A 270,885-nucleotide genomic window follows, 5' to 3' on the forward strand; every position below is an offset into this window, starting at 1 on the left:
GGAGGAAAAAAACTTTCACTTCTTGTTAGTGACACACGTTAACTGGTAATAACCACTTCTCACTGGGCCAGACTGAGCAGTTATCAAACACACTTGGCTGGGCATGATCACACATCACGTATCCATCCAGTGGTTATATGAGCAGCAGCACCAGACTTGTATAACAGATTCAGAAACTCCAAATGCTGAACTCCTCCTCCTCATCATCTCACTGGGCGCATCTGCAGGCTGCAGGAGCAGAGCGATATGAGTTTACACGGATACATTTAAACTAAGCTTTTCCTCTCTGCTCACTGAATATCCCTCAAAAAGAGATGTTGGATTTTTGAATTAAAGGCGAGTAGCAACTCTGGCTCAGTTGAAATACTCGCTTTGTCACATTCAATCTAATTGAATTGAGATCACAATGGGATTACGCATATTTGGCATGCCACTTTACGCATATGCGTGCGTCTATTTTTTTGTTTTCATCCTGCAAGCTGCCCGGTCTCAAACCAATCCGGGGACTCAGCAAGGAGACAACCAAAGAGCGGCTCTCCGGCAGACGCTACAGTGGTCTCACAACGGCAAGGTCTTTAGCATATTGAGCCAGGGGTCGGAGTACCAGCCACCGAGGCGGAGGGGCGCACCTCAGGAGCAAGTGCAGGCGCGACCTGTCACCATCATTCGTGATGCGAGCGTGAGACAACCGGACAATCCGAGCCAGCCGGCGGCCCAGCAGCAGCAGCCTCCCCGGCCGGCATCCAATCCTCACAGCCCCCGCGGGCTCCCGCCTCCGCTCCAGAGGCTCCTGAGAGGGCAAGAGAACCGCCAGCATCCCCATGACCGCCCCGCTGAGCGCACGGAGACGCAGAGGAGAAGCAATGACACCGAGCAGAAGCTCACTGTCAGCCCACCTCCGCCCCGGAGAGAAGACATGATGGTCGGTGATGACCCCTACGACCCCTACAAGTCCATCGACAGCGATAATCCGTATTACAATCATTATGACGTCTATGAGAGGCCGAGGTCGAGATCAAGATCGAGACCCGGATATGGAACAAGGTATCATCAGTACGGTAAGAGTGGAGAAAGTGTTCTCAAGACTACACTAACCAGATAGATATGACCCTTTAAGTGGAGTTGTTTCAACTCTGGGGGGGCACACATATTTGGGTGAAAATTTTGAGCATCAAACACTTAATTTCCTGCATTCTGGTAACTTCTACGCATCAATTTGTGTCTTGTCTGCACCAATTTATGGTGTTTAATTTGGTCAAAATAAAAGTCCTCTGCTACTTTAATGTTCATGCTCTAAATAGTGAGGTGAGGACATGCCCCCCGTGCCCCCCCTGAAATATACACCTATGCTAAAATGCTTCCAGTGTGTCAGTCAGTCTGTTAATCAGTTAGTGTTGTCTCATTTTAATTTTCTGCATCTATTTGGCATCTGTTAAAGTATTAGTTTGAGAATGACCCATATTCATTTACGACCTGGTTCATGTACCACATATTTATTATAATGCTGTATTGTTGTTATAGGTCTGCCCGATCTCGTACCTGACCCCTACTATATTCAAGCCTCTGCTTATGCCCAGAGAGTCCCAATGTACAACCTGAGATGTGCTGCTGAGGAGAACTGTTTGTCAAGGTAGACTCACGTCAGAACTTATCCACAGTGAAAGAGAGAAAAAAAAAAGACGGGGTTTACATCCAAGTCTGAGTGTGATTCAGAGAGCTTTGAGCCATAACAACCACCTAAAGTGTTTGTGGGTGAGGGTTGCCCAGTGGAACCATGAGATGAGGTCAAATTAACCGAATCCTGCCACTGGAGACGGGGTGGAGTGGAAGTTTAATCATAGTTTGCCCCGAGGAGAGAAAGCCCGAATGGTAAACACATTATCGAAAACTAACCCAAACAACCACGTGCCTCCAAACTATTTTTCCAGCCTCCATATACACATAGACTGCCTTCACTCAGACACAGAGAATCTGCTCCACTCAGACGGGGGGGGATCGAGCAGGAAAAACAATCTCAGTGACGTAATTGTGTCCACATATGACCTGTGTCTTTTTTTCCTGCAAACTTATGCTCTTCCTTTTCTTCATGTTGGCAGCTCGGCTTATTCAGCCAGAGACTATGACACCCGTATGCTGCTGAGGTTTCCTCAGAGAGTCAAGAACCAGGGGACGGCGGACTTCCTACCCAGCAGGCCACGTTACTCCTGGGAGTGGCACAGCTGTCATCAGTGAGTATAATGTCATGTCAGTGCTTTCCACCTCATCATCACACACAGAAAGAGAAAGTTTCTGAGACTTGTGGCTGCTCTCATGTGTCATTTGTTCTCACTGGCCAACATGCTGACATCAATTAGAGGCATTTACATGAGGAATTCATGCATGGAAACATAAACTAGATCTGGTTCTACTTTGGAGAGAAGTGTCTGAATCAGATACAGATAAAAAACATTCAAATGTTACCTTACTCATTTGTTTTTAAAGGTCCAGTGTGTAGGATTTAGTAGCATCTAGTGGTGAGGTTATAGAATGTAAACCTCTCCCACATGCCAAGCGTGTAGGACAGGAGAAGGCAACCTGCGGCTACAGCTCTTTAGCCCTTCTCCAGTGGCTTTGACAAAAATATATGGAAATGAATCAGTTCAACATTTTAATTTTCGTTTATCATTGTTGTAAGCCTAAAGTGATTCTGACATTCTTCAAGTGTAAAAATGCGTAGTCTTTACACCAAATAAACAAACACTTGTAACATTTTGTAAACTAAAACATGCGTTGTGCATCAATGGCCTGACGCTTTAACCTCTCCATTTTGCAGAACCTCAATAGTGGAGGCTAGTGTTGAGTGTAGCTGGGCTAGCTATGGATTCCAAAAAGTCTCGCCATAGCTGCAAAGCTGAGGTACCAAATAATCATAAATTGTCCAGTGGCCCAGTCTACCATGTGGTAAAACATATTAATGAATGCTAATTTAGACCTATCAGTAATGTTTATAGGCTAAGTTAGATTGGCGGTTCAATCCCCGGCTCTTCCAGACCGCATTTCGAAGTATCCTTGAGGAATATACTGAACCCAAAATTGCTGTTCCTTCGGTGTGTGTGTTAAAACAAACTGAGTAGCAGGTGGCACCACCAGTGCAAAAAAAAAAAAAAAAAAAAGCACCTTGAGTGGTCGGAAGACATGTACCATTTACCAGTTTGCCGACCGTGGTGTAGAAGAACCACAGTGGCCGACCTGAAAATGCAAATGGCCCTGTCTAGAACCAGCGTTTCATTTTTTCGTTCTGGGCTACTGTAAAACAACATGGTGGACTCCGTGGCAGAGGCAGGCCCCAGGAAGTGCACCAGACCTTGAAGCTAATTTGGCATAGTAGCCAAACTGTGTAACTACAACTTCCAGGTCCGTCACATGATGCCATTGGAACTTTTCCCTATAGACTTACATAGGGAAAGGGACGTCTGTAAATCAGTAGATAATTCTTTTTGAGCATCGTAACCCCCACGAGATGACTCATTTCTCTATCGGGATTTGATTCATTCTGTCTGTAAACATTTTAAAGGTTTAGAAGAGCCGCAAGATTTAATCATTTTATCGCTAAACCGGAAGTAGCTAGTTAGCTACTCGGCCGGCAAATTCTCTTGTGTGCTTGCTGTATGGGCCCAGTGATGCAGGAGATCTGGGTAATTGTACACTTGAGAAGTGAAACTTTTTTGGCTTCATTCACTACTGAGCAGCTTCCATAGGAATGAACAGAGCCCTGCCTCCAACAGCTCATTCTAAGGTGACAAAAACACTATCTTATTTTCAGGTGATTATGCACTAATGAAAGTATAGGTATGAATATTATATACCATTTCTCCCCCTAAATCCCACACACTGGACCTTTAAGAGTTTAAATTGCAGATGGAATATTGTCTTCACACATTGTCACTCTGTAATTGTTTTGTTCATCATTTAGAAATATAAGCAACCACTTCTTTGCAGCAGTTTTCTTCACTACATCATTTGTCTTCTCCAGCCTGTAGTTGTGGTATGGCACCCCCTGTTGAACCACAGTTGTGTTACTTTTGGCTGTTTTATAGTTTTTGTTGGCTCTTTTATTGCGTTGCAGGGATTTGGGTATCAGGACTGACATCTTAAAATGAGTTTTAATTGCATCGTCAGGCTTGTAAAGATGTCATTTTCTACTTTTGCAAACTCGACATAAAGGCAATGAAATGGGCTGTGACTGTGACTGAACTGTGTGTGACCTTTGCATTCAGTTAATTTATAGCTGCGAAGCCAGACGTTGTAAAAGAAAGTTCTGTGATGGAGATAATGAGCCAAAAAGGAAAACTGCTGGTATGGTTGTCCCTTTCTTGAGTGCATGGAAAAGTGCCTAGTTTTCCTTGATTCTGCAGAAACTACCTCAGTCCATAGTTATGTTGTGAAACAACCAGTTCACTGTGCAAATCCTCAAGATGGAGCACACATGGCAGAGATCCAATAAACTGTTGATGTAGACTGTATAGAAATTTTGTCAGTGTTTTGAAAGTCGACTTATGTTAAAATCCAGACTGTTTTTCTCTCATTAAACAAACTAAGATAATGGAGTTACAGCAGAATCAGATCCACTGTTGCTCTACATGAACATGATGAATTAAATAAACACCTGAGATGTTTGCAGTCACAGCAACTTGTAGCCTGGAACTTGTCAACATTTAAAAATTAATCTGTAATTATGTAAATGTGGCTCAGGAGCAAAAATGGTCCCTGGTGAGACTAAACGTGACAAACAGCACATGGTTGTTTTACTGATGTTGAACTCACTCAGTTCAGTTTATAAACGCCTGCAGCTGTTGAACACTGTCGCTGCTGATCCACAGGCACTTCCACAGCATGGATGAGTTCAGCCACTACGAGCTGCTGGATGCCTCCACTCACCACTCGGTGGCCGAGGGCCACAAGGTCAGCTTCTGCCTGGAGGACACTTCCTGTGACTACGGCTACTACAGGCGATATGCCTGCACCTCACATACACAGGTCTCAAACATACCTACTTAAAATATAACTGTTGAAATGTTATTATTAACTTTAAAAGAGCTATATTTGACATTCAGAGTGTTTCTGTGACTTAGAGTCTGGGCTGGGATTGTCTTCACACGGCTCTAAAGATTGATGATGCATCTCCACTTCCTCCCAGTGTACGAAAATGTAGCCAAAATACCTCAGATGCGAGCGCTGCCATCTTGCACTTTCAGAGCCAGAGTCTGCACAGTAGAAAGCTGGAGCTGTAGTATCGAGTTTCTATACACCAGCGCCATTGATCACGAGCACACCAGTGACACACGGCTGTCAATCATGATGTCGAATTCCTTTTTATAGCATCAGATAACTTATTAAAACCAAACATATCAGAAAAAACACCTGAACTGTCTTCAGTGACAGAAACCATCTTCTGGAAAAAAGTTCTTTGATGTGTATTTTGATTTTTTATTTCAGCTCATGTTTCATCCGATAACAGTGAGGGGGCGAGTTTTACGATCTATACTGCAGTCAGCCACGAGGAGAGAATGAGAGGTTTTAGCATCACTTTTGGAGAACTTTCGTGTCGTCCATCTTTATATACAGTCACTGTTGTAAGGCAGCAATACACGTGCAGCTCCTGAGTCCAAGACAGATTTCCCTACTGGGACGTATCGCATCATACAACAAAGTACAGAGAAGCGCGGATTACAACACACACAGAGGGAGCGTGACTTCATTCTTTTCACAGGACGCCATCATTCCACTATACCTTTAAATTGCAAATAGTAGTTTGCCGCTATATTAATGCTCTGAATGTCATGTGGAGCTCCTTTAAAGCTGCTCTTATCAACAGCTAAAACCTCCGATAAACCAATTGTACACTTCCTGCTCAGCATCAAACGGCAGACAGACAACACCAGCGATTACCTTTTGGACACAGTGAAGAATATAGCAGCTAAGGAGACGGATATTTTCCTCAGGAGTTGGTGGAGACCAAATACAGAGCTAAAAGAGAGCGCACATTTTTATTATATTTATCATGTGGCCAGAGACATAACTCCAAATGAACAATAATGCTGCTTTGTGTCAGCTGGATGTGTAAATAAGCAACTTTTTGCTAGCAAGACTGCCACATCAACTATATAAAGTTATCATACATCAGTCTGCTGTTTACAGGTTGTTTTGAGCTGCCCCCAAGTGGCCAAGGGAAGGAAGCTCAACAGGCAATTAGCTGCTGTAAATAAACATGATGCACAGAAACATCGAAATAACACAGTGACATAACCCAAACGATGGCTCTGCTCTCGTCAACTGTCACAATAGTGGGATAGTGAGCCAGCATGCACAATACAAGGACCATTTCATTATTTATTTGTGTGCTTTTCCTGTCGTGACATGTCAATTTGTCTTCAGTAAAAAAGATCTATTTGAATTATTGTGGTTGCAAAATAAAAGCCAGTTCACATCAAGACATATAGCTATAACGATACTAAAAACTGCAGTGATACCCTGCTGCACATTCACACTTTAATGGTTTAGTGTCATTTGGGTTTAGATCAGATTAGAGGATAATGACTTCTAATGACTCGTTTCTCATTAAATGACTTGGTTGTAGGATTTTGCTTTATACATTCCTTAAAATGGAAAAGAGAGTAACTTAGAAAAACAAGCACTCTATTCGTGAAGCAGCCGCCCTTTAGAGAACAACTTCAGTATTTCCTTTTTGCACAAGCCAGTGGTGATTAAATGATTTCCTGTAAGATGATCCCACCTGCCTGGACGTCTGTGATCAGTTCTGCTGCACATGATTTATTTTTTCCATCCTGTTCTTTTCTTTATTTTGACTGGCTGATTTCTGTCTTTCTTCATCTCTGTTTGTCCCATTTTTTTTTTATCACAAGTGTTATATACTTACCGTTAGATATTAGACTGTACTACTTTGTTACAGATACTGCTCTGTATGTTAAAGGGAATTATTTGTTTGTTTATATAATGTGTTCATGTGGATGGTGTCCAATGTGCAGGGTCTGAGCCCAGGATGTTATGATACCTACAACGCAGACATCGACTGCCAGTGGATCGACATCACAGATGTGAAACCTGGAAACTATATCCTCAAGGTCTGTCCGAAAAACCAGATGACATTTATCTCCCTCGTGAGACACTAAACCCCTTTAAAGAATTGCACCTGGTGTGGAGTCACCTTGTATCCATGAGTATATGTTGTTTATTTATTTTTGCTGCAATGTTATTGATTCTTATATATCAGCCACATATATTTTTGTTCTCACAGGTCAGTGTAAATCCACACTATCACGTCCCAGAGTCAGACTACAGCAACAACAACGTGCGCTGTGACGTTCGCTACACTGGCAACTACGCCTACGTGTCAGGATGTCACATGTCATCGTGAGTGTCATGTATCAAGTGACAAATATCTCTTTGATATTTCTTGCATCCTCCGTAAATCATCATGATATTTTTATTCTCTTTTTTCAGGTATTAAGAGATAACGGTCATTTGCAGCAGCTCAGTGGAGATGCTCTGTAAATGACAATGCAGAGGACTGCATACAAAAGCATATAAACCACCATGAAATAAATGTTAGACGTTCATTTTATTATTTAAAATACTCCCAATTTAGAAAGAAAAAGACAAGAAAGAACAAAAAAAGACTCATCTGACGTCATAGTGCCAGATAATGTTGAATTCTTCTTTGCTTGTGTTGTAAAGCAGCTTTCCTCCTTTCTGATAAATATATTCTTATCTCATCTTTTCTTACGAGCATTTTTCATTTCTGACTTTTTTCTATTGCATTGTACTGTATGCTTGCATTTAATACCACTTGTAAGATAGTTAAAGAATAAAATCCTTGAAATTTAGAAGCTTAGAATACCAAGTTACAAAGGATAACAATTCAATATCGATTATATCACGATTTTAAAATGAACCAGCTGTAAAGGAAAATGTATTTGTTATATTTATATGCAATGAAAGAAACTCTTTTTACTTCAAAGCTTTTGTTGAAACTGAGTTGAATAAAACTTTGTGAAAGTGTATCACCTTTTTAGACTGAGCCATTTGAAGTGACTTCCCCATCTTGCCTTTGTTTCTGACCTTTATAACACACACACTGAGAGTCACAAACAGACAAACATGGTGTAAAAGAAAGGTAAACACAAAAGGTTGAACGTAGGGCTGCAAACTAATGATTTTCTTTACAGTTTGGGATTTTTTTCATGAATCCATTAATTGTTTGGTCGATAAAATGTTATAATGATAAAGTGTTTTAATTCTACATACTTGATTTAATTTAATTTAATTTTATTTTGGGGAAGGAATGACCTGATTCCTGTAAAAAGTATACATAATATTCCAAAGATACATGCTGATTTTTAAAGATTATTCCATAAATAAGTACTGCAGTGATTTCATAGACTATTTTGTTTAAATTAAGTCATTGAACTTGTGAAGAGAACAGAGACAGAAATATTCTGATCAGTGGTGTGATCCTTTGTTAGAGTAAAAATAATAATAATAATAGAGAGGCAGCGGGCATATGACTGACTGGTGACATTAACAGTGTCATTAAACGTAACATTATAAAATAAAAAAAAAGGACATTTTGAAATAAAAATGAAATGATATTCAGCTTCAACAAAAATATTTTATTATGAAGGAATGATGTAATATTTTATTATAGTTAATAAGTGGAATATTTTATATTTTTTAAATTATTGTGTGCTTATATTTTACACATTTAATTAATTAAATTAATTATTTTCTGATTTATTTTGTTACTTAATATTCAATACTTTAGTGCTGAATGCTACATTATTCGGAGAATTATTATTATCAATATTATTATTATTAATAATGTAGTAGTAGAAGTATTATTATATAATTGATTAATATTTATTCATTTATTTTTATTTATGTTTTATTATTACCTGGTGACGTGCAGCACACTCCGGTCCAGCAGGGGGCGCCACTGAGTCTTTGTCCATGTTGTTTAAATCCAGTGATTTTCATCAGGCTGCTGGGAGAAACTGGAGTCAACCACCACCACCAGCAGTGTGTGTGTGTCTATGAGAGAGTGTGTGTGAGCCTCAGGACCAGATATTACTGACTAACCTGTTTGTTTGTCACGTTAACATGCATCACCCGGTCCGAGTGTCGATCCCGTCGTTTCGGTCAGAAAACAACTCGATCGAGAAAGGATACACGGTAAGCTGCTCCATAATAACCTCTGTGTGTCGGTGTGTGTCAGTGTGTGTGTACCTGTGTGTGTCGTCTGCTCTGCTGCTGTCATCAGTTTCTCATTTTAACTCCCATATCATTTATGAAGCCTTAAAATCATAAAGTATCTTCCGTTTAACACCAAACTGCTTTAGTGTCGCTGTTAAATTAATGTTTGTTGGTTCAGATGATTCACAGCACTGAATTCACCCTGTGTTTACACACTGGAAACACCTCACTGATCAAAACTACTTATTAAAAACAATGTAAAGAGTAAAACATGTTATACATGAGTCTAATCAGAGCCATAGGGTGAACCAGCCCACTCAGGATCCTCAGCTGTCTGACAGAAATAGACTTGGATTTAAATGAAGCTGTCTGACATCAGACACCTAATATCAAGTGTTAATGAACCCTTTAAACTCATTTTACCTCCATAAATTCACTATAAAGGAGCACACTAGATGTTTATACTTTTAGTGATCCAAAAAAAAATAAGACCGTTCACAATCAGAGCAGCACCAGCTGAGATATATTGACTTTACTTCTTAGTGTAAGTCAGCCTCCACACACACATGGGAGTTTACACTGCACACAGCCTGTAGGTTAGGCTCCAAAACTCCAGGTTTCAATGCAAACTTTCTGTCAATTACAAATCTTATACAACCTCTTTTTCCCCTATATTTAAAGCACATATTTTGCATATATTGTATATAATTCTTACTCTTATTTCTACTTATGAATATATTGTGTTGCACATTGTAGGATCATACACATAGTTTTATATTTCTAACTTTTCATACTAGTTTTATACATTTTAATGTGGCATGAGGCTCATATTTTTATATCTTTACACACTTTACATACTCAGCACATTAAACATATTCTATATTTTTAAATATTTTACATACTAGTGTTAACATTGTAGCATACATAGTTAATACTTTATACCTCTTATTTCTGCTTCTACATGAAAGCGACTGTAACGTATCACAATTTCCACTGGGGATCAATTAAGTGTTTCTGATTCTGGTTAGATGTCATATAGGCTATACCATGAAGACATGACTGTGATGTTAATCCTCTCATCTAACTCCTGGTAAGACAGCCAATGACCGTATTTGCCAAAATGTCCAACTGTTCATTTAAATCTGTATTCCTTACATAAAAACTGCTTTGATTGAATGATAATGAAAACACTGAATATTTATACTGACACTGACAAAGAAATTTTTAATGCGGTTCGGTCGTTTCATGGATGATAACTGATCTACATGAGAGCAATAGCAAGTTTATTTCTATAGCATATTTCATACACAGGGCAATTCAGTGAGCTTTACATAAAGTAGAATAAAAACATAGTGCAAGTAACCTCAACTATGTTATATCTTATTCTGGAACACCATATTGAGATAGATGAGGCCAGTATTGACTCTAATACCAACCTAGTGTATTGGACTGGTGCATCCTTAACTTTTAGCGTCCCTGAGAGGTCAAACTGTCCAGTATTTGACAAGAAGAAAGCAACAAACACCAGGTTACCTTGTTCTGACCTCCAGGTGTGGAACCAGTGTTTTATATTAGAGTGTATTATAACTTAGTGGCAGCAGTTTGGAGAAGGTCCTGTCCTGTTTCATCATGACAGTGCCCCCATGCACAAAAACAGCTCCATAAAGGACTTGGCGTCTGCTACAGAGTCGCCTTAAACTAGATTATATCATAAGCATGGGAGATTGTAAAAACAAGATTAAGGACAGTTTGACCCCTGAATGAACACGTCTGCTCACTGAATGCTGGTTATTCAGTAATGAAACTGTAAATTGTTTGTTTGTACTAAGTGCGTTGCTCGTTTCTTGCATGTTCAAATTTTTTTACTTTGTTTGTCCATGTGAAAGTCTTCATGCTGCTGTCTTGGCCAGGACTCCTTTGCAAAAGAGATTCTGAATCTAAATGGGAACATTTCTGGTAAAATAAAGGATCACATATGGGTTTAATGTATGAATATATATATTTTTACAGTGATAAACCACTGGGATTTTTATAGCATTATGAAAACAGTGAATATATTTGATGTCATCAGTGTCTTTTGGACATTTTTCACCTTTTTTTTGCAGTTTCTTTCCACATTGATGAAAACGTTTTATTGCTGAGTTGTTCCACAATTTGTCAATAACGCTGGCTCTTGGGCGATGCAGTATGCGTTAATGTTGCCAGGACAGAATTGCAGTAACCACTGCCGTCATTCAAGAGCGAATTTCCTCATTTACCTAACACTGGCGAGAAGAGCGTTGTTTTACGGAAGAATCGAGCTGAGTGACGGAAGTAGAAGTCTGTTTAGGGATGTTAACTGTAATCCTGACAGATCACTTTTTTTTTTACAGCAGCCAGATGTTTCCTCTTGGTAACCAGCTGACACAGGCTGTAACTGACAGCTCTGCAGTCAGCTGGTCAGTCCGTTACACGCCATGCACGGATGCACTGGGAGGGGCCGTTGTTGGCTGATGGGCTGTGGTGATAAATCATGTTTATGACTCTCAACAACAGAAGTCACCCTTTTTGCAAAGAGTAGTACCAACATTTTCCTTCTTTCCTTTCTGTCTTTCAGGTCTTCAGAATTGATGTGCTGATGAACGGCAGACAACATTCTGTTGAGAAACGTTACAGTGAATTCCACACTTTGCATAAAATGGTGAGCTCCAGTGAATCCCCAGAGTGCAGACAAAGTCCTCCTTATCATGAGTCCAAATTTAATGTTCAAGTCCTTAACCTTAGCATTTAATAAGTGAAAACCTTATGATATTACAGGGTTCCCACAGTCATTAAAAAACCTGGAAAAGCCATGGAATTTCACATTAATTTTTTCCAGGCCTGGAAAAGTCATGAAATTTCACATTATTTTTTTCCAGGCCTGGAAAAGTCATGAAATTAGTAAAAACCTTTAAACGTTTTGGTAAACTCCTGGAATTTTGTTGTGTATAATGAAATTGTTACAGTAATCTACTATACTGTAACATAACAGCACTTTTATTTCCATGTCAACCTAAAATAATATGCATCGATGTGTGACAATGTTTTATTTACCATCCTGTATGTGTCTTCATTTTCTCCTCGCCTTCGTCTCGCTTTTCCTGTATGCCAGCTGGCAGAAATTATGTCTGAATAGAGTTTGAAAAACATCAGGCAAGTGGGGCAAAAAGGGAGTTATTATGGGTCCTTGATAAGTCATGGAAACGTTTAAAAGTTTGTCTGTAAAAATGTGTGGGAACCCTGATGTTAACATATTAACTATTACAGTTGATTATGTATTTTTCACTGATATTTAAGATGAAACGGAGTTTCAGTGTCTTTGCTGTACTGCATAAAATGCAAATGATGACTTTATTAAGGACACAGAGAACGGTCCATAGCATACCACAAAAAAAACCATTAGTCTATGTACAAAAATACTAAATATATCTATAAAAAGACAAGAAATACCCAACACTACTTTATATAAGTTCTTAAAAATGGATAAAATTCAATAAACTGCACCTACAAACAAGCTGGAGAGCCAGTCTAGATGAAAACCTGACTGAGCTCAGCTCAGGGTTGGACAAGGTCTGGATGATATGATACTATTCTTTGAGACGGAGAGCCTAAGTCTTTGCATATTGCTCTTCCCACAGGAGCGCCACAGGGCGGTATGCAGCGGGGTACAAAATGCTCTAAAAAGAGCGTTCTTTACATTAACTGAATACATGCTGAATTTGTGAGCAAGCATATTAGCATATGCATACAACTTGTGACACTGTCTGTGGATATCTTTATCACCAGATAAATCATAGACAATATAATGGCTGAGATATTTAATCTCATTACACACTTTAAGAGCAACACCAGATAAAAAGAATTCAGGAAATACTAATTTTCTTCAACAGCTGTTGTAGGCCAGCACTATATGGGCAGAAGATTACCAAGTCGTCTGCATACAGAAGATGATTATCAATTGCTCAAACTACTAAAAATGTATTGACAACCGTTTAAATTACTGGTTATCATTTTATGTAAATTATCAAACAGAAATTGCCAGATATGTGTAGGTTGCAGTTTCATCAGAAGGACTTTTCTCATATTATTAATAATTCATTTTGTCTGTTGCCCTGTCAAATAATTGGAGCGTATGATCACTATCCGAACTTCTCCAATCAAACAATACCTGCATTTGATCCATTTTGTACACAAATCTAGAGAAAAAGTCTATTTGTATGGTTTTGCTTGCAGCAAATCACAGCCGGTGTTCTTAGATTTTATGTGACATGTGATTGGCGCTCCACTGCAACAGGTGCAACTGAGTCTGGGGTGTGGTGAAGTAAAGCGCAGTGTCTTTTCAGTGTGCCAAGATGCCACCAAAACAAAATGGCGTCTGCTGGCATTTTACACAGCTGAATGCTTCCATTCACATAATGGGCATCAAATGAAGAAGAAGAAGAAAAAAGGAACCAAATGAAGCAGTGTTTTGGTATCAGTATCACTTTAAGGGTACTGGTTTTGTAATTTTTTTTAAATGATACCCAGCCCTAAAGATGACACGTTGTGCTCTATCTTCCACCTTCAGTGTCTGAGATTTTACAAAGTAAACCATTAATTCAATGATCACAAAACTAGGTACAACATAATTTATGTAGCCCATTTCAAAGACATAACATTGGCTTTATTTACTAGTACAACATCCAGAAGTGTGTACTGTAAGCATGCTCAGGAAATCACTACAGCAGATAAATAAATGATTAATGTCCTCTGGTGGTTAACCACGTTCACCATACCATTTTGTTTGAGGTTATTTACAGATGAATCCCTCTTCCTGTTCTGCTCAGTAGTCGAGCAGACTTGCAGTGGAGCTTTGCTTTTCACACCTTTATACACTGAAAACACTTTGACATGTCACAGTATTAAATGCACAGACAGTTGCTCACTAAATGATTAAATGATTGATGGCAGAGTTCCATTTAGCTGCTTCATTTTCAGGGTCCTAATATCGTGCATGCTGCCTCACTGCTATGACTTACATTATGACAAAGTCAGAATGTCTGCAGTCTGTGAAAACTGCCAATTATGGTGAACACATGGTGGGTTATCACTGATGTCAGTAGGAGTATAGTATGTGTTTAGTGCTAATTAGGAAACGTGGGCATGTTAGCATTTAGCTCTAAGCACCACTCTGCCTACAGCTTCCAGGCCCCCAGGAATGCCGCTCAGCCCTGCCTCCAATTGTTCCCAGTGGCCACTTGCAGTATTGCAGCAAAAAATCCCTGGTGGCCCAGAAAGCATTTTCCCACAACACTGTAAAACTGTGGACAGGACATCTCAGACTGCAGACTGTCAATTATGACTCTTTCTATTATGAATTTTTGACTTTCTTCAAGCTGAGAAAAGCGTTTTAAAAATCTGTGACGTCACTACAATGTAAAGTCTTTGAGCCAAGTGGGAATCTGCGTTTTGAACCAACGAGCGTTACACTACTATTAGGCGCCATCTCGGCATCTGGTATCTAGGTATTATGACAGATCTATGTTTTTTGATGCTTTTTATAGACTTTGGCACCTTAAATACATCAAAACTACAAAAAATCCCACTGTGAATCAATTCATTTTCATCATGAATTAGACAATGTTCTGGGGCCAACCAGCACCCTATCACAAGGCAGATTTGGCCCTCTGGCTTTAAGTTGAGTATGACTGCTGTAGACTCTTGTTTGTCCTGTATTTTTTAATATGATGTTTTCAAATCCCTCCAGCTAAAGAAGAGCATAAAGCCACCTGAGATCCCCTCCAAACATGTTAGAAACTGGGTTCCCAAAGTCCTGGAGCAGAGGAGACATGGTCTGGAGCTCTACCTGCAGGTACTTCGACACACTGCCACTCCACCTACTGTTTGCTGAAAATAAAGAACAAAAAGTTCCTTTATGCAGATGAAGTCAGAATCATGAACGCAGCTTTTCTTTTACCAAATCCAGATTGTGTCTAGCGCAGAGTAAACACACAGAGATACAGTACAGATGTAGGGAGATTAAACAAAGCCAGAATATCACCAGAGAGTTCATGCAGGTTACTCCAGTTGTGTACCGCCGCCGCTTCATGTGCACATTGCAATTTGCTTTTGTTTTGTCTGTTTTGCCAGACTATAATTATGGAAAATGGAGTTCTCCCAAAGATATTCCTGGATTTCCTGAATATCCGCCATTTTCCTTCAGTGCCAAAAACAGAAAGCTGTGGGTGAGTTGAATCTATGAAATGAAAGACCAGGTTTGTGGCAGTTTTTAAAAAATCTGTGTGAGAGGATGCTGCCAGGCCTGTGGACGACTATGTGGCTTAACTTTAATTCTTTTTCTTTAAGGTCATTTGATACAGAATCAGAGGAATCAAGGTGAGTCTACCACATAAAATGCTTCAGTAAATACCCCACTTGTGAATATTGAAGCTTTTACGTGTCATACATACAAAAGACAGTTGCTAACAAGTGGCTAAATGAGACTACAAAGGTTGTCCGCAGGCCCACCCACAGAGATCCAAAAGGTCCAATAAATGGGTCGGCCCTTTAGATCAGTGGTTTTCAAACTTTTTGTGCCCAAGACACACCAGAGGGAAGCCAAAATCTCAGGCAGACCTGTATTTACAGTACAGGCCAAAAGTTTGGACACACCTTCTCATTCAATGCGTTTTCTTTATTTTTATGACTATTTACATTGTAGATTCTCACTGAAGGCATCAAAACTATGAATGAACACGTGGAGTTATGTACTTAACAAAAAAAGGTGAAATAACTGAAAACATGTTTTATATTCTAGTTTCTTTAAAATAGCCACCTTTTGCTCTGATTACTGCTTTGCACACTCTTGGCATTCTCTCCATGAGCTTCAAGAGGTAGTCACCTGAAATGGTTTTCCAACAGTCTTGAAGAAGTTCCCAGAGGTGTTTAGCACTTGTTGGCCCCTTTGCCTTCACTCTGCGGTCCAGCTCACCCCAAACCATCTCGATTGGGTTCAGGTCCGGTGACTGTGGAGGCCAGGTCATCTGCCGCAGCACTCCATCACTCTCCTTCTTGGTCAAATAGCCCTTACACAGCCTGGAGGTGTGTTTGGGGTCATTGTCCTGTTGAAAAATAAATGATCGTCCAACTAAACGCAAACCGGATGGGATGGCATGTCGCTGCAGGATGCTGTGGTAGCCATGCTGGTTCAGTGTGCCTTCAATTTTGAATAAATCCCCAACAGTGTCACCAGCAAAACACCCCCACACCATCACACCTCCTCCTCCATGCTGCACAGTGGGAACCAGGCATGTGGAATCCATCCGTTCACCTTTTCTGCGTCTCACAAAGACACGGCGGTTGGAACCAAAGATCTCAAATTTGGACTCATCAGACCAAAGCACAGATTTCCACTGGTCTAATGTCCATTCCTTGTGTTTCTTGGCCCAAACAAATCTCTTCTGCTTGTTGCCTCTCCTTAGCAGTGGTTTCCTAGCAGCTATTTGACCATGAAGGCCTGATTGGCGCAGTCTCCTCTTAACAGTTGTTCTAGAGATGGGTCTGCTGCTAGAACTCTGTGTGGCATTCATCTGGTCTCTGATCTGAGCTGCTGTTAACTTGCGATTTCTGAGGCTGGTGACTCGGATGAACTTATCCTCAGAAGCAGAGGTGACTCTTGGTCTTCCTTTCCTGGGTCGGTCCTCATGTGTGCCAGTTTCGTTGTAGCGCTTGATGGTTTTTGCGACTCCACTTGGGGACACATTTAAAGTTTTTGCAATTTTCCGGACTGACTGACCTTCATTTCTTAAAGTAATGATGGCCACTCGTTTTTCTTTAGTTAGCTGATTGGTTCTTGCCATAATATGAATTTTAACAGTTGTCCAATAGGGCTGTCGGCTGTGTATTAACCTGACTTCTGCACAACACAACTGATGGTCCCAACCCCATTGAGAAAGCAAGAAATTCCACTAATTAACCCTGATAAGGCACACCTGTGAAGTGGAAACCATTTCAGGTGACTACCTCTTGAAGCTCATGGAGAGAATGCCAAGAGTGTGCAAAGCAGTAATCAGAGCAAAGGGTGGCTATTTTGAAGAAACTAGAATATAAAACATGTTTTCAGTTATTTCACCTTTTTTTGTTAAGTACATAACTCCACATGTGTTCATTCATAGTTTTGATGCCTTCAGTGAGAATCTACAATGTAAATAGTCATGAAAATAAAGAAAACGCATTGAATGAGAAGGTGTGTCCAAACTTTTGGCCTGTACTGTATATCTGTGCACAATAGCTTCTACAACATGTTTTATAACTCTTGTTACGACTTAAGACAATGAAAATAAGAAAAAATAAGCTTTCATGGTACTGTCTACTGACAGTTCTTTTTCTTTCCATGGTAGGTCGTCTTCACTGGTGCTTTGTTGTAATTTGCTCCGTACAATAAAGCGATCCATTGTCCCACTCACGGCTTTCTCCTCTTAGTTGTTATCATCCCTCACACTGGCTGCCAATCAGGGCTTTGAATGTGTCATACTCTACAATTCCTATGCGTAAACGGCGACTGCTACTACTCCGCCTTTACAGCCTCGTTGTGTTTCTACTTGCGCTCTTGCAAACTATTCTGACTCAAACTGTCCAACTCATAGATTTATTAGTTTATAGTATTTTCCAGTTGTAGTTAAGTTGGAAGTTTAGTGGTGGAGATGCTGAAGTCCTACAACTACAGAGTCATTTGTTCATAGCTTAATGTTAGCTTTTTACTTCTGGCGATTGAATTAATGCTACAAAAATCACTGAAGCGGTGTTAATTTGTGAAGATTATCTCACTGAACAAAACTCATATCATAAACTTTTGTTTGCCTCTGAGCTTATTTTCTGCAATAATCCAAAATCCAATAGAAAAACCAGTAGTATCAGTCTCTGTGCTCCAGAGGATTTTAGAGTTTTGCACCATTTTTAACTGGTGAAAACTTTGTTAGTCACTATTTGCTCTGCACTTGAACTTTACTCGGCATGTCAGTGACACCACCTACGTTTCTTCATCCTGTTAATTCATATGCAGCATGTAACCGCCCACAGACCCTCTGACTTCTCCTTTTTGGGCTTTTCTTAGTAAACTTTCACATCAGCCGGTCTTGCTGTTTCTGAGAGACCCCTACCTGCTGCCGTCTGCTCACGGTGAGTTCAGGCTGCCTATGCCTAATATCATCTTACCCCTGTGCCTAATCATTCCAGATATTAATTATTTATGGTAAATAAACTATAAAACTATTGTACCCTCTTCTTGCTCATCTTACCTTTTCTTACCTTTCAGATTCATTCTCAAACGTTGTGATCGAAGGTGTGGTACATGGAGTTTTCTACCCAGATCTTCAACCAAGGTAGAGCTGCTGACAGGGATCTGAGGGCACATCATTGCAAAAAGATGCTCCGTGTTTTCACACCATTTTTCGGTGTGCGTCAGGAGGGACATGACATGTTTAGATACACTGAGCCTCATTTACATTCTCCAAAGCATAAAACAAAAATCCATACATTTCTTTTCTTCTTTCAGTAAATCACTGGTACTTCATTTAAAACCCTTACACCCACTAACGTCTGCACCATCACTATCAGTTGTTTTTTTAAATAATCAAAACTAGTGGATTTGAATCCTAACAAAATAGTTTTAGGAAGCAACTTCTGTCAGCTATAAAATATAACTATATGTGAAACAGTTTAGCAGGTTAACATAGATGTTTTTAGGCATTAGAATCAAAATAATGAATGACTATAAAGATTTTTTTCAGATTACAGCAAATAACTGCAGACAAAGCAATGAATGAAATCACAGGATCCACTGGAAGTAGAGATAAAAGGCAGATCAAAGTAGGGGAAGTGCTCTTTTTTGAGGGCTTTTACTAAGTAAATACCAGAAGTTGAAACCCTGGGGAACCAGAGAGGAAATGCTGATGCCAGCTGGACTGAAGGTTAATTTACCAGACACAGAGGAGGCCTGTAAAGGACAGAGCACAGGGCTGGAGTGTGGAGCTGGAGCCTGGCCTGCACACAGGGAGGTGCCACTCCCTTTGTAGCACCAGCGCTGTGGTTTTTGAATTTGCTCTGAGCTGCCAAATGGAGCCGTGCAAGGGAGTGCAGTGGGTCAGCGTGGAGCAATTTTGAGCGTGTTTGTGCATTCTCGGGGAGCTGACGGCTATGTGCCACATGTAAGGGTGGAAATGATTTGAGTTGTGATGTGGATCTTTTACTGAGCATCAGATGTTTGAGGAGGAGTGCTGCAGTGTTTGCTACTGAGCTCTGTGGGGCTTCTGGAGGAGCCGTTTGGTTAGGTGTTGAGCTTCAGGTTTTGGGCACAAAGCCATTTTGAAATGTAACCATGACAGACAGAAATATGTGGCACAACCTGTGAGTTAGGAATGACATGTTAAAGGAATACTTCACCCCCCAAATGATCGCTTGTATAACAGTTACTCACTCTGTGTTACATCGACTTTGTGAATAAAACACTGTTTTCCTGGCATGCCTCCGGTTAGTGAAAAATCTAAAAACTGAGAAAATTCTTCATAAATTGAAGTCGTAAGGGACTGCGTTTTAAAACAGCAAACTCTCACACAACTCATGCAGAATAATCCAAGTCTCATCTATCCAGTCGTATGCTCAGTACGTCCCAAACAGACAGCCCTTTCCAATGGGGAGCTGAATTTAAAGTGAACCTTATCTATGCTCTCTTAAAACCCAGACTCCATTGACAAAAACACTAATTTTGCCTCGCTGAACACGGGAGCTGCTGGTCTACCGCTGCCTCTATCAGTTAGTTTGTGTTATTGTGTGACTTTGGTGAATCCAAACTAATCTTTTAAAACACCAAAGTCACACAGTAACACAAACTAACTGCTTGAGGCAGTGTTAGAAATACTGTATTTATATAGTTTAAATTTTACTGCTTGTTAAATGTGGACCCTAATGACTTTATTTCATCAAGAATTTTCTCCATTTTTGGATTCTACATTTTCCGCAGGCATGTAAGGAAAAAGGTCGTCCTCACAAATTCAATGTAATACATGGTGAGGGATTGATATACAGATCGTCATTCTGCAGGTGGAGTGTGCCTTTAAGTTTGAGGTGGGTGTTAGTGGAGTTGTGGAAAACAGATGTTGACAGAGCAATTAAAAGAACACTCCACTGATTTAACATTGCACTCCTATTGCTGTGTCAGACTCGCAACAGTTAAAATTAGGGATATTATCTTTTTTATTCAAAGTATTCATTGTCCTGATTTGGTGCCCCTCACTCTGAAGCCAGTGCAACTATGCATTTGTAGTAATATTCCCCAAGATCTGTAAACAGACTCTGGTGTGTAAAGTCAGTGAAAGTCCCCAGAGAGGATTAGAGAGACCTAAAGGACACTTCTCCACTTCTGATTTATGCCTCCTTGCTTCCTTCACTTGCATTTCAGAAGACATTTAACAAAAGATCACAGAGTTCATTGATTGCCATCAGTGAATGCAAAATCTGACATTTGAAATAGTTCCAGCTTGTGCAAAAATTATGTTAACTGAAGGAAAAATATCTATCATAATCATTAAATTAAAGCAGAAATCTTAGTATTGACTAGAACTGACACAGTCCTGTTCCTATTATACTGTCCCAAAAACTACAGACTCTGCTCACACACACAGGTTGGTAACTGTAGATCTACATATCATTTTTCACATGAAGATGAGAATCATGTTAGATTTGCGTATATGAGTTGGAACTAAAGGCTTTAGATATCATTTACTAAAGGCCAGTGTCTAACACTAACACCAGTCCTGTTAAGTTTATTTTCATGAATTTACACATTATATAAAAGGCCAGTTTTCACTTGTGGTGATTTAGAGACGTAGTCACCCATCATAAAGGGATGCAAAATGTTTTGTTTTACAGAGCATTTTTAAAATGAGAGACGGTGATTTAAAGGACTTAGAACCAGTACAACACTGTGCAATATGAACTGAAACAGACTATCTTTATGTTGGTCCATTGTTAGGTGCAAACCATCTCCTGTTGTGAACACTTGAAATGACATGTAGCTTTTGTGAAACATTATGTTGCATGTCAGACTTTAGGCAGTAACCGATGACGCTCGTCATTGTTTTCATTGTTGACACTTTCTACGTGACTGGACCTCCACTACAGCACAGTGACAACTACATATTTATACTAAATCAAATGAATCCTGAACATTTAACCTCAACTAAACAGATCATGAATTTATGTTTTAACAAAGTGAATCATTTCCTAGAGATCCATCTTGTAGATTTATATGTATTTATATTGTGTACTGTTTGTGCCATAGACTGTACGTAAAGATGGACGTATCTCCACTTCCTCCCACTGTACAAAAATGAAAAAATATCCCAGATATGGGTGCTGCCATCTTCGTCATTTGGGGCCAGAGGTTGCACAATAACAAACTAGTTCCCGCTCATGCACCCAACCAACTGAACCACACACAGCACCACTGATCATGAGCATACTGAGGTGTCAATCGTGATGTCATGCCACCTTTTATAGCATCAAATAACTAATTAAAACCATAACTTATTAGAAACATGAACACGTGCATGATAGGAGCTACTTAAAATGAGGAAAACCATCTTTAGGAAAGAAGGAATGTGATGTGTACTTTGATCTTTCAGTTTGGCCCATGTCCCATCCACTAACATGGGGGGGGGGGGGGGGCAGGCTTTATGACCTATCACCACCAGGGGGCGATCAATATGTTTTGCCTTCATTTTTTTCAGGTCGTGAGTAAATGGTGACCCAGGCCACTAGGAAAGCAGCTCAGCCTTGCAGCAAATTTTTCATAGTGGCCACTCATGTTATTGGATAAAAAAAAAATCCCCTGTGGCCCCTAAAGCATTTCCCCAGACCACCTTTATAAAAGAGATGTCCATAAAACTGTTGACAGGACACCTCAAACTGCAAACGTCAATTATGACTCTCTCTATTCTGAATTTTTGAGCCATTGCGGTTTCATATTTGTGAAACGTTCCTCAAGCTGAAAAAAAGCTATTTAAAAATCTGTTTTGTCATCACAGTGTAAAGTCTATGAGCCAAGCAGGAACTTGTGGGCAGGGCCAGGGGGAGAAACACTACTGCGCATTTCCAGTGGGCCACATACCACTTAAGTAAACCAGGAAACTAGAAAGCTTTTTTGATGTATGCGCAAGGCGACTAACTCCTTTAAAAATAGGCGCCATCTTGGCATCCAATATCTAGCTATTATGAAAATCCATGTGTAACACTAAATGTGCAAAACTCGCACATGCGGCTTCTTGTCTCACTGTTTTAGGGTGTTCTAACACTATGGTTCAGTTTAGGTTAGCTTGAGGTACAAAAAAACAAGTTGTTTATGGACAGAATGGTTTGAAGCACATAACATGAACCCCAGTGGTGGTTTTCACAAATCTGGGGTTAGAACCTCAATGAGAACCTTTTGGGAAGCAGTAATGTCGTCCATCTTTGTACACAGTCATGGTTTGTGTTCTAACTTTGTGAAAAGTGTCATTTATGTGCCATAATGTCGACCTACAGTGAACACTGGAATTCTACTGTAGCACTTTAAAATGGGCAATATGTAAAATACTGACACCAATAAAATTCATTATTTCCACAAACTTCATCTGTCAGACTGAAAGTTCAAGTTGATTTTTAATTAAAATGACACCCAATGTATTAACACATGAACTTTATTATAAAAAAGTGACTAGAAAAGGCTGATTGACAAGATCACAACTGTTTTGTATTTGTCAGTGTTTCTCACATTAAAGGGTGAAAGATCAGAGAAGCACGTTCCCTTTAAACAGAGTAAACCTCCATATATCCTTCTGAAAATTTTAAATCCGCTTGTCATGATCCAGCAAAAATGACAGAAATTAGAGCTCGGTTATTCACTAAAAATCTGTCCCCATAAACTTGAAACCGTTCAGTAACATGCTTTCTTGTTTCCAGTCAAAACAAAGACGCATTCAAGTTTAGTGTATTTAAAATATGACCCTCCAGCAGATCATACAATGCAAACTTCATTGTCATAGATGTCTGTCATTTTTAATTAATTATCAATGTCAAAGTGTCCCCAAGCCTTAATTGCACTTATAAGACTCTTAAGCATAATTGTGTTAATGTACAGAATTCACGTTTAGCCGCAGCTATGACAGAAAAATGTCCTCTGCATAAATTCAGATTCTTAAAAAATACTGGCTTTACATTAGGAAATAATCTGAAATGCAAAATATTTCAGAAGCATAGAAAATTAAAAGTCCTCTGATTTCTGGGCAACGCTGTCACAGTAACAGTCCAGTAGTAACAACACACACACACACACACACACATACACACATCTGTCTGATATGTGCGATCCAGCAATTCAGCACATTATCTCTGGTCCCAGCGACGGCTTTAAAGTTCTCCATGACCGACTTCATCTTTTAGCCTTTCGTCCTGGTTGGCTTCTGCCTCGGGTGCTTTCATGTTGGCGAAGGCGACTTCTCTGGTCAGCTGCTCGATAGGAGGGAGACCCACCGCCAGGTTTCTCATGGCGATGGCTGTCATCAAGAATCTAGGGGGGGAGGGGGCGGAGTTAATGCAGTACATTCACATTGCATGAATTTTCTGTGTAAACCTGGCATGTTACTGTGCTGTTGGAGGACACACTCACCCTCTCCGTATCGTGTAGTACTTCTTTACTGCAAAGCGCTCCAGCCGCTCTAGCACACCAGCCTCCCTGCGTTTTTTCACCTCCTTCATGCGGCGCTGCCTCTTCAGGAACAGCTGCACAATGGGGTCGGTGGTGTTGACCTCCGCCCCTTCATTGTCTGCAGCGACAAGAGGCTGCAGCTCAGGAGGAAGAGGCTCCGTTTCTGTGGGAAGAGACCATCCAAGGCAGTCAGCACCAGAGTCAGAGCCGCTCTGATCTTTGAGGTTATTTCTATATAGTTAAGATAACCTAGCCTTCATTGTGTTAATGGGTAACTTTGCAACATGGACACTATTTTCCCAGGTTTTTTTGTCAACGTGACTAATGGGAACAGCCATTTTAAAAAGTGGTCCAGTATGCTGTGAGAGTGCTGCAGCCAGCAACGTCATAACAGGTTGCATTGTAACCACCTGGGGCATTTGTGCACTGCCAATTTACGTCCACTGTAAGTGCTTCTTTTTGCCACTAACGGGCTCAGATGATAATTATACGTAAATGTCTGAAAGCATTATGGAAAGGATCCTTTAGAGAATGACCTTTTGTTAAATAGATCCCCTTTGTTTAACCAGAAACAGTCCTGAAATCGCCATCACCAAACCCACCAGACTCCATTTAAATAAACAGTAATTTTAGCATCTATAGAGCCAGCATTATTTTCACGTCTAACTAGGTGAATTAAGGTTTTTTTTCCAAACAAACCAGAGATTGTGATCGTTGTAACAGTGGAGAGATGAACTAAGACAGTTTTAAGTGTTTTATTTTGTTTATGCAACTTTGAATTAAGTGTGTTTTACCATGATAAAATTACTGTTTTTTTAAATGGAGTCTGGTGAGTTTGGTGATAGCAATTTTGGGGCTTTTTCTGTTTAAACAAAGGATCTCACTCTGTACCAAAAAGGTCTATCTCTGTAGTGATTCTTTCCATAATGTTGTCAGATACTTAAAACAGTCTGAGCCTGTCTGTGCCAACACTTTGAGTAGATGTAAATTGAAGGTGGATTATTGCCCATCAACATTTCTCTTGTCATCTCCATTAGCCACTTAGTTACCTTTAAGTTACCCTCAAACTGCCTGACATTTACCTGTCCCATTGCGAATGCGCTCCTGAAGCTCTAACAGCTTGGTGAAGTTCTGCTGTAGCGCCGACTCTGTGGTGTTGACGTAGATGTACATGTAGCAAGACGGGTCTTCAGACACTGTGTACACCTTATGGTAAGCCCCAGCAGGTACCTACACACACACACACACACACATTATGGTGAATTCTTGAGTGTGTCCTGGTTGAACAATGTAATGTTAATGGTGATGATGGTGTGTTGCTGTACCTTTATCTGCTCACCAGGCTGAAGAGTGTAGTTCTTCTTCTCCTCTACTATCTCAACGTTCACTTTGCCCTGCAACACACTGATGCTGGTGTTGCCAAGATCTTCACTTACAAAGTTTTCTAAGTGGAGACCTAAAAGGTGACATACTGTCAGTTAGCACAAAGTGTAGCACCAAGAATTAATGAAGCTAAACAAAACAACAAACAAGAAATATAACTATGCTTTTCCAACTAATCGAAAGATAAGATAAGGAGAGATTTGTAACCTGGGAAATCAGCGATAAAGACAATCTCGGTCTGATTGTCCAAACTGCCCTCAATCTCCTGAAACTTGGTCCTCCAGGGTGAGAGGTCCACCAGCAGAGGCATCAGCCATGTGTTTGGTCGGAAAGGTGACCAGTCCGCCCTCACAATGTCCACACGCGGATCAAAGATCCTTAGAGAAAAAAGCCCAGAGCACATTTAAAAACACACACTCCTACTACTGTTAGTTTAAAGTTATTTTTTGAAACCATTATTAATTTGATACGTCTGAAGTAATTACATTAATAGCATCTTTTTCCCTCTCGTACCTTTGCTGGAAGCGTTCATTGATGGACACCCAGATGTCAAAGTAGATTTCCGGGTCAGTGATATTATATCGGGGCAGGAACTCATGGAGGCATGTGGCATACTGCTTTAGCATGTCTCCGTGATCCTTCCATCGACGGCTTTGTGTGAAAACCTTCAGTACACAGACAGTGTGGTTATTAATTCATAAGTAGTCAGCTAACCTGAAATTAAGAGAAAGTCACAATCTCAAAGGTGAAGTCAGGAAAGTGGTGTAAATAGTTTTCTTCAACATGTAACAGATGCAAACCTTTAGCTATAATATACAGGGTTTTCCTACAAATCAATGTACAGACTCATACAAAGGTAATTCCTCCCAATATTCACTAATGACCCACTACAAGTGTGTGGCACCGTATGTATCTGCATTACTCTGCCCTCTGCCTGCATTTCCTAAATTTCTTCTTAGGCCTTGTCCACATGGACATGGGTATTTTTGGAAACAGGGTGTTTCCCTCCTTCATTCTCATATACATTCCTCTCCAACCACATGGTTATAAAATAAAAAAAAAAAGACCAAATGAAAATGCAAAAACTCATCTGAAGCACTGTCAAGAGCACATCACACCAAGAGGCAGTGATGTAACTATAACCCTAAAGACACACAAAGAAGAAGTTCACCAATCAGAAGCCTAAAAAAGCTTGTAAGTGTACCTGGAACAATGACCTCTGTCCTTCACTGTAGTGGAATAGAAACTGTACATTTATGTATAAAAGGTTAGAGCTATCACTATTTTGGTCACGTCCGCTACTGCACGAAACACCACCTCATTTGTGATGCCTCACAACAGAGATATCAAAGCACACTCTGACGTTACAAGTTTTGCGGAATAAAGCAGACAAAGCTTGTTCGAAAGTTGAATCTGGAATTTGCTGTGACTTTCACTGGTGAGCTCAGAGGGAGAGGATGGTGATGAAGGGCAAAACTGAGTTGGCCTGTTTTCTGTTTAACAGATAGCTAAGTTAGCTTGCTGAAGTACCGCCTTCTCCATTACAACAAATGTCACGGTCCTACAATAGTAGCTTGCAGTGTGCAGTACAAGCAGTGCAGAGAGGAGAGGCCAAGTCTACAATGACAATTCCTGCATAGTACGCCCTAACCTTAAATTGTTCTATCGTGAAATGACTGATGGGTCCATTTTACCTGACATGCCTGTGCATATGTACTCTGCATCATGATTATCTGCGCTGCACTGACATACCATTCAGACAAACCGAATGTCGTTCTCGCATACTCTATTCTCTGACGGTGTTTCCCTTGTCACTCACCCCTGGGTTCAGATATCCAATTTCCCCAGTTTTTGCATCTTTGTAGGTGATCTTAACGTGCTGATGGCTGCGGGAATGAACCATCATGTCCCATGAGTAGCCGTACAAACCATTGGTCCAGTTGTTGTAACCCTGCAGGAAAATATAATATAGGATAATTCCATGCAAATAAAAATCGTGCTGTAAAAGATTTGTCACTCTTCAACCAGTTTTTGATAAATGAGTATATAGTTATGTCACCATAACTACATAATCGACTTAGTGAGGCCAGCAATAACTATTGAGGTTGTGTCAATATATCCTATATAACACTGCCCTTGTGTTTTTATGTGTGTTTTTTTTAGATTATTTTGGGGGCTTTTATTATTTATTATAAAGGAGCTGAGGAGTGACAGGAAAGGAAGGGTAGAGAGGGCAAAGGGCAAAGGCCCTCAGGTTGTAATCAAATCCAGGCTGCTGCCAAGGCCTACTGCATGTTCTACCAGATGAGTGCGAGGTCACCTGTATTTGAGTGTTTATTTACTTAAAATAGTCACCAACATTTTAGCCAACATGCTTCCAGGGTTTTCCCAACAATTAGAAGATTTGGGCACAGTGCCTACGCAATTTTTTCACCATGCCAAAACCGAATTATCAGAAAGAAAAACTACTCTGAGACATGTTTTGCTGTCAATTCAAGCCAAGCTGCTTCTGTCCTCTTGTCTCAGCTCTCTGTGTCTCACACATTCTCACATTTTTATGTCTTAATTATTGTAGATATTTTAATATTTTTTTACTTTTTAATTCCAATGTGTGAATATTCTTTAGATATAAAAGAGCATGTCTCCTTGGAGGGGTGTACTGGCATTATTATGCTATTGTTTTATCATTATATCTGTGGCATAAAATGCTCTTAAAATGGCAGTACTATCATTTAATGCAGTTATTTCTGGGACAATATCTCATCCACCAAAAGTAGTTCTCATTGCAGACCAATCAGTGTATGAACCAACACTTTAAGTTTGTAAATAACCAAGAGAAAAGTGTCCACATCAGAGACTGGCTGATGAGTATCTACTTCGTTAGGTCTTTCACCATCCTGCTGACAGCACCAATCTGAGCTCTTGTTTGCTAATGATCAATGACTGTTTACTCTGATTGAGCAACTGTCAGTGCGGCGACTCAGAGAGGGTTTCTACTGACAGCAAAGTACAATCTTCGTAAACACAGTTTCTATGTGTGGAAAAAGTGCTGGAAGACTATTATGCAACTATTCATTACTGGATCAAGTCAGCTGTGAAAGTCTTTTTGGATCTTTAATGTTGAAACAGACGGGGCAGGCACACGTACCTGTGTGATGAAATGCGAGTACGGCAGGAAGAACTGTTCAGTTATGTAGATTAAAGTGAAAATGGTCGCCAGCTTGTGCTTAAGTCTCAGTTTGGAAGCTTTGGGGGCAGGTGGAGTCTCCTGGCGCTCACTGCTGGTGCTTTGAACCTCTTTGTAAACACAAGAAGGGCTGGGTTGAGGGTCCGGGGAGGTGAGTGGCAACACAGCCCTGAGGAATGCTGGGAAGCGCCCGAAGAATCTTCTCGGCCAGTCGGGGTAGCAGAAGAGGGGACTGGTGGCCAGCATTGTGTAGGAGAACATCCCTGTGGAGGATTGACATTCTCAACAAGATGAAGTTAAAGTGAAACCCCTCAAATTAAAGGCAGAGTTTTAAGAGTCATGATGATTTTAACGAAGACTCACCGATGCTGAAGAGCTGAGAGTTCATACAGTGGAAGTAGCTGACGAAGAAAATCCCATAAGGTCGCGTGACGTCAAAAAACAGCAGGTAGCCGGCGGTCAGATCCAGAACAAGACCGCCTCCGTGCACCACCAGCAGGCTCACCAACTCCACAGGGAGAATCACTCTGACAAATAATGAGTGGTACACACAGATCAGAGTGGGAGTACTGCGATACATGAGTCAGTGATAAACGGCTTTGAGCTGCTGAATAATACCTACTTGAAAGGATCAAACAACCAGTGGTGAGCCAGGTATGACATCGAGTATCCCTCCACCCAATCAGCGTCCAACTTTTTGACTCCAGCAATGAAGTATACAATGAATATCTTTAGGAACAAAAAACATTACTCAATTACTCAACAATTCAAGATAAAAAATAGACAGTATTAGCAGTTAGAAGTCATTAGTTCACAAACCTGTGTCCTCAACAAGGTGTAGTTCCACAGAGGCACGTGAGTGTTTCTTATAGATGGCCTCCGCAATCCATCAATGGACCTACAAATAGACACAGGAATTAAAGGTCTCTCTCTGTTGAGCTCACACATGCTGTGTACAGGGCAGAAGTGTACAGATCATCTCACCAGTATCTGTTGCCATCCATGAGTGTGAGCTGAAACCCGATGAGGCCATACAGGTACGAGTGATTGTTCCAGGTCGTTTTGTCCAGGAAGAAGATGTACCAGTACGTCGAGAGGAACATGAGGCAGGACAGACGGTAGAAACAGCCAAGCATGATGCCCACAGCACCTTTGATGAGAAACACAAGTTCAGTTAATAATAAATCTTAATTTCCATTGATAAGCCAGACACACAATTTACAGTGTAACAAAAATTCTTTAGCACAGCAGCGGTCAAGATACTCTTTGCCCCCCTGGGATCAAACACCTTACAACAACAGTGATCTTCCCATATACCTGAGCCCAAGATACCTGCACAGCAGCACCCAATGTACACACACGGTGAATAACAATTAACGTCTGGCTAGGTAAACAACATATTCGCCTCCTATGAAGGCGTTCAGAGCTTGATCTATACTAGGGACTCGTCAGGATACCACGGGATATCTGGCTTTTGCAACCCCTCGTCTTTCTAGCAGTCCACTGAGCGGAGTACTAAATTTAGGCAAAGTCAAACAAAATTGTATAAAAACCACAGACGGACTATGAGAGAAGGGGCCCCTAGGCACAGATATGTAAAATGCCCCACCACCTCTCCTACATAGGAGCAAGACACCCAGACTTTGTAATGGTTTTGTCTCGTTATTAAAAAATATTTTTGTGTCTCTGTTGTCGTTATGCATCTTTTTGTGGTTTAGTGTCTTCCTGTGTTAGTTTTGCATCTCTTTGTTGTCGCTTTGTGTCTCTTTGAAGTAAATTTGTTTCTTTTTTGGTCATTTTGAGTCTCTTCCTGGTCGGTAGATATGAATTTGAGTGACATTTCACACGAGGAGGCCAGGGGGGCCCTTGACTCTTTGGGCCCCTGGGCCCGTGCTCGGTAGGCCTGTTCAGTAATCCATCCACGATAAAAACATATGCAAAATTATCACAAAGTATAGTGATTGAACTTGCAACAAAATAGAAAATCAGTAAGAACAATTTACATTGTAACATGTACAATTATATGTTCTAGATCTGAACATATCATGTTGGTTTATTTTGTCTGAGATGATTATTGACACTTTATACATGTCCTGGATTATTAAGTATACTGTTAAAAATCTAATTTATTAATTTCACATGACAAATATTATAAAGTACTTAAGTACCACATAAAAAAACAAACTGTGTCACTGTAGCCGGGGCTACAAAAACAATCATGCTGCGATTATTTTTGACATATATTGTGATATGAGTTGCGATTTTAGCAGAAATGGTCATTTTTGCATTAAATATTCACCCCAAAAAAAAAAGATGACTAAATGCTATTTGCTGAGGTCTGGATGAAACAAGCATGTTCCCTTACATATGAAATATGATTTGTATGCAGGTGCATTTCTGTAGCACCACAATGCTTCAATCATAATGGTATGTTGTGACACATTTTACTTTTATCAAAAAATTGCGGCACCTGCAATTTGGATATTGCACTTGGCCATACTGCAATTTCAATACAATTCTACTATCTGTGCAGCCCTGACTGTTGCCACAATATCTTAATAGATGGTTTAATGCTGGAAATGTCAGTAATGTGAAATATTGATCAAAACATTTAGTGGTGTTGAAATTCCTCTGTGTTGTGAAATCAAGGTGAACTTTTAGTAGAGACAGATGTTGCCTGATACTGGAGGTGTTGAGAATAAGAGTAGAACATGGATTTGTGTATCCACTTGGTAAAGTACTAGGTTTGTAACCCTAATGATTTTTCATCAGTGTTTATTTACTTTTATTGACGCTGTGTCCTGCTCTCTGTTTGCATTCTCACTGTGGTGAAGGCCATATTTGCATTCTTTGCAAGACTCAAACAAATCTTGCATGAGTTAATTGGCTTGGCGGGAAAATAAAAGTGGAAAATTGCAGGTCTGGTATGTGTGCTTTCATCTTCACTGCAGACAGCCTCCCTACAGAGGCCGTCTCCAATAAAACACCTGCATCTGCTTAGACACAAAGGAAGCCCCAGCAGACACTGAGGTGTGAGCATTTCAACCTGTAACCTTTTGGACATGAGGACATGATAGAAACCTACCAATGAACATGATGACATACATCAGATACATCCAATCCAGCGGCAGCGGCTGTAAGAAATTGAAGAGAGGAAAGCGACACACAGGGGCACCATCCAGGTACTTATAGTCCAGGTGACTGAGGCCACGCTCCTGAGTGACGTCGATGGCCATCAGCAAACCTGCATGACAGACACAGAAAAGTAATAAGTGAAGAAGGAGAAATCACACTCAGCAGGCAGTCTGGGCCGAGCTAACGGCATCTTAACTTACCAAACAAGCAGCGGAAGATGCCCAGGGCTGCAGGGTCAGTGGGACGGTTCAGGAGGGTCACCAGGCTGTGCCAGGACGTCAGGTCCTCCTTCCTGAACCCAAAGATCTTCTCCATCTTGCTCTGAGTCTGTGGTGCATCTTTTTCAGGAGCTGCATCTTTCTTAGGAGCTGCAGCCTGCTTTGTAGATTGTTCCTCTCCATCGCTGCCCACAAGAGCAGCTAGAGGGTGAACAGGAACATGAAGGTGATACGTTACACATTCACATCTGCTTATATGTGTTACATTAACGCACATCGTTCTGGACGACTGTCTCTTCTTTTTATTTATAATACTGAGAGCCACCTACATCTTTTATTTTAAACTGTTATATTTTGCACATTTTAAATAGTATTTGTATATATATATATATATATATATATATATATATACACATATGTATTTTTTTTTTTTTGTCTTTGTAATTTTTTCTATTCAATATTCATGTTTCTTGCCTATGCATCAAAACACCAGAGCAAAGTCCTTGTATGTGAAAGCCTATTTGGCAATAAACTGGATTCTGATGTAGTATTTTCTAGGACAAAGAGCAAGATAATGTGTATTAATCACTAAGTCAACGAAATTACTGTGCTTTATTTATGGAACATGCATGATTTTGAGCTCTTATTTATATACCAAACACAGCTTTAGTGGAGATTACAGCCTCTCCTTGGTCTAACTAATTATCACATTAGCTAAATAACAACACACTACACTGCTAACAACAGCCTCACCTGCAGTTGCGTCTCGCGCCTCCATGCTGCTAAATATTCGGGGTAAAACAGATTTAATTTTGGGGACGGGGGGGGTCAAGAAAGTCCGGTCTCTGCTCTCCCTGCCCCAGATGGAGGTCTGCTGCCTGGTCACGTCTGTGAAAGGGGACAAAGTTACGTGTCACAGTCCTACACACTCGGGCTAGTCAGGGCAGGGAGAGGAGGTGGATGTAGGGAGGGAATGGAATGTTGTGAAAGAGCTGCTCGTCGTTCATTGGCTGATTCTTCCAAAGGATACGCCCACTCAGGGAGAACCACATACGTCATATCCTGCTGGAAGGTGCATGTGTTTTAGACAAAGAAAGGAAAAAATATATTTTACAGAGTACCATTTATAACAATAATAATAAAAATAATAATAATAAACTTAATTAATATTAAATATATAAGAAAAATATACAAAAATTCTGTATGCAGTAAAAATTTAAAAGAACTAAAAAGTTTTGAATAATCTGTAAATATTAACATTTATCTTTTATATATTATGTTCAATTTATGTGGGAATCAGGTAATATTTAATTTTTTGTGCCACATTTTTCCCTCCCTTTTAATCCTCCTTTCCCCTGAAAATAAAAATAAATAAATATAATAATAATACTAAATAAAAATAATAAAATTAATAATTACTACTACTAATATAATAATCATTGTAATAATTATTTTTATTATTAATATTATTAATATTGTTATTATTATACATTAATGAAAAATAATGAATTTTAGAATAAATAACTTAGACTAAAAAGTAAAATAAGATCATAAAAATATGGAGAATAATCTTTAAAATAAATATTAGAAATCAAGTGTATCTTTTGTTTGTTATATATAATTTATGGCAGAAATAGGTCACATTTTGATCTGCTTCTCCCCTGAAAAGAACAAAAATTCATTAAAGTAAACATCTTATGTTAAAAAAATACATAACAATCATTATTAAACTAAAAAAGGGGGAATTTTTTATCATTTCTCCACAGAATTTCTCATAATCTCTGCAAGTTTCTTTGTATCAGTAAGTTTGTCTGAGCTATCTTACAGCTGCATGGGCATAGGCACAGGCTGGAGGTGTCTTGTATTTAAGCAGAGGGCAAACTGTTTCACACTGATAAACATCAGTGTTGTTTGCTGCATATTGTGTTTTCACAATCACAATTTACCACACATACACATCTTGTGACTCTTCTTGTGACTCATTTCCTGCAGTATTTCAAGCTGCTGTCATGACTGTAGTACCACAGGATACCACTGGAGGGCAGTCGTACATTCTGTTTGACAGCAGGTTTTGGAGTGAAGGTAGTGCTGTGAGGGATTTACTCTCCGAATTTTAGGAAGTGACCAGTCACAGTATTACAGACAGGTGGCGGTGGCAGAGGTGATGATGTTAAATGCTGTTTACTTTGCAGCTAATAGAGGCAGGGAATAAAGGGCAACTCTATGATGCCTTGATGAGTTACCATTTTGTAAAACAACTCAGGTGTGTCTATCTTTACACTGAAAATGTTTCTCAAATTTCTCTCCAGAGTTGTGTGACCTACGGAAATGTACATGTTACTATTATATAATAACCCTTTAAAAAAATCCTTGCTGTCACATAAATCATTAATCAGTTGTACATAGCTGGATCTGGACTTGATGAAGCCATTTTGAGTACAGATAGGTATTTATTGAATAGGGTTTTTGGATGCTGATTAATAGTGCAGAATCCCCTCTTTCACAGTGGCAGAAGATCAAAGTTTTTATTGTTGTTTTATTGTTTACAGTTGTTTGCATCAGCTGGTGGTAGGATTTGTTGTGGTCATTGCAGATGCTTGTAGACTAAACACTTTATCCAGCTCAGGTATTATCTTAGCCTCCATTCAGAGCGGTTTGCCTACCTGGGTGGGTTAGTCAGATGAGAGAAAGGCTGTGAGAGGGTTTGAAGTGGTCTGAATGAGCAAAACAAGACAGACCTTTGTGCACTGGTTGCCTTGGATGCACTGACACTGTCTCACGCTGACAGACCAGGTGTACATAATAACAGCTTTCAACATCACAAGGAAGCTTGCTGTGTCAGGCACATCTGACTGTTTTCATTAGTGTGTAATTTGGCTGTAATTGTAGGGGAAATGGAGACAAAGCTCTGAGCTCAGTTGGGATATACTTAGCTATGTTTACTTTACAAACAACTTCCTGAAAAGTTTTCTTGCAAGATTTTTTTTCTTGATTTAAACCCATATGAATAATCACACATTATTCACTAGTTATTGGAAACTTTCTTTCCTTTTTCTTCATCCAGGTCTCTTTAACAAAGGAGATCTTGATCACAGTGAGCAAACCTAATGAAATAAAGGTGATATATGCAGTATATAAGCAGTAAAACCTGGCCAGGGTTGGAGGTTGCAAACTGGTCTTAGCCAGAAATCCCACCTGCAATACATCTGTAACCTTTAACAATGTTTTTTTGCATTGTGCCTGACGAATAAACTAATAAATAAAATTAAAATTTAGACAAGAAAAAGCGTACGTTTTCTCTAAGTGGACACTCTTTGTGCCTTTAGTCCTTCTAAGGCAAGCGCAGGAGTTAAGTGTTGCTGGAGCCCACAGGAACGATGCTTTGTGACGCTTTTTTTTCTCAGAGTGAGGATAAGCATGTTAAGTATGTGCTGTTCACACTGCGTTGAAATTAATAGATATAAACACAGCCCCACCTTTTAATAGGCTACCAGATCTGTGTGGTAGGTACCCCAACAGAGGGGTGACCAAAAATAGGGACGGTACAGAGCGGTTACATTGGTACCATACAGAACTTTTCACAGTGGAAACGGAAACAAAATGACAGCCTATTGGGCATGATTTTCACCAGTGGCTGTTCCAACCTTTCTGCTTTCAGTATAGATCTACCTCAGATCCTCAGACACTGGTCTCCTAACTGTGCCCATGATCCAAAATAAATTTGGATCATTATGGCCCCACTCTCTGGAACAGACTGCCCAATGATCCGAGATTCTCTGCAACTGTGTCATCCTTTAAAGTCAAGCTTAAGACCTACCTACTCACAGGCCTATGAACAGTTAGTGCCTCTGTCTCTCTTTTGGGGATGTGTAATTTGGGTATGTCTGTGTGGGTGGGTGGGCTGCAGATGAATTACTCTCAAGACTTAATTTGTTTTTATTCACACATGTTGTATGTAAAAGCGCACTGAGATTACTTTGTATGAAAAGTAAACACTGTCACCTCACAGCAAGAGGGATCCTGGTTCAATTTTAGGAGGGAGCCCTTTTGTGCAGAGTCTGCATGTTCCCCCTATATTAGCGTGGGTTTTCTCCAGGTGCTCCAGCTTCCTCCCACAGTCCAAAGACATGCAGGTGACTCTAAATTGCCCATAGGTGTGAATGTGAGTGTGAATGGTTGTCTGTCTCTATGTGTCAGCCCTGTGATAGTCTGGTGACCTGTCCAGGGTGTACCCTGCCTCTCACCCAATGTCAGCTGGTTTAGGCTGCAGCCCCCCCACAACCCTCAAGAGGATAAACGATTACGAAAATGGATTAATGGATGATTGATTTGATCTAAACATATCCTGAAGATTTCCTATTAAATCAATCTAAAACAAAAGACAAAATGAAACAAACCCAAACCCATTTGATAGCCTCAAAAAACATATGCCTATGTGATTAAATCATCATTTTCCTCTCAAATTTTTAGTGCATTAGGCTAAGGCATCAGAGTCAGCATGTGAGACTAGTCATTGTTGATTTGGCACTGCCCTTTGGACTCACAAGAAACCAGATAGACCAGTCAGTAGGGTTCTAATCTCTCAAGACAGATTCTGCAATTTACATTGTAGAAATGTAAAGGAAGAATTTTTTTTTCTTTTTCTTTTTTTTACCGATGGATTTCCAGATTGGTAGGGTTCAGCCCTGTTTTAATGAGTAGAATTGGTCATCATGTTTTCTTTTTTTAATTATTATTATTTAATGAGATGATTGATATCAGTTTTGGTGACTCTGAGGCATGGGTGCAGTGTGCAAGAATTTTTAAATGAAGCAAAATTAAACATATACAAACAAACAAATAGATATAATGGATTTTTTCCAAGTTTATGTAATGCGCATGTTTTCCTGTAGGTGACGCCTGTGAGCAGAGCAGACGCCTGTGACGTGGAACGCTACAGAAGAAGAGTAACAAAAGCAGGGCTACTGCTTTTTAGGGCAGCAACATCTCATGTTATATCCGTGTCTGGGCTCACATTTACTTTAATTTTGAAAAATGTAACTGAAACCAGAGGGAGTTTAGATGTTTAGAGGCTCGTGTGGAGGAGCAGCTTGTCAGGAGTGACGGTGTTAATGTTTTCAGACGTGTTTTCGTTGGTGCAGCTAAGCTAGCTCTGAGGTTAGCTCCTCTTCAACTGGACCGTCTGCGTCTGACAGACTGTCTGACCTGAGAGATAATCAGCCGGTGTTTACCGTCCAAATTAACCCCTCACCTCTCCATCAGCCTGTCCGGTGCTAATCATCAGGTGAGCCAACTCCGTTGTTGTTTTTGTCAAACACACTGAACATTTGGTTTGCATATGCAGCCCTGGTGTCAGACTGATAAAGACAAGTGTAGCTGATAAAACCTAGTGTTTTGTGTGTTGCAAGAACACAAACCCATGCTAATTAACCCATGATAATTTCAAGGCCTTTTGGACCCACATTTTACCTTTCTGACAGGTACATTCAGCAGAGTATGCCAGCCACACATTAATTAACACATTTGTTTTAAACCTTTAAATAGATAATGCCATTTTTATAAAGGCTCCATGTTCATTATTCGCCAAGCTACACATACACTGCATGTAATGTGCTGCTGTTTTGAAAATGATTTGTAGTACTGTCAAAATACCACACATATTTGAGAAATGATCAATAGTAGAATATGTTTCTTTCATTTAATAAGAGTCAAGTCAATTAAGTTAATGCAATGACATCATGGGATTGTAATCCAGCTTTTGGGGAACTATAGGACTAGGGTTGCAGTAATATACCAGTTTCAAGGTACACGGTGATACTAAAATTGACGGGTATCATACCATGTACATTTACTTGTTGAATCTCTCATTTGTTTTTACACATATTTCCATTAACAAAATGTTTTCAATAATAGCAATAACACATTTGTTCAACCAACAATAGTCCTTTTGTTTTCATTCCTTTAAGGGTTATTCTGAAATTCTGAAATACTTTGATACCGCAATATTTTCTGAGACAGTTGTCGTATTGTGAAAATCTCATACCATTGCAACCCTATATAGGACTATGAATACTATTGCCTTTACTTCAACAGGGCCATCGTGAACAAGCTCTCTTTTACAAGGACGCCCTGATCACAGTGCATATAAAATAAAAGAATGACACAAAAGTTACAGCATACATCAACTAATTATACAGCAAACAGGCCAACTGATCAGTTTTGATCATAAATCAATTATCCATCCATCCATCCATTTTCATCCGCCTATCCAAGGCCGGGTCGCGGGGGCAGCAGCTGGAGCAAAGCACCGCAGACATTCCTCTCCCCAGCACCGCTTACCAGCTCCTCCTGGGGGACCCCAAGGTGTTCACAGGCCAGATGAGATATGTAATCTCTCCAGCATGTTCTGGGTCTGCCCCAGGGCCTCCTACCAGTGGGATGTGCCTGGAATACCTCCAGCGGGAGGCGCCCAGAAGGCATCCTGATTAGATACCCGAACCACCTCAACTGACCCATTTTGATGCGAAGGAGAAGCAGCGCTACTCTGAGCTCCCTCCGGATGTCCGAGAGCTCCTTACCCTGTCTGTAAGGCTGAGCCCAGCCACCCCACGGAGGAAACTCATTTCGGCTGCTTGTATCGGTGATCTCATTCTTTCTGTCACTACCCAGAGCTCATGACCATAGGCGAGGGTTGGGACGTAGCTGGACCAGTAAATCGAGAGCTTTGCCTTCTGGCTCGGGAGCAATCAGTTATATAAAATATTTTGTCAAGCAAAAATTTCAAATATGTGTTTGTTTCAGCTTCACAAATACATGGATTTGCAGGTTTTTTCAGCTGTTGTTTGGATAAAACAAGCAATTCAAAGATGTCACCTTGGCTCTGTGAATCTATAACAGGCATATTTCATTATCTTCTGACATTGTATTGACAAAACAAACAGTTTATTGAAGAATGAGTCATAAGATTAAACAGGGATTACATTTATTGTTGGTTCAAGCCCTGAAGAAAAGTAAAAAACCCTCCTAACTCAAGCTACAAGCAAACGCCAAAGTCCTTAACAGTATCTGCTCTAATGATTTTGATATATTGACCCATTCAGCTTTGTTGTAATGTCAAGATACAGCTAACCTGTTATTTTTGCTGGTTGTTTTGTTTGTGTTTCGTCCAGTTGGGAGTGTAGATATGGGAAGTCTGGGCAGTAGGTTCCAGTCCCCCTCTCAGGGACCAGAGGAGGCTTCAGAGGGCACAAGTACCAGCCACAAGCATGGATGTGAGTGTAAGAAGAGGAAACGAAATGCTCCATGTGACTGCGACAGTGAACAAGAGGAGGACGATGCCATACTAGACACACCTCGCAGGCAAGTCTGGTTAAAAAAAATGGATTAAATGTCACGTATATTAAAGTCAACAATATTTTTTCATGCAGTTGTTTTTCTGTCTCCCTTGTTGTTTTTTCAAACTTGAGCAGGAAGAAATTGAAAAGCACATCACGCTACATTTATCAGACTTTGTTCCTGAATGGGGAAAACAGTGACATTCGCATCTGTGCTCTGGGACAGGAGTGGAATCTCCACAAAGTGTACCTCTGCCAGGTAACACATAAACATGAAAACACACCGAAGACAGTCAGTGATATATTCTTCCACGTGGGTTATTGTTTTCTGTCCTTAAATGCTTTTTTTTCTCCTCTTGTTTCTCTCCCTCCTTCTTGCATCGTGCAGTCTGGGTATTTCTCCAGTATGTTCAGCGGCTCTTGGAAAGAGTCTAACATGATGGAAATCAACTTGGAGATCCCCGACCAGAACATTGACACTGAAGGTGAGAGGGCCCCAGAAAGTCACAGAAAGCAGCAGATGACCGTGTTTGTTTGTTTACGTGTCTTACCAAAAGAACTTAACTTTTTATGTGTGTGTGTGTGTGTGTGTGTGTGTGTGTGAGTGTAGCTCTACAAGTCGTATTCGGATCCCTGTACCGGGATGATGTTCTGATCAAGCCCAGCAGGGTTGTCAGTATTCTTGCAGCTGCTTGTATGTTACAGCTGGTCAGTACTTTGAATTAAATCAGCTACTATCTCAAATGTAAAATTATTATTTTTGTACATGCAGTCATATGATACACAATCTACTATCTAATCTAAGTTATGGCGTCTTGTTGTCTACAGGATGGTTTGATCCAGCAGTGTGGAGAGACCATGAAGGAAAACATCAGTGCAAAGACAGTGTGTGGCTACTACGCTTGTGCCAGTATATATGGCCTGGATTCAGTCATGAAAAAGTCAGATTTTAATGTATTCTGATTATTTAAAATCACAGTGATTAAATAATTAAACAGTTTTTCATGCTGTGTACTCACATCACACTGTATGTGTGTTTTTGCTTCTCTTTCTGCAGATGTCTCGAATGGCTTCTGAACAACCTGATGACCCACCAAAATGTCGACCTGATGAAAGAACTTGGGTATGTGTGTGCAGCTCGCACTTATTTAGTTTTACATCAGCCTGTGTCCATATTTGAGGGGTCATCGTAACTTTTCTGATACTGAAAATCTAATTTTCTATCAGCATGAACCTCATGATTACAGCGTGCTGCTTGATTAAAAATAACTCAGTTTTAGTGCTGTGACATTTTTGTAAACATATTTTTATTGACATTATAAATTTAACAAGTTATGTAGAACTCTCCCCGATAAGAACATATGGCATTATGTAAAATACAGTATTAATGACAATAATAATTCCTTGCATTTCAATTTGGGTCCTCGCACTGCGTGGTACTCGGGCCCTAATTCTAATAATAAAAATAAAATCCACATAAAAACAGAAAACGTAAATAACTAGGAAGAGGTTTTTGTTTTGTTTTTTGAAGTGGCTGAAATACATGTTACTGCGAACCCCCGTCCACAACTGTACATTGCTCAACTTCTGTAATGGTTGTCCTGCCTGCTTCTTCAAACTGGGAGCATGCCGGCAGACATCTACTGAATGTAATACAGTGCTCTGAGGTAAATGCCTACTTTAAAAAATCTAAACTGTTCCTTTAAACACATTGGGGAGGAGGTCATCCAAAAAACAAAGGCCACCTATCTCCAAAATCACTGAATCTCAATACATTCCCACAAGCAATGATACAAAGTGCCTCGGTGTGAACTGCACTTATAACATTGTTCAGGAATATTGGGATCAAATGAATGTATTTAAATTCACAGGGGTAATATATGTTGTCATTACCAAATTATACTGTTTTATTTTCAGTCAAGTAATAAGCATAATAATACATTTTATTTATAGGTGCCTTTCAAGACACTCAGGGTCACCTTACAGGCAAAGAGAGAAAATAATAACAGATTAATTAAGTCGAGAGAAGGAATAGAGTAGCATAAAAATAATAATAACATAACACTAGTGGATGGCCGTGATGAGTAAGTATGTTTCAAACCACCATATAAAAAATGTCTGTGATCATACTCACCCTGTGTCTCTGCACTGCAGGGTGGAGGTGATGGAGCAGCTCATCCAGTCCTCAGATCTGTTTGTCATGCAGGTGGAGATGGATGTATACACTGCTCTGAAAAAGGTACATGAACATTTACATAAAACTCCCAGATGTGCTCTCTGCAGCATCAGACCTGTTTCTAAGAGCTCTGTTTGTATTCGCCTCTCTCTGCAGTGGATGTTTCTGCAGCTCAATTCGTTGTGGGACGGCCCAATTAAACAGCTTCTGGCTGACGCTGATGCCTGGCTTTGCAAACGCAGGACAGGTACAGTAAGGCCACATCTCCTGAAATACTTAGCTTCCTATACATTGTCTTCATATGTTTTACTCTGTGTCCAACTGACTTTTGTCTACAGACCTGTGTGAGAAAGAGCCTTTCCTGAACACAGAAGAGGGGGAACCTTTTCGTTCAGTGTTCAAATACGTGCGTCTCCAGTATATCATCAACGATCTGGCGTCTGCACGCATCCTGGAGAGAGACAATATTTTGCCCCCTGGTAAGATGTGACTCTGTCTGACATTTAATCATGAGTGTGCTCATTCTAGGAAACAAATCCAGTTATGTAGACCAATATTCTATTTTTATCTTCGTGCTTCAATCAGTTGATTAAGTTGTCTTATTTCATTATAAATGGTGCAAAGAATTAGACACACATGCCTCAGTTTTACTTACATCTAACAGAAACTTGAAGTAAAATTGTAAAGCAGAGTTACCATGTGTCATCCTAGTGTTTACAGGAATGCTCTTTCCATGTTTTTATGCACTGTTAATACTTTATATTCCAGACTGGTTAACGTCGGTGTACAAAACGCAGTGGTTCGCTATGCTGCGGACAGAATTTGACAATGACAATGGGTGAGACTAAACATCTGTTATGTCACCTGTATTTTCCAGCTGCAGCAGTATCTTTATATAACTACAAAAACTGTATCTATAAAATATGATTTTAACACTGTTGGGATGACAAAGACACCTGTCTGTCATTAGTCCCCAGGAAGCCAACAAAGACGAGTTTGAGGTGAGCAGTATGAGGTGCGGCAGGAAATTGACCAAAGATGGAGATGTAAGCCGGACAGTCATGCTGCTACATAACTTTTGCTTCTGTAGAATGTGATTTGTTTAAGTTTTATATAACAAAACAAATATGTTCCTCTCCTCAGTACTGCTGGCGGTGGACAGGCTTCAACTTTGGTTTTGACCTGCTGGTGACCTACACAAACCGCTTCATAGTCTTCAAGAGAAATACTCTGAGTCAGCCATGTGGGGGCGCTGTGAGTCTGCAACCACGAAGGCATCTGGCGTTCAGGTGTGTAGCTCATTGAACCTTTGGGTATTTTTGTAAAAGTCTGTGTCTGTATCGTGGACTTTAACATAAGCAAACTAAGATGATCTTTCGGAAAGTGTGACAATAAAAATTACAGGTATAATCTGTGAAAATAATCCCGCTGCAAGAAGAGTTTCATCAAAACAAATATTTAGTGTTAAAGCATTTTAAAGTGGCTTTACATTTATAGTCGTCTTACAAGTTAGGGATACATGTCGGAGCTCAATTGAAACAGAAATGGGAGTACAACACAGTGCAAAAGCAGCACACATTTACACCACAGGAATACAATACATTTATAACAAAAAATACATTTACAAAAAAATAGTTTACAATAAGGCCAGCAGTATTTTGTAAATATATTTTTTGTAAATGTGTTTTTTTGTAAATATATTGTATTCCTGTGGTGTAATTTTGTACTGGTTTTGCACTGTGTTGTGCTGGCTTTCTGTATAGTGTTACAGCTGTCTGTGTATTCCCTGCTTCTGTCGTAGACCTGCCCAGGTGTGCTGCCTGGCATGGAGGAGGTGGTTAAGAGCTCCTCTGCCAGCAGCAGAGGAGAGAGGCCTCTGGTGCGGATTTGTGTTTTAAAGGTGTTCATGTGATTATTTTTGGTCAGTGTTGGAGTTTTTGTTCACACCATAGGGCCGCCTAAGGGTGGGGTGTAACAATAGCTACATGTGCTATCACATGATCTGTTAGACAACAACCACTGGTTGTGTACATCTAGAGGTGTGTCTCCTTGTCCTGTTCATGCCTGATGAGGAACTGGTGCCTGAAACATGTGATGATACGATTAAAATTTCCTAAAGGAGCTGTTTCTGTTGTGCGGACGTATTTTTTTAATTTGCTGTTCTGTCCAGCACCCTGTATTTATCGTTTTTGGATGTGCATGCTGTTTTTCGAGTCTTCACTTTTCTAAGAAACCCTGTATGTCACACTTATCATGAGTTGATAGAGCATTGGTTTTGTGACAAAAAGTAAAATTCCCATATTTTAAAGATGTAAAGAAAGAAGCAAATTTCCAAAGTCTGTATCCTTCCTTTGACAATCTTTTTGCGCTCAGGTTACGTCTGGCCTCGTTTGATAACCGTGGAAAGCTGGTCTGCAGTCGCTCAACAGGTTACCAGCTTCTAACTCTGGAGAAAGACCAGGTTAGTGAGCATTGTAAACCTGTAGATGTAGACAACTCACTTGTCGTGCCATTACCTTGTATAAGATGCTGTTCTTGACTTGCCTTTCCCTTCAATGACTCAGGAGTACGTGGTGATGAACCTGGACAGCCGGTTGTTAACATTCCCCCTCTACGTGTGCTGTAACTTCCTGTATACGTCGCCTCAGTCGGACCACCGTCCAGAGTCTTCAGAACAAGAGAGCACGACTCGCATCGTGTCTTGATGCCTGTTCATCAGCCATTAACTGCTGCTCCCTCTGGTAATGCTGGGACACTGACACAAGCTTGTACGTACAATCCACCACCACATTTAACATCACTTTGACATTGGACATACCATCTGCATGCTATGTAACCCAGTGAGGTGTTTAGGGAAACGTTTTGTATCGGTGTATTCAATGTTTTGGCACATCAAGAGTTGGCTACACATACAAGGGGCTTACAGTGTGACAGAGACACTGGCCAAGAGGGATTAGGCCACCTTTGGACCTCTGCCATGAACTGTCTGCACTGGGATGTTGGACCATTTCTCAAGATGGAAAAACCCCAAGTCACTCATGGCAGTGGAGCCACTCTGGAATCTATTTCTCGATATATATGGGCGCATTATTACCTGGGAATATGGGAACATCATGAGGGAACAGCTCCAGAGAGTGAAACTGGACCTTTGCTGACTTGTATGGGAAGTTTCAAGTCTGACGCTTGTTCTGACCATATGTAAATCGACTGTGGGATGTGTTCAGAGGTGTGGCCCTTCGCTACACAAAAACTCACCTGTCGTTTGCACTGACTTGAATCGACGCCTCTGTGCAGCACGCACACAAAATACCATGTATACCAACAGTGTTGTAAACTATATAGACACATTTCACATGACTTGTTGTTGCTGAAGATACTGAACAATCGCCGCCAACACTTTGCAGCTGTAAAGAGAGTTAATTAAAGATGGACACAGCATCACCAGCTGATAGAGATTCAACTTCATACCTGCTGCCACACACCACCTGTACTCCACTGAAGCTGCTTTTGTCCGCCCTTGCAGCTATCTGAAAAGTTGGACGGTCAAATGATTGATACAAACAACAGACATCACTTCTGAATTGTGGAAAACTATTTAAAAGATGCAGTAAAAGCAGTAGTTGCAGTCATCACTGTTTGACTGGAGGTCCATCTCGCCATATCTCTGTGCTAACCTACGCCAGAGCAGTTTCTGATTGGAAAGTCCACCACCTCTTCTGTAAACTAGACAAAACAACATCACCATTTTCAGATCATATCCAGTATCAAGTACTTTGTAAATAATATTTACTGCAATATTCATGTTATAGAACAACATTACATTCAAGTGATAAAGTCAGTAAAGTCACAAAGCCCAAGTAACCACGCTGATGTTACCTACATCTATGTAAACCTGCATCGTGAGGTCAAAAATCCAAAATCTTATTTCCATTGAGACACAAGCCTTCAGGAGTTTTTGTACATTAGCCTCATTGTTACAGCTTATACTCAGACGTTTGATCATTGACACCAGCTTTCTTATGTTCACAGCGTAATGTTGAAACTCACAGAAATGTTGACAGACGTCAGATTTTGGGACGATCTGTCGTGTTTACCAGCTACGCTGTCAAATGTCCGTTTACTGGTGTTAACTGGGGTCAGCGACTCCTGTTCGGCAGTGCCGTTGGTCCCTGTTTGACACGTTTAGGAAGAATATTTAGTCGGGTTGTGTAATGGCAGGAATCTGGTGAAACAATATGGCTGAAGAGAGATTATAGCGCTGAAGGATCTAGCTGTTGGGGGTTTAAACCTGATGCAAAATGAAGCACTGCCACAAACCTTTGCATGTAAACTGTTAACTAAAAGTCAATACAGTGTTTTTGAGAGTTCATACAGTATCAAAAAAACATGTAATCATAATGTTCAAGTGTACAGATCATTTCTTACACCCCTAATATTTAGACTTCTCCCACCACCACATGAAGTACCATTGCAGTTACATTGTTGTACACTTTTATACTTCTGATTAGGTCGTTATTTGTTTGGCAGTTATGGAAATCTGTTACCTCATGCTGTTTTGAAAACCTGTACCGAGGACGTCAGTACAACTCGCCTGTAAAGCTGTAGCTATAACTGTCATGAAGTTCAGAGTTTATGGTGTTTTTTCATTTGGTTTTTATTTATTTTTTACTTCATTTGTATGGATTTATTTTTGCAAAAGGAAATATGTATACAAGTCTTGACAGCCAATAAAACTGCCCGTTCACATGGGCTGTGGTGCTATCACATGATGTTTTTCCGGTGTATGTCTTTACAACAGCTGCACAATTATACATGTATATACGCTTGTGTACATATTAAAAAAGTTCTTCCTTCTGTGATAAACCTGATTTCTGTCTTAGTGATGTTCATGGAGACACAGCAACAAATTAGACAAAGATGTCCATCAGTTTTATTCTCTTAATGTCACATTTATCAGACGATCACTGACAAACTCCAGCCATTCCTACCCAACATCTTCTCTGCAAAATGGTCCAGATTTAGCTCAATGTCCTCAGTTCAGTGAGAGCAACAGCAAATATTTATCAGGAGTGAAAAAGATTGGATGAATCCCAGCAGATATTAGGCTCAGCTATGATTTTAAAAAATATTTCTTACAGTCATCAATATACTAGCTGTCTTTATGTTTTTAGGGAAAAAAATGAGAACACCTAAGAGCTTTCTTTCTATTTATGTGAGTTTGGAGAGGATGTTTTAATCAAGACTAGCCTCTTAAAGTCTATCACTTGTTATTCTACACTGATAAAATGTAAGGGACCTAAAATTGTCTTGAGAAATCACACAGAACACCGATCAGCCAAAACATTAAAACCCACTGGCCGGGGAAGTGAATGACCTGTTCTGTGGGATACCCTGTGTCCTGGCATTGATGCGGATGCCACTTGACATGCACCACCTACCCTAAAACCGTTACAGACCAAGTACATTTTCTCGTGGCAACAGCACTCCTCACTGGCAGAGGCCCACAAGCAGGACAATGCACCATGCCATACCACCAGAACTGCTCAGGAATGGCCCAAGGAACGTGACAAGGAGCTTAAGGTGACAACCTGACCTTCAAATGCCCAGATCCCAATCTGGTTGAGCTTCTGTAGGATATGCCGGTACCCCACCTCACAAACTACAGAACTCGAAGGATCTGCTGCCAATGCTATGGCTCCAGACACCTCAGGACACCCTCAAAGGTCCTGGGTCCATGCCTCACCAAGTCTGATCTACAGTGGGGCCTCTGTCCTGTTGAGATATGTACACAGGAACTCTGAGGTAGTGGCATATCCCACAGATGCCTCATCAGATTGGGATCTGGGAAACTTGGAGGCCAGGTCAATGCCTTGAGCTTGTGATCACGCTCCTCGGGCCATTCTTGATTAGTTTTTGTGGTGTCACATGGTGCATTGTCCTGCTGGAGGGGCCACTGCCATCAGGGGGGTACTGGGTCTGTAACAATGTTTGGGGTCAGTGGAGCATGTCAAGTTGTATCCACACGAAAGCCAGGATCAAAAGTTTCCCCAGAAGATTGCTTTGTGAAGAAATTATCAATGTTATTCACTTCACCTGTCAGTGGCTGGTCGATGTTGCTGTCTCACACCCAGTGTTGTTGGCTGGACTTTTCTTTGTAATTGTTCTCAGAAATGATGCCATAGTTTCCTTAATAATGTGGATATCATTACAAATATATTCTAAATGAAAGCAGTCAGTAAATGGATGTGTGGTTTATATCAGATCTACAGTGTTGCCTTTCTTGTACAGTTGTTTATTTAATTGAGATTTTTTGCAGACACTAAAATATATAGGAAAAGCATCACCGGTATTTTTCACTGCAGTGTCTCAATAGTTTCAAGCAGTGCTCATGTTATTATAGAAGTAATGCAGTCCAAAACCAGGTACATCTACAGTACTTTTAATTCAGATATATAATAAACATATCTCACCATGAAGAGTCAGACAGTCACACAACAACTCAACAATAATAAAATGACAAAAAAAAGAAGAATGAGGGACGAGAGGGCTCATACAAGAGAGAAAAAGGACATTCAGACCTTAGATAGATTCACATTTCAATTGCATGGTGTACTTTGTATTTTAAAATGTGATACTCAGACATGCACACTTCTCTTCACAGCATGTTTGAGCTGTTACCTTGTTCACGCACATCAGATGCATCACTGGATTTATTTTTGTTGTTGCTGATAAACCAAGAGCTAATGAAACTCTCCAGAGAGGTAATTGTTTGTAGATTACACAGAACAATCTCACACTGGGCAGTTTTAAACACCAACATTCAGTGTCACAGCCTCTAAAACTTGTCAAGACTCATCCATTTTAAAACTCCACTCTCTCCACCTTTTCATGGTGTTCCACCCCTCTATTCTTCAGGTGTTACTGGTCAAACTGGTTGGGTTAACTGACCATGTGCTGCTGTATGTGCGTGTAATGACCTCAGGCTGAGTCTCCGTGACAGACTATAGCTTCTCACTGCTGTATAGAGTCCAAATTCTCTTTGAGTCGTCGGGTCATGCTGGGGATCAGGTTCACGTGGTCGTCCACACAGCTGCCCACGCAGCGGTCCATCAGTGATCGAACAGCTGGCTCCTTGGCGCCGGAGTCAAAAAGATCCTTTGCCTTGTCGTTGCAGTGCATCGTGCATCTGGTCAGACGGTCCTGGGGGGGCAGAGAGGAGAGATGGTTTAGACTTACCAAAAGCAGACAAGAGAGGCATCCCAGTGGGCATGGTTTGAGATTCACAGGCAGGTACAAATTTAGAAAGTAAAGATTTTTAGCATCTAACCAGCGATGGTGGAAATTTAAAACTTGTCCTTTTTGATAATTTAATACTTCAGTGCAAATGCGGTTGAAATATGGGGGAAATTAAACAAATACATCCCTTAAAGGCTCATACAAATAAAAATGTTACATCATAAATGTGAAATTCTGGCAAATGTTGACTATTTAATGGTGCCAATATGATGTAACGCCTTGGATAAGTCATGGAAAAAGCCTGTTCTTGAACAAGTATCATGTTGCCCTGGTTAACTCATTCTTTATGCCTGAAAATATCTATAAAAAATTAAGTTGTTACATGGATGCATGATAAGATCAGCATGTCATTTGTAGGGGCCCATATTGGCTTTAAAAGGAAATATCTGAATTGGCCAACATGCTGAGAATATCGGCACCTCATTGGCAGTGGTGTAAAGTGGTTACAACAGGTCCCAGTGCACGCTATTATGACGGGCCCAACAGTATATGCTATCATGCACATATCGTCTTGTGCCATGATCAGAGACTTGATATTGGCTAACATTAACATACATATTACCCAGCAATCATCACTGCATATCTGCATACCACAAAACAATACCTAAGAAATAAAAATTTAAATTTTTTTGGATAGCTTATTTCGTTCAAACCCAGGGTGGGGGAGCCCCTCTGTGCAGAGTTTGCATGTGCTCCCTGTGTCAGTGTGGGTTTTCTCCAGATACTCCAGCTTCCTCCCACAGTCCAAAGACATGCAGGTTAATTGATAACTCTAAATTGTCCGTAGGTGTGAGTGTGAATGGTTGTCTGTCTCTATGTGTCAGCCCTGTGATAGTGTGGTGACCTGTCCAGGGTGTACCCTGCCTCTTGCCCTATGTCAGCTGGGATAGGCTCCAGCCCCCCATGACCCCCAACAGGATAAGTGTCTACAGAAAATACATGAATGAATATAATTTTGTTACAGATGCTCTTTACTACTTTACAGGAAAAAATTCCAATATACATCTCTAGTTGTTACATCATTACCTTGAATCATATATATTACATACATATACAGATCCAGCGCAATTTGCAAAACATTTAGGACTGAAGCCTCGGACGCCCAGGCCAAATGACACCATTATTGCATGCTGACTTTATTGGAAATCTGGAAAATGTGACTCTGAAATTCCATGACTTTTCCTGAGTTTCCATGACCTTGACCTTGACCCGTTTATATTTTTACAGATTTTGAGGTTTAGTCTATTTTTCCAGCAAACACTGGAGGGGTGGACCCAGAAGACAATAATGTTTGGACTGCATATTCTCCTAAGAACCTAAAGTGACAGAAGTGGATGCATGTGAATGATGTCATACAGGTTGTGTGACAGGAAACATGTTTCTTAAAGTAGGGCTTTGATGCATAAGCAAAAGAAGGGAGGTATTCTTTTGAACTGTCTCTCACCTGAAACTTCTCCAGCTCTGAGGTAACCAGTCCCTGAGCTTTGGCCAGAGGGGTGTGACACCTCTCGATGCACTGATGCACCACAGTCATGGAGTCTGTGGAGCGTTCACAGCACTCTGCGCTGCACCTGAACATGCGACCCTGCAGCAACAACACACAGGTAACACGTGGGGAACACAGGTGCTGCACAGGTTAGACAGGTAGAAACACAAAGCACTGCATGCACAGCTAATGTTTATACGGCTAAGACACCTGCCTGCATCACACGGATGTGATCCCTCTCCAGGCTTTGGACCATTTCTTCCACCACAGTGTGCACGCGTGCCTGATGTGCCTCCGCCATCTCTGTCCGTCCTGCTCACTCCGACAAGTCTTCACTGATATTTAAGATTCAAGTTTAGCATTTAAATCAGCCCGGACGGACGTGATATACCCGCGGTGTCCCCTTCAAGTTCCTTTACTTTACACTTTTATTGTAACTAAGGTCACCTCCATTCAAGCATGGTTCAAGCTGAGTACTCGTGCGTCACTTCCGCTTAACTTCCGCAACCGGTTTTAGAAAAAAAAATCCTCTTCCGGTTTGAGTGGTCCGACTTCAAAATTGATTTCCAAGATATTACTCAACAGGTTTTTTTTTTAAGGCCAGGGGTGTGACAAGGATCTTCTTAGATCAGACCTCTATGGGAGAGTCCGGGGGGGATTCTCCCACGGGATTAATTATATTATTCATTTATTTATTTTGATGAAGTAGCTCTATTTTGTTGCTTTTTTTATGCACCCTGGCATCTCATTTACCCTTAAAACTTTTTTTTTTTTTTACTTTTATGAATTGTGTGATGTTAAAAATATCTGGTTATTTTGAATCATTAAAGAGTAGAGAGACAACTGCTATCGTTAAAATTAATTCACTAGAGTTGGAAAAATAGTCAAATGTATGTATTTATGTTAACAGTGGTGGAACTACAAACATTTATTTTGGTACAAATATGAACAGACCGACAGATTATTTGATCTGGGGCTTTGTATTATTAGTAGACCTACCTTTATTTCTGAAACATATATATAACCTAAACGTATGGATCCGCCGCTTTTTGTAAAACATTTTGGGTTGACACCAAGGCCTAACGATGCCACCATTGCAGACTGACGTTATTGGAAATCATATTTTCTTAGAATTTATTCATCTTTTTGTGAGAGGAGAGGGGTGATGCAGAAAGGTGGAGGCATGTCTATTTTTTTTAAGCACTGGGGAGGGACTTAAGTTTTTTTCTACATTTCTTTGCAGTCCCTTACTTTAAAAAAAAATACATGTCACATTTTATCTTGTTAAAGGTTAATTATATTATGATCTTCTCCATCTGGAGACAAATTGCCCTCATTATTCAGGAAATTAAATTTTTGCGTGCCTTTATTGTGAAACTCAGACGTCGTCGTATCCGGAAGTGTGTTTCAACATCAAGAGACGTTCACGGCACCCCGACATGTTTCAACCTTTGAACAAGTTTAGTTTACACCTCTAGTCTTGTAGTGGCTTTTGTTGACAGTCCAGTTTGCTGTTTAAGTACACAGAGGGAAATTTAAACGAGCTCTCAATCTGTGTTGAAGTGTTACGGTGAAGATATCTGTGAAGGCTACCTCTGGACCAGCCCTCCTACAGTGACTTTTTATACAGTGAGTCCAAACCGTTCACTGTGACACTGAACTGTTTCTCTTTATAACGTCTCTAAATATTAAACATTACAGTGTTAGCTTCGGCTGTGTGATAAGTTATGTTACTATTTCCTGTGTTATTCTTTGAGTCTGAATTCCACCTAGCGTAACCTTTGACCAAGACTGAGAGGCACTGTTGCATTCAGGTTCACAGCGGAACTGACCATGGCTCATGTTTGTTCCTCCTGAGCAGATGCTACGTCGTGCAGTGAAGGACTAGACGCCCACAATGAATCCACAAACACTGTCACTGAGAGCGGTGCTGTTCCTGGGGCTTTTCCACACTGGGAGACGAAGTCTAGCCTCGGCCCCAGAGCTGCTAGAGCAACCCAAAAAGATAGGTAAGTTTGCCCCAGGGTGCGTTCCAATACCAAAACATACTCCTCCTTTCTATACCTACTTCCTCTATTTGGTCTGATGCATCCATTTTATGATATCTGCCTCACTGGTAGACAGGCGTCCTGCCTGGGGTGCTAAAGTTATAGGGGTCATGTTACTTCATCTCATTTATTTTATTTATAGGGACAACACTAAATAACATCTCTGTAAATGTGCCAGTGTTAGTCAGATGGCTTATTTTCAACTGCGGTCTGGTAAGATGATTTGAAACCTATGATAATATTATATTTCTGTGGGGGAGACCTCACCGTGACCTTACCCAGAATACAACTGTGTCCGGGGACACTCTTTATACAGTATGTGAGCTCAAAGAAATGGCATTTGCTGTAAAATCTGACAGACAGCCTATGATTTGCTAAAAAGCATCATCATAATAATAATAATAAATTTTATTTATATTGCACCTTTCATACAATAAAATCAGTATTAACTGCTTTACAATGAGGGCATTATAAGCACTGAAAATAAACACATAAAACAGGCCAACATGGCAGTTCAATATAAAAGGACATTTGAAAAATTTTCATTCAAAAGCGATGGTGATCTGAGATCATATCAATCGACATCTCAGAGAGTATTTCTCCTTGTGTCACCTTTTAGGCCTCTGACGTCAGCAACAGTCAGAGTCTGTAATTCCCAACAGACACAGACTGACTAATAGATACTGATTAACTGAAATAAGCTTCTCTCAGCTTGCCTCAGAACGCCTTCCCAAGACGTCACTGTGGGTTTGTCTGTGCCGGATGCAGCCCTCTTCTGCCCCTGAATCCACCACCCAGTTGTGGCGCTGTGGATCAAAAAGAACTCAAAACAGTCTTTCTTCCTCATATAAAGGCAGAAAATTATAAAACCATAAATCATAAAATCAAGTAAGATACAACATTTTAAAAGAACTGCAGCAACGTGAAGTACAAGAAGAGTTTCAGACCTGCGTCAGAGCTAGTTAAAGGTCAGAGTGAACAGGTGCATTTTTATCTTTCTTTTAAAAATATTTAGTGAGCTGGTATCTCTGATATCCCCCATTTTCTTTCTGCTGTTACTGGGAACCTCCAGTAAACCAGCAGAGGATAATCACATTGTTCTTGGAGGCAAATAATTAACAAGGGACTTAGTAAAGTAGCTAGGTCTGAGCTCATTTAGGGCTTTGTATACAAGGAGGAGGAGCTTTAAATTAATGCTAAATGTAACAGGAAGCCAGTTTAAACCAGATAAGACTGGACTGATGTGCGTTCAACTCTTGGTTGTGGTTAATAACAGACTACAGAGTTTTGAATGAGCTGATGGAATATTTTTCTTGGTTTGATCAATAAAATACTAGACACTGGTCTGATGATTTAATTGAATAAGGATGTTAGTAGGTCACTTCTAAGAAGATCAGTGACTGTAGAAGTGTTTTGTCATTCTTTCTTAAGTTTCTGACTTTTCACTGGGGTAGACAGTATAAGGCAGTATTTGTGTAAAAAAAACATAGTAGCTGAGCTACTGGTGCATGTATTGCGTTGTCTAGCCTGCAATGCTGTGTTTCTAATATGCAGTTAGCCTGTTCAGATAAGTCTTGCTGAGTTTAAATACTAATGCCCCATAGAATAATGAATGAATAGGAAAAAGCGCCCTTCTAGCTGGAAGACCTGAGGACACTTGCTGCTTCAGATACCGACACATCAGTGGGCTGAACTGAGACGATATCCTCGATAAAATCATGTGGCTAATAACTGCTTTTGTTATTGGAAGAAGTCATCTCAGGATAAAGTTATACTCCCAAACATAGAGGCATTTGTCTTCTTCACTACTCCTGTGATGTTATCCCCACCACTCACAGTTGCCATGTTTCTCGCCTACAATGGTTGTTCCATCAGTAGAGGCTGACCTCTGTACATGTTGCCTGCATACAGCATCTCTGTAGCTGTTAAAGAGAAAGAGTAGCATCTGTATTTTTGAAGGTATTGAAAATCATACCTTTGGGATTTCTAAATATGCCATTATACTGCAATATCTTGATACGGCCCAAGCCTACTTTTAGGATGATATATACATTACCAAAACCATGTGGCCTTCTTAATCAGTTACTTGATCAATTCTGGTGATAGATTAATCACTTTAAGTTATTTATTAAGCAAAAATGGCAAACATTTGTGTATACCAGTTTCTTAAATGTGAGGATTTTTTGTTTTCTTTGTTTTAAATTATTGTAAATGTCTGGGGTTTTGACTGTTGTTTGGTTTAAAAAAGGAGGTTCAAAATGTCTCCTTGAGCTCTGGTAAAGTATGATGGACATTTTGTATATTCTTTATATAAAAATAGATTAATCTATGATGGAAATCAATTGTTAGTTGCAGCTGCAGTACAAATTTTTTAAAAGGACTCTTAAAAAAAGTTGTATGTAAGATGTGTCTATTGTAAGTATCACACAAAAGTAAAGCTGCAGGTGTCAATTGAAATAAAACTGGGGAAATTTCATCCTGTAAATGTTCATATGAATGGACAATATTATCTCAAGAGAATAATTCCAAACGAGCGTGTTACGAAGTTCTTTCACAGTGTTGTCATTGCTCCTGTAAAGCTGTGGTCGGAGCAGGCATCGGTGGCACAGCTGCAGCGTTTTACCTGAGGCAGGAGTTTGGACCTGGGGTGAAGATCGATGTGTTTGAACCTGGCACTGTTGGTGGACGACTTGCGACAGTGAAGATTGGAGATGATGAGTATGAGACAGGAGGTTCAGTGATCCATCCTCTGAATCTACACATGAAGCAATTCATTGAAAAATTAGGTAACATATCCTCAGTTAAACAGACTCAGCACAGATTTATGAATGATTGAAACCATTATTGGTTTGTAGTCTTGATATCTGAAACTTTTTTTTTTTTTTCAGGTATTCCTCCGAGGAAAGATGTCCCCTCTAAAATGGCGATCTTTGATGGGAAGGAGCTCATGTTTGAGGAGAGTGACTGGTTCATAGTAAACTTCTTGCGTATGCTCTGGAGATACGGGTTCAGCTTTCTCCGAATGCATATGTGGGTGGAGAGTATTTTGGACAAATTTATGAGGTGAGGAGGAAGAATAGTTGACATGGCCTCTCAATATCAACACAGAATTGCTGTTCCTTTTTTTGTTGCATGTCTTAATGATCATGTAAATCCTTGAATTCACAGGATCTACCAGTATCAGCAGTATGGTTACTCTTTCTCCACTGTGGATAAACTCCTTCATGCCATGGGTGGCGATAGTTTTCTTACCCTGGTGAATCAGACCCTGGAGGAAACAATGATTGGCGAGGGATTTTCGCAGACCTTCATCAACGATATTGTCGCACCCATCACGCGTGTCAACTATGGCCAAAGTGTCCGCATCCATGGCTTTGTGGGTATGTTTGTGGGTATAGTTCATCGCATATCTCAAGGTTTGTGTTGTAAAAGCTGTAAAATAGAGGTCATATGTGTTGTCTGTCTTGTCCTCTAGGGGCCGTGTCATTAGCAGGGGCAGATTCAGGCCTGTGGGCAGTGGATGGAGGAAATAAAAGGGTGTGTTCAGGACTGCTGTACAACAGCAAAAGTGAGCTCATCCCTGCTGCAGTGACGTCCATTTCAGTCAAGGTTCGACCATCAAAGACAGGTACCTTTCACATTCCTTCATGTGTGTGAAGAATTTCTGATGTGTATGTTCACACTTTTTAAATGTCAAACATTTTAACTTCCCTCCTTCTCCCATTTTCAGGCACCCCAGCCAGTTTCTATGAGGTTAACTATGTCGGAGAATCAGGCGCAGCACACTCTCTGTATGACATTGTGATAATAGCAACACCGCTTCACCAAGGAAAGTCTGACATCACCTTCTCAGGCTTCTCCCCTCCAATCCCATCTCATTTCCCTGGACGTTACCACCAGACTGTCGCCACTCTGGTCCATGGCTTGCTGAACATGTCCTACCTCGGGACCACAGAGCCAGCCTCGAAGTTCACCGTGTCTGACATCCTCACCACAGATTCAAAGGGCTGCGCCATCAAAAGCCTGGGCTCTCTTGACCCTGTGCACATCCCCGAAGGTTACAAGAGACCCCCTGCCAGTGAGACCAAAGTCTGGAAGGTGTTCTCCCAACAGCCGCTGTCCCAGGAGCAGCTGAAGGACATGTTCCTCTCCTGGGACTCAGTGTCGGAGACTCCGTGGCTGGCTTATCCTTCTTACCACCCGCCGCACCGTAACACACCTCCCTTCATCCTGCACTCGCGGCTGTACTACCTCAACGCTGTGGAGTGGGCCGCTAGCGCCATGGAGATGAGTGCCATCTCTGCCAGGAACGTGGCCTTACTGGCACACCACCGCTGGCACCAGCAGGTCAACAAGATCGACCAGGAAGACCTGCACACCCGACTGAGAGGTGAACTCTAAAGAGAGGAAGATAAAGCAGTGAAGTTCAGTACAGACCCACACAGATACTCATGGAAATGTCCGCTGCACTATAACATTACTCCTGTCAGGACAAAACCCAACTCTTCTTTCAGGTATTTGGGCTGCTCTGACCTCTTTAAACTTAAAGTTTATTACAACCTGGATCTCTTTGACATAGTATTGGCCGTCAGTTTTATCTTTTACTAAGTTAACAGTTAGAGCTAAGAACACAGGGAACACAACAACATCGCCACGATGAAGTCTGACAGGGTAACAAACAGGAGCAGTCACACAATTAGACTTGTAGTTTAAACAGATTCTCCTCAACACAGAATTTGCTCTGAAAACGTTCACTGTTTGTATGCGTTTTCTCCTCCAAATAAGTCTGGCTAACCCGAGGGGTTTGTGTAATACCGGTCTGATTGGTTGACTCCTCATGTTTCCTGCCCTCGTCTGACTTCTTCTTTTTAGCGATGTCTCTGCTTTCCCTGATCTCAGCAGATAACTTTTTGAGTACAATGTTATTTTTATCAGTAGGAGTAGAGAGGCTAAGTCCCTCCCTTTTTGGTGTACCCCATGGGATTTTATTTTTGTTTTACAGTCTTTTGTTGAAGTTTGTCAGTTTAAATATGATTTTGCATGTTGGGAAAGTTGCAGTTTTTCATAGTTTTGTCGAGGTACTGTGTAGATTTGTGTAAAACTGCTCAGTAAACTACATTTCTCATTTTGCATGGTATACATCACAAACACCAGCTAGCTTGCTAGCCCTGAGAAGACGATCAAACTTCACTATCACTAAGTTGTAACAAGGCTTCCGTAGCTGCTGGAGGATCAATTACGGCTAGCTAACTAGCTGGCTAGGTAACTCATAACGTTATCTTCCCTGATGTGTTAAATTCAGTGTCTTCTGGTCTTTTATCAGACAGCATAGGTGTAGATTTAGGGGGGGATGCAGGGGACACATCCCGTCCTTTAAAAAAATTAAAATTATTTTGACAAAATTGAATACATTAACACCATAAATTGATGCGGAAGTGGCACAAATTGATGCATAAAAAATCACCAGAATGCAGGAAATTAAGCACTTGATGCTCAAAATTTACTAGTGGAGGACCCCTAAACTCCCAGTTTCATGTGTCCCACCCAGTGTTGACAAGACCTGTACCTCGTGTAAGTACATCAACCCCTGGTGCGAAACACACAGACATTGTAGCTTCGGTGAGACAGACTGGAAGTAGAATAGAAAGCTATGACATCATTGAACGTGACTTTTGTAGTTTTTTTAATGATGTCTTTTCATTATTTTTTACACCACTTTCATGGCAAACTGTGACTGTCTTGGTTCACAAAATTACCTTTTAAATTGACAAACATTATATTTGTAATTCATGGCACAATTCAAACAAGATTAATAAATTATTTGTCTCTCACCATTGACTCACAAAGATATTTCTTTTAGAAAAAATGTCCCATGGCGGTCCACTGGAAGAGGTGGGACTTTGCTTCTCTATGTTGACGAAAACTAATAAAAGAAAAGACCATCAAAATGATCCTTTAATCACCCTGACAGTAGACATGGTTCATCATTCACCAGCAACAATAGCACAGATCCCTCTGGTGGGTCAACATTGTAACGTGCTGAATTTTTTTAATCACTGTGAACCACGCTGCACTCCAGGGAAGATGCATCCTCTTTGTGTTCCTCTGTCTACATTAAATTGATTCTTTTGTATGTGCGCTTCTGCTGTTATGAACATGGTACAGCTTACATCTAGCGAGTCAGCTTGTTGGTGCCACATAAACCAAGATGTCCTTTTTGTTGATGGATCTATGTGTCATTTTTAGTCTCTCTACCTCCCCAGCAGACCACTGTATGTGTTGTGAATGAGCACAGGCAGCTTTCAGCAAGAGAGCGGTGCCACCAAGATGTTGTCTTCGTAAATCAGATGTTAATGATGCCAAATATGAAAAGTATTAATAAGTTTATCTTGTGCTGATAATGTTAATGAGATGTATGAGATGTATGAATTCAGTTTGTTAAAACTATGATTAAATAATAAGTCTCCCTATAATTTTAGAAATCATCTGTCCTTTTGATCTTCCAGTTATTTTTAATGAAGTGAAAATTGTTGTCAGAGTCAGACCACCAGGACCAAACTGAAGAGTATAATGCATTTCTGTGTTTTGTTGTAACATCTGGAGGAGAATCTGTTTAAAAGTATTCTGTACCTGCGAATTTATCAGGTGTCATGTTGCTTAAAACCACTTTCATGTTCAGCAGCTTTGGGAAGGAAATTGTAGTTTGCTAATTGTTTCTTCTGCACTTTTAGAGGTGTATTTTTCTAGATTTTTTGAGAGAGGTTTACTTGTTGTGAGTGTATGTGACAAGATACTGTAGCAAAGTGATTAATTGTGCAGTTTAATTGACAAAAGTTTATGTTTTACACTTAAGTCTCTTTACACGGACAAACAAAAAAGACAAAAAACCAAAAAAGTGCAGTATTTAGACTCGCTTCTTCTGCAGAAATAAAACAAAGCTTTTAATTACAAATCGAAACGCTTCACTTGAGATTTTAAACAATACTGAAACTTCCCAAATTGCACTGTATGTTTTTTCTAAGTGTTTACGATCACAATAAATGGATGAGTCCTTGTTTGCTTTGCACTTCTATTTGACATTTTACTCCAAAAAGCTGAATTAAATTATGTTTGAATCACTTTTCAAGACACTGGCATCAATCTCACTTTTCACAAAGCAACTTGGAATCATTTGTGTGTTACTGATCACCATTTTATTCTTGTCCACATATTATAATATCTGACTAAACTTGTTTACAGTTCTTGTAAAATTCATTTCAGTGTCACACCATCATCATCTGAAATTCAAAAAAAAAAAAAAAAGATAATAGCTGCAGCTGTTTGCGTCCTCTCTTTGCCACACGATTAAATGAGGAATTGTCTCACTCAGTGACATTGTGATCCATCGTTCATAGGCCAAGGATGTGTGGTGAAATCACCATTTCCATTCCCAAAAGGAAATGAACATTGTTTTCAGCTCTGATGCAAGGACTCCCAGTTTTTTCTTTTCATCAAACAGTCACAGTAGCACCCCAAATAAAGGCCCATGTGACTGCAGAGCCAACAATGGGTGGCATTGACAGCCTGAATAAGGATACGTCTGTGTGCTGATGTGCCACCCAGCTGTCCTCTCAGGTAGGGAGGGACAATGGTACCAGAGCTGCCTGTCCATGCAGAACATGTGATGCGACTGAAGATATAAGAGAGGCTGGAAACTGACAACAACCCAAAATCTTCCACCAACACAGACCAGCAGCAAAGATGAGGTTTCTAGTGCCAGTATTTGTTTTCCTCACCGTGGCAGCGTTCCACTCCGGTAAGAACAATAAATACTCATTTTTAGAATCTGACTAATTTAATATGCAGTGATCTCCATTTGACTGATTTTGTTTTTATCTATTGACTTGATAATGTGTGTGACTGTGCCTCTATAGAGAACATGCTTATTTACTACATCAGATGTTCAGTTATGTATTAGTTCGGAGCCTGACTGATGTACCTGTGATGATTTCTAGCTCTCTCAGCATCTATTGAGTCTGCGGAGAAAGAGGAAGCAGCCGCCAAGCACGGTGAGGAACTAATGTCAATAATAATTAGTTAAACAGCAATAATAATTACTATGCTATGATACTTTCAAGGGTGTAGGTTTCATTTAACATTGGAGGGGACACATATTTAACGAGGGGTTTTTGATCAAAAATGTAATTCCCTGCATTCTGGTGAATTTTTATGCATCAATTTATGGTATAAATGTCTTAAATTCTGTGAAAATAAAAGTCTGCTACTTTGAAGTTTATATTGGCAGCAACCAATGCCCATGTTCTAAATATTGAGAGGTATGTGTGCCTTGCTTGCAGTTTGCATGCTTTGAAACCGATACAAATGTCTCTTCTTTCTGTCATGTAGATGGGCTAACTGAACTGCAGAAAATAGGTACAGTGCATCCGTCCAATTGAGCACCAGCAGATTTTGAAAGGGATGTTTCAAATGTTTTATGCATTTTATGTTCAAGTCTAGGGGTGTTAATTCACCTGACTACAAGAACCTTTTCATTTTGCTTTATAATGATACTGGAAAACTTACCGGTTTGTTAGAGACATCTACCATATTTTATGTTTTACCTGTAACACTACATTTCGTCACTTTTATCGTTACACAAACTACCCATCATCTTCTATGGCTCTTGTTTGACATCATTTCTACCCTCTGTCTCCTCAGATCAGATGGAGTTTGAGGCCGCTCAGAAGAGAGAGGCCGCTCAGGTGAATGGTAAGTATAACCAAAGTGTAGGGAAATGACCACAAGCCAAGATGAGCAGATGTGGCTGTCATCCATTGTGTTACAGTTTGTCTCAGTCGCTTTGGTACATTTCTCAAATCAGAATTGAAATTTTCAACACTACTTGCTCCACCTCCTCATCATCACTGTGTTGTTATGCATCTTTTTGTGGGTTTGTCTCTCTTTATGTGGTCATTTTGTGTCTCCTTGAGATAATTTTCTGTCTTTTTTTTTCATCATTTTGAGTCTCTTCCCGGTCAGTACATGTTAATTTGACATTTTAAGTGAAGGCGAGGAGGCCCCTTGACACCTTTGGCCCCTGGACCTGCGCCCTTTAGACCTATTCAGTAATCATACATGCATAGGCATCAGTCCATTACATAAGTTACTACATGCGAAATGGCTGAACCAGTTGTCATAATCTGTCTGGCTATATATCCGTTGTAATGTGGGTGAGAATTTGTGGCCCGACAGACTGAAATGTAAGGAGGTGTAGAAAAAAAAACTGCACTGTATTTACTTATTCAACACTGCATGTACAGTTCTGCATCAGGGGGTGTTTCCTGTTTACATTTAAATTTTGTAATTTTTCCTTTGTGCTATGCAGTCTTTTTTCTTTATCGCACTGACAGTCTGTCAACAAATCATAGTACAAACAGTAAAGGCATAAATGTGAATCCTGTCCAATCTCTTGCAATCAATCTCTGACTTACAGTAATGTGTAACTTTGTACTTTTGGAATTGATAAATGCCATACAGAAAAAAAACAAGTGAAGCTTTCCTTTTTTAATCGTTGTCACCAAAACCTTAGCCATATAGTTTACATCAGAAAAACTTAAGAGTACAGTGTTATATTGGCAACATGGCTAAGCATTTTGAACATGTTTTTTGATAAACATTGACACAAGGGCTTGTCATTCTAATGGCACTGACATGTTCAGTGACATAAATATTAACTGTTGAGAGATAAACTAAACATTTTGAGCAAGTTATGGGCTTTTGCAGGTGGTGTTGTTAGTAGGAGAAATGCTCTTCCTGTTTTGCAAATGTTAAATGATTTGAGAAATGCACCACAGCAACTGAGAAAACTTAAAATACAGTCTGTATAACAAGTTCCAGCTGTTTGAGTAATAATTTTGCACCCTTTCCTGTCAAGTTACAGAGGAACAGAATGAAGAAACCCACTACCTCGGTAAGAGGAACTACATGACCTCATTCAAAATTAATAACGGCTGATTCAGATGCAGTTTGTAATGCAGTCTTTCAACTGTTTCACACACAGAGGCCACTCAGGACGGATCTGGTAAGTTATGCCTCTGTGATAAACACCTGAACACACACTGATCATGTGCTGAGCATCACCTGTTTGTGTTTAAACAGTGGAGGAGCATGTTGAAGCCGGAACCGACAACACAGGTGTGTATAAAAAAAAAACATCCTGCTGGCTTTAAAGGACAGCATGTGATCATTGTGTACCTGACATGGCATGTCAACTGTGAAATCCGTCTTCAGCAGGAGGAGGTGGGAACACTGAGGTAGCGGCTCAGGAAGGTGAGAGGTTTTACTGTTCAAGTATCCGCCTGTAGGTGGTGATGAAGGACAGTTCAGAAAAATATCTGCAGGAGCTCAAAGTGCACCTACATGTAAAATGTCACAACCTTGTGACTGATTTGTCTCCCCTGTTTGCCACAGAGTCCCAGTCTGAGTCCTCTGAGGAGGCAGAAGGTGAGTTGGTGACATAAGGTTTTGGTTAACAGCATATTTCAGCACATTAAAGCTGTGATTTCAGTTTCTGTTGTTCTATTAATGATATTTTTTATCTTTTTTAAATGTTTGACAGGGAGACAGAGGAGGGGTAAGTGATGTAAACCTGCACTAAAGCACTAAAAGCACCAGTAATTAGTAAAGCAAACACAACATGACAAACTGCGACTGATATTTTTGTCTTTTTTTTTTCTCCACATACCCACGAATTTGTACATTTTCAGTTGTTAACCTACTTTTTAAAGTACATTTGGAGATAAAAATCAATACAAAATACACAACAGATTGGCAAAAATTGTATTTAAAAGCCTTTTATTGTGCCTATTGTTTAAACTCAAAGTACATTTTAATGTCTTCCTACTCAGAGCACCACGAGGCAGTGCCAGTGGCTGTGAGCAATTTGGGTAAGATCAAGAAATATGGACACTGACTCACTATTCCAATGAATCCCACATTGTAACTACATGCTATATTTTCCCATGTCTCCTCCAGATGAAGTGACTCAGGATTCAACCAAGAAGGACCAAGGTGAAAATGTCTAAATGCCACGCACACACACCAGCAACCACGAACAGTGTGAGGCTGACTGTATCTGTTTACTAGTATAACCCAGATAGCTATAGAGCTGAGCTCAGATGGCGGCGGTTGACTTTTTTTTCTTAAGGCGGACTTGTACCTGCTGAGACAAGATGTGGTATACTGTTTTGAGCAGCACAGCAGTGAAAGTTAAATTGAAGGTTATGCAATGAGGAGAATGTGGAAAACAGAGCCAGCCAGGGCTGGTCTCAGCTGGATTTAAATTGAGTTTGAAAAAAAAACACAAAACTTTATAGGTTGGGTTCAAGTAAACAATAAAATGCCTCCAGGGCAATTACAAATTTACAACCAGACAGCTTGTAAAAAAAAAAGACAACTTAAGAACAGATTTTTTTCTCCAGATTAATGTATAAAAACAGTCTGAAGATATATTTATGTCATTACAGACCAGTTGGCTGCTTAACCTCAAAAATAAGATGCAGGGATTGTTTATTCGAACACAGTCCTCCTTGTATGTGAGTAAATCTAGGACAAGAATCCAGGGCACTCTGAGACGTCTGTCCCCAGGTGCTCATTGTGCTTGATTTATACTGTATCATCTGCTTCTGGTTATTTTAGGACCAAGGATGCACTGTCCCTGCCCTAAAAGATGCCGAAAAGATTGCTTAAATATTGATAAAATTCTTCTGATCCAAGGTTATTTATACAGTGAAGGTCATCTTTTGGATGCTCTGTAATTAGAAAATCGAATTTCAGAGAGGACAAATCTTGGTGCACTGGTTTCAAACAGAGAAAATCAACCTGTAGCAGTATGTCCTAATCTTTCGGGGGTAGAATAGGCCTTACATTGTGCTTTACAGCAGCAAAACTGCACACTGGTACAGTCATCATTCATAGAAACCTGCGCAGGAGTGAGTCAGTCATGAGAAAGACCTGGATGTGATTCATATAATTGCTCTGAGAGCCCTGGAAAACTACTGAATTGCGGTATGTTTGCAATGTAAAGCTAGCGTAAAGGAATCCTCTCTTCTGTCCCTGCATCACAGATGTACTGGAGTGAGAAAGCGCGGCGGCACGTGGATCCCAACGCTCACCCATCACCCGGTGCCTGAGCTGCACCGAGCTTACTGCCAATAAAAAGAGAATTATTCCACCTATCTACAACCTCTCTGTGCTTTTTTTGTCTCATGTCATGTGCTGTGACAAAATAGGTCTGTACAGAATTTCAGAAATGCCTTTTAGGGACTTAAGGGATCATTTTACCACAAGAATTTAAGGTTATATGGTTGCTACACTTTGACAGTTGTGATTATGAACAGAAGCTTTATTGTATAATGCAGCAACAAAAACAAGTTCAACACAAGTATTTTCCCATTTTTATTTGTTTTTTTTGTCATCCACAAATGTGGACTAGAGTATGTTGATGTGCATTAAAAAAACAAAACAAAACTTTTCTTTGGTACCTAAGGGAAAATCAAAACAATTAAGGCAACTACAGCATCTATAGATCTGATATGCATTAAAGTACTGCAGCCAAATGACCACACGCTGGTGGCATGCAACGTATGTCCGCCCTCATTCAGAAAGAGAGACCAGATCAGCTCAACACCAAACCACCCGGTTAAGATTAACTTCCAGTTTTGGGTTCCTGTTCGTCCTCTTTTACGACCTACAGGCAGATACAGAAAGAGGAAAGCTAGAGTAACCCAAATGTCTAGGCAGGTGCAAGTTCCACATGAAAAACATACTGGGAAGTAGCTGATACAAGGTGAACTAGAAAAACAACGCTGAAGGAGGCCTAAAGCATTTAACCATCACAGATGATGCAATCAAGTTTTAACAGGAGACTTAAGGTCATGTTTGGAGCATGAGTTTGTGCTCGTTGACATTCTGCCGTTACATTTCTCAAATTCAAGTAACTAATAAGTTCAGGCAGTTATTTCTGCGCTGAATGTAGAGCCTCAGGAGATTCTGATGGAAGAACCTCGTCATTTCCCTGCCAGAGGTGTGCTGACTTTCAACGCTATTGATACAGTATTTTACATATCATTCTGCAAGGGGTCATCCAGTGTGTAAGATTAGTGCTTCTACCATAGTACATTATTCAGATAGTTGTGTGTCAAAGACAAACACTGTAGTGAAGTGAATGTGATTGCACAAGTATGGTAGAAAACACGGTCGCCAACCTCTCTGATTTTATAGTCAATTTTGTTCTTTAACAAGAGGAGGAAATATCTCACACTTTAGGGGTAACAAGAAAGCCAGATGCAAAACATCAATTCATTGATATAACATTTACTTGGGGGAAAAATATGCACATACACACAAATAAACTTGTTTTTCCACCTAAAAATACTGCTTTTGCATCTACGTTACGTTCAGCACGTGTTATACTGGAGTTACATTTGCAAAAGGCTTATACTGCATTTCGATTGTTCATTTCTTTCTAATGTGTAAAACAAAATTAAAAACAGAACATGGTCGTATATACACATAATTGCAAAGTAAAAAAAAAAATATGGAAGAATGAGTATTAGAAAAAAAATCAGTTGATGCTTTTCGATTAACTCGTTACAGAATGATGAGATATGAAAAAGCAAGTCAGAACAAAGAAATGCAAGCTTCCCACTGGAAGTTATGTGGCCCAAATGGAACAAACAGCAAATTCTAGGTCAAAAATGATGCAGCCAAGAACCACAGGCCCATATCACAAGTCCTTTCAAACATTTCTATTTTTTTTCCTTTTTCTTCCAGAGTTGTCGGCTTGAGGTAAGCGATATATTTTGGCCTTCCAACTTTGCCTCTTCTCTCCTGGTACGCACTGGAGCGGTTTCTTTCTCCTCCCCCGGCTCGGGGTCCAGCTGAATGCTCAAAGGATGCCGTACATGAAGATGGCCATGATGGCGGCACTGATCAGACCGGAGATGGGCACAGTCACGAACCACGCCATGAAGATGTTTCTGAAGAGACGCCAGTCTACTGCCTTTCTTGAGCGCAGCCATCCGACTGCAACCACAGAGCCCACCTAGAAACACAGCGGTTGTCAGATGAATCCCATCATCTTCCTTGAATTTATGACTTCTAATTATCTGTCTGCAAAGCTAAAGTGTAAAATTTCGTAGGAGAAAGTTGCTCCACATTTGGACCATCTCCCAGACTGGGTTCCTGTTTACTGTAGCCTCCCTCACACTAAATAGTCTCTTCCCCCGTGTCTCAGTCTCGCGCCTAGACCACAGTGTTTGACCAGCTTACCTTGCAGTGGGTGGTGGAGACAGGCAGGCCAATGTTAGAGGCTACCACGACAGTCACGGCTGAGGCCAGTTCGATGCTGAAACCACTGCGGGGGAATAAAAAAACAACACTCAAGTCTCTCCATTGGACTTGTCTGAGCATGCCTGCTAAATTCAAAAGACTGGTAATGTCTGAGGAGGATGTGGTTTGGTGACTAAGGAGAAACAGGTTCTGCACTGTCTGTGCAGTCTATACCTTGAGGGAGTGATGGGGGTGAGATCCTTGCCCATAGTCTGGATCACTCTGCGACCCCACACCCAGAGACCGGCGCAGATGCCCACACCACCGTACAGCAGCAGCCAAATGGGAATGGGTTCCTCTGAGATCACACTGCTGCTTGTGTAAACCATCCAGAGAGCTACCAGTGGTCCGATGGCGTTACTGCAGAGGAAAGAATGAAGTTATTTCAACAAAGGTAAAGGATTCTGACTTTGAGTTGAACCGTGATAAGTAACAGTCACCTACAACATGCCAGGGACCAAAATCTTATCTATCACTTTGATGACCGACACTAACATGACATTGGCGTGATGACTGATAATAACAACATGACCATCACGAGGAATCTGCATACCTAACATCGTTCCCTCCATGGGCGAAGGATCCGAAGCAGGCGGTGAGAATTTGGAGGAACTGGAACAGGGTCGACACCTCTGGCTTGTCTGCCTCAAGTCCATCGTCGTCCAGAGAGCTTTGGCTGCTACCTGCATCCTCCTTCCCCATTTCTAGCGTCACATCCCCCTCTCCCAGACCTTCTGGAGTCGTGTGCTCCGCCACAGCGTTGCAGTAGCTGGTGTAACTGTCCATACGCACACGCTTCCTCTCCTGACCCCCTGTCCCCGTGCCCTTGTCGCCATCCTCGTTGGCGCGGTGCTCTCCTTCCTTATGCTTGAAGTCTTGGTGCATGCCGATGATGGCCATGGTGTAGGAGGTGTAGCTGTTGTTGCGTCGGATAGGTCGGTCGCCCCCCTCGCCCATACAGTCGCCTACCTTGGCCAGGTGGAGTTTGTGCAGTAGGTCCTTGTAGAGGCCAGAGTCCTTGTGGACTGTGTGGTACTGACTGTAACCGTTACTTGGGATCTGCGCTGGTCTGTTGTTGAACTGAACGTGGTTGTTGAACTGAACCTGGTTGGCCGAATTTGTAGAGCCACTGCTGACTTGCTGGTTGTTGGCCTGGCTGTTTGACTGAACCTGTTTAGGGGCTGCAGAAAAGTAAAAAAAAATATTGCTTAAAACTTGCAAACATGCGCGTCGTTTCATGGTTTGTGTAGCAGAGGACTTGCATCACCATATTATATATTACAGTAATGTTTCTTGGCATGCTTACCACCATTTGCATTGCTGTAGTCCGTGTCATCAGAATCTCCGATGTCAAATGCCACCTTGCGTTCCTTATTATTGTCAACCTCGTCAGAATCTCCAATGTCAAACGCCACCCTGCGCTCCTCAGGGGCAGCCTGGGGCTGAGCAGAGGGGCTCTGATTGACAGCTGGGGTGGTAGGCGTAGATGTCTCCTTGGCAGTCTGTTTCAGGATTGGACAGTGAGCCTCTCTCAGCTCCCTCTTCTCCATCAGGGGGCTCTCAGAGGGGCTAGAAGACTTGATATCTCCTAGTAGGGGAGGATTTAGGAGTGAGATATTGCTTGGGTCATGTCCAAACATATACACTGTACAGCAGAGAAATACTAGCACAGCACATCTTTTCTCTCAACCCTGATCTGTAGGGAGTCGCAGGTATTGCATAACCAGAGAGTTAAAAAAACCCAAAAACCTTTGTCCTATTAATGCAACGTTACCTGTGTTCAAAGCGAGCCCCCGTGTTCAAAGGAACAGATAAATGGATTATGACCTTACAAGGAACATATTTACTCTACTGCTAGCAGCTTAACTTATGAAAGACGGTAAGACTCAACACAGCCTGTGGCTCACATAACATTTGCCTGTGGTTTAAAGTGAATCAGACACTCAATGACTACATATTTTATGAGATAATCCTGGGAGTATTCTGACCACTTGGCCACATTGCATCATCCAAACCGGTCAAGGCCGGACATGAAGGCAGTACGTCACCCTCGGCCTTCAACCCACACATGGACTGCAAATGCCATGTCAAAACCCTAAGTCAACCAAGGCTTATTTTAGCCAAGGAGGTAAAGACCAATTAGTTGATCACTATGACCCAATTAGGCTGCTAGTCTACTGAATGGAGGCTGATCTAGACAGGTCATGCTTGGTCAGATGAACCTGTCGTTTCTGTGTGACGAGAACAAACACGTGACATGGCCAGTGTCACTCTAAATATATTTAAAGATCTGTCTCTGATAGTAAATGGGTTTCACAAAAATGCTACAAATAGAGAAAACCAAAAAAGACCTTAAAAAAAAAAAGAAAAAAAAAAGCATGTTTTGGATTTATACATGTTGTAAAACAACATTTGTGGACTTCTGCCCTAGGAAGTGTCAAATACAGCTATAATTAACAATAGATTGTTGATGCAGTAGCAAAGACAGCAAGATTTACCCTGTTACCACTGAACACAGAAGCACTGTATTGTTGAACAACAGGCAGGGAACTACAGAAAATACTTCTGAAGGTTAAATGAATGGTGTCCCCCTCAACAACAACAACACCACACTATTGGTGTGTAAATGCTGATGGCTCTTGGGTTTTCACTTTAATCCAGGATTATAGGACAAAAACTGGTGACAACATTTTCAGATGATTTTCATTAGAGCGACCCCATTGTGACAAAAAAAAAAATCCCTGAGCTCCATTTTCTGGATTAATTTGAGTCCTCAGTGTGAATAGGTTGAGGTTACAAGTGCAATGCTTAATCCCTCGCTTGTCCAGTGGCTTAGGTGAGGAGAACCGTTATAGCAGCGGTCAGCAGAAACAGGTGACAGGGATTTTTAAAAAAAACTGAGTCATCAGTTTGCCAAAAATTAAAAACATAAAAGTGACTTACGTTCAATCTTCTTCTTGAGGCGAGGGCAGACAATAAACCAGACCACAATGGCAGTCAGCACAGAGAAACCAAACGAGATGAGCAGGCTGCCCCACCACGGGATCTTGTTAAATCCCAGCACTGAAGAACCGCCAGGTGCCACGGACAGAATCAGATACACATAGAGGAGAACAGTGAAAGGCAGTTTTAAAAACAAGGCAGCAGGTGCCCCCATTCTTGCTGGACAACACATTAAGTTGACTATAACAGCAAACTTTCAAATGAGCACCTTTTTAAAAATATTAAACATATAAAGTCAAGATAGTATTTAGTAAGTCAGCATGAGGGCAAGTTAGTATAAACTTACATTTCCATTTAAAACATTAATGCCACAAATGAATGAGAATGAACCGCAATGACATCTGAACATGCGTCATCTTTTGGCTCTCGTCGTTACAAGCAGGACTGCATTGCCTCACTGTGCCACATCCTAGTTAAATATGGAGAGCGTGTGTACCCCTCGATGTGACAGTTATGCAACACCTCAAGGTGAAAGTGCAAAAATGTTACCATGACCCCAAAAGGCCCTGCCAACACTGCACATGAACAATGAGCTCCTTAAAAGGTGATGTTACTTTGGAAGAATAGGGGAAAAGAAAGGGGGGAGTCGTCCACTGGAGCCTTTTGCTGTAGCAATAAGGACACCCTCCTGCCAAGACTGCAGCAAAGCTGGTGCAGCAGAGGTAGATATAATGCAGCACATGCCGGCTGAAAGCAACTATTTAAATTTCCCCGGGGAAGCAGTCATCTTTGTCATACAGAGTGGATGCAAGTCAGCAGTGTGGTTAGGAGAGAACAAAAACAAGAGCTGCTGAAAATCCCAACAATACCACCTCTGGTGAGGTGACCTTGGCCATGCATAATTAAAAAAAAAACAAACAAACAAAAAAAAAAAAAAAACACTTCCACTAGCTCGAGACTTCAGTTTAAGATAAACAAAAGAAAACCAGGGCCAAGGCTAAACGATAAGTGTCTCGGTCGCCGTGTTCATTTGAGTCCACAGTGCACTCTCTGGACACTGAGTCACGCTGCAGCATGAGACTGCAGAGCACCTAACTGATGTTTATTTAGTTACGCAATGGAAGCTCACTCCCTTCAGGACTGGAGAGGCATAAGAGGAAAAAACGGAAGGAGGCCCTGTAACAGCTGTGCCTCCTGTCTTTCACTGTGGTGTACAGGCTCACATGCAGCGGGACGTCCAGTAACAGGTGTGATTCAGCTACACATCACTATGCTGTGACACTATGGGGAATTCAACTAGATAAAAAATAAATAAATAAATAAATAAAAAAAAACAAAAAAAAAAAACAACCCTGACAATGGGGCCTGACATAATTCACATGGATACTCTGTCACTGTGACTTTTTTGTTGGCAACTTCTTAGGAAACAAAAGAAAGGATTTAAAAGCTTGCCCAGGTCTGGCAGTCTGATAAACACTCCCACACACAGGGGCGGGTTTATACCACAGCCACGCAGTGGGATGAATGGGACTGCACAGGAAATTGACTCTAACCACGGCTGCGTTCCAGACCCCTCCCTTGAACCTCTGCATCCCATGACCCACATTACACAATAACATGGTTTGTTGTTTTTTTCCACTACCATGTGTGCATCTCACCACCAACCTAAATTACAATGAGGTAAAGTGGCAGTTCATGACTCACTTGGCAGTGAACCTTTGGTTATGCGTCTTCACTCATGTCTAAAGCCCTGGTGTAGCTCTTGGCAAGAGTATTAGGATTAGGTGACAGGCGCATCAAGTCTCTGTACTAAAGAGATCTGGTAGCCCAATGTTTACTGCTCACAATAAGCCATGACAATAGCAGCTTCTCTTTCAGTCCTGTGGCTCAGGTAAAACAAGACATGTATACTGAGGTGTATCAGTTTTATGTTGCCGATTGTTTGGTGTCCCCAGAGCAACCAATGCTGCTGGGTGTTTGTTTTTCAGAGGATTACCCAGGCAGAAAATTCGTATCCAGCTAAACGCATTGAAGTTCATCAATTGTGGCTGGTGTGGGGGGGTCAAAATGTCCCGTCACCGATACTCAGCACTTTGAAACATAGACTAGTACTGTTTAGACCTGCATATGACACAGGCTTTTCTCTGAAGCAGCAACATGGACAGAATTCAGGGCAAATTCTAATGAAGCTAATAGCTTCTAGTGTCTTTGAGATGCCTTGATGAGCTTTTAGTAATTTTAAATTGACTTAGAAAGTCATACGTCCCCATATCCATGATTTATGACACATTTTAAAAAGGGGTAATTATTATATTTCTGTTAATGTGGTAGATTATCATTTTACTGTGATGATTTATAAGGTGTGAAGAGCCCAAGTCACACGGAGCCTCATCTGTAAAGGATCGACAGCTGACCTTTAAATTCTTTGGCGCAGATTGCATGCGCAAGCTGACTTGAGGTCTCTGACACTGGTGTATATATTGAGTGTAGGAATGTGCTGTGGGATGCCTGGTGTCCAATCGCACCACCATGATAAGCTCTAGATCAGGGAACCAAACATACTGTACTCAGTTGGGTGCAGATACCAGGGCTGCATTTTGGTGCATAAATCAGCAATAATGACCTGTTGTCGTGTGCCGCACTATCCATAACTGGGCTTGAAATACACATGGGATGTCTGACTTTGAAGATAAAAACAAATGGATACTGAATAAGCTGTGATTCATGCTTTGTCATAATAATATTATTATTATTATTATTATTATTATTATTATGCAGGAATTGGTGTTAAGCTGGCTCCTCAGAGGCTTTAACAATGTGTGTGTGAGTGGTGACAATCTAAGATGCAGTGGGTTTGTTAAAGGGTGTCTAAAATACAATCTCGCACCTTTTTTTTATGTGAGGTACCCAAGTACAGGTCCTCATGTACAGTGTGTCGAGGTGTGAGGGACTCCACACAACTGTACAGAATGTGCCTGACTAAGCAGGGCTATGGGCTATGCTGGAACAGCAAGCGATCTCTTCCTTTTGAGTGTGCTGCTGATGTGCATGCACACATCAGCGCACCATATCGGGTCAAACTCTGGCCTGTAGCAGCCATTTAATGGCCCAGGCCAGCTAACATCTTGAACTGTTAGGCCCTGTAGAGAGAAGAAAACAAAGGAGCAAAAGTTGCTTGTTTAATGGAGAGATTCTGGGAGGTGCCAACAAGTATTCAAAGCAATGCTGTACAAATTATGAGCAGCAGTACAACTACTTGCAACAGACAACTAGGACCATATTCAAACACCCTCTTTACTTCTCTTTTCCTCCTTCATGTCTGAAGGGCAGACAGTGACGTCAAGAGTAAAGTGAAATCTTATTTCCATCTCCCTGTTGTGCTCCGCTCTAAAACTTCCAGCCATGACCCACATAGAACCACAAGCAAGAGAGCCCCGAAAAACATGTTAAAATAAACACAGCTTCTGTAAAAACGGTAAACAGTCTGGTCCAGTCTGGAATACATGTGGGCATCCAGCTGTCTGAGGGAGCAGTTTATTTTAAGCTGTGGCTGTGCGGGCAGGCATGCAGAGCAAAAATGACTGAAACAATGATACTCACTTGGAGCTCCAGTGTACATGATGGAGAACAGGTTGATCCCCATAGTCACGGCGTAGAAGACAGGCAGGGCCTTCAGTCCATTAGGTACAGGGTCTTTCTACAGGGACAAAGCAAAGCACCAAGTCAGACAGACGAATCCACTGTACGAACAGAGCTGCCCCATTTTACTGTCAGGTTACAGTTGATAGCATAACAAGGGCATGGTAGTAATTTGAATCTCTCTGGATGATGCTGATAGGGAACTACTCCTCAGAACAGTAGCCTGATTCTCAGCATGTAACAAACATTTCCTCTATTTCATTTGGGCAGTCGCTAGCACAGTGTTGAAACTGACCTACAATCACTCCGGAAGGTTCTTGTCTCACTCACAACAACACAGACTTATCTACAATTTGATAACAGCCAGCTTACCTTCTGTAAGATGAACATGCGCACAAAGTAGAAAACAATGCCTGACATTATTCCAGACAAAAGGGGACTCAGGAACCAGGAAGCCACTGCAAAGTAAAGAAATATGAGCATCGCAATTAGTGGTTATGTAATATCTCACAATTCTGTCAAAAAAGAGCACATCCTTTTATGCTTCCTTAATTATTTTTTTCCAAGGAAATATATTTTCTGTTGGGAAACAATCCTTACGTTAGATCTAAACAGGAAATCTCATCTCAGCTTCAGTCTTATTTCAAGTTTGGGCTTTCCGCAGAAGAACATGCAACTGAAATCCACCATCTAATGCAACAACCGTGAGAAACAACTTTACCTTCCTTTGAAGCTATGAGTAAAGTGTCCTCATCTTCTGACACGCAGTAAAAGCTTATCAAATGTCTTGTCCTCTCTGCCCGGACATCCGTATTCAATATTTCAAAACATCAGCGACTACTGGATTGACTACTGATTTACAAATCAGATTCATATATTTCTAAAATTAGAGTGTTGACCTGAATATTGCCAGTAGTCAACACAGATGCAATACTGGCTGATATTTTATGATAACTATGGGACAGTTCTAGGTCATCTGATTAGAGTGTCTGACTTACCGATACTGACAAGTTTAAACCACCTGACTCCCTCCTGGCCTCTGGCAACCAGCGAGAATCCGATAGTAGCACCAACAATGCAGTGTGTTCCAGAGATGGGGAGCTTAAGGAAGGAGGCTGCCAGCTGCCACACAGCAGAACCTAATGAGAAATTAATTGGTCACGTTAGTCCGACATGTTGACCTCGTCTGAGCTTTTCCACATACCTTTTCAACTCAACAAAAAAAGGCACACATGAATACATAAGAGGGCTCCCAGCAGTCTAAGGGTCTCCCTTACTGTGGCAAAAGACAGTAGAAACTGGCATGTGGCAGCAAGTGTACATTTTAAAAAAAAAAAAAAAAAAAAAAAAAAATTCATAACAGTTTCAGATAAGGTCTCTTTTTCTGAGTTGGATTTAAAAAGAGCAAAGTGTTGGTTTGCTGTTTACATTTTCTGGTTGTAAGAACCAAACTGCGCCAGGTCCTACATGCCACAGAGCTCTATTCACAGGGTTCAATGACCGCAGGCTTAATTACACACAAGATAAGCTGCAGATACTCACCAAACATGGCACTGATGGATCCAGCCATCAACACGTGTGCAGAGCCATTGTACATCCCCGGGTCGATGATACCTTTGCGGATGGTTTCGCTCACATTGGCCCCGAGGAGCACAGAGCCCAGCGTCTCAAAGATTGTTGCCAGAATGCATGCCTGTCGCAAGGTGACCACCCCAGAGCCCACGGCCGTGCCAAATGAGTTGGCGACATCATTGGCACCCACAGAAAAGGCTAAGATGAAGGCGATGATGAAGCCAACAATCAGCAGCCACATGTACTCTGTCAGAGGACCCGGGACAGTCTGGGTCACCAGCCCCACTGTGCTGGCCAGTATTATTGCAGTTGCAGTTGTTGAAACCATGATTGTAGACTAAAGAGGAATTGCTTCACAATCTTAAAGGGAATGAATGCTTGTCAAAATAGCTACTTATATAACGCTACTTATTAAACAGCAGCCAGTAAAACAAAGAGGTAAACGGTAAAAATAAATAATTAACTTCTTTAGGCCCGCCTGTTTTAAACAGGATTTCTTTTAGATTTAGCAGTGCAAACTTGTAATGCGTTTAGCTGGTACTGACCAGAAAACAATTAAGGTAAACAGAGGTATGGTGTGGGCTTATTGCTATCCTGTAATTATACTAGATATGTTGCTGTTGCTTTGGAGCTGAGATATTAAACTGACTGAAAAGACTGCCATTGTGCAAATGTCACTGCAGATGAGCAGGGGTACATCCTGGAAAGACAAAAGACAGAAAGGGCAACCTTTAATAACATATACTCCTCATTTCACCTTCACGTGGAGGGTCATATAAACATACAGAAAAGGCACTGATAATGCTGAGGAAATGCTTTGAGATAAGGCAGGGTTTCACACTATGAAAATCGGCTTCTTTGAAAACTGAATTAGATAAGTAGTGGTACACGCATGGACCGGAAGGAGGATCTTCAGGAGCTGCCTTTCCTGAAAGCCCAATGGGAAGCCATTTTTGGTAAATGTCGCAGGAAGCAGCCGGAGGTTACACTACACCAGCGTGCTCTAATTTCACTCAGACACTTCGCCTACGTAACGGTTTATTGCTGTTTTTGTTTAGCACTGCCGACCGTGAAATCGTTTGCAGATAAAGTGCCTTATCTTTGGGAGACATTATAATCTTTTCTACGTGCGCACGTGTCGTCATCCATTCATAGCACACAGCCCTGAGCACAAGCGCCATCTGTTCACACAGTCACGCGAAAGACCAGAAACAGCTCGACCTGTCTGGACTCGACGTTAAGTCTTTAATTTATTTCGTAGATGTGTCCGTTATAATGACTGCTGTGCTTATTATCTACAGTACATAATGTTTGACGTGTTCTTGTAAGAGAGGCTGTAACCGGATGTGACATAATTTAGGGAACACAAGTCTCCTCTGACTGACTGGGTGGGCAGTCACGGTAGTGTGTATCGTGTCATTTTAATGAATTATCAAGTGTATTGGACAGATGGTCAATACAAGATTTACATTAATGCAATCACGGGTTACACTGCGTCCATTTTATCATTCGAGCCAAACGTTACGCATATCTGACGTAGATGTTAACCGTGACGTTTACTCACAATTAACCATAAACTCTCCTACGTCAAAGAATATGTATAACATAAATTAACATTAGCTAGGTCGTCGTCTTCGCTTTCTATTGTAACAGTTAGCTAACAAACAGATCACATCTATCATTGGAGGTGAATACGTAGCACAATGGTTTATTTTTCCGGCTAACGTTAGCATCAGCTTCCCGTTAACATTTAACGGTAATTACATAAATTTTAGTTACGGCGTTCAGCGAATAAACCACAAACAAGCAGATCCTTATTCTGTCAGAAAGAGAAAATAATAAAACTTACCACACGTTGAAGTTGTCAGTCCCGTTAAGAATTGTGCTTGCTAGCCGGTAAGCTAATTAGCGCGCGCACGGACAGTTACGATAGCGCGCGCGGGATAATGAAAAAAAAAATCGAACTAATTTGAAAATCGATCCCCGTCAAAAAAGCTGCCTTATGTTAAAAAAATAAAGTGACTAACAGTTAGGTCAAAAGCTATTTGCGAATAACTGACTCGATGTGGAAATAACTCAAAATCCGGAAACGTCTCAGTTTGAATGAGAGCCTCGCAGCCGCATGTGGAACTTGCTCGTGCCGGTGCTGGACAGGAACACAGGGTTCTTCTTTTATTGGATACACCCCTTGAAGCCCCGCCCCCAACCGCCCAGCTGTCAGCAAGCCTTTCTTTTCTTTTTCCTTTTTTTTTTTTACTCATCATGCGATCATGAATGTGGATTGATCTAAGATCATCCCACTTCACAGCAAAGTCTGCTTTTACAACTTTACTTTTATCTTTTATATATTATTATGGTTAACGTAAACTACAAACACTAGTAAAAATCTGGTTTAAATCCACTGCCCCAAATAATGGTTACACTTACTGTCGATTATTATAGGCTACTACTAGGACACTTAACTCACATACTTGTAGCCCATATTCAGGACCTGTGCATATTGAAGTACAATACAAAGTGACCTGTACTTAAGTGTTTTAATTTTATGCTGCTTCCACTGGAGCAAATTTGCTGTAATAGGGAAATTTTATGGGTTATTTTGTACATTAGCCTATATTTATTTAATTACTGTATTTATTTGTTACTTTGGGGATCAAATTATTATATATTAAAAAAACTATGGTGGGCTTATAAAATACAGTATACTGCAATAAGTTAAGCTACACAACAACATTTAAATTAACTCTATCCAGTGGTGTAGTGCAGGCAGTGCGGCTGCACTGGGGTCCTATAGTGAGAGTGGGCCCTGTAGTATTGTGTGGGCCCTTATGAATGATTATCACCTTGAAAATATGCCTGTGTCCAAAGAAAAACTCTGATTAAATTAATAACAGTGCTACTATATATGCCCTTGAAAAACACAAACCCATCTTGTTTATTTTTCTTTTTGTGCACAATAGTTAATGGCATCTATAACAAAATTATATGCTTATTCCATACCTATAAATCAATAATTAATATGGCTTAATTAAATCAATAATTTCTTATTTTCTTTGGTATTTTTTGTTTATACAGATATGCAGTGATGATAGCTGGGTAACATGTATGTCAGTGTTATCCAATGTCAAATCTCTGATCATGTGAGGGGACGATATGTGCATAATAGTGTGCACAAGGGCACATCGTACCAATATCTTAACCTTTTGCAACAAAAAAAATGCTGCTTAGGCTATATATCAATGCATAACTATTAATAACCAACAAATAGTATACTTAGATAATAAAACACTGATACTTTAAGTGCATTTTACTGCTAATATTTGGCAATACTTAATAAACATTTTTAGTCAGAAAAGTATTTATTGCCAAGTAGGTTTTCACTTACAATGAATTTGTTTTGGCATTAGTACATACATTAAACATGCAATAAACATATAAAGAGGAATAAAAATAAAGCAAAGTACTGCAACACTCAAGAACTTAAATATAGAATAGAACAAAACATAAACCATAAAAAGTGCAAATATACTTTCAAAAAGCACTACAACATAGCAAATATGTACAATCCAGCTATTACATTATAAGCTAGCAAGTTTTGTGCAGGGTATATTAAGCATGGGATGTGCAAAAGATGACAGTGTAGAGCAAATATGCGTGCTGTGCCTTTATATGCAATGGAGTATTTTTGCACTGGGCAAGGATCTGAGTACTTCCTCCACCACTGCCTGTGTAATCTATCTTTATCTGTCTATCTCTCTGTGCCCCTGTATCCCGTAAAACTAATGCTTTGATGATGACCTAAATCGTCACACGTTTCAAACTTAACCCTGCAGGCAAATAAAGAAACACAACAAAAGTGAAAACCGCAATTACGCCTAGTAACCACTGTTTTCCCAAATAAGGGGAACAGTGTGTCCCGTCAAAACAGTGCAGGAAAACACGCGGGTGGTGGGGATGGTGTTGACTGCATTACAGAAGACTTGTCATTCATTCAAGTGCACCCGACCGGAAATGATAACAACATTCACCCTCTGACAAAAGTAGTTTTCTTTGGCGACTGTTCCTTTTATTGTGTTCAAGAGGGACGTGATATACTGAATGGGTGAGGTGTTAAACAAGCAAAATATGTTTATTGCTATTAGTGCCTGAAGCCAAAACGTGACAGCAGCGAGGGAAACAGTGAGAGTTTATTGAACACACCACAGTGGGCTTTTTATTTACATAGGATCGTGCTGTAATAGTCCTAACAGTACATATAATTATTCTTTCTATTACAGCCTTACTGACGTCACCTCTTTTGTGGATCATGGAAAGTTTCCTCATTCTCAACCCATTGGGCAACGTTTGGGGTCGGCTGTGATCTCTTGCGCTTACGATTCTTATCCTAGCCCCTGAAGGCATCATCTCACAAAGGAAGGAGTGGCGATTATCTGTTTCATAACTGCTCAGGCGGCCAGTCTTACTCATGTCATCCTCAAAATACCATTCGTAACATCAAAAAGATGCCCTTTGCGTGTCATTTATCTTCATCATCGGCCAAATATAGCAGTGACTTACGCTTACAGCAAACCTTGCTTGTTTACTTTCTTGTCGGTGGCCAGAAAAGTGACCTCGACTTATAAAAGATAAGATAGTGGGATTGTCAATGTCATAAAAGGAGACAAAAAGGACAACAGCTCGTAATTCACGTTTGCTGATGTTTATTTTTCTAGCTCCCCCTTCAATTGTCCTGAGAAGGTTATACTGACCCAATCCAAACATACCAGAACAATGTAGGGCTGCTTATTATTTTATACCGTTATACCCAATGGTCAGATGTCTCACTGAAAGGATCCCTGATGGGATGTCACTATTTTCCTTGATGCAATATACACTACAACTCCTCGGAGCATTGCCAAAACTGTGGATTTGTTTGTGTTAGAGATAAGAAAAATGAGGCAATAGCACATGCTGTGTTGCACGAGGTTCTTTAAAAAAACATCTTGTCTCATGATCTTATGATACTGAGAGCTTTCACAGTTTTCATGAGCAACACACATGATTTAAAATAAAATATGATGAATTGAGCCAACAAAAGGCTATTTCTCTTGTTTACCGTGTCTAGTTCCACTCATTTCATCAATGTAATTATACTATAGTCAAACATATTATTATAAATAGTGATAATATTAATAATAATATGGGGTTTTTTTTTTCATTACCTCTGCCCTTGTTTATTTATGAATGTTTTAACATGTTGCTTCCATTGATTCCTGGGGAACCTAATACCATTCAGCCTTTTCAGTGTTGAGTGTATGTGCTGATCAAAGAAATGAGCCCACTTCTCTAATGTACCTATTTTTTAAAGTTTGAGTTGTGTCATTTTAACAAAGAACTCAGCTTGCACCAGATATGCAAGACTCCAAGCTCGTCTGTGGCAACACTTCTTGTTCTCTGCATGGTTAAACAACGCCATCTGGTGTATATTCCCTTTAATAACATCTCAATAATCAAGGTTTCTGTCTGTGGTATCTTGTCAAAATTCGTCTTTTATGAGTGAATGAATAAATGAATGACTTTATTTTGAACCAAAACAAAAAATAATAAAAAAACAAACAAGACATGGCATCTATAACAAAATTGTATGCTTATTCCATACCTATAAATCAACAATTAATATTGTTTAATTAAATCAATAATTTCTTATTTTCTTTGGTATTTTTTGTTTATACAGATATAGAGTGATGATAGCTGGGTAACATGTATGTCAGTGTTATCCAATGTCAAATCTCTGATCATGTGAGGGGACGGTATGTGCATGATAGTGTGCACAAGGGCACATCGTACCCATATCTTAACCTTTTGCAACAAAAAATGCTGCTTAGGCTATATATCAATGCATAACTAATAATAACCAACAAATAGTATACTTAGATAATAAAACACTGATACTTTAAGTGCATTTTACTGCTAATATTTGCATTACTTTTTTTGCAAGACAAAGATAACAGTGTCCCAAAGGAGTAGGTAAACATTAAACTTATAAGTCCCTACCTCTGTCTTAGATTTCTTCTTTTAACTCATATATTATTTCAACAAATCCCCAAATGTATTTACAACTAATATACAACTATCCCCAGTCTATTTACCACCCAATTAAATAAATAAGTAATTTGCAGTTCTAGTGCCACCCAATGTTTCAAAATATATATGCACTCTCCTTACACAACCTTTCCGTGTCTATATATCTGCCTAAAAATATCTTTTTTTGTACCTTGTTTAAAATTGATTTGTGCTTTGTTTCAACTCATCACGCAGCCCATTCCACAAGTCCATCCCACACACTGAAATACATAGACTCTTGTTAGTTGTAACAAATTGTTGTTTTTTTTAAATTATATTCTCCTCTTAAATTATAACCCCACCCCTGTCCCAAAACATTTTCGAATGTTTCCTGGAAGTAGATTATTTCTTGCTTTAAACATGATCTAAAAATTCCAATGCATGTGACATTAAAAACAGCATGTTCGTGTACTCCAGTTTGTGTGCTGTCCTGATTGCTCTTTTGAAGGAAGTATAACAGTTGCTTTTGTAAGTGTTGCCCCAAACTTCCACTTAGTAAGTCAAGTGCGGCAGTACAAGTGATGAATACAGAATATGCAGTGATTTATGGTCCAGTATGTGTTTTGTTCTTTGCCAGTTTTGCTCTTACATAATTGATGAGGTTTGCAGCAGTTTTTGTCATCTAGAATCACCCCCAGAAATTTGACAAGTTTCATAGACTCTCTCCACATCAATATTATCAATCATCATCTGTACTTTTGTGTCTGTACTGCGGTTTCCAAACAACATACATTTAGTTTTGTTCAACTTTACAGGCAATTTATTTATGCTAAACCATTGCTTTAATATATTTTTTCCTGTTGTGACCTCCTCCAAAAGCTGCTGCAGATTTTCCCCAGAACAAAGAGTACTGGTCTGTGAATAAAACATATTTTAATTTTCTGAACACCATACATGTATCATTTATGCACAAAATTAACAGTGTTGGACCCAATACTGACCCCTGTGGGACACCAACAGTAATGTCAAGGCATGATATGTAATCATGCATTTACACAAACTGCTGCCTATGTCCCATAACGCTTTTCACCCAGTCCAATGCAACCCCTCTTACACCATATCTTTACAATTTTTATTGTAGTTTTCAGTGTCTTTCCCCCAAAATACTTACATAAATTTCAACATTGAGTAAGTGTTGGGGTATGAAGTAACAACCAGTCACTGCTCCTTCACAATTGACAGCAAATATAACTAATAAAGAAGTGTTTGTCACAAGAGTTTTATCAGAACACCAGTTTTAAGGTCAAATGGTTGAAGCTGAGTCTATCAGCAAGGTCACTGCAAGTACAACTCTATAAAGACGCATTTTTAGGCAGCAGCACATCTAATAGCACATATATTTCCGGTCAGTAAAATAAGTTTATTTAAGCACAAAATCGTGAATGCTGTCTTATGATATAACGCATGCTATGTCTAATGTTTCCAGCTCAAACACACGTGGTGAAGGCATGATACTTGTGACTTTGAACAGTACCGCTGGAGGGCGACACGAACTTCCTCTCCCCAGAAATGGTTCAGCTGTCTGGAGACACTGATCCTGGACCAGGTTTGACCCCCACTTTCTCCTTCTACACTACAGCAGATAAACAACAGCTAGGACGTCAAATCTGATCCCAGTTCATCGAAGAAACTGAAAAGTGGGGGAGCTTTGCTTGGAGCTGGACTGGCGCACATGCTGGTGCCCAAGCAGCTCAATTTAAGACAGGCTCCCACTGGAACCAATCAGAATTGAGCTGGCACAGCAAGTGCCAATGAACGCCCGCTATTCAGTTTGTAAGGCGGGGCTTCCGAGTAGGCGTGTGGGAGATAGTAGGAAGAGGAGGTCAAATGCGTGCACTGTAAGAGTTTCAAAAACGCGAGGCTGTCTCCAGGAAATTTACGCAGGTAGACATTTGTGTTCGAGTTACATTAGACGATATAATTTACTGTTTTATTATAAGAGTTTACTTTTAGAAGTAAGTGCGGCGGTGCTGGGTGTGGCTTGTCCGTGTCGCATTTGTGGGCTGTTGACAGATAACGTTAGCTAAATGCTAACGCTACATGTCGCGTGTTTAGCTCGATAACGTTAACTAACGTTACAAGCAGAGTGAAATTATGAGTTTGGCTAGTCAAAAGTTCCTGTTATCATCTATGTAAAGTTGATTCATGGTGCATTTGTGCAGACGTTTAACGTTAGCTTTGGCTGCGAAGTTCGTTAGCTAGCTGCTGCACTTTGCTGGCATTGATTTTTGTCTTTGGGCACTGTCACGGTCACAGCTGTCATGTTTCACTCTGTGCCCCGTCGGCCGATCTGCGACATCGGTGTAAACACAATGAGGCTTCAGAGCAGCAGGACAATCAGACGGGCTGTCGAGGAGGGCAAAGGGAAGCTTGAGAGTTTCCCATGGCTGGGCAGGAACATGGGCCTATTGTTGTCCTGGCTGCAGAGGGCAGGTATGGGTGCATCTGAGGCCGCGGGGTCTGGTCAAAAGAGGAAGGGGTTGCTGTCCATATTTGCGGACCACTGCGGCTTTGTGACCGGCCAGAGGCTCCGGCGTGCTTGCCAGGTCGGCGAGCTTTACTCCAACCTTTACTCCGAGCGGACCAAATGGACCCTGGTGGGCAACATATGGCGCAGATTTCAGAGCAAGCACGCCCCCACTGGGAAACTTGTCGCGGCCCTGGCTGGTATCTTCATGTGGGATAGTGAGAAGATTCAAGATGAGGAAATTCGCAGGTTTGAAATCTTCCTTTAAATTCACATATGTTTGCACTTAAGACACACTGTTGATTGACACATTGCAGATACAAGCAGAGTGAGTGTAGACATTTGTCAAAATCAGAAAAGAATTTACTGCCAAAAAGGTTTTCATTTGCAAGAATTTGCTTTGGTTTTTGGTGCATTCATTAAACACACAATATACACACATTAAGAGCAATAAAGGTAAGGCAAACTGCTGCAACCACCAGTAACTTAAAAGAAAAGAAGTACTATAGCATAACAAGTATGTACAATATTACAGTTTCAGAATAGGCTGTACAGTTTTGTGCTGGATGTGCAAAAATATATATGAGATGTGCAAAAGTTCACACAGCAAATAGAGTTAATATGTATAATGTGTTCACAGAACAGCAAATATGTGCAAAGTGCGCAGCATCAAGCACAGTAGTTCTATACAGGGGATAAGAGGGGGTCACTGAATGGTTAAGTATTAAAATTATGTGAACTGTGCTATGGGCTACATTCACCAGACCCCAACCCATTTGAATGCCTACAGGAGCTCTTAGACTAACACGTTAGGCAAGCATCATTATCAGAATCCCAAATAAGGGAATATCCTTTGAAGAAGTGTTGTTTATTCCTCGTGTAGAGTTACAGAAACTTGTACAAGCTGTTCAAAGGAGCATTGATGCTGTTCTGGCAGCTCAACACATTACTAAAATGCTTAACATAGTGTTTCATTCCGTTTGTATTTACAGTGCAGCATTCCATATTGATGTGACTATAATCTGTAGTGTCAACTGTGCAGCATGCTAAACAACCCGTCCTGTTGTTTGCATCCATTTGAAGGTGTGGACTCGAGCTACAGGCACTGGAGGCTGTAAAATGTCTGAACACAGCTACAGGTACAGTGGCCGGACAGCTGGAACCTGGCTGGGAAGTTGTGATGGAGAAGAAGGGCTTCAAAGTGTGGAAGCGCCCTATACCCAACAGTCACCTCTATGAATACAAAGGTCAGCCAACTTACAATCTCATATGTGTTATCAGGTCTCTGAAATGCAGGTAAAGCACACATTTAACTTTCCCTGTACTTTGGTTGTGGTGATACTGGTGTGACTAGTCTGAAGAAACAGCATTTCTTTGTGTTTTACTTGCAGTGTTGGGCTCTTACAATGATGTCACCCCAAGGCAGTTCTTCAATGTACAGGTACAGACATTTCAGTTCTTGTTACATGCTACCAGGACTATGTTGGTCTTGATTTATGTAGGAATGAAGTGGCATAAATAATTTATTTGACTGGGATACTGGCATTCAGTAATAAAAACCATCACAGGGAGGAGAACGGCATTCTAAGTCCTTATCAGGGTTATATGGGTGCAGCAGTGTCCTCTCTCCTGAAGTCTAACATATGAGCCACGGAAAATCTTTGCATACTAATCACAATTATGCAAGTGAATATATCTGGTAGTTTGAAGATTTAACAGTCATAGCAGTTGGACTTTCACCCGTCACTTTTGTTCTGTTGTGTGTTCATGGTATATCTATGACAGCTTGTTTTGCATTTCCATTACCCAGCCGCTCTTGCATAACCAACATGTTTGCACTGCCCGTGTGTGGCACAAAAGCAACTGCAACACTCACTTTAGGTGCTATATTAAGCACCTTACCCTTGACTTATGCTTTCCCCTTTCCCCCAGTTGGATACAGAGTACAGAAAGAAGTGGGATTCTCTGGTTATCAAGCTTGAAGTGGTGGACAGAGATGCCAGCACAGGCTCTGAAGTTGTGCACTGGGCTACACACTTTCCTGTGAGTTTCTGTTGATTTGCTATCAGGCCTAAAGGGGAGATGGCTGTTTGTCTTGCATAATGTGTGTGTTCGTAGGTAGTTTTCCTTCCTTGTTTCGTTGTACAAGCAAACGTCCACTTAACATGCTTGTTTTTGCCACTGACAGGTGCAGATTGTTGCTGAAATATTGTGGAAAGCACCCCACATATAAATAAAATGTATTTCTTGACCTTTTGCCTGATCTGGTCTGTTTGTGCTTGTCTTTCTGCAACAACTCAACTCATTAAACTTCAGAAGAGACTTCTCCTTGAGTGAGACTTGAATAGACACAATAACAGACTGGATCAGGCAAAAGGTAAAACAATCTGAGCCTGACGGTGGCATAACAAGCACTTTTAGCGGACAAACACTGACAGCGCTCTGTTGCCGAGAGGTAACCAAGTGGTTACATTACAGCCAGTTTCACATCTGCTGGCTGAAGCGGTCTCGCTCAATACTGGACCAATTTAAAAAAAATGTTGTTCCCATCAGTCAGTTAATCTACATTCAGACTGTGGCCAAATCAGATTTGTTTTTCAAAGCGGATCTTTAAGACGGACTGTCTGCACTGTTATTGGCAAGTGATCAGATTGGATTTGTGAGTCTAGACAATACCAACCTACCTGCACGGGTATCTGTGGTAACAACAAGGCATCAGTAGCTATGCCGATGACGCGGCTTGCCAGTATGAAAGCATGATAAATTGAGGCTAACCTCAACTGGAATGGTTTTCAACATGGAAAAAATGGATGAAAAATCGCAGAAGACATTCAGTGTCAGATTTATCATCACGGATTCATTTTACAAAGTCTCAAAAAGACACTGCAGTCCAAGGCTTGATTACAGAGCTTCTAAAAGAGATTCGACTGCACAAGAGCCCTTGCCAGAGCAGCACAAAGGTTAATGCAGACTCCGGCACGCAGCCTAGCTGGAAAAGCTCTGCTTCAGTGATACAGTAGTGTTACACAAAAGACATTTTCAAATACTATTTCAGCAGCCAGAGCTGTGAGCGAATCTGTAGAAATTTGATCGGAATCACATTTCAAACCCCTTCCAAATGTGGTTTTGGACCTGAGTTTGCAAAAATGGCATTTTGCTGTCCAGACTTTCTAAAAATCAGTCAGGATACAATCAGGATTTGGGCTGGCAGTCAAAAGTCACTTAGAAACAAAAACATGGGAAAATAGGGTCCAGGTTGAAAATATGCTTAAGGTTCCCTCTAGGAGAAACTACGAACTCAGTTTCAATATATCTATCAGTTTCTATTTTAGAACATCAGCTGTTATTTAATCTTGTCTAATCTCTCCTCACAGTATCCCATGTACTCGAGGGACTATGTTTATGTGCGTCGCTATGACGTGGATATAGAAAACAACCTGATGATCCTGGTATCCAGGTGAGACTTCAAACATAATGTCTCTCTGAAGTCAAATATGGTTTAGCTTTTGATACATAACTAAATTATTAACATGTTGTAATTCTGTTTACAGAGCTGTGGAGCATCCCAGAGTCCCAGAGACTCAGGACTTTGTGAGAGTCCATTCATACCAGTCAAAGATGGTCATCCGCCCTCACAAGTCCTTTGATGAGGTTTGTGGTGAATGTGTTGCTGTGCACATTGATTTAACTTGCATCCAGGGTGCTGTGTTTTGTAGTCGCTGAGTTTGAGTGTGTTTTTCTGCACAGAATGGATTCGATTATCTGCTGACCTACAGTGATGATCCTCAGACTGTCTTTCCCCGTTACTGTGTGAGCTGGATGGTGTCAAGTGGTGGGTTCTTTTCACTTGTTGAAACTGCTTAGAGCTGCAGATAATGATGATCTTTAGAATCATATTTTATTATTGATTTCTTGCTTGGTCAAAAACCCAGTGTTATTCCATTTAAAATGACATTATGAAGCTGGAATATGCAAATGTAGAGCATCTTTTTTTACTCTAACATTTAGAGTTATGTGCATTTTTATACTTTGAGTGTGTATTTCTTTCCTCTTGTACATTTCATCCTATCCCCACTGAGTATGCATATTTCACCCAGATAATAAGGAGGCTCTCTCTTTGCTCCTGGCAGGTATGCCTGATTTTCTGGAAAAGCTGCATACTGCTGCCTTGAGGGCCAAGAATTTAGAAGTTGGGATTCACGACTACACAGGTGTCATTAAATCCAGTGACAACAACCGCCAGCAAAGCCAGGAGCGGCTCAGTGGAGAAAAGCCACACACAGGTGGTCCCGGACAGATCTACGCTTGAGACGGAGAATTTATAGACCAGAGATTATGTTGGTCTGTTTTTCGCTCGCACTTGAACCCGACTCAAACCCTCCAGCCTATCTTTTTGGGTAGATTGCATGAACTGCAAATGGAAGCTGCAACCTACTTTAAAGACAGATATACAGTATGTCCTTCCATAGACATGGTTATAGTGGTTGCTGATGAGATGTCACAAGAACAATGAATCGTACCGATGACAGCTGACACCTGTCCTTTTTGGGAAACGTTGCCATAGAAATTTTCACCCAGACTGCTGGCATTGGCACTGTTTTTGCTTGGCAAGGTGGCATTTTTTGCCGCCACTGGTAATGATGTAGGTCCAAGAGCCATTGGTAAGATCGAGCCAAAGTTCCTAATTGTAGAGATGCTTTTGTCAAGATGCAGTTTGTCCCATTTTAACATTCTATGTCTTGTCTTCCACTGTTTGACAAGGCTTGACTTCAAAGGCTGTTCAGAGCGAATGCAGCCACATTACTGTATTAGTGTCTGTGGTGTGATTACAGCGAGATGTTGTGTAAATGGTCATGCAGTACTGGACGGTGAAACCCAAAACTTCTGCACCTACAGATGAAGAATTGAGGACTTTCTACCACATTTTTTCATGCAACTAAAGCAACTGGTTTCCTGTTTGCTCAGTGTGTGTTTGATCTTTATGTGTCTGGATGGGATGGATTAAAAAAACTAATGATGCCATTACTGGAAAATTTGTCCAAAGAATTGAAAATGAACTTTCTCGTCCGTTGTATTTTGGGGATTGCGCTGTTTTGCCATTGGTACAGTTGAAGTTTCACACTGTTCATCTCACCGTGTCTGTGTAACCGTTGAAACTGCCAGCGTTGACAAAACAGCCTTCTGAAGATAAACCAGTCCTTCAGCACTAGGGGCATAGTGTCTTATAACAACCACATAAATCCTCAGCTCAAAGGTACTGATGCGCTTCAGTTTACTCTCACTAGCAAGGCATGCCTACAGAGACACATTTCAATAAACCCATGCCCCTTTGTCGAAGAAACTTGGACCACCTGTGCCACATCACAATTTATTTACATTTCATATAAAGTTAAAAAATTAAGTTGTCCCATTTCAGTTCAGAAATTATTTTGTCATCTTGGTGTCCACAGCAGTTGTAGCAGACGTCACTGAAGTTTGAACTGTTGGAGCTATGGGTGTTTGTGTTTTCTTTGTGTTACAGTTGATCTTGTACATTCATAAAACCGTTGCCTGAATACTGGAAATCCCTGTTCTTATGAGTACAACAAGCTCTGTTACATGTTTGTCCTGCGTTGTGATTCATCAGTCTTTATTATTAATGTGGATCCTACTGATAGTCCGTAACTCATCCTTCCTAATCATCCTTGTTGCTTTTCTAATGAACTTTTTGCAGGGGTGTTATGAATGTACAAAGAGCTCCACGTTGTGTGGGAAAACATCGCCTAATAAAGTACACTGTTTACAGCCTGACAATCTGGCACAGAAATCTTGAAATTCATTTGTGTTTAAAACATCTTTATGTGTATTAAAATCTCATACTTGTAGGTGGTACATCAGAGTGAAGCAGCTGCAGTAACTGTCTCAAGATCAAACAGTATAGTGGCATCCACCTTGTGAAGGTCCCACATGTATGAGAATCCCCGATTTAATATATCCCCGTTGTCATTGTGTGTATTTCCATACTGTGAAGTATTTCAGTCTGATAAAAAAAAAAAGGATAAAAAAAAAGGGCAGTGAAAGTTGTGAAACACTGATATGTTGAAAGTGCGAGGGAGAATATCTCTTGTGTGGTCAAACAGAACTGTGAGACTCTAAAGAGATCATCGTAATCTAATTTAACATTATGCAACGTTTGCTAATGTTCAGCTTGTGAATGTAACATGTTAACTGTCATTTATAGACACCTGCGTGCCACCTGCAGTAGTCTAAAAGAGTTGTCACATACTGTTTTTGTTACTTCTTCCTACAGGCAGTAGAACGTTTGTTGTGATTAGCCACCACATCATGAGGATTACCTATGAATACTATTGTGTGGATATGAGCTAGTGCACTTGTCACCCTGTGATTTCATGGCTGATTGAAATGGAAGAACGACTAATCAAATCAAATAAACATCTTCATGTGTATCTTTCTGTGTTCAGCTGCTGATTGCAGAGCATGCTTGGTTCTGACCTTGTCTAGGTAGGAAAAAAGGGGTGATTAGCATTGTGTTTGTGTAAAGCAGCCATCGTAGTCTGGTCTAATGGGATAATGTGTAAACCTATATACTCCCTGTCTGGGCAAAAGGTCAGCGACAGACTGCAGAGAGGCTCCACAGTTTACTGAAAGCACTGTGCTCGGCTGATCTGCTTGGAACAAGACTTACTCTACTGGCTAAAACCTGTAGCTCCAGTGGCGTAAATACAGGCAGTGTGGTTGCCCTGGGGCCTGTGGGGCCATGGAGAGAGTAAGCATCCTTCAACAATGTGTTGGGCAGAGAACTTGCCCTTGTGGTGATTCAGATTGCCACATGAGAAATACACGTGTTCAAAGAATTAATTTGGGGGCCATTTGCTAAATATTCCCTTGAAAAGGCAAGCCCATCACTATCATGGTTTTCTGTCTTTATTTCTGTCCTTACTCTTTTTTGTTTTTGGTATAACAGTCAGTAGAAATCTTCAACAAAATTATATGCTTGTTCTTCAACTATAAAAAACAAACAAAAAACAATTAGGCAGTTTAGTTGCATAATCTGTCAAGGCTGACAAACTTGGCACATCTGCAAGCCGAGCGAGCTGTCTTGCCTTTCAAACACAGAAGCGGCAGTAAAAAGAGCAGGAGAAGGTAGCAAACCTCACTAAATTAAATTCCTTTGCCTTTTTATGGACAGTCGTATACCCACAGACGACCCCCCCCCCAAACAGCAATGCAACAGCTTGCCAGTAATCAGAATCAATGCTGCTCTTAGTAACATGTCAACAACCATGCAGCAAGTATAGATAGATATAACGTTAGTTTATATGTGTGTGTACTTCATCACTAATAACTAGTATGCACTGGAACCCATCGTGACTACCCTACACCACTGTGTAGCTCTGTCCCAAATCCACACTACATAGTAGTTCTTTACAGAATGTAGCCCACTACATACTAACTGCCATAATGAATTGTTTTAGTAATAATCATAACGCATTTTGAAATGCCCACTTTGGCCTGGCATCCTGGCTCCCCCTTGTCGTAGCATATTCCTGAGGCAGCATCGGATGTGAGCCCCAGTCTCCCACACTAAGGTCAGTAGCCTTAACCACTGAGTTATCCTGCCAACACAGACACTCTTTCTTCTGGGCACATTTAACCTTTTTATTTGGGCATTGGACTTTAAAATTCACCTGCCCTGAATAAGGATCAAACCTCTGACCTCAGAATTCCCAAGCAGCTCTTTAACAGCCTGAGGTATTCCACCTCATACTTCTGTTGTGTTTCACGGAGCCTTTCACTCTGTCCTCTGGACAGTGGCCTTTAAAATTCACCTGCCCTGGACTAGGATCAAACATTCAACCTAAGGACTTCCAACCAGCTAACAGCCTGAGCTACCAGGCCAGAGACATTTTGTATGTGTTTCTTTGGCATTTTAACTTTCTCCTTCAGACATCAGCTCACAAAACAGACAGACTGTTCACCTGGGAATTGAACTCTGATCCTCTGACCTTCAAACCAGTCCTCTATCTCCCTAAGCTAACAAGTTGGAGACACTCAAATGTGCCTCCTTGAAGATTTTCTCTTTCTCCTTTAGACAAAGCATTAGAAAAAATAAACAAAGGAAGTCCATGTATAACTAACTATAAATAAATCATAGTATATGTTGAAAAACCTAAATAACTCAGTACAGTGTGTTCAGACCAAAGTCAGGTGACATGGTATAAATGCTCTTTTTTATTCTGTTTCTGTATTATGTTGAGGAGGGCCGTGTGTGTATATACATACAGTACAGGCCAAAAGTTTGGACACACCTTCTCATTCAATGCGTTTTCTTTATTTTCATGACTATTTACATTGTAGATTCTCACTGAAGGCATCAAAACTATGAATGAACACACGTGGAGTTATGTACTTAACAAAAAAAGGTGAAATAACTGAAAACATGTTTTATATTCTAGTTTCTTCAAAATAGCCACCCTTTGCTCTGATTACTGCTTTGCACACTCTTGGCATTCTCTCCATGAGCTTCAAGAGGTAGTCACCTGAAATGGTTTTCCAACAGTCTTGAAGGAGTTCCCAGAGGTGTTTAGCACTTGTTGGCCCCTTTACCTTCACTCTGCGGTCCAGCTCACCCCAAACCATCTGGATTGGGTTCAGGTCCGGTGACTGTGGAGGCCAGGTCATCTGCCGCAGCACTCCATCACTCTCCTTCTTGGTCAAATAGCCCTTACACAGCCTGGAGGTGTGTTTGGGGTCATTGTCCTGTTGAAAAATAAATGATGGTCCAACTAAACGCAAACCGGATGGGATGGCATGTCGCTGCAGGATGCTGTGGTAGCCATGCTGGTTCAGTGTGCCTTCAATTTTGAATAAATCCCCAACAGTGTCACCAGCAAAACACCCCCACACCATCACACCTCCTCCTCCATGCTTCACAGTGGGAACCAGGCATGTGGAATCCATCCGTTCACCTTTTCTGCGTCTCACAAAGACACGGCGGTTGGAACCAAAGATCTCAAATTTGGACTCATCAGACCAAAGCACAGATTTCCACTGGTCTAATGTCCATTCCTTGTGTTTCTTGGCCCAAACAAATCTCTTCTGCTTGTTGCCTCTCCTTAGCAGTGGTTTCCTAGCAGCTATTTGACCATGAAGGCCTGATTGGCGCAGTCTCCTCTTAACAGTTGTTCTAGAGATGGGTCTGCTGCTAGAACTCTGTGTGGCATTCATCTGGTCTCTGATCTGAGCTGCTGTTAACTTGCCATTTCTGAGGCTGGTGACTCGGATGAACTTATCCTCAGAAGCAGAGGTGACTCTTGGTCTTCCTTTCCTGGGTCGGTCCTCATGTGTGCCAGTTTGGTTGTAGCGCTTGATGGTTTTTGCGACTCCACTTGGGGACACATTTAAAGTTTTTGCAATTTTCCGGACTGACTGACCTTCATTTCTTAAAGTAATGATGGCCACTGGTTTTTCTTTAGTTAGCTGATTGGTTCTTGCCATAATATGAATTTTAACAGTTGTCCAATAGGGCTGTCGGCTGTGTATTAACCTGACTTCTGCACAACACAACTGATGGTCCCAACCCCATTGAGAAAGCAAGAAATTCCACTAATTAACCCTGATAAGGCACACCTGTGAAGTGGAAACCATTTCAGGTGACTACCTCTTGAAGCTCATGGAGAGAATGCCAAGAGTGTGCAAAGCAGTAATCAGAGCAAAGGGTGGCTATTTTGAAGAAACTAGAATATAAAACATGTTTTCAGTTATTTCACCTTTTTTTGTTAAGTACATAACTCCACATGTGTTCATTCATAGTTTTGATGCCTTCAGTGAGAATCTACAATGTAAATAGTCATGAAAATAAAGAAAACGCATTGAATGAGAAGGTGTGTCCAAACTTTTGGCCTGTATATATATATATATATATATACATATATATATACATATAAACCCAGCCCAGTTAAATTTGTAATTGAACAGCCCTGGTTTAAGGGGTCCTTGTATCATGCGTGCTGGCTCACTGTCATGACACGCTGGGATGCTTGAATAGAACAGAGCCATTGTTAATGTTTAAGTAAGTCTTGGGCTTTTTCTCCTATGTCAAGTAAAATTTCCAATGTGAAAAAAGACTATTGATTTTTTTTAAAAATAAATTAAGTTAATGAATTGTATTTGAAATAAGTAATAAGTAATAGCAGTGTTCAAGACAGCAGCTAGGAGTTACATCACCTCATCCACGGTGAGAGTGCACCCATAAAATAAAGTTTTAGCCAACAATGACAATCTATCATTTTAACTCTGGCACACGCTGCTGCTGAAATTAAAAGTCTCCAACAAAGGGGGTGTATTTTTCTGGGTTGGATATGACAAATGCATGTATAATATTTCTCCAGGATAGAGCGTGCTGACTCAGTACAACATGACAAGACAAGGCTTGTGGTGCACTTCGTTGCCGTAATGGTCATTCTGACAGTGATTCATACACAAAAGTCTCACAAGTATTTTACATTGCACATTATCTGCAGCACATGAAGGCTGCATTTATTAAAACATGTCATAAAGAAAGGACAAGTCTGGTTTAATCATTTAAAATGTATTGGTTTAATGCAGGAGTTATGATGTGACATATGGGACAACAAAAGCGCTGCATAGAGACAAAACTAATATAATTTTATCATCACTTCAAGAACATGAACTCTCTGTCTAAAACACATGGGCTTGTGTGTCTCAGGGTTTGATTTACAGATCAGTGTTGTGTCTTAACTGAGTGCACATTGTTTTAATGGATGACCTCCACTGTCTGAAATCATCAGCTGTAGTTAAAAGCCACGGAGCACTTACAATAATTGATCGTTTCCACAAATCTGCCATATTGACACCAACCAGCTTTTAGAAAAACGTTTTATCTTTATGAATGCTATAAAAACCTGTGAGCCCCACTCTCCCTATATATATTTATATATACTTGAAAATCGATTTTGCCCTTTATTCAACATTTTTAAAAAAGCCAATAAAACACACAGGATGTTAATATGATATTTATTGGTCACAGTCCGACATCTTAGAGTACATGACGAGATAAAACAACAGGAGTAACATTTAAAACAAAATTAGAGCCAACTATCATAAAATGGTGGTCCTTTTGTACCTTGTAGTCTTCATTTTTTCTCCAAATACTTGAGTTTTATTGCCCCATTTTCGTTTATTTCATTTAAATCGTTAAATTTTAGAAATGCACAGGCACACCACTGACTTGAAAATGAAAATCTGAGCTTTTTTAAAATCACTCGGGAGGTCAGAACAGAAGGCCGATAGTGCTCACAAGCCTCCAAGGTGCTTGGCACAACCATGGACAGAAGACGCACTGCATGGTTAGATCAAGCACAATGGGGTCCTGGGCGAAGGCAAAAAACCCAACACCGATCACAGATGATCCCGCTCAACACAAGGCGTCCGAGGAACTTAACAGCTTTGTCATTTGCTTTTGGGTAAAGGAAGAAAATCAGTAAAACAGAAAATGTCTTTCTGCTTTCGTCAGCCAGCTCATCAAGTATTAAACTCTAAAAAGAAATACATCACCGTCAAAGTATTTTCTGGATTATAACAGCTGAAGAACCCCACGGTTTGATTTGTATCTGCAGTCCAAGAGTCGAAAAAGTCCAAAGGTGTGAGGGAGGAGATCCAAGCTCATCGACAGATTGTTAAAAAATAAAAGTCATACCACTGGTTCACACAATGATTAGAAAAAGATAGTAACACAGTTGCGGTTAAGAAACATCTGCAGAATTAAAAAAAAAAAAGCGATTAGTCATAGGTCACACTCACTGCGGAGAAAAAGGGCTACACCCTAACTGCGCACAAACTGCGTCAAACCCCACCCTCCCGCCCTTCACGCCCGACTCTACCAGACACGACTGGAAAAAAAGAAGTCTGAAAACTCTCACTATTTTATGAAACAAGCATTCAAATATTAAACATTTTCCAGAAATGATTTACAGCAGGCCAAAGGAATGCTGGCTTAATCAAATTAGTTCTCCATCAGTCTGTTGGGTGTTCTTCAACTGATCGATGGAAACACAGTTTGGGTAATTCGTCAGTGATCTTGTTAGAAGCCGCAGCATCTCATAGAGTCCAGTCTCTCAGATTTTACATGCAATTGACTTCAAAAATAACTCTTGATCTACAGATACCAATGGACTCAAGCATGACTGTCTACACTGCTGTTGTCCATCTGAGGACATTTTCTGTCCAGTTAGAGAAAACAAACAACCCCCTTCTGGCAATTTAGTCCTAACTATGTTAACGGTCACTGAGTGCAATGTCAAGAGTCATGATACCATCAAGCAAAGACAGCTGCTTCTCCAAAAGGTTTGACAATCTTGTTACCTTCTCTCGTGTCTCTTTCGGGCTCCCCTGGGACATCTTACTAAAATGAGAAGGCATGGTGCGATAATCAACTTAGAGCTCTGGCAACTGGACCACTTTGTGTGATGAAATTACACCACAATGCAAATGGACGCGCCAAGGAGAAACCCTGCGTTTGCAGTTGACCAAATGGTATGAAAATTGGAGTGCTTGGGGTGAAAATGGTAGGCGGTGGCGGTGAAACAGACCTCTGTTTTTCTGAACAATGAGGATGTTTCAAAGGGATGCAGTGTTGCTGATGGGATGGCGTGATGGGTTTTTATGCATGGATGATTGTGATACATAATTATGCACGCTTACCTTGTTTTTGGTGTTTTGTCTTTCTTTAAAAATTGACATGGATTACAAAAACCTCTGCTTCAGGAGTTGCACTTCAAACTCAGAAATTCTAAAAGTATTTTTAAATGTTCTGTATCAGTACAAGTATCTGAATAAAAGCAAAGGAACATAAAATATTCTTCAGACTTTGGGTAAAACCCCAAAAACTATCAATGCAACACTACAGATATGAGACTTTACTCTGTATTTTGCTGAAAACCTCCAGCTGCTGTCTTTGGAAACTCACTTCTTTACATCTAGTCTGTCCAAGGAAACCCACCTTCCCATCCTCTGGTCCCAAAGTCGGTGTGAGGTGCAGCAGTCTGAGGGGCGATGAAGGCGACTGGGAGCTCTGAGCTGTGTCTTGGGGTCTTCCAGCTTGCTCAACTGGAGACAGACTGTCCTGACTGCGTCCTCAGCACCCTTCAAGTCCCCATCTCCTGCCCCTCCTTCAAGCTAGGAGGGGTTGGCATGTTCTCTTGGGATAGGTGCACTGGCAAGGAGGACTTGGTCAGGCTGGGATTGGACGCGGGTTGGGGAGTTTGGGGGGGCCACTGGTTCCGCAATTCATAAATATTAATACAGAGTCCTCCCTCTCCAAATGGGTAGATTCTTTAATTTTGTTAGAGGGGAAGTGCTTTATTCACTTAATGGCTTTTATTAGTGCCCGGTCTTCAACTCTTTCATTAGCTAAAGTGCTGCTATAATTTACAGGGTAAAAGGGGGTGGGGAAGGGATGGTGTCTGAGCAGGGTTGATCCTGCTACTGCTGCTGCTGCTGCGGGACAGGCAGCTGATACCCTCAACCACTGCAGCTTTTCCTACAAAAGTGGCCATTCTGTTAGTAAGAACTGTAGTCTATAACATCAGATACACTCAATAGCATCCTCACTGAGCGTTATAGTGTTGTCGCAAGTGTTAAGAGCATGTTGTCAGGGTTTTTATACATCCATGAACCTGGATCCTGTTGCATTTCTACTTTGTCGTATAACATCCAAGATGAATATTATTCAGAATCATAGACAGTGTAACCCGATAACACTTATGACATTTGAATAGCTTTTTATATACGAGTAAAATATTATTTTTGTGATTTTGAAAAGCACTTTTTCTCCTTGTCCGCAGAGTGGATTTGTTCTGTTGGGGATTGAAGTAATTTTTCTTTGCTATAGCACGTTATTTGATTTCATATTCTTCTGGTAAATGCAGATATTCATGATTATTTAAGCGGCTTTCATTCATATTGGATTTTCTGCACTGCCCCAAAGTTACTTGGTATATCTTTAATTGCCTACATTTTCCTGTTTGATATATTTTATGTGTAATGTTAGATGAAATTCAAGGGTGAGTTTATTTGTACAGAGCCGAAATTATAAAGGCAGGCACCACATCTTTGCAGCGTATTAAATGGAATGAAAAAGGTCAGCGTATGCATCATCACGGTTTGGTTCAACAAACTGTAGAGCCTTTATTTTTTCCATCTGATTATATTATACCATAGTCTATATCTTTGCGGATGCACTGCCGCCATCCACTGAATCTCTGGCAAGTATGAGCTGCTCAGACACAAAATGGCTGCCACACTTCCTGCATGTTGCAACATATCGACATCAGATAATGCGAGCCTCTAAAAGTGCTCCCTGCTCTGATGAAATGCTCTTTATTTTGCTCTGTGGAGTCTTGTTAGCTGTGAACAGCTGGCGTATGATGTCCCCAGACTGCGTCTGAGTGAATGAACTGATTAACCTGAGTGGCCGTCCCTACCAGGGAGAGGGGGTTGGACCACCAGCCTGAATAACTGCCTTCATCATCAATGTCACATAAATCACTTAGCTGGACGGGGCTTTTTAAACGACTTCGTTTCTCCGAGCCAGACTGAAATGGTCGTGGTTAACGCTGTTGCTTGGTGCTGGTGTGTTTCTGAAGGAGACCATGTTACTGTGGTGGATTCAATGATGCAACATTTCTGTGGCTGACCAGTGCATTAGATTATCTTGATTTAAACAGAGAGAGAAAAACTGCTATACTTGATAAATGAAGGCACAATAGGTGAAAACATTTGGTGATTACAGCGTGCTGTACTGGAGAAATATGCGACATGGTAAAAAGAAAAACATAAAAGTTGCACAAGAATGAAAACAGCAAGATTCCTTAATGTTTTTATTGAACAGATTTTTAGATTTTAATCAAGCCTTAACCGATATTCAATATGAACTATTCATGGTGTTAAGTACTGTGTGTTCTTTGAAACGTGACACTTACATTCATGTCATTTCGTTTTAAATTATAGCCAAAAAAACGGGCGCTGCGTGACACAGATGCTCCAATGGAAATATTTAATGTTTTAATGAGCAACTGTACAGAACACGTTGTGATACACGAGCCATGCAGTGGACGACGACTCCTTTTTACTTTTTCACCAGCTGGATAACGTCTTCATCCTCCAGCACGTGGTCCTTGCCCACCTTTTGAGGGTTGTGTTTCACTGATGATCCCCACACGAGTGCGCTGAAAGAGAAAATATATTGAAATGATTGAATGATTTAAGGCAATAAACAGGATGCACACTTCATTTTCTACCATCTTAGAACCACAAAAAAGATGAAAGAGCTCATTATACAGTAATCCACATCTTAATTACAGCAGAAAATAATTGATACAGATACTATGACTCTTTCTTTGCTGCAGCAACAATGGTTCTGCACTGTAAAGTAACCTACAGGGTGCAATGACATCCTTTAGTTACAAAGGCTTCCTAATCGCATGTGTCACTGTTTGACCCTTTAATTCCCTTGAGGATAGGTAATGCTCAGCAGCACTAACGTATTGACTGATTGACGATCTTAGCTCTCCCATTTGGAGATGGTGGTGCAACACATCATTTCAGATCCTAATCTACACTCTCGAATTAATGCTTATCTGGCGTACCTCGCCATAAAGAGGGTAATGGCCGTGATTAAAGCGCTTGTGTTGTTTTAAACCATTTGATGACCACTTGTCATTCTGGTATACAGTATCTCTATTGATGCCTTTTATCAAGCAGGAGTGTGGACTAGAGCAGATTAATAATATTACACATCTAAATGATCCTCACCTGATTACTGAATAAAAATTCACAATGCCAGCAACTAAAGGTAGCTTTATGTGGAGTGAATCTATTTCAAATATTCTGTCTATATAAAGACTACGGTTTCTAGATATACTTAAACATTTTTGTACGTTATATCTAATGCTGCATTCACATGGAATCAGGCAGACACAACACCAACTGGACAGCATGGGGAAACAGAATAGGAGGACATAAAACAAAATATGCATGTAAATATGTTGCGATGCTGATGTACAATATATGAAATAAAATTACAGGCAGCACGGTGGTGCAGTGGTAAGCACTGTTGCCTCAAACAAGAGAGTTCTGGGTTCGACCCAAGCGCCTTTCTGTGCGGGGTTTGCATGTTCTCCCTGTGTCAGCGTGGGTGTTCTCTGGGTACTCCAGCTTCCTCCCACAGTCCAAAGACATGCAGGTTAATTGGTGACTCTAAATTGGCTGTAGGTGTGAATGTGAGTGTGAATGGTTGTCTGTCTCTATGTGTCAGCCTTGTGATAGTCTGGTGACCTGTCAAGGGGGGCATCCTGCCTCTCGCCCCATGTCAGCTGGGATAGGCTCCAGCCCCCCGGCCAATGTGAAAAGGATAAGTAGGTAATTTATTCTATTATTCTGGTAATGTCCAGTAATTGTCCAGATCCGCCATGTTTTCTTCTGTGTGTTAGGGAGCTACGTGATATCCTGTATTTACCCTCATACTCTTGTCCACTAAAATGCTATTCAGTTGCCGTCTACCATCTGATGTAGTCCATGTGAACGCAGCATAACTAACCATTCCTCCCTTTGAGGCTGACGCACTAAACCTTTAAAGTTTCAGTTCACCACAAAATCAGAAATACATATTTTTCCTCTTATCTGTAGTGCTATTTATTAGCCTAGATTGTTTTGGTGTGAGTTGCCGAGTGTTGGAGATATCAGCCACAGAGATGTCTGCCTTCTCTTGAAAATAATGGAACCATATGGCAAGTAGTTTGTGGTGCTCAAAGCAGCAAAAAATATATTTGAAAAACTCAACAGCAATGTCTCTTTCCAGAAATCATGACCCAGTTACTCAAGATAATCCACAGACCTTGTCGTGATCAGTTTCATGTAGGAACTATTTTCTTTCTACACCTGCCAACAGAATCACTGTGCAGGGGGCAGCATGGATCTACCGCTAGCTCACCAACGCCACTGGGTTTTTTTCAATGTATTTTGTTGGTGCTTTGACCACCTCTAGCTATGTGCCTTCTGGTTGCATTATGATCGAGAGAAGGCAGACATCTCTATGGCTGATAACTGAAACACTTGTCAACTCAGGCTAAAACAATCTAGACTGATAAACAGCTCTACAGGTAAGAGGAAAAATGTGCTTTTGGTTTGGGGTGAACTGTCCCTTTAGGATATGATGAAATAATAAGGAGGGAGAAAAAAAAAACGTATGTAGGGAGACCTGATAAAAATCTATGTGCTTGGACACAAAACTCCCTTTAAAAAGGTGAAAAATTGATGCCAAATCTTCAGTACTCACTACTTAAGTTCTTTGATGAGGTTTTTGTGAATCTTTAAGCAGAAATCCTCGACAGAGGTTCGTCCGTCAGGCAGCACAACAGGAGACGTGTAATCAGGAAGCTGGCCTTTGGGTTTAGTGTAGCTGCAAATAAACACATGTCCTAGGTCAAATCTTCCAGGCTGAACCAACAAAAATTAAATTTCACATACAGTAGATTCTTCATTCTGCACCACTGATATCCCCATCTCCCTTTCGCCTCCCGTTCACACCCCCTAGTGGTGATTGTAAAAACAACTCTTACATGCGCACAAGCCTGAGGTAGTCCCACATCCTCTCTAGCAGGTCATCAAAGTTCCAGCGGTGGTGGGCCGAGATGGGTACACAGTGGGGCACCTTGTAGATGATGTCGAGCTCCTCGATGGAGATCTGATCGATTTTGTTGAGCACATAAATGCACGGGATGTAGACCCTGTTGACAAGAGACTGTCAGTGGCTGCTGTCCGTGACATTTCTGCACTGTCAGCAAACATGAATGTAGTCTGAAGTGAATTCGCACCTTTTTTGTTGTCTGCTTTAACTGTCATAACTGAACTGAAAAAACATCCAGCAAATAATTACCAACAATTCAAGCTGCTTTCAACCTTTTACTGCATTTACCAGCAGCATTTGTTTAACTGCATGTGAGCTGTTTCAGGCTCAAGTTGTCAGATACAACTACAAACCAAATATATATTTTCCTTGAATGTTAAACAAGCTTATAACAAACACTTCATTTAGTTTATTTATTGTAGCAAGGTCATTTCTGATTCGTGGGAAGTAGTGTGTGTGAGTGTTGAGCAAAATTTTGAACAGAGCATTACAAATTTCTGTAGAATTTTAAGTGGATTAGCAGAGACCTTTATTTAGACAGGTACATGTTGACACTTAATTTGTTTCCCATGCTTCCAAAATATAATGTTAATGTATTTTTATGGGAGAAATGTGTGTTTGTGTAGAATTCATGCACTTTCCTCTGAATGTTTTGTGTCTTAACAGGAAGTTTAGTGACTGTTTTACTAATGGACCAAAAGTGTGTCTGCAGGCTTTACTTCTCCTTTTTGTTCTGGACTTGACAAGAAGGTACGCATGTTAACTATTTTACTGTCTGTGTTTTTGCTACATTTGCAACACTGAGAATATACTGACATTTTTACATAAAACTTTATTTTCATATATAAATCTGTTAATTACAAGAGGACTGTGTCAAGGCATGTGTGTGGCAGGGATGCTGTGTAGCTTGCAAGGCTAGATTGTACTGCTGAGGCCATGTTGGTTAACGTGTAGTGTTTTTTTTTTTTGACTCTGTTCATGGTGTTACACAGGCATGGAGAGCATTTTTGCCAAAAAAACCCCAAAACAAAACAAAAAAAAACACACATTGAAAAAGTCCTGCTCCTGAACTGGAACCACGACATGCAATACCCCTGTCAAATGTGACCAATTACTTCCGCAACCCGACCCGACACCACAAGATCTGCAGCCCAAACTGAAACTGTAAATCCTATAGTAACCACGAGCTGTAATTTGGTTAAGCAGCATGTTTAAAGTGATCATATTGGGCCATTTCATGCATATGAAACTAAGACATTATAATTTAAAACAAAGGTACATCAGGAAATATAATTTAAATGAATATTTTTTGCTTATTCTCATCATGCTGAACAGCACATCTTCACAGTTAATGCGCCTGATTGGAGCGGCTCTCATATTCCAGCTAGCACAGAAAACAGAGCTGCCACACTTTAAAAGCAGTCCGACGATTAAACCATCAAGTTTAATAATCATTATCCTCATTTTATACTGATATATTCATAATGCAACACAGCTATCTAACCTGCATGCTCTTTTTTTTCACCAAGAACCGTACCTGGACAAAATATCATCTTCTCATCACCTTTTTCTGGACAACCCACCAGGTACCTGACCCGATGCAGGACTTTTCCTGTGAATTCTTTGTTTCTATAAAACTGCAGGTATGTGGATTATTGCACTGTTACATTTTTTGTATATTTTACATGAAGAATATATTTGGGTATATATTTCTTTTACAACAGTTTATTTGCCACACTGCAATATAGTGTGCATAATGTTCTCTCTCGTTCAACTCTTTTTCCCCCTGGGAAGGCACAGAGAGCATTTATGCAGGAGAGACTCGAGGAAGCTTTTTCATTACAATTGCAGTGAGGCTTTGCTGCTGCCTTGTCTAGTGCCTTGCAATAAAATGCAGATAGAGTGTCCTGAGAAGTGAGGTTTTTGTCTAATATACAACACAGCAGAGACCTGCTACGCATGCCCCACCCTATATTATCCATAGTTTTTCAACACATATGCTCAGTTTTTATACCTAACTACAATGAGGAACGGTAATCCTTTTGGTTTTTACGTAAGAGGTGACATTGCTTAACTACACTTTATACATTAATGCATTTCACACGTATTAAAATAATGGTAAGTAGTCTGAAAATGCAAGTGTAGTTGGAACCCATAAATAGCATTTTCAAATTTATCTGCACTGGTGTAGTGGGAATTGAAATGGGATTTAAAAATGCAAGCAGGCCACACCCACAGGGATGACTAAGAAGGGCCCATTCTGGCACTTCAGCAGCTTACCGATTTCCCTCCACGACGTCAATGAGGTCATCAGCCGTGGAGTCACTGCGCAGAGTGATGTCGGCATTGTGGATCTTGTACTCCGCCAGGATGCTCTTGACGGTATCAGCATCCAGCTCGCTTTGTGCACACTAAGGAGAGAGGGGAGGACAGGTGTGATGTCAATCAACACAAGATGGTAAAACAATGAAAAAGAAGCTATTAATGAAAATCAGCAACATAATATAGAGCCAATGACGATGGTATTTCCCAAACATAAAATAAATGCAGATATTCTGCAACAGGACAGGGGAATAAATGTGCAGGAGCAACTTAGTGAGGTGTAATTTTATACATGTCCACCAGAGGGCGGCATTGAAAAGTGTTTTAGTGTTAGTGAGGTGATAAAACCTCAAAGCTTTATACGCCTTCTTTGTATACACACACACCTTGGTTATTAAAGGCTTCCACATGTTTGTTTAAACTAATGGGATGCCCATCATCAAAATGAAAAGACAATCGACTACAGACATCCTTGACAACTACAATCCTGCATGTCAAAACATGGCAAGCAAACAGCAATATTACGGGACATCCTTTAATTGACTGTCAACTTATAGTGATGATTCTCGTCATGATAATCTCAGGTTCAGCTTATCAGTGTGTTGAAAGACAAGTAGACAACCAGCATTTATAACACTGTCACACACAACACACTAAAACAAACACAAACTCTTTAGAGCATTAAATTATTCATTTCAGTGACTCATCTAAATGGGAAAATGTTGAGACATTAGTTTTTCTGTATTTAAATTACTCTCATTCTACGTGACATACTGTAGCTGTGAAGTTGATGCCTCCTTTGTCCTTCTTCTTGAAGCCGATGTTGGGTGGTTGCTTGTTCAGTCGGATGCCAAAGCCTTCCAGCTCATGTTCTATTAGCTTCTTATGACCAAGAGGCTTCAACACATCGAGCACTATCAGGATTAGGTTGCAAGTTCGAGCCACTAAAACAGAAAGACAATCAGAAATTGGTTTCATTTATCAATGACAACCTGTCTCAGTCTTGGCAGAAACATCACTGATCATGTCATTACCTGCAATGACCTGTCTGCCTCTTCCCTTGCCATCTTTGGCCCCCTCAATGATTCCTGGGAGATCCAGGAGCTATAGGGAAAGACACAAAAAAGAAAATTAGCAACTCACTGAAAACACACCAAATTTAAAATGCTTTTGAGGTTCCTAATTCTAACAAACAACACACTCTTGTACCTGAATTTTGGCTCCTTTGTAGCGAATGACTCCGGGTACTGTTGTAAGAGTGGTGAACTCGTAGGCAGCAACCTCAGAGTACACACCTGCGAGGTTACTTAGCAGTGTTGACTTGCCGACTGAGGGAAAACCAACGAAGCCGATTCGAGCATCACCGGTTTTTGCAACATCAAAACCTAAAAGACAAAATAAAGACAGAAACTTGAATCAACAAAATATCAACTATGATGCTTTAGATAACAGAAAAGTAGGGTTAGGTACTGAACTTAGTACTTTTAAGGGGACAGACCGAATTACTTTGGAGTACTGATTCACGTTGAATCAATCAATGCCAATTTTCTGTATCTGACAGCCTTCACATTTTGCCTGTGGCCGCCCGAGTTGATCGCAGCCACAATGCAGGAATGCAGTGTAGCAGCGCCAGGTTGACACCTTATCTGTGTCTAGACTGCATATGTGTTTTTCACTGGCAAATCTCAAGCAACAGATATGCTGTCATTTTAATCCATACAGCTGTCTGCATCAGCTCTGTGCAGGCTCGCATCTGTCCAGAGATCAGCACACTCTGCTCTGGTTTGTAATCTCCAGACTTTTGCCTGTCAGCTGGAAGTTTGGAATTATTTTTATAAACTGAAATGACATTTTTTTTTTTATCACAGAGAGAATATTGTACCGAAAAAAAGGTACTGTTAGGTACCGATGCTGAATTGTAAGTACCAGTTCAGGTTCAAATGTGAAAGGTGAAACCAGGGTTGGAAATTAGCACCAGCCAAATACTGTTAAAAAATGTAAGTGTATGTAAGTAAAAATATGTAAATGTGAAGTGTAACTGTGACCAACCTTACAGAAAAAGCTTAAATGCATGGTCGTCCAAAAAAAGACAAACAACTTAGATAAGAGTAGAAACGGTACTGAAAGTATTTAAAATTCATGATTTTACCTTCTCCTGTTGCACCCCCACTGCCTCCCTTTGGTGTGATGAGCTCCCTCCTCAGTTTGGCAAGACGAGCTTTGAGCAGACCCAAGTGGTGAGCGGTGGCCTTGTTCCTCTGTGTCCTGGCCATCTATAACAAACAGGAACAACACCAGTGTGAAGTTTTGTCCTTTACATGACAGTTTTACAGTAATCAATATGTCAAAGACAGTTTTAACTGTTTAAAGTCCAATAAAAACTAAAGATTACACAACTTGAAAAAAAACCCATGAACTTGTGATGAGCTTTGGATAAACTTTGGAATACATTTTTGCATAGAAAGAAGTCCATACATTTAGTATCACATTACTTACATTGGAAATGCAGTAAGAAGGAAATCTTTTAAAGGCCATAAACAGGAAGGCTCATTAAAATATACAAAAGCAATTTCAGTGTTCATACAGGCACCTGACTATTGTTTTAAGACATGTAATTCCTTTAAAATAAGGAGCTGGTAGGATACAAGATAATGATGACTAAGGAACATGGAGATCTTAACTGGCTTGTGTTGAAAGTGTTTTAATGTGAGGTTTCCCTTTACCGAGCCTCTGTATCATCACCTGCTCAGTCCAAGACAGTACCAAATCTAAAGTTAACTAATGAGAGGTTATCACTAAACCTAAGGATCATAGCTAGGTTCAAGTTTCTTCTTGCATTATCTCTGCACCAGTACTTTGAAATGATCCAGATGAACTAATAACACTATACTACACAGCAATTCAGTACTCAAAAGGTTATCGTTCAAGGCTCCTTACAAACAATTAAAACGTTAAATGCAGGAAATGACCACTATAAGACAATGCTGTAATACTGTTTTCATGTCAGATTCTGTTACACTCCATCATCGCAGCCCAACACACTCCAATGAAAACGTTGGTTAATACGAAACAGTTGTCTGTCATGTTAACATCATGAACATTATTACTAAGGTTGGATTTTACTGTGTGTGCCAGGGACAACACACACTGGTGTATGTAGCCTGTAACGTCGCGCCGTCGGTCAACCGTCATAGTCAAACACAATCTGGAGTCAGCTCTAACCGTATGTAAGCTAACGTTACTGACGTATGGGTTAGCAACGTCCTCTGACTCTGATTAACAAGACACAAACAAGGTGACTGAGTAAGTAAAGAAACTTTTTTAATACACTATAACCTGTCAAGACACTGCGAGCCAAAAATATTAGGTGTTATACGTGGCCCAGCTGTGGGAGCTAGGCTAACGGTTGCTAGCGTTAACAGCTAGCTAGCGGTTAGCATGTAGCTATAACGTGACTGACTCACAGGGTTAAAAAGCCGGCTACTTGTACCTTACCTCATTTTCGATCTCTGCTATTTTGGCAAGTATACTCATGGTGACGGAGATTCCTGAGTACAACCAATGTTACCGAAAGAAGTTAAAAAAGATTTTACATGGAAGTTGGCTAAGTTAGATGTTGTTTTATCATGCACACTGGTTCACACCACGCAAGTACCGCGGTGTGCTGCTTCGCGGGAAATCTCGCGAGAACTTAGTCGAGGTTCTGCCCAGTGCGTTGACTAACAGGACAAAAATACTAAAGAAGGGGAAAACAGTATCTACTTAAAGATAAAACCGTGCATCAGGTCTTTTATATTAATGAGGGACAGTGGTAGAAAGTAACAAAGTATATTTATATATTTTATATTTAAGTACTGCACTTAAGTAGCCTACATTTGTTGTGACAGCCAACTTGTACTTGAATATTTCTCTGTTTCTCTTTTAGGGACTGATCTTTACCTGTCAGAGAAGGTAGGTGTCTGGCCTGTAACTTCTTTTATTATATGTTTTTTTCACCCTCCTCGAAGCTACAAATATCTTTCCTTGAGCCTCCCTGAGTGACTGTATTAGTTAATTAGTTATTAGATTTTAAAAAGGTACCCTTTTACATCTGAAAGCGAAAAGCTGAAGTCAAAATCCCAGACTAAAAAAAAAAAAACTTGGTTTTCCACGCTTGTTGTGCATGCTGGTTATTTTATGCAACCTTTCATTTTTGGCAACATTTAAATGATACAAGGAATAACGGAATTTTGATGAAATATCACTGTTTAAAGGTTAGTTTGGTCATGTTCTTTTTTCTGATAGAAGCCTTCGCTGTAAAATAAATACAAAATACAGCCCCTCCTCTAAGCCAAATTAAAAGACATAAGCCCCTCCCCAGTGCTTAAAAATTATTTGACATGCCTCCCCCTTTTTGCACCAACCCCTCCCTTCTCATAAGTAACGAACACTCCCTTATGCTACTTGATGACTCTACATTGCATTTCAGAGGCAATTCTTGTACCCTACATTTTACTCTGTTGCATATGTTCTACTGATACAATCACTAGTTGAGATTTTATGCAAAAAAACATATGGAATTTAAAGTCTCATAGAATAAAATGTGTTGTTAAAGATCAAACCAGTCCCTCCCTACCTTTGTGGCTTGTGTCCCTTTACAAAAGACAACTGTCTACTTTGAGACCCCCTCATTGCAGGTCACAGATGTTTGTGAGATGTTAGCAGTTGCACCAAAGAGACATATCCCATCTACATTTTGGATTTCATTTAGATATATATATAGATAACTATAACTATATATATGTATGTATATATATATATATATATATATATATATACATATACATATACACATAGAAGACAAAGAACTTGCTTCCCTACCCCATTAAACATCTCACTCCCCCAGATTTATCTTGTAATCCTTCGGAAGGGTCCGGCCCCAAGGCTGGGAACCACTGACTTAAACTACTGTACCTAACTGTATATTAAGTTGTTAAAACTAGCTACATGCCAACCAGCTGCAATAGTAAAATGCTGTTTACATATTAATGCATAACAATCTAATAATGTCGTCAAAGGGGTCATTTTTCTAGTGAGTACTTTTACTTTGACATGGTAAATGGACCTGCACTTGTATAAACTTTTCTAGTCATCTGACCACTCAAAATGCTTTTTACGAGTCACATTGACCCATTCACACACACACATTCATACAGTGGTGGTCAAGGCTGCCATACCAGGTATCACCTGCTTTTCAGTGAAGTTTCTAATACACTCACACACTAATGGAACAGGCTGCAGAAGCAATTTGGGGTTCAATATCTTGCTCAAGGATACTTCAACATGCACTTTGAAGACTGAACCACTGATCTTCCAATTAGTGGATGACCTGCTCTAACTTCTGATTCACAGCTGCCCCACATACTTTGAACATTTTTTTGCCAATAACACTTCTACTAATGTAGGATTTTTACTTGCAATGGTGTATTTTTACATTTTGGTGTTGGTACTTTATAACTAAAACAGTACGTCTAACACCACTGATGGTAAACCTCCTACAGTCTGAGCAGAAGGGAAACGCACCTCTTGTTTTGTCTCCTGTGTGACGCAGGGAATCAAGTCTCTTAAATATTTTCTAAAAAGTGAATTCCCAGGACATAGACTGACTCTTAATTATCCATGATATTTGGATTACCAAGAATTCGTCTCGCCGCTTTTCCATTTTAATTAGATTATTTTGATTGATTTGAGCCTGTACCTCTGGGAGTCTGTATTTACAGAGCTGCAGTGTGGTGGTGTGAAATTAAGACCAAGCCAGTGGCTGATCCTGTTAGCTTTACATGTTTAATGAAATGCTGTTAACATAATAGTGAAAATATGTTTTGGTGTGTATGATTTGTATATTCATATGGATGAATCTAGGGTTATAGGACAGGCATTTGTGTACTGTATACTTGGGCTATGTCTTGTGTATATATTGCCATTGTGCATCAGCCTTTATTGTATGGCCGAATATAAGAGGGAATCTTGAGTAGGTGGTTTTTGTGTGATGACACCTCCAACACAGCTGTGGACTATTATGCACATATGGGCTGTATTGAAACAGTGTCACTTTATGATTGTTGACAGTGATGTATTGGTAATTAATGAGATGGGTATTATAGTGGGAAGATGGGCAGGTTCATGAGGAGGAAGTGGGTGTACTCTCCTATACAGTATATTCTAATGGCTTTTTGGCAGGAAAGAGGTGGGTATACCCTGTATACCTGTGTATACCCTCCACTACACCACTGATTGTTTAATATCACCTAAGAAAGGTAGACTTTTTAATAAATCAATTCAGAGGTGATAAGTGTGTGCTGGAATTTACTTTTTCTTTGAAACAGCCTCTTACAGTCTGCATTAGGATGCCTACAAGTTACTGTCTGGGGTAATATTTACCCTGTATAGACATCTCCTGGTTGGTCAGTGACAAATCAAGAAAGGCTGTCACACTAGATCAAAGTAAATTAAATTGAAAAGCCATTCTGACCACAACTTATACAGTTATATATCAGTGTAACACACACTTAACATGTCCGACTTAATACGACTTCTCACACAATAAAGAAAGAACACAGTCCAGTCAAATTGTATATTTTTATTGTTTAATTGTTTATTGTTTAAGTCGCATACAGTATAATCTCTCACTGGTTTCTATGTTGCTGAAGTTTGTGGACTGAACATCTGTCATGTTGTTGACCATCTGATTGACATATTGGTTAGTGGGTGGGCTGGTCGAACAAGTTCAGTGCTGCTGATTTGATGATCTCCTCTGACCCATGCTATGCTCCGTGAACCTTTGAAAAGGTTGCATTAACATCTATGTTCATACGGTGAATATTAATGTCTAGAGGGTATACTGGCCACATCAGGGCTTTTCACACAGCTGACATGGAGACAGACTGTGTGAAAGGCCAAGGAGGATATTTCAGTCAAATTTAATATATCTTAATTAGATTTTTTTGACATTAAACTCAATAAATGCCAGCCGCTGTAGGTAGATGTACCAGTTTGGCTCTTGAATATTGCTCTTCCAGCTCAGCCAACAGCGTCATCTAAAGCCTTTGCTGTAAAAAATAAATGCAATCTGAAGAATAATGTCATTTTTAAATAGCCTACAATCAAGTTCAGGAAAGAACCTAACAGACGACTTTGTGTATGTATCTGAACTCCAGTCCAAGAAATATTGAACCATGTGCTAAATATGCTGAATCTGTCATTTCATACGTCCCCGTCGTTGTTTGATTAGTTGTAGGAGGTGTGCTTGTCCTCATTAAAATATATAAAAATAGGCATTTTCTTTTCAAAAGGTAGATACGGTTTCAGCAAGTTGTTGTTCAGCATCTGTTGTTGCCCAGCTGGGGTGACAGCAAGCATAAATAGCACAGGAAGGAAGGACAGGAGGTGAGACACAGCATGACGAGGGGTAATTACTGAGTTTGTGATCACTCATTTCTGTAGACCTCGACAGGTCTATGCTTCTGTGTGACAAACAAAAGAAAGGGCTTTAACTTGATTCAACACTAGCCACAACTCGAGAATTGACAATAATAAACCCATGCCCAAACATCTCAAATGTTCTTCTTTTAATGAGCAACGCATCTTTATATCATACGTCAGTCAGCATTGAAGTGCATTGATTAAAAAGTAAGTGCAAGTACAGATTTTGATGCATTCATTTTGACTAGAGGATTAAATTATTTGCAACGTCGCCCCAAAAATAGTCATTCTACAGGGGCACTCTGCAAAAGAAAACCGCTATAGTTGATGCTGTTTCTAACCTAAAAGATATATGCTTTTTTTCCTCATTTCAAGCTTTTTAAGTTATCTCTGAGTGACAGTGTGCAGGAGCGATTTTCATCTGCCGTCTGCTCTCAGTTCACTCCAGTCCATCAAACACAGCACTTTTCCCCAATATCACTGTCATGCTCCCTGACTGATTTCTCAGTGGTTTCTCAGTTTGCTTTGAGGAACACGGCAACTGAATCAAGCCAGCAGAAGCACAAAGTCTGTGAGAAGCACTATTTTAGTGCAATAGTTTCACACATGGTAACCTTGCCACCTAAAACTGGCTATCTCTGCATAGAGATGGAGTAGAGTTCGTATCATACCCCCATCGATAGGCCTTTTACTGAGGGAAGCGCCATTATTTGTGGTCATGTCACCAGAGCAAAGATAACATCATCTTTTGAGGTAATAAAAAACAAATAACAGCATGAAGTTATCCATTAAAATGCATTGTCCCCAGTATCTTGGATTCTGTCATCAGAATTTGGATAATACTTATTGAAACCATAAGGCTTTACGATAAATGCAACTTGGCCATATGATGGCAAAAGTCTTCAGTGGAGGCATTCCCCTTGGACTCTAGCTGCTCTCGGAGGAGGTGGGCGGTGCTGTGGAGGACGACCTCCGTCGGGACACCGACTGTGAGCGCTCAGGGCTGTGTTTGTCATAAGGCTGGAGCTGCACCTCCAGGAAGTCCCTGTGCTGCTGGCTGATGACCTGGCTGATGAGTCCTGGCAGAGCCTGCAAGTTACTCAGTAGAGTCTCCAGCTTTGTCTCCAGCAGGGCAATCCTCTTCTCCATGTCCTCTCCTCGCTCATTCAAGTCCGATATCATGTCATACATGATGTTCTGAGTCTGGAACAGGGGAGAGGAAACACGCTTAACACAATCATTTTACAAATTGGTGCTATTTTTGATGGAGAACCTGGAAATACCATATGTATCCATTATTAACACATAGGATAACATATAGATAAAAAACACAGGCTTCTTAAATACTTCTATAAATATACTGTTGGAAGAGATGAATCTGAAAAGCAGAGGAAAAGAAGTATAAGAGGCGTTGACCTTCACATTAAGAGACTTTCTCTTTTCAGACTGCAGACGGTCTTTAAATATTAGGACAAAAACAAAACAAAAGAAAAACATATGAATTGTCTGACGAAAACACAATTAAAGGACGTGTCCACATTTTTAAAGTCTGTCTGAAAACAATACTCACATGCCCATATGTACACTTGCAATTGTTCACTCTCTGCACTTTGTCTGAAGTGCATCAAAGATGTCCCTCTCTAAAGCAATTTCAATATCAGTAATTGGGGACCAAATTCACAGTCCTTACAGTGTTTAAAAATGCATTTAAGTTTAAGCCAATATAAGGCAGCAGCCTAAGTTAAAATCAGGTTGTCCAAAGTTATAGTCTTTTTAGTTCCCTGTCTGCGCTTCAATTGGCAGTATTTGCTTGCTGACAAACGTTGGAGGACCAGTAAAACAGAGAGGGAATTCTGTATTAAAAACATGATGTGTTCCAAACACCCATTTAGTGTGCCAGAAAAAGATTTAGCACGTCTCAGTACTTAATATGTCAAATGCAATATGCCAAAAATACCAGAATGTCCTTCTGCATCCAGTCGCATTTTGCAGTACGCAATCCAGCATGCTTTTCTATTCAGACCCACAATCCTCTGCACAGCAGAAGATCCGTCACATCAGCTGAGCTGCAAACACATGACAGCTCGTTGACAGCTGACAGAAGCCACAATGACGGATAATGGCACGTTGAAGTGTGAGAAGTTCATCTTTTTTGCAACTCATGTGTATAATACATTAATATACTGTTGCTGATTGAAAGACAGTGAACTGCACAGGATGTTTGAGCAAGAGCATTAAAGTTAAGGGCGCAGTGTTACGACCTAGTAGTACGTCCCAATTCTATGCATATAGTATGTACATTGTAAGGGCAGCTGCAGTACGTACTGAGAGTAAAAGACAAAGTATGCCACTGGGAATGCAGCGATGTGACTGACTCTGACTGCAGAAAACATGTACATTTAAGCATGTGTGTGTTTTAAGACAAAGTTAAAGAATGTGAACCAGTCCTATAATCTTAGCATCTAACACAAAATGCCACGTGGGACAGCTGAGTATTAAAGTAGAGAAAATATAAGTTATCAAAATGAAAACCCAGGCAAATTGGCTAATTAAATTTTACACATTAAAGTAAATTATTTTATTATAGTTCTGTCATGGAGTCTGTCTTAGGCATTTAGTTGGCTGCAATTCACCAGCAGGTCTCCCATTGATCCGCAGTCTGGAGGGAGTGGAGGTTGAAGTGAATTCCACATTAAAAAACTCAGGGAAACGTCAGGTTAACCTTGACAACAATTTTCTGTTAAAGCCTTGCTGAGAAGGGTAGATTTTATACGACCAGTTTACAAGAGTTCATGTGTCCATGCACACCAGAGTACATTAGCCCATGACTTTGAGCAGACAGGAAAGGTGCCTGCTGAGTTTGCATGATGCTTTCTGCTCTTTTGATGCGTCAACCATTAAAGCACAGGCCTTTAAAAAATATATATATATAAACTGTGGCAGAAGCTTTTTAACTCCTGAAGTTCACTCTTTAAAAAATAGTCAACAACTCACTAAAGAAATCCATGTCACATTCCAGATGAGGTGTGGGGGTGATGCTGCTGGAGGGCGGTTTCTGAGGCATTATTCAGCGGAGGACTGATAATCTCTGGCAGCCTGGAGGCGATGCCATCCATCACTTACCTTGTCCTCTTCTGATTTGAGGCGGGTTTAATGGGATAGGTTGTTTATGTGAATCAGGGAGAGCTAAAGTAGCACTGACACTGCTCAGCCTGACGGTTAGCAGAGGCAGGGGTTTTTACTGTGTTGTATTACTTACATAAACACTAATCTAATCAGGATTCCTTGTCATGCGTGGATTTCTCAGTGGATCATGAATGCAAATGATGGCCAAATTCTTAAATGTATGGATATCTTATCGTACATAATGCTGCCTCTGACTATGAAATTCCTTGTATGTGGAGCTGAAGTCTGTGCCTCATCTGTAAATCATGATATGTAACAAGAACACAATAAAAAAGTGATGGCTTAAAATACTGGAGACCAAGAAAAGAGGCCCAGTAAATCACGAGGGAACAAATATCATAAATAGAGGATGAAACTGATGGAGCAAGAATATATGCCGTTATTATAGATCTACTTCAATTGCATAATAAAAACCACAAATTGACACCATCAGCCCATTTCTGGGTGAGAGAATGAGAGAAGGAGAGTGGCAGAGATTGTTTTAAAAGCAGCTTGAGTGAGCAATTTCGCAATTTCGAGGACATGTAATTCAGCCTGAATGGCACAGTGAGGAAAATGCTGCGGAGAGAAACAACACTCACCCAAACAGTGCATCACTTAAGTGGCTTAAAATGAGAAAACACGTTCCATATTAGACTGTGAAGGAGATAATGAGTTAAGGGGATACATTGTGATCTGAGGAATTTCACATTGCACTGCAGTGGCAATACAGCTGCCAATGATATGTTCAGCTCTATTTAGCTCCATCTTTCCTATGAGAGCATGAGGAGACTGAAGCCACTCTGCCCTCTTATGGCAACAGACTCTTATAACAGAGATTACAGCTGAGTGGCACTGGCTTAAAGCCACCTGATATCCAATGTCACATCCCGCCTCTCACTGGCGTTTTACAGCACGAGGTGATTGGGGAATATGAACTAATACTTTTCATGACATGCTGGCCTGAATCCAGTTTGACTGTGCTGTACGTTTGAATGTCAAAGCTCTCTCTGCCTTCCCCTGCTCCCTTTCTCTGCCTTTACTTCTGGCTGAATCATCAGATCACAGTGTGTCTCCCTTCCCAGGTTACTGTTTCTGCTGTGTCAGGCTGGCGCGCTGCCTGGTCTTTCCCTAAGGTTTGTCAACTTCTGTTTAGTGCATCTGGAGACAAACATCAGAGAATACATAAGGTGAAAAAACCCAGCACAGACACAAAGGGGGTTTCTCGTTACTCTCATTCAGTAATTTTCCGGAGAACACATCCCGGGGCTTTATGCTGTGAAATAAAATGAAGTTATTATTTCAAACCCAAAAGACCTCAGGTGAGTGCAGACAACCAGAGGCATCACACAGATTTATTTTTAATCACCCTGTGAGCAGCCTGTCTGTTTATTTGACACCTGTAGACTTTGATTATATCAGAAAACACAACTAATTCAGCGAGTGAACTAGCATGCATTGAATTCAATCACACACAGGAAAAGAAAGGTATCAGGATAGTTGTGTGTCCTAATGTACAATGCAGCAGTAGACTGTTGGTCTAGCTTACCTTAGCAAGGTCCACTAGTGAGTTTGCTTGGTCATTCAGCTTGCGTTGCTCCATTTTAACACTTCTTAATCTGAACACAAGACCATTCAGAACCCAATAAATTAACGCTATCAGAATTTTGTCATTAGATTTGTGCACACACAAGGCATACACACGGAGAGCACTCCTAGGACATGCACAGGATGTGTGTAGAGAATGCAGGGGTCAGTCTGTTTTGGTTGAGCTGCATGCAAGTGGAAAGGAGACCACAGAGGGCGGGAGAGCTGCCGCAGAGGAAAATGAGACCAGCTCTATGTCCGACTCAACCAACACAACCATACTAAAAGAATGATAAGGACTTTTACCACTCAATAGCTACTTGACATATCAGATTATAAAACTACAAAAGCTGCTGTATCTTTAAAGTTCTGGTTAAACCAACTTTTCTACGATTAGGTTTATGAATTTCTTAGTCACTCAAAAGCCACAGATATCAAACACTAGTTTATGTTAACACAGGGTATCTTTTGATAGCAGCAATCTGCACATATGAGGACCGTTTTCCTTTTGAGACTTTCCAATATAAGCATAAAAAACAGTGGGATCAGAACTGAGAAAATAAAAAGGTCTTCACAATTTGCCACTTAAAGGAGCAGTGTGTAGGATTTAGTCACATCCAGTTAGGATTCCTTCAGTGTTCATTGTTCAGGGAGGTTTTCTACCTGGCACTGAATTATCCGCAGAGGTCACTTCCCCTCCAAAACAAACGGACTGAGGTGATTACAAATCAGTGTTTTTCCTATGTTGTCCAGCTTGTTGCAGATGGGGCCGGTAGCCCAGCACCTGCTAGTGTGTGCTCACCTATTTTTTCAAACAATGTAAGATCCAGATGTTCAGGAGGTCTCTACTGGGAGTTAAATTATTTACAGAGGTCTTTCTCTCTTGAAAACAAACAGAGCTGGTGAGTTAAGGTGGTCAAAACACTGAAAAAAGCAGTTTCATGTCAGAAATCAATGTTTTTCTGACGCTGTTCAGCTCGTGGAGGGGCTACTTTAAAAATGCAAATGGCCTTATCTAGAGCCATTGTTTGGTTTGTCCATACTGGGCTATTGTAGAAACATGGTAGACTCCGTAGTCCCTATGTAGACATAAACGGCTCATTCTAAGGTAATGAAAACATGATGATTCTTTTTTCTTTAGCTGATTATACACTAAAGAAAACACACTGATTATATAATATTACATTTCTGTCAATATATCTCCTGAAATCCTACACACTGGACCTTTAAATGAATCCTGTTACTCTTGCATTACAGAGAGAGAATGATTACTTGTTTCAAAAACAGTCCACAAAAGGCAGATTTTTTTTTTTCCAGTGACACTTAGCCCACATTTTTATCATCCAAAAAAATCCCTCTTGTAAAGTCTGCAAAAACTAACTTGCCTACTTCATACAACATGCTTGAATAATTCACATCTCCTGTTTAATTAGGCTTCTAAAGCCTGTTTTACTCGTCCTCTCGGGGGGCTCAAAAACAGCAACTGTGCAGTATTGTAGAGTGTCGACCACACGTGGTTTCAAGATATTAAAGAGGGTTTTTTTCCTCCTCCCAGAATCACCCACGCATGCTAAATTAAACTGAGCACAATACACACAGAGTAGCATCATGGTGCCAACATTTCAGATTTTTATATACAACGTATAACTAACGGAGACATGACGGCAGTTTGAGGTGATTATTAGGTTGTGTGTGAATCGAAGGCAAACAGTAATGAAGACTGAGACGGGATTTAAGGGGCCCTTGGGGAGGGAGCGGGGTCTGCTAATTAGCTGAGATGCACCCATTCTCATGCAATGCGGGATCATTTCTCTGTTTCCTTAGGACAGGCAGATATGGAGCGAAGATGACAGGTTAGACCAACAGAGGGTGCCACAGGAGTCACTAAAGGAAACTACAGGCAGGGGAAGGTGTCCTGACAACTGAGGACCGAAATGCTTCATACAGAGCAGACTCTAAAGACAGAATACTATTGCACTTTTATTATTCATGTATTTAAATGAAAGGAAAAACGAAAGGTATCTAAAAATGATGACAGATAATAGGTATTCAATGTTAAATGACTTTGCAGTTGATGTAAGACCTGTTAAAATTATACATTTCACAGTTGGATGACCAATAGCTGTCAGATGGGGTCAAAGCACGGGGCAGTTCGAGGTCAGGACGAGGAAGCCCGCTTGCCCCGTCTTTTATATTCTATGTGTCTCTTTCCCTCAGTCAATCACTCCTCATAGGCAGTTCTCCTTTTCAATGGGCACTCTAAATCTGCTTGCTATTCATCAGGGGAAAACGGCTACGCTAAGCTTTTCAATACCCCACTAAATCAGTTAAGGCAATCTCAGTTAGTGCTGCGCCATATTTTTTACCCTCTCGACTTGCTTTCTTTGTCATGACCTCCCTTTACCTCATTGTGGGGAAAAGAAATGCTAATTTCTCCTCAGTGTAATGGGCAGGGTGACCATTCTGCAGCCTGTCCCTGCTGACAGCTTCATGCCGTCGGTCACAGTCGCAGCCTCCCGGGCTCAAACGGGATTGCTCGGAGGCTTTACCCTGACCTTCCTCTCAGGTCACTTTCCTGTTTCTCCGATCCACTGATCTCTGAGCTAACAAGCACTCAGCGCCCTGCCTCATGCCATGATTCCCTCTTCAACCTTGTAGATGGAAAGGGACAGCGTTCCCAAAGGGGATGATCTGACAGCACTGAGACACTTGACTCGACAGCTGTAAGGCCCATAACATACTGTAAGACATTTGGTTGCATGTGTGCAGCCAGTGGCCAGTGGTGCCTCCAGAAATTTTTCTGATGGGGCCACTGAAAATCTCGGGGTGGCACCAAAACCGAAAGCTGTAACTGAATTTTAGGAAATCTATTGTGCTTTTTAAGTATATAGGCTGGTTGAAAACTATGAAAATATGGAGTAATAAGTCACATACTTACAGTATATACTCTGGTTTCTTATTTTACAGTTAATGTTACTAATTATCTGATGTGCATAGACTAATACTGGTACAGTTAACATTTTGAATTCCACAACAATCCTGATGTATTAAGTATCTAAACATATTAACTCATTCGTTGTTCTTCAAATAGGATGGTTAACCTTTTCTTTAAAAAGACAAACATACAGCTTAAATTTTAAAGAGTTTATAGATTGTAAGGAACAAAACATTTTTGTGAGCAGGCCTTCTCAAATTTAGGGGAGAGTCATGGGTACCCATAGAACCCATTTAGATATCTTAGTTAGATATCTCAGCATGTTCTCATTCCCAACTTGTCTAATACCGCCACTTTGTCAGTGATCTCAGCACCAGATACCGACGCACACAGACACCTTCTCAGTTACGAAACACACCGGCTGGTGGCAGTTTGTCACAGTACCAGCAACTACAGCAGTATTAACAGCAAGAGGGTGGGTGGAAGGGAAGAAGGATGGGTCAAACCCACATCCAGACTTTCACCCGGGAGCTTGTTGTTTGTTTCCTGTGTGAAACCCTTTGTCACTGGAGTTATTTTAACAACAGAGAGTGCTAGCATGTGTAGCACGCTATGATAGTGACGTATGTCAAGTGACGTTACATGATGTTAGTAACAGCTGTACTTATTTTAAACCAAATTATGACATATTTTTTTAACCTAACCATGTGCTTTTGTTGCCTAAATACTGTATGCATGTAACAAGCAAAACCTGTACTTTTCCTGTGGAAACGAAAGAGTATTCTGAAAAGACACAATGCATGTAAGAAGCGTAAATTGACATTACTTCTCAAAACATCCAAAACTGACACAGATGGGTACCTAGTACGTCATATTTTGACGTTTAGATCCACTGACAAAACGGTGGTATTTGACGAGTCGGGATGAGAACACGTTGGATATCTTGAGGTGATAGTTCAAAGGACCCCTTTGAAAATGGCCATGCCAGTTGTTCCCTCGCCAAAATTTAGCCTATGTCTGGAGCGTTATTCAGCCCCCTTCCTGACAAGCTATGCCAACATGGCTGGTACCAAAGGATGCCTTACATTGTCTACTTTCGCAAGATACTATACCTTTGCACAATCCTAAAAATATGTGTACCACAACCTGTTAAAAACAGTAATATTGGCAGCATTGACATCATGTGATAAAACTGCACCATCCACATAAACTCAGGAGTGTTTAAAATCTGTCTACTGCTAGCTCTGCTAATTCTTCTTACTGCGGAAATGTGTGACAGCTGTACGTCCGTGTTATTATGCTGTTTCCCAGCCATGATAACACCAAATCAGCGTTTGTTCTTTTTTTTCTACTGTGTCATCCAACAGAGAAATGAGAGGAAATGTGGCTGCAAATGTAGCAACAGGCGTAACAATGGTTCCACACGCCGAAAGATGACCCTGAGCCCTGATCTGTATGAGCATGACTGCTGAGTTGTATAACATGACTTGAGGGACATTGTAAATCATATACTTGTGCTACTGCAGGTCCTGTAGAGCTCTAGTCGTCATCCTTCGGTACGTGAAAGCACAGTTGATTGGAGTTTAATCAGTGGCTTTCTGATTAAAGATCAAATTCTCATCACATCCATGCAGAAATGGAAAGAAAAACACCCTCCATCACCGATAATTGAAATTCACTCAATATGCATCTGTGGGTGTGTTTACAAAGTGCAGCAGAGATCTACTCAATAATAGGATGTGGGAAAAAGGTGTTTGTGCTGGTTATTTAAAGCTGTTTGTTTGCAAAATGTTGGAGATTGGATGAAAAATGTGAGACTAATGTGCGTTTTATCAAATTGCCATGCTACTCAGTCGAACAGACATTTAATAAAAACATTTGTAGCAGCTTAACTGAAATAATCTGGCAGTGTTATGACTGTGTCATGTGAAGCGATTCAATCAGTGCAAGCTACAGCATTTTTCTCGTGGCATGAATTTCACTTATCAAATGAGGGAGTGTAATTTTTTAGTCACATTATTGGGTTCAAGGACAAGCTCTCGTTAGCATGCACACAACAGGTCTGTATCTACATGTGAGGCGAAGACTTACTTTCGAGCTCTATTGCATTGTGTCGACACAAACAGGAAAAAAAGGAAACATGAAGTAGACAAATGAATTATTACAACATCAGATAAACATATTCAGATGGCAAAATCTCTTTGCTCAAGTCTGGCTGCTGGAACCCTCATCTCTACGCTCTCACCTCGCCTCTGAACAACAATGTTTCTGTTTCTCTCTGCAACCAGCGTGTTATCTCGCCATGTTTGGACTGTTTCTGGTAGCTGCAGCTCCGCTTGCTCTCTAAGGCTAATCCCCTTTTTCCCACACTTGTCCTGGTTATCAGAAAATACAGTAAATCAAAACAAACTTCCTGTAAACATTCACCAACACAGCAGACAGTGCCTCGGAGCGTCCACGGCCCCATTTAACAACTGTTTACACCTCACATCCTTTACAGTGATTGATGAAGACTTCTGCGAATGTTTTTCACAGTGTCTTGCAGCTCTGACCAGAGGAAACTGGCACAGTGATATCTGATGTGATGTTTGCTATCACCTCGTGACAGGTCAAGGATGGCTGCAGGCCTTCTCCAACCCTCCACTTGAGCGATCTGCTCGCTGTCAGGGCACTTCCTGTCCTATATTCATCTCACCTGAAGGCAATACTTAAAACTGTCCAAGATAAGGCCTGTGAACACACCACCACCTCGTGAACAAAGCAGATAGCAGATAAAGGTTTGACAGGAGGATGTTGACACCATGCTGAGTAGTTGTCCTTGCACACAGAGCTGGACGTGACTTTTTCCCACCAAATCTGGTTCTCTATAGATTTAGCTTTAGCTCCGAGGGATTTCCATTATTAGGCTGTCCTGGAGAACAGGAGGTGGACATGAGACACTGTCATCAGCGCTGCAAATCGCCTGGGTACGACAGCGAGGACATAATGACTCAACAAAGCAACCGTGACAAAATGCTATTAAACGGCACAGATCTGGATGCGGGTTGCAGCAGCAGCAGACAATCTGTGTGTTCCTCTACCTCTCTGCCTTGCAATTAAACACCCTAATGTCTTTGAAACATAAATGTATGTTCAAAAGATTCATGAGCAAATCAAAGTTGCACACCACAAAGACCCATATACGTACATAAAACCACAGGAAGCACACAAACATACAAACAGGGGACATTTCACTTGAGCATTAAGCTACGTAACAACAAAATCATTGCACATCTAGGTACTTATTTTAATAAAGCACTGAGTTGATTGCCAGTTATTGAAAGAAGCCACAGACTGGATGTGCTTGTAAGCACTGTAGGTTGGAGAAAAACAAGAGCAAGGTGAGGCTAAAATCGATACTGCTTTGGAGTTAGGTAGCACTTTGGGGGTCCTCGGGGACCCACTAAAAGACTAGCTGACAGGTATGTGTCTGACCGGCCGCTGGAAAAGTAGAAACCCACATGTGTCAGAGCTGAGGTCAGCCTGACATCTGATTTACAGTGAAGAGAACACACAAGAGTCAACCTGACAGCAAAAGGTGAGGGAGGGAGAGAGATCAATATCATACTGCTGTGGATTCTGTAACTTGAGAATATTTCGAGGCAATTTTTTTTTTTTGTTCAGGAATACTTTTGCAAAACTGACGACTGACTAAAGGGAAAATAAAGGGAGGTTTTCCCAAAACCTTACTCAGAGAAAATGCCGTTTTACACATAAAATCTGATTCTGCTTTTGTTAAAATGGATTACAAGAACCTCTCAGTGAATATTATATACATAAATATAGTTCTCGTGCATATTTTACCTCTCAGAATCAACAGACCAACTCATTATCACATCTGCAAATTTAAAGTTAGTCCAGTCACATGAAACAAATACAAGATCTTTTGATTATATAAGCACATATTTTTGCTACAGGTGTCAAACAAGTCAGATTTCAGGTTGGTGTTGCATCGGTTAACATCAAGTGAACACACTGCAGGATAAAAAGAGGCATTAGACTGACGCAAATGATGAGTTCGGGTGGTTAAGAGCCAGGTACCTACTGGTGAATGGCTTGGAGAAATTTCCTCTGGTGCTTCCTGACTCTGGCGTGGTCCATCTTCCTCACCAGTTTGGTGTTCTTATAGATGAGCCACGTCTCCCTGAGAACATTCGCAGCTGTGTTTTTCACCTAAAGTGCAAAAGCAAAAAAAAAAAAAGAAAAAAGAAAAGAGAAAACATTTGAGTCCAGAGCGCAGACAGGTGAATTATCCGTGATGTCAAAATAATTAAGCTACTGCCGAGCTCTCACATACTCTTTTTGTTAGCTGGGTGTCCATCATAAAATTGTGGACGTGTTTTTCAGCTTTGGTTAACTCCAGTTTCTTTGCCACCACAGCCACCACCAAGGCAGTGCAGCCAGCACCCTGTAAAACAACAAGGCAGGACAGGCACAGATATACAACGTGCATTTTTACTCATTTCATTTGCTTGTTTTTCTTCAGTTCACAAAAATTAAGACATTATTAGACATATTAGATTTGTGAGAACCAAAGCTTTAGCGGTGGACATGGGATGGGGATCATGTGAGGCTCGTTGAAAGATATCTTCAGCTCAGGTGTGGAATCAGTGACTTGACAAGGCAAATATTTATCTGGGATAAATGAATTATTGGTTCTTGGTTTAAAGATATATGCACAGTGAGGCCTTTTCAAGATAATGAAAAGATCAATATTGCTTTGTTCAGAGAATCTGTGTTTGCCAAGGACAAAAGGACAGTGAGCACCGACATAGGGACTGAACCAAAACTGCGTATATTTACAATGATTAAACCGAAGTTAGTACAGAGAATTATGTTGAATATAGCTTGTCTAAAAAGCAGAAGTCTCCTTGTGCTCAGCTGAGATCTAGTATTTTACTTTTGACTGCTGAAACTGGACGGTTTGATTATCTAGAAGAAGAAAAACAGATCTGTCCGATTTTGTTTTCTACTGTCTTTTTATTGTGAACTGCACGATGCTTTGTTTAGTTTAAGATAAAAATTGATATCAGTTTTGTAAATATGGAAGATGCACAAAGACTGAGATGGCTTTTCACATATGAAAGACATAAATTAAATATCTGGAGAAAGCTTTGGAGAGCACTTCATCGAGGTAATCTGTAAATATTTGGTAGTTTCTCATGTGAACAGTTAATTTGGGACATTATTTTTAGTTTGTTTTTAATTTCTTTCCCTTTCTTTTTTTTTCCTTTTGCATGTTTTGCACTCAATTTGCATATGCAAGACCAGAATATTTAATGCTCAAACAATAAGCGCCATATTTCAGGAGGCATAGTTGAAAAAAAACACAGATTTGAGTGGTCCAACCTAGTTTGCTAGTTCATCTAGTTAGTCTCCGCAACAAGTAAAGTCACTTTGACAGATTTGGTATTTTATTCTGTGGCAGAAAATGTTTTAACACGAATGAAGGAAAATAGAGTTGCTTGAGCTGAAATGAAGTTGTCAATCAATATGATCACGCCCCCACCATCCTCAGAAATGGCCAAATGAGCTGTTTTTGAATGAGGTTTCCTAATAGTTTTGCACATATATTCTCACTCCGATTTTTGTGGATGCTTAATGAGAAACTCATCCTTGAGATCACATATTCATTTGTACTATTTAAAGTTTTCAGTAGCTTTAAAGACAAGTTCTAACTATGTTTGTGTATGCTTTAAATAATAGATCTAGAAAGAAAGAGAATCAGTATTGGCCAAGAAAACTGGAATTGGTGCATCTCTGGTGTTTTGTAACACCATGTAGGAAATGCCAAGTGAAAATCTTGGCATCAAACAAAACTAAAAGATAAATAAAATGAAATGAATGCCTGGCAAAACAACAACAACAACAACTGGAGCACTCAGTCTGCTTTTCTCACCATGATGCCAGTCAGGAGGCAGACTCCTTTCCCACAGTATGTGTTTGGGACCATATCCCCATATCCAATGGTAAGAAACGTGATTGAGATCAACCACATGGCTCCTAGAAAGTTGCTGGTTATGTCCTGGTTGTCATGGTACCTGTAACGAATAATAAATGCAATAGGTTGGCCAACCTTCACGCACCTGATGCACTCCAGCTTCACCCTGACTTGTTCTTATTTTTAAAAAAGAGGGAAAAGAATCCAATATAGTGCTGTACATAAGATTAAATGTGTTGTCAGACTACTGCAGGGCTTTAATCTCGCCTTGTAAATCATTCTATCTTGATGTTCAGACACACAGCCAGCTAAGAAGTGTGTACATTATCTATTTTTATGCCTTATCTATGTTTCATGCTGAGCAGTGCTGCATAGCGTGAGAAACTGATCCAGGCACCTCTCGCAAGCTCTCACAGTCCATGCAGCGATGATCCACAGCGAGATGGTGAAGACCAGCAGCACAGTGCCGGGACAGATGGTCATGAGGGTCTTCATCACGAAGCGCGTGTTGAAGTTTATCTTGTTGAGTGCACCGATGCTGCGTGACGAGGCGTCCGTGAAGAGCTTGCTGTGCAGCAGCATGACACGAGCGATGAGGTACAGCCGCAGGAACATGGGGATGGACAGGATGATGTCCACATCCGCATCTGTCTTGGATGGCACGTAGGAGTAGGCCAGGCGTGCCGTCCAGGTGAAGGTGTAGTTCCCTGGGATGGGGTGGATGGCGCACACCAGGATCTCCAGGCAGATGAAGAAGATGCGCTCATATGTCATGGCTATCCTCCAGTCATCGGCTGCATTGTCCACCATAAATAACTGCAAGGAAAGGGCACGGTGAGGCTGATGGAGGGTAACATTTTCATCATGGTGACACAGCAAGCTACAGGAAATCATTAAACCCCATTAAACAATAAGTCACAAATAGCCTGGAGTCATTAAATCACATTTTTTTACTCATATTTTTTAAGACCATAGCTGCTTTTTTTCATGTTGGTGCCCATTGAAGACAAATGATGTATATAAATAACATTATTTTTGACCATTTTCAAGAGAATAAGATTGATCCAAGTGACTGTGTAGAGCTCAAAACAACATTTGGAGGAGGAATAACAAATAAAAACTGATATGATGGGGGGAGGATGCTACACTCTTTCAAGGTCAAAAATGGCTCTCAGATAGGCAGAAGGGCATCTGATGACGGTGGAAACACTGCCTCTGTTTTTCTGAGGACATTTCTCAAAGAATATTATGGTGTTTCATATGTGTTAGTCCTGCCTTGTAGGTAGTATTGATCAGCAGACCGATCTGTTCACAGTTTAGGTTCATTAGAGTTGACACGTGTAAATGTATTGAATCTTTTGAGTTGTGATACTTTTTGCAAAAATGTCTCAGTTACCTCTGCGGCCTTGTGCTGCATTCATGTGGTGACCGAATAATCTGAAAAATGATTTCCTGATCGTGTTCACTTTGCTGTTTGTTATCAGTGTGTTGTTTAAACACTCTGAACTATAACATACAACACATCTTTTTTTGTAGCATCCATGTTGTTTCCACGTTATATCTCAAAGCTCATGAACGCTGCAAAGTCAAAAGAATGACCATCTGAGGAGCATGTGAATGCACCATTGGCCTTGGCTGGTGGAGGTGTCAACTTCAGTCCAATCTAATCGCTTCTCGTTCACTCACCAGAGCAGGTAGAGTGAGCAGCACCCTACAATAATAGTGAGTGGGCGAGTGGGAAATGTCAGGGATTCATTCGCACTCAGATATTTAGCAGGCTGACCTGGTAGATACCGGCAGCTAAAAAGAGTCGTTCAAAAAATATCATGTTATCTTGTGGACTTCATTTTGGAGTTTTCTGTTTGTGTTCTTCCTTGTTTTGTTTTTCATTCTTTCATCTGTTTCCTGTTATATTTTGTAGATTCTCTCCTCATGTGTCGTGTCTGGTTTTACTTCCTGTCTTTGTGTGTTTTCCCGCCTGTTTTCCATCACACCTGTCTCGTTAGTCCTTCCCTGTTCCCAGAGTCTTCCCTTCACACCTGTTCTGTATTAGTCTTGTCTGCTCCACCTTTGTTGTTAGCCAATCTCCATTTCCCTCCCTTTGCCCATGTCCTCCTACTCCAGCTGTGTCTCGTCCTTGTGATTAGTTTTCTGTGTATATATACCTGTGTGTTTCCCTTTGTCAGTTTGTCTGTGTTCATCCTCATGTCCTTAGTGTTGTTCTCTGCTGTGTTTCCTCCCTGGTCTCTTGTGTTCTGTTGGATTTCTTTCCTGAATTCATCATATTATCTCCGTTGGTTTTCAGTTTAGTTTTGGTTCTTCCGTCATTTGAACTTTGTTACCTGCCTGTTCTGGATGCTTTCGATCAGCTTTACTAAAGCTTGCTTTTAGTTAAACCTTAAACCTGCCTGCTACTCTGCATGTGGGTCCTTCCTGAGCTGATTCTTGACACTCAGAGGTAGAAAGTAACTCAAAATTAGTGCTGAAACAACTAGTCAAATAATCGATTAGTTGATCATCAGAAAAAAGTAAACCACTGTCAACAAATGTCATTTTTCAAACAAAAAAAAAAAAAACTGAAAAAATGACATAGGCTGTGTCCAAAATTCCATATTAACATGATATTTAATAGGCTAGAACAGCAGGCTATGTGAGAAGTATTTCCACAACCTGTGCAGCACACACCGCCCACCCCCCCAACACACATTGGCAGCGGCACCGTCGACACTAGAGTGTATTTCCACCATAGCCCGCTAGGTGGCTGTACCTACACTAGTTGCCAACAGTTGCCAACTGCTAGTAACGGAAGAAGAAGAGGAAAAACTTTGAGGCAACAACAACCTGGATTTCACGGGTGAGTTTCTTATCAAAATCGTCTTATTAAAAATTTGAACAACCGGAGTTGATACTATGGCGGCCGAGACGTACAGAAAAGGCTTTTCTCGCAGCGCCGGCCGCACTGGAAATAGAGCAGTGGGCTGAAATAGAGCGGCGCGTCAGCCGGCGCCGGTGTGGGTTTGTTCATGGAATATAATGGAGGCGGGCGTTTTGACGCGCGGCGTATGGCGGTGGTGTGTGTTGCACTTAGTATGAAACTAGTATGTGAATTGCATACTAGTGAAATATAACAGTATGCAAACACTGGAAACTACATCAGCATAAATATCCCACAATGCAACGCGTTAGACAACATTCATAACGTACAGCTAACAACAGCTCTGCAATGTTAGTAACAATTTTAAGCTTAAGTATGATTTCACTTTGCAAGGTGTAATATAGTTTTAAAATTATGTTTAAATCACCAGTAGAGCTAAAGTTGGCACGGGTTACCATGGTTACACGTCTCCAACTGGCAAGGAGGCTCTGGTAATTACAGCTCAGTGCGTCCGAAAAGATACACACCACTGTTTATGTACATAAAAGTATATTGTTATAGTGTTGGGTATGTAGTGCATAGTATGTGAATTCTCTGGTTCCACATGAGAGGATTTGCTCCTTTGTCTTTGTCATATATATCTCTGTATATTAAATATCTTTGAGTATTTGACTTTTGGTTGAACAAAACAAAACATCTGAAGACATCACTTTGGACTCTGGGATCTAAAATTCTGCAAAAAAATTGTAGGCAAGAAATTATGTTAAGTTTGTGATTTGTACTAATTAAATACGACAAATCGTTTGTCTCTGCTACTCCTGTGAAAAAGGCCAGAATGGGCCTGTTCCCACTTAACCAGTTTTAGTAGTTTTGTTTAACTCCACAACTGAATTCTGCCGCAAATGACTTTGTTTGTCTATGTTTTTAGACTTCTTGAATAAAAAACACAAGTGTTACTTTTAGCAGCATGCAGTTTGCATTTCAACTTTAAAGTGTGATACTGATGAGAACATCTGCCGCCTCCACATTAGCATTAGCGTCTGATCGCCTGGCCACCTCGACCAGAAGGTAGGCCGTTCCACTGGGGACTTCGGTGTGGGTGGATTTCAACACCCCTCATCACTCTTCCCCACCCTGTCCTTTGTCATCTACAGCAGCTTCCTCACATGGTCACCTCTGCTGCTGTTGCTCCCTCCTCTTGTTCACCCCCCTCCCTTCTCGTCATCACTTTCAATCCAATCTACAGTTATCTTCTGCCAGAAGATTCACTGCTCAATTTATTCACCCCGAACTAACGTCTGAGCCCATGACTGCCACCGCCGGCTCACTCACACTCCCTGGTCATGCCTACAGTCATAGATACTCTCTCAATCTCGCTGCTCTCTCTGAGCTTTACATTTGCTGCAGGTTGCAGATTAAACACTATCAAACTGTATTAGCTTCTCTTACATTTGTCAAATAATTCCTCTTTCTGACACGCCACACTGATATTCCTCCACAGCTGTTCCTGCTCCGTCCACTCAATCACCTCAAGGTCCTCTGCCTGCGTGCAGGCCGTCACAACTGGCAGTAGATATTTCACAAAACATTGCTGTCAGCAAATACAAGCGAGGTTTCCTGGTGGCTGTTTTTGCCATGAGAGCAGAAGGCTCTCTGAAGGAAAAGAATAGAAAAACTGCACATGATTACACTTTGTCGGACACCTCCTTAACCTCCTTAATATGCACAGTAGTGAATTATACAATGGCCGGTGACTTCTCAGGGTTTGAAATGAAAATATTTACAGACAGAACAATGTTTTTGCTTACAGTTTAACATCTCTGAGAACAGGATCGTGCAGGCAGGTCAGTCAGTTCATCTTTAATATTCAAAGTGTGCAGTTTGGATTCTTCAGTGACTTTTTTTTCCCCCAACTCCACAAAAACCTGCCAGCATTATCCATTAAGACAAATGAAGAGGAATGCAATATATATATATTAGGTTTAGGGAGAGTACAAAAATTATTAAGGGGAAGTGGGGTCAGATAAGGGGAAGGTTCTGTTTCTTTTGTTTGTGCTAAAAGGCGGGTAGTCTTGATGTTTTCATTCTTTAATGGCCTGGATTTATATTTAATTTCTTTGATTTTCTCACAGGGAGGTTACGTTATGTCAAAAATGCACTGTTTGTGTGCACCATGGCTCATAAAGGCACATTTTGCCATATGCAGAGGACAACAATCATGTCTTTCTTTCTGTATTTTCTATTTTCCTGAGGGATCAGTAAGGTAGTTCCCAGAATTTGATCCTTATAGTTACCATAGATTGAACATACAACTCGGTCACGTTAATTTTGTTCTGAATTATAACAGAACTACAATAAAGTTAAATGTGTCATACAGAGTGAATCTATGATATCATGCGTTTTCAGCACAACACAACCCTTTGGCCATGGCTAATTTCACTAATATGTTAATGGTGCTGAAAATTAAACCATTTTGAATTTGATCACGCTATCAAATAGCCATTAGCAGTGGTTATCATCATTATAGGTATAGGTGAGAAGGCTGGTGCTAGTATGATCAGAATGCTGTGTTCACCTTATTAAACAGTCCATTGCAAAACTTTTTTTTATGTTTCAACAGAGCTGTGGTTAAAGTGTGATTATGTTTAGGCACAAAACCACTTGGTTATGGTCAGGAAAGATCATGTTTTGGCCTGAAACATCTAAATTTAGGGGCACAAAGATATGGGTTGCTTAAAGGATACAGATGACCCATGAAAAGGTCTATGCTTGACCCTTAAATGGGATCAAGTACAACAATTTACTTACTGACTTAAATCATCGTCACATCATGTTAAACTAAAGCACCTAAGGCAACCATTGGTACTAAACATGTGCTGCTATCTTGTCAGAAAGGGGCCCAAATAATGCTCCAAATTTACGCTAAATTTTGGCGAGGGAAAATATATAATATAATATAATAATATAATATACATTGCCATTTTTCAAAATGGTGTATTTAAATATTTCTGCATACCGGGGTCCCAAAACAGTCTTGAAATTGCATTAATTGGAATGGAAAACTGAGAGTTGACAGCCGTATACCTTTACACTATTTCAGTTCTGCACACAATCTGACCAATATCGGATTAAAATAGCCCTAAAGTGAAGATTTGTTCACTCCTGATTTCCTCAATCAATGTTTGATTTACTTTTCTCTAATCATTCATTGGAGGACATTTTCATACATGTGGCTACTGCATTTCAGAACAAGAAAATAAGGTCTTAACAGTAGATACAAACACATGTAGACACAACATACATGTGGAAATATGATTAATTGGATTATGTTTGCAGGAATTCTGAAAATGCATAGGGATTCCCCCACCACCTCTTGTTGGGTGTGGATGAAAATGTTATCCCTGGCCTGGCTTGGGGGCACAAACACAGATGAAAATGTTGGTTTGTTGGTCTTGAACAGCTTGGAAGCTGTCTTGCCTGGATGTCATGCCATCCACTGTCCCCTCCATCTCCTGATAACACAGTCAGCTAATATTCATGTCACTGCACAACAAGAAACACGAGTGTTTAATAGCTGATAACAGCAGTCTAAACATACAAGTCAGCTTAGCAGCAGCCCTCTTATCTTTAATGCTGATAACCACTACTAATGCCTGTTTAACAGAGTGATAACGTTCAAACTGGGTAAAAAAATTATTTCTCTCTTAAGTCATTTAGCTTGAGTTGAGAATGTTGTCTGTGTCAAGAGGGGGAGGGGGTCCAAACCAAAAATCAATAACCCTAGGGAGGGTCTTGCTTTATGCATAAATGCGAATAAAGTCCTGTAGCTTTAAAATTAATTATATACCATCTATTGATTTATCAGTCAAAACAGCAGCTTTAATTCCATAGGAAATAAAATGTTCATAATATCTAACACACACTGGAGGCACACATCACGACTCGGCCTCTTGCCAACTACTCTCCATTTAGTTTAATTTGGAGTTTCTCATTATAGAAGTAAAAACTGTCCCAATCCTGAAGGGCTAATGGGATCAGTGACCTAGATTGTAAATTTAGCGGTGATATGTTACCTAAAATTGAATTGCTGATGTAGTCATATTTCTCACATTGTAATGAAAGCAGCTATTCAACATGTTCAAGGACAAAGAAAGCACCAATAACATGGTGCTCCGCCACTTTTCTCACAGACACACATGAATGCTCCACACGCTTCAGCTTGACAGCTCGGAAGGCGCTCTGACACCACAGCCGCCCGCTCCGCTTTAACACAAACTTTACTGAACCCGCAACAGCAACAAACAGGCTTATTATAGCTGCTGAGCCAATTATATGTCCAACAGGCACTGTACAAGAAATATCAACTGTCAACAAGCTGGCACAGAACAAGCTACAGCGAACACATGTCCCCCGAACAAACAGTACAACTGACCCACAAAGCCTCTGCAGCTCATTTATATTTATTTAAAGGCCACAATCAAAGTTTCCCCCAAACACAGAAAACACATGAATTAAATTTTCAGGGGCAGTTGTTCATATCAAATGAGCGACACTGAGCTCCTTTAACAAACTGACATCTGTCAGAGAAGTGTGTAACTCTAACCACAGCTCGTCTTGTTCGCCTTTCCAAGTGAGTGTAATGTAGACACGGAAACACAAGCTGTGGCTCCACTCTGGTACGGTTTCTTACTTACAGAATTAGGCCTCTGAAAGCAGCTAAATCTATTGTTTGCACACAGCACAAGCGGCGTGTTATTTTACATTTTAAACAACAAACACATCCTGTCAAAAGCAGTTACAAAGTTTGTTACCTCAAAACAATGTAATTAAACATTTACACGCAGGTTGCATAAGGAAAGCCTACTTGGTGGGTAAAAGCAATTATGGTAATGGATGACCTGAAATACAATCCTCAAGGGCCCTTTACCTCAGAGCATCAAATATTCCATGCGAGCAGCAGAAGCAGCAGTTATGACAGAGCGGTGAAGGAAACTACATCTGCAGTGGAAAAACCTTAAACCGCCTGTTTTAAATCATGTCAGAATACGATACAGAGGAAGACAGCCTTAAAAACAGACAGCTGACGAGACAGGACACTTATAAATAAGTTACAGGAGGCTGACAAATAATTCAAACACAGCAAGTGAAAGGATTTAAAATTTGAACTAACATGAAAACATGTCAACAGATGTTGAAAGCAGCACAGAAGTCTGGCAGGCAGCACTATGATTCCTGAGTTTTTAAAGCAACATGAAACACATGTTCACATATCCCTGGCCAAATTTAATTTGTGTTGAGCAAGTAAACACACCAAAATAACATGATATGACCTTAATCTTAAAGATGGTGAATCAAACAAGCCTCACAACCCTCACAACCCTCACAACCCTCCCAAAAACTAGAATATTGCATTTGACTACAGCAAGGAAGGAAAACACAATAAAAAAGGAGGAAAAAGTTATTAAAGGGGGAACTGTGTCAGAAAATCACGACAACATCAAACTCACACAAACTGCATCAACAAAGAGGAACACCAATTTCAAACTGGAACTTACAAACAAACTAAATACAATATGGAAGGAAAACTCGTGAGCTGGTTCAGTCACGTAAAGGGTCAGTTCACCCAAATTACTAAATAACTAAAAACTTTTAACTCTCTGAACTTCTTTATTTGGGTAGGTCAGGCAGGGATAATATTTACCCGTAATTCCAGCTGTGACTGATGGGAATGTCATTAGTTTTGCAGGTATCTGGCCATGAATCAACGTATTGGATTAGTTTAAATTCTGACCTGATGATGGTGCCAGATTAAAAGTTAAGATATCACCAAGATTATTATAGAGGGGACCATAAATGTCTGTAACGAATTTCATTGCAATCAATTCAACAGTTGCAAAGACATTTCATTCACATTTGTGAACCTCATGGTGGCGCATGAGCAAGAGTAGCCCAGCCGCCAGAGGGAAATGTTGGCATTGCACATTTCTGCAAACCACAAATATGTTACATTTGAATGTTTCATACATATCATATCAATGTTTCTAAAGTGACATAGCACAGTGGTTCCCAACTTGTGGGTCCTGGTCCAAAAGTAGGTCCTGGGTCTATTCTGAATGGACCGCAAGTGACTCGCAAACATGTCAAGTTCGTAAAAATCGCACTTAATTTTGAAGTACAGTCAATTTCGGCGGTGAACTAGCTTGACCACATGGCCAAATGCAAGTATGATGCCGAATACACTGAGCTGTGTGAACCTTCACCAAACGACTAGAAATCTGGACCCTATGTTTGGACCAGTTGGGAATCACTGACATAGCATATTGGCTGACTTTGTCATCTGGAGGTGGAGGAGATGTTGGATGGTGTGACATCTAGCCAAGCTGCAGACCACTGTTCGCGACCAAATACCAACCAAATAGGTTGTGTTTTCTAGTGGCATTTTGCTGTTTTTCCACCATGGGCACTTATTTATAGAGACTTTTCCATTTATCAGAGAGGGCATTAACATAAGCTAAAATCTCAAAGTACAAACATGTACAGAAATATAGAAAGAAATGTAAAGTTGTTGTTTTTTAGAGACATAGCTGCGTTTCCAGCCGGTATAGTGCCATAAAAGCAGATATTTTGAGCCTTAACATGATCTTTTCCTAACCATACCAAGTGGTTTTTGCACCTAAACCTAACCACACTTAACCATAGTGTAATTAAAACATAAAGAAACATTAAGTTTCAGTGTATCTGCTACACAAAAACATACGAAATAATGTAACATATTCGTGGTTTGCAGAAATGTACCAATGCCGTCATTTGTGGTGACTGTGTTAAGTAAAAGTGAAGGAATCACTAAAGTCGGCAGGTGTTATCCTCTGGAGACCATGAATGTGTGCACAAAATTTAATAGAAATCCATCAAATATTGTTGAGACATTTCCAAAGTAGTGGACCAACCAACAGACACTGCTATCCACAGAGCCACAGCTAAAATTCAAAACAGCAGAAACAATTTTCCTCACACTCTGGAAAACCCGCTGAGCTGTGACAGAGATGGAAAACCTGGGCAAATAAAACCAAAACTGTCTGCATAGTCAGATACCTTTATAGAAACACAAGGAAACCCTTAAGTCAATTTCAAATTACCTGTTTAAGTCCCTAAATCTGGCCCCTGTACTTTTATATGGACACACACAGGCACATGTTTGTACCTCTGCACATGTTTGTGTGTATCCAAACCTTACTCTAAACCTAATTCCAATTCTGGTCAAAATGTCCCATTTTTCCAAAAGCTGGTATCCTCACAGTGACAATAAAGCGCAAGAGCACACACATTAAGCTCCTGCACTGTGCAACACACCTCACAGAACAAAGAGCTGATACAGTGACCACGAGATGGTGGACGAATCTGGCCGTCTCTCATCTTTCTTGTATCTTTTATTGTTGTATTTTATACCTGTCTCACTCTGTTTAAGCTTGTTTTTTCATTTTATTTTCTCTTGTGGTGTGTCTTCGTAGAGCACTGTGAACTGGCTTGTTGCTAAAATTTGCCTTGCTTTTTGTGATGGACACAAAATCCAGTCTAATCTCAATGAGTGCATGCCCCCTGCTCATCATAGGGAAATTTCACTCATGTCCTGAGATCATTCTCCACCTGTCCCGCGTCCACACCATGCGGTCTCAGAGGAGCTCACCTGCGATGCTAAGCTGGGTTGGTTACTGGTTTCACGACGCTCAATATAACTAATGGAGTCCAGCTCAATATTTAATCTGTGTAATGTGGAGATGGGAACATATATCTTGTCACTGAGAATTAAATCGCTCAATCTCATTAGTGAATTAGGTTGAGAGGTTCTGCCCGATTAGACATTAATGCAATGCCTTATTTATGATATCAAAGTGAGCCACTAAGAGGCCACTTTGCTGAGTAAATCTGAAGCTGTTGCTGATTCAGTTTGCTTTTGTTTCTGAAATTAAGTCTCACATTTGCATATACATTCTTCTATTCAAGCAAAGTAAAGCCCCTCTGAGCCAAAGTAAAAGCTCGTATAAATCTTTCTTCCTTAAAGTGTTGCTGCAGCAGCCAACACATTAATAACTGAAAATCATCTGCATGTTTAAAGTCACATGCGGAGCACAATTTATTAAATGCCATCAGTAAATCAGGATTTAAGTGTTCTCAACTCTTTGGGAGGCTGAGTGTCCTTGAGAGCCTTTATGTTCAATGAAAACATTGAGCTCAGCAGCCAGCGGTGGTTATCTGACTCCAGTCTGAAGTCTCAGGTAGAGGACAGATTTCACTGTGAGAAATGCAGAGCGTCTCCTGCAGTTACACCATATCTCTGACACATACACACACTCACCCAGGGGCGGTCTGACAAGCACAGCCAAGTTTGGCTCTGGCAGCATTCGCTGGCACAGTTTGGGCAATGTGTTGTTATTTTATCTTTTCCGCAGATTGTAAAATGTAATATCACGCGACTGTGAAACATCAGCACTGACTTTTATCACAAAAGTACACATCAAAGACAGAACAGCCCCCAAAGCATTTTGCATTAGTTTAAGAAAACTCAGCAGAACTGTCATCACAAGGTACAGCGACACAGCAATGGCCTTAACACAAATGCCCCTCGGCAAAGAGCCTTTGATGTGGGAAGAAGAGAAAACTTTCAAAATGTCAGTTTCTGTCTGTTTGGGAATAAGGTGAACTCATCAACCATCTTAGCAGCCAGAGCAGGAAGAGGCTCCCAGCTCGTAGCTCATATCAGACTTTGACAATGACAAATCAAAGTCATGAAGCAGCTACAGACTCTAACCTCTCCATTTCCACTCGCATTGTGAAGTAAGTCGCTGCCTGCCAACGCTGCAAACTCAACTTAAAAGTCTAAAAATTCCTCTCACGGATCGCCAGCTGTTAACAAAAGACATCAATGAAGCACAATCAGGCCGATTACATCTAAAAAAGAAGCGTAAAAAGAAACCGAACAACATCAATATGTGCAGAGGAGGACTGAACATTAATATGACATATCCTAATTGTATACGGTGGGACCAGTCTAAGGGCATTTAGCAGAACATGGACACACTGTTTCTCTCTGTTAATGCACTTGGCTCACTAGGTCAGCCGTCACTGCCATTGCAGTGCAGCAGATGTATCCCTAAACAATTCAAATGACAGCTGGTGTCCAACATCTACCCTGTCTGACCTGACCTTTTGAGTTCTCAGTCACTCGGCGGAGGAGAAACTTCCTGTTGTTATACCCTATAAAAATGAGAGGGCACAGTCTTTACTGAGTCTGACAAGTAAATCAGTTTTAAGGGGCTAGAAGTGGTGGGGAAATATTTCATCATCCTGACTTATGCGTCTACATCTGACAGGCATCTGTGAGTACACATGGATGTGCATGCATAATCTATTTCACTGCAGGAGCGGAATTTCTCACATGGAAAAGTGCACTTTAGAAATAGCAAGCACTCTGCTAAAATCAGAAAAGAGTCATTACAGAAACGAAGTGGAGGTCGCAAAGCAGGGACATCACATACTGAATTAACACAAAAGCAGACCAGAATGGTGATAATACAACACATGGAGTCAATCTGTCTGTATATTTGTGTTTTTTTAATTGAAATTCTATGTCATAGCTCAATGATTTAAAAGGACTTTCCATCAATTTTGACATGCCAAATGCAGTTTACTCATCACTGGGAATAAAACGCAACATATCAGAACAGTCACATAATGTCCGTGGCTCTGGATAAGCTTTGAAAAGTCTGAAATAAAACACTCAAGTGACAAAACTTGAGTATATCAGCTTGGGTTTAGAGACTGCAGATTTTTAAAGGGGAACTCCACCAATTATATACATCAAAGTCTGCCTAAAGGAGCTATATGCAATATTCAGAGCATATCTATGATCATGTTGCCTTCCATTTGCCCTAGGAAGTCTGAATTTGCAAGTTCCCAGTCGGATATTTCAGCTGGAACACCCCCTGAAGTTGGATTTCTGACTCAGAAAGTTGAAGGAACATCACCAACCCCAAGCTTAATATCCAAGGTGGATAGTAAAAGCTGTAGTAATTTACCATTTATTAGCATTTCTGTCTTCAAACAGTCATACACACTGTCCTGGCCAACCTCTAACTGTGCACATGAAATGCATTGTTAGCAGCTGGTAACAACATTTTGATTTTTCGACTTGTTGTACTACAACAACTCCAGCCTCCGACTTTGAAGGTAAATGGTGTGCAACGTAAGTGTCTGAGCCAAGATTGCCTGCATATGGCTCTCAACATGGAGGGCATGAGCCAGTGGCTAGCAGCTATGGTGTTCACATGGGGGAGAACCAGAGGGTGGGCTGGGTTGGGACAGCCGCGTTATCAGCGGTTACTGCTGCATAAGCATAGTGCAGAGCAACAGCAATTAGCTAGCCAGTGGGATACACACACAGGGACTCACATTCACTAACATGCACACGAAGTGTAGTTCGGGTTACAACACACACAGAGGGAGCGTGACTTTATTCTCAACTCAGGACACCATGACTCCACAACAACGCTTTTAAACGACTGTTTAAAACTTGACAACACAAAAATTTTATATGGGTCCTTCTGTATTTCCTGTTGCAATTTTTGCGGTGTGTATGCGCCACAGATGTATTAGGAGAACTGGATACAGCACTGGAGGCAGGACCCCGTTCATTTTTATAAGAGTTGCTCAGTGGTGCATGAAGCCAAAATGGTTCAAGCACTGCGTAAAAAAAATACCAGATGGCACTTCTGCATTTTGTGGCACTAGAGACCTATGGTGGCTGAGTCTAGAACAAGTGTCTATGTTACTTGCCAGCTGAACAGCTAATTTCTGGCTTAGCGCTCCACTAACTTGAATAGGGATAAAATGATTTAATCTTGTGGCTCTTCCAGACTTCTGAAATTTTATCGGACTGAGTGGATAAAATCCTGAAGGTGAAACGAGTCATTTTGTGGGAGTTGTGCTGCTCAAAAAAATGTATTGCCTGATTCACAGAAGCATCTTTTCCAATTTAAGTAAATGGGAAATGTTCTTTTTTGGCCGCATGGCAACATGTGACAGACCCCAGAAATTGCAGTACCACTGTTTGGCCACCATGAAAATTGGCTTCAAAGCCTGGCGCACTTCTTGGGGACCTGGTAAGTGCATGACATCAGCTGACAGGAAGTAACCATGGATGATCCAAGCTGTTGTCTAGCAATGCAATTCCAATGAAACTCTCTATATCTTTAATTAGTAGATAGTTTGCTGCTGTGTTAATGATCTGAGTGTTGCATACAGCTCCTTTGAATTTCTCGGGGAGCACCACTACTGCCTGCAGGCTGAGCTGCGCAAAGTCCGATAAATTGCTTCAGGTGATGTCACATGAGTCAGTGTCAGAATCAAAGACTACAAGTTTGAAAATTAAACAAATTTGAGGTTGTGGCATTATAAAGAGGTGAGCTTGTCAGACCTGTAGCGGGCTGAGACCACATTAGTTACTACTAGCATAACGCATCTGATTATCTGACTTTACTGTCTGTGGTTAAGTTGCATTGTGGGTAATGTAGGCGCCAGGTTTAGACAATGAAGGAGAATGTGTAGAAGAAGATATTTCTGGTGTTTTTATTTTGTATTCTGTCCATCGTGACAATGCTAAATCAGTGGAGTAGGCAACTCTTTTACTATAAGAGCAAATGTCTGTTTCAGACTAGAGGCAGGGGGATGTTTAAAAGATGTGGCTTTTAACCAGGCGGGGAGAGTCTGACAAAAATAGAGCTGGAGCAATTAAACTCCACACATATGAAGTCAAATCACATTTTTATCAGATACAAATGAAGGAGCCAGAAAGAAAATGAAAAGGAAACAAGCACATCCAGAGCAACTGTGTGTGCATGTGTGCGCCATTAGCAAGATAGATTTAGAATTAATTTATCTGTGTGTGTGTGTGTGTGTGTGTGTGTGTGTGTGTGTGTGTGTGTATAAGCACATATGTCAGTCTGCAGGAACCGAGTAATGACAGACTAGCAACAACAGGCACAAAAGCCCCTCAGGCAGGGAAGCAAAGGAGCAGCTGGTGTGGTGGAAGTTGAAGCGCAAACACTACGAACTGGATTTAAATAGTGAGACAGAGTCAGTTTCCAGGAACTGGCTGATAGTTTGTTCCAAAGGGGACTTGATGAATTAGAGGACAGACCCTACAATAAACTTGTGCATTTAGAGGGAGAAGCAGCAGGGAGTGAGTGAGACTGCAGTGACGTGACGACATTTCCTGATCCATTTAAGTGCTCAGGCTTCTACGTTTGAATGAGTTGTCTATAAATCATTGTGGAGAGGGGATACTTGGTGAAAAGTGCATTGCAGTAATCAACATGGGGCAAACAATTGCCTTAATAAAGTTTTCTAGGTCAGCTAAAGCGGAAACATCTTCATTGTGAGGAGAGAGGGAGCTATCTGGGGTGAAAAATGTTTTGGATATCGACGTGACTGTCAGAGGAGTCAGGATCAAAGAGGTTTGAAACAGCCTTCCTGTGGGGTAAATATGCAGCTCCTGACAATTAAAGGAGTGGAGAGAAAAGCTCGTTTTGGAGCTCAATTGCAAATTTAAGCGTGCCTGTAGTGAAGGAAAGAATATTGTTTCACAGCCATTTTTAATGTGTAAAACAGAGGCTTCAAGCTTTTTAAAAACTGCTATCATCACCATATTTATCAAAACAGTGTTGCTGCATCACAACAGCGAGAATGTATGAGAAACAGTGACGGAAAGTATGTAGCAACAATCCAGTGCTTAGGCATTTAACTGGTTTATTGTGCACAGAGACCATAAATGTACAGCTGAGGCTTGACTACCAATTTAACACAATCTGTTATAAAGCTCACTAAATGGAAACCTGCTGTGATGAAAAATGCAGCGTTGCAAGATATTAGTCACAACTAAATCATTACATTATTTAACATCAAGAAAAGTTTGTACAAGCAGGAGGTTTAAAAAAAACTCTGAATCATTTACACAGGGTTGCGTAAAAAGGAGTGGAGGCCGAGGGGATGGGAGAATAAATATGACACTCTCATGCAAAAATACAGCATGCTTTCTAATTTACAAACAGCCACTTGGGACCGTCTGCTGGGGAAATGAAAACACTTCTCTCATGCATTGAAATATGGTAATGATGTCTGTGCATTTCTATCATCCCTCATAAAGAAAGGTTTACAATGAGACATCTGAAGGGGGCGACACATTTTACTGTTGGGCTATTTCAATGAATGATGCTCCCCTGGGACTTGTAAGTGCTAAATATACCAACAAGGCTGATGGATATACTGGAGCTAATGCAACTTTTTAATACAAAAGATAAGAATCTCACGGTTTGTCCAAATGTAATATTTTCCCGTCCTGCTTAAGCATATTCTATCTTGAATAAGAGCGGCTGAAAACAGCTGGATCAGCTCCTACAATTCAGCTACAGGCATTTTTTAAGATATCACCACCGCCATCGCCATCTTTTGTGCATTAACATGATTAAACACGGCTTCATTCAAGATTTGAGGAAATGCTTGAGTTGTGTTTCTTTTCAAGTGAAGTTTTCCTTTTTAAATTGACTCAATAATATATAAAAAAAGAAAGTATCTGATACTCGAAAGCTCCCTGGCAACATACATCCACCCCTGCAGAAAGTGGCAGCATTAATTTTGAGGCTGTTCACTGAGAACACGAGTGCTGAAGCGCAGGAAGAACTGTAAGTAATGCAACAATGCTCCAAGGCAAGGTCATAAAACTGTCCAAGTGTTGGAACATTTCAAGGGAGGCTGACAATCTATATGCACCCACTAAGCCCTGCGTAGAGTTCCTAAATCTTATCAAAATGTGTAATAGAATGTTAATGTGGCTTCAGGAGATGATAATCAGTCTACTTCACTGTACAGTGCAAAAACCTGTGCATAGATTTTTCTTTGAGCCATGCATGTTCACCTTTTTAATTAAAAATGCACGTTGTGTAAGATTTCATTGAGTTATTCTCAAAGTTATTTGCAAGCTGATAAGAAACACTTATTTTCTGCACAACCTACTGACTACCAAACCTATTTGTGACATCATAAAGTTGCAAGGTTGAGTTCATTTTACATTTAAAGGAGCATTTACTAAATGTTATGACTGCTGACCCTTCAACACCCACACTTAGAGAATGAGAAAAGTGTTACAACATTACCTGTATCTCTCTTGCATGGTATATGATAATCAGCCCCAGGAGAATGATTGTAGAAAGGCTTATCAGGCATTTTAGAGCTAATGAATACAGGGACTCCTGGAAAAGAGCAACAACACTAAAGCCAAACAACACACAACAGCATGACATACAATCACATTCTTATGGTGGCAAACCAGCCTTAGTTATATGTATGACACAAATCAAGTGATAATTCAGCAGTAATAATTCAGCTTCTTACTGCAACAAACATGTGATATCTTTTTGTACTATGGGGCTCATGCTTGGACAGCAGTGGGCCTTTTGGCCTGCATGTGACAATGTGACTACACGGGACACTTTGCAGTGAGCCCAGACTTCTTATTTAAACTGCCTGCTTTTCCATGAACACTTTTGGCACAAGTTTTTCCTTTTTATTCTACTCGCTCCATCAGTCACATGCGACTAAATTAACTCTGTGTAAATACGCACCTTTCCATAGGCTCCCCATGAGAGTTCAGTCTCTATAACCATAACAACGATCCCAAACATCCCAAAGATTAAAGCATAGTCGCTGAGCCGCTTCCTTTTCTCAAACAAGGCCCTCCTGTGCCCGAGCTTTTCCCCAATATTCTGGTTCTTCTTTTTCCCCGATTTGCCGCCGCTGTGGCTGCAGCCTCCCCCTCCGTCTCCCGATGCGTAAGGCATCAGTGTGGTGGAATTATTCTCCGGCTTGGATACTAAAGTGTCCGACGCATCTGCGGCTGAGATGGGCTGCAAAGGCTGGGACTCGGAATCAAACTCGTGTATGTTTCTGCGGGACGAGCTCAAGTTGCTCAGCGGCCGCATTACGCCGCCGTTGTATCTGCAGCTGCTCATGGCTATTTCATTGTAGGAGTTACTGTCTTTGTGGCTGCTGCCCAGGCTGCCCCGCTGCTGCCGATCGCGGCAATGCTGCTGCTGATGGTGAGGATGATGATGCCTGGATGAACTACCATGACTAGAGGGTGTGAACTCGCAGACGCTGTACTGGCAACCTTGCCTCGAAGACGTTTCCGAAGGTGTCCTTAAAGTTCCCACAGTGGTCGGCGACGTCCCGCGAAAGACGAGGCTTTTCCTCGCATCACAGGTGCAGTTATTGCAGGTGCAGCATTGGTCGTGCTGCTTGCCGAGCCGATCCTCCCGCCCGCAGTAGTGCTGGTACTTACAGTGCTGGAACTGCTGCTCTGGAAAGAAATCGTTCTGCAGCTGCAATGGGGTTTCCATGTCAGTGCTGCCGTTTAAAGCAGCAGTCGGGTACCACAGAGCACCCGACGAAGGGCGTTATGGTACTTACGGGAGGACAGAGCCGCTGCATGAATAGACCCATTTCGGCTCCGGTAGGCTAGAATGTGAGCGGAGCCTCCGATTGGGCAGGGGGGACCAAAACAACTGTCTCGACGTCATGAAAAGGTTGCAACCATGAGATGAGAAGCCCAGCCTTATTTCATCAGGAGCAACACAAACTACACATAATTGCTGCTTTGTTATTTTTGGACAGCTACCTGCACTTTTACGCATTTACAAACAACTTTTACCAAATAAAAATGCGCAACTTCTTTTGGGAGCACCCAAGAAGAAAGCATTTCTTTAAATGAGTGTAAATAAAAACCTATAAAAGGTGTTTTCTCATTTTTACTCTTTTACGCATGAGCACACCTCTGCCATTTAAACAGATGTAATTTAGCTCCTGCACACAGCACCCGTCAGCCAGGCCTATTCATAAATTCCTGACTGATTTCCCCATTTATCGACTTCATAGGAAACACACGTAGCTCGCTGTCACCGCTGATTTACACGGTACTGAATCCATTCAGCCCATTGGTCGCTGCCCACGTGACCGTGCGGTCCTGTAGCACCTATATGGCCAGGACTCGTGTCTGCAGCCAATAGATTGATGTGACCGCTGGTGGCTGCGTTATTAATGGAGTAGAAGAGTTATATCACCCCGAGGAAATACAGCCAACTGCCCGAGATTGAGCAGCTGTGGAGGCATAAAGCAAAGGCTGAAACCCAATCATCCACACGTCCCGGCGTATGCAGCAGCAACAAATTTAGTCCTAGGGCTGTTAGACTATATTGGAGTTATGTTTTTGTATTTGTGGTGGGATTATAGTGGGAGCTGCGCAGTTTGCTCACAAGGCTTTCCTTGCTTCAGTTGCATTGGAGTCGTAAAGTTGTCTCCCCTCTCTACATACATCATCCATGGAGCCAGCAAACAACCATAAAGAATCTAAACATCTGCAAAGTTGGAAAGGATGAGTTTAATATCTAAACATGGTGTGTTATATCACACATGTGGTTTTATTGTTTTTGAATAGGGAGTTATGAAAGTGTAGCTGTCCGCGGTGCTGAAAGTCACTCCATCATGAACTAAGTTTCAGCACCGCGGACAGCTACACTCACTCATTGATCACTACCAACCCTTTAATAAAACAAGCCCTCTGCACAGGATCGCAATGCGCACTTACTCCCGATTGGCTGGGTCCACACACCACGTGACGCCTCCAACCTGCCCAGCTCTTTCCTCCTCCCTGTGTGTGGAGTCCAGTGAATGAAGGCAGTCTGCATAAATTCAAGACACATGTCGGCAACGGGATGGACACGGTGCCCCATCCGTGCAACATGTTATCGCTGACACAGGGAGAGGAGAGAGCGCTGGAGAGGTGTTCATTTATGATTAATGGTGATCTGGTGATATGGTGTTACAGTACGTGGAAGCATGCACCACACTTATATCGTTATTTTCCAGTTATAGTGGTAAAGTAGTCCCTCATTTATCACATAAATCCTCCCTGTAATTTACGCACCATTCAAAGGCTATCTATCTATCTATCTATCTATCTATCTATCTATCTATCTATCTATCTATCTAACTCATCTTGTTTTTCAGCCACATGTAATCTGACATTACAGCACAACATTCTGACTTTCTAACATGACCATAAATTACTGTAAAACTGGCCACTTACTAACTATTATATCTGCTGCTGCTGAGGCTTAAGAAAGATTAAGGCAAGCTCCTCATATGACCTTTGTATAATCAGGTAAGTCCCATCGAGATTAAGATCTCATTTTCAAGGGATATCTGATTACATGTTAGGAAAAAAAGAAAACCCAGGATATTCAAGAACAATAACATACATCAAAACATAGGAACAGCAGCAAGGTATAAAATATATTAAAAAGCAGAACATGCAATAAGATGATATAATAATCTATATCATTATTAAAATATAGACGCACACACAGATCACAGCCCTGCACAGGGAGATCTGAGATGACCCTCCATACTTGCTCACTGAGTCCCATGAGAGTCCTTAAGGACGGTTATTCATTCAGTCAGAGATGTATGATCAATGCACTATAATTAGTAGATGTGCATTCATATTAGTCATGCACATATTATTCATTCATGCTCTGTGTTAGTGTCTGTGGGACTGGTTACTGCTCCCCCCAGTGGTGGAAGTGATTGACATGACTCACGAGGTGTGAGGAAACACGGAGGTGCTGGTTTACAAAAGGCAAATATGAGAGCTTTTATTAATTAATCTACAAATTGGTGTTTCAGGACATTTTTTTTCAGGAGAAAGCACATTTCACCCAGATGAAGTACATACAGGAGACAGGTGCACCTCGACACATTAGTTTATCTAGGATCTAGGAATCAATAACATAGAAATGTAGTGTAAAAATTACAAATTAGAGACACAGCTGCAGCTGCAATGTCTAAATATACTTTCAAGGGTTCGTCGTCAGGAGAGGAAACCAGGCAAATGTTGGCCCCCCAAAAACTCTGGTAAAAGGGGCCCTTGATTGCCACTCACATTGGCTAACTATTAGGCCCTGTTAAACCTCCCATAAAGGCTCTATCAATTGCACCACCACTGCTCCCCAAACTCCCTAAATCTGGAGTAAACAACCTGCAGCTCTGGAGCCACATGCAGCTCTTTAGCCCCTCTCCAGTGGCTCCATGTGGCTTTGAGAAAATAAAATCATAAGATATTCTTAAAGAAATTCTCACATTCTCTAATTATAAAAATGTGTAGTCTATACACAGAATTTAAAAACAAAAAAATTTTTTTTTTTTAAACATTTTGTCGACTCCATCTACACCCTGGCATCTTTTCCTCGAAATGTTGCTGAGGTCATGTCTAAATGAACTTCAGTAGTGATAGCGAGTCTTGAATCTCCCTAGCGGGGCTAGCTATAGACTCCAAATTGGAAAATGTAAAAGTCTCTGAGGCAAGTAGAGTCATTAATAATGGGTGGACAGATTAATTTGCTTTCACCGCCAGCTCTTAATAAATGTTCATAAAAAGCCCACTGCTGACTGGCTACCAAGTGGCACGGTGATGCAGTGTTTAGTACTGTCCCCTCACCGCAAAAGATCACACGCAAACTCCCGCACCCTGGGTTCGAACCAGTTTGCGTGTTCTCCCCGTGTCAGCGTGGGTTTTCTCTGGGTACTCCGGCTTCCTCCCACAGTCCAAAGACATGCAGGTTAACTGGTGACTCTAAATGGGCCGTAGGTGTGAATGTGAGTGTGAATGGTTGTCTGTCTCTATGTGTCAGCCCTGTGATAGTCTGGTGACCTGTTCAGGGTGTACCCCACCTCCCGCCCAGTGTCAGCTGGGATAGGCTCCAGCCCCCCTGCGACCCCTAATGGGATAAGCGGTTACAGAAAATGAATGAATGACTGGCCACCTTCTGCTAAAACATATTAATGATGCTAATTTAGACCTATTAGTAATGTTGATAGGCTATTTTACACGCAATAGTCTGTGTTACCTTTATAATAAGACTCAAATATGTTTTCTAGACAGATATTGTTTTTGAAATTTTTTTGTCAAAAATGGCTCTTTCGATTAAAGGTTGCCGACCCCTGCCCTAAATGGTGCTCCTTCAAGCCGCTGTATGACAGCTGGATACTGTTGTATAGGACAGTCAGTTAGACACCTGTAACAGTCATAAATACAACATTAGGTGTCAACACAATGACATTGGGCTGAGATGGGCTTCTTTGCCTGGGGCCCCCTGAGTTAAGGATCGTCACTGTATTAGTCTATAGGAAAACTAAATAATGCATCCCAATCAATATTGCCACATACAAAATTTATATGTAAATATATAAATATAAATGTATGGTAAAGAGAATCACTGAGTTTAAGATAGAAACACATTTTGATAAACAAATTCACATGTATTCATTTTACTCTGTTAGCTGATTCCTACTGAATATCTCCTGTAGACGTACAGATGTTAGCTGCTGTCCTTGATTGTAAATGCCATCTCTATTCATTCCTATAGACTATAAAAGTCATTAGGATCAAGTGTGGTTTTAATCCCTCAGATAAAAACGATTGTTGGACTCGTGAATAAAAAGTTTGTCTCAGAGCTGTGCAGCGCTCTGCTGCTTCGTGCAGCTCTCTCCTTCACCCTTCTGATGTACCTTGAAAGGGAAACACAATGCCGCCTCACACAATTACAGAGTCAGCGCCACTTTACTCCCCACCTCCATGTGTTTACCTACTGGACTGTGTTTTGATCAGGCTGACAAGTAAGTAGAAAAATGTGGGGTGAGGGAAGCGGCAGAGAGAGCTGCCTGCTTAGGTTGACAGAAACAGCCTCTTAGATACTCAGCAGTCATTTCCCAGTTTCTTTTCAGCGGAGGTACTGGTCCATTAAGAGCAAGAATATCAAGAATATCCTTGACCTCAATAGCCTCTGCCTGAGAGTTGTGGCAATGCTTTACCAATCTTTTTACTATGAGTCTCCTCTTTACCAAAAAAAAAAAAAATCATCTTCTCAGATGGTGTTTCACTTCAGAGACATCTGTACATTATTAATGTTACCAGAGCCAGCCTTACTTATTAAGCAATATAATCAGTTGCTTAGGGCCCACTGGTCTCTGGGCGCCCACTGGATAATATTTTTTAATGAAAAGAGATAATAACCAATAAAAAAATGAACTTCCTCAATAAAAATTGACATTTCAAGATATTTTTGTCAAAAAATGGAAGCTAAGAAATGGGTGAAATCGACAATTTAGGTCGGCTAAGTAAGTAATCAACTGTCCCCTATGATCAACACATTATCACTCCCAACTCATCCAGTGTTGACACTTGTTCAGTGGCCCTCAACGTCAAAATATGATACGCTAGGTACCCTTCCTGCCAGGGGTGGAAATCCCGGGGGGGACAGGGGGGACATGACCCCCTGTCCAGTAAAGCTGTCCTCCCCTAGAATAATTTAAGACATAATTAATAATTTTTGAACAATGCAGTAGTATTTATTGAAAGCACAGTGTAAGCAGTGCTCATTATAATCACGCAATAATGTGCTATTTAAGTCTTAAAAGATTTAGTCCCCCCCTCCCATTCCTAGTAGTGGTATATCCCACACTCTTTCCACATAAATATTCACACTACTGCGCATGGGGAGACAGAGACCTGCTCTGCTCCAGACACACTCAGCACCTTGGACAGCACGGCGCACCTGACTGTTGTCAATGTGTACATGTTAATTTGATTTCAATCATTTTGTTTTAAATCTGGACATGTGCAGGTGGACTCAGCCAGTGCTAAGGAAGGTCCTATGCCTGCCTGTTGGAGAGATAGCGAGAAGATTAAAGCGTCAAATTACGGTAAAAGATGCTGTACAAAAGACAGGCTACAACTTTTTTTCCTTGTCCCCCTCTGGAATTATTCTCTAAAATTTTACTGTTTATTGTCCCCCCCAACTATGAAATGGGATTTTCGCCCCTGCTTCCTGCATCACCATTGGATGCTCAGGGATGGCGGTGATGCTGGAGGTTGTTTGACCTATCCACCACCACTCCCACCCTCTCTATACGGACTTTCTTGCTCTTTATACTATGGTTGTTGCCTGAAGCATCAAAAAATGCTGGCGCTTGGTGCATCTCATACTGCTGCTAAAGGTTACCTCGACGCATCGGTATCTGACACCGAGGGCCACTGATCAAGTGTCAGCATTTGATGAGTTGGGGGTGAGATCAGGTTGCTGTAAAAAAAAGGACTCCCAGGATTCTGTTGTTTGAAAAAAATCCCATGTTTCAGTTTCACTTAATGAACAAGACAAAAACGAAAAACATCAACTCAAACTGGAAAAAGTATCCTCACAAGCTATTCCTCAACAGTTTTCCAGCACTGCAGCCCGTGATTTAAGTTAAATAAATTATGTTTGGAGGTTGGTTTAAGAGCATAACTTATAGGGTTAGGGGGTAATAGACAAAGTTACTGTAGTCTTCTTAAAGACAGTGTTGTTGCTAATAGATCCCACTGTGGTCTTTACACACTGTGCGTACATTATGTGTGCTTAAACTAATACTTGCAATACACGAGTCTGTTCAGTGCCATCTAAAGTGGCAGCACATTACATTAAAGCCCCTTTTCCATCGAGCAGCACGGTATAGTTCAAGTCAGGACGCATTTTTTCTGTTTCCACTGTGAATAGTTGTGGATGGTACCAATGAACCTGTTCTGTACCATCTCCATTTTTTTCTCACCTAGCACACAGGTCTGGTACTAAAAGGTGGAGCTGTGAACACTGAAGTCTGTTCATTGGTCAATAGTGGACTTTCACTCTGCTCAGGGCTGAGTTGTGGCTGGTTTTGTGACAACTGTTCGTACCATGGCAAGTTTTACACTAGTAAACTGTTACTATAAATATAGAGGATGTTTTGCTGCCTCTCACAGCAGCTGTAGTTTTAAGGTGGAACATTTACTTGTAATGTTACTCAGTGCACGAGTTGACGACGTGAATCAATCAACACACCTTAAATTTCAATGTGACAACTTTGACCATTGCTTTAGTTTTTACTGTCTCTCTTGGATGACATAGAATTTTAGTGATGAGTTCATCTTCAATTCTAATATATATTAACTTTCCTGTTCCTGTGGGCTACAGCTGGCTGGTAGAAGGACTAAATACACAAACCTGCTATTTTTAAATATCCCATGGAGAGATGCTCTCACTGCAGCTCATTCTATTTGTTCTAAAAATGTTGGCATGCAACCTTTTTCTGTGGACAAGAAACGAGGTGCAGACTTCCATTTATGGCACCGGTGATGAGGAAATACAGTGGTTGCTAGACGGAGCAGTGAGTGACAAAAACCCTGCCCACATTTAAGAGTACTGTTAGAGGTGGAAACACTTAATGGACCTAGGGTCTAGGTACCATGTCTGAAGGGTTACTTTTGGTTCCAAAGGTACCATACCAAAAGTGTTTGGTGGAAACAGCGCTTGAGACAGGTGCCACTGAACCAAATGTCGCTTAGGGCCCCCAAAAGTCATTGGCTGGCTCTGTTTTCCTACAGTGTCTGCACATTCATGTATACTGGGGGTAGGCACATAACACTTAACACAACATAATAATAAGCTATTCAAATGTAAGCAATCTAAACTCACAAATTATTCTATAACATTTAATTTAGTGAAACTTTCACAATCAGTCACCAGGCTCTGTTTCTGGCAAAGTTACAAACTGTACATCATATTATAGTCTTGCACCTGCGCCTCAGATTTACTGTTATCAATATGTGCTCTGAAAGTTACCAATATGTCTTCACACCAATGTCACCATGACAAATTCCTGTACGTTTATTATTAGAAGAAACTTTGGCTGCCCGAAGAATATTGATCGCTTTTAAATTCCCATGATGATAAGGTGAGAGATTGCTTTTGTTGTGTTATTGTTATGCGCAGGTTTCATTTTGCTTCAGGACTTCTTTTTAATAACTTGAAGGCCTCAGGTGAGTCGGACACCACGGATGAGAAAGATCAGAGCAATGATTGAAATCAAGAATCTGAATGATGCTAAATGACGCTGTTGTGTGAGACAACAGATGAGAGGACAACAAAGTGTGTGGTTTGAAAGTTTAGTAAACTGGACTCCACTTGTCCGCTTGTGTAGGCTGACAGCATTTTAAAGTGTTAAAGTTGCTGGAATGGCTTCAATTCTATCTACAGATTTGACATTATGTTTGCTTTATGTAAGAACAGTTTGTAACCTCTGCCAATAAAGTTTATATGTTTGATCCATTTTTGTGAATGTGGAAGGATGTCCTCTTTAAAAAAAAACACAAAACATATGTGTGCTAATGAATTAATGTGGGAGCAACTCTGATGAGATACAAATTGATCGTGAGGTAGAAGGCATAATACGTTTTGTTGTTGTTTAATAATAAAAATCTGTGGGTTGAGCTGTGATTCATTATCTTTGTTTTGGTGTAATCCTTTCTGACCTTCTGACCTCACAGCCTAAGAATCTAATTAAGACAAAAATCACGATTGTTTTTGTCAGACAACACTGCGGTCGACTTTCAAGGTTCTATAGATAACAAGGCCAAACAGGGCGATGCCTATAAATAGTGAAACTCCAGTCCTTGAGCTTCTGTAGTGGCTATTTTTGGGTTATATTAGGACCTTGTCCACAACTTTATCATCTGTACTTTATCATCTGGAGTCCTAAAAGCTAAGAAAACGTTTTGCTTGCAGATGTATATTTTGTTTGAAAGTTAGTGACTTCAATCTAATTGAATTTTAATGTTCACATCCCCTAACTAGACTTGTTTAAATGACACAAAACATGGTCAGTCTGACAGTCCCCCTCCTTTTTATTTTCTTTTTTAAAAATTGTTTTCTTGCTTCAATCTTTTTAATATAGATTGATACATTTTATCTGTAAAAAATGATATTTTGCAAATTTGTTTGCCATACTTGTGTCTTTTTCTATACATGTATAACAACATATTCTTTAGAGTAATTTTGATTTGTTGAATATTTTACTGAACATTTCCATCTTTTTGTATCAGAAATTCTGTTTTCACTTTTATCCTACTGTCAGTGTCTGTTTGACTTTGAAAACCCCAATAAAAACAGTTGAAAAAAAAAGTAACATGGACATGTATTCAAACCATGCACTTGCAAAAATAATTATTTAAACACAGAGAAAGCATCAGAAAATGAAAAGGCATTTGCTCTACATATTATGTCAAAGCAGAAAATCATAATTATATTTTACTGTTTTGTATTGTATTATACTGTTCATGTTTTTCAATATGCCAATAGGATTTTTATTACTGTTTATTATCACATTTTTTTTTATAGCTTTGCCTGTTAAAAGCCCATTCACATAAATAACTGTTCATCCATCCATTTTCTGGCTCTCATCTGTTGCAGTGGCAGGAGGCTAAGCAAGGTATTCCACATGTCTCCCTCCCCAGCAACAGTTTCCAGCTGATCCTTGGGGATTCTGATGCTTTCTCAACCACTATAGATATATAACTCTATACCTGCGGGTCTCCTACCACTTGGATGTCCCCAGAAAACCTTTTCTTTGGAAGGCACCCTTCAGGCATCCTGAGCAGAAGCTTGAATCACTTTAACTGACACGCACCAATCCACCTGTCAGTTTCATACTCCATTTTATCCCCTTTTGTGAACAAGACCCTGAGACACTTGAACTCCTTTACCTGGGGCAGAAACTCGCTTCCAACCTGGAGTGAGCAACAAACATTTTCTGGCAGAAAACAGCAGCCACAGTCTTCAAGGTGTTGACTCTCAACTCGACCTGATGAAGCCAACAGAACCAAGAAACACAACCAGGAAATGGGAATGGTTAACGGCACTTTATTGTACTTTGAAGAAGTGGAGCTGAAGGGAATGAAATGATGGCTGAGCTGGGCAGGGAATAGCGATACAGAACAGGCAGATTAGCTGAAGGCAGAGCAGTCCAAATCTGGAGGCAGAGGACGAGAACGAGGCTGTGCGTGGTGTATTGTGGTTGAGGCTGGCGCGGTGAACCTGAGACACAGAGGAGAGTGTGAACTGATGTCCCAAAAGTACAAAAAGACAAAGTGTCACAAAACTAGAAGTTGGCCTTGATGTCTGTACCACAGAGAGGACTGAATGATCTGGCAGAATCTGAATGTCTGAGCCGGGGTTTTACACTGCTGTGGCTTGGTTGTAAATGTGGTTCGGGTGTGCATTCAGGAGTATCGGCAGGAGAAGGGAACCAGAAAGCCACACACAGCAAACACACACAGACAGACTGAAAACAAACATGAGACACAAAGAAGGTGAAACAGGAAACACAAGGGAGAGGCAAAGTTGAAACTCCAACAAAAACCAGGCATCTCTTTGACTGTTTGATTCTGCATTTAGATTTTTATGTAGCCTATAGTGCTCATTATTTGTGTAGAGAGATACTAAGGTTCAAACTGTGTGTTAACTGAGTTTAGACCAATTATTTTACAGCTGTCCTTGTAGCTCAGTTGTTTCAAATATTTTAACCCTGGCTCAACTTTATGAGAATCAAGTTAATGACTCAGATACACAAAAAAAATCATAACCATACTTGGACAAACTCTTTAAATTGTTACAGAGCATTTCCTTATTCAGATTTGATCACATATACTAAAAAAGTGTCATGGTTTTCACATTCTGGCTGTTAAGAGTGATTTAAGTTCACCGTCCTGACTGAGAACAAAAGGAAGAGCAAAAAAGTTCTTGCTGCCAACACTTGCATGTGGAGCTGATTCATTACTGAGCCTGGATCAGGCTATTTTCTGCACTTACATGAGAGAGCAGCTCACCAATCATGCACACAACATCACTCATGTTCTGACCTCACATACTCTTAATAGCTGTTAGATAACAGTGGAAATCTGAAAACAGAACACATTAACATCAGTATAGATGTAGGGGCACACATAAAATGAGACTTATATCCAGGAGTCTGTTGCCCAGTGAAAGCTGGGGATGTTGTTTCCCTTCAGGGCTACCTTGGGATGCTGTAATGTAAACTCATGCAAACTACTAATTTAGGTTGACTGTCAGGGACCAATCAGTATTGCTCGAGGACACCAGCTGTTCACAAGCAAAACTAATTATTTATTTCCAGCTTTAGTAAAAATCAACAATATACCAAATGATTAAAACCACATCAAATATGAAAATTAGACAAAATAATGCAAAAACCAGCTACTAACTAAACAGCTACTTGAGACTGAATTAAGGGAGGCAGGAATAAACAGTTAACTAACAAATTAACCATAAAACAATCAATTATTCAAACAATGAAAGAGCTTATAAAATGATTCTAACTGTCAAACTAAAACAACAAATTATATACCTGCTGAACATCAGTCCCCAAATAATCAGATTTAACGTGGATCATAAATAGCAGTCTCCCCCTCTGACACAGCCAGGTAAATAGGGGTTCTAGCAGGACAGTATATCAGCAGTAAATATTACAGTTACTTAGAGATTTATACAGACGGTTCTAAAGACAAGCAAGGCAAAGTAGGTACAGGGATATACATACCACTAGCATTGGGAGAAGAATATCTGATCACCTATCAGTTTTTACAGCTGAAATGATGGCAGTGATAATAGCTCTGCAATGGGTAGAAGAGGTTCAGCCGGACAGAGTGGTATTCTGTATGGACTCTGCTGCTGTGCTCCTCAGCATCAAACCAATGAGTTCTATTAGATCAGATCTAGTAGTAGAGATTCACCAGAGCCTGTACAGATTAAATAAAATAGGTAAAGACATCAGATTTTGTTGGGTACCTGCACATGTGGGGGTTAGAGGAAACAAGGCAGCAGATAACATTGCAAAAAGGGCAACTGATATAGAACACATTCTAGATGTCCCGTTCGGAAAAGGAGAAGGAAAAGCAATTATTAAAAAAGAGATGATGAAGAAGTGGCAGGAAAGATGGGACGGAGCAAATAAAGGGTGAATATATTACAAAATACAGAAATCCATAAATGCAAAGGGTGTAGTAAAGATGGGAAACAGGAGGGAGAAAGTCAAATTAACAAGGCTAAGGTTTGATCATACAGGACTAAACAAGACTATGTCAATGATAGGGAAGACACGATCGGATGAATGTTCTGAGTGCAGGGTCACAGAGAATGCCGAACATATAATCATGCATTGTATTAAGTATATTGCAGAGAGGGAGGAACTCAAGAATTAGGGAGGCAGGAAGGGAGTGGAGTCTAGAGGGAATGCTGGGGACATCTGGAGAAGGGGTAATTGGTGCTCAGAAAGCCATTGTACAGTTCTTGAAAAATACACAAATATATAACAGGATCTAGGTTGTAGTAGCGTGGTTTTTTTTTTTGTTTTGTTTGTTTGTTTGTTTCTTTTGCATAAATACAGTAATAGAATAGATAACACCGTGTCTGCATACTCCGATACAGTAGGTGGCAGTATGCACGTTGAAAGCTAAAGATTGCAATCTGCCATAAAATGAAAAGAAGAAGAAGAAGAAGAAGCAGACAGGTGGTCTCTTCCACTTCCTGTCTCAGTATAGGAAGCCATTTTAACTCTCTTGGCCAAGAGAAGACTCACTGAGGAACCCTAAAAAAGAACTAAGGTACAACAATTAATTAAAGAAAATACACTGTATGATAATGACTGAATGACAGAATATTAACTAGTTAACAAACTGTCAAAAAAGTGTGCTAACTATCATGTTTGTATATTAACTGCGTTTTAAAGAAGAAGAAACACTGACTAGTTTTGGCCAGTGGTGTCAGATGTCACAAACTCTATTAAGCATTATTAGTATTTGTCCTCCACAATTAACTTAACTTAATCCAAATCAGAGCTAACAGTTTGGACAAACTCTTAAATTGAAAATGCTCAGCTACAAGAATACATTTTGGATCAAATTGGATCAGGTTTGTAGTTTATGCTTGTCTCTCCGTCTTTATAGTATAGCATAGGATAGCATAGGATAGCATAGGATAGGATAGGATAGGATAGGATAGAATATAGTCTACAAAGTATGTTATGAAAGAGTACAACACTACAAATGCTTAAATTAAGAGTGCACCTGCTTCTTATGTGTTGTAGTCGTAGAACTAGTAGTGCTGGTGCAGAACATTTGCCTCTTTGTGTTGCAGTCTTTACTTAAAGCCTCCACACTCCAACTGGACATCATTTATTCCACCTCAAAGGTATACTTCACTCCACAAATAATCATTTGTATATCAGTTACTCAGCCTGCGTTATGCTTAATTTGTGAAAAAACCTTTAATTTTTTTTTACACCACTGTGAAAAGGGAATCCAAATATGCAGAAAATTTATGATGAATTAAAGTCATAGGCATTCTCGGAACCCATCAGCTGTATTCGGCGTCTGACTTCCGGCAGACAGCGATAGAGCCTCTGGGGGCAGACCCCCGATTTTTTGGCATTCCGGTTTGATTTGGGTGGAGGAGGCGAATTTCCGTTTCCGACTTCCGTTTATATATAAGTAAATATGCTGAACCATTGCGATGGATTCAGAGTTTGCAGTGACGCCAATTATGTTCTGCCTCGTTAGTTCACCGTACGGACCATTTAACCTGGCAACAACTGCAGCCGGCTCAAATGTGATTGGTCAATTTCACGCGGACTACAAACAGCCTAAAACCGAAAACCAGGGCTCTTCCGCTCTTCTTCCGGAAGCAAGCTCTCCGGGGTTTGCCTACAGACTCTACATTCACTGAATGTAGAGTCTGTATATAGAGACTAAGTCATAGGTGACCTGCAACAGCAAAACTATATCAAAACATCCGTTGACAAACTGTCACACAACTCGCAAGTCTCATTTATCCAGTCGTATGCTCAGTACAGGAGCTGCTGGTCCACTGCTGCCTTGAGTAGTTTGTGTGTTTTTGTTGTTGTGTGAGTTGGGTGTTTTAAAGGGTAAGTTCGGATTCACCAAAGTCACACAATAACACAAACTAACTAACTGATAGAGGCAGTGGTAGAACAGCAGCTCCTGTGTTCAGTGAGGTAAAATTACTGTTTTTGTCAATGGAATCTGGCTTTGAAGAGAGCGTAGATAAGTTTTACTTTTAGTTTAGTTTCCTGTTAAAAAGGGCTGTCTGTTTGGGAAGTACTGAACATACGACAGAGTAAATGAGACTTGAATTATACTGCACGAGTTGTGTGACAGTTTGTCAACGGATGTTTTGATATAGTTTTGATGTTGTGAAACATGGACCCCTGTGACTTCAACTTGTCAGGTTTTTTTTTCTTCTTTCACCATGAGGGCATGGAAGAAACACATTTTCATCATTAATTTAACGTTACACAGGGCGAGTAATTGATATAGAAATGGTCATTTAGGGGGTGACATATTCCTTTAAAGTGTGTTTAAGTTAAATCGTGTTGTATTTATCCAGTACTTTTCAAGACAAGGCCACAATCTGCTTTACAATCAAGATATAAAAAGACAAATGGAGGACATTTTACTAAAACAGAAACATCACTTAAAATAGATTGTTGCAGTTTCTTCAGCAAAAACAAGCAAAACAAGGTCAGTGCATTACACAACACCTGCCTCTGCTGAATACTTAATATCTACTGGCCTAACAAGATCTAAAACAAGGACCTGTCTAAGGTCACATCCTGTAGTCAAAGAAATTAAGTCTCGAAGATCCTGTTAGCTTGGACATGTACTGGAGATGTCACCAGAACAAATCTTTAAGTCGCCCTCAGATAGACACCAACCGGGAGGCGAAACAGGGGCAGACCAGAAGCAATGTGGTGAAGAGTGGTTGATGCTGAGCTGAAGTGATGGGTCTCTCACTGGACTGGGCCCAAGCTGTGGCTAAAGACAGTCGCCAGTGGCAAAAAGAAGATTGTTGCATCCTTCTGTCTCACCTGGGACTAAAAGGATTAAGTAAGTAAAATAAATTCACTCAGAAAATATTTGAAGAAATAAATAATGGACGAGGCAGCAAAGACAGCAATGAAAAGCAAACACACAGAAGAGTTAAATAAATAAGAAATAAACTGGTTAAAAGAGGAAAAATACCCTCCTGAAGATAATTATTGTGAAAATGCATTTTGAGATTCATCTTTTCCTTCACATTTCACCAAAAATTCAATGTCACCTGTTCCCATTGTGCCGGAAAATTAATTAACCATGATTTATTTAGCTTTGAGTTATATGGACACCGGATACCTGACTTGAGTGGGAAACTAGCCGGCAGCATTCTGCACCTGTTTTCACTCCAATTCCTCCTTTAATGTCCCTGATACCTGAATCCAGAGGGCTTTGAGGCGCGTCACACCTGACAGAAGAGCCGTTTGTGTTGAGCTGGAGATTTACTGGCAATCTGATTTCAGTGCCACACTCAAGGGCAAGGGATGGCGCGGCATACAACATGGGATTTTGACTCTCAGGTTTCCAGTTTATTTCCATGAGCAGGGTGATGTATTGCTGCTGTGCTGGTGCGTTCGTTTGTCATTTGTAATATGGAGAACGGGCAGAGGGCCTGCATGCACGGGCAGGAGTTCACAGCTTTATTCTTCTGTCTTGTTACCTCATATACAGGTGTGTTTTATGGCAAGATGACCCTGGCCAACTGAGGATAAATGCAGGGGTGTAAAGTTTATGTAGGAGGTAAACTGTGATGACCCACCCGCCTTTCTCTTCCTGGACCACACACCACACAATAAGGTGGGGTCGAGGAAGGACAAGACTCTCTGCATGTTTGTTCAGTTTGCTGTCACATCTCTTGACCCTGAATTTGCCTAAACAAATAGCTAAATTAAACGTTTTGTCACAGAACTGTGTTGCTATGCATATTTTTACGTGTGTAAAGAGAAATCCTGGAGCTTTCTTTGTGGATATATAGCGTATACATGCATATCACAAACTACACTACTGGATGAATATGTGAGAAGGTGTGTTTACTGACTGGTGTCACACAGACAAGTTTACAGACAAAAACATATATGACATATGGGAACGTTATAATTAACATCAACACCTGCAAAATTCTTTAGTAAACTTACTTTGTCTTCAGCTGTACCAGTCTGTTTCCTGCCACTGGAGATTAGAAAATTGATCCGTCATGACTGGCGCTTTGAGGACAAATTTGACAAGCTGTGCACGTTTTATCTTTGAGTTTTGTTGGTGTACTTTTGTGAGTGCATCTGAGAAAGTGAACCTGAATCCATGAGTCTTTGTCATTTTGTTTAGGCACAAATTAGGGTTACCTTTAGTGCTGCTAAGGTATTGTGTCTAGGTTTACTGCTTTGATCACAGCCACACTGATGAGGGTTTATCCCAACATCTGACATCAGCTACATCTTTTCTTTTTTACCTTTTCTCTTTGATCTCTTCAGGTCTGTAACCAATTAGTCCATCCCATAATAATGAGAAGAGCATGTTTCTAACATCTGTCAGGACGTAGATAAAAGCCAGGTCCTCTGGAGAGATTATGTGGAGTTTTGAGCCTTACACTTAGACAACGGGCCTTTTTTAAACCCTCCTATCTTCCACTTCTTCACAGAGTGTAAGTGTGACGGTCCCCTAGCTTCTATGCTCTGTTTCTTTAATGCTGCAGGTAGGCTGTGTGGGCGGAGGGATCAACCTAGATGGGAGCACCTGGTGCTCTTAGGCTAAAACCCTGCCACTTTGGCTGAGTCACTCTCTTTCCTCAGATGCATTCTCTGTTACTTTCATACCTCCAACACCAAACACTACACACAGCACACATGCAGACACACACCTTCACCACTTCATTCTGATTCTAACTGTTGCCTGAGTTTATTTTTGTGTTTCATGGGTTTCAAATTTTTCTCTTTATGTAAATAAATAATTCATTATTTTGCCTTCGGTCTGCATCCCCCTCATTTTTGTCATGGCTTTGGAGCCTGGTCGTGACAGCAGTCTCCTTTACAGCTGAATGAAGCACCTTCATTAAGGTGGAGGGTTTAAATAAAGCAGCAAGCTCTGGGACAAACTGTCATAATTTTTCATAACCATGGAGAAAAAAAAAACAATTTTATGTTCTTCATATGTATTTGTAGCACATAAATTTGATCTGTAGGATATGTGCTGCTGTTTACCTGAATTTTTGTCCTTTTTATCATTTAAAAAAAAGAGAGACAATACATAAATGTAAATAAAACTTACTCCTACTGTAAGCTTCTTTGGTGGCATTCCTTTTTCACAACTTTTTGTTTTTCACTCTGATGTTTAGAAGCTGCTCATTTTGCAACAGTTCCTGTAACACTTTAAAGTAACAAGAACACAACTGACTACCATTTTCTAGAGACTAGAGAATTATATATTTGATCTTAAATGCAATGTAAAACATCTGTATGACAACATAAATGTCAATCTTAGTTTGAGCAGTTTACATTTGTAAGGGTAATACCCTGTAACTTTATTAGTATGGAGCACCTTCCATCATGAACACGATATAGAGTTGCACATATTAGGCAAGTTGGCATCGGTGCATGTTTTATAACCCACCTCCACTTCCCACTAGTTGGTTTGGGACGGCACTTCATGTGGCGAACACTCTGTGTGATCGCAGAAACGAAGTGGTGATGGGTAGGGACAGGTTACAGGGGGTGGCTTGGGAAAGGCCCAACTAGGCTCCAGCCCACAGCCATGTACACAGCCAGCAAGCAATTAGTTTAGCTTAGCATAATGACTGGGAACTGGCCTCTAAAACTATTAAATTAAAACGTAACATTAAACCAAATGTAAAATGAAAAGTTGTAGTTCGCAGGGGTTTTTTTTGTTGTTGTTGCTGTAGAGGAAGAAATTGTTCCTTCACATACGTAACTCCAGCAATATAAGATGTTAGTTAGCGGGATTTCAAAAGTGCTTTTAGACCGAATTTTTTATGTTTCGGACAAAGCCAGGGTAGCCATGGATATGGTGGAAGAATTTTTTAGCCATGAAACAGTCCAGTTCATAACGCCTGTCAATGTGATTTCACAGAAATACATGAAATGACCATGACCTCTTAACATTGCATTACGTCAGGGGCGGACTGGCCATCTGGAGGTACTGGAGAATCACAGAACAGCTGGTACTCCAGGACAGCCGGCGGCCACCATGCAGTCATCACCGTTTTTTGTTTGTTTGTTTTTTTCTCCCTGATAATCTACTGTTCCACGTCCAGTCCGCTAGGTGGCAGCCTTTAAATTGGATGCCAGCCGGCCCATAGATATCTATGAGCCGGCCGGCTGCCAATCAAATTGAAGAAGAAGGAAGTGCATACCGTATGCGCACCGGTTGCTGTGGGCTGGGCCGAGTCAAAGTCCAGGGCTGTTTTTCAGTCCCAGTCCGAACCTGCATTACGTGGTGGTGGTGGTGGCACATATGTGTTAAGTCACGTGGTGGTTGCAAGGTTGGGTTTAGGCACCAAAACGTCTTGGTTAAGTTTAGAAAAAAGATCATGTTTATTATGCATGTTATGTACATGTAAGTGTGTCATTAAGTGACGTAAGTATGTCACATAATGTGACGTAAGGATGCAAGCAAGTAAAGTGAAAAGAACTCAACATTGACTTTAAGATTCACACGGGTCATGAACAGTGGTCTCCTGGGTCAAAAGCCCTGTGTTTGTTTGATCCGTCCACCACCCTGACCTCCTCGCTTTGCAGACTTTCTTATATTACCTATGGGGTCGTAAAATTAACCACTGCCAATTGTATTACATCATTGAACTAAGGAATTTGTGCATCCACCACAACAATGGATCATTATTTCCATTTGCATTGGTTCTGTGGTGCCGGTGTGTAATTTTTAAACATTATGTGCCACCACCACAAAAGAGATTGTGGTGATTTTAAGTATTTTTGTGAGATCAGGTTGCCCTATGTTCACTTTTTACTTTTTGGCTTGTGCACAGATTAAACCAAGTAGATATGATGTGTTGATTAGTGAGTTTTACAGGCTAGCTTTCCCATCTGCCTCTATTCTTTATGCTATGCTATGCTAATGCCTCCAGGCTCTGACTTCATGGACAAACATGAGAGTGGCATCAGTCCTCTCATCTGACTCCTCTATTTCTCATGTCAAATGTCAAAATATGCCTTCAAGGTAAACATTTTTTTCAGCTCCACATAGATTCAAAAGCAGAGGGCTAATTAGTTTTCAGTTTGTCTCATTGCAGATATGCTTTACTTGTGTGTGTTTTATACACAATAATCAGTGAGTTCTCTTTGTGGTAAACTTGTTGGTACGCTATTTCACTGCTTAAAAAAGAACATTTATGACATATTGCTGAAAGTTTCATTGCTCTGTCTATCGTGTAATGGTTGATGAAGTTGATGAAGTCACGATTTACTGCATTCACGTGGTTTTCATTTTTGCTTAGACTTCATTTTTAACGTCTTGATTCCTGTTGAGCAGGGCACACTCTGTAAAAGCATCAGTTGGTATGAGTCACCCTTCGTGGACTGCAGTTCACACTCAGATAATGAGAATATAGTGAGTGTGTGTCTGAACCTGAAAAGCTCCTTGTAAAGTGAACCTGTGAGCCATTCATTATTCATCGTGATCAAGCGTTGCCATGACTCTCTGTCTACTTGGGAGGACCTTACGAGTTTGGCACGACTCCTTGTGAGTGTCTGTTTCTGCTGCCAAGTGTTTGTGTGATGGCCTGAAAAAAAAGAGGCCTGACTCACAGATGCATACGGTGTTTGTTAAGAGACACATGCTGAGAACATCAGCTGTCTTGCTGCCACCTCATGGCAAATTTAAAGTCAATGCAAGAGACTCTGAGAGAGACGGAAGGATCTTGTTTTTGGCAACCTTTGATACTGTGCTTCACAGATTAGTCATTGCAGGACTTTTGGTTGGCTTGTTCATGCAGAACTTTGTTATATTTTTGAGAGTACTCTAATAATACAGGTAATTTCAGCAAATGTTGAATGATCAAATATGTCTTGAAGGAGCAGTAGTTATTCCATATTACAAAGAGGTGAAAATGACTGACACTCCTCCAAGGTGTTAACTTTTACTCAACTTTATTAGACTGTGTTGGATATGAATATAATCACTGCCATGGATAAAATGTTTGCACACTCTGTATATATGGCAAGGCAATAAATGTTTGGATAACAGTAAATGCCATTTTGATAACTGTAATGGAAAATTCAGCTCCCATGAAAATGCTGAAGTGACATTTAGTATTTGTCTTTTCTGTCTCCAAGAAGAATGTTATGAAAAAGTTTAGCAGGCTGACTTCAATAAAGGCCTACTCCAGTGATTAATGTTGCATTTCCATTAAGCTGTGGGGGCTCATAACAGAATGATTGAAACAAGAAGGCCTGATTTATGGTCGGGTGCTCTGCACTTTTGACGAGTGACGCTTGACAGAAGTGATGTATTCTGAACAGAAAAAAGTATAGCTTGACACTTTCCTTTCATGTCCCTTACCTTGAGAATTTTGTTATGTTGTGTACACCCTTATGTTTTGTTGCACAGTGTGATTAGGTAGTTGTGGCGGACCTCTCTGACACATGTTCTGGCATGAACAACACCGGGTGAGATCCGGTTGACCAGATGATCAAAACGGTTGGCAAACATTTGCAAATACTGAAAGTGCATCTCTTCGTTCATGTCCCACATTTGTTGGACCAAAACATATTCACCCTCTGGTGTTTGGGCCAACGATGCACTGACCACCTCCTTCTCTTGCACCCCCATTGTCTTCTAAGTAGAATTAGCCCAAGTTCAAAATCTCTTACTCATCAATTAGCTCACAGATTTCATCAAATCCCTCCTTTATCAGAATACAAAAGGTTATAAAGTAGCACAGATATACAAAACATGCAGCTGTCAAAAGGACATATATATATATACATATATATATATATATATATATATATATATATATATATATATATATTACAACTGAAACCTTTCGCCAAAGCATAAATTGAAATCACTGCACAACTCTTTAATTTCTTTAGACCAACATTCATCAAGAGTGTCAAGTGCCCACTATAATCAGGTCTATAAGTCCACAGCTAGACGAGCTTCTCAGTGAGGCTGTACTTACGCACACACTTAAAAAAGATTAATAAATAAAATGTGTTATTATAATTATTATTATCATTATTTTTTATTGGTATACTTTGAGATAAAAGGTAACATCAGAACATTTTCACTATGATAATGCTAACCCACTGATATACACTGGTATACATCAGGTGTAATGTTACTTAGTGTAGCATGTTAGCATGCTAATAATAGCTAATTAGCAATTAACAGCAATACAACACAAGTTGATGGGAATGTAATTTGTGTGAGGGAACATAAATGTCTGCCAATGTTTCAAGACTCTAACAGTTGTTGAAATATTTTGTTAACATGCTGAAGTTCATGGTCCACCATGGTCATCATCTTGGTTTGGCATGTTAGCATGTCCCCTGCACTGTTCACTTTTTAAAGTCATGGGGGCAGCAGACTGAGTAAGGTGCTCCATACGTCCCTCTCCCTAGCAACACTTTCCAGCTCCTGCTGGAGAATACCAAGGTGTTCCCAGACCACATTAGATACATGATTCCTCCAGCATGTTCTGGGTCTGTCTTACTAGTTGGACAGGAGGAGCCCAGGAGGCATTCTGATCAGATGCCCAAATCACCTCAACTGGCCTTTTTTGACACAAAGGAGCAGCGGCTTTACCCCAGGCTCCCTCCGGATGTCTGAGCTCCTCACCCTACCTTTAAGGCTGAGCTCTCATATCCGTGATCTCATTCTTTCGGTTACCACCCAAAGATCATGACCATAGGTGAGGGTTGGGATGTAGATTGATGGGTACATCGAAAGCTTTGCCTTCTGGCTCAGCTCCCTTTCCACTACGACAGTCTGGCGCAGCGCCTGCTGACGCCGTGCCAAACCGCATCCATGTCACGCTCCATTTTACCCTCACACGTAAACAAGACCTCGAGATACTTGAACTCCTTTGCTTGGGACAGTAACTCTCTCCCAACCCAGCAGGACAATCCACTGGTTTCCGACAGAGAACCATGGTCTCCGAGCTGCTAACTCTAACCTTGATCGCTTCACACTTGGTGGTAAACCGCCCCATGTGCATGATGGAGGTCATGGTATGATGAAGCCAACAGAATCACAGAGACAGTGACAAGGGACAACCCTGCAGGAGACCAACACCATCTGAAAACACGTTTGACTTTGAATGCAGTGCTCACCTTGGTTTTACATGGGCCTGAGCTACCACATTAGTTAAGACTGTAGCAGCAAGAAGTTTTTTTCTGCTTTAAATTTCAACTCTTCATCTGAAGTTATTCCTTCTCTCTACAGTTACATAGTATTGCTTTGAAGTCATTGATCTTCACAGTTCTTAGACCAGTGCGTCCCTCACACACTGGAGCTGCAGTCACTAGTTGATAGGAAGCTTTAAAGAGAAGAGCACCCGCACATCTCTGTGTTTTACTCACAGTGTGTGGCCTGACAAAAAGCCTCCCGGCTGCTTAAAATAACTTCTATCCAACAATAAAATTGGCGATGTTCGACTGATATGCAGTTGAACAGCTGGTCTTTGTGTGCGTTGTTGTCACTGAATAGATTCAGAGCTTTTGTAAAATGTGCAGTGTAAGTTTGATACTACTTGTATCATTTTGTCCGGCATTAGCAGGCAGATAAAAAACATAATCTACCTCATCTAGGGAGTGTTTTGTCTCACAAAAATAGAATATTGCAAGTTGTGGTGGTTGAGGTTTTTAATATTATGTTACTTTTTCACAACTGAGGATTTAGCTCTGCACTTTTGTGATCCAATTTCAGGCTTTTCCATTCCCTTTCTGTTTTCAGTGGCTATAAAACCAGTCATCCTTCTCCCCTGCCTTTGGCAGGTGCAGCATATCCCCCAGTTCCCATTTATAATCAGTGTCTGGTCTCACTTTTCCCTCCTCAAACACAATGAAGCGCATCGCTATATTTCTCACTCTGATCTCAGTGCCCTAATTTCCTGTCTTTCTTCTCCATTGTTTCTCCCACATTGAAACAGAAGGTGCAGGGTGGCACTTTTTAGCTCGTTCATCAGGATGTCTTTCATGTGCCTTATACTGTAAGATGCCTTCAGACACCATCCCAGCACTTTTAGCATTGTTTTCACAGTAACAAGTCAGTCTGGAGTTTAATTGACGTGACACCCTTGTGAGTTTCCAAAGTAAAAGACAATACACAATGGTTCTTCCTGTGATGCTCAATAGTGTTGTCTCCTCAAGAAAAATCATTTACTGTATTATGAAGGTGAAGAGTTTTATAACCGACAGCTTGCTGTCGACAGAATAAAGGAAGAGGAAGAATTTATCTCTTCTGACCTGTACAAAGAAACTGTTTCTTTTATGGCATGTTTTTAGCAAGCCCTGTCTCACTCTGAAGTCATCGAAATTCGGTGCTTGGACAGAGACTTGCTGCGTCAAACAATGAAAAAAATGCATCCTTAAATGTTGGCGCAATATGTGGCCGGTTGCTGTTATAGTTTAATGGCACCCGACAGCAAGGACGAAAGTTAAGGCAATGAAAGTCTGACTGGGGCGGGTTGGAGGGGTGGTGGATGGGTCAAACACCGACTTTCATCTGAGAGAGCAGTGTTTGTGTCCCATAAGATTCTAAAGCCAAACCTTGTTATTTTTTCATAAACCTACCCAGGTGCTTTTGTTGCCTAAACCTAACCATGTGTGTTTGTTGTTGAAGGAAAAAGAAACGTCAATTCGCAGTGTTGTACTGATGTAGTGCGTTTATTTTGAAAGCGACTGTATATAAACAGTAAATTTCCTGTGCAAATGGAAGTGTATCTTGAAAGAAGACAATGCATGTAAAAGGCAGAACTTGACACAGTGTCCCAGAAGGTCAACAACCACCGCACCCAGGGTACCTTGCACATTGTATGTGGATGTGGAAATTCCATGACCAAACTTCGATATGTGACGAGGCCGGAGTGAGAATGTGTTGTTTTAGCATAGACTGTATAGGCTAAATGATGGATGTAGCCACCGTGATGTCACCCACTGGCTTTGTGAACTCCTGTTTTGAAGCTTCGAGTTCAGCTGTCCCCATCTTGGCTTTTTGGAGCCAGAAATGACCATATTTGGACAAAAGGTTGAAGGTGTGGAGGAGCGAGGGGTGTATCTGACTCATCGTCTGTAGCAAGGCCTTGCAAATAGCTTGCTACTCAAACAGGTTTGATGCTTGCTTGTGGAGCCAGCCTCAAGTGGCCATTTGAGGAACTGCAGTTTTTGGCACTTTTGCATGGCTCTAGGGTGTTGGTTTACTTCTTGGATGCAGAGTGAGATAAGTCAACAACTACTGGATGGATTGTCATGAAATCTGGTTCAGACATTCATGGTGCACACAGGATGAATCCTGATGACTGTGGTGATCCCCTGACATTTTATCTACCACCCACATGAGGCTAACATTTGCAGTTCTGAATGACATTCCTCAAATTTGGTACTCTTTTAATTGCACATCAGGACTCTGTGAATCAGTCCATTTGTTGTAGTCTCTGGAATAATCTTAATCACCCAGAAGTGTGACTTAACAATGATTTTGTATGTTTTGACTTCTAATCAGATAAGGTAAACAATGATACATCATCAGTGATTACTCGTTATTGCATTAAGTTTGTGCAGTGCAGTGGCGTTTGTGCAGCATCAGCCTTTTCCATTTGAGTATGGGTGACTTTTGTGTATAAAGTGATACAGATGGCATGTAAAAATTGCTCACAATGCCTCTATTTTCACGCAGTGTCAGCCACTTCTGCTTGTGTCAAGCCGTAAATAGAGCCTCTCAGGCAGCTGCGAGGGCTTTCATCTCCTCCAGGAAACAGTCCTCGTGACAGTTTTTCAGAAGTTTTAGTCTCTCAGTAGTCCATCTCGAGTTTGTTGTCATCCGAAGCCGCCGCCTCCCACAGACAAATGCAGGACAGCCGTCAGCAGCTCCTTCCTGGAGGTCAGCTGTGTGACATCTGGCAGGATAGTCTGCCTGACACAGAGTGTTATCGTAGGAGGTTTCTGTTTTTAGTTCAGTGTGGGCCTCATTAGAATCAGGTTTGTGTACTCAGCTATCACAAGCCACAGATGAGAGGACGTGCCTAATTGCATCATTATGGTATAAGGATAAGAATTTATGAATACGTCATCATCAAATGCATCATACCAGACCAAGTAGGCTTAGGCTAATGTGTTTTGTTTTTTTTTTTCAGTTTTTAAATTCAACTTTCCATTTGAAGAGTAAGAAAATTGTATTTCTTCTTTCTAGAGTTATACAGTGTTGCTTTGAAGTCAGTGATCTTCACAGTTCTTAGACCAGTGCGTCCTTCACACACTGGAGCTGCAGTCACTGGCTGATAGGAAACTTTAAGGAGAAGAGCACACACACTTTTCTGTATTTTACTCACAGTGTGTGGCCTGATAAACAGACTCCCGGCTGCTTAAAATAACTTCTGCCCAACAATAAAGTCGGTGATGTTCAGCTGATATGCCGCTGAACAGCTGGTCTTTGTGTGTGCCATTGAAGAGATCTGGAGCTTTTGTAAAATGTGCAGTGTAAGGTGTTTGATATCACTTGTATTATTTTGTCCGGCAGCTAAAAAATAAAATCTACCTCATTTCGGGACTGTTTTCTCTTTCACAAATGGAAGAGTGTAACTGGTGGTGTCTGAGGTTTTTAATAGAAGAAGAAGAGAAGAAGAAAATAATATACTTTATTAATCCCTGAGGGGTTTTTCACTCTGTTGTCATACACACAGGCCTGAAATACACACACATGCACAAACAGGACCTAGACATGCATTAAATGGGGGGATGTCAGGACGAGGGGGCTGCCTTGGACAGCTGCCTTGAGCAGTTGGGGGTTCAGTGCCTTGTTTAAGGGCACCTTGGCAGTGCCCAGGAGGCGAACTGGCACCGCTCCAGCTACCAGTCCATGCTTCATACTTGGTCCGTACAGGGACTTGAAGCGGCCCACGCCAAGTCCTGCTACTGCCGCGCTGCTGCTACTGATGTTAATTCATCTTAAAGGGATAGTTGAATATTTTGAGAAATAAACTTATTCACTTTAAAGGGAAATTTTGGTTTATTTCAACCTGTCTCCTATCGTCCTAAATTTGTTTCAAGTGACTAGTGACATAAAAATAATAGTTAGTATGTGAGCCGTTAGCCTAGATACAGCCGGGGCGCATAGTAGCGTCAGACCTGTTAAAACGTAAGTCAACGGGCAACCTTCAAGTGCAAAGTTAGTCCACTAAACAAGCTTTTTTTTCCACAAAGACCGCCTCATATCGTTAGGATAAATGTCAGAGAACATATAGAAAACGACATGTAAACGTGTTGTCTTACCTTACCGGTGTGCTGCCATGTTTGTTTACCATCTAGGTCTGCTTTCCAAAGCGCGGCCGAAATCTCGCGAGAACAAGCAGCAACAGCTGGAAGGCAGAACCGGACAGTAGCCTGAAAAGTTCATTCATTTATTTTATGAAAGATTTATAGAATAATGGCTGACTTTTTGCCAGACTTTGACTTTGTGGAGGAGGAATTTGATTTTGCAGAGTTTGATGGCCGCCCTTATTTATTTGAGCCAGAATACACTGACGAAGAGCTTCATGAAATTGAAGAACGGAGGAGGAGAGAGAGAGAGGCGCAACAGGTAGAGGACGAGAGAGAAGGAATGGCTGCTGCAAGGCTGTGTAGCTCTGGAGATTGGTGGTGTAACGTTACCTGTGAATGCTGTGCCCCAGTGCCCACAGAAGAGGAATGCCTCTGTCGCAAGGAATGGGACCGATTGCAGCCTTATTTTCAAGGTCTGGATGTGACCGAGGACGAGACACCTCCACCTGGAGTAGTATCCAGCTGGGCTTTATCTAGAGCTCGTGAGATTTCAGACATGGTATGAGATCGCTGCTTGTTCTCGCGATATTTCGGCCGCGCTTTAAAGTTAAATGAGAAGCTCAACTTTTAAGGATTCATATTTTTTCCATCAACATCAATTAATGTGGCACCATGAATGCGAACAAAATTAGATTTTTAGCTTTGGTTCCCTTTTTGTTTTTAAATGATGTATTCAAGCTTGCAGCCTCTGTCTCCTTGTCCCACAGAAACCAGACCCTTTTGTTAAACAATTCTGTGGCTATAATTGGAGCTGTGCTGATGCCATGTCTTTTGTCTTTTGTGATAATCATGGTGGGACGACGGCATCAATTCAGGTGAACCTGAGGAAACCCATTTCTACATAGATGGCTGCTCCATCACTCTTTGCTCCCAGTTTAACCCTACAGACAATCAATTTCTATCTATACTTGTCATTATTACATTACTAAGTTCCCCTGGTCATTTGTCACCCAGTTATTGATTTTTATTGACTCTTCTGAAAATGTATGATTCTCTTGTATTCGCCTCTAGGAGTAGGTGCTGCAGCTCACATCCTGCACCTTGTTGAATACGCCCCCAAGAGGCTGCGATGGTTGGAGTGACCCTCATTACTTCAGTGGTCAGCTGCTGGGGATCAGGTGAGGTGGCTGGCGTCATGGATACTGTGAGTCAAGCAGGTGGTGGTAGGTTCAAATGACAGCTCACATGTGGACAGAGCTCTCCTTAAGACCCATGGTGTCCTCTCTATAGGGGGCCACATGGATGAGACCTTAAATCAAGGCATATTACATTTATACCAGGGGTATACTGCATAATGATGTATATTGTGATACAGTATATTGTGTGGAAACTAATTAAGATACCACTGATAGATAGAGAATGTCTGTTTTGGCTTGTACTGTGTGTTAAATGCCACAAAAGTGTATGCATTCCACACTGATCCAAAAATAATTTATCTTGATATTATAAATCGTATATAATTGACCAGTTTTTATTGTCATTTATATTGCCCAGAACTTGTTCATATAAAAACTAGAGACCATCTTACATTAAGATCACTCCAACTATGATAAAGAGAGCGACTTAAAACAAATGTGACCCCACTTCCTATACTTAAAGTGCATCATTGTGATTCTATCATGTTGACAAAATCAGACATAGCATGCAGTGGAGCAGCCACAGTCCACGGTCTGAACGAACCCATGTAGCACCATCATCTGATCAAAAACTCCAATACTTTGTCCATGACATTCAAGGACTAATTTACAAAACTTAGCATGTGAACTAGCTAAACTAAGATAGTAAACATGGTAAACAATATACTTGCTAAAGATTAGCATGTCAGTAATGTCATTGTTGAGGGAAAATTACTGTATGCACATCACGTAGGTGCAAGGCTATCAAAGAGCAGAGTACTTTAGGGAAAGAAGTAACGTGCACACTTAGCCTCTTCCATGCCACAGAAGTTAACTGAGAAGTTTTAATCCTATTTTAATCTTCGTCAGGTCAAAAGGTCTTTCAAAATTTTGACCTAATGAAGGAGGACATCTAGCTTAGACTCCAGGAGGTCACAGCCAAGAATTAGTCCACCACATAAACCTGCAAAACCGCAAATTTGGCTTTTTTGTCGGTTTGTGTATGGATAAAAAACAAAGATATAACGTGTTAGTTATTGAGATTTTGCGATGTGTTTTTCATCTGACTTTATTACCTTATCCATTAAGGTATTTATAAAAAAAACCCAATTATTTCCCAAAATGCATAATTATTCATTTTTGGGGATTTACGTGTAATCTGTTTTTTATTAAAATACTTCTCTCCATTTGTACCTTTACTCTTTTGAAGTGCTTCCTGCAGCCAGAATCCAGGTTACCACATGCCACATTGGGAAAAGGGCTGTGTGTGAGTCGTCTACCTCAGTAACCTCCTTAAGTCCCACTTCACTGACATTACAGTTCATATCTGTTATATAGCGCTTTACAAATCAGTGAATTTTGAGTGCAACATCCCTTTGACATCCTGATGCAGATGTGTGTTTTTCTATTATTTCTTTTTATGATTCGGGAAATGCAAAAAAAACCCTTTCCAGTGCTGTCACAGTTGTCTCCACATGTAACACTTATTCTTTTGTATAGTTAGAGCTCCCCCCTGTGGTTTGTGATTGTAAATGTGCTTTGATGTTGCAGTTCATGTTCTGCTGCTCTGAGGATACAAGGCAATGTCTGCAACACTGATCCAAACCATCACTCTGTACCTTCCAGTAAGTTCCCACAAAACCAGACACAGTTCGCAGCATATTACTGCATATTTTCACACTTCAAACACGACAAGTGATGCCTGACAGCAGCTCAAATTACTCATAAACTTAAGTGCCCTAACAGAACTTTTCATTTCCACAGGCTGGTCTGCTGGTCTGCTTCATCACGCAAGATCTTAATTATTTATCAAGGATTTCAGTTTCAGTATTTTACAATGATTATATTTTGCTGCAGTGTATTCCTCCTGTGCTCCTGACCCTCAGCTGGAGAAACAGGTTCATCAGCTGGAAACACCATCGCCCTTATTCTTAACTGGATAGGCATGTTTTTGCAGAGGATACTTTCTCCTTTCATATTGGTGAGGAAACTATTATCTTGGTAAAATTTGGTATATTTGTATCTGCAGGCGTAGAAACATTGTTCAGGTGAAATTAAATGAAATGCATCATTCACACTGACTTATCAATGTCCTCAGAAATGCTTCCTTTCCAGGAGAAGCTATTGTTTTCTCATATTCCTGGTTTTGTGGTAAACAGTAAACAGTAAACATTTAGCTTGAAGAAGCCACATTATATCGCACTGAGAAGATTTATATTGTTTAAAAGTAGTAGGAGATAAAACTCATCTAGTCATACGGGCTAATGATATTATTACAGATATCTGTCAATTTTACTCAGCTGGCATTATAAAAGTGTCTTTACTGTCTTTTATGACTTGTCTTTTTTTTCCTGCAAAAAAATGTTTTAGTTGTGAAATTTTTTGCTTGTTTGTGTTTGTGAGTTTTTATTTTAATAGTGCACTCTTATTAATTAACTTAAACTTGTCTTTGTCCTTGTCTTCAGTGGGGTCTGAATGTTTTATAATCAGTTGCAGTAATTAGAATATCCAGGTAAATACCCATTAAGATATTAATAAAAAAAAATATGAAGAACAAAATTTGTTGTACTGTCTCTCTTTTTCATTATTTTCACATATATTAAAAAGTGGAAAACTGGAATGTAATATGAGTCTTATGTGGCCGATATCGCTATCAGAGTTTCCATAAATTCCATAAAAATGCAGAAAAGTGATAAAGGTAATAAAAAGTTAAAAAATAAAAATACTATAAAACATCTGAAAAAAGTCATTGTTCAGTATGTCATTAAAAGTAAGAAAAAAAGTCAGAGTATAATATGTCAAAAGAGATCAGAAAAAAAGTTGGAGTTTATTATGTGATGAAGTTAAAAAAAAGTAACATTATAACATGTCATAAAAAGTCAGGAAAACGTTATAGGATAGTGTGCCATAAAAAAAGAAAAGAGTTTGAAAAGTCAATATAAGTCAAAATGGCATGAAAAGTATAGTATAGTATGTCGTCCAAAATCATGAAGAAAAGTCATAGCACAGTATGTGGTCCAAAATCATGAAAAAAGTCATGGTATGTCGTAAGAAGAGTCATAAAAGTAATAAAAAGTTGAAAAAAGACATCTCAAAAAAAGTCATAGTTAAGTATGTTATAAAACATCAGAAAAAAAGTCATAGTATAGTTTGTCGTCCAAAATCATGAAAAAAGTCATAGTATAGTATGTCGTCCAAAATCATAAAAAAAATAATAGTATAGTATGATGTCCATAATCATGAAAAAACTGTCAAAGTAAAGTATGTCTTCCAAAATCATGAAAAAAAGTCAAAGTATAGTATGTCGTCCAAAATCATGAAAAAACATCACAGTATAGCAGGTTGTCCAAAATCATGAAAAAGAGTCATAACTAAGCATGTCGTCCAAAACCTTGAGAAAGAGTCAAAGTATAGTATGTCGTCCATAATCATGAAAAAACATCATAGTATAGTATGTCATCCAAAACCATAAAAAAAATTATAATAGTATAGTATGTCGTCCAAAATCATTAAAAAAAGTCATAGTATAGTATGATGTCCATAATCATGAAAAAACTGTCAAAGTAAAGTGTCTTCCAAAATCATGAAAAAAAGTCATAGTATAGTATGTCGTCCAAAATCATGAAAAAAATGTCATAGTATAGTATGTCGTCCGAAATCATTAAAAAGTCATAGTATAGTATGTTGTCCAAAACCATGAATAAAAGCCATAGTAAAGTCTGTTATCCAAACTCATGAAAAAATATCATAGTATAGTATGTCGTCCAAAATCATGAAAAAATATCATGGTATAGTATGTCGTCCAAAACCATGAAGAAAAAGTCATAGTATAGTATACGGTCCAAAATCATGAAAAAATATCATAGTATAGTATGTCATCCAAAATCATTAAAAAAAAAAAAAAAAAGTATGGTATGTCGTCCAAAATCATTAAAAAAAAGTCATAGTATAATATGCTGTCCATAATCATGAAAAAGAGTCATAACTAAGCATGTCGTCCAAAACCTTGAGAAAGAGTCAAAGTATAGTATGTCGTCCATAATCATGAAAAAACATCATAGTATAGTATGTCATCCAAAACCATGAAAAAATATCATGGTATAGTATGTCGTCCAAAACCATGAAGAAAAAGTCATAGTATAGTATACGGTCCAAAATCATGAAAAAATATCATAGTATAGTATGTCATCCAAAATCATTAAAAAAAAAAAAAAAGTATGGTATGTCGTCCAAAATCATTAAAAAAAAGTCATAGTATAATATGCTGTCCATAATCATGAAAAAAAGTCATAGTATAGTATGTCGTCCAAAATCATGACAAAAAGCCAAAGCATAGTATATGATCCAAAATCATGAAAAAATATCATAGTATAGTATGTCGTCCAAAATCATAAAAAAAGTCATTGTATAGTATGATGTCCATAACCATGAAAAAATATTATAGTATAGTATGTCGTCCAAAATTATCAAAAAAAACAGTCAAAGTATAGGCAAAGTATGGCGTCCACAACCATGAAAAAAAAAAAAAACATTGTAAAGTATGTCCTCCAAAATCATGACAAAATGTCAGTGTCATCCAAAACCATGAAAAAAAGTCAGAGTATAGTATGTCGTTCCAAACCATGAAAACAAGTCATAGTATAGTATGTCGTCCCAAATCATGAAAAAATGTCATAGTATAGTATGTCGTCCAAAACCATGAAAACAAGTCATAGTATAGTATGTCGTTCCAAACCATGAAAACAAGTCATAGTATAGTATGTCGTCCCAAATCATGCAAAAATGTCATAGTATAGTATGTCATCCAAAATTATAAAAAAAGTCATAGTATAGGTTGTTGTCAAAAACCATGAAAAAAAGTCATAGTATAATATGTCGTCCAAAATCATGAAAAAAATTCATAATATAGTATGTCGTCCAAAACCTTGAATAAAACTCATAGTATAGTATGTCATCCAAAATTATAAAAAAAAGTCATAGTATAGGTTGGTGTCAAAAACCATGAAAAAAAGTCATAGTATAGTATGTCGTCCCAAATCATGAAAAAAATTCATAATATAGTATGTCGTCCAAAACCTTGAATAAAACTCATGGTATAGTATGTCGTCAAAAACCATGAAAAAAAGTCATAGTATAATATGTCATCCCAAATCATGAAAAAAGTCATAATATAGTATGTCGTCAAAAACCTTGAATAAAACTCATAGTATAGTATGTTGTTGAAAACCATGAAAAAAAGTCATAGTATAGTATGTCGTCCAAAACCATGAAAAAAAAGTCATAGTATAGCATGTTGTCCAAAATCATGTAAAAAAAAGTCATAAAATAGTATGTCGTCAAAAATCATGAAAAAGTCTTACTTCAGTATATCGTCCAAAATCATGAAGAACGTCATATGTCGTCGTATGTCGTCCAAAACCTTGAAAAAAAGTCAAAGTATAGTATGTCGTCGAAAATCATGAAAAAAAGTCATAGTACAGTATGTCGTCCAAAACCATGAAAAAAAAGTGATAGTATAGCATGTTGTCCCAAATTATGTAAAAAAAAAGTCATAATATAGTATGTCGTCAAAAACCATGAAAAAAAAGTCATAGTATAATATGTCGTCCATAATCATGGAAAAATGTCATAGTATAGTATATTGTCCAAAACCATGAAAAACAGTCATTGTATAGTATGTCGTCCCATATCATAAAAAAATGTCATAGTATAGTATGTCGTCAAAAACCTTGAAAAAACGTCATAGTATAGTATGTTGTCCATAATCATGAAAAAAAGTCATAGTATAGTATGTCGTCCAAAACCATGAAAAAAAGGCATAGTATAGTATGTCGTCCAAAACCATGAAAAAGAGTCACAAAATACTATGTCGTCCAAAATCATGACAAAATGTTATAGTATAGTATGTCGTCCAAAATTATGAAAACCATGAAAAAATGTCATAGTATAGTATGTCGTCCAAAACCATGAAAAAAGGTCATAGTATAGTATGTCATCGAAAATCATGAAAAAAAGTCATAGTATAATATGTCGTCCATAATCATGAAAACCATGAAAAAATGTCATAGTATAGTATGTCGTCCAAAATCATGAAGAAAAGTCATAGTATAGTATGTTGTCCAAAACCTTTAAAAAAAAGTCATAGTATAATATGTCGTCCATAATCATGAAAAAAAGTCATAGTATAATGTGGTCCTACATCATGAAAAAAAAGTCATAGTATTGAATGTTGTCCAAAATCATGAAAAAAAGTCAAAGTATAGTATGTCGTCCAAGACCTTGAAAAAAAGTCATAGTATAATGTGGTCTTACATCATGAAAAAAAAAGTCATAGTATTGAATGTTGTCCTACATCATGAAAAAAAAAAGTCATAGTATAGTAGGTCCTTCCAATTTATGAAAAAAAGTCAGAGTAAAGTATGTCGTTCGAAACCATGAAAAAACTCATAGTATAGTATGTCGTCCAAAATCATGAAGAAAAGTCATAGTATAGTATGTCGTGCAAAATCATGAAAAAAAGTCATAGTATAGTATGTCGTGCAAAACCTTGAAAAAAAGTTATAGTATAGTATGTCGTCCAAAACCTTGAAAAAAAGTCATAGTATAGTATGTCGTCCAAAATCATGAAGAAAAGTCATAGTATAGTATGTCGTCCAAAACCTTGAAAAAAAGTCATAGTATAGTATGTCGTGCAAAATCATGAAAAAGTCATAGTATAGTATGTCGTTAAAAATCATGAAAAAAAAGTCATAGTATAGTATGTCGTGCAAAATCATGAAAAAAGTCATAGTATAGTATGTCGTTAAAAATCATGAAACAAAAGTCATAGTATAGTATGTCGTTAAAAATCACGAAAAAAAAGTCATAGTATAGTATGTCGTCCAAAATCTTGAAAAAAAGTCAGTGTAGTATGTCGTACAAAATCATAAAAAAAATGTCATAGTATAGTACGTCGTTCAGAATTATCGAAAAAAGTCGTAGGATAGTATGTCGCCCAAAATCTTAAAAAATTCACAGTATAGTATAGTATCATAGTGTCATCCAAAATTATGAAAAAAGTCATATGTCGTCCAAAATCAATAAAAGAGTCATACTATAGTACAGTATGTCATATAAAGTTAGAAATAAATTCATTCTATAGTATGTCACAAAACACCTGAAAAACAAGTCACCTTATGGTATGTCAAAAGAAGTCTCTAAAAAGTCATATAGTTAAATTCATTTAATTCTGGGGGAAAAACGTCATAAAAAGTTAAAAATAAAGTCAGACGAAGTCATGAAAAAGTCAGTGTGTTTCCTTTTTGCTTCGCATCCCTCAGTCATAGCTGGCTCCCTAAAGTGGCACTCGGTCATCAAAACTTTGAGAACTCCTGTTTTAAGATTTTTGTTTCAAAATGTAATGCAGTCACTTCAGCTGTTGAGTTTCAAAACTTTCTTCTGGAGGCAATTTCCTCCAGACCCCCTGGAGGGCTGGGTCGCAGAAGGTGTTCCCCCCAATGCTAGAAAACTGATTACAGCGCTGGTTTATCTTTTGGCTAAACAATACAGCTCAGCAGATGCAGTGTGCAGCGGCAAAGGCTTCAGCAAGTCTTTAAATCCTCATATAATGAACAATAAAACATACAGTAGGCCTTCCCTGAATCTCTTCATAGGGGTCCTGCATGCCTCCACTGTGCACACTGATCTTTAAGGTTTAGTTCTGCTCGACATTGTGTATCTATACTGTATATGTTTTTAATGAGACGTTGCGTTTGTACTTTTACTTCTAAAACTTTAAGCACATTTTGCTGACAACACTTCGGTGCTTGTACAGTGCAGTGCAGACTTGGCTCACACTATGGCAAAGGACAGATTCAGATATCTGAGATGTTTTGATGTACATGTAGCTCAGTTGTCAGGTCCGGGTCACAGCAGGACTGACATTCATCGGGGAAACTCCTAAGTATTACGCAGGCTTACAGCCTCGGTACATGTGTGCGCCCCTGATAACACAATCTACGTGCTCAAAGCATACTGCCTCGCAGGAGGATTGCGTGAACAAAGTTAAAGGCGAAGGGCTGGACGCGCGCGACATGCAGCCGCTTACATCACCAACAAGCAAAATAGTTCCAAGGAGGAGTGAACAGAGATACGGAACAGAGCAAAACACATTTGTCGACGCCAACAACACCAGGGTGAATGTGATCATTTAAATGCCTCTCCAGTGACGGGCTGCACTCAGTGCGTGCAAATACTTCGTCTGCAGGACACAATGGACAGAAATCTCATCTCCTCTGAGGAGCCCAGGGTGAAGAGGAGCTTTGATCAAATGTGAGTCCATTTGATAATGATTTGATAATATCAGATGCCACACAAATAGACTCTGAGCACCAATGCTTTCAATATCCGTTATACTTAGTGGAAAGTTGCAGGGGCGTGGGGAATTTGTTTCAATTTCAATTTCAGTTTCAATTTCAATTTGTTTTGGGGGACACATATCAAAAGGGGAAACTTTGAGGGTCAGGCACTTAATTTCCTGCATACTGGTTAATTGTATGCAACAATTTATGGAGGCAATGTCATGGCACTTCCTACATCAACCATATATAGATGATTCTTCTCTCTGTTTTATGGCTAATTGCAAACATTGCTTTTGAGTTTGTATATATGGCTGCAACTATTTTCATTTTCGATTAAACTGCCAATTATTTTCTTGATTAACAGTTTTGTCAATAACATGTCAGAGGACAGTGAAAAATGCACCCAGAGCCAAACATAATGACCTTAGATGGTATCTTCAAAATCCAACACCATTCAGTTGATTATCATGTATAGAAAAAAGCACCAAATTTCCACATTTATAAATTGATGTAACCATCAAATGTTTGCCTTTTTTGCCGTAAATAATTACTAAAGTGATTATTATTATTATGAACAAAGCAGTTGGCATTAATTTCCTGTCAATGGACTTATCAATTAATCAGCTGATTGTTTCGGCTTTAGTTGCAAACAGCCACCACCTACTTTACCAGATGTATTGTTGCACATAAGAGTCAGGTTCTAGCAGTTTCTCAAAATAAAAATTCTCATGTTTTTATTGTGGGGGGACAAATGCACAAGTTCAAAATATTGAAGGGGACATGTCCTCTGCACCAAACAAAAAACCCTAAAGGTCCAAAAAGGGACTCCATATCTTAATAAAGGTCTGAGAGGAGCCTTTAACTGTATATTTTTCTAACTTTAAGTAATACATAACATCTCTGACCCAATCAGAAAAGTATGGATGACTTAATATTTTAATCTGCAGACACCCTCTACACTAAGCGCTCCTGCATCAGAAGCACTCGCTCCCAGTTTGCTTTTATGTGCTGGAATGATCCTCAAAAGCAACACACTTACAAAACAAAAGCTTGCAGGTAAATTATTTACAGCAACTCTATATGTATGAGCGGTCAGGGAGGGCTTAGACTGGGTCATCCAGTGTGGAGGTGCTGCAGATAGGCTTCTCCCTCTGTGTCAGGGTGTCACTGATAAAGAGGAGCATCTGGGTTCAAGTGACTCAGGAAACCAGTTACACCAGTGAACACAAGAGTCTTAAAATACACAATATTTTCTTTGTAATTTGCAGCCATTTAAAAAGCAGTGGAGATTGTTGAGGGTAATGATAACATCTCTACCCTGCACCCAGCTCCACCCCCGCTGCACTGTAGGAGTAGGAAATACAGCCAGGGAGCTACAACAAAGTAACCGAGGTCAAAATGAAGGTGCAGTTTCTGAATTTCTAAAAAGTTCCAGTGATGAAAAAGAGCTGTTAAAGCAACCATGAAGAAACCTAATAATGTCAATGAAAAGCAACAAATTTAGACTTGAAAACAACAACAACAGATAACGTCCTCCCCCCAGGCCCACCTTAACGCAACCTCTGAGTAGAACTGATGCAAACTAATACTGCAACATACTGCACTGACCCTGACGAAACCACAAGTCAAATCCACCACAGATGTGGATTATGCAATGAACGCCTCTTAGATCTTCTGCTCAAAGTTTGTTGGTTTTTTCAGTCACATGTTTGCAGACCTCAGCTGTGTTGTTGTGTTTGATCACAGGGTGTTCGTAAACAGAAGTCTGACGCTTGAAAACATCAAATGCTATGGATTTGACATGGACTACACGATGGCAAGTATGTAACAGAAACACCTTTGAGTGTGTGAATTGTTGTTTTACTACAAAATCTGAAGTTTACTGAATTCCTTATTGTAGCTTCAGGTTTTTCTCTTGAACAAGCCACACAAGATTTACCGGTGTTGTTGTTTGTGTTTGTTTGCAGTGTATAAGTCTCCTGACTACGAGAGTCTGGGCTTTGAGCTAATAAGAGACAGAATGGTGTCCATTGGATACCCTCATGAAATTCTACGCTACACATACGACCCCAGCTTCCCCACACGGTTAGTTTAAAGACTACTTCTGTAACTTAGAAGTCATATAACAATGAAGTTATGAATTTATCTTCTGTGCTATGGAAACAGAAGGTGAACCTGCAAAAGAAAGAAGAAAAGCAATTTTATTTTTTGTCTCTCGATTTGGGAAAGATATAAGTTACCCTGCATTCATGTGGTGTCATGATAATCAGGAAAATGAGTCCCCATCTGGGAAAATTTTCATGAATACCCCCTCAGGTTGGAACAACAACTCGGAAACAACTGGTACACAAGTTGCCGAGTTGACGTCATATGCAGAAACATGGTGGATGAAAGTAAGTGGGCAGGTTTGATTTGTTAATTGTAATATCGTATTAGGTTGTAACCTTTAGTTGCTGTTAACAAAGAGTGACCTAGATTAGTCGAAAAGTTAATTATAAGCACTTGTCAGGTCAATTTTAGTAGTTTCAGGAGAAGTACTGATGCAGCAACAAGTCTGGGACAAAATATAATATATATAAATCTTCAATCTGTTAGCAGTGTGTTGTTTGAATGCTCTGAGCAATAAAACACAACGCATATTTGTAGTGTCCATGTTGTTTCCATGTTAAGACTTAAAGCTCATGAATACACCAAAGTTGGAATAACAACTTCCAACTCAGGCAATGGGACCATCCAAGGAGCACCTGAATGCAGCATTATTATTTTGTATGGATAATGTAATCAACAAAATACAGATTTTACAACTTTTAAATTTAGTTTTCACAACCTGGCCTCACTCCGAAGTCATTAAAATCTGGCACTTGGGCAGTGACTTGCGGCGTCAGACACTGATGAAAAAGCCGTCCTTTAACACTGGCATTATACACAGCCATTCACCCTTATAGTTTAAAGACACTTGCCGGTGTCAGGGGGACACGTGACGGGACACGAACAAAAGTTACAGCAACAAAAGTCCGAGTAGGGCGGGTGGTGGTTGGGTCAACAAACACTGACTTTCACCTGGGAGAGTGGTGTTTGTGTACTGCAAGATTGTAAAGTCAAACCCTGTTCTTTTTTCCTAAACCTAACCGCATGAGCTAGTAGTTAAAGGCAAAATCAAACAAAAAAAAAAAAAAACGTCAATTCGCGGTGTTGTTGCGTAAGTTTCCTGTGAAGAAGGAAGTGTATTTTGAAAGAAAACAATGCATGTAACAGGCCGAACTTGACACGGCGTCCCAGAACATCAACATCCAACGCACCCAGGGTACCTTTCACTTCCTATGTGGACGTTGAAAATTCAAGAATAAACGTAGATATGTGACAAGGTCAGAGTGAGAATGCATTGGTTTCAATTGGGATCCAAAGACAAATTTACTGACAAACAATTAAATTAAAAGAAAAAGAAGGAAAGTTGATGTAGAATTTTGAATGTTTTGATTATAAAGGTAGAAGTTTGTATAATATAAGAAAATATACAAGAGCTGAATATTTGGCCAATCGATTAGTTGAGCAACACAAAATAATTATATATAAAAAAAATTCTGATAAACTATTTACTATCACCATAAAGTTATTGTCAACTGTATTTAAGTATCAGAAAAAGAAATGATTTAAGTAATTTTTCAAGCAAAAATGTCAAATATGGCATCACCTTTAGGGAGTTGTGAATTTTCACTATTTTTGACATGCAATAGATCAAATGATTCATCAATTAAAATTCCAGTGTGCATTTAGAGGTAAAGGTTGCAGGTCTAAAAATTTCAGTAGAAGAACTCCGGTGGCCGACGCAAAAAAAGCAAAAGACCCTATCTAGAGACAGTGTTTGATTTGTCCATTCTGGGCTCCTGTAGAAACAACATGGCAGACTTCCTGGAAGAGGACCCACTCTGTATGTAGATACAGTGGTGGAAAAAAGTTTTCGGACACCCCATGCATTTGTGAAATATTGCATTAATAATCACTCTTAGGTCTTCAAGTGCAATTTCTTTTAGTACAGTCACAGCCAAAATACTAAATAAATCCTAAAAAAGCCATTAAAAACTTAAAATTGATTGGTTCCATAAAAATACATAAGAAATTTTGAGTATTGGGTCATTTTGGTACCAGTGATGAAGGCCGTTCTTTTTATTAAAAGACACAATTTTTGTTGCCAAGCTTCGTGTCTACATAAAGCCAGCACATTTGAAAGTTCTTCAGACACAAAAATGGCTAAAACAAGGAACCTAACAAAGGAAACACGCCTGAAGATAAAGATTCTCAGCCAGGAAGGGTACAGCTGCCACCAGATAGCCAGGAAGTGCAGATGCAGTCCTTCAGCAGTTGGATACACTCTGCAGAAATACAGACGAACCAACAGTTTGGAAGACAAACCAAGATCTGGGCGTCCAAGGGTTTCTTCAGCAAGAAATGACCACATCCTGATCCGCATGTGCAGGCAAAACCGTCGAATGACATCACAGGAGCTTCAGCAGCAGTGGTCAAACCAAACTGGTGTCCAGTGTTCCACCCGCACTGTACATGGCCGACTTTTAGATCATGGCTTAAGGTCCTACAAGGCTATCAAGAAGCCCCTGATCAATGAGAGACAGAGGTTAGCCCGGCGTCGTTGGGCCCAGGCACACAAGAACTGGACAGCCAGGAATTGGAAGAAGATTTTGTGGTCAGATGAGTCCAGTTTCCAGCTTTATCTTCCTCCTACTAATGTGAGGGTACGCAGAAGGCCAGGCGAAGCATTATCTTCAGCATGTACAGTACCTACTGTCAAGCATGGTGGAGGCAGTATCATGGTTTGGGGATGCATGAGCGCTGCTGGTGTTGGTCATTTCACTGTCTGTGATGGCACATTGAACTCTACCAAGTATTGAACCATTCTTGAAACCCACATGCTCCCTTCTGCGCGTGCACTGTTCCGTCGAGGTAAAAACTGGATGTTTCAACAAGATAATGCCCCTTGCCACACATCCAAGGCCAGTAGAACTTGGCTGCAGGAGCACAGTATCCAGGTCTTAGAGTGGCCAGCTCAATCCCCGGACATGAGCCCCATTGAAAATCTGTGGTGGATTATCAAAAGGTCTGTTTCAAAGCATAAACCAAAGAATTTAGAAGAATTAAAAGCAGTAATTCAAGAAGAATGGGACAAGATTACCCCTCAACAGTGTGAAAGGCTCGTGGGGAACATGCCAGCCAGGATTAGAGCTCTACTACGTGCCAGTGGCAGGACTAGTAAATATTAATTTGATGATGTGATGGTTTATTTATTTTTTGTTCAGTTTTGAACACATTCTCTGTTATTTGTTGACTTTGATACCGACAATGTTGAGAACTGACATATTGAAACTGTCAAGAATTTAGTTTTGTTAGTTTTTCTTGTAAACAATAAACAAAAAAATATAATTTGTATTTGTTTGTATCTGTCTAATGCAGCCACACCTTTTGAAACACAAAAAAGATTTTTCCACAAATATTTCATGATAATATTTGAGATTGTGTAAAATTTTAAGGGTGTCCGAAAACTTTTTTCCACCACTGTATAAATGGAACAAAAACACAACATCTGCTCTTAAATCCTACACACTAGACCTTTAGTTTAAAAATGGATTAATTGATATTCTGCTCACTGCAGTCCTGAAATAGACTGTTGCTTCCTTTCTGCTTCAACTGTTACATCATGTCATGTCTTGGTGACCTCATTTACATCTCCTTGTCTTTCCCCCCCACCCTCAGCGGTTTAGTGATCGACACCACATACGGGAACCTCCTGAAGGTGGATTCAAACGGAAACATTTTAGTCTGCAGTCATGGCTTCCACTTCCTCAAAGGGTAGAGTCAAAAGTTAGCACAGAAATGTTGCCACATACTACACCAACATACACCAAAACAATCTAGATTGATAAATAGCACTACAGGTAAGAGGCCAAATGTGAACTATATTCACCATACTTTTCTCACTACTGGTTAAATATTTAAAGATAAAAGCTATTCTGTTTTATTCTGTTAAGTATTCTGTTTTAATCTTATCTTCTAAAGTTAAATATAATGAATGGAATACAACATTAAAATTAAAAAAGAAAGCTTAGTTTTAATCCACGACTTTTAACACACAGGTTAAATTGAAATCCACTGAAAACATGCTGCTCAGTTTCCACAGTGTTTTTGCTGTGACAGAAAAGTAAACAGCTACAGTTTAATTAAAACCTGCCTATGGTGGTTGTTTGTACTCGTAGTTATTGGTTTACAATGGAAACACAAACATCTAGTAACGCCTGCAGCATGACGGTCAGCTGAGGTGAGCTGACTCAGTGTGGTCTTACTGGTTTTCTGGTTAGCAGCAGTCAAACATGAGTGCACCTACATCAGTTGTTTCAGTCTGTTACCTTGTGTTTGTGCATTTGGAATATTGACCCGTGCTGTGTTTGTGTTCCACAGGAAAGATATTAACAAGTACTACCCCAACAAGTTCATCCAAAGAGATGACACCGACCGTTTCTACATTCTCAACACTCTCTTCAATCTGTCAGGTATAAAATGTGCATGTAGAAATGGTGAATTTAAAAGTTACATTGGTATTTTCTGCATGATTCTGTAATGTTTGCTACTCCTAAACTCTTGTTCATTTGTAGAGCGCTTTTCATGGTACTCAAAGACACTTTACATTAGTTAAAAATGATCGTAGAATAGTATATCATTTTGAAAAGATGAGTTTGAGGCGCGATTTGAATCGGGAGAGGAATGAAGTCTCAAATGTGTTTGGGGAGAGAGCTCCAGAGGGAGGGGGTGGCTATGGAGAAGGCTCTGTCGCCCCAGGTTTGGTGCTTGGTCCTGAGCAGTGGAGGGTTGGCAGTTGGTCAGGGGGTTGGCATCAGAGGAGTGGGGGCTGCGGGAAGCTGGAGGGCTTTGTGAGTGAGAAGAAGGACTTGGATGCTTTGAGGGACAGGGAGCCAGTGGAGGTTCTGAGAGACACAGTAGGGATGGGTGAGCAGACAGACAGCAGAGTTCTTGATGTATTGGAGTTTATTTAGGATGCTAATATATGACATCAGCAGCTTTAAGTGTTAGCTAACTGACCTGTGTTTCATGTACCCTGCAGAGACTTATCTCTACACCTGCCTTGTGGACTTCTTCACCAGATGCACCAGATACATAAAGTGAGTGGATTCCTTTTATTTCCCGCATACATACTTCTGACTCTTCCTCTTCAGGCCTGAACTATTAAAAATTAACCACTGAATTATTTCTTCCACCAGCGCTGCGACTGGTTACCAGCACGGCGACTTGTTTATGTCCTACAGAAGCATGTTCCAAGATGTTCGAAAGGCGATGGACTTCATTCACGATACGGTGAGCTGAAATAACAAATCTCTCTTAAAAGATGTGGAATTGTGTCCTTTTGTTGGCATCGGAAATCATTCTTTGTCTCAAACTGTTGTACTTAATGGGTGTGCTGTGTAGGGAACCCTGAAGGGACAGACTATCAAGAATTTGGACAAATACGTTATCAAAGATGTGAGTAAACTGATGAGCACCAAAATGACTAAAAAAAAAAATGGTTGAAATATTCAACAAATGAATGCGTTCTTTACAGCCAAATCTCCCTATACTCTTGGACCGGATTAAATTGGGGGCCAAGGTCTTCCTCGCCACCAACAGTGACTACAGCTACACTGAGGTCAGCTTCAAAACATATTGTGTACTATGTCTGACTAAACAGTCCATAAATTATATAAAAATGAAGTGGAGACATTCAGAATGATTCTTCTTTCTCATCAAGGTCATTATGAAATACCTGCTTGAAAATAATCCCACGGTAAGAAATGTTAACTTTGCTTTGAATATTCAGAACATGTCCATGTCATTGAATCATGTGAATAAAACACTACCCTTTATTTCTAGCCTGGAAGTCAAAAAAGGTCCTGGCGCTCCTATTTTGACCTCATCGTGGTGGACACCAAAAAGCCGCTGTTCTTTGCCGAGGGGACGGTGCTAAGACAAGTGGACACGGTATGACAGAGTGTCTCTTACTGGAGATTTACATGTTAATGTTGGAACGGCAGTAGGTTTCATTAACATGTTGCATTTCTGGGACACAGGACACAGGAAAGCTTCGGATTGGGACGTACACAGGTGACCTCCAAAAGGGAACTGTTTACTCTGGAGGTGAGATTCATTTATGTTTTCTGTTCATTCATTGTTGTGTTGCTTCAGAATTTGTCACATAAAATACACTGAATAAATGAATGAAGACAACACAAGCATTTTTGGAAGTTTGGAAGTAGTAATATGTCTCATTACTGAGCATAGCATGTAGGATCCCAGTCACCAGGAGAAAATGTTGGCATTGTATGCAAACCACAAATATGTTACATTTGCATGTTTCATATGTATCATATCAGTGTTTACAAAGTGAGCAGAGACTGGCATTGGTACTTTAAGAGGAGGTTGGATGGTGTGTCACCTTAGTGAGACGCCTGCCTAGCTGCAGAAGTGAGTCCAGCAAAAAAAAAAAAAAAAATGATTGTGATCTAACGAGTCATCGCTGTTTCTCCAGCATCTTTTAGCCACAAAACATGGGTAATTTGTTGTGACCCATCAATGTTTTTCCATTGAGGATAATGTGATTTGAAGTGGTTATCTTTTACTGAGAAAGCACAGTGTTTCCAGCAGGGATAATGGTACGAGAAGTGGTTGGTTTTACCAAAACATCGCTGCTTTTTCAGGTGGGATTGTTCTCCCAAAACTGGGTGGTGTTGATGATGAACTGATTTGATTTTAGTTGTCAAAGGTCAATGGTTAAGGTTGCTGAGACCTCTTTTGTCTTGAGCTTGCGAACACAATATCTTAAGAACACCTTGAAGGAATTTCTTCAACTTTGGCAAAAAGGTCTGCTTGGACTCGAGGATTAACTGATTAGAATTTGGCGATCAAAGGTCAAGGTCGCTGTGACCTTTGTGTGTCTCATTCCTATGAACACAATATCTCAATAAGGTCTTGAAGGAGTTTTTTTAAATTTGGCACAAATGTCCACTTCGACTCAACAATGAACTGGTTAGATTTTGGTGGTCAAAAGTCACTGTGACCTCACAAAACATGTTTTTGGCCCTAACTCTAGAATTCACACACACATAACTATCTAATAGGATAAAATGATGAAGTGATGACATTTTGTATCTAAAAGGTTAAAGGTCGGTGTCACTGTGACATCATAATGTTCTGCAAAAACACTTTTCTAGCCATTATGCAACGTCATATCTCAGGAACAGAGAAGACATTTGGTCAGATAGTGGATGGGTGACTCTAATCTTGGGTGTCCACCTTCAAACTGTGCTGACTGTACAGATCTTTTGTGCTGCCGGGGGAAGACATGTGTGAAGCATCATGTTAAAGAATTTGTAGCTTCTTTGCAGGAACATACATATTTAAAGCAATGACAGGTGTAAACTGTAACTGCAGCTTGACTGCTTTGTGGAGTCATACAACTGTGAGGCAGTAATTCTAGTTTGTTTATTTTTTTCTGTTTTATCTTATTGTGTTGTGTTTTGGGTAACTTTTGGTAATTATTACTATTTTATTCAATGCAGTACTACAAAGACAAAGTTTATTATCATTTTTTGTATTATTTAAAATAATGACTTTTTAAAAAATAAAAAAAAATCTCACAAATTGGATATAAAATTTTAGTGTCTCTATTTGAGTGTTTCTATCTGTTTATCTGGGGTCTGGGTGCTCCTCAGCAGCTCACATGTGGGAGTTTAAAATTTTCTAACCAATACAACTATTACATTAATAATAATAATAATGATAATAATAATAATAATAATTAGAATTTATTCATTTATTTTTGGCCTCATGAGAATATTTAGATCCAAAAATTACCAAATTAATATGAACAATTTTTTTAATCTATTTTCTCTACATTCTAGACACTTTCTCATTTTTTGTCTGAATTTGTGAAACCTTAAAAACAAATACTTGTGTTTTTTTAAAGGTACACAATTTGAAATGACCTTCTGGAAATCTCAAAGAGTAAAATTCAAAAATCTCAAAGCTACACCTCTAGTGGTTTAATATTAAGTGTTCAGTAGTGATTATTTCATAGTTAGGTATTCAGTCATTTGCTCCTGTATGTATATTTCTTTATATGTGCTTATGATGTGAATACAGTTATGATTTAATCCTGCTTTTGTATTATCTTATGTAATAGTTTAACTAAATATTCTGTTTGCAGGATCTTCGGACATCGTCAGTGATCTGCTGGAGGTCAAAGGTAAAGACATTCTCTATGTTGGCGACCACATCTTTGGAGACATCCTCAAATCCAAGAAGCGTCAGGGCTGGAAGACTTTCCTGGTCGTACCAGAGCTCACTAAGGAGGTGCAGTTGTGGGAGAAGAAGAAGAGTAAGAACTTGTAGACAACATTTTGCTTATTGTTGTTTTATTGTGACCGTTTCAAAGTCTTGATGACTTTCTTGGTTTTGCAGGTATGTTTGAGGAGCTGAAACGTCTCGACATCTTCTTAGCTGAACTTTACAAGTGAGCTCTTCAGTTACATAATTAACACTTACTGAATGTTTATACACAGCTAATAGATGATGAATTCATTATGAGTTCATGTGGAAATTGATGAATATATTATAATCTATGATCTATCATTTATACCATTTGTAAACCTGTATCTGTTGTAGTACATGTGCATGCAACAATCAAATCATGTGTATCAAGTATTAATGATTATCAAAGCTGTTAATTGTTTTCTGTGTTGGTCACCTGAAGGCACCTGGACAGTGACAGTCAGGAGTGTCCTGAAATCTGTGCCGTTCAGTCGAGAATGAAGGTGAGCTCCACGTTTAAAAACACAACTGAATATTTCCATTCTTCAAGTTTTATTTTAGGTAGTTATATACTGGTTCAAGATATGTTGCTAAAGACGCTGCTGTTTTAACTACATTAAAGGTTGTTAAGATGTTTTCGTCATTTAACACACAGCTTTACTGTCATTGGAAATAGCCAAGCATTAGTACAAAGTGAATTTTGTTTAGCAGTAAATTAGATCATTAACAACACATGAAATTGTGGGACAGTTTTTGCTCTGGGAACTCTGGTATGATGCCAAATGTCTACACTATACCAGATGGCGATTTCAAAGTTCTCAGTGGTAGTGAGAGCTGTGTAGCATCAAAAGCCAAAAATCCTGCACACTGTGCATCGCTTGAAGGCTTCTCACAAATAAATTGCTAGAAAAAACCTTGGCATTACATTTGCACGTTCTTATGTAGAAGTTGCATTTAAACTTTATGTTTCAACAACGCTGTGGTCCAAGTACGGTTAAGTTAAGGTAACAACAAACAAACAAACAAACCCACATTAGGAGCCTGAATAATCGCTAAAAACATAACAACTATAGTGGCTGTTTCAACATACCAAAGTTTGCAGGCCACTTAATCTGTGAGGTGTATCAGTTTGACTCGTGTTCCTGTTCCTTTTCTGAAGATCCACAGTACTCATGAGGCAGGGAAAAAGCTGAACGAGTTTTACTGAATACAGAAGAGAAACAAAATGGCAGGCCAAGTCCTTCCAAAACTACATCTCATACAGTCCACTACCGACTCAATGTCCTATTTCTATATATTCTCACATATTACCCGTTATTATACACTTTAACATGGCACAACACAGTCAAAAACTTAATATGGTCCAAGTCAACACAAGCGTCATGTCGTCTTTTACACATGACATTGTCCACAATCACTTTTTGTTGTGTGCACCAAACTGCCTTAGGGCACCACACCTGGTGTAAATAACTTGTGCCCGTATTCTAACACATAAATAAAGTAAATATAAACATAACCTTTGCACAGTCCACTGCTATTCCCTATGAGGTTCCTCCGTGGGGTGGCTGAACTCAGCCTTAGGGATAGGGTGAGGAGCTCGGATATCCGGAGGGAGCTCGAAAGGGGTCAGTTGAGGTGGTTCGTCATCTGATCAGGATGCGTCCTGGGCGCCTCCCGCTGGAGGTGTTCCAGGCACATCCCACTGGCAGGAGGTCCCGGGGCAGACCCAGAACACGCTGGAGGGATTATATATCTCATCTGGCATGGGAACACCACAGGGTCCCCCAGGAGGAGCTGGAAAGTGTTCCTGGGGAGAGGGACGTCTGGGGTGCTTGGTTGGCCTGCTGCCCCCGTGACCAGGTCATGAATAAGTGGATAAAAATGGATGGATGGATGTTGTATAAACTGAAGTATCTTCATAACTTATATGATGTGTTATATCAGCACAGACATTTTACCAAATGTAAATATGTGCTTAAGTGGCTCTTACAGCAACAGTTTGCTACAAAACGTTTGGTACCCAAAAGCCATTGTTTGTTGGTCTTGGACAGTGGTCTGCAGTTTGGCAGCCATCTCACATAGGTCACACCATCCACTATCTCCACCTTCCAATGCTAAAGTCAGCTCGTATACAACATCACTTTAGAAACATTGATATGATACACATCCAACGTGCAAATGTAACATATTCATGGTTTGCATACATGTACAATGCCAACATTTTCTTCTGGTGACTCGGCACTGGAATAATAATGACAAAAACTTAAAGAATGCATTGTTGCAAAAACAGGATGTCTGATACTATAAGCTGTTGTGTTTCAGATGTTTTATGACACTCTGTGCAGTTTTTTTCAGCTGGTGTGATTTGTTGTTTGTGTTTGCAGGTGCTGACCTACAGAATGGACATGTCCTACGGCCAGATGGGCAGCCTCCTGCGCAGTGGTGCCAGACAGACGCTGTTTGCCAGTCAGCTGATGCGATATGCAGATCTGTACTCCTCCACCTGCCTCAACCTGCTGCACTACCCCTTCAATTATCTCTTCATGGCTCCCCCAGTCCTGGTCAGCCATACACACACCTGCACAGACAATACATCTGTTCCTTTATAGTTTATCATGATGCTCACTCTTTATCTCACTCCTAAACTCTTTCAGATGCCCCATGAAGCAGTGAGTCAACCCTCAAATGACTTTGCTTCAGCAGAGGTCACTGTCACCAACAATATGGTGAAGATGAGCATGAACTAAGGTAATTATCAAATTATCATTATCATGCAGTATTAAAATTTGATCAATACTGCCAGTAGCTCATTAACATTTACCTTACTCACAGTGCTGAAGACAGCTGACCAAGATGCTTCAGAAGAATCTTCTCATGTGCTTCGTTGTGTCACGGACACTGATAAAGGTGACTGTGTGCACCTGTGCTTGTTTAAAGTGTTTGTTCCAGCTGTGTGAAGCGCCTCTAATAGAGAGAAACTAACTTATTGCTCCACCTAGTGGACACAAAGTGCTATGCCTTGCAATGTGATTTTAGGATTCAAATGCAAAGCAGACTCAGGGTTACTGTATATATGAGTGTTAATGTGTTGTTGTATGGTGTGGTGCATGTGCACTTTCAATCTGAGGTTTGTCTAATGGTTTTTAAAAAGTGACTTTATTTGCGTGTTGTTTGTCTCATTTCAATAAATCATTCGTATTATTTGTTTGCATTGTTTTCATTGAAGTACAACAACTTCAGCTATACATACACTCACTGGAGACTTTATTAGGTACACCTTGCTAGTACCAGGTTGGACCCCTTTTGCCTTCAGGACTTAATTCTTGGTGGCACAGATTCAACAAGGTGCTGGAAACATTCCTCAGAAATGTTGGTCCATATTGACATGATAGCACGGTCAGCAACAATACTCAGGTAGGCTGTGGTGTTTAAACCATGCTCAGTTGGTACTAAGGGGCCCAAAGTGTGCCAAGAAAATATCCCCCACACCATTACACCACCACCACCACCAGCCTGAACCGTTGATACAAGGCAGGATGGATCCATGCTTTCATGTTGTTTACACCAAATTCTGCCCCTACCATCTGAATGTGGCAGCAGAAATCCAGACTCATCAGACCAGGCAACGTTTTGTCCAGTTTTGGTGAGCCTGTGTGAACTGTAGCCTCAGCTTCCTGTTGTTAGCTGACAGGAGTGGCACCTGGTGTGGTCTTCTGCTGCTGTAGCCCATCTGCTTCAAGGTTTGACGTGTTGTTGGTTCAGAGATGGTCTTCTGCAGACCTTGGTTGTAACAAGTGGTTATTTGAGTTACTGTTGCCTTTCTATCATCTATCAGCTCTCTTTTTCGGACCATCCACTGTAAACCCTAGAGATGGTTGTGTGTGAAAATCCCAGTAGATCAGCAGTTTCTGAAATATTCAGACCAGCCCGTCTGACACCAACAACCATGCCACGTTCAAAGTCACTTAAATCACCTTTCTTCCCCATTCTGATGCTCGGTTTGAACTTCAGAAGGTCGCCTTGACCATGTCTACATGCCTAAATGCATTGAGGTCTCCTGAGATTCACATAAACAGTTTCATAGGGATTATTTATTTTGTAGAAACTGTTCACAGTGAAGTCTGTGTATTATCTTGAGTAACCAGGATACTGTTTCTGAAAAGACACACTGTTGTTGAGTTTTTCAAATGTAATTTTTCAGCACAGCAAAAATGTATTTCTCTATTTTTTAATAAGCTGGAGGCAGACATCTCAAGGACAGATGATGTAATACGTGGGCAAACACAGCCAGAACTTCATGTACAGCAAGTTACAACCAAATAAATAAAGCAATATGTTTTTGTTTGTTTTGTTTTTATAATCTTTGTAATCTGACCCTTTAAAGGGACAGTTCACCCCCAAATCAAAATTACATATTTTTCCTCTTACCTGTAGTGATATTTATCAGTCTAGATTGTTTTGGTGTGAGTTGCAGAGTGTTGCAGATATCAGCCGTAGAGATGTCTGCCTTCCCTCAAATATAATGGAACTAGATGGCACTCAGCTTGTGGTGCTCAAAATACACATTTGAAAAACTCAACAATAATGTCTCTTTCCAGAAATCATGACCCGGTTACTGAAGATAATCCACAGACGTTGTTGTGAGCAGTTTCATGCAGGAACTATTATCTTTCGACTGAACTACACACGCCAACTGTCTCACCGTGCAGACAGAAGGGTGCATCTACTCATCTAGCACCACTGAGCAAGCTAACGTCAGAGCTCAGCTGAGAATCCATGAGTAGATGCGTGTTTCCTTTTGCATGGGGAACCACAAGCTGAGTGCCATCATGTTCTATTATATTAAAGAGAAGGCAGACACCTCTATGGCCGATATCTCCAACACTCTGCAACTCACACCAAAACAGTCTAGACTGATAATAGCACTACAGGTAAGAGGAAATGTGTGTGTTTAATTTGAAGGTGAACTGTCCCTGTTGGGTTTTCCTTTTGTACTACATCTGCTGTCCACTGGATGGCAGTGAATCACCTCTGCTACAGACTCAGGACAGATCGATCTGTGTGTATGTGTGTGTGAGTGTGTGCTGGCAGAATACTGCAGACAAGTTAAAACTGTTTTATCTGACAAAATACTGATCCACCTCTTTTGTTCCCGGAAACATGAATCATTGCCTTCACAATAAAATACAGTAAAATGCATGATCTACAATCTCAGCAGTAAATACATCAGCTCACCCACAGGCAGGTTAAACTGCATGTTTTTGGACATCCTCTAAAAAAAGGAAAGATCTTATTTTGCTTTGTCATAGTAGAAACACACACCTGTGCAGTACTACAGTACACACACTCTGTATCTCCCTCTTGTTCTCTCCATGGCTTGGACAACCCTGCTCCCACGAGAGGCGAACCTTTATCAAGAGAGCTGAGAGGAATTTGTTGTCTGTCTCACACACACTCACACACACTCCTCCTCCTCTTTACTGTGTGATATCAGTGCTCACATGTGATCGTGTCTAAGAGGAAATGATTCTGTGTTCTTGCAGGGTTGAAGTGTGCAGAGTATCACTGTTTTCCTGCTGTGCTCCTGTACAGAGAAACATCTGCCCCACATTTCACTCCGCAGAAACACTACACAAATATATCAGCCTCATATTTGATACTGATATTGGCATAGCAGACATCATGATGAAGCCTCTGCTGATGTCAGAAAACAGCTTGAACGTGGTCTTAAACTCAAGGGAGGGGAAACAGAAAAGAAACATAATGTTACTGTTTATTAAAATGAGAAAAATAAAGAAAAATTAAATCACTTTTAAGCTAAACTGTTTGAGCAACTTGACATGATTCATATGTCTCTGTGAGAATCTTTTATTCTATTAAATTAAACATTACAGGCCAAAATTAGGAGCCACCCACTGCATTTATTAGCACCTCCCCCTTGCAAACACACACACACACACACACACACACACACACACACACACATGCGCGCGCTTCCTTGATGATTTCATTTCCTGTATCAGGGCTATTTCAGTTTATTTGCATTTCCCTTGTCATTGTCTGCTTGTCACCTGGATTTATTGTTATTGTTTTCCTTCATTTTCTTCCTCATTTTATTTCATTTGTCATGATTTATTTTCTCACTTATATAAATCCTCAGCTTTCATACCTCCTAGCTGCTTTTTAATCCTTTTTTTAAATCACCTCTCCACCATGTTTTGCCACAATTTGTGTATGTAGAGTTCTCCATCTTTAATTTGATGCAGTGTTCTTTATATAAACTTAGCCAGATCTTTTATTTTGTGCTACATCTCCTGTTGTTTGGGGGCATTAAGCTGCAGCACACTTGAATTTAAAAAAGCTGAATGAGCAGCTCGACACCAGACTAACTGCTTCTTATGTGTGTGGAGAAAGGCAGGAAATTTGTCCTGAAGCTTTGTATCTAAATTTAATCTCTTCAGAAACCAAATTGTTGTGAGAAAAACTGTAGGAAACGCAGTGAAATACATCACAGCCCTGCTGGTAATATTTGGTCTGCAAACAACTCTTGCCTTCTGGTTAGGACTCGTAAAACTTCTCCTGAAAAACACACACACACACACACACACACACACACACACATACATACCTCCTCTTACTCTATGACCCCTCCTTCCTCTCCTTGGGACAATATACTGCACTGTGATATAAGAGCTGTCTTCTCACAGGGAGAGCGTACCTGTGCTGCAGAGGTGTGAAAAGTACCAGTTTTCTCTGTGCTGTTGTTTAAAGACTTTCACCCACGTGTCATTCTGCAGAAATATAATACAGTAATCAGATCACACCTTTGATAATGATATAAACATGGAGGAGGAAGAGGAGGCTGTTTGAGGATGTCACTGACTTTAATTTCATTACATTTTAAAACATGAAAAAGATTTTGCAAAGGACATCACAGTGATCCTGAGGGTAAATGTTGAGGTATGGGTGGCGGTCAGCTTCTGTATAGCTTCATGTTTTATTAAAATAGGCTATAAAAACTATTTAGCATTTTATGTTGTGGCTTTTTATTTACAACTTCATTCAATAGTGGAATTTCTACCTTCAATACAATACCTTTAGAATTAGCGATATGCGATACCATTTGTGATACCACTGGAACTAACATTAAGGGCACAAATTTTAGTTTTGTAATTACAAAATAAATATAACAAGGCTATAAAATTTCTTGGTTAGCAGCAGAGAACAGCAGAATGACTGCAGTGAACATAACCAATGAGAGGGAGCGAGAAAGAGCAGCTGGTCCCAGTGTGTCAATACTGCAGAAAATACAACCCTTTTAAATATTCAGAGTCAATATGCATCAATGAATCAATATTTTTTGACTACACATTTATTAAAATTTAACATCTATTGATTTTCACACAAGACATCAAACATTCAGCTCCTCTAACTTGTGATTTTCACCTTAAATTTAACTTTGAAACCTTCTTTAAATTCAGAAAAATTACCTTTTCCCCACATTATGTTACAGTATGTGTGCTGTAATTAACTTTAATGTTCACGCTGAGAGGAATACTTTACATTAAGACATCCTGATTTTTAGTTTTTAGCTGTGCCATTACAACAAACAGATGTATTCTAAATAAATTAATTAACTTAAACTTAATTTTCTCAAGAGTCTTTGGTGTCTTTGGAAACTTTATAATTTCCTCCAAAAGTGAAAATTAAGTTGTGTGTGTTTGAGCAAAGCTTGGCTGCATAAAAAGAGTTTACACAATTTGATTAAAGTATTAAAAGGTGACAAAAAAGACTGTTATTGAGTGGCATCAGTCTGTTGAATCAAAACTGATCTGTGAACAGTAAAGATGCACTCTAACATTTACGCTGTGATGATATATTTGCACCACTTTCTAAAGAGCAGGCCGAGATTTCAATGTTTCAATGTAATAATAAGATATACTAACATTTCTCTAGATTAGTAGTTTTTTGTTCACTGTTTTCTAATTCTTTAATACAGAAGTAATTCAGGCATAAAGGTGTCAGTGACTATTTAAAGTCTATTTTAGATTTTCATATCTGATAGCTAATTGACTGATTTCTTTTAAACATTAAATTCTGCGTTTTTAGAATTTAATTTATAAAGAAAATAACAGGTAGCAATTGAACTTTCATTTAGTCATCTTTTATTCAGAGAAAAATAACAATAATTACAAACATATATACATTTAACTTTGTTTCTTCCACATGCTTGAATAACAGTTCAACTTTCTTTCCAGCAAATTCTCTTACAGTGATTTCATTTGGGTTTTTTAAAGCTTCATTAATAACTTAAATGCAATGAAAGCACATCCACTCATGAACAGCAGGCCCATAGACACATCACAAAAGGAAAGAAACAAAAACATTTGTTTCAGCCGCAGCAGTTTGAGTAGGTTTTATGTATTTAATGAAATGCAGATGTCATTATCTCATTAGCTTGTATTCTCTGGAGTTTAATCTGCACATGAAAAAGGGCTGCTCAGAAACAAAAAAAGCACTGCTGACATGTTGGGTTTCATTGCAGGATACTTGCTGCTCTATGCAGTCAGATAACTGCAGAAGCACCACCGTCCCCCATTCCACACATTCCAGGATTTCCCAGCAAGCATTGCAAGCAAGCCTAAACAAGTCACGTTCTTTACTCAGGGAGAATTTCACACAGTCAAGTGACTGAGATCTCCTTTTTAGCCTTCCCTTTCAGTGTGCAATCACATAAATGCACTTTTACCTCAGAGTCTTATACAATTCAAAAGTGACAGGAGAGTTTACAAACTGGCTTTGAGACACCAATCATTCTTCAACCTGAAACAGCTGAAGATATATTTCCTTTTTCTGTTTTTTAATAATCACTCGAGTCCTTCTGCTGCAGTTTGTAACAGCAAACTGGACTGTGGTTAAACATTTCCACCCGGAAAGGTCTGCTGACAGTCATCAAAACAAACAAGCCTCTTTACTCTCTTGCTTTATGGTTCAAACATGAGGCACACACACAGGAGCAGTGACACCTAATCTCAACACAGAAAGAAAGAGAAGAGAAGGCAAAACGCGAGGGGGAAGAGAGGGCCTTGCTCCCTACATTCCTCCCAAACCTCCCCTCCCCCCATCGACCTGCTACCACTGAGGATGCTCAAAAACACACATCAACCCCCCTCCCTCCTCTTTTTTTTCCATCTGCTTATTTTACCATCAGCACACTGATACACACTGTCACAGTGTTTGGTGTGATGACAAAACAACACACAGGTATAGAAAATATACTAAACTCCACTGAAGAAAAAGAGAGAAACCGTTTACCATAAAATCTAGAAAACTTGAAAATCCAGTTCAGATAATGGAAACCTTTCAGGTGCTAAAATGCATCAGAAATATGTTTAATATAAGTATTTCCTGTCTTCGCCTATTGATTTGCTCGAGACGCTCACCTTACATAATAAGCCACATTTTTCATGAGCTGTGGTGTAAATTAAAAAGGTGAGTAAGTGATGAATTCCAATCAATGCACCATCAGACAAGATGGCCAAAAATCAATGTTGGAGTTTTGGGAGTAAAAATAAAAGCATTACATAATTTGTTTTCTCCCTTTAAACTACCTTAAAGCGCATGAGTGTGAGTGTATACTTTAAATTTAGGTCATGAGGGCTTGTGTCAGCCTATAGCCCTAAATGTGTGTAAACTCTCCTCTGTAAATACAGAACTAGGTAAACAGTTTTGATAGAGGCTTTGCTGCTCGCCACCACCTGCTATCAGTCATCAGCTCCACTTCTATACAAACTCGTTTGAAACGAGCCCTTTAGCACCAGTTTAGTGTGAGCTGAGGCCAAATGCTATGACAATACTATTGCACTGCTAGAATGGATGGTACAGTAGTGCAACATTGTCAAAGCAGCTGACCTCAGCATGTGTCAGCACGTGGACATGGGGATAGCCATTCTTCACTGCCAAACTCCAATTACATTTAAATAAGCAACAATGCTGTTTGTCCGGATCGACTGTGGGGCGTTAAAAAGAAAAGAAAGGGCAGGTTTTGAAATGCTCAAATTGGGATTTAGCTGCTTGCTTTGGTGTTGAAGTGATAATGGCTGTTAAAGGAAATATTAAGCTCAGATATTTGACATTTTTTTAATCCCCCTACTTTTTATGATGCTCACAAAGCACACCCATAATCACATTTAAGGACCCCCTTATTGCTCCATGTGCAGGCTAAGAGTTAAGGCAGTAAAGGGAGGTGTGTGTCTCTGTTTCATCAGCCAATGCCCTTTTAATATTGCACTGCTCATCTCAATGTCCAGTAGTGCAACAGAAAAAGGGCAGTGGACAACAACATGGACACCATCAGCCTCCACTGCACATACTGACTCAACTATCCACCTTTTTTAACCCTCCCAAAACAAAACCACAAAATTAACAATTTAATTTAAAATAGCTTGTTTTAATCTAGTTGGATCACAGAAAAATTAAAAATCAAACTGGATTTTTAAGTTTGCAAACTTCCCTTCACATCTGCGTCTGTGTGAGACAGGTAGGATATCACAGCTTTAATGATCCAGCTTCTCAGAGGTGGAGTTTAACTTCCTAAATTAAGCAGCATTGGTTACTCTCTCCCTGGGAGAATGGGTATTTCCCAGCATGTGGGCCCATACTATTCTCCCCAGTGAATGACATGCATTCTAATTTTGGGGGAGAAATGGGAGGCTGGAGGCAAGGAGGGGGACACACACTCCCAAAGCTTTCAGAGAGCTACACGCTGCCACCCTCCACACCTAAACTATTAAATACAATTTTATCATTTCAGTGTTTTAATCTCTGCCTGTAAATGGTCGCTGCAAATAAATACAAACCAAAGAAATAAAGTCACTGCTTTCTTCACAAAAATGATTTAAAAAAACTTTTAAAAAGTTACCTTTCTCCTTTGCAGTGAAATTACTTAATTAAATGCAACAGCACCGAGTGTGGAAGCAGGAGTAGGTCCTGCAAGTTTGCACAATCAACGCGTTGTTACACAACATACAGAATCTATAGCATGAAGGGAAAAAGGACGCTGGAAATCTCTAGAACACCATGCAGCTCCCTGTGTCTGCTCCATCTCGTTATTCCTACAAAACACATCAATGTGTTCTGGTTATTTTTTTATTTAATTTTTTACCTTTACGTTTTCTCCGCCATACATCTCAGTGAGCGGCCTATACGCCTCCTTCACGTTAGAAGCACTGGATCTGCTCTGCGAGCCATTCCTGCCAGCTCACAAGCCCACAGTACAATACTGACGACTTGTTAGATTGCACAACAGCCTATAGGCTGCACACACACGTACACACACACACACACACATACACACACACGCCACCACGATGAAAATGTCCCCCTCGGAGACCCATTACACTACGATAACAGCCCAATAAGGTGCAGGACGCGTTTATCTGTCCACAAGGCGTTAAATCGTGTCCTGATCAAGTTTTGGTGCGAGCTTCCAGATGCGCAGCGCGCGGGATTGACTCCTAACTCTTCTTGCTGTTCCCCCCTCCCTTAAATCGCATAAATAAACACCCGATTTTCGCATCCCGACCTTTGCAACTTCCAAGTTTGCACTGAGCTCCTGACAATTTACGCAAATATCGGCTACAACTCAGCAGCGGACACCCTCCCCCCCTCCTGCGCTCCTCTCTCTCTCTGCACAACCACCTTCTCCTCCAAAATCATGAATAGTATCTAGCCAAGGGAGGGACAATCCATTATAGGCAAAAGAGAGAAGGGGAGAAAAAAAGTTGTCCATAAAACAAAGAAAAGCAACCCTCTCCACAAACCACTCTTCACGGCCCGCTGCTTTGTGGATTCACGCCGTCGTCCCTAAAAAGGCTGCGAGCGACTACAGCTCAAATGCGCGGAGCTTGGAGAGTGAGGGAAAAAAATCGCAAGTCTTCCATGCACAAGCACACGGCCTCGCAGATCCGGACTCCATCTTTGACTACTTGACATTCAGAGCCTGCCGGAGCAAATTCCTCGTTTGCATGCCTCCCACTGATTGGCCTCTTCTTGCGCTAGTCTTTGCTATATGGTGCGCTATTGGTTTGGTTTCGGCGTGTTCAACATTCCCAGCGCGCACGGGATTGGCTGCGCGAGGGGAAGCGTCACACCGTACAACGAATACCTGATTAACTGTGTCCCATTCACAAATTTCTCCTCATCTCTGCCTGCACTGTATCAGCATACTTGATCACTAATTATTTTATTTACTTTTTGGCGCAAAAAGCTTTTGTGCGGATACAAAGGGGATTATAATTAGCCTTTAATTGGCCTCTGGAGGGACAGTAATGCTGCTCATTAGCTCAAATATGGACTAAACCCGGCTTATCTTCTCACACAGGCAGCGCGGATCAGGCCTACAATATTGATCGGGTTAAAAGAATCGAATATAAGACATGAAAGCGCACATTTACGCATCATTTCCGATCTTTAATTGCGCGTTATTGGCGCGCTTGATTAAAATAATAATCAAAATCGAGTAGAAATGACTGTAAAAGTTGCACAAAAATCTCACTCTGTGTAGGAACACGCAGGGAGAGCATGTATGATATGGTTTGTGGGGGATCAATGGTTGGATCAGATCACACGGTGCTGGAGGCGGACCCAGTGGGCGCCTCGGCCCCTTGCGAAGCTTTGATTGACGCACAGAGAGGAGTAGCGGGCTGTGAAATTTGGCATTCCTGGCCAGAGGAGCTGAAATAATGGCATTATCCAGTGGGAGAGGGCCCACTTTTTACTCCCCTCACACCCACCGACTCCAGCCCACTCAGAAGGGATCTGATTGTGCAGCCAGTCGGCAAAAAAAAAAAAAAAATGTTTGATGTAAGGCGGGGCATGATGGATCCGGTGAAGGTTTGGAGCACTGATGCCCCCTCTGCCTCTTACACAGACACTCTCCTCAAACTGGACTCTCCAAAGTGTCCTGTCAAAGTGCTGGACACCAAACTGAAAGTGTCTTTTTGCTTTTGATCTAATTATATCTGCTGTTTCATCTCTGCTGCTAAAACTGTATTTCTCCTACATATTTTCCTCTGCTAATTCTTCAACAAATAAAAACAGACAGAGAGGAGATTCCTGCTCAAGTGCCTGGATAATAAGGTAATTTAATGAATCTGAAATACAAACTATAAACATTAAAGCCACTGATTGTCATTATTTATCTTCACACAGAGGCAAACAGCAGGATGAGGTGTTCACACTGGGAAAATAAGTGCATCCAAATTATGTGAGAATAAAAAGCTGTGGCTGTTTTGCACTTTATACAAGATTAATTTCTGACATAAAACAATTTCAAACAGTATTTAAATGAATTAAATGATTTATATTGGGTCATTGATTAGAAATCTGCTTTCATAGAGAATAAAAATGAATCATTATCTACTAAAATATAATTCCCAACCTCCTAAGAAACCTTCAAAATGTTTAAGAAGTGGTTTATAAGTGTTTTAAAATGATTATAGAAGCTGAATGGCTTCAGCTGTTTTTCCCTTCACCAACACTTGTTTGTTAAAAATTATTCCCCAATAGAAAAGGGAAGCACACGCAACACAACTAACGTGCAATATGAATAACTGATTTGTTGAAATAACTGCTTGTTAACAGGATTTTGTGGCTTTAAAACACAACAAATTCAGTAAAACTTTACTCACACGTGTTAGTTTATCAACTGTTTTTAAGCAAAATGAAGCAACTTTAAGATTTTACAGCACATTTGTGTAATTAAAATGTTAAATCATTTATAGATTTACACTATTAAATACATGATCAGCCATCATCATTAACAATTCTGCTTTTCTTAATTCACAAATATCTCCAAAACCTTTTTCATTGCTGTTTTTATCCAGAGGTTTATGTGCATTTAAAGATATCTAAACCTTGACGTTGAATTGTGTTTAATTCAAATTTAATGTTTTTTCATTCTTTAAATAAAGGAAATCACATTGGCACTAAATAACAAGAAATTAATTAATAGCAAAACACTGAAAATGATTAATAAATAATTGTAAAACGTGCCTGTAATGGTGGAAATCCACTAAAACTATTTCATATGGTTATTTCAAAGCAGTGTTTCCTGGTTCAAATGCTACATTTTGCTTATTGTATTGAGTTTACTTAATTCACTTTTTAAAAGAAACAGTTAATTGATACAGTAAATCCAAAGTAATTAAAGTAAATGTGTTTCAGGGGTGTTTAAATGCAGCTTGTAGTGAAAACAGGCCTATGATCTGAACATGAGACGCAGAGAAATAAGTGCTTTCTTACATTATCTATATTCTTCTAACATAAAGAACTAATGTTATAAGCTCACTTCATTATTTTAAAGAATTGTAATCATGTGTGAGGAAATTAAATAATTAGATTTATTTGATTTTTTTTTTGCAAGTTTTCCTGTTTAGTTGCATTTCTTTTAAGCTTTTGGGAATTTGCTTTGTATTTACAGAACAAAAGACACCAGCGTCTTCACAGAAAAATATATATGGTTGTGGAAAAAAGCATGGAGTATTTTGAAATATACCTTGTTGAAAGTAGATGAGAAAAACAGAGGAAAGAGAGCAAAAAAAATGTCATGTTTTGGAGAATGTTTCTTGTGAAAATGTGCCTGAGGGGAAAGAGCCACAAAGCACCACTCCCTGCTGAACAGCCTGACTTTAAACTGCTGCCTGTGTGAGGTGTCATGGGGGCTGAGAAAAGCCTTTTAAACATGGGAGTTATTGTTCCCTCTGTTTTTTTTCCAACCTCCCATCCTCCGAAAATGTACCTCCTTTCTTCCTCTGCCCTTTAACCTCTCCCAACCCCCCATCCCTCCATCTCACGTCTCTCTCCACATTTCCCCTCCTTCCTCTCATCGGCCAAAGACCAAACAACCGTGATGGATCGTCATTGATAATTTCCCACCACAAGAAAAAAAAAAAAAAGGTTAATGGAAAAGCTTTTTTTTTTTGTTGGCCAGGGTGGGAAGTGAGTTTTCTGCTTCATCTTTTTCATGAAGTAGTAGTAATAGTAGTAGTAGACCCCACCTCGAGCACCGAGCCCCCGTGCACCCTGCCTCTTCCAAAGAGGGCTCCCCTCCTCTCCTCTCCTCCTCCCCCCACTGCCTCCCTCTTGAAACAGACTCTATGGACTGCATGCATGACATTCCAGCTGTGTGGGTGGCACAGCCTTTTACAGCGTCTCCAACAGTACACAGGGTTCCTAAAGCACAACAGCAGAGGAACCTCCATCCATGATCCATCTTCAGATTCCCCTCTCAGGAGCTCGGCTGTGAGCTCTCTATCACCTCTGATTTTAACCTGTGAAAATCTAATGAGAAATGTTGATGTTTTTGTTGGAGCTCTGAAGTTCATAGAACAGGAAGTGTGAAACAATAAGTCACCAAACAACACATTTGTGTTCTTAGTTGCCTTCAACAGGAGGCCTCAACATTTTGTTTTAGCAGCTTGATACTTCCTGAATTTTCCAAACTACATTGGATTGTTGAGCTGATGCTTCAGATGTCTGCTACACTGCTTCTAAAAACACCCGCTGGAAACACAATATAAAATCTGAATTAAGTCACTTTAAATTTGTGTTATTGGAGTTAACAGATAGTTTGTAAGAAATCTAACACATAGTTCAATCTCACAAGTAACATCAGCATGTAGGAGAACACACTGCAGATTTCTGTGTCTGTGAATGACTTTCTGGCTAACAAAAGGAAGACATATTTGTTCATGCAATGGCGTAAGTTCCATTTGAACATTGGGAGGGACGCACATAAATTGAAGGGGTCCTCCACCAGAAAATTGTGAGCATCAGACACTAAATTTCCTGAATTCCTGTGAATTTTTATGCACCAATTTGTGCCTTTTCTGCATCGATTTATGTTGGAAATGTTGGAAGTCCCCTGCTACTATTACATTTTATGGCACATTTTCTAAATATTGAAATCTCCTCTATGTGTTTGTGAACAGCTCAAATAACACGTGCAATATGAAATATTTGCTTATTTGGTGCAACAGCAATACTTTAAGTTCATATGTGGGACAAAAAAAAATGTAAGCACAAAAAATGTTTGAATCTTAAGTTATTATTATCACTATTAATACATATACAGCATTGGAGTCTGTATGGCACCCCAAACAATGAGGAGGGTAAGATGATTTTAACAAATATAAAAGTTAGCAGAAGTTATGGAAATTGTTCAAATTGTTACTCTCCTACTTTTAAATAATTGATAAGGGGTTTAAATACTCTGCAAATTTTATTTAAAAATGATGACTCCATTTATAAATTGATAACAAATAACTTCTTGTCTCCAAAGATTAAAATTAGCTCCAGACAAAAAGCAAGAAGATAACGTGTGTTTCCACAAACTGAATTTAGGATCCAGTGGTTTAAAAAAGCATTAGTTTAATCTTTAAACCGCAATGTAGAAAAACGTCTGCACATAATAACTTGTGATTTCAGCCTTGTTAATGTGTCAATTTTATTTATACACCCCCAATTTAATGTTTGCCTCAAGGAGCTTTACAGGCTGCACAGTTTATGACTTCCTCTATCTTTAGACAAGGAAAAACTCCCCATGAAAGCCTTTAAATTCACATGTAACAGTAATACTTTTATTAATATTACAGTCACCATATTCCTCCACCACCAGAGTTTATGGGGCAGCAGCCAAGCAACCTCCACTTCCTCAAACCTAAACACTTCCACTCCACAACATCCTCCATTAAATCAATTAGTCATGATCCCAGAGGATTATCACACAAGTTTTACTGAAGCTCCATATCTGCTGTAGGGAGACATCGATCCTTTACCGCTGCCGATAAACAACAAACCTCATCCATAACTCACAGTCGCCCCAGCGAGTGTACACCGAGCTTGTTTTTCCCCCTTTTCCACAGGGCGAGAGCATGAGCAGAGTCCAAAGGATGAAAAAACTCAACCCCATTAACTGAACTTCAGAGGAATTCCTCACTTTACATACGGAATGCACTTTAGGTCAAAGGGCAAAGGGCCAGAGGGGAATCCACCCGCGCCCAGGCAGGCAGGCCTTATTTAAACAAGCCTGGAATGCCTGGTTGGAGGAGAGGAGAAGAAGAAGAAGGGGAAGGAACCTCTCTGCCAATAACATGAGCAGGGGCCACCACCAATAAATACCAGCACTTTTTAAATTACCTGTGCTGGCTGACTTCATGTGCTACTGACTCTGAAATTTATTATGAGCTTTGCCCGGTTATATATTCACCAGTTATAGACTGGGAAAACATATCTGCTCCTGTGATAAGAGGTAATGACACTGTATGTGTTTAATGTGTTGCACAGGTACGTACGGGACCTTTAAATGTAGCTACATGTGTCCTATTTTTGTCTTGTCTTAAAGGTTGGAAAAATCATCTTACTCCACTCTATCTGACAGATTCATATATATTCTGCACTGGCTTGTTCCTGCTCTGTTTTCTTTAGTTAGTTTAGTAGCATTTCCCCAAATTTCAGCCACATTTCAACCACTGCAAAGACATTTTTGGTGCATTTAGCAACTTTAGGATCTCCACTAGAATTTACAGTTTAGTTTTCTGGGTTTGAACAATGCGTAGCTGCACAGTGGGAGTTCGAAATGTCCACCACTGTGAGGTTTGAAGGGTTAAAGGAAAGGATTAGTGCTCGTATTGTTTATTTAATGAGCAGTTTCAATGACTTTATATCAGAAAAATAATCTTTAAATTCATGCCATCGACTTGGAAAGCAAAAGAAAAAGAAGAGGGAGCTCCCGTCCCTCCAAATTAAAACCCTGATTCCTGCAGCACTTGGTTAATTGAGGCTGCCCTATCACCTGCCCGACTGTAATTTCAGGATCAATGGGAGAGGACCCTACGAGCGCCTCCGAATACAAAACCCTGCATTCCAAGCGTGGGCCAACCTCTCCGTTTTTAGGACCATCTCGCCAAAATTTCCTACAAATGACATGCTACAATCCCCATGGCCGTGGTGGAATTCTGTCCACTTCGGGGCTTCAAAGCAGCACAGGACTCGTTGGCTGGTCTGGCCAATGGATGAAGAGGGGTGGACCCTGCCTGCCTTGACCTCACCGACCTTCCCCAACCCCCCCACCCAGCCACCCACCCAGTGTCCTGCTCCTCATCCCCCCACCGTTCACTCCATCCATCTATCCATCCATCTATCTGTGTGATGCAGCCAGTCAGTCAGCAGGTCAGGCTGTCCGTCTGTCTGAGCAGCAGAGAGCACTAAATATTGAAACACTTCCTCTGAGAGTGAAGCCACACATTGTACCTCGGCTGAACTTCACAGGGCAAAACCAACATCTACAATAAGATTCAAGACATCTTTTCATGACCTTCCTGTTCACGGGAGGCTAAATGGATTTCCTCAGAGTGTGATCACATTTTCCAGAAAACTGTTTTCCTCATGCTGCTCCTCATTCTTGACTCATGTATATCTTGAACTTGTTATGTGATCGTCCACAGACCTGTTACTGCCACTGATCAGCTAAAGTGACTCAAACAGACAAAAGGCTTCACGTCCACTACTGATACAAGAACTAAGAGAGAAGATTTTGTCACTTCTGGTGGTTGTTTCCAGTCTGCAGCAGCCTCTCTACAAACTCTTGACTCAGCGTCTTTGGTCTGTCATTGTGGCGGCCATTTTCCCACGAAGGCTCACGAGATCTCTCCCCCGGTGCCCTGCAGGAACCAATTACCTCTCTCTGATGAGAGCGTGGCATTTATTTCTGTTAACTGCCTCATGCAGAGATGATTTTGTTCCTTTTCTGATTTTACAACTTCTCATATCTCATGCGTTTCTCGCTGTGGAAACATGAACTTTAATGGTGTGTCTGCATGATGGTGCGTGTAGTTGTAAGGACACAGGCAGTGCTGCTCGGAGATGGTTATTGTAGAAAAGGAGCTGATAATATTAGTTGAGATCGCCAAACCTAAAAGCATACTGAGCACGGTGTGTTTGAGCACAGAAACTACGTCAGGCCTTTCATAATTCTGACTTCTCTGACTGCTTTCAGATGTTTGTACTGTGTCGCCATCTGCTGGACAAAGATGAGTTAGCACCAATTTAAGCAAACTGCTGGTTGCTTAATGGTGATACCTTCAACTAAGGCAGGAAGACGCTGATGCACTTTGGCTCCTTCAAATGCCTAAAAAGCTGCATTGTGAAGACATTGTAAAGGCTCCTGATTGGAGAAGTGGAGGGGTGGCTTCTGAGGCTCCAGCCCTGGCTGCTTTCTCAAAAGCCCAGAGTCTTCTATGTTTTACCTTCAACTTAATGTCATTCAGATAATATATGTCCGTGTTGTTTATCCTTCGATGGTATTCACTGAAGAAATCTAATATAATTGAGTAAACGTTCTTCTGTTGGCCTAATGTTCAGTTCAGATCACATTTACTCTGCATTGTTGAGTATCCTTGATTTGCAAGAGCAGCTCAGATTATTGTAGCATGGATTTAAATGTTGCATATTTGTCAGAAAAACGTCAGAGTATAACAAAAATTGGTTTCTAGATTAGTAATGCTGTTTATGCCAGATTTAACCCTGCGTAACATAAGGCAATGGTTCCAGCTGCTGGGTCACAGTCCAAAAGTGGGTTGTGGGTCCATTCTGAATGGACCGCAAGTGCCTCTGAAACATGAAAAGTTTGTTTTACAACCCCTGGCAAAAATGATGGAATCACCAGTCTTGGAGGATGTTCATTCAGTTGTTTAATTTTGTAGAAAAAAAGCAGATCACAGACATGACACAAAACTAAAGTCATTTCAAATGGCAACTTTCTGGCTTTAAAACACTAAAAGAAATCAAGAAAAAAAATGTGGTAGTCAGTAACAGTTACTTTTTTAGACCAAGCAGAGGGAAAAAATTATGGAATCACTCAATTCTGAGGAAAAAATTATGGAATCACCCTGTAAATTTTCTTTCCCAAAACTAACACCTGCATCAGATTAGATCTGCTCGTTAGTCTGCAGTTAAAAAGGAGTGATCACACCTTGGAGAGCTGTTGCACCAAGTGGATTGACATGAATCATGGCTCCAACACGAGAGATGTCAATTGAAACAAAGCAGAGGATTATCAAACTCCTTAAAGAGGGTAAATCATCACGCAATGTTGCAAAAGATGTTGGTTGTTCACAGTCAGCTGTGTCTAAAATCTGGACCAAGTACAAACAACATGGGAAGGTTGTTAAAGGCAAGCATACTGGTAGACCAAGGAAGACATCAAAGCGTCAAGACAGAAAACTTAAATCAATATGTCTTGAAAACAGAAAATGCAAAGCAAAACAAATGAGGAACAAATGGGAGGAAACTGGAGTCAACGTCTGTGACCGAACTGTAAGAAATCGGCTAAAGGAAATGGGATTTACATACAGAAAAGCTAAACGAAAGCCATCATTAACACCTAAACAGAAAAAAACAAGGTTACATTGGGCTAAGGAAAAGCAATCGTGGACTGCGGATGACTGGATGAAAGTCATATTCAGTGATGAATTGCGAATCTGCATTGGGCAAGGTGATGATGCTGGAACTTTTGTTTGGTGCCGTTCAATGAGATTTATGAAGACGACTGCCTGAAGAAAACATGCAAATTTCCACAGTCATTGATGATATGGGGCTGCATGTCAGGTAAAGGCACTGGGGAGATGGCTGTCATTACATCTTCAATAAATGCACAAGTTTACATTGACATTTTGGACACTTTTCTTATCCCATCAATTGAAAGGATGTTTGGGGATGATGAAATCATTTTTCAAGATGATAATGCATCTTGCCATAGAGCAAAAATTGTGAAAACATTCCTTGAAGAAAGACACATAAGGTCAATGTCATGGCCTGCAAATAGTCCGGATCTCAATCCAATTGAAAATCTGTGGTGGAAGTTGAAGAAAATGGTCCATGACAAGGCTCCAACCTGCAAAGCTGATCTGGCAACAGCAATCACAGAAAGTTGGAGCCAGATTGATGAAGAGTACTGTTTGTCACTCATTAAGTCCATGCCTCAGAGACTGCAAGCTGTTATAAAAGCCAGAGGTGGTGCAACAAAGTACTAGTGGTGTGTTGAAGTGTTCTTTTGTTTGTTTGTTTTTCATGATTCCATAATTTTTTCCTCAGAATTGAGTGATTCCATAATTTTTTCCCTCTGCTTGGTCTAAAAAAGTAACTGTTACTGACTACCACAATTTTTTTTCTTGATTTCTTTTAGTGTTTCTTAAAGCCAGAAAGTTGCCATTTGAAATGACTTTAGTTTTGTGTCATGTCTGTGATCTGCTTTTTTTCTACAAAATTAAACAACTGAATGAACATCCTCCAAGACTGGTGATTCCATCATTTTTGCCAGGGGTTGTAAGTACAGATAATTTCTGCCACAGAGCTTTTATTTTTAAGTGCTGTTTCCTGCTGTAGAGTGAATAAATAACGGACAGTGACTAAACAGAGACATCAAACTAACTTGACAACATGGCCAAATGCAAGTATGATGCTAAATTTATTGAACTGTGTGGACCTTGAACTAATGACTAAGGAGAAATCTGGACCCTGTGGATGGACCACTTGGGAAGGGAATACTTCATCTCTGAAATGGCCATCTGTATATCAGTTACTCCCCCTATGTTACATTGAATTTGTGAAGGAAACCATCTTTCTTGCATGCCTCCTGTGAACGAAGAATCCAAAAATGGCAAACACTGATGAATTGAAGTCACAGGGGACCATGTTTAACAGCTGCAAAACTATATTAAAACATTTTTTTCCAAACTTTCATACAACTCATGCTGTATAATCCAGGTCTCATGTATTTGACTGGACTGAAAGTGAAATTATTCTATGCTTTAACTTTGAGTCCCTGTCAGAAAGGGCTGGTGGCAAAGTAACGCAATGAGTTTGGGAAGTACAGAACATACGACTGGATAAACGAGATTTGGATTACACTCCACGAGTTGTGTCAAGATGGCAAATATGAGAATGTGATCGTGACGTGAGTAGTAGTGAGCAGTCCAAAGCATTGTGGGACTGAGACTGATCGACTGACTGACTACTATGAGACAACACAGTTGAGTTTATATCTCATCCAGCTTGAAAACACAGTGGAATGGTGAATGTTAGTTACAGTATAAAACTGCCATAACTGGTTTCTGCCCAACCTGTAAACATATGCGTTAATCAGTGACCCAAACCCGAACCGCAAACTCGCAAAATGGAGACAAACATTTTTTTGCAATGGGAAAAACATGATGCACAGGGATGAGCACAGGAATAAATGCAGGGATGCACCCAGGAGGAACACAGACGAAATGACAAAGGACAAAGGGAAACACACAGGTATATATACACAGAAAACTAATCACAAGGACAAGACACAGCTGGAGCAGGAGGACATGGGCAAAGGGAGGGAAATGGAGATTGGCTAATAACAAGGGTGGAGCAGACAAGACTAATACAGAACAGGTGTGAGGGGAAGACTCAGGAACCAGGGAGGGACAAATGAGACAGGTGTGACAGAAAACAGGCGGGAAAACACACAAAGACAGGACGTAAAACCAGACACGACACATGAGGAGAGAATCTACGAAATAAAACAGGAAGCAGATTAAACATGAATGAATAACATGAAACACAAACAGAAAACTCCAAAACAAAGTCCGCAGGATAACAGGATATGAACAAACCAGGATCATGACACATCTTAATGATCTCGGGCATAATTCTGTCACAGAAGTGCGTATTTATGATTCAGTGTGGACAGAGAGGCACTTGTTTTCTGTTAGGACAAGGTGTTAGACGTATCTATTTGCAGAGGGAAATATTTTTATTGGTCTATTTATAATCGAAGAGATTTAGGGGAGACCAGGGCAAGATAAGCCACTTTTCATATTCAGGATCACTACATCAAGGCTATTATAGTTTTGTTGCTAACTAAATACTTGCATATATTTCAGGATGTTGCATCCCTACGAACAGAATGAGTGTAACATAACTGTTTTGATAATATAGCATGTCCAAAAAAAATGGTCTCGTGGCACAACTTACCCCGTGTCTGGGGTAAGTTGAGCATAGGAGTGGGGTAAGTTGAGCCATCTCCCTCCTTCCCTCCCCCACCCTCCCTCCTACCCCCCTTCCCCCCACCTCACCTTCTCTCCTCCCCCTCTCTTCCTCCCTCCCTGTGTTAAGATATCCCAGTTATACATGTCTGTACTGAATTAAATAAGACGCTTCTTCAAATCCATGTGTTTTTTTAATTTATAATACACAATTCAACAGGTACAATTCTTTTTTTAAATTATTATTGCATATAACAAGTTCAAAACATTTTAACATAGGCCTGAGAATGCCTTAAAGTATGTTTAGCAAGAGAACCTTAACAGCTGTGTTTTTGGAAAGAAAACACTGAACTAAATGCGTAGACGTGAATCTTAGTTCGGTGTCCTTGCTAACAGGAGAGCCAATTGTGGAAATGAAGGTATTATAATAATTTGAACTTGTTTATTAACATATTTGAGCATTCTGAACCGAAACTCTCATTCTCTCATCATCCTTCCTCTATATGTCCTCCTTCATCCTCTCTAAACTCCTCCCTCCATCTTACTCTTGTTCCATCCACCCCCCTCCCTCCTTCCATCCATATCCCACCTGCCCCTTTACTCAATATCCCACCTGTCCAGGTTGCAGGGGAATACAAACTGCTGAGGTTTGGGGAGTTTTGCGATTACATCGCTTCTTGGGAAGAATCCCTCATGTTTCTCCTTGAAAGTAAAGCTTAGTTTACCATATCCAGCTTTGCCTCTTCTCAGAAACTTACGGCTCAACTTACCCCATAGCTACCATATTGACTTTATTAGCCCCTACAGCTAAAATGGTGCACTTTCATGCTAGCTGCACTACCTCATTTTGTAGTTAATAGATACCACAATTGATGTATAAAACAAATTAAAAATTATCTATTTTGGTCTAAATACAATCCCCATCAAACTTATGATAGACTAAATTCACTTACATGAGTGAAAAATGCTTTTTTGGACATAAATCTCTAACCACTTAACTCATGCGGTTCTTACCTTCACAGACTCCATAAAATGATGCCTTCCTCCTAAATATTTGGTCACATGCTCAATTTTATTTACGGTTTCCTAGCAACAAGGGGTGGCTCAACTTACCCTTTGTCTCAACTTACCCCAGTCTCCCCTACATATGTCTGAAAGCCTGAGGGCAGCAGCACTAATGATAAAACTGCTCATTGTGTGAGACAGAGAGAGAAACCAACCAGAGTGAGAATGTGTTGAGAGAGGGGGGAGGAGAAGGTTGAAGCTGGATTATTGCATGTCTGTGAAAGTTAATAAATTATTTAGGACCCTGCTTTGTCACTTTATGACCTGGCTGCCCGAAACCCACACATTTGCTATAAGCTTACCCAAACTGCCTGACAGCATCTCTTTTAGGTAATTTTGCACTTGCTCTTTGCTCAGTCCATTCTTGTTTGTAGACTCCCTTATAGAAGTGTCTCCTAAAGTATGGATGCTGCTACCTCGAATGTAATGTGCCATGACATCATTGCCTGTTCTTTATAGTTTGGCTGTTGTTAATTTTGGATTCTTCGCTTACAGGAGGCATGCAAGAAAAACGTTTTCCTCATGAAGTCAACGTAACACAGGGGGAGTAATAATATAAAAACAAACAGAACACCGGCACTCACAGATAAATTTAATGTGGGCAAAGTCATCACCAGTGTGATAAAACAAGCAGGGCAAACATGTATTTTATCGTGCTGTTGATGGCTTTGTAGCAGAAATGCATTAGTTTCTGTTTGTTTCACCCACAATAAACAAGTAAATATATCTGTGATAGCTGGTGTATATTGTTTGTTTTCAGATCCTGTGCACCCCATATATTGTTCAAGATTTTGAAGTTGCGCACGCTGCTATTTTACACCATGAGTAATTGATATACAAATGGAAATTTGGGGGATGAAGTATTCCTTTAAAAAAGTTATATCAGACATTTTATTGCCTCTTTTTAGGTGGCAGATGATCATTTGTTGTGTTATGGTGTCAGACAAAGACAGGCAGAAAATAATTAATAGGATGTAGGATCAACAAGATGTTTTTTCCATGGCAATTATAATGTTTTTGTCAAATGATGTACAGATTTTTACGTATTCTATTATCGCAAATGGCCTGAAAAATTATGCAACAGCTGCTGTAAGTGGGAAACAAATCTACCCAGGGGAGCATGCCCCGCAGACCCAACTAGGTTTGGGCGAAGCCCTGAATGTTTACCGTGTCTGGCTCCGCCCCTGGTCAACTCGTCTCTATACTTTGATATCTCAAAACACATTTTAATGTAATGACACTGAATTTGCATTTTTTCAAATCCAGAATGTTGATGAGTTTTTGTTTCGCCTGGTTGACCCCGTCTCCTTTTCAGATGGAGGCAGTTTATTATAATTACCAATGTGTATCATGTTGTTTTTGTAGACATAATGCAGCAGTGTGTGAGAAACAATCATGCTCCTCAGCCTCCTCACTGCACGTGAACTGCGGTCAAACTGTCAGACTAGGCAGCGCTGAGCAAATATGAATCGAGATTGCCGATTCATTATTTCAGATGTTTTCAGAAACATACTGTACTGTTGAGCTGTAAAATGATAAGGTTTGCTCCAGCTGGTGGGCAGTGCTTGGTTGAACTCAACTGTTTCAAACATGGCTGTCAGGTCACCAACTTTCTCATCTTACAGCCACAGTTAAGTTAAATACCTGAAAACATTTGAGGTGAGAAAAAGGCAATGCAGTTACGATCTTAATTCACATTTAATCAGTGCTGCCTAGTCTGACAGCAGTTCATGAGCACTGATTGACATGATTGACAACTGCTCTCTCTAAAAAAAAAAAAAAAAAGGCCAAAGTCTCCTGTCACAGGGTAGATTTTCTTAAGCCTTAAAGGAGAAGTCCGGTATTTTGCACTTTGAGCCCCATGTCTGGGTTGTTTATGATGAAATAGAGTGGCTAAGACCAAACTGATGATGATTGCTCATTTTCTGAGAATTGGGCTTTCCCCTGCCTGGCTTAAGCAGAGGTGCCAAGTCTAGTTTTCTTTCAGAGCACTTGAATTGCAATATGCTCAAAGTTTATTAAGGAACTTTTACACAATGATACCAAAATTAACCTGCTTGTAGAAAAAACTCCCGCACAGTCTAACTTGCAAAAATAATGATTTTAATGCTGCCATGTTTTGGTGACCAGACCTTCATTAGGAATCTAGGAATGGCGATCTCTGCCTGATGAAGGTCTAGTCACTGAAACATTGCAGCATTCATATCATTATTTTTACAAGTAAGACAGTGTGCAGGAGTTTTTTCTACAAGTTGTGTTCTGCTCATCCATCTCCTACGCACCTGTTTGGATGTACGAAGTATTCCTTTGTTCAAAATTAAACTGCCTACCACAGCTTTAAGTACTTCATGTAAGCAGTTAAGTAGATCCCATCCCGGGGGTCGGACTCCCCACAAGATAAATCTGGGGCATCGTGAAACGATCAATGGAGAGAAGGAAGAAAAAACACTTCTACTACATATTTACAGTAATTATTTAGACTTAATGCTCTTTTCCTTTTGTGGGGGGAAGTGTTTCCTTTGGCTTTCAAACAGTTATTTAAATGCAACCATCTAAGAAGATGAGGGGAAATCTCTCTCCAGTGGAATCACTAGCAACTTCTGAAATTACATCTCTGCGACACGTTGGGTGATGAGGTGTGTATTATAAGCCTATGAAGTGTGTTTTTATGTGCAAATTTAACCTGAAAAGTAACAACTGTAACCGTCAAATAAATGTCACCAATGCACATGAGTCTTCAACAGGTGAGCCAAAGAAAACTACACACTGGTGTTACAGTTAGAGTCATGTTTATTTACAGCAGAATCCTGAACGAGGAGGGAAAGAAGGGCAAAGGGTCGAGGGAGGGGTTAAAAGGACACAAAGTGTTTTTAGATCAAGCGCTTCAGGATTCATGTTTCACTACACAGTTCTTAATTTATTTTATTCACCATTTTTCTATACAGAATCCATTCAGTCGTAATATCAATGCACCAACAGAGCTGGAGTCCTCTGCTGGAGGGGAGAAGAGGTGGAAAGAAAAATTAAAAAAAAACTAAAACACTAAAGAAAAAAAAAAATACAAACGAGGGGGTAAAAAGAAATCCATTTTCTATAAAAAAAAATTATCACCATGATCGTCATCAGTTATTTATGTATGTACATATACACACATATATATGTATATATATGTATATAAATCTATATATTTTCTTGCCATGTCCATGAGGAGGTGAAAGGGGGGCTTGTGGTTTCATGATGTCCGAGTTCAGACGACTGCACTGAGCGGCAGGCCGGACGTCCCAACCTGACATAATATTCAGCCTTTGTGAGGTCAGAGCTGACCAATGGCAGTCTTTCTGAACAATCACAGTCTTTGTCCCACCCACTGACGCTGCTCTCTGTAGCCGAGCTCATAGGTCCAGTGCCTCGGTGACGGCCAGCAGAGACTCAAAACTGCAGTAGCCCTGTCGATTGCAGTCTGAGAAATGATACACTGTACACTTAACATGCACGGCCAGATAGCATAAAAAAGTAAAAAAACAAAAACCCAGCAAAACTGCATCGTCCGTACGTCTCTCTGACATCCTGCCGTGCGATCACTCACACTTTTTTTCCCAGTATACATTTGATATTAACTGACAAGCACCACGAAAAAAGTGGAAGGACAATTAAAAAAAAAGACTGTAAGACTGTCAGGGACCAGATGGTGACAGTAAAAACATCCTATGGGTTAGCTTTAAATTCTAATTTCTATTTTTGATTTGTGAAGGGTACGACTGATTTTCTCCCCTCCCTAGGTTCAAACTGACTTCATGATGTTATGTGACCAGGCGCACGCACACACACGCACGCACGCACGCACACAAACCATCCACCCAGAGAAGCCTTCATCTGTAACTACACATGAATCTAACCACAGTACGTCTTCCCTCGTCTCCAAGCTTTGAGTCCAAACTTTCACAATAGTCAGGTCTTCATCGACTGAGGTGAAGTTCAGATGACATGTGCTGTCCAACTTTTATTAAAACGTATAAAAACTGATCCGATATCATCACGCTCAGACGTCTATAGACTTGTGAAAGCTGCAATAAGATGCTCTTAGTGTTCCCATGGCCATAAATAGGTGTAAATTTTGGATGTGCACAAGAAGAAATTCAGTACAAAACCCAGCATGATGTATGATGTGGTCTCATGATGAAAAGTAACATACCTTAAAATTAATTCAACATTCATTTATTTGGAAAAAAAAAACAAAAAACACTGTTTACATTTCACCTGTCCGCACGCAGAGAGACTGATAAAAAGAAAAATTGACCCCTGTTGAGTTTTTTGTTATTTTTTTTTCTTTACAAGTTAGACACAAACTGTTTCCATCAGATGCCATGTGTTTGACACCGTTTGATCCAACACGCCCAGCTCAATGGAAACCTGACTATTGTCACTGGTTTTTAACATGTTCATGATTTCAAATTAAAACCAAGTAAAACAACCGTTCACTCGTCTGATTCGCTCACACAAACACGCACGCACGCACACCAACACTAGAGCAGGAAACTAACTTTTTCGTCAACCAGCCACCGATGCAGATGTTTTGTTTTTCTTTTCTTCCCAACGATCCATCAGCTACATTTCTATCACACACACCAACAAACTGTAGAAAACAACCTCTAAATGATGGATGCTCGCCAGTCGACTTGACACGACTAGCAGCCAAAGTTCGCCAAAATTCGGCTGTCGGCTGGCGTCAGTTTCCCACCCTATTCAACATGCTCCCCAACACAAATACAAACTGAAGATACCGCAAATACACATATATACAAATAGAAGCGGCCCCTCAAACGCCGGGGGCAGCTTAACAATTTATAATGCATCATTTCTGTATATGCCAAGAATAAAACTTTTCTAAATAAAATACATAGTTATCTGTGAGGGTGGGGAATGGGGACAGCAGATGAACAGAGAGGAGTGTCAGAGGAGGGCGGGAGCGCTGGGAAGAAACCATTGTGGTGGGATGATGGGACAGATGGAGAAAGCGGGGAAGGAGGAGACGGATGGAGGGGGAAGACTCTTCTCCTTTATTGTGTCGCTGCTCCCGGGAACTGTCCTGTGCCACTGCAACACTCCACCTCTTCTCCGTTTGTTTTAAATCGTTCCATAATAATAATATTAATAATAATAATAATGACCACGACAATGCTAAAAAAATATATATAAACCCCAGCCATGTCTCACAACCCTAAGTCCACAAAAAGGGGGGAGGCCTGGCCCTCGAGTTCATCTGAGTCGGTGACAAACAGAGATGCAGAGAAAATCAAAGACGCAGAGAAAGAAGGAAAACGCAGCGAGAAGAGGCCTGACGAATGGAACGAGCCATGGGGGGGGAGAGTAACAAATGAGACTAACTATAGAAGAGAGAAAAAGGAAAAAAGAGAGGGAGGGGTGGGGTGGGGGGGCTGAACAAAAACAGCATAGGCAGGATGTGCTGTAATGAAGAGGAAATAAACAGAAAAGAGGAAGCGGAGATGAAGCGGGAGGATGTAGGGACCAAAGATGAGTCGTGTTGGGGCGTTGTGATCCACACACTGGTGTCCTTCTGAGGGTTTTCACAGAAGATTGGCGGAAAGCATGAACAAGTGATGACAACATGGCCTCACTGTGAGTGCGCCCTCTCTCCTTCCCTCTAATTAAGGTAAAGGATCCGCAGTCCTCCCCGCACTGGTCGTTTATCCCAGGGTGCATCATACCTCCAGGAAGCGGGAGCTGCTGGTCTTGGTGTGGAAGGGCTCGGACCACATGCGCCGCAAATCCCCCTGTGGGACACAGACAGCGTGGACACGAGTCATGACTCAGATGTTTCCTGATGTATCTTCACCGAGAGGGTCAGCCAAGAAAACTTGTGCTCCACTTCTTTATTAAACTTAAAATAACAAACTCATTTACATGCCTGTTCCACGTGACCCCTAACTGTGTTTTTAGCTTTTGTTTTTAATTCTGTGAATAATTATTCTGCAAACAATAGGTCAGTGATGACTGGCTGTCTAGTGACTCTACCACCTGATCTAAAAATAGAGGAAGAAAAGGCTAAGTGTGAGATCAGTAAGTAATGACACGCATACAAGTATGAGCCACTTCTTGTAGCAGAGGTGTACTGTTAACCTGTCTGATAATTCATCTCCTTTGTTTTGAATTTTACAATTTACAATCACGATTACAACCATTTTACTACATGAAACATTCTGGCAACTTCAGAAAAAAACTCATGTGCACTTCAACAAGATGTGTTGCCATTAATAGAGCATATGTGTGAATTACATAACTTCTGTCAAATAAAAATAGGCTGCACTGTGTGGAAAATACAGAGTGGAATCCAGCAGTAATATGTATCCCTCTCGTTTGCAAAGCACAGTAAAGGTGTCCTTTGCATTTCCCTCTTACAAGGGTTCAATTTTTCTTTACTATTGTAAAGTTCAAGCAAACTGCTGAATTCTGCAAAACTGCCACTGCTGAACTTTCAGCTCTTGTAAATAAGTGACTGCTGCTGTTCTGTCCTTTACCTTCAGGTAGGCCATAGTGAGCAGAGGCAGCAGGGTGAAGGGCACCAGGTAGAGCAGAGCGGGCTGAGCAGCACGATGGATCCTGGAGGCCACAGTGGCAGTCAGCAGACCTGAAGGCAGAGTCAAATCATTGTCGATACTTGAGATTTAAAGTTAGCTTTCCAAAAGATTATTCTTTGAAGTTAAACACCAAAATAAGGGCACCCAAACAACTATCACCTCCAAACATACACTGAAACAATAACACCCTTGACCTTTCACATCCATCCGTCCATCGATTGCTTGCTTACCCACAAAGTATCCGATGAGAGTGCAGTGGAAATAGGAGACGCGCTGCATGCGTCCGGACATGTTACCAGGCCCTGGGACTTCCCCATTTGCTTGCTTCTTATAGTTGTCGTAGCGCAGGACGAAGCATAACAGCAGCCCCGGCATCACGATGTCTCCTATTCCCAGCATCGAGAAGTGACTTCCTGTGGAGCTGCACGGACGGGGAAGCGGTAGGAATACATTTAGAATGGCAAAAAACAGAAACATTAGGTCACAGTTCGAAGCAATTTACATGACAGAGTTGTGTGTAATAACTGTATAATATTTGAATTTCATCTCTTCTTTCTGTACGCAAATGTAGGTTCTGACTAGGGATGTTATGTGAATCAATCCTTCAATTCTCAAGACGTGATGGTATTTGTTTTTTTCCAGCACTGGAGGTACTGGGGATGCAGTTCTTCAGAACCTAATGGGCAGCATGTATGCCTACAAGTATTCTAGTCTGCCATTAAAAGCCAAATGAAGAAGAAGAGCAGCTATCAGCAGGGAAGAACAACAGTAACAGGAAAAAGACCACGAGAGGGGCAGCTGCAGCGAAAGCTTCGCCTTAACTCGTCAAAAATAAAAACACTTTTTCCTTGAGGTCGGCGTATTAAAGGGATAGTTCAATATTTTGGCAAATTCGCCTATTGCCGTAATCCCTATAGTCACACGAGTATGTACATTACCTTTAATTGTCAGTGCGTGCTGTTCTGAGATCGGTGGGGCAGAGCTGCCTGCTGAAATGGAGGTAAATGGTACAGGTCCCTCTCTCCCTCAAAACTAATCAAATACACCATCAAATGACTCCAAAACTCTCTAGTGGACAACACATGGCTTGTGCATTCCCCACGCTATGAAATAATAATGTATAATTAAGTAACATTACGACACATGAAGCAAATACTCGGAACTACTTTCTTGAGTAAACCACTGGGCGGAGTGACACAGTGCACAGCTGAGACAGTGCCGTAGTTATTGCTTGTAGCCATTTGCGGTATTGTCAGCTGGACACCAGAAGGTTTGAGGAAAGTTTACAAGTGTTTTTGTAAATCATGGTTTACACATGCATTGTAAAAGGTTGCAGTAACAAGCTGAAGACGTGGAGCAAATTTAAGTTTCACGTAGTACCAACCAGTAATACGGACAGGATGAAACAATGGCTATTTGTGCTGGACATCGACCCCAACACGCCTGTGGAAATGGTTCGAAAAATGTTTGTGCGCTCCTGCCATTTTTTACCGGAGGACTATGCTGAAAGGATGGAGCTCAGAAGCTCAGGAATGGTTCAAGCGCTTTTCTTTAAAGATACTGTCATACCATCTGTCGGCATCACAAAACGAGCAGACGTGGTAAGTGATTGCTATGTATTTTGCTCAGCTAAATATGTTGTTGTGGTTATGTTATGGATAAGTGCTTGCCCAGAGCATATAGTAAAGTGACTGGCATTACTTCTCATTGTTGGGAATAAACAGACTGCTAGGGAACATTTTATGTTGTTGTTCCTTCAGGAGTTGTGGTGATTTATGAGTGTGAAGTTAGCATGTTCTCCCCGTGTTCCGGTGATTATTTTGAGGCGTACTCTATATTTATATTGCACAGGTGTACCTAATAAAGTGGCCAATAAGCCCCACATTTACACCACTGGCTCTGGGTCTCCCCTCAGCCCCTGGTTGCTCAGCAGCCTCAACCTCTCTTCTTGCTCTCTCTTCTTCCAAAACCTGTAACTCTTCCTCTGTATATTCTGGCTTCTTCTCAACAAACTTGTTGTTTTGATGACGGGAGTAACTGCACTAAACATACGCTGTTTGAAATCACTCCGCCCAGCAAGTACTGTATGTCTGGAATGTAGTTCCGGCTCTGCATTTGGCTTCAAAACAACTCTGTCTCGTAATATTACATTATTATTTCATAGCATGGTGAATGTGTAAGCTACAAGTTGTCCACAAGAGCGTTTTGGAGTCATCTGATGGTGTATTTGATGAGTTTTGAGGGAGAGAGGGACCTGTACCGTTCACCTCCATTTCAGCGGGCAGCTCTGCCCCACTGATCTCAGAACAGCACGCACTGACAATTAAAGGTAATGTACCTACTCATATGACTATAGGGATTACGGCAATAGGCGAACTTGCCAAAATGTCGAACTATCCCTTTAAGCTACAAACAGCAGCAGTGTGACGAGGCACTGAGCATCTTTTCTGCGCTGACTGCTGCAAGTTTGGCTTTTTATTCCTGGTCATCAAGAGCTGAAAAATGTTCAAACATTGGGTAAAGCACTGCGCTCATCACCGTCACTTTTTACCCAGCTATCCTATCACAGTGGAGGAAGGGCAGGACAAATAGTCTGCCACAAAAACCAATCGTCACATAATACATGTACAGGTGTTGAAAAGCAACAATGAAGGAGAAATTTGTTACCATACCGCAGGCTATATATCACTGTTTCCTCTAGTAGTGCGCATTTTAGATGAATCATCAGGGATTATTAATAAAATTAAAATAAAATCTAATTTAAATGTTTTTAATAAAAGAGTCTTTGTACATAGGATTTATTCTTTTGTTTCTGTTTTTTTGCTATCATAAAAGCCTAACCCTGACCAGATGTCAAATCTGAACAGAAGTGTACAGCTATGCCTTCTGCCCTGTGAGGCTGTGATGTTCATCACGGTCGAAAATAAAACTTATGGATTGTTTCCCCCCTCTCCCGTAGTTCCATCAGTCTTACCTGGGAAAGACCAGTTTGCCAGGTAAGGAGAGACGGGGGACGTCGCGTCCCATCCCCGGCCCCAAGTGAAGCTTCCTGGACAGAACGTCTATGGGATTTTCAGCAGGTTGAGTGGCAACTTTGACCATCACATTACTATTGAAGATATAGGCTGAGAAGAACACCTGGAGAGACAGAGGAGGAATTAAGTTGGTGATGTTGACAAATTCTTATCTCACTTTCCCGGAGCCAAGCAGTGTTGGGGGTAATGCTTTGCAGTAATATATTACTTTTTGGCAGTAACAAAGTAATATAACGTGTTACCAACAGGATTTCGGATAAGATTATTACATTTACAGTGTCATGTAACGCGTTACCACCTGAAATAAACTATTTATTGTTTTCATTTTTCATTTCTCCACAATGATCCACACTGCTCCACTTCCATCAGTGCGCCACCAGAGAAAACACATCCCCCGAAGGTTGTTGTGTGTTATCGTGTCATTCATTATATGCTACATTATAGAAGGGTTCCAGTGATCATGTGCGCTATCATGTTATATACCTAAGCCGTATCCTATTCTGCTTTTGCATCCTAAGGTTGCCTGAAAGCAGCGGGGATAAAGAGTTGGCCACTGGTTTGTTTTTCACTTGTCCCGGTGACAGACATATATAGATGATGTTACTACATACATGTTGGATGTTTCACTTCACATACCCTACAACTGCAGAGCAACGCCAGCCTGTTCTTACGCATAACTCTCTCCGGTGCTGTTACAGCTGTCCAGCACACCAGGAGCCGACAGGTGGGTCCTCCAGCAAGTGTATTCATTTGTGCTCATCATAATGATATACTCGTACGCCATTCTTGTTCTGCTAACCTCAATATTTGTTTACTGTGTTTCATATTATAGGCGAACACATACCCTCTGCCTGACCCTCCCTGCGCCCAAGGCTATCCATGTATTTTAAACGGTCTAGGCTATTTAAATGTTCTGTATCATCATACTGAAGTGGTAACCACTGTGTGTGAATGCATGACTGGGTCAGACCTGCAGCACTGGATTTGAAATGAACAGTAATAAACTGGAGCCTCTGAGCTTTGATTATGTGCTATGAAACATGATCCTCATCCATTTAAAATGCCTGTTAGTTCTTCTGGGGTCGTTTTGGTGAATGTAACATAAAAGTAATGTAATAAGTAACTTATTACTCTTCACAGAGAGTTGTGTTGTAAAATTACTTATGACTTTTAAATGTAGGTAACTTGTAATGTGTAATATAGTACATTTTGAGAGTAACTTGCCAACACTGGAGCCCAGTGATGTCTTATTACTTATTCTGTCTGACCAACTATCATAAATCTCATTCAGTTTATGATCATATAAAGATGCTCATTTTGGGAAGCTGTAACCAGTTTGGTATTTGGATAACTTGATTAAATAATCATCAGAGTGGTCGGAGACCAATTAACTGCAAAACAAAAGCAAGCATTACGTAATCCAGTATTCCTCGTGTATAAGATATAAAGCGATATTTCTACACTGGGATCTTCTTACTGGAACAACCTGCTCCTGCATCATAAACAAAGCAGGATGTGTTGATGGTTCACCTTCGAGGGAGCAAATCTGAATCATGGGTATGCAGCTTGCCCGTAGCTTTATGTAGTTATTTGCTTGTTTCCATTGGTTTGTGTGTTTTTATGTTGTTTCCATTGAGGACCATTTTGGAAAGAAGTGTTTCAGTAAAGCTTTTAAGTGCTATTCTCTGAGATTTCCATGTCATGATACTCCTTTGAGTTGATGCACTCTTTTAAATTCCTAATAAAAATCAAATAAAATCAACACTTACTTTTCTACTGATAGTTTCAGCTCTAGACTAAAAACGTGTGAATGTTCTGCTGCCTGATTTATGACCAAGTAAACTCAATCACTGCTTTACACAACTTCTCAACACAGGTGAGATTAATTCATCCAATTCATCTAACGTTTGTCTCTTCTAACATTATTGTGAACATAAATGGCCAGTGGGGAAATAACAATACTGAAGGCAGTTGTGTGCTGGCAGGTTGCTAGGCACCCGACACGGTAAAGATGAGAGCGATGCAGTAAATGTACTCTCTGGCAGGAACATCAGCACAGGCAGTTTGTTGTGCAGTGTCAGTTATGATTTGTTCTGTCTGTGTTTAGTTTATCTGCAGAACACTGTGTTTGCTCTGTTTTAACACTAGATGGGGAATTTCTTTGAGAAAAGATCTGATAAAACCTGAGAGAGTAGAAATTAAACATTTCTCCTGAGCAGTATTTTTTTTAATGACAATGTTACTCATCTTTAATCCTCTCTAAGAACTAATGGCACCTATTTAAACAAATGTATTATTAGCTGAATGATAACACATCTAAAGCAGCCAGGTGCTCATGGATCCCCTGAGCTCTACTATCCTCAGATTGTACATCATTCATTAATTTGTTCAGCGGCTTCATCAAAGGTTTACTATGCCGGATAGTCAGTTACTGTGTGTAAACACCTTCGCCAGCGAAAGTTAAACTCTTAGTTTGATGTTACACCTTGTTATATTTGCATTTTTTTGGGCACTGTGTCTCTTGGATTGCCTTTTTACAATGCCCCAATCTCACCTGAGCGCTATGGGGATACACACCCATAAACGACCCAAACACAGAAAATAAGAGGAAAATAAGAACATATAAGAAGTGGATAGATAAATACACCGCCACACACATAAAGTGGGTCATAAGTGATGATTGACAGGGATTACTTCTGAGAATAACTTTTACACGGTTCCTCTCACAGATTGCGGGTGGAAATGAGGATGTGGAGCTGTACACTGCCAGAACAACTAGCGTGTTGCTGTAAGACTGATACAAAATGAAGTACATATACTTGTGTGCCCGCTTACACAGGACATCTGTGCGTAATATGGACATGACTCAGTGTCAGAAATTAGCAAGGGCCACGGGCCATTTGGCCCGCAATTTATCCAAGAATGCCCCCAAAAGCCATGTTCCGGGGGCCAAATTTGCCCCCAAGTTTTTTGAAACAACTATATGTATTTATATTTTTAACAGTATTACAATCTGACATTGAAGTATAATTTTATTTTCATTAAATTAATTTACCGTCACGTCTACAACTCATTTTCCAGACATAATCAACGAGATTGCACTGATTACATGAGAGTAATCTGACAGAGAAGGGGAGGGGGCTTTGCTGTACCATAAGTTTAAATTAACCATTTCTTGGGTGATCTGTGTCTACACAATGAAAAATTAATGAAAAATTAAGGTAGAATGAATGTTAAATTTTAAATTAACTTACTTCCAGGATGGCATCTAAGGAATTTATAGTAATTTGGCCTTTTTAACAGTAAAAGTAACTGTAATGTGGTGAAACATTAGTACTGCTATCAGTAGATTAATGGTTAAATCATCACATTTAAACTGGTTGAATTATAGGAAATCTGAGTGATATTTTGCAACCATAACTTTATGTAACCCATTATTTATTTCATTTATAGTGGTTTCTACTGAAGAGTGAAGACACTATCTTAGTTGGTTTTGCTTTTCATGTGCTTATTGTTAGAACATAATTACAATTTTTTGATGGCCCCCAAACATTTTGAAAATGCCCCCATTTTTTAGACCGTGGGGGCCAAAATTGCCCCCAAAATATTTTGTTAATTTCATACCCTGATATGACTCCACTGAACTGAGTTCACTCTTCGTAGACACTGATAAAATAATATTAGGGGCCGTAACCATGTTGCGTTTTTTGCGCCCTCAGATTAATTGTTTTCAATGTAGACATGCAGCAGGTGCACTCAAATGCCAGAGCAACGGCAGAGCGGCACGCACGCGTTCTTAAGCGTCCCTTTTTCAGGGCGTGCTAAGATAAACTGAGTTCAACTTTTCGAACGCAGCAGCCCACACCACATGTCATTTGACTAGGAAAAAACAATCACAGCCGACAGATATCTTTCCCTTCTTACGTAAATATCAGTCTGTGGTAAATATGAAAAAGTTGATCATGTTAGTGCAGGGCTACCCAGAGCTTAACATCTGTCCCACAGACGACGATATGCCTACACACTTATAATCTGCGCCTGGAAGAAGATCAGCTCTGCACTCAGGATTTCAGGTAAATAGGCTGTGATACCGTGCCTGTTAATGTTGCCTTGCAACTTTAGACGCGACCTGCCGCCACGCTCTTGAAAGCTGGCCCAAAAAAGGCACAAAAGTAGCACCCAGCGCCCGACATCACGTTTTCCAGGCGGTTAAAGACACGGCATGTGTAAAACCCTTTAGTCATGTTATATGCATGTCTTGCGGTACTGGAGCACCAGCAGGCCTCTACTGAATGATGGGACTCTATCTTGCTTGTTGTAATACCCCGTAATGTTTTTACAAATGCATATATCTTACATATGATTTTTGTATATTGTTTGAATCCAAATATTTCTTTTGTTTGTGTATAAATAAAAGAACTAACTATGAGTCTATACATTATCTTTTAGGAAAATCCTGTATCTGTATCTATCCTGTACCTTTAAATGACATTTAAACAACTCAAATAAAATCATGACTTTCTCCTTCTGTCACTCACTAAACCACTGATGCACATCCTCATATCAGAATTACCAGTCATGATGCTGGTTGCCCTGGACTTTGGTGACATTTTAGCTGTTCAGTGGCCATTGCTTTTGTGTTCTGTGTTTTGTACTCAGCGCAGGTGCTGATCAAATGTAGGGAACGATGCCAGGTATGGCAAATAAATCACACCTAAATTGAACAGAGCCAGAAAAAGAAAGCTGGACGTTAATGTTTTTTAATTTCTCAGAGGAAATCCTAATTTTGGACACCTGCTGTCCTTTGTCGCATGCTCGCCTTCCTCTTCACCAGTTATCTTGTTCATTTCTGTAATGAAGGTTGAAATATGTAGATAGCATTCTTGTGTGTTTAGTCATCATTGCTTACTACTCAAATCTAACTGGCAGGGAGGTATTTGCTTGTATATGTTTAGGAATACTTATACGTGCCTTTTATGCTGCATTATTACTATTTATTGTCATTACTGAGGCAGGGGCTTGCACTTCAGCTGTGATGGGGGTGAAGTTGTGAATAAGAGCATGTCTTACCCAGAACACGTCATAAATGAGCAGTCCTGACAGCAGCAGGCACGACACCTTCAGACTGGGAAGCCGCACAAAGGCTATCATGGCGACACACAAGCCCATGGCTAAAGCTGCGGGGAGGAAGAGCACAAGATATTTAGAAAGACAGTTCCACCTCTCAGTGCAAATGAGCTGAAACAGCAACATGGTAACTGATTATAGCAGGTTTATTTAAGCAACATTAATTACTGTGCACAGAGGCCTAATTAATTACTCAGACTATTCTGGTGACATTCATGTCCTAATTCACTTTGGAGTGCAAGAGGTACGACCTGGTGAGACGCAAGATGGTGCTGAGATTAAACACTGGAGCATGTCAGGGTTTTCATGCATGGAAGAATTGTGTTTATTAAAATGGCAACATTTCACATGCTGCAAGTGGTTTGTATACTGTGGCATTTATTCTAAGCACATATAATGGTGAGAGGAGCCCAGAGGGGCACTGCCGCATTATTTTACACACACAGACACACATTGTACACACAGAATGTCAAGCTTGTGTGCAAACTTTTTTCAAATGTTGTGAAGCTTTAATCAGATTTTGATTTGTGGGATCATTTTCCAATTCAATGCTTTTATCTGCGCATGTGCGTTTCTACTTCTGATGATGAAGTGTTACCATTTGTGTCAGGGCTGCATTGTTCACATTACTGACGAAGACTGCCAGTAATGTGTTTCAAATTACCGAAGTCAACTGGGTCAAATAAAAGAAGAGCACACGCCCACGGACTTTTCTCTGCTTTGTCAGTGCTTCACTGAGATTCCAGTTTTGATCAAGACCATTTAGCTTCAATGCCAGTTCATACAGCAGCTGACTGACATCCAGGGTCTGAAATTAGCACCAACCACTTGCCAAATGAAGGTTAATGGTTGGCAGGAGTGTGTGAAATTGTCAAGCCTAGGGTTGGGAATTGATGCCATTACAGATTCTGCTTATCAGTGTGATTCTATCGATTTTCTTAACGATTGCCTATCAATTTACTGTTTGGAAAAACAGTAGGCTTACACAGGTTTTCAACGTCAACCCAACTGTTTTATTATCTCCGAGTCTGAACACATCTCTGCTAAACCTTCCTGCATGGCGCTAATGTTATTATTATCGGATATTTATCCTCATTAACGACGTGCTGCTCGGTTGGGAAGCAGTGGCACTTGTGCGTAGAGCATCAGACACATGGCATTCCTGGAACATAAGTCCATGTCGCATAGAACAATGTTTAAGCATATCTACTTGAAATGATAATTTTACAGACATGACAAGCAGCACCAGTGTCATCTTTTTTTTTTTTTGCAAAATGAAGTCACATTCTGAACCATTTCTTCCTCTCCGCTAGGGGTGTAACGATACATTGATCCACATCGATACATCGATTCACTGAATAACGATCCGATTACATCGATCTAAAATGAAAACATCGATCCATCTTAAAGATACACATTTATTTTGAAATTCACATAGCACGTCTGTGTCACCATTTCTGGGCAAGTGCGCCTTCGCTCAAACAACAGAGCTCAGAAATAAAATGGTCAAATCATATTCTAGTTGTTTTTGTGAGTTGATGTAAATGATTGTGTTAGATGGGCATATGATATCGCGTCATATCGATCGCAGGCTCCTGAATCGAACTGAATCAAAATCGTATCGTGACAGATTTTGTGATATCGGCAAACATCGTATCGTCATCCAAACAAATGGATATAATATCGTATTGTGATGAAGCTGGTGATTTACACCCCTACTCTCCGCCGTGACTCCTTATTGTTGCAAGTTCCCAGAATCAGAGATGCATGAATTTGATGTCACTGCTTGGCAAAGTGCAACTGTCAAAAAAAGCAGGCCCACATAAGCTTGGACACATACGATTCTGATGGATCAGACAATTTGGAGCCACTTCTCAACTAGAACTGGTTCTCGATTACTGTCCCTAGTCAGGCCAACTGCCATTTAGGTGGGCAGGGAAGACCCACAACAAACATGTTTAGTAAGATTAGCGCAAAACTGATACACGTTTGAATGGAGCTCGTAACTGCTATATAAAAGGTAGCACTATTGACCATAAGGACCTTATTTGTTGTGATTGAGAGTCAAAGTTCACGAAATTTTAACCAATAACCATCAATAAAACAACACACACATACAAACGTCCACATGGCATACTGGTGTAGGCGATTGAAGCAGTAGAGAAATTAGCAGTGAAGTTGTCAAGTGGTCGTAAATGTACAGTGCAGGTTTCATTTTGTCCACCAATAAACATTGCAGCTCCTCATGACCCAAGTAACGTTCCTGTGTCTTGCCTCCTAGCATAGACTGATGCGTTTGTGTGTGTGTATATGTCCTTGTGTACAGTACCAGTCCACCCCTGAAAAATATGGCTTTCCTGAAATGTGTATAATTTGAACACTGGAATTTACCAGTGTTGGAGGAAGTACTCAAATCTTTTACTTTAAGAGGAACTACCTGCGTTTTCAAAATGCATACATGTTATTCCTGTGATCTAAGACAGTCCAAAACTATAAGTAAACATAAAGTCTCTTTCAACTCCAAAAGCTAGAGAGCTAAAAATCAAATCTGTGATGTTATCGAGTATGAATGCTAGAGCTGCTTAATAGACAATGAAATGGGGAAAGATGACACTGAGAGCAAGATTTCTTTCAACTTGTAATAGAGTATATAAGTAAAAGTACCCATTATACAGAAGGGCCCATTATATGTATTTTTGGATTATAATTAGTAATGCATTAATGTCGTCATCACTTCAATGTTGCAGCTGGTAAAGATAGAGCTCTTTTTAAATCCCCTATATACTGCTGTATAGTTTAATCTGTAACAATGAATCATCATTTATAAGTTGGTTTCATATTTAGGATTAATACTCTGAATCTGCAAACTAATGGCTAAAGCTTTAAACTAAATGTAGCAGAGCAAAAATATAATATTCGTCACCAAAATATAGTGGAGAAGAGACATAAAATACTGCACTATGACAACACTCAAAAAAACACGTCAAGGTTGTGAGGTCAGTGCCTGAGAAAATGCACTTAGTTACATTACCCCACTGACCCAAATGCTATTCCTTAATTTAACACAGATTTCAAAACAGCAGACGACATTTCTGAGCAGCAGACAAAAACAAAAACTGCCTGCCACAGTGGTAGGCAGTGAAAAAAGTTATTTCAGAGCCTGCTAACATCAGTGTGTTCTTCCTGCATTAGCATGCATCACACTGCAGTGAGAGCCTGAAAATAGTGTTGCTAAAAACTTGATGTTGTATGAGTCATGATGTCAAGTTCCTTCTTCTCCAGCAGATCATAGAAACTGTCCAGACTCTTGCCCTTTACTGAAGACTGAGATGGCTCAATTTATTTTTACTACTCCACAGAATCAAAGTTAGCAGCTATGCTTACAAAACTTCTCCTCACACAGTTTATTCATAGTAATTAATGTGAACCACAAACCACTGTGCAGTTCAGAGAAATGTCACTAATCTTGGATCCTCACAGTGCACAACCTACTGCAGAACTATTTTCTCGGAACCTTGGGGGAAAGAAATCTTTCTGATGTCTACTGGATTCAAGTGAATGGAAACACTGACACAACAGTCATGACAGAGAGAGACGCACCGTCCATGAGGAGCCAGTGTCCGGTCAGCACCCAGATGAGCACCAACATAACAGAGAGGGAGAAGGACAGGAGCTCAGCCAGAGTGAAACGCCCACAGCAGCCAAAGGAAATCCTGCAATAAGACAAATGAGAGACACTTTGACTTAATCACACAGAACTCAGATAATAAAACATAACAAAGGTAAGGAGAGACGTCACAGTCTGTCCCTGGCTAGAGCTGCAACTAACAATTACTATCATTGTCCATTAATCGATTTGTCATTTGATTGATTGAAAAATATCAATCAGTGTTCCCCAAAGTTCAAGATGACGTCCTCAAAAGTCTTGTTTGGTCCACAACCTATAAATATTGACTTTAATGTCATAGAGGAGAAAAGAAACCAGACAATTTTCACATTTGAAAAGCTGGAATCAGAAAATTTTGACTTTTTTTTTCTTAAAAAATACCTAAACCATTCAATCAATTATCAAATTAGATGGCTATTAATTTAATAATTGACAACTAACTGCTTTATCTCTGGCCCTAAGTGGAGCTTTCTGGACAGAACATCTTTGTTATTTTCAGCCTAGGAAAATGTGATTTACAGGATGATATATTTTACCACAGAGTAGTGTTAACATACTTAACGATGAGCAAAGCACTACTTCGGTAAGAGGGCATGATGTGTGGGTGAGGGGGTGGAGAGCCGGTGAAGATGACAGGGTGTCTACAGGTATCAGACAGTTCAATTTAGGACAGATTTTTGAAGCGTCACAGGCAAATAGTAAATATGTGGTCTTGTGCAGAGGTAAGTGTTATGTAGGAATAGGGTTATTACAGATAAAAGCTTCACTCAATTTAACAAAAAGAAATTAAAAAAATGGACAAATTAAATTTGAAAGAATGTTTGTAATAGTTAAGACCTCACAAATTAAATTTTAATACCATTTAATGACTTCTAAAGCCTTATTGTTGTAACATTGAATTCAACACATTTTAAGACTCTGTAAGGACCTGCAGACACCCTGGATGATAAAACGTTTGGCTCGTAATTCATAAAAATGACTTATCCTGTAGATGTCAGCTTGCTAATGCTGGCTAAACTGTTATTGTTACAACTAAACAAACAAAGTGCAGACGTTTTCTGGAGTTTTTGTTTTGTTATCAAACAGCTTCAGGTGCATTACCACCTTCTTCCGGACTGGAGTCATGCTGATCCTGTTTTGCATGTAGCCCGGAAGAAAGGGGCTAAGTGTAAAGGAAAATGTCTGTGTGCTAAATACAGCCTGAGCAGTCTTTATTTGTGAAACTGTTAACATAAACAAAATAACAACAACCTAAACACTGAGCAGAAAAAGGTTTTGGGTTGCAGGTTATCACCAGCAGATGGAAGTCTCTAAATCTGTAACTACAGAAGAGGTGTTTATATTGGTTATTGAGTAGGTGGGCTGTGTTGTTGGTGATTCCTCGCACTTTAGATGTCCAGACATCTGAGCCCAGAGGCTATTAAAATTATTTGTATCCAGTCAGTGAAAAAACAAATGTTAGAGGGCTAGTTCGCCTGAAATAACAAAATATATTTCCCACTCGCTCCCAGTAGTGTTAAACCTTGCAGACAGTTTCAGTTCTAATTGACAAGAAGCTGATTTAGGAATATGCTGAAGCACAGAGCTCTATAAATATGTATCAAAGACACACAAAACAGACAACAGATGTGATTTAAAGAGACACAGAATCCACATGGTTTCCTTACTTGTTCTGTGGGGAGCAGGGTCTGGTCAGATACTGGCACATTGGCAACAAGAGGAATGCAAATGCAATTGTTGCAAGAACTGAGGAGAAGAACAGAGCACAGCAGTGAAACCAGAGGCCTAACACACCTAGACTGTTTAGCACTCCGTTAACTTGGACAGGGATAAAAATAATTTAATCTTGCAGCTTTTCTAGACTTTTAAAATGTTCATGGACTGAATGGATCAATGGATCAAATAAAAAAAAAAGTATCCACTGATTTACAGACATCTCTTAAACAACGTAAGTCTATGGGAGAAGTATTTTTGGGCCCCACCGCATCACATAACGGACCCGGTCATAATTGTACATTTGCCCACTATGTTAAATTGGCTTTAAAGCTCAGCACTGTTCCTGCGGGCTTGTTCTCACTCTGCACGCTGGCAAGACTCGGGAGTGAATTACAATGGTTAGAGGCATTGGTGTCAGCAGGTCATTTTGTCAGGGCATGACCCTGGATGTTTTGAGTGTAGGCCTGAAAATAATTTCAAATGTGAGCCAACGTGAAGCTTAACAGAAATGTACCAGAACAGCCTGTCAAAATAAATACAGGTCTCGAAACTAAATCAGTGTGGGGGGTGGTCTGGTGGTCAGTGCTGAGTAGTGGAGAAATGGCAGAACATACACATATTTATTACATCACAATTCACAATTAATTGGAAAAGTAAACAGTTCTTGAGGCACACAATTCTTACAATTCTTTTTTTTAATGATTAAGGCATGCAGTTTGTATGTAAGTAAGGTATCAGAGTGCACAACAAAGCATAAAGAGCTTATTTATATCTATAAGAAATCCCCCCCAGGCCCTCCTACAGAGGTCCAATAGAGCTCCAATGTTTATGTCTTGCATTGTTCTACTGGTCTGATGTTTCCTTTCCACTGACCTACTAAATACATTTGTCAGTGACTTCACTTATGTTGTTTCCAGATCAGTGAAAACTCGGCCAAGGATATGGAATACCATCTATGACTGCATGACGTGCACATGCTACGTATAGATAGGGAGGATGTGGTTAGACTTATATAACTAGCCGGATCAATAAACTCACATGGTGGTGCCTCCTACTACGTTCACATTGGACCCGCTCATGGAATTTAAATGCCTTCCTACAGATTTATGTTTGCCGCCAGGTCTGATTCTACCGCTGTGATGTTTTTGTGTTATGTTGAAGAGCGGCACTCACCTGCAGTGCAGATGGTGAAGACCACCTGTACCGAATCAAAGAAGAAGAACATGACTAGCAGAGACACTGAGGCTCCTATGGGCAGGAACAGGGCCTGTGTGGAGTCTATAGTTTGAATACCTGCGAAACAATCCAAACATCAAAGTGAGGAGGGTTTAAAAAACAAAAAATGGTAAGTGATTACTTGTAAATCCAAGAAAACGTTTTGTCTCTCATATCAGGCTTTGCCATGTATTGAATACGCACTGTTGTTTGTGTTGCTGTTATTGAAAGCCCCCGTTGTCGTGGGGTTGCCGTCTTTATCCTTCTCCTGGTTCTCACAATCCATGTTTAATGACCTGCAAGAAGGAGGGAGGGAAAGACAGAGCAGGAGAGTGTAAACTCAGCATGTAAACTGTTGATATGAGGCTGTGTAGGAGACTTAAAAAACTTATTCTACAGTGAATTAATTAGTGATGACTACGACTCCTGAAAGGTTTGGAAAAAAGCTTTCATGTCTTTTATGCTGAATGTGGAATTTACTTTAATCCCTTTATGAAAAAGTAAGGAAGTTTAAACTGAAATGTTGAATTGATTGCTAAACTTTGCAGAGGGTGGAAGGCCTGTGAACTTAAGCTCAACTGTGGCTTAATACCGAAACCTGAAAAAGTGCCTCATGCAACCCACAAAATATTCTGCTTTCCTTGCTATTTTACTTTCATGTTCATATCTGACATCAACAGTCCCGACCACGGTCATGCATTAGTTAAAATCAAACACGCTGATAAAAATGTTTTTCCCCTTCATTCCCTTTACAGGGTTTGGCCTTTTGCACAGAGGACATTTTGACATGTTACGGTAGGAAAAGCACAATTGAACGATGGCTGGATTGTATGTAGTAGGGCTGGGCGGTATGACCTAAAATTCATATCACGGTATAAATCGAATCCCTTCACGGTAACGGTATATATCGCGGTATAAATTTAAGTGTAAAAGTTATAATAGAAGTGTTTCTGAATGGGTTTTGTAGTCCCTTAGCAAAGCTAAATTGATAAAAAAAAACAACAACAACAAAAGCAAAGATATAATGTATTTTTTAGAGCATTTATTGTGCAGAATGCAGACCTCAAAACTCAAAATTAAAACCCAGTACTCTATGATGCAAAATGTCCCCTGGGATCTATATCAAAAGGTAATTTCCTTCTTTTAGCAAAATCCTAAATGACTGAGTTGTGTTTTTTCCACCTGGACCTTTATGCTCTGCCATTTCTCCTCTAATCATCACGCTGTAACCTGTGACAGGCTGCTATGATACCAGAACTATCACACATTCACATATGGAGTTTTTTGTGGAGCCCCTAGCATCACATAGGTTTACATTACCAAAGGTTTATGACAAACTCTCTTGCCGAAAACCAACTCCCGTGTGCGCACGGCGAGAAAGGAGAGGGAGAGACGCTGCGCTGCTGCCAGAGGAGACACTGAATGAGTTCCCTCTGCGCGGTAAGTCGCTAAAAGAGTCTGAGAAATCCGGGGCTGTTCATAAAACATTAACTCACTCACTCACAAGTTCTCGAGCAACACATGTTGCACGTGCTACGCTAAATAACGGACGTGAACCAGCTCCTCTTGCTCCGCTGTCTCTGTGCTCGCAGCCATTTTCACACTGAGGCAGGTGCGATGACGTCATCGACGATAGGACGGTAGAGCGCAAATCTCTACCGTGGGCCAAATTTATATCATTTCTACCGTCTACCGCATATACCGTGCAGCCCTAGTATGTAGCTGCTTCAGAGTCAGGGTACTGGTATTGTGCATGCTGTCTCACTGTCACTGATGTACAGAGACACTTGAATAGAGTATTAATTTTATTGGTAACACCTGTGCTTGCCTACTATGACAAGTCAAAATGACTGCTGCAAATGGTCTCCTCTCCTGACGGCAACAGCCCCCGACTAGAACGAGCTCAGAGCAGCTTGATGTGATCAGTCGTGACTTCTAAATAATAACTTCAATCCACCCATCAACCATAATGTGCCCCAATTTTTTTGCCCTTTGTATTTTTCTCCTGCCATCCTAATTGGCCTGTAGCATGGAGTAAGGATGGGGTATCATATTGGCAATGTCCTCTCTACGTCTTTCTACTTGAATGATCGATAAGACAGTTTGCATTAATAGCCCACATATTTTTGCAGTTTATCCAAGAGCTGACACCTGATTGATTCTGAATCTTAAATCATAGAAATAACAGATGGATAAGAAAAACACGCCTGCCTCTCAATTCATCATGATTCAAAGTCTATCAAGCCATTTACTTGATTATAGGACTCCACTAAAACAAATGTGTCATGGTCAATATCCTAATGCAACTAAAGCAAAGAAAACACCATTAGATGCAGGAAGACTGGAGATAGTTTTGATGCACTAAATGCACCAAAATCACATTACTCCTATTGCTCACCTGGTACACTTGGACTGTGAAAGGGCCCAACACTTTATTTTTTACTCACATCAACCAAAAAAGGTACATTTCTACCGAGGATGCCACGGTGATGAAATTTTCCCACCAGTTAATAAATTCATGACAACATCGATGATACTAACTACACTGGAGATTTTACAATTAAAGATATTTGTCAATGATGCTCAACATCCATAGAGCACTGTATTAAGTTACTGCTAATGCAAACTGAACATTTCCAACTGCTGCAGCTTCACATTAAAATCATTTAACTGGCGAAAACCGAGTTGCCTTTTATTATGAAGTAGTTACAGTGAATGCAGTGTGTTGGTCAGTGAGATAGGCTGCTATTGCTCAGCAAAAATGCATCTATAAAACCTGAAACGGTCATTTTAAGCATTTTTGAAAGCTAATCAGTTTGAAATATTGCAGAGAGTAAGGGAACAAGGAGGAGCAGCCATATATGGTGAAGCCGATTTGCGTGCTTGTGTTAGAAATTGTCGCTATTAAGCCATGTTTAACATGTAGTTTGGGTGTGTTTTGAATCAACTAAACCTTACAGGACTTCACAGAAACCCTGCTGCGGACAAGTGTTTTGGAGGTGTAACTGCCAAGTGACACAGACACACCACAGCACAAGTCTAAATGCTCACAACGGCGTGAGCTCTACATAAGTTGAGCTCAAAGTACAAATCCTGTTATAGTGAGCTGGCAGATAAAGAGCTGCAGACGAGAAGCTGCACACAACTTCTCAACTTCAAGTTAAATCTAACTTCTGATAGTCTGCTGTGCTTGCTGTTGTTATTGTGCAGAGCACAAACTTTGAACTTATAATTGTAGTGTCCTTCGTCCGACTAGTATTGAGTGGGCACCACACACTGCGTAACGCCAGTAACACTCAGTACATTTACATGCAGCTTGAGAAAATCGAATTATTGGCTTAGTCCGACTGAAGCCGGATTTTTAAATGCATGTGAACAGCTTAATCCAACTGAAATTGGACTATCCGTAGCTCGACTAACACACCTAGATAACTCAATTGAAAATCGAACTATTGCTGCATGTATCCACTTAGTCCAACTGGAGAAGACACGACGTACTCGGTCAGAAATTCAATTTTCTCTTCTACTCAGACAAGACGAGAAGTCCGAATGGACTGATTAGCCGAGCTATGAGCTTAGCTAGAGTAGTAAACGTACACACTGACCACCACAGCAAGCCTAATTTCTATTTGACTGAACCCTGAGGAATGGGTCCATACATCAACTATATGGTAAATGAACATATTTAACAGTTACACATAATCACTACCACAACCAAACCTATATTCTTTAGGTCCTTAAATTCTCGTAGCGTGGGATCCAAAATGAAAACATGTTACTTGACCCTGTGGGGCAAAAGCTTCTGAGAACATACAAGGGCTTTTGTTATGTGGAGCGGCAAAAGTAACAGGCCTATGACGTAGTTTGGAGGAATAACTAGTATTTAAGAGACTATACTTTTGCTTATAGGTCCCTCCTCATGAGGCAAACAAGTCATGCTCTGTAAGTCATTGTCTACTATCCTCTTGACAGCTGAAGTAATAGCTTATTCAGTGGCACTCACCTGAAGCTGCCGTAGACGATGAGAAGGATGGAGATGAGGAAGGTGGAGACCTGGCTGGAGTCAACTAGGGAGTAAGCCCTGAAGAGTGGGGAGAGAAGAATACAAACATGAGACTCTGAGCACAAACGTTACGTAATGAAACTAGCGAAAAGAAAACAATCGACATCACCTTTCAAACAACACTGAAGACAAAAGTACACAGTGATTTTGCTGCTAAACTAAAAACACAGTTTCCATAACAACTGTCTCCACACTGGCATTACATTGATTAACTGTTACAACATGCATTGTTTACTTTACTAGTTGTCACTTCCTTAAACATCATGTCAACAGCAGGAAAGTAAATCAGCCTTAAAATACACAAATGGTATTGTGAAAAGACTCCAAGACTTCAAGCCCCTGATAAAGTGCTGCTTCCTCCTTTTGTTGGTCCTAACTGGAACCTTTTTCACACAGCGAGCTCCCAGTTAGCTGACTGGGCCTCGATATTGCTGATTATCATAATGTGATTTGGCATTTTCGACCAAAACACAATTTATTTTTGAGCATCATAATGCTGATTCATTACAAGGTAAGGTGAGGGAAAAAACATTTGTGGTTTGAGTTCAATCCCCGTCTGATGCGCTCAGACTTCCTGTTATCCTTCAGATCAATAACATTTTTTCAGTATGCAATGTAACGTTTGATAAGCCTCTGTGATCCATTTTGAAAGAGAAAAATCTGTCCCTCTGCCATGTAACCCTGCATGATGCTTTTCCAAGCGTGATAGTGAAGGTGTGAGCCAAAGGACATACTATTGAAGTTAAATATTACAGCATACCGTTGCATGATTACCTCACTGCACATTATTTCTAACAGTGTGTTTCAACTGTGTGATGTTTCTGGACAGAACAGAGTCCTGTGAAGGTGTGATTTTCCAAGACCTGCTCCTGAACCAGAACCACGACATGCAATACTCCTGCCATGCTCACATATGACCAATTACTTCCACAACCTGACCCAGCCCATCCACACAAGATCAGCAACCCGACCTGAAACCACAAATCCTATAATAACCATGCACTATTTAAGTAATTTGATTAGGCAGCACATTTAAAGTGATCATTTTCATACATGTGAAACTGAGATAATATATTTTTAAATCAAGGTAATTCAGGGATACAATTTAAATTAACGTTTTTTGCTTGTTCTCATAATATTGAGCAGTGGGAGACAGAGCCAACACACAAAGTCAGCAATCAGGGGATTAAAACGTTAAAACATTAAGTTAAAGTTGTATTATTCTCATTTTATTTTAATATATTTATCACCCAACACCCGCAATCCGACCCGCATTTTCTTTTTTTACCCAGAACTTAACCTGCAAATAAAATTAAGACAAAATACCACCCGTGAATCAGCTTTTTTGTGGGTCAACCACCAAGTACCTGACCAGATGGAGGATTTTGGGCATAGTATCTTCAGACTTTTTCATTAAATATAGTGCATACATGCTGCTTTATATTGTATAATATGAATTAGAATTTATAATGACTAGTTTTACCTGTGATTAAGTAGCTAAACTAAATGTCCAATATTGCACACTAGCTAAAAGACTTATCAAAAAAGCCCTAAACAAATTTGCCTAATGCAAGTTATTCACTATGGCTTCATTGAATATAGAGACAGTGAGTCAGAGTGGACCTGATTGTTGCAACATCCACCTGAACTTGGAGTTTCAAAAGCTGGGCAGAAAATTCTACCCTGAAATTGTTTAACGTTGCTAAATTGCACAGACATCCCTTCCTCTCTGAATATGGGTGCTTTTCCACTTACTTTATAACCAATTCAGATGTACAAACTATCAGTTCAAAATTACTGTTGCACAGTTCTCGCCATAAGGGTTTTTACCACAATGTTGTGCAAAATAAGACAAATTGAGACAACTATGCCAACTGTAATTTCACTCTATCACTTCAGATGCTGCACTTTGACAATCTTGCATCGATGGCGGCAAATTTATCACCACCACCACCACCACTTTAAATCTCTGCAGACACACAGGTCACATTTCCCCTCCAGAGCACAGGGCCAAAAAAAGTCTTCCACATCCAAAAATAATGTGAAATGGAGTAAAAGTTATATGAGGAACTAAGATTAGAAGTACACCATGTGTGTAAATCCAAGCATCAACTAACTGGGCAGTATATCCATTTCATAAAATTGCCAACTCAAGCCCTTTTTAGATAGGAATTGTGCAAATTTACAGGAAAGCCCAATCAGACTTCTTTCAGCATTGGCAGTATGAAAGCAAAATTGGGGAGTGCGGCAAAATGCCACCTACCTACTTTTGTTTATACAGAATGCGCCTTTTTTGGGGTAATGGGGGGTGTGAGCAAGTAACAAAACGTGTAGTTCAGCCTGTGATGTAAACAGGGACATGGGAGGGAAGCCGCGGCTAGTCAGTCCTTCGGCGATTCTCTCGTAAGTCGGCCCGTTCTTCAACGTTCCTGTCATCTGACGGTTAATGGCCTCTTCGTTTGTGAGCTTAAGGAGGGCGCGCAATTCCTTGTCTCCCCAGTTGCTCATCTTTACAGTGTCTGTCAGTTTTGCGTTTCCCTCTTGCTACTAGCTGCTCGCTAATTCCTGCTATCAGCTGAAAAAGACAACATTCCCACTAAGCTTTTTACATGGCTAATGAAAATGAATATTCCACTGATATTCCCATTAATGCTCAGCCAAGCATACTCTGATTAACATCCCCAAACATAACATTTATGGGGTCAAAATACGGAACCGTGGAACAGCTGAAACTGCTTCAGCCAGGATTTTTTCAAAAGTTTTCCATTCATGGCAGACTTTTTCAACTGTGTGAACACAACCTCCCTCTTTCATTCCTTCAACTACCTTCTGGAAAAAGTTGGCGTCATGATATTTGCGAATATCCAAAACCAGTTAATATCGAAGTCTTTCATAATGTTTAAAAGTAGGCGTGTTTCTCCTTCTGACCAAAAATGTGGGCTTTTCTTTTGGGCATGCATCTCTACCCCACAGTCTTGCAAACTGTTAACGAATTGGCTTGTGTACAACGGATCAATGACAACGCACAGAGCTGACCATAAACCACAAGAAACAAAACAAAGTAATGCAAACTGCGGTAAAACCCCCAAATGACATGCATATTCTGAATGGACTGCATACATGTCCAGAGAATGCTATTAAAACCCACATAATATCAGCATATCCCACTGTCCTAATCAGAAAATGCTACATTCGGAATAATGCCTAATTTGGAATATCCAAACATGACATGCTGTTTACATGACACTTATCAAATTCATGTGTGCATGTAAACATACCTAAGAAAAGGCTGCTGTGTTGCACCGAGCCGTCTCCACGAGATCAGTGGGCCTCATAATTACACAAAAGAAAGGAACTGAGAAAGGAAAGCCAAACAACTCGATGGTAAAATAAGAACTGCAAATTTTTGTGCATTAAAAAAAAAAAGGACTGGGAAAAAACAAGCAATTGATTTTGAAAATCAATACGGCCAAAGTGATCCATATCGTTACAGGCACACTGGAAACTGCCTACAAAAGAAGGGGGTCTCTGCTCCCAGCAATGGTAATGTCCTCGAAATTCTAATTAGGCCTACTGATGTAATTTCGGAGCATATGACTCACGCATAGTTTGGAGAAAATAAGCATCAAATAGCTTTGGTTTCAATGGTTCAATTGTATATTGTTTAATTTCTGTTATACTCTTTTAGTCTTATGTACAAAGCCTTGCATTTATGGTACAGCATATTGAAGGTGTGATATTTAATGACAAACTATCAAGATCCTGTCCTGAAACATCACACAGATGTGCAGTAACATTAAAATATGAAATGCCTGAGCAAGCTGAAATACATCAGTCAATACTGTCGAAACAAAATGCAATAGTTGATACAAGGACAATGCTGTTCATGCAAGACGTTCTCGAAAGATCTGTTTTCTTTATGCTATCTAGCACAGCAAACAAACACGGCATTTAAAATACAACATACCAGTCGCAGTTTATTGCAATTAATCTGTAGACCTGACTGAATTTACTCAGGTAACAGGGGAAAAAGATCTAAATACCCCTTGAACTACATCCTCCCCTTGCATCTGTACATGTTATTGTGTTTTGTGAGACAGACTAGACAAAGCAAAGGGGAGTGATGAAGGACATCATATTGCAAGGCCTCGGCTGAGGGTTGCTGTTCAATAGAGTATCCATACACTTCAGGCTGAAGACGGCAGCATCTCCGTTCTAGTCTAGGAAGTGTACTTTCTTGATGAAGAATGAATATGGCTTAAAAACTTTACTTATCCAGCTCATTTTTAAGTCCGTTAATCAGTTAAACAGATTTTCCAGGCTCTCAGAAACAAGAGGTTGTCAGATTAAACATCAAACTAATCCTAAAATTTAAGCTTTAAGTTTTTTGCAGACAAATGTGTAGCATGATCAGGATTCTAGTTTGCAGACTGGTGCTGCATCTAAGCACCGAATTGTTCCCATATCAATGATCTAGGGCCTTGACATAGCGCAGACTTGACATGCAACCTTATAATGCGGGCCTTTTTCTAGGGCAAAGACAAGGCAGGCATTGTGAGGAGGCTGCCTTCAGTCGAGAGGTGCAGATTTGACCCCAATCCTGACCTGTCTGTCTCCTGTCAAACTCTCTGGTCGTGGGTGAGGAATGTGGGCTGGAGTTTAAAAAAAAAAAAAAAAAAAACGTGGCCCCCAATAATGTCATTGTTATCTCAGCTTCCCCAAATTTCATCAGGCACCAATGCATCTACAGCTGAAAGTTATACGCTATTAGCACATTGATTTGTCCAGCTTATCAGCTCTATTCAACCAAATGGTGACACTGATATTGTTTTAGAGTGCTGAAATTTAGGACTTTACCTGACTCAGAATTATGTCAGTTCAATCAGATTTGGCTGTTCAATACAAGTAATCAACTATTTGTTCCTTTTTCCCCATATAGAGTCTGAGAGTTTGAACACTGGGCGTTCAGGGTGACAGTTACATTTACAAATGTGCAATAATTAATAATTGTTTTGTCAACACTAGATATCAAACAAAAGCCACGGACTGAATCGTATTAAGTTGCTGTGATGTGTAAATTCTCCTCTTCTAAGCAGAAGGCAGAGAACAACTTTATCTTGGAGGCGAAACTATCACAGAGCAAAACTTCTCCTCCAGGCAGCTGTCTGTACCAAAGAGCAGCGTGAAAGTGAGGAGCAATCACTCTCGAGATTTTGCATTAGAGTGAGTGCGCTGCACACTCACTGAAGAAAACCCCCTACAAACAAACAAACAAACAAACAAAAAACAGACTGTGCAACTTCCAAGAATCTTAGTTGACCGAGGGGTCTAAGACCGATGATTTCAAACAGCCCTACGGAAATTCCTATTTTGCTACTTAGTGCCATTTTATTTGAGTGTCTGAATTCACTATGGTGCCCTAAAAACATCCCACAATGCAATATTTCACATTTTATTGATACTAAATTTCACTTGTGAGTTAGACCACAGCCTCCAGGAACAGTGCCAGGCTTTGAAGCTAATTTTCCTAGTGGCCACACGGTGTAATTGCAGCTACAGGGTGCATCACGTGATGCCATTGGGCCAAAACAGACTTTTTCCTAAAGAGTTACATTGTGAAAGAGGCATTTGTAAATCACTGGGAAAATATTTCTGAGTGTTACAACCCTCTTGGCTTTATGCGTCATCCATTTTTTTATGTATATACTAGGGATGTTCCTGGTGACAAATTCCCCAAAAAATTAGTAGTAAATTAGTCTAAAAAAGGGAAAACACTCAGAAAACAGTCAAAATTTAGCACCATTTACGAGACAAAGTACGGGACATTTTGTGCCATATGAATGTGAACATGACGGCAACTCAGTCAAAAGTTAGCCACTAAAATAACATGTAAAACAAATAAATAGCCTCTGAAATGTGGGGCACATTGAACCTTGCAGATTATCTGACAGGAATGATAGCAATTCACTTTAAAGTTAATAAAACAGCATGTAATTAAGAATGAAATTTCAGCTGAAATGAGAGACATTTTGCGCCGTGCAGTATGAATGTAAACCCTGCACATTATCTGATAACAACTCACTTAAAGTTAACAAATAATATAACATTAAAAAAGATAAATTGCTACTGAATTCATTTTCTAGATCAAAGCACTGCCAAACAGCGCTGGTTTTGTGAGAGGACATTTCTCCAATTTCTCACCGTGTTGTTTTAAAACTCCAGTCTACTCGAGCATTACCGCGGGGAGGGGGACTGCTGTCTGACGGCTCTGTAGCCCCCACTAGTGGCGGGTGGCTGCATCACAGTTATGTGGCCTTGCGAGGGGAGGGACGTATAATCGTTCAGACGACTTATCGCGTGCATCCCTATCATATAAATCCGTGGGTAGATGACTATATCAGCCAATATTAGCTCCTAAATATATCTGTGAATATGTCTGCCAATAAGTAACAAGAAAATGCAGCACATTAATACCACAGACATGTTTGAGGTAGTTACTCAATAGTTTCACATTTACAGTTTGTCCTCCACACTGACACAGCACTTTACTGTTCAACTGTAAAACATCAAGCCTTGAACAAAACCCAACTATTTTAAGGGATCTGTATAACCCGTTTCAAACTCTCATATCCATATCCCCCTCAAAAATTCAGTATCGTTTCAGCTACATTCTTAAATGTTTAACTGCTGAATTAACTGCTCTCTATAGATTAAATTACTGGGTATTTATTTTACTGAGAATAATAAATGAGACAAAAAAAAACACAGAGGGTGCAATGTGGCAGAGGTAAAGTCTTACAAGTCACAATGACAGACGCTCCACACAGGAAAACCACATCAGCAAAAGGAGCCATTGTCACAAGATGACCAACGCCAACACTGACTGGGTGACACACAACAGGATATTTGCCACACTGCAAGATATGGTACTACAAACCCCCCCCCCCCCCCCCCCCAAAAAAAAAACATTGAGTTGAATCAACATCTGTAGCAGTTTCTGTTTCTGCTATTTTCCCCACTACTGCACTCTGGCATTTCTTTTATATTAAAGTTTGATTTAGTGAGCTCTGGGTCATCTTTTTGAGGGCAACAATGTCTCCTGCTCTACTACAACTGTAGCCAGCGACTCAATCCTTGCTTGGATATAGTGAGGCAACACACAGTGAATATAAATGGTTTTCCTCTGCAACATACTGTATCATGCAGGCTGCATTTCAGTTTGTGCTGGCAATGACAGCAACACTCACAGGAATTTAATATGTTGACATAGGAAAAAAAATCACTTATATCTGCGCTTAAACAACATTGATAAGAACAGTTCTACCTCATCATCTGTGAGATGGAAATCCACAAAATAATAACCATATAGACAACTCTGGCTACAGAGCATGAACATGGAAAATAAACACTTTCAAGGAATGAACAGGGCTCCTGCGTTAATGCATTTTGGTTTGGTCAGAAAAGGTTAATTCGTTTGGATATTATCTTCTAACAAGGTACTAAAAAAGGCCCATTTCTGTGCAGAAAAATTCAGCGCCTGCAACTAACTCAGCCCTTTTCTGCTGGCATGCAGTAATACTATTTCAGTTCTGAGTATCGCCGGGCTGCATTACTAGTTTTCTTCCAAGTACTGACAGAGACAACAGCCCTTGCATAAGAAGACTCTGTGCTCCAAATCATTTTTCATTCTGGTGCGCATGTGACGCAGGAATTCACAGGTTTCATTGTGATGCTGAGTTAAAAAAAAAAAGGCAAGGATCTCCTGTCTCTTTCATTCATTCAGTAGTACAGGAATGACTACAGGGTGTCTAGAAGGGGAGGGATAACATGTAGTTCACTGTGGAAACAGGACACCGGGACAATACTGCATCATGTAGCTTTTCCCCGGTCTTGTTTGTCCAATAAAGGCCTCTCTATTTAATGACCGAAAAACAGACTCCTCAGGCATCATCTTTACAGATTGGTCAAATTACAAAGAGAGCGGTGTACTTGACCCAAGATGTAGGCCATAATAAACACCCAACAATAAAGCCGATCCAAATATGACACCCTATTCAGGCAACTGTTTCTTTTTTGTGAGTTCTGAACTAAACAGGTTAAATGTCCTGCCACCAGTTTGGCCTCAAGCATTAAGAAAGTGATTAAGAAACTGACCTTGTTCTCTGACACAGAGACACTAATGATGTCACTGCCTCACTGTCAACACAGCGAGCACATAGACAGCTAGTTTCATCTACCACAGGCCTAATTCATATTCTAGCATCGAACTGGTTCGTCTGAATTCTGCGCACAGAAGCCTGTAGAACATGGGTGAGATAGATGAATGGAACATTTAAAAACAAAATACAATCCCGGACTGTTGAGGGCTGGATGGCAGCCCAAAGTGCCATAAGACGTCCTTGTTCACTGACAGACTAGGTTTTCAATAACACAATTCCAATACCGTCCTCCATCAAGCCAGTTGCATGCATGACTTGACCACTAAGGGCCAGGTCACCGGGCCACAATGAAGACTTTTACAAATGCTGGCCCTGTGAGGCATGGATATATAAAATAATATGCTACTCAGGACTCTCAAGATTATACACATAGAGAAAGATTACATAAACTGGAAAATTTTAAGACCCTAGCACATATATTAACTTAATTTAGCGCTTTAATTCACTCCAGCTTACAGTAACCACTGGATGGAGTTGTCACTGGACTGCTGATTGGGAATTCAAGTCCCCCTCTATACACAATACTTATACTAATATTTAGTTTTAGATGGACTAGGTGCAGATTTACTCTCTCTCCCTCACTGAGAAAATTCTGGATCTGGCCAACGCCCTGCCCACCACTGCTGCTTCCTGACAGTTTTGCTTTTGCTTTATGGTTTCTCCGGTGCTGCTTGCTCTAGGTTGGCCGGTGAAAGAGGAGCGCACATCTAGTAGAGTTGGGCTGCTTTTTGGTTTTGCCGGTCTGATCCGGTGTACGAGCTTAAACTGGTTTGACTGCATGGAAACAGGCTGATCAAGCATTATCATTATGACACATTCTGTCATTAATAATAAGCACTATGACATTGTGATTAATATTATCTTAAGTTTACAAACTGCCTAACAGAGCCACTACTGTCTGACAGGCTGGCACCTGCAACATTCAGGAGATCAAATTTCAGTCTATACGATACCTTCTTATTTCACTACAATAACCTAAATACGGTGTCAGCCGACTGGAGGGAGATCACCGGGGAGCTGAAAGTTTTTGGTAAAGTAAATGACTATCGTTAATAACGAGCTATTTGCAGTTGGCTGTATTGTGTGCGATTTCCAGTAAATATCACAATATATAACATGTTTTCTGTTTTAAAAAGTGACAATACAGACATTGGAAGATGGCAAGTGGGCTACTCACCCATATCTTAATTGGGTGTGTCTCCAGTTTGATCTCAAGCACACAGCTGACAGGCACATGGTTTGTTTACGAGTAACAGAAAAGCATATTTAATAGATTCAATGTGAACAGAGGGCTCTGATGTTAAGAGATGGTACGCGATAATCAGATGCTAGTTTTCTATTGAAACATGGTGTCATTATGTTCCACTGAGAAGTGCCTGTTGAGTCAAGTGAGTAACCTGATAAAACTCCTCATAAAATTTGCTTAACTGGTCCAGTCTGGTGTTTGGCTCAATATCAAACTGGTTTGAAAATGTTTACACTGGCCCAACCCTAGCATCAAGATGGCTAACATTTGAGAAAACAATGGAGAGATTAAGTCATACATGTTTGAGCTTAATGCTGACTCAGATGAGGAGTCTGTTGTGCACCAAAAAATGGTGACTTGCAGACATACCAGAATGGTAAGTGTAGTTAGCATCTTCTATTTATTTTGTTAGCTTGTTAGCTTGTAGCCTAACTGCGATAGCAGACACAGCATTAGTGGTAATGAAACATAGAACATCAGTTCCGATGAGTTTTTTTGTGGATATTGGAAGAAACCTTCAGGGTCCAGCTTACGTCCACAAACTCTCCCATGTTTGCTGTCAAAACTTCCACTATGCTAATGCTAACTCTGCTCTCTGTAGTGACAAATCCGCTCCACGTTGGAGGAGTCATGTGTCTTTGTCTGTGTGATATCGAAGTGTGTTCCCTGTCGATATCTGCTCCGACAGCGGTTGGCTTTCGTATTAGTGATGCACCTAATCTCATTCTCCAGGTGTGCATTTGAATCTTAGATTTTAGGGAAGTGCACGTTCACCGCTCCCTTCAGAGGAATGTGAAATCACCTCTCTAGTGACAAATTTTGCACAGATACAAGTCAGTATAGTCAAGGTCAGACATTTTAGGGGGCATAAACATAAAAGAAACACATTTTAGAGCGGAGGGAGACTTTAACATTTATCTGCCTCCACTTTCTCATCCAATTACGGATATAATGGGTTACATCCTTCAGGAACAAGAATGTAATTTGTGATCAACGGTGACCTTTTTGCTTCCATGAAAATAAGTACACCTCCCCTGTATTGCTGCTCTGGTGTGTGTTTACACCCTTCTGTGACATTTCTTCTTTGTTTAAAACAAGTGCTGATAAGATCTGATCTCATCCAGAAATTGACAGCCAAGATTGACGTAGAGGGCATGTGAGGTCCTGGGCTGAGTTTATCTGTGATGTTACAATTACATTGGCCACACCTTAGCACATGGACACAAGGATCCCCTGCAGTACTATGTTTTAAGGACACTGTGTGTTCTTAGCAGGCTCTTAGCTGTAACCACAGAGGCTTTACTTGTGACAACATAGTTCAAACACTCTGTAACCGATAATCTAAGGTGAGTATGGGACAATGTCCGCTGTCATTTGTGTTCTGTGGTGTACCACAGATTCTCATTGCACAAGACTACGGTCTTTACAGTAGATATCACTGTTGATTATGAAAACAGACTTATTTTAATTGTGCAAAAGCCAAAGTTTCCAGCATCACCTACTTTGTGAGTTGTGTGAATGATTACTTGATTCGTCAGAGTCTAAAAAGGCAGGGTCTGAATTAGATTGTTCTGTGGATAGTCTTAATAAGAGGATTTCAGGATTTGGTCTTAATAAGCGTGTTTCCTGAGGAAGGAGTTTTCTTAAATTCATTAATAAAAAGGCCAAAGGGGAAATAAAAAAAGTATATTTTTGGACTACTACTCAGTGGATGTTGCCAATATGGAGCTGCAGCCATCTTCTCTTTGAAATTTTATATCATTTGAAAGTAAAGGGGCATATATAAGATTACATTTTTGACAAACATTTCAGTGTGATAATACTTTCTGGACAATACTCTACACTAACCTCAGAAATTGTTGGTTATGCACTACAACAGGCGGCTACACAGATGGAGACAACACCATGTTATCAGTATGTAGTCTGAGGTAACAATGGTGACAACTAATGGCAGGCAGCACCTAGGAACAACTGATAATCAAGTCAAAACTACAAATCTCTATAAACCTTCATTGGTCTACAGCAACGCTGACTTGTGGGACTTCGGAGAAAGAAAATCTTCTGTTGTTGATGGTTAATATATTGACATTTTTGCGAATAACCTCTGCTTATGTCCATATGCTAAGGTAATTTTACCAGTACAGAAGAACAACAACCTCAGCCACACTTGTAAGAACCATAATAAGCTTCTAATATTAATTTTGCAACCTGCAGTGAAAACCTTAGCAGGTAGCTGCACAGATATTCAAACATGCTCAACTAGTAGGGTTCACTGTGTGTTACTTGACATCAAAGGATTTTCTCAAGATATGGACAACGCCTACGAATAAGTCCTTCATACATTCAACAGAATTAACTGTGAAACATGAGTGCTAAATAGGGCCGAAACGGTACATGTATTTGTGTTGAACCATTCGGTACACGACTTCCGGTTCAGCACGACCCTGTACCGAATTATTGGGCGCAGGATATTATTTTATTTTATTTTGTTTTATTTTAATTCCGTTTTTGCGAGCCGAACCATTTAAAATATCTAGTTCCCCGACGGACATAATTGAGTGACGGACCGAGTCCCGTAAATCTCCGCTTTCACTTTGTGCAGCGCATTGTCGCATTTTGACAACATGGCAAGTGAGCCTGACGAACCTGGAGACCCACCCGCAAACCTTAAGTCCTCCGTTTGGGAACACTTTGGTTTCAGGGTAAAATACGAAGATGGAAATAAACAAGTGGACAAAACAAAAGCAGTGTGCCGACACTGCAGAACAGCAGTCGGGTATGTACTTGGAAACATGTCTAACATGCTAATGCATCTAAAGCGACACCACGTTTGAACGTTAACCGGCACGACTAGAAAAAGCAATCTGGTGCAAACTACGATATCGTCGTCGTTTAAAAAGAAAGAGCGTTTCCCTGACCATCGCGCTAAAGAAATAACCAACGCCATTGGAGTTAAGTAAAATTGTTTAAGCTGCACTTTAGATATAAGCATGTTTTGTTTACTGCACTTTAACAAAGTGGGAAAACTAAGTAAGTTCCTAGTAAAACTGAATCTGAGCAGGCTTTAAAGCTGACCAGCTGCACTATACTTTTTATTTTAATTGAGTAAAACTGTTAAAGCAGAAATGTATATTTATATTTTTCATTCAAAAAATGTGTTAAAAAAAACAGCAGGATTTTATTTTTCACTTTTATATATTTCTATTTTCATTCAAACAATATGAAAAAGCAGGATTTTATATATATTTGTTTCATTCAAAAATTGTGTAAAAAGAGTTAACTGCTGTGGTGGTATGTTTTAATAAGGTTACCAATAAGTAAAAGATATTTAATAGTTTAATAGTCTATTTTTTTCATTACTGTACCGAAAAAAAAAAAACGAACCGTGACTTGTGTACCGAGGTACGTACCGAACGGAGATTTTTGTGTACCGTTACACCCCTAGTGCTAAAGCAATCAATTTAGCTGATGAACAATCAAGCATGTAATATGTAGACAAATGACTTACTAACCTAATCTTGTTTTAACTATCTTCGGGAATAACCTACAGTATGTGATGGAAACACTGCACATGTTGTCAAGCAGAATTTTTAGACTTTCAGTTCGATAGATGTGGTTGCTGTCGTTTTCACAATGAAGATTACACATGGCAGTGTGGGCAGAGTGGTTTAAATATATGATGTTTCACTTTGGTCTAATTTTCATCCGATTAAACCAAGAGGGAGAGCTTGATCATGAAGCATGATGACGCCTTTGTTAACCCATGTGTCAACAAGTTTAATCATGTCATGCTATATCGATTTTGTTGGACGATACAATTTGCTGATATCACAAATTCTGCCATGATACAATTTCAGTTCAATTCAATTCAAGGGCCTGCATTCGATATGAGACAATATCAGTAATGATCATCATCACTGTCTTTTTTTGGCTGCCTCGTGGTCAGCTTTACACTGGGCCACTAGTACTGTTTGAATGTTTAGAAAGGAGATGTGCTTTGACAGAAATTGTAACACAAACATGCCATGAAAATTTCAAAATAAAGGCACCTCTTAAAGATGATATGTCTCAGTGTTTTCACTTTGCATCACTGATATTGGATCATTGATCACTGAATCGATATATTAATCCAGACTGATGTGTTGCTACACCCCTACAACCTACAAATGCGTGAACACATCCATGTCACACACAGTGTAATGTCATTTTCTAAAGCTTACTGGGACATCTGTTATGTGCGCTTGCCACATAACCACACTCTTACCAGCCAGCCTTACAAGATAATATAGACTTGACCCTTTGACTGTTCAACAAGGCTAAACCAGAGCAAAGACACGTAACAACTGGGCGAAATCAATGGCTACAGCAAAAGTTATGAATGAAAATTACGTAGAATTAAGGCCAGGATTTTATAATGTCTATGCTGAGTCTCCCTGTGATAGCAAATCGCAGTAAAAACATAATCTTCTCTATCATTTTATTTCACTCATAATTAGCAGATTCAAAGCTTTCACACGATGGTATCAACAAGTGCAGTGACTGATCGATGTCTCCCAGATAAAAACACAAAGAAGGGTGACAAACAGCATTTGACATGTGCTTTGATAGACAAGTAAAATTAGATACTCTATGAGAGCTGCGTAGGTCTGCTGTTACCTAATATATCTATGTGACTATATATTACTGTCTGCTCCTCAGGAAGCACCACTTTCACAATTTCACCTAAAATGTTATGGTTGAAAAGTTCTGACTTCACATAGCATGCATTTGACAAGCTGCAGAACTTTTGCTGGGGAAGTGAAACCAGGAGATAACAGCTCTATTAACAAACAGACGTACCAGTGTGATGGCAACAAAAAGCCACCTAATGATGGGCAGGATTCAAGCAAGCTGCAAAGCTACCAGATGCAACAGAATGCTGTTCAAAGTGGCATCAAACTATGACTTGCAAGCTTTCAAACGGGACACCTTCAAAAATGCATTACCCACTTGGTCACCACAAGGCTAACCCCAGCGTGCTGTGGTTCACTTATTAGCAATTTATCCAGGCCGTTATTTGTAGCTGTAAGACTAATTGTGCAAACAGAATGTGCAGATGCTGCCAAGCACAGCATCCAAACCAAATGTCTGTAAACACAATGCCATTCAAGGTCTGTGTATTCTAACACCTGCTTCCATCAAATACCACTAATATGATACATCACATTATTTATGTCTGTGATTGCTTAATGTAATGGTTTCAGTATCAAAATACACAGTAGTTTTTTTAATGCTTGTAAAGCAGAACTCCCCCTTATTACGTGACAAGTATGTCACAACTCCATGGGTGTTTGCATTTCTGTTTTCAAGGCAATGGGAGCGTGGTGATGCGTTCAGTGGCTCAAGATCTGATGTGGCCGGGTAAGACAAACAGATTACTGGCAGAAGTAACATTTCCAAATGGATGGCTTGACTTTTGCAACTGGATAAGCCTGATTTAAAACTGCTATCTGTATATAAAATATAAAAATTATAACACTGATGTTGGTATGAAGTAAAAACACGCCCTACTGACCAGGTTATGTGCACCAAAGTATGGAGGTCATGTTACTGCAGATTATAGTGACATACTTAACTAAACAAGTGCAACAGCATTAACATTTGTCAACTATAATTACATCTGTAACAGTGTCTCAAGTTTTGACACTCTGTATATGAATATAGTAATGATGTAATCTGAAAATTTTATGTCTTGTTCCACAGCTCCCACAGTCCTTAAAGCACATACTCACTCACAACTTAATGTCACCTGAAACAAGTTCAACTTAAAGGACATGCATTGAAAAGCACCCAGTCGTGTGACACTGTTGTAAAACTGCAGATGACTGTATGTTTATGTGCAATGTAAAAAGGTGGGCGGTGATCTGAACAGGGGCCAGATGTATAAACAATGTGCACGCAAAAAAAAGTGTGCATATGCCTTTTCCCCCACATAAACTGGTATTTATAAAGGAAGAATGTGCGGTGAGAATGTGTGCACATCCTGCAGACTAACTTAAGAGTCAGGTAACATTGTTTTTAGGTTATCTGATAATTTCGCTGATGTGTTATCATTCTTGCAGGCTGCACAGCGTTCTGTAAAATGTCACTCAAAGGCACATTTATAAACTTCATTTTAGACTAGAAGTGATGAATTTCATCACTCTTTTTATTTACATTTGAGCCATCACCTCCCTGTTAATGATTAACTTCATCCTGAATTGTGAAGCACTTTGTAAAGTCTACTTAGCTCTATGAATATATATATATATATATGAATAAACACCGATCATCCTTCTGACATTTTAAAATAATGATTGAGTTTTTACCGCGATGATGGTGTGCAGAAACCTGATTAATTAGTGGTACAGGTGCTACAAGTAGCCACAGCTGTGTGTACTGACAGCTATTCTGGCACCATCAGAGAACTCACCAATGTGACACACAGTCTGTGAAATTGCACTCTCTTTGCCGTATTTCTCATTGACAGGTCTAATGAGTGGTAGAGCGGGCACAAGTATCGATTTACAAACTTGTGTAAGGGTGTTTCTACAACTATCAGCGACTGACTATAGGAGCAGAAATGGGGCTGGTGCTTGTGCGCGCAGTTCCACAATGATAAAACAAAATCAGACATGCATGAACCAGACCTTAAGAACGCGTATGCATATTTCTGTCTTTGTCCATTAACAGTTTTAGTCATGCACCTACATAGGATTTTATGCATCTGGCTGTCTGAGTCTTTAAACACTGGATGGGTAAAAGAAAATGTCACTTAGCAGTTCGGTTGCAAAGCAAAAATATTTTGCCAACATGAGCATACAAGCCTTAATTTACCTATTTTAGGTTCTTCAGTGACCTTTCAGCTATTTCTCGCACAAAAGATGGTCACTGTCTTTGATATTGTTTTTTTCTGCTTAGCTTGCACATTAACACAAGCAACTACACACTCAGCCATTATTCTGACAGGATTTTTTTTCCTTTTGTAGCGAAGGTTTGGTAATTTTACAGAAAAACACCAATAATTTTAGAAATACAATACTGATCTAGATGTATCATCTACCATATGTACAATGCACTCCATGCAAAGAACGGTCCAAGAGATACTTAGCCTAACATCACACAAAGACTAGAGCTACAACATGTATAGGACCATTCTGAAGCTGCTGGACGTTTTTTTTCCTTGCTGATGACATAACTTCCCTTTGTGCTAAGCCTGGATCAGTTAGTCAAAACACTGTATTTTTAACACTGTATCTGGGTATGCTATCTATATAGTAAATATAAGGAAGGAAAAATGAATGACACCACCGAGTTTAAATGCACACTGAACACATTGTCAGCGGTTTGCAATCAAATCAGCCTGAACACATCTGGAGGTGGTGAGGTGCCATGTGATCAGATTTTAGCTCTGTGCATAAACAGTCTGTATAGCATAATCATATTAATCAGAAAAAAAAAATCCACTCAGCAAGTTGAAACATCATTAAACTCTGCCTCTTCCTGCTATCTCAAGCAAGCCTGGGGAAAGCTACAAGTAGTAGCAGTGGCTTGACGATCTCGCCTCACAAAAATGATTTTAAAAATGAATGACAACCATTTATAGCTTTGCTCTGTGTGTGACATGTTTGTTGACAAGACCACCAACCCCGCTACAGCAATTTGCATATTGAGATCCAGTCACAATATCGGCAAAATGGAGATAACGACAACAGTTTATAATACTAGGTATAAATGGTAAAGTCTGTGGACTGAATGTCATTATCCAGGTAATGTATACAGGTAAGGATCACACATGTAAATGGTTTTAGTTCCTTCATCATCTGATCATTAGAAAATTTGAATATTGATTATAAAAACTGATGTCATTATGGTTGCACCCAAACCTTACAGACAGCAGAACAAATATAAGGAAAAATGTGCTCCTGTAACAGAAATGTGAATTGTCTGTGCTCATTTGGTCAAATAAAACATATTTGAATTATGTAGTAGTGGGGCTACTCCCAGTGTAAGCAAATTCCTAACTATACAGATTTATGACAGGATGTTTATGAAAACTACAATGACACAAAGCTAGTATGCTTTCACAATAAATTTTATAAGTAATAGTGTTTACAGACATCCTCATAGCCAGAAAGGCTTTGGTTAACTGATCTAAAGCTGTGTCAAGTGATGTGAAAGGACTATAACGACTGGCATTTCCAGAATAATAATAATAATAATAATAATAATAATAATGACATTAAACAAGAGTTAGACACACAGGTAAGATCAAAACACAGCATTTCTGTCTACCTCCACCATTCAATGAAGCTAGTCTGCTGTTAGACAGTCATAGGTTTGGACTACTCATACACAAGAAGATGCTGCTTTAAAAATGATTACTACAAACATTCAACCCGTGTTGCTGGGATCTAACACACAATTTAGCTTACATTAATTAGCTAGGCCTCAACAAAGTCAGGTCATTTTCATTCATGGGGACAACGCATTTTAGTGATCACATCATCTCTGCCTAGCTTCCTTGAATCTAGACTTACCCCAAACATTAAAATACAATTGTAACGTTAACCTGACTTCAAGTGTGTGTATTTACATCACAATTCTGCCGGTATGGTTTGTGACAACCTGTCGTGTCTAACAATGCCAAGCTCACCCTGAAACTGGCATATTGGGACATGACTGCGATGCCAGTTAGCTAGCCTAGCTATACGGCAGAAGCTTTGTTATTGTGTGCAGCAGGTCGACGACGAATGCTAGCCATCTAATCAGCTAACGCTAATTTGTTGGCTCAGCTAACGTCCAATAATCTGCTTGACACTGTCATGCAGCGTTGTGCTTATTGTGCAAAATTACAATTTTCACAAGACAAGCCTTGATAATGTGTGCGAACGAGTCATTCACCGACTGGCTAACCCCAACGAGCTTATCAAGCCGTTAGCTGGGCAGCTAGCTCTTTAGCATTCGCTTCACAATGGTACCATTGGAATTGACCGAAGCTGGGTAGCGTTAGCATAGCGTCAGCTGGTGGAGCTGATTAGCCGCTGCTAGCTAACCAGCCCGTTCAAGTTAGCTGTTAGCAATATCAGAGATGCAGGGGAAAAATTAGATGTGTGACATTTTGCTATCTGGACGGTGACAAATGCACGTGAAGGCGTCTGTGTGGAGAGCCAAGTATTTGTGTGAATTGACAGACATATAATTCATTGGTTAAGTGACCTAAATGAATCGGGCTTAGCGGTAGCCGCAGCTAGCGTTAGGTAGCTACTACTAATCGGCAGCGCGATGCCTGTGCGCACTCACCAAGATGAGTAGCCCTGCTCCGCCATATCGCCGAAAACAGTGGGTTCCGCGACTGTGGCTAACACAGATTCAGGTCCCGGTGACAACCCGATGGGACCTCGGAGAGGTTTTCTGCTTATCCTTCACAATCCAACGTCCTAGCAGTTACTTTTAGGTGACAACATGATGATACATCCCGGCGGCAGCTAGTAGTCACTAGCTGAATATCTTGCAATTGAAATGGGAATGATGGTTTGCTATCGTTAGGTGGACAAGACAAAGCACCCCGAGAAAAAAACACACTGATGTTATTTTCGTCGGTTTTGCTAATGTCCTGCCGTCACCCCAGCCGAGAAGGCTCGGTCTCCAACGATGCTACACCCACTGTAAATCCATATTCAGCATGATGTATCCAGAATAAATTCGGATATTCCTCCAGTCTGCACCCCTAGCTGTTATGGAAGACGTTCAGCTTTGTTTTCTATGGCGAGAGTCACGGGAACGCGCAAAATCGCCCTGCTGTAGAGCTTTAGGGACGTGCACTGAAAATGCTTGCAATGGTTTCCCTTCAGCTGGCAGCATTGCAGCCTATCATATACACCTACAACTAAAGCCGTGAGCATTACGTCGATTATAGAATGTAATTTATGGTTATAAATATTTAATTCATTGCCCAAACATTTGATGTAATCGGGGAAGATTCTTTTTTTAGCACTGACAAAATACTGAAAAACAGACAACCCCTGAATGTGAGACTCATTTAATTGACAATTAAGATGAGAAACGATTTAGAAAAACATTTTGATTACGGTTGTTCTAGATTATTTTGCAAATAAAGATTTGCCCTGGGGACTCTGTCACAGAAATGGTTTACAAAATTATTTTAAATCAGTTATTGCCCCAGGATCTGAAGTTCAGGGCCCTGATCAAAAGACAGCCATAATTAGCTTCAATTTACAATAAAAAACACGCAGCTCAGTATGAAAACATTATGACATGTTGGAATATGCAAATAAATTAAAATATATTGAAAATGTGTTAGCCTTGCTCATTTTTTTCTTTTTTATGTTTTGATTGGTTAATACATGGAGTTTGCATGTTCTCCCGGTACTCCAGCTTCCTCCCACAGTCCAAAGACATGCAGCTTGGGGACAGGTGACTCTAAATTGTCTGTAGGTGTGAATGTGAGCGTGAATGGTTGTCTGTCTCTATGTGTCAGCCCTGTGATAGTCTAGCAACCGGTCCAGGGTGTACCCTGCATCTCGCCCAGTGTCAACTGGGATAAGCAACCTTCAAGAGGATAAGTGGTTATGAAAATGGATGGATGGTTAATACATGTCGTCCCCTTAGGTTGATCAATGCTACTAAAAAAAATGCCAGATCCAATGCTGGCTGTTATTCCCCTGTGGTGAAAACCAAGTTTGTATCATTCAGGATTTTGCAGATGATGAATAGAAAGGTAAACAAGCATTGCAGTGCAGCCATTAGTCAAAGTAGAGCTCTCATTAGTCTCGTAACTGCAATTTGCAATGATTGCAGAAATTGCTAGAATGAGCTATATGACACACTTCCCAAGAGGGTCCACCGATAAATGCTGGCAAACCTGTAGAAGAGGTCTTATGCTCACTATGCATCCCCAGTCTCCCAGTTTTCCTCATACTTGTGAAGCTATCGCAGCATAGTTGAGCTTTTAAGTGAGAGCTCTTGTGGCCAATCACTGCACTCAAGTTGTTCTGGCTTATATATTATTGCTTATACATATACATAAGAGCTTTAGGGAAAGGGCAGGTCTCTGTTGTTGACATATGGCACACGTAGATGATAGATCATTTCTCTGTTATGAAATTTTGATTAGCATTGCCTGGGATTTTACGTGTAAACAAACACAGGGCAATTGGATTAAAGCCCCACAAGTAACCCTAGAGGATGCGATATACAACCCTCAATATGAAGGTGATGGATAGACCAAACATGCAATTTTTCGTGGCCACACTAGAGGCTCAATGGATAGCATGGTCAGTCAGTCAGTTTCAACTTTGGTCCAAACTGATACAGCTCAACAACCACTGGATGGATTGCCGTTCAGTTTTGTACCGACGTTCATGGTCTCCAGAGGATGACATCTCCTTACTTGATCCCTGATGTTTCCTCTAACACCACCATGAGATGGACATCATGGGTTTATAGTGAACTGCCTCAACAGCTGTGAGATGGATTGCTATGTATTTGGTGCAGACATTCATGGTCTTTCTGAGCTTCGTGATCCCCTGACTTTTCATCTGGTGCCATCATCCGGTTAAACTTTAAATCTGTTGAATAATTAACACCTTTCTATCAATGACTTTGTTAGCTTTAACAATGAGTGTGACCACCTCACAGAGCTTTTAGTGTGTCTGAAGACTGAAAGACAATGGGGTCATTAAAGTCAGAGTTTGCCCCCTTTGGAGAAAACCCAGTGGGTTCATAATTGCTCATAATGGACGCTGATAAGATTGAGATATTTTGAGTGCCAAGTTGGCATGACGACTGAAGGTGCACAAAGACACAGTTGATGAAAACTTTCATCCACTGGGTGGTATAAATGTGCTCAGTAAATTCAATGGCAATCTGCCCATTAAGGCCCAGACGTATCAAACCGACTTCAGAGAACTAGCGGTGACAAAGGCCCCTTGCTGCGTCGTCAAATGTCACCATGCCAAAAAAAGTTGCACATGGATACACCATACTTGGTGTGTCAGGACCTTAGGCCTTGATGTCCTCAAGTGGATTGCAAAATGGTGGTGAGAGAGTGAAGGTCAGGGGGGGTCACCAAAAGACATCAATCCTCCAGGGATCATCAAAGTCTACAGAAAAATTCGTCCAAATCTAGCTATCCTGTGTATAACCTTGACAATCTGACCTGGTGGTGGGGTTTAAGGAGGAGTGTCCAGAATAGAAATGGTATATCTTCTGGGGATCATGGATATAGTCTATAGTAGTAATTTAATGACAATCTGCCCATCAGATTTTTTTTTGTTGAAGTGGAAATGTTAGTGTGATAGAGAAACAATCAAGCTTATATAAGCAATACATTAGGATTCATTATCTGGGGACCATGAATATCTACGATGAATTCTCATGGGATGCACTGTTGTGGTGAGTCAGCAGAAATTTTGTTGTAACCAAAGGTCTTGAGAGTAAGAGCTACTGAAATATCTTGCTTTGTGAGAAATAATACACAAACTGATGCTCAGCTGGATGCATGGGCAGCTGGATCACGTAAAATGAGGATACATATCTTACAGTGTATTCCATTTGCACTGGGAAGTTGGAATTTCTGAGTTCCCAGTTGGACATTTCAACTGGAACGCCCCCTGAAGTCCGATTCAGACAGTCGAAGAAGCTTCACCAACCTTGATCTCAACTCCAAGATGGTTGCTCCATGTATCAGTAGAAGTGAAAGTTGCAGTGATATTCTCTTTATTAGCACTTTGTTCTGACTTGTGTCACTTTTAAACAGTCATACACACAGTACTGTCTAACTTCTATCTGTGCACATGTTGCTGCAGTGTTTGTATACGCAAAATGCGGTGTGATGCATTGTTATCAACCGGTATTGCCAAGAGTGGCTAACCTGGCTAGAACTAGTATGGCTACCAACATCTTGGTTTTCCAACTTGTTCTAGTGGAACAGGATCAACTCGGGTGCGACATCCCTAGTCATATTTCTCTGGTGAAATCATTCATGGCTCCTTCCAAGGTCAATGGAATGCAGCATTTAGTACAAAGTGTGTAAGAGCACAGCAGCAGTGTTAGTGCACACACTGTTCTGTTCAATATTGAATGTTCAAAAGCAACCTACTTTGGTGTGTTGAACAAAAACAATGATGTAATGTAAAAGAAGAAGCCTAAGGTCACAGTGATGTGTGCTTGACAGTATTGTTGCATGAGCGTGTAGTGTTAAGAATGGGGTTGGCCAAAATGACATAGTTAATACTACAAAGGCCAGCCATGTCTGGTGTAGACACAGCTTACTGGGTCTATTCTGAACCCCGTTCTTCAATGACATTAACAAAACAATACAGAACCGTGATTTGGTTGTGAAACCATCCATGTGAACCCATGAGAATGCTATAGAATATATATATATATATATATGTACATATATATATATATATATATATATAGAATGCCATTACACAGCTGCAGGCATACCATTGCAAAGCTTTTAATTTCCCGTCCTGATTAAGTCTAAATAACAATGAAAAAGTGTAGGAAAGCCTTGTTTTTCTTTTCCACCATCTCCACTGTTAAATATGCATATTGATCTGAGGTGAGTTTTAAACACTGACTCAAGCCCGGTGGAATGAATCATCTGGCTTGACAACAGAAAACTTTCCTATAAAGGCTTAGCTGATGCCAGGCTGAACAGTGTCTTTTCTGTAGATAAAGATGGCATTAGGGTTTAGAAAGGGGTCAGCGGGATTCCCTCTAGCCAAAGAGTGTAGGGATTACCAAAGTCTGCAAAGAGCTGATTTTCTTACAGATTATGTACAATCTGTTCTCAGCAACAGAACCACATAAGACACAGGAGCAGCATTAACCAAAAGCTTTATTCATTAAAGGACAAATGAGTTTTTTTCTGCAGCATCCATCAACTTTCCACCTTACTAGTGCATCCTGAGTTTTATTTAGTGTCCATCACTCTGTACCGAAAGCCAAACCACAGCTAAATGCTCTGGGGTTTTGAACAGGAATATTTACAACAGCTACTTAAGTATATGTACTTAAGATATTAAAATACCACATTTGTGCACATGATAACCATGATGTTGGATACGTAGATCATCTGAGAAGAACACTGGTCTCCGCTGGGGATATCATTATAAAAGTCTTTATTTACACTCTCAGAAGTCATGACTACAGGGAGGGAGTATTTATTGCAACTGTGACCACAAAACGTAGCTGCATCTAAAAGCTGTTCATAGAAGCAGGAGTAAATATACAGAGCAGGGAGCCACACATTTTACAGCACCAGTTGCCTGAACATCAGCTGATAGTCTCAACCAAGACTGAGGGTTTGCAATTGAAAAGAAAAAACACTATTGTGGTTCTAAACATGGCTTAGATTAGTGTAAAAAAAATGTAGCCGCAAGTGTAAAGGTTGTTAATCAAGTCATGGTTGCTGACAGGATGTTTAGATTATGGACTTAAAGTAGATTACACTGCTTTCAGAAACTCATGTTGTTGTGTGCTGATCTCAAATTGCTGCCAGCTACTGCAGAATAATGTTGCTTATAATGTACGTGCAAATAAGGAAGAGGTAAAAATGTAGATAAGAGTGCATTAGTTAGCTCACTTTTGTATGTTGATAGCATTTCAGATAAGAACATAGGTGTAGCCATCGTTGAGTAAATATATGAGCAGCTTAAACGACTTAAATACTCCATTTAGCAAAAATGATTCCCTTCCAAATTCCATTTTATTTGTGTGCATGCATTGAAAATTCCTTAACTTGAGGTTGAATTGTCAGGGATTTGTGTTACAAATTCAAAATATTTTACTTTAGAATGAATGGAAATCCTTTTTTTCCTTCACAAAATCATTTTTGTTGAAAAGGAAAAGATGCATGCAAATACACAGTGCGCCTTCTTAAAAGTGTAGTACATCAGTTTGGCCACGAGATGTCAGCCTTTACTTTGAGAAAAGTGGATAAAGTCCTCAGAGGGGCAGACCAGAGTCAGTCAGGGAAAGAGTTGTACAAGCCAGAGTATTTACAGGGCTAATCTTCAACATTTTTATCTGTTCATGAACTAATAAGGGGTGCTGTATTCATTGCAGGCACCACGTCAGGTACTCTGATGTAGGTTTATGATTATGAACACAGATATTATCACACACAGTTTGCCCTCTGCTGACTTCAGTTGAGCAATGGAGCTCATTACACATATCAGATGTTGCACATCGTGTACACAGACTGGCCCTGCTAAATGTTCAGTTTCTCTAGCCGATTTAAAGTAACCGATTACACATCTAAACAGATTTAATGGGGAAGACAGAGTCAGTATTGTTGTAGATCTGCAGAGAGCCCCAACCTCCAGGTCATGTGATTGTAAGAAACAACCTTTAGGTAGCCTGTCTGTTGAAAGGTTGTAGGCTCTGTAAACTGCTCTTAAAAGCAGCTACAAGAAACTTCTATGTTGTGTTGAATTTGGCGGCTCCTGTGGACAAAAGTGGTAGTGTTTCCCAGTATTACTGCCTCCTGTTGTAAAGATCTTGATCTGGTTAGCATGTGCATTTGTTTTGGTAGCGAGTTCATAAAAGATGTATTTTTAATACATTTTTTAAAACACAGCTGTTTGCAGGATGTATAACGATGATGTCACATATCTATTTGTGGCTGTATATTAATAACTATATAAACTATAGGCGTAAACTTTGTTTTATTAGCTTTGCAGTATAAGCAGCTAATGTTAGCTACACTCAACTAATATCAAGCAAAGTATTAGCTAGCTATGTTTAAGCCACCAACGTAAAGTTGCACATTGATGCAAATCCACCTCTCGTAATGTATTTAATAAATAAAATAGACATGTTACATACCTGTCTAGAAGGCAGAGTGCCAGTTCAGGATCAGGTTTGAATCTTGTTAAATCCCACAACTCTCTCCATCTATTGAATTACTGACCAATGTTGCCTCAGGTATCACTCGTGCCCTATCACTGTCCTTTTTTAGCTTTTTTATTTTCAGTTATTTTCTTTCTCTCTTTGCTTTCCTGCCCCAGTATCAGCCATAACCTCAAAATATAAAGTCAAAAATAAAATTCTCTAAACAAAAACTTCCTCCTGCTTCCTTTTAGATGCCTGAGAAAGTAAACATAGGCTCTTTTGGTCTACACACTGTCAGTCATACTTTCTAATTTCGCAGAGAATTGGACCTGAGGACATGCATTAAGAATAACTATACAGAGCTATCCAATCTTCTCGCAGATCTGGTTTGCTTATGTAGGTCAATTCAATCAATTCAGTTGAATTCAATCAGTGAACTTGTCACGTGAAATGTATTTGTGCATTTAAAACAGTGCAATAATAATAAATATATGTCTATGCGGGGTCTTTCTTCAGGATCCTTGTGGCCTGAGGGTACACTCTTAGAAGAGATGTGTAAAAAAATGACACAAAAAATGTGTTGTTACATGTGTAACACATTTTGTGTGGATTTCAACACAGTTGTGTACAAAAATGCACAGAAAGCTTAACACATTTAATGTGCTGGACAGTTTAACACAATGTGCGTGTTACTTTAATTGGCGGCAACCAGTTTAACACAATGGGTGTGGTGTGCTAACGTTAACGTTAGCTGCTAATGTTAGCCTAAGTTCTACTGTGCTTGTTACCAAAATTACACCAAGTAAAATGCAGTTTAGGACAGTATAGCAAAACAGTTGCTCATTCCATAAAGTCCGCAGAAACCTCATCTAGTTTACTTTAACAATTAACTGGGTTTGAAGTCAATGCCACAGTAATTCATTCATTTAGCAATTCAACACCACCATTTTGCTGGTTTCACTGCAGAGCTGGGGGGAGGGGGGCAACCATTGAGACTTACGGTAACGTTAACTTAATTCATGTTTTCATTTGTATTTTTTCTTAAATTACATTTATTTAGTACATTCATTTAATGATACATGAATCGGGACCTGCAAGTAACATCATCTGGGCATCTGCCAGTTGTGTTTTATGGTTAGACAGACATGTTTGCTTGTTATTTGAGTATTAACCGGGCAAAATAAAGGTGTATTCGGGCTGGAAACCTCTCGTTTAGTGCTGACACACTAGAGACGAAGATAAGCATTGTGCTCCACTCAGGATAGATTGTGCTTAGATTATTTCCACCAGACGTTTTGACCATATAATATATATTTTATTAAATTTCAAAATATTGGACTTAGACAGATTTTACAAGCCAAAGACTTGTAAGTTTATTACAATATTAATGACACGATTATTAATGTGTATTATGTAGTAAATGAGATAAAGAAATAATTACGTTAAATAAAACGGAAATGATTAATTTTTAAGGCTTTTGACCATGTGCCTTTATTATTTTAACAGTGATGATTATGTATAGAATATAAACATATGCAGGTCCATAATATTGCTCATTATTTTCTGCAATGACATGTCAAAATGGGAACCACAGAAAGTGACTATGCCCTGTATGCTCCAAATAAAATTATTTTGTAAATATCATTTATCATTTGTAGAAAATTGAAGTTTGTCCTTAAATTTTGTATTGAAACGTTTTTCTTTTTCTTATGCAGCAGCTAAAATGGAACTCTCTGGAAATGACCCTGTACCACCGCCGGACCCTGGACCACCACCATAGGCGTCATTTAGGTATGGCGAGGTATAGCAGCTGCCATACCTTGGAATCGGGAGAAAAAAAAAGAGAGGTTCTGTAGTCATCTTACTTGTGAGTGTCCTTCATATTTGTTGCAAGTGATCAGATGTGATATGTTAGATAGTCCGAGGCGCACTGGCTGGTTGTTTTCATTGTATTGCACTTAAATAGGTCAATAATATGCTCATCAGTGAATACAAGTGTTATTGAATCAAATTGTTCACCACTTCGCTCCACCATGACTTATGTGAGTTATCTGTGTGTTGTAAAAGCATTTTGCTCTGCTGCTGTAGACAGCCTGTCTAAATGATGTCTTGAAGCCTGTCTGATTGTACGTGGGGTTTTTTTCTTCATGTCGGCATGTTGAGCTTGTATTTTCGGTCTCTGGAGATTTGCCTATACAGTATTGTACCAAATTGGCCTTTGTTTTACTGTGTTTCATACACTGGACTCCTTGGTTATCTTCTAGAAATGAGCTTGTAATTAATTTATTTTTTTTATTTTTTGTGAAGTTAAAATGAAAATGAAATGAACTGCTGACCAAATGTCTTAATGCTAGGTAAAAGGTTTTTAAAGAAACTTTGAAGATTCATGAGTGAAACAAGACATGTTGACTAAATGTTTTAAAATGTTTAAAAAATATTTCTTGAAATAAATAATTTTTCAAAATGATTCCAAGTGGCATTTTCCTTTTTATTCATTGTATTCTGCCATTTGTTTAGAGTAACACAAGCTTGTGTTCGATCACTGTGTAATTTTGAGTAACACATGAATGTGTTAATATAAGTTTTATGTATCAACACATGAATGTGTTAGTACTTACACATTATACACATCTCTGTGTTAATCTATGTGACACAGTCACTGTGTTGATATATTAACACATTGAATGTGTCAAAATTAACGTAACATGTGTTGTCCCAAATTCAACTCATTGATGTGTAGAAATTCAACACGTGTTGTGTTAATACTGACACATTCTTGTTAAGAGTGTACAGTCTGTCAGTGCTGGACTGGTTTAACCGCTACCTTCTTCTCAACCTTGACAGGGTGAAAAGGCTGTTAACTGGGTGGTTGGGATCCTTAATGGTTCTCCTGGCCTTGCTCTTGCAGTGCCTGGTGTAAACATCCTTCAGGCAGGGCAGAACAGTGCCTGTAGTATGTTTAGCTGAACGAACCACTCTTTGCAGGGCCTTGTGGTCCTGTTTGGTGTTGTTTCCGTACCAGGCAGTAATGTTCTCTGTGAGGACATCATTTCGTGGTATCAGTATTAAACTGAAACTGTTTCATAACCAGATAAAAACTCCCTGTAGCTGCTTTAACGTGATCTTAATCTAATAAGGTAGGAGAAACTTTCTTTAGAGAAAGTTAAGAGATAACTACAAGAATGCAGTGATAAAATAGTTGGTTACTTAGATATTTGCGTTGTTTACTCACATACCAGTATGACAGTCATTCCAAGTCAGCAAGTACATGTTTTTACAATGGTTGCCCCCTTTTAACACTAACCTGAAGTGAAAGCAGCAGCTTGAGTTATTGTATTGCAGTGACCATTCAAACATATCTCCAGGGTAGGATGCTTGGATTAAAATGTGGGCACAGCCACAAACTGCCTTGGCACAAATCAGTTTGTTTATTTATTTATTTGGACTTTGTTAGATGCTCTGTGCAGAGCTGACCTTTAAGGAAAGCTAATTTCCCTGCATGATGCATTTGTGCCACAAGATCACCAGGTGTTTTGTGACATGCCTCCCACTCAGGCAGGTATCATCCCTGGCCGTGGATCACAATACCAAAACACCAGTGACACAGATTCAATGCTCGCTGTCAAGGACACAGCTGACAAAAGCAGAAGTGACTTTCACATCCCTGTGCTGTACACTGTTCTCAGCCTCAAATGGCATTACACTGGCTGCTGATCTCTTTTCCCACAGCAAGTTCAGCTCATGCGGAACAAGACAAATCCAAAAGCAAAGGTGCCATCACAGATAAACAGTGCTAAATCAGGGTGTTTGCTAAATTAAAAAAGAGATGCTGATGACAGAGTCTGTAGCTGGCAGTTGAGACTTGAACTCTGCAGCCTCTCTCTCCCCTTCCTCTCAAGCAGAGTCAGGGGGTGAACGCCTGTTTGAAGCTCTCCCCCTGGGCTCCAGGGTTCTGTGGGATCCGGGTGTGCTGACACTGTTAGCACGCCTGATATGAGAGCCTGATCAAAGCTGGCTCATTCTGCCTGACCGATTTCCACAGGATTAAGGATTAGGGAGACAGGAAGCTGGGAGAGGCACAGAGACAATCTGGGAGAGACAAAAAGGGATAGTGAGGGTTATGGAGAGAGAAAGGGATGGAAAAATGTTGAAGGAGACAGAAGGGTCATAAGGCACTGGCAGAGAACATCTTGAGAAACCGAAGACAGAGAATGAAGTCAGTGAAGGGATTTACAAAACAAATAAATCACTTCACTATTAAGTGGAACAAAAAGTACATTCAAAAGAACATTATAAAAAGGCTTTTTTTGGGAGAGATTCAAAAGACAATGCAGCTCCAGTTTTCCTGGCTTGGGAGCTCAGCCACCTTCTGTTACCAACCAAGTTCTCCCAGAAGACCAGGCTGTGCTGCAGCTCATGAAGTGTTAAGTCTGATATGTAGCTGGGAGACAAACCCTGCTGTGCTTTAATAGTGAAATCTTGAGATCAATTCTGAAACTAACGGGCGGGGGGTGATATGACCTTTTGTTCTTCATTTGGTGAACACCCTCACTGCTACAGTGTTGCAAACAGGAAAGAGAATATCATAGCAGTCAAGATCAAATGTAGATATATAAAGGCGTCAATCAGGTTTTTAAGGTCACCAAATAATTAAAAAGATGTTATTTTGGAAATAGTTCTTAAATGAAGGAAGCAAAGACTGAGCACATTTATCATCAAATCAAAGTCACTTCACCAAGTTGTTCTCTACAGTGTTGTTGAATAAGTTACCAGCAGAGTCTTAATTGTGAAGCTAGTTGTTAAAAATACTAGGTTAAAGGAACACTGTGTAGGATTTAGTTGCATCTATCTGAGGATTGCAAATTGCAACTAGGTGAAACTAACTTCCAGTTAGGATTCCTTCAGTGTTCATTGTTCAGGAGGTTTTTACTAGGAGCTAAATTATCTGCAGAGGTATCTTCCCCTACAAAACAAACAGACCGGTGATTTAAAGCAGTAAAAACAACTCAGTCTCACTGCGAAGTTGTCGAAATCTGGCGCTTGGGCAGTGACTTGCGGTGTCAGACACAAACACCAACTTTCACCTGGGATAATGGTGTTCGTGTCTCGTAAGATTATAAAGCCAAACCCTTTTCTTTTTTCCTAAACCAAACCACGTGCGTTAGTTGTTGGAGGAAAAAAAAGTCAATTTGCAGTGTTGCACCAACATAGTGCATTTATTTTGAAAGAGACTGTATGTAAACGGTAAATTTCCTGTGAAAATTGAATTGAATTTTGAAAGAAGACAATGCTCGTAACAGACAAACTTGAAACAGTGTCCCAGAACGTCAACAACCAACTCACCCAGAGTACCTTTTATGTTGTATCTGGATGTGGAAGGTCCATGACCAAACGTCGATATGTGACAAAGTCGGAGTGAGAATGTGTTGGTAAAAACACTGAATAAACCAGTTTCATAATACAAATCAGTGTAACACCGATGCTGCTAATTGCAGATGGGCCTCTTACTACGGTGGCCAACGCAAAAATTCACATGGCCCTATCTGGAGCCAGTGTTAGGTTTGTCAGTTCTGGGCTACTGTAGCAACATGGCGGTTCAACATGGTGGACTCTATGGACGAGGACCCACTCCTATGTAAATATAAATGGCTCATTCTAAGGTAACAAAAAACACAACAATTCTTATTTTCAGATGATTATACACTAAAGAAAGCTTAGTATATTATATTATATTTCTGTCTCACTAAATCCTACACATTGGACCTTTAAGTTATTCTATAGTAAAGAGGGAGGTCTGTGATTGTTACAAAAGCGTTCTTCATTGAACAATACCATCTTTAATGTAAAGGGAGACCAAAATAAAAGTCTGTAAGTTAGTAAAAAGCCAACAAGTTTGAAAAGCTTTCAAGAGGTAAAATGGTTGGCGTATCATCATCGCCTATAACCATCAGGGACCTGACTGATTGTTGCTTTGTATTTCTTTCAGCCTAACAGATCTTGTTGTTCAGGAGAAATTGAAACTGTTTATTTTCAAGAACATCCAAATGTATGTCATGCTTCTATTACACCTGGCGATTTATCTCCTGTGTGATGTGATCTTATCACCACAGTGTTAATAACTGAAGGTGAAACAACAGCTATTGAGCCAAAATGTAAACAACCTAGTTTAGAGCCAAAGCTATTAGAGGTCACGTCTTCTCCGAGCGGGCACTTCCTTTGTATGTATCAAAAATGGTGTCCTGTTGACTGTAAGGTGTGTTTAGGTGTGATATATGCATAGGGACATCCCAGCGTGGGCTTTTGGTGGTTTTGTGGCAGGTGTCAGTTTCATGCACCTGACTTACATTTTGTTATGGCGCCATTGTGTGAGGTTTCTGTTGCTCATTTTAGAGAAGCTGAAACAGTTCTCTCTATGCTAACAATGAAACTGAGAGATGGGACATTTCTGCAATACTTAATGGCTGCAAAAGAGGAAGGGAGTTTATGTTGAGACTGTCTGTTTAAGGTAATTAATGATCGCAGTGAAGGAGAAAGTGACAGGGAAAAAGAATGGGGACAATACACCACCTGCTTGCCAGACCGGATTAAAAGGGCCGTATGAAAGGTCAGGGAGAGGCAAAGTTGCTCACCCCCGCCAGATGTGTGCTCACTCTGGCCTATAGCCGATTAATTATCTCACAGTTCATGACACCAGGGTTGGTGTCCAGGCAATTACATTACACTACACACCCTGAGCAACTTGATCTGGGGATTTTTTCCTGTTGGACAGTGTGTGTGTGTGTGTGTGTGTGTCAGGAGGAAGGGAGGAGTCTCTTTACACACTGGTGGCATCCATAATGACAAAGCGATAATTCACATCGTGCTCCAGCCTTGCGATCATTACGTCTCCATGTGTTCATGCATGTGTGCATCTGTGGCTGCAGTCAAGCAAAACAGATTTTGTTTGGTTGTTCCCAGAGATTAACAAGAAGTGGAAGATATTAAAAAAAAAAAAAAAAAGACACCCATTCACACCCCATGGCATGCTGCCTCATTTGCTCGAGCCTCTATCAATTCTTGGTTATAGCCAATAGCAATAAAGGAAGTGGTCCCACTGTCACAGAAACAGTTGGCACGGAAACAGCACATTACACCATCGTCCAATCCCCCTCCCATTCCTTTGTCGTCATCTCTCCCCTCCCCTCCCTTCCTCTCCTCTCCTCTCCAGTCCCCTCCTCCTCCTCTCTCTCTCCCTATCTTGTATGTTTTTTCAGTCATCAATGAAATCACAACCAATCCTGCTGCTGGCCTGTCAGCAAGCATATAACACCTCAAGAAACAGATCTCCTCACTGTATCATCTCCACTCGAG

General features: G+C 40.2%; 13 protein-coding genes and 2 long non-coding RNA genes across 22 annotated transcripts; 9 read left to right on the plus strand and 6 right to left on the minus strand.

Annotated features, from left to right (window-relative positions):
* The first annotated feature begins 233 nt into the window (after positions 1-233).
* loxa (lysyl oxidase a) lies at positions 234-8,060 on the plus strand. Its single transcript, XM_033646271.2, has 7 exons — positions 234-1,058; positions 1,522-1,630; positions 2,097-2,228; positions 4,860-5,016; positions 7,026-7,121; positions 7,295-7,410; positions 7,501-8,060. The coding sequence occupies exons 1-7, from the start codon at positions 407-409 to the stop codon at positions 7,505-7,507; spliced, it is 1,269 nt and encodes a 422-aa protein (XP_033502162.1). The 5' UTR covers positions 234-406; the 3' UTR covers positions 7,508-8,060.
* A 960-nt stretch (positions 8,061-9,020) lies between these two features.
* snx24 (sorting nexin 24) lies at positions 9,021-22,909 on the plus strand. 2 transcript variants are annotated; one of them, XM_078161918.1, is made up of 8 exons: positions 9,052-9,228; positions 11,622-11,751; positions 11,846-11,929; positions 15,014-15,118; positions 15,397-15,491; positions 15,613-15,642; positions 18,359-18,423; positions 18,560-22,909. In XM_078161918.1, exons 3-8 carry the CDS (start codon positions 11,867-11,869, stop codon positions 18,628-18,630), a joined length of 429 nt encoding a protein of 142 aa, XP_078018044.1. In that variant the 5' UTR covers positions 9,052-9,228; positions 11,622-11,751; positions 11,846-11,866; the 3' UTR covers positions 18,631-22,909. The 2 variants fall into 2 exon arrangements, with proteins under 2 accessions (XP_033502263.1, XP_078018044.1); XM_033646372.2 differs by lacking the exon at positions 11,622-11,751 and having other exon boundaries at positions 9,021-9,228.
* Positions 22,910-22,961: 52 nt separating this feature from the next.
* Positions 22,962-32,861, minus strand: ggcx (gamma-glutamyl carboxylase). Its single transcript, XM_033646846.2, has 15 exons — positions 32,663-32,861; positions 31,892-32,110; positions 31,642-31,800; positions 29,541-29,706; positions 29,376-29,454; positions 29,179-29,285; positions 28,920-29,083; positions 28,518-28,819; positions 27,189-27,320; positions 25,883-26,034; positions 25,577-25,746; positions 25,312-25,442; positions 25,069-25,216; positions 23,948-24,149; positions 22,962-23,848 (listed from the first exon to the last, which is right to left on the minus strand). The coding sequence occupies exons 1-15, from the start codon at positions 32,685-32,687 to the stop codon at positions 23,689-23,691; spliced, it is 2,316 nt and encodes a 771-aa protein (XP_033502737.2). The 5' UTR covers positions 32,688-32,861; the 3' UTR covers positions 22,962-23,688.
* A 3,964-nt stretch (positions 32,862-36,825) lies between these two features.
* On the plus strand, positions 36,826-46,185 carry gmcl1 (germ cell-less, spermatogenesis associated). Its single transcript, XM_078161920.1, has 15 exons — positions 36,826-37,193; positions 39,079-39,272; positions 39,383-39,502; positions 39,632-39,728; positions 39,854-39,951; positions 40,072-40,184; positions 40,301-40,366; positions 41,398-41,482; positions 41,576-41,666; positions 41,758-41,898; positions 42,188-42,257; positions 42,390-42,465; positions 42,563-42,708; positions 43,793-43,880; positions 43,984-46,185. Exons 2-15 carry the CDS (start codon positions 39,093-39,095, stop codon positions 44,122-44,124), a joined length of 1,512 nt encoding a protein of 503 aa, XP_078018046.1. The 5' UTR covers positions 36,826-37,193; positions 39,079-39,092; the 3' UTR covers positions 44,125-46,185.
* A 1,657-nt stretch (positions 46,186-47,842) lies between these two features.
* fam136a (family with sequence similarity 136 member A) lies at positions 47,843-52,172 on the minus strand. Of its 2 annotated transcripts, none has more exons than XM_078161923.1 (3): positions 52,034-52,172; positions 50,160-50,300; positions 47,843-48,619 (listed from the first exon to the last, which is right to left on the minus strand). In XM_078161923.1, exons 1-3 carry the CDS (start codon positions 52,034-52,036, stop codon positions 48,431-48,433), a joined length of 333 nt encoding a protein of 110 aa, XP_078018049.1. In that variant the 5' UTR covers positions 52,037-52,172; the 3' UTR covers positions 47,843-48,430. The 2 variants fall into 2 exon arrangements, with proteins under 2 accessions (XP_078018049.1, XP_033502821.1); XM_033646930.2 differs by lacking the exon at positions 52,034-52,172 and adding an exon at positions 50,416-50,711.
* On the plus strand, positions 52,070-59,313 carry pcyox1 (prenylcysteine oxidase 1). The gene is made up of 6 exons (XM_078161919.1): positions 52,070-52,210; positions 54,829-55,035; positions 55,138-55,312; positions 55,418-55,629; positions 55,725-55,877; positions 55,980-59,313. Exons 1-6 carry the CDS (start codon positions 52,099-52,101, stop codon positions 56,648-56,650), a joined length of 1,530 nt encoding a protein of 509 aa, XP_078018045.1. The 5' UTR covers positions 52,070-52,098; the 3' UTR covers positions 56,651-59,313.
* Positions 59,314-59,892: 579 nt separating this feature from the next.
* LOC144458726 (uncharacterized) lies at positions 59,893-64,464 on the plus strand. Of its 2 annotated transcripts, none has more exons than XM_078161922.1 (13): positions 59,893-60,044; positions 60,244-60,297; positions 60,635-60,661; positions 60,947-60,997; positions 62,163-62,198; positions 62,289-62,309; positions 62,387-62,422; positions 62,522-62,557; positions 62,699-62,731; positions 62,847-62,861; positions 63,136-63,174; positions 63,263-63,298; positions 64,354-64,464. In XM_078161922.1, the coding sequence occupies exons 1-13, from the start codon at positions 59,990-59,992 to the stop codon at positions 64,365-64,367; spliced, it is 453 nt and encodes a 150-aa protein (XP_078018048.1). In that variant the 5' UTR covers positions 59,893-59,989; the 3' UTR covers positions 64,368-64,464. The 2 variants fall into 2 exon arrangements, with proteins under 2 accessions (XP_078018048.1, XP_078018047.1); XM_078161921.1 differs by having other exon boundaries at positions 59,894-60,044; positions 62,519-62,557.
* A 207-nt stretch (positions 64,465-64,671) lies between these two features.
* Positions 64,672-76,939, minus strand: slc20a1b (solute carrier family 20 member 1b). The gene is made up of 11 exons (XM_033646902.2): positions 76,623-76,939; positions 74,744-75,473; positions 74,200-74,340; positions 73,574-73,659; positions 73,163-73,259; positions 69,563-69,682; positions 67,926-68,207; positions 67,173-67,800; positions 66,794-66,979; positions 66,560-66,644; positions 64,672-66,332 (listed from the first exon to the last, which is right to left on the minus strand). The coding sequence occupies exons 2-11, from the start codon at positions 75,099-75,101 to the stop codon at positions 66,177-66,179; spliced, it is 2,139 nt and encodes a 712-aa protein (XP_033502793.1). The 5' UTR covers positions 75,102-75,473; positions 76,623-76,939; the 3' UTR covers positions 64,672-66,176.
* Positions 76,940-82,663: 5,724 nt separating this feature from the next.
* stard7 (StAR related lipid transfer domain containing 7) lies at positions 82,664-89,788 on the plus strand. The gene is made up of 8 exons (XM_078161915.1): positions 82,664-83,591; positions 84,426-84,589; positions 84,734-84,783; positions 85,275-85,385; positions 86,717-86,799; positions 86,894-86,993; positions 87,090-87,174; positions 87,473-89,788. The coding sequence occupies exons 1-8, from the start codon at positions 83,137-83,139 to the stop codon at positions 87,649-87,651; spliced, it is 1,227 nt and encodes a 408-aa protein (XP_078018041.1). The 5' UTR covers positions 82,664-83,136; the 3' UTR covers positions 87,652-89,788.
* Positions 89,789-98,228: 8,440 nt separating this feature from the next.
* On the minus strand, positions 98,229-107,051 carry drg1 (developmentally regulated GTP binding protein 1). Its single transcript, XM_033646889.2, has 9 exons — positions 106,867-107,051; positions 105,521-105,644; positions 104,581-104,756; positions 104,406-104,475; positions 104,146-104,315; positions 103,330-103,460; positions 100,982-101,149; positions 100,699-100,821; positions 98,229-98,590 (listed from the first exon to the last, which is right to left on the minus strand). The coding sequence occupies exons 1-9, from the start codon at positions 106,903-106,905 to the stop codon at positions 98,491-98,493; spliced, it is 1,101 nt and encodes a 366-aa protein (XP_033502780.1). The 5' UTR covers positions 106,906-107,051; the 3' UTR covers positions 98,229-98,490.
* On the plus strand, positions 106,567-124,940 carry LOC144458725 (uncharacterized). Its single transcript, XR_013488112.1, has 3 exons — positions 106,567-106,674; positions 107,297-107,322; positions 124,865-124,940. It is a non-coding gene; the product is annotated as an uncharacterized LOC144458725 (long non-coding RNA).
* On the minus strand, positions 109,976-143,074 carry kcnn2 (potassium calcium-activated channel subfamily N member 2). 3 transcript variants are annotated; one of them, XM_078161911.1, is made up of 9 exons: positions 142,047-143,073; positions 141,579-141,674; positions 124,897-125,315; positions 124,458-124,599; positions 122,856-122,966; positions 122,604-122,731; positions 119,958-119,965; positions 115,547-115,653; positions 109,976-112,035 (listed from the first exon to the last, which is right to left on the minus strand). In XM_078161911.1, the coding sequence occupies exons 1-9, from the start codon at positions 142,818-142,820 to the stop codon at positions 111,760-111,762; spliced, it is 2,061 nt and encodes a 686-aa protein (XP_078018037.1). In that variant the 5' UTR covers positions 142,821-143,073; the 3' UTR covers positions 109,976-111,759. The 3 variants fall into 3 exon arrangements, with proteins under 3 accessions (XP_078018037.1, XP_078018035.1, XP_033502777.1); XM_078161909.1 differs by lacking the exons at positions 115,547-115,653; positions 119,958-119,965 and having other exon boundaries at positions 111,866-112,035; positions 141,579-141,671; positions 142,047-143,074; XM_033646886.2 differs by lacking the exons at positions 115,547-115,653; positions 119,958-119,965 and having other exon boundaries at positions 111,866-112,035.
* Positions 143,075-154,893: 11,819 nt separating this feature from the next.
* LOC117270236 (uncharacterized) lies at positions 154,894-159,375 on the plus strand. The gene is made up of 3 exons (XR_004502778.2): positions 154,894-155,005; positions 157,113-157,306; positions 157,964-159,375. It is a non-coding gene; the product is annotated as an uncharacterized LOC117270236 (long non-coding RNA).
* An 18,589-nt stretch (positions 159,376-177,964) lies between these two features.
* Positions 177,965-191,823, plus strand: LOC117269979 (cytosolic purine 5'-nucleotidase). 3 transcript variants are annotated; one of them, XM_033647363.2, is made up of 18 exons: positions 177,966-178,226; positions 180,002-180,075; positions 180,223-180,340; positions 184,019-184,114; positions 184,721-184,812; positions 185,382-185,439; positions 185,539-185,632; positions 185,744-185,797; positions 185,877-185,960; positions 186,063-186,098; positions 186,185-186,292; positions 186,382-186,448; positions 188,517-188,687; positions 188,771-188,822; positions 189,063-189,123; positions 191,005-191,181; positions 191,275-191,368; positions 191,453-191,823. In XM_033647363.2, the coding sequence occupies exons 1-17, from the start codon at positions 178,168-178,170 to the stop codon at positions 191,365-191,367; spliced, it is 1,494 nt and encodes a 497-aa protein (XP_033503254.1). In that variant the 5' UTR covers positions 177,966-178,167; the 3' UTR covers position 191,368; positions 191,453-191,823. The 3 variants fall into 3 exon arrangements, with proteins under 3 accessions (XP_033503255.1, XP_033503254.1, XP_078018050.1); XM_033647364.2 differs by lacking the exon at positions 184,019-184,114 and having other exon boundaries at positions 177,965-178,226; XM_078161924.1 differs by lacking the exons at positions 177,966-178,226; positions 180,002-180,075 and having other exon boundaries at positions 180,572-184,114.
* Positions 191,824-218,094: 26,271 nt separating this feature from the next.
* Positions 218,095-257,485, minus strand: sppl3 (signal peptide peptidase 3). Its single transcript, XM_033647247.2, has 11 exons — positions 256,969-257,485; positions 238,123-238,200; positions 234,324-234,415; positions 234,078-234,197; positions 232,856-232,934; positions 231,122-231,234; positions 227,465-227,571; positions 222,334-222,497; positions 219,590-219,780; positions 219,300-219,409; positions 218,095-218,555 (listed from the first exon to the last, which is right to left on the minus strand). Exons 1-11 carry the CDS (start codon positions 256,992-256,994, stop codon positions 218,484-218,486), a joined length of 1,152 nt encoding a protein of 383 aa, XP_033503138.2. The 5' UTR covers positions 256,995-257,485; the 3' UTR covers positions 218,095-218,483.
* Positions 257,486-270,885: the final 13,400 nt, after the last annotated feature.

This window comes from Epinephelus lanceolatus, chromosome 19 (assembly GCF_041903045.1).
Source record: "Epinephelus lanceolatus isolate andai-2023 chromosome 19, ASM4190304v1, whole genome shotgun sequence".
Taxonomy (NCBI): Eukaryota; Metazoa; Chordata; class Actinopteri; order Perciformes; family Serranidae; genus Epinephelus; species Epinephelus lanceolatus.

Bases quoted from the DNA above. Each gene is read 5' to 3' on its own strand.
- kcnn2 (XM_078161911.1), bottom strand. From the start codon at position 142,820: ATGGAAACCCCATTGCAGCTGCAGAACGATTTCTTTCCAGAGCAGCAG. The intron at 141,675-142,046 runs GTGCGTATTTAC...GCTCTTTTCCAG, and splicing joins CATGGGGAGCCTATGGAAAG to GAGTCCCTGTATTCATTAGC. The intron at 112,036-115,546 runs GTAAGCTAGACC...CCCCTGTTCCAG, and splicing joins CACTAGTGGACCTTGCTAAG to ACTCAGAACATCATGTATGA.
- ggcx (XM_033646846.2), bottom strand. From the start codon at position 32,687: ATGGAGGCGCGAGACGCAACTGCAG. The intron at 29,707-31,641 runs GTAGGTTTCTAT...TTCTCATCAAAG, and splicing joins GTATGTCATCATGTTCATTG to GTGCTGTGGGCATCATGCTT. The intron at 29,455-29,540 runs GTGAGATGATCT...GTCTATTTGTAG, and splicing joins ATGGATGGCAACAGATACTG to GTCCATTGATGGATTGCGGA.
- fam136a (XM_033646930.2), bottom strand. From the start codon at position 50,502: ATGGCGGAGGCACATCAGGCACGCGTGCACACTGTGGTGGAAGAAATG. The intron at 50,301-50,415 runs GCAGGTGTCTTA...TTGTTGCTGCAG, and splicing joins ATCACATCCGTGTGATGCAG to GGTCGCATGTTCAGGTGCAG. The intron at 48,620-50,159 runs GTGAGAGACAGT...CTGCCCCCCCAG, and splicing joins CAGAGCTGGAGAAGTTTCAG to GACCGTCTGACCAGATGCAC.
- LOC117269979 (XM_033647363.2), top strand. From the start codon at position 178,168: ATGGACAGAAATCTCATCTCCTCTGAGGAGCCCAGGGTGAAGAGGAGC. The intron at 185,440-185,538 runs GTGAGTGGATTC...TTCTTCCACCAG, and splicing joins AGATGCACCAGATACATAAA to CGCTGCGACTGGTTACCAGC. The intron at 191,182-191,274 runs GTCAGCCATACA...AAACTCTTTCAG, and splicing joins TCATGGCTCCCCCAGTCCTG to ATGCCCCATGAAGCAGTGAG.
- drg1 (XM_033646889.2), bottom strand. From the start codon at position 106,905: ATGAGTATACTTGCCAAAATAGCAGAGATCGAAAATGAG. The intron at 104,476-104,580 runs GTACAAGAGTGT...CTTTCCCTATAG, and splicing joins ACAAAGGAGCCAAAATTCAG to CTCCTGGATCTCCCAGGAAT. The intron at 103,461-104,145 runs GTATGTCACGTA...CTCTCTCCTTAG, and splicing joins GCATCAACTTCACAGCTACA to TGTGCACAAAGCGAGCTGGA.
- pcyox1 (XM_078161919.1), top strand. From the start codon at position 52,099: ATGAATCCACAAACACTGTCACTGAGAGCGGTGCTGTTCCTGGGGCTT. The intron at 52,211-54,828 runs GTAAGTTTGCCC...GCTCCTGTAAAG, and splicing joins AGAGCAACCCAAAAAGATAG to CTGTGGTCGGAGCAGGCATC. The intron at 55,878-55,979 runs GTACCTTTCACA...TCCCATTTTCAG, and splicing joins GGTTCGACCATCAAAGACAG to GCACCCCAGCCAGTTTCTAT.
- loxa (XM_033646271.2), top strand. From the start codon at position 407: ATGGGATTACGCATATTTGGCATGCCACTTTACGCATATGCGTGCGTC. The intron at 2,229-4,859 runs GTGAGTATAATG...GCTGATCCACAG, and splicing joins GAGTGGCACAGCTGTCATCA to GCACTTCCACAGCATGGATG. The intron at 5,017-7,025 runs GTCTCAAACATA...TCCAATGTGCAG, and splicing joins CCTGCACCTCACATACACAG to GGTCTGAGCCCAGGATGTTA.
- slc20a1b (XM_033646902.2), bottom strand. From the start codon at position 75,101: ATGGTTTCAACAACTGCAACTGCAATAATACTGGCCAGCACAGTGGGG. The intron at 73,660-74,199 runs GTAAGTCAGACA...TTTACTTTGCAG, and splicing joins GTTTAAACTTGTCAGTATCG to TGGCTTCCTGGTTCCTGAGT. The intron at 68,208-69,562 runs GTAAGTCACTTT...CTCCCCTACTAG, and splicing joins CCTCAAGAAGAAGATTGAAC to GAGATATCAAGTCTTCTAGC.
- sppl3 (XM_033647247.2), bottom strand. From the start codon at position 256,994: ATGGCGGAGCAGGGCTACTCATCTTG. The intron at 222,498-227,464 runs GTAAGACATGCT...CTGTCTCTCCAG, and splicing joins TCATTTATGACGTGTTCTGG to GTGTTCTTCTCAGCCTATAT. The intron at 219,410-219,589 runs GTAAGCAAGCAA...CTCTGCCTTCAG, and splicing joins TCTCATCGGATACTTTGTGG to GTCTGCTGACTGCCACTGTG.
- snx24 (XM_033646372.2), top strand. From the start codon at position 9,157: ATGCATCACCCGGTCCGAGTGTCGATCCCGTCGTTTCGGTCAGAAAAC. The intron at 15,119-15,396 runs GTACTTCGACAC...CTGTTTTGCCAG, and splicing joins GTCTGGAGCTCTACCTGCAG to ACTATAATTATGGAAAATGG. The intron at 15,643-18,358 runs GTGAGTCTACCA...GGCTTTTCTTAG, and splicing joins ACAGAATCAGAGGAATCAAG to TAAACTTTCACATCAGCCGG.
- stard7 (XM_078161915.1), top strand. From the start codon at position 83,137: ATGTTTCACTCTGTGCCCCGTCGGCCGATCTGCGACATCGGTGTAAAC. The intron at 84,784-85,274 runs GTACAGACATTT...CCTTTCCCCCAG, and splicing joins GGCAGTTCTTCAATGTACAG to TTGGATACAGAGTACAGAAA. The intron at 85,386-86,716 runs GTGAGTTTCTGT...CTCTCCTCACAG, and splicing joins ACTGGGCTACACACTTTCCT to TATCCCATGTACTCGAGGGA.
- LOC144458726 (XM_078161921.1), top strand. From the start codon at position 59,990: ATGAGGTTTCTAGTGCCAGTATTTGTTTTCCTCACCGTGGCAGCGTTC. The intron at 60,045-60,243 runs GTAAGAACAATA...GATGATTTCTAG, and splicing joins CGTGGCAGCGTTCCACTCCG to CTCTCTCAGCATCTATTGAG. The intron at 62,199-62,288 runs GTAAGAGGAACT...TTTCACACACAG, and splicing joins TGAAGAAACCCACTACCTCG to AGGCCACTCAGGACGGATCT.
- gmcl1 (XM_078161920.1), top strand. From the start codon at position 39,093: ATGGGAAGTCTGGGCAGTAGGTTCCAGTCCCCCTCTCAGGGACCAGAG. The intron at 41,667-41,757 runs GTACAGTAAGGC...TTTTGTCTACAG, and splicing joins GCTTTGCAAACGCAGGACAG to ACCTGTGTGAGAAAGAGCCT. The intron at 42,709-43,792 runs GTGTGTAGCTCA...TTTTGCGCTCAG, and splicing joins CGAAGGCATCTGGCGTTCAG to GTTACGTCTGGCCTCGTTTG.